This window comes from Telmatherina bonti, assembly GCF_933228915.1.
Source record: "Telmatherina bonti genome assembly, chromosome: 15".
Taxonomy (NCBI): domain Eukaryota; kingdom Metazoa; phylum Chordata; class Actinopteri; order Atheriniformes; family Telmatherinidae; genus Telmatherina; species Telmatherina bonti.
This window is the reverse complement of record NC_136613.1, coordinates 31,703,286-31,960,334: the sequence shown is the minus strand read 5'-3', so window position 1 is coordinate 31,960,334 and position 257,049 is coordinate 31,703,286. Positions and strand designations below refer to the sequence as shown.

Below are 257,049 nucleotides of genomic sequence, written 5' to 3'. Positions count from 1 at the left end.
TGAAGGTAAACCTGACCTATTAAACTAAAAATGGATTTTTGAACCAGGCTGTAAACATGTTTATTTCTGCTGTGAAGTTGGTCTTTTTAACATGGGAGTCTATGGGGATTTGCTATATTTTGCAGGCCCTTGTGGATGAAGGGGGAACGGCAGTTTTATGCACTTTCACATAAACTTCCCTGTTAACCGTCAGAGGCTCCGTCCATCTTTCACATATGGTCTAAGCTTAGCACATACCTGAATCCTGCAGAGCAGAAAAGAACAAAAAAAGTTACTTTTACAGATTTATTCACACTGATTAGAATCAATCAAGTATTTCTTTATTCTTAGGAAAAGTGAAAAACATTTCTCTATTTTGTTTTAGGTTTATTTTAAAATAATGAAACTTGTTTCATAGTTTGTGAGACAGTTTGAAGTTGCATTTAATTTTAAGATCTGGAAAAGGACAGATGATATTTTTACTCTCAGTATCACCAAGTTGCAGAAAACTGCATTAAATCAGAAATAATTAGGTGAAAGTAATCATAGTTTAAAATCAAGAAAAACTGGGCTATTGAACATTTCTCAGATTAAATCAGAGATGGACATGACTGGTGTGAAACCAGCAGAAGATCTCAGCTTCTCCCACTCATTCACAACACACATTCCCTGTAAACTCGTGCCGTTATGACGGCGCACACGGCCACTTTGCACAGCATGAGCTCAGCTTTGTGCAACACACACCCTGCTCTGTGGAGCAGTGTGGATGTCCTCCACACGATGATCCCGACCAGCCACCAAATAATTCTTTCATCCAGCACAGAGAGAAAACCAAAGAAATCATCCTAAAATTACTGTACTTAACAACAGATAAACGACTCAACAGATACAGAGCAACACAGTGCAGCTTGCTGGTCTGAAACATGCACATTATTTATGATAATTCAAAAGGTAATAATGCACATTTTACAAAATATAATAAATAAATATGGTTAAATAAAGTGGTTAAACAGAAATGTATTCGTGATAAGAGCAGCTGACTGAATGTCTGCTAGTTAAAGCTTCACACACACACACACACACACTCCATTTTGTCTCATGTTACAGTGAAACAGATGTTTCACATCTGCCCCCGTGTCGTGTTTTATGATGATCGCCTGAATTTTAGTGTTTCTTTCTGTGCAAACATCAGTATGTTTTTATGTTTTTAATGTTTTTATTTGATATTAACATCTGCTGAGGAGAAATCTGCCAACAGACACTTATTTGTATAAATTTCGATTTTCATAATGTTGAATAAAAAAAGTATAAACGTTCCGACAACTGTTTGAGGAAAATCCTGTTTGTTAATGTAAAAGCATGACAGTGCAATTATATTAAACCACAAAGCTGCTTTTTAAGACGAGGAAGTACAGCGTAACACCAGATTGCATCAAGGATGTCTCTATTATTATGCATCATTCATGATTGATCAACAGTCATATAAACCATCTTCATACAGGGAAACTTAAATAAATTAAATAAATAAATAAATAAATAAATTTTTAAAAAAAATAAAATCCAACCTGTAATAAGCTTTCCCTCCACCAGAGGGCAGCATAACATTATAGATCACTGTAGTCTTCCTCTCTGGATGCCTTGCAGTATTTAACTAGTTTAAAAGTTGCTTAAAAAGTTTAAGAGCTACAAAGAACAAATGTAACAGGACACCTGATACGCTTTCTCTGGACTGGGAGACTGATTAAGTGTCGAGATATTTACTTTAAATATGTTTATTGTGTGAGGCAGATGTGTCGCACCCGAAGGATCATTTGATGGAGTCGTTTTAGGACGATGACCATCATGACTTCTGCTCTTTTTCACATAAAAAGGCTGGGAGTTGTATTTCAAGCTAACAAGAGTCAAAGGGAACATTTGTGTTTCTGAACATTTGGTTCTTTGAGCGTACAACGTGAGCAGGACCAGCAGAGGCCCTGGGTGAACTTACAGAGGATGTAATCACTCTTTTTAAGTTCTTTTCCTAACGTTACCTGAGAGGGACGTTATCGTACAGAATGGAAGGATTGTCTGGTCATGACAGGTCTCCTGAAGGGAAGGACACTTCATGACCACAAGTCATTTATTTTACACACAAAATCCATCCTTTATGAAATGTTTCATTATTAAAAGATGTTTATTCGGTTCCTGTCTTTGATATGAAATCAAAAATATTTCCAACACCTGGAATCGGATCCAGATCTGGGTTGTTCATCTTCCTCCACCCCCAGCTTGGCAGACAGAAGTTAAACTTCGTATCACTTTGTGTTCAAACTAGTTAGCTGAAAAATCTTTCAAACAGAAAAACATTTGATGGTGAGTTAATGTTGATTTAAGCATCATGAACAAACTTTGGACTCTGTATCCTCAGAAAGACTTTTTATGAACCTCGTACCAGCTGAACTACCTTCTCTAGACTCCCTGTCCAGCACCCCATAACTGTACACATCCATCCGTCCGTTTGTCCGTCCATCCGTTCGTCCCTCCGTCCATTTATCCGTCCATTCGTTCGTCCCTCCATCCATCCATCCATATATTCGTCCGTCCGTCCCTCCGTCTGTCCCTCCGTCCATTTATCCGTCCATCCATTCGTCCCTCCATCCATCCGTCCATTTATCCGTCCGTCCATCCATCCATTCATCCATCCATTGTGGACAGGTTGCCACTCCAACACTGAGAGAGAAAAAAACGTTTAGACTCACTATTGGACAAGGAAAGCACCTGTTCCCATGGCAACACAGAGATACTCCATGTGTGCCTGTTTTGTAGAATTCTTTTTTTTCTTTTTGGTTTTAGAGCCATGGCAGCATTGTTTTTCCCACTGTTCCTGAAACATCTAAGTTCAGTGACCATTAGCAGAGGAGCAACCGCATCGGCATGGGGGCTCTGCCTAACAGGGGCGTGGTGTCTCTGTAAGGTCATACATAGTGTAGCCTTAAGTTTTGTTTTGTTTCCATGGAGGCTTGACGTGCAACCACACTTGCAGTATAGTTACGTGGAAGTACTCTGTTGTAATTGGTCAGTTTGTGTCTTTCTGGATTTCAGGAGGTTATACCTGACTTTCTGCAGTAACTGGGGCAGAGAAACTTTGACAAGATGCTGTAACGCTATGCTCGAGAGTAGGAGCACCAGCATCAACTATACCAGGGGTGCCCAAGTCCAGTCCTCGAGATCTACCTTCCTGCAACCTTTAGATGCAACCCTGTCCAGCACAGCTGAGTCAAATAGCTGAATTCCTCTTCTGCATGTCATTCAGTTCTACAGAGGCCTGCTAACAAGCCACTTATTTGATTCAGGTGTGTTGGAGAAGGGTTGCACCTAAAAACAGCAGGATGGAAGATGTCCAGGACTGGACTTGGGCACCCCTGAACTATACCATTTATACCTTTCTCAGATGTCTTGCAAGTAATAAGTCCAGCTGTAATTTGAAGGGGGTGTAGTTACCAGCTGTGTGATCATCATTCGCCACTAGATGCACTCACAGAATTTTGGCCACTGATGGCCACCATCCAGGCTGTGAATGGATGGTTTAAACACAATTTGAAGTAAATTTTGTGCTCATCTTTACCACTAGATGTCAGTGCATCTCACAGACTGCACCTTTAAGTTTAGTTGTGTAGCTGTTGTTGTTGGGTTGTGTGGAGTCAGAGCAGATAGCGGGTAACAGAGTTGGGCAGAAGTGAGAGGCGGATCTGAGAGAAAACTGCATCACACAGCAAACAACTACAAAACAAAACGAATATTTTATGGATTGTGGATCAAACCAGTTTCAGCCAGCTGATAAAAAGAAACATTCTATGTTTAATATTCTATATATTTTTCCACTAGACAAATACTGATTCCACTGAAAAGTGTGTACTGATAAACGGGGTTATAGTATAAATGTGTAGTAATAAAAGTAAAGCATCAAAAATTATGTAAATGAGCCAGTCTTAATAACACATTTTATGTACCACATAGTCCAGTTAGGGTCATGGGAAAGCTGGAGCCTATCCCAGCAATCATCTGGCGAGAGGCGGGTACACGTTGACAGGTCACCAGTCCATTGCAGGGCAACACAGAGAGACCAACAACATCCACGCTCACACTCACTCCTAGTGACGTTTTTTTTAGTAACCAGTTAACCTAACATGCATGTCTTTGGATGGTGGGAGGAACCAGGAGTACCCAGCGAGAACCCACGCATACACGGGGCGAACATGCAAACTCCACACAGAAAGGCCGCTATTCGAACCTCCCTGTCAGTCCAACCATTTGGTGCATGGCAGCTTCGTAACTTGCTTTTAGAAAATGTTAAACTGCATGGATTTTTCACATGAAGTCGGGCTTATGAAGCTACAGAGATATTTCATTTTTCATGCCCAGGATATTTAATTCTAATCATTTTGACCTAATTCTTAGCATCCAACATGGTCCGTCCACCATGTTACAAGACATTCTCATCTTTACTCATAAAGTGTTCTGAATATGTAGTCATCTGTTACATTCCTGAAGACCTAAAATGCCCTTTATTGATCAGTGAACCCTTTAATTAAAGATATTGATAAATACACACAATCTTGAAAAACAAATAGATTTAACAAATTTAATTTGTAATGAAAAGAAAGTTTTACATGAAGTTTAAAAAGCTCAAGAACGATGATCTCCTCATGTGGTTGTGTCATGAAGAAACCTCTTTGGTGCTCATGATTTCACATTGTCTGCCTGTTGCTCCCGCTCACGCTTCCCTGAGTCTTTTGGAATTTAATGGAAGCTATTAATTTAATTTGAGCGCAGATTTTTGTGCCTGATAAGCAGGTCGCAGCTTGCCCCTCCACTCTCTCAACTTTCACACTGCATCTTCAAATGTTCCTGCGTGTCAGGAGAGAGTAACTGCATTCAGAGTTCATATTGAAACATGTTATTTATGTTATGGTTTGAATCTGCATTAAAAGCTAAACATTGGTTTAAACAGCCTGAACAACACTCGGACAGTTGATGCAGCAGGAAAGTGCTTGAGGGGGGACCGTTTCCACTGCTGCACCACTAAACAAGCCGCAGAGCTGCTGTGTTAGAGAAGATGTTAAGTGCTGAAAATGGATGGAGAAAGTTAAGAAAGGGAAGCTGTAGCAGACGCTGACGTCAAATATGATAAAAAAAAAAGAAGACAGATCTGAGGTCTGGATGTACTTTGGGTTTAGAAGTTTGGTTGAAGATTGAACAACTATTTACTGAACAGTATGTCGAGATAAAGTTTTCTGCACTGCCTTAGCTACAAATCTGATTTGGAGCAGCTTAGAACCTGCTTAGAACCTGTTAGAACCTGCTTAGAACCTGTTAGAACCTGCTTAGAACCTGTTAGAACCTGTTAGAACCTGCTTAGAACCTGTTAGAACCTGTTAGAACCTGCTTAGAACCTGTTAGAACCTGCTTAGAACCTGTTAGAACCTGTTAGAACCTGTTAGAACCTGCTTAGAACCTGTTAGAACCTGTTAGGACCTGCTTAGAACCTGCTCCTCACTGAGACGACTAAACAATAACTGCTTTTACGTCTGTCACCAAAAGTCTCAAAAAATGCCGGAAAAAGTCACAAAATTTCTCATTTATTACTATTTTAAAACAGAGAAGTCTGAAAAATGACTGAATATTGAGGAAAAGTTCTTAGTCGAGCTCTGACGTGTGCGTCTGTAACCGGTCTGCTTCCGCGTTGTGCTGAATAACAGATTGTAACGACACAGCGTGATCTTTGGAGGAAACCTCCGTTTAATTTTCCTCCCAAATGCTGAAGGAAACAAAATAAAACAGATCACAAATCACGTAAACGTGCCCACTCCAATTCCTCTCCAGCAGGAAGATTGTGCAAAAGGGGCGAATATGATAACAATATACAGGCATTTCACTTCCACATATCTTTACATACCTGAAGAAAACTAAATAAAATAGATCATACATCACGTGAACGTGCTCGCTCCAATTCCTAGAAGAAAGAACAGAATTTCTGCTAAGAATGACGACCCCAAACTATCTCTTTACACCATCGCTTTGCCCCAATCATCAAGGAGGGCCTTCTATCTTAAAGTGAACTGCAGTGGTTTGTAAGATCCCTTCAGGTATATTAACATTTATTCAGATTTTGTAAAATTCTAAATCAAGGTTCAACCATTCCTGGTTACACATCAACGTAATCATTGTACCAGGAAATCCTACTGGCAGACATGCTGCGTTGTTTGTTACGCAAAATACAATAAAGTGCCTTCATCTCTTTAAACATGGTACTTTCTTTGTAATTAATTAAACGTAATTAACTCGTAATGATATTGTTATATTCAACATATGAAATCATCAGCACAATCTGAAACTTCCCTACGCAGTGAGAAAGTTGCTAATAGTAATTAGGAACACATCTCTTGTGTCAGTATTGATGAAAATATACCATAAACTGATGGTATTGCTTCAATAGAGAAGATTATTAATCCAGTTTAAAGCAGCAGTGTATGTTCTTATACCAGTGTGGACACTCACCGTGCACTATATGCGTTTTCCCTGCTTATTGATACAATACCTAATCAGTCGGGGTGGGAAAATCGAATCGAAAAATCAAAAATTGGGATTTTTTGCTTCACAATTTTAAATTTGATTTTTTTTTTCTTTGTCAAAAAATAGTTAAAAAAAAAAATAAATAAATAAATAATCCATTATAAAATTTTTGTCATTTTTATTGTTTTTATTGATCTTTGTTGTTTTTATTGATTCTTTAGCAGCATAATGATGGTCTGGTTACTGTGTTGTTGTTTTTTTCCCCATTAAATTTAGAAAAATTATGAGAAAAAAAAAACGTTTTATACATTTTTTTTAATCTACAAAAATCAGCAACTTCGAAGAATTGTGAGAATCACAATTTAAATCGAATCGGCACCCAAAAAAAAATCGGAATTGAATTGAAGCTCTACTAATCAGCCAATCACACGGCAACATGTTGACACGGTGAAGACGACCTGCTGAAGTTAAAAAAGAGCATCAGAATGAGGAAAAAAGAAGATTCAGGTGATTTTAGGTCTCAGAGTTTTAGAAACTGCTGATCTACTGGGACTTGCAACCATCTCTTGCAGAAATGAGGCAGCTCTGAGGGCAAAGCGGGGTCAAACCGGCATTGGCACGATGGAGCTAATAAAGCGATGTGATGCGCTTTTCATGGAGGAAAGTGCAAAAGTCGTTAACAGTTTGTTTCATGTCTACAGCAGGTCTGCACGTCTCATATCATTCAAGTCACACATGGGATGTTTTAGTTGCTGCCCTCAAGGTTTCCATGAAAAACAGCTTTAAACTTCAGCAGTGAAATTGCTCAAACACACAACGACCACAACTCAGATATTAACAAGTCACGTGTGAGCCAGCTGGCTCGCTCTTTGGAAAAATCCTGTTTGCCTCTTCCGACATCTCAGATGTGTACGTCCCATCATGGAGCATCTGAAGCCGCTTCTTTCTTCTGCTGTCTGAACCAATCAGACAAGAATCCCAGACCCTGTTCTGGCTGTGGAGCAACAGGGAGTTTACTTCATATTCTCCTTCCATTTTCAGGCAGGAAAACCACCTTGTTTGTTGTTAGGAGCTGGATGATGCCGTCCTCCTGCCGCCTCCGTACGTCCACGCTGCATCTCTAAACTGATGGGGGCTGTTTAGCTTCTCCTGTTTACTTGACACTGTTTGTCTTTTCACTCTTTAATCTGTAACTTTTCTTTGTTTGAAACATGATGCAGCTGTTTTAAAACTCAGCGACTGCCTTCAGAAGCTTTTTTTGTTGCCAAAAAAAACCTTTAAACTGCAGCTCAGATTTCAGCTCATGGATTCTTCTGCATGGCTGAGAAGAAGTCCTTCTATCATCAGGTGAACTCAAAAAAGACCAGACTGTTAGCATATTTGTCTCCACAAGCTTAGCTAGTCCTAATTTAGAGTTAAATGTTTGGAAGTAAAGCCCAGTCCCTACCGGCTCCATCTGGTGAAGGATGGATCAGTTTACCCCCCATAAAGAAGTGTTTTACAGTCGAGTCACATTCCAGGTTGTGGGTGATGGCATGTGCTGGCTAAAAATGTTGCACTTTTCCAACATGTGTAGCAAAACTTCATTTTAGGAGCAGATGATGCATCAGTGCACTTCCTGTATTAAACCTATGACATCACAGGTCATTTTCTTCAGAGCCACATTTTTATTTTTCCACCTTCAGATTGATCTGACACTCTAAATTACTTTAGGTCATTGTTTTGAGGCTGCTGGTTTATTTTTTAGCCTTAGCGCCACATCACGCCTCAGCTGGATGGAGGCGGTCTGACAGAGTCCTCTCCGGCTGGGAGATCAGTTCTTCCTCTGCGTGCATGCGTCAGGGTTTGTGTTTATGAAGGAGCTCATACCAACGTGCCAATAAAAAGTGTAAAATGTTGCAGAAGCCTTCATTTTTGGTTCACATGTGGTGAAAAGAAAAGAAAAGGAAAAACTTGCACTCGGCATCTGTCATCAACGTTCCCTTTAATTTGTGTTCACTCATGAAATACAAAGAGGTTTGTCGTCAGGCCGGGGCGTAGCTTCATGTCCATTTCAAATCAAATTCTAGTCATGTTGCAGGAAAGTATCTGACATCAAATGTTACTGATGACAATAAATACAACTTTTATTTAAAATGTGCACATTAACACAAAAGAGATTTAGTGTGTTTTAATGTTACTGTAGCAGCTTGTTGTTATTTGTCCAGTTTTTTAATTTCTTTATTTAATACAGGGACAGTGCAGTGTAATGAACATTTCTGTCAATATGCCAGAGTTAGCTAGAAGGCTATTTTTCATCTGCAGTTGCTAAACAGATGCTAAAAGTCACCCTAAAAGAACAAGCGTAAAAATTACATAATTACATGACAGTATTACTATAGTACATTTAGTAAAAGTAACATTTAGGCTAAAAGTACAGTAGCGACAGAACACACCAACAATCAGTGAACCATGTCTTTAACTGTGTCTTAAATTAATCAGATGTTCTTAGATTTCTGGTAGTTACAGGCAGTGGTGTAGTGGTCCCTCAAGAAGTGGGTATACTCTAAATTTTTTGCCCTTTATTTAAAAAAAACAAAAAAAACAAAGAAAAAACAGACTAAAAGTAACCCAGAAAACACTGTTTCAGAAAACAATGACGTGTAGGAATACTCTACATAAATCCATCAGTATTTCTGCTCATCGTCACATCATTTCTGCTCCTCGGTTTCAGGGAGGAAGAGTTATGGAATAACTAAACCAGTACTGGCACACTGTATATCTATATCTGTACTGGTAACCTCATCTGAGCTGCTGGGCAACGTAGCTACATGTGTAGGGATGTTTGTAACTGTAAAAGCAGCATCACAGGGGGGTTTAGAAGTTGTTATACTCAATTCTGACTGAAAAAGAAGTGGGTATACTCCGTATACCCGCGTATACTCTGGACAACACCACTGGTTACGGGGGTTAGGCTCCATTCAGTAGCAGCTCGAACAGAAAAAGCAGTCTGACCAAACACACTTTTCTTAAAGGGAACGATATAATCTCCCCTCGCTGTGATCAGCTGTTTGGATGTTAACAAACTGGTGAAGAGGAAGGGATGATAAACATGAATCATTTTATACATAGAACAGAGATTTGAGTATTTGACCATGTTTTCCCAGTTCAGTAATCTATATTTTCGTAATACAGGACAATGGTGAGCAATGTTGGGTTTTTCATCCAGAATTTTGATTGTTTATTTGTACAGTGATTGCAGAGGTTTTAAAGATGTAGCACAAGCCTGTGACCACATGGGTAAACAGCAAGTGATATGTGAGAAAATCATGGAATGCATGTACATATTTGCTGCCTGTGTGGACATCCGAGGGCGAATGTATCTAAAGTTACTGTGGTTGAATGGGATTCTGTTACAGACTCTTTTTACATGCGGTTTGGATGACAGTTTTGAATCCATTATAACACCCAGATATTTGTATTCTGACCGGATCTGCGGCCTTTCTCCTGAAACAAAGACATCTGGCTCAGCCGTGGGATTACTATTAGACTTGGTGAAGAATATTGCAACTGTTTAGATGTGTTTAACTGTAAGCAGGAGTACTTCAACCAAGCTGGGATGTTAACCATGGCACTGGTGAGCTCTTCTGCCACTTGAGAAACAGTGCTGGCATGAACAGACTACAGTGTCATCAGCATATGTCTGCACAGAGACATCAGGACAAACAGACGGGAGGTCATTAATGTACAGTGAAAATAACAAGGGTCCCAAAATGGATCTTTGAGGAAGACCAGTAGGCAGACTGAGGACTGCAGATTTAAATGACTGGACTCTGACATGTTGGGAACGGTCAGTGGGGTAAGAGTCAACCTATTGAACAGCATCTGAGGAAAAATTGAACTTGCATAATTTTGACAATAAGATTTTGTGATTGACAGAGTCAAAAGCCTTTTTGAGATCAAGGAAAACGGCACCAACAACCCCCCTCGGTCCAACAAAGCCCTGATATTTTCAGTAAAGAAACAAGTAGCGGTCTTGGTGGAGTAAGATTATGTACAACAGCTGTAATAATAAATTCTAGCAGGTAAAATCTTAAATAGACTGAACATTTGATGTTAATAATAAGCACATTAGGGTTCTGAATGTGACTGTAATGTAAAGTAGAAAAGCTGTCTGAGAGCACTGACTTCCACCAAGCCGCTTATTTCCACATGATGTTCGGATCCTCAGCTCATATGTATACGTAAATATTTTATATGTATGTTATTAGATATTTGTGTTAACTAGCAGTTGAACAGGTAAAGCTGATGAAGTGGTTGCTGATCATCTGTCAGGTTGACATTAAATTTCCTTCAGTAACCTGTTTCCTTCATCTTGATTTGAAGCGTTTGTAACCCTTCTTACTATGTAATAATGGATAACAGGCGAAAAATCTTCGAGGTAAAAATCATTTTATGCATTTAATTACTCTTAAATATTTATTTAAAGGTTTCTGTTAACCTTAGTAAAGAGATGATTCTAACCCTGGTTACACGTTTCTCTCTGAATTGCGTCTTTTGACCCTGTAGAAGTGTGAGATGTGTGTATGTCTCACACAGCCCTCCGTTTGTTTCTTTTGTTTGTTTTATTTTAGTTGTTTAAGATGTTTTTTGGCTCGCTGCTTTTGGCCAGAGGGTGTGTAGTCAAGTCAAGAGAGTCAAGCTACAAACAATTCCAGTCTAAATCACTATTTCCCAAACATGCACTTTTTTATACATGCTACAAATGGTGCTGTTCTCCTGCTGCATTCAATGACAACTGGGAACTCAGACCTTCCAATGCTCATTCATTTTCTATACCTGGACGGGTCACCAGTGCATCACAGGGCAACACAGAGAGACAAACTATTCACATCCACATTTATTCCAGAGAAGAATTTAGAGTGAATAATTAATCCAACATGCACGTCTTAGATTGTGGGAGGGATCTGGAGTACCTGGAGAGAACCAGTAGAACATACACTGGGAGAACATGCAAACTCCACGCAGAAAGGCCACTTAGCCGAGGCTTGAAGCAGCAGACTGCTTGCTGTGAGACATGCTAACCATTAGGCCACCGTGGGTTTAATTATAATTCAATCCAATTTGTTGTAACCTAATTTTAATTTAATTAAACAAAATGTTATATAATTCACATTAGTCCAGTTTAGTATTTTTATCTTCTGACCTCTTAGATCTGAAGTATAAAATATAGATTTAGCTAAAAATAACGTTATGACTCTTTGACTCATCTGTTCTTTATCACTTTGTTCAACCTTCTGTAAAGAAACGACTCAAACTGCGCGACTCCTTGTTGCTTTTCATTAAGAATCCTCAGTTTCTATGAGATGGAAAGTTTCCGTACATTTTCAACACCAAGTTTTCTCCCCAAATTCATCCTGACAGATGGTATCATTGGAAACTTTGGGAATAATAAAGTTCTGTGGTTTTGAACAACAGTCGGCAGCACATGCTTGCGCGGCTGCCAGACAGTTGGTTTGCATACGACATGCACTCTTTCTTTCACCTTCTCTCACTGTGTGCATGCATGTCCTACAGAAATATGTGTTGTTGACTCATGTAGCAGCTAACATGTTGACATTTATCATGTACATTTAAACATTTAAATCTTATCGGCACACAATGCATCTTGCTAACTTCTCTCTTTTTCTTGGCTTGCAAGTCGGTACAGGATGAGGGAGAAGTAATCCATGAATAATTGGCAAGGAAAGTAAACACATCATCAATGCCCTGTAGTTAAAATTAAGTGGGGGGAAAAAAAGAAAGACACATACACACACATACAAATCACTGCAGACAGGACCGAGCAGCACTCCCTACCTGTACAAACCACATCCCGACTTGGCTGAATAAATAGCTTTTTGAAGAGCTGTCATTACTCACCTATCAGCTATTTGTTACCTTACCTGCCTGAGGTTAGCCCTGCTTCGCTATCAGTCAGCTCTACAGTGAAGGCCAGTCATTCTGCTTCCAGATCTGTATACATTAAGTGGGGTCCGCACAGGCATGCAGGACGCATGCTGCCAAGCATCCCACAGATACTGTTGTCAAAGGAGTCAAGGGAAGCTGAGGTGAAAACTTCCACTGTTTCAACAACATTCACCGGCTTTGTAGGTTGAAACTTTACGGGTAGGCTGTGGCTAAGACGCTACAAATCACACACGTTTTACTGTATCTGTGACACAAATGGAGTTTCTGTAACTTGTGCATGACTTCTCATGCACACAGATCTTTTTTTTTTTTTTTTTAAAAAGAGAGTTACACATCGTCTTTCCTCATGACTCATCGACCTCAAAGTGATAAATTACTCCGCTACATTCCTGTTCAGACTGTAGGAGACCCCCATTCACCACACACACACACACACACACACACACACACACACACACACACACAGGGGTGGTATACACATCTGTGGAAGCAACTGGAATATAAGGGCTGTGTGTTTTTTTTTCCGTTTACCCCCTCGACTGTGGAAAGAAAAGGCTGACATCCTCATAAAAGTGTGACATCACGACAGTACATGCATTAGGTTTAAACCTAGTGATTATGTCGGAGGGGTGGACGGTAACTTTCTCAAGAATGAAGACATCTTTTCTTTGACTTCAGGGAACAATGTTGTCAGGACTGCTCCGATAGGCTGAAACTATTAAAATCAAAACAGGATGTGAGCACCAAAAAGAAAGTTGTAAAAACTGTAATGTAAAACTGTAGCCTGAGGCGCTCCATAGAATTTTCCATATTCACATTCCTGGGTACGACGGAGTTCATTTGTCCTCTTCATCAGAACATTTTAAGATGAAGTGGCGTTATTACTGGAGCTCCATGAGGCCTGGAGATTTTCTGCCTTTGCTTGCAGATTCACTCCTCAGCTTGTGGTCACATGGGTTTGGATGAAATCTGCTTCTGCACTGAAGCCAAATACTTTCAATGTTCAGAGCAAAGACATGTTCGTCCCAGATCTTGATGATGGATGAAATGCCTGATGATGTGAGGTCAGCTCTGAGTTCTACTTCTTTATGGCAACGTGTGAAGATTTGTACATTTTCTATTCCCCCTTAAAGCTGCACTGCTGAACTTCGCCAATTTTCATACTTTGACAACCTCTTTTTCCTCTCTTCCTCTGAGGCAGTGGTTCCCAAACTTTTTCTGCAGCCCCCCCCCCCCCCCCCCCCCCCCCCCCGCAGACCCCCATACCCCCACCCCTCCTCCTGTCACATGAACCAATGAAAAATACCATGAAATGCATCGTTATTTTAGTGACCATGTCAGTATTATTTTCCATTCGTTTGCTATGATGTGAAACGTTTTAAACCAGGAATCTCTGGGTTTTCAGTCAGAAAGATGCTGCTTTAGTAAAACATCTAAACTTTTCTTTGTGTTCAGGATGAAAAATTCCCAAGTGGTTTGTTTGGTTTCAAACTTCATAATATCAGATTATAATATTTTGATACAAACAGCACACTGTGGTCTCTTCATTACCCACCATTGATTATTACTATTACTTGACCGTTACCTGGTCAAACAGGGGGACACATGCTTCATTGTATTTTCTTCTCTTTTTTTCAAATATTTTAAGTCTCTCCTGTTCATTCACCATCATTTCACTTTTACAAATTTGTCTAGTGCCAAAAATCCCAAGGTTTATGAAACCTAGCTGCACCCCCTCCCCCACCACCACCACTGCTCCAAGGGCCCATTCACATTTGCCTTTTTGATTCGAATCTGAGTCCGTTTGAAAGTCCGCTTTGTTTTGAGAAATGTGAACACGCCAAACAAACTCTCATTCGGATCAAAGAAGCGGACTCGGACCGCCTACAAACCAGGTCTCGGTCTGTTTCAAGCGGACTAAACACAGGAAGTGGACTACATAAAAAAGTCACTTCCTGCATGTGGCGTAGCATTGCATTGTGGGCAAATACATAACAATGGCGTTAAGAGTCCTCTGCCTCGTCTGTTCATACTGCATCCATTGTTGCAGTTTTTGGCAGTTTACTTGCATAAGACAAAAAAAACCCCAAAAAACCAGCGATAGCTACATCTCCATGTTTAACTCATCACAGAGTTTTCTTCTTCACCCAGGTCTTCTTCTCTCTTTTTCTAAATACTAGTGCAGCGCCACCCTTGGTGGGAATGGGGATATATTATTGCAAAGGTTTGGCGCATTTGACCAAAGTGCAGCGTGAACACAATCTTGGGGATACATCCCCCTACATTTGAGCCGAGTCCCAAATTGGACCGAATTAAAGCCGAGCGATGGCGACTGTTCAACAGGACGTCTCCCGTTGTCCCAGTTTTCACAAAAGAGAAATGAATGTTTTCCTCAAGGTGGCGATTAGTCTTTCATGAAAGGAACAGTGATTAACTGCGCTACAGTTTTGGACGTTATTCTTTCCACATTTGTGAATTTATGTGCACTCATCCCTGTCGATGTAATGGTGTGGAAGTGTGCAACCTTTTCTCGACACCAATGAAGGGGTCTTCATGGAAAACAGATTAGGCAGCATTGGCAAGAACAAAGACTCACAGTTCATAAATAAATAAATACGACAAACAATAGCTTCAGACTACAACCCCAGTTTTACTGAATATGAGTAAAGGTAAATAAAAACAGAAAACAATGATTTTCAAATCCTTTTTAACTTATATTCAGTTAAATATGCTACAAACACAAGACTTTCAATGTTCAAACTGAATAACTTTTGCTTTTGTGCTAATATTAACTCATGTTGAATTAGATGCCTACATCCTGCTGTTGCAGGTTCATGTTTACCACTGAGTTACATCACCGTCTGGGAACAGAGGAAGTTGAATGTTGAAGCTTTGTAGGTGGAATTCTTTCCCATTCTGGTTTGAGGTACAACTTCAGTTGCTCAACCGTCCAGGGTCTCCATTGTGGCATTTTTATGGCTCGTATTGCACCACACATTTTTATTGGGAGTCAATGGTATGCAGGTCTGGACTTCAGGCAGACCAGTCTAGAAGCCATGCTGGTAGAACACCTGCAGAACGTGGCTTAGCATTGTCTTGCTGAAATAAGCAGGGATGTCCCTGAATAAGATGTTGGATGGATGCAGTGTAGGTATTGCTGAGTCCAGCATAGGCAGGACTTTTATCATTAATGGTGACATAACACATGTGCGAGTTTCCAATGCCATAGACACTAACACCCCCCCATCACACTTAAGCTTTGCGCTGATATCTGGATCATCCTTTTCCTCTTTGGCTTGGAGGACACCACATCTATGATTTCTAAAAACAATTTGAAGCGTGAACTCGTCAGACCAAAGCACACTTTTCCACTTTGGGTCAGTCCATCTGAGATGACCTCCGGTCAGAGAAGCTGGCAGTGTTTCTACGTGTTGATGATATATGTCTTTGCATGCTTTGCATGGCAGAGTTTTAACTTGCACATAGCGACAAACTGTTTTTCTGAAGTGTTCCACTACATAATAAAATACTTAACACCTTGCTATGTTAAAGCCCATTTCCATATTACCATATCCATAATATCAAAATCCGTGATTTTGATATTATGGATTATAGATGATTTAATCCCTATATTTCCAGAACAGTATATTGGAAAATATTGCTCTTAAACTTAGACTATGTGTTCACAAAGTGATTAACCTTCTCCCATCACTTGTGAACCACTGAGCCTTTCATGGATGCTCCTTTTATACCCAATCATGATACTCAACTGAACATTCCTCAACTTTCACAGCCTTTTGTTGGCCCTTTCCCAGCAGTTTTGGAACATCCTGTTGGCATCAAATAGAAAATTGGTGACTTTATGCAAGATTATCAAGTTGATCAGCTTGAATATAAAACATCTTATCTTGTAATGTAGTGTGTGTAGTGTATTAAATCAAAAATAGGTTAAAAAGGATTTGCAAATAATTGTATTCTCTTATTTATGTTTTTTGATGTATGTTACGTAGCTTGATTAGGAGTGCGAAACGGACAGAAACCATATATGTATTCTGACACTGAAAAGATCTGTAGAAGCGCTTTGTTACAAAATAAACTCATAGACTTTTCCTAATCTGGTACTTTCACACTTATCATTGTTTGAACTCTTCCTCATCGCTAATACCCCAATACCCCTAGGACACAGCAGTGTCAAGTTAACCTCAACACTATGAAGTAAAATATTTCTTTATTTCTACAAGTCAAGTCTGAGCTCCTGTCACACATCAGCAGATATACAGCAAACACTGCCGGTTATCTAACACACTGACAGCCATGCTCCATGTCCTGAGGACACGAGTGCTTTAAGCGTGTAAAAGCTTTTTCATCTCTTACAAACATGCAAGTTCAGTCCTGTTCCTCTTACTTTCAGCAGGATGTTTTTGGAGAACTTATGATTCTGCTTAATTTATTAAGCTTAAGAGGAAATGTAAAGATGAAAGATTGGAAAGTCTCAACCTTATCTCCATGATTTATCATTTTATTATAAATTCCAAATGCTAAAGCATATGAAACAACCTCTTTTCACAGCTGGTTGCACCTTATAGATGTAGCTAACCGGAAGCTACTGTCATGGCTGACTGACAACAGCTGCTTATTGGTAAGAGTGGTGTACTTTACAATTCTGGTTCATTCTGATGCATCAACATCAGTTTGGCCTAAAGGCAAAAAAATCAACTTTGACCTCATGTTTGCTTTACATATCATGTCACATGCTAGCAAGCAGATATAAACACACCACCCGTTATTATTGCAAGAATGGTTTAGATTTGCTTAACAATTTGGTAGTCACAGTTCTTTGCCAATTCAGTGACTCATTGGAGCCACCATATGATGGAGCACCTGGGGGCTTCCACACAAAGACCCTACATTAACCGTTTGGAGAGCATTACAGAGGCCAAAAATTAGCTTCTCTCAGCTGGTGACCTACTGGTTCAGATGCTCCTTGTGCTGATTTTAGCAAAAAAAAAAATTAAAAAATAAAAATAAAAAAAGGCTGGTGTTAGCATTGAGGAGGCTAAAGAATAAACTGGATACCTAATGGATTATTGATTATTGGATTAACTATTGATTGCCTTTGCTGGGTACAAGTTTGGATCGACTGAGCAAATTCATTGCTAACAAAGCTAACAATCAGCTAAACCACATTGCTTAGGTATGCTAAACTAGCATACCTAAGCAATGTGAATTAGCTAAAGTGTTAGCACATGTTGTTTTCAATGTAGCTGCAGTGTTAGTTGCAAGTTACTGTTGACTAAGTTATTGATGCAGACCAGGGCTCAGACCATAAATAGCCATTAGCTGGTTCAAAATAAGTCTTTGACCTCACTTTGCAAAAATAAACAGAAAGTAAACTTCATCCCTTGTGTGCGTCTTAAGTGTGCGTCTTATTTATTATAAAAGTTCATAGTAAAGCCAGAACACAGACATAACCTTTCCTTTTACCACTTCAGAGAAAGTATAAATGTTTAGCATTTAACCACATATCTATGTTTTTTTACTTTGCTCAGGCTGCTCAGAACAAGCGGTCCTAATGTTTTAAAGGCACAGCTGAGCTAAGAGGTAATCATAAATTCCCCGTCTGTTGCATATTGTCTCGCTTTCAGGCACAAGGATTGTCTGACGAGCTATGATCTAATGGGAACTCTATAAACAGAGGCAAGCTGCTGAATGCAGGGGAAAATACTGAAGTATTTTTTAGACTTCTTTTAAATTGTAGTAAATGTTAAATCACAACTTTTAATAGAGACAGAAAATAATTCATGCAAAGTCACTGCTTAATTTTGTCCATTATGAAACTAGGACAAAAGGCCTTCCAGAGAAATCCTGGTGGTGACCATGTGTAGCCAGACACACTGTATCTGAGCTCCTTTTCATACATTGTGGGGCAGGAATAATCCACCCAACCATTTCCCTGTAACATTAAATTGAATTAAGATATGTTTCTGCCCACCATATTCCCATTTTAAGTGCCTCTCAGCTCCTCTGTCTGGAGAGTAAACAAATAGCTGAGTCCAGCACAGGCAGGACTTCCATCCCCCTCAAAGATAGCTGGCCAGTGAGTCATGCTCAGTGGCCTCAGTCCTCCTCATATTTTCCACAAGGTGCAAATCATTTCCCCACAACCATGTAAAACCAAATGTACATGTGGTTATGCGTTAGACCCCACTCTCTAAATTTTAAACTGTTTCCAAATGATGCATTTCCCATCAAATAGGAATGTTCTTTCCTTAAAATCACAATTACATTCAAAAGACTTGTATTATTTCTTTATGCAAGGTAATAGAAAAGTAGTACAGTACCTAAAGTAATACTGACACTGTTATGTGTCATTACTTTCCATAGATGTGCTTCTCTACTTGCACATATTCTCCTAAATAACTGAGGAAATCCCTTTCCCAGATCGTCTGCCCAGAAGAGCTGATGATAGTTTATGGTTTTTTATTCCCAACTGTCTGGTGACATTTCCATTGCTCGTTTTGTTGGAGGGAACTGGTCCCGATATGTCCTACTTATGAACACACATTCATCATTCATTATTATAAAGTCAGTTCTGTGACTGTATAAAGAAACGGAAAAATGATGGAAAACAGTGATTAATATAAGTTTTTAACCTTTTCCTGTCAACACTGCTTCCAGAACAGCTTTACATCTTTTCCCTCTTACAGCTGAGGAAGGAAACGCTGCTGTGTGCATTCAAATGGTCAGAAAACTGACCAATCTTCTCATTGCCTTAATCTCGTTGGGAAGCATTGTAGGGTTAAGGAAAGGTGGTGTGAGGGGAGGAAAAGATGAGCCAGACCACACTCTGGTGAAAGTTTGCTGCAATGATGTGATGTAGTTTCATGTGACAGAATAACTATTGGAAAAATTTTATAAAAACTAAATATGAAACAAAAAGTGCTTTAAGGGACAGAACAATGTTACGCAGATACTGGATGTCACTACTAAATTATAGCACTTTAACATGTAAAACACTGATTTATTTTCAAGATTTGTAAAATATGAAAAAAATCGCCACAGTTTCCTCATATTTATACACAACTTGCAGTTCATGCTGCTGCTTAAATATAATAAACTGCCTATTAAATGGTTTTGTTTGCAAGCAAATAGGTAATAGATTTATTCATTTGTTGCACGTCTGTCATCCAGGCTGCTGATCAGAAACTTCCAGGTTATTTCAGGGCTTAGAAGAAAAATGGACCACTAAGTAGATCAATGAGCCATTGTTTGTCCCTCATGTGTCGCTCCATTTAAGTAAAACAGCACATCTAGCCAGCAGGGAAGCAAAGGACAGGATAGGTAGGAGTGTATGCTCCTCAGTGTTACAGGAATGTGTTGTACTCATTTGTGCATTATCCTACCTTCCCAGGTGTTCCTTATTGTGCTGATGTGTGGCTGCCTCCTCCAGCCAATCAGGTCTAGGAGTGACCTCAGGATCTGCACGTCTGGGCCTTTTGGCCACATGCCATTCACACCATGTCTGTGTTACGTCAGCTTAGTGACATGGTTGGTTATATGCTGGTTAGTGTTGTTTGGTATTACACTTAGTATTTTTTTTCTAGATTGGCCTTGTAGGGGAGAGCTGCCTTTTTTTTTTGTCAAATGGGATCCTTTTCTCTATTTTAATCTCAAAGTTCGGCAAAATTAGGGGTGTGTCCTTTTGATTGACAGGTACCAATCTCCCACTTCAATCGGAAGAACGTAGAACAACCGCACGTTTTATCCGGTTAAAAACATGACTTACCTTTAGCCCGCTACCTCCGTTAGCTGGGTAGCTCCTGTTATCTCCGGGTTAGCTCGGTTAGCTCTTAGCTGCTGAAAGCTTGGAGTTCGCTCGATGTCAATCATCCACCATGACGCTCACAGCCCCCCTCTCGGCTCCACCTCTTTGCCCATATTTGTATTTTCCGGGCGAGACGACGCACATGACGCTGCCAACATGGCGACGGTAGGAACCGCCCACCGAGCTTCAATTCAGCTCTTCAGGAACCTACGGGTGACGTCACGGAGGCTCTGTCCATCTCTTTATATACAGTCTATGGTTGGCCTTGGCTCTCCATGATGCCAATTGCCTACTCTGGACAATTTTCTGTGTTTTCATCTGAGGTTGTAAACCTCGCTTCTTCAGGTGTTACTCCTTCTTAGGGACGTAAAACTGAGTTGTCAGGGGGTTTGACTGCAGTCTAACTTTTCCATGTTTTATTCTTTAGCGCAAGAAAAAGGTGTGCCTAAGCTATAAAAGCTCCTGAATAACCAGGTAAGAAAGAGCAAGACATCTGTAACACTGCACAGTTTCTCCATCACAACATTACACTGCAGTTTGTTTAGTTGGTCAACATTTAGATTTAAAACTGTATAAAATTCAACAGTTACGTTAAATTTAATACAAAAAAAGCAAATTAGAGTTTAGTGCATAAAAGTCTATGAAACACAGTTTATGTTTCTCTGTATCCATTTTTGCTTTCTCTCCATACTGCCATCCCTATCCTTTCTTTTATTTGCATCTAGGTTGCAATTATGATGTTTATTTGAAATAAACACCCCTCTCCATCGTCCATCTTCTGTTTGCCTCTTCTTATACTCCATTCTGAGAAAAGCAGAGGTATGAGTTCACGCACAGCTTACCTCATAAAGCTGTTTACTGTAGCGTTTACTTATTTTATTACTGGACGTCTGAAGAAAACACAAAGCCTTTGTCTTATGAATAATGATGACTCTTGTTGTTTGAATGCCTGAACCTAGCGGACAAGATGAAAATCATTTGTACAAAGCTCCACATTTCTCTCTACAGATGAATAGTACCTGGATACTAACTGGACAGCATTGGCCTGCAGCATTATCAGACTCCAGGAACGTCTGTCTCACGCTGACAGATCTGTCCGTCTCCTCTTCTCCTCTTCAGATCATCTTGTCATAACTTCTATGCTATTCTAAGATGTTTCAGCATGCTCGCGGTGTTGCTACATTACATATCTGTTCTTATTAAAATACCAATATTTTGACGTTTTCTAGAGCTGGTAGTGGAGGTGTCAATATTTCAGCATCATATCTGTAGTTTACACATGACAGCTGAATGAATATTAAAGTCATGACTGAAAACTCAGTGTTTTCACAGCATTGATCATAATGTATGATTTTATTCAGATTGTTCAATCAGGGTTCTAATAAATTATCTTGATCAGCTGATTGTAGATGTGTTTACATGGAGCATGTTTGATCAAGTTTGAACCAGTTGGAACACAAATGCGTCATGAAAACACTTCAGCTTTTACAACTGGCCTTGACTGGAATGAATTTTTATATCCGACTGAGATGAGTGGTTTAAAGCTTTTACAATCCGATCAACAGGAAATATCCTTGACCATGTGGGGGTTACGTGACAGCATCAGTTTCAGAATAGACTTGAAACATGGCAGCAAAATAAACAGAACTGTGGATTAGACTGCGTTTATGGTGGAAACTTATAGGCTTAAAAAAAGTTGTTTAGGGAAAAACTGAAGTAGTACCAACACAAAGCTCATGTCAAAAACATTATGGTCATTAAAGACTCACTGTGTAACTGTCTGACTTAAAAGTTCTTCAATGACACAATGACATTATATATATATATATATATATATATATATATATATATATATATATATATATATATATATATATATATATATATATATATATATATATATAAAATAATGTCATGCGCCCTCCCGATCGATGGCTAATTCATCCATCTTGCATCCTATTTGACCTGTTTTCTCTCTCTAGCCAGCAGAAGACGATCTTACGATGACTCTTGTTTTGTCGTTTCTCTCTTTTAATCTTCTTGTATTTCTCTGTTGAATCAACAATGTAGCGGGTTTTAAACAGCCAGTTTTTTGGGCTCCTTTAGAGCAGTCTTTTTGATTCAAATCCTGACCCATTAGCTCGGAAAATCCACAGGGTTAGAGTATTGAGAAATCAAAAATAAATTCTGATTAGAACCAAAGAAGCAGGTTTGCCTACAAACACAGGTCTCGGTCCACTTCAGAGGACCAAATTCAGGAAGCGGACTACAAAACAAAGTGCATTGTGGGTCAGCACATGGCATCTAGGCTAACAGCATGTGTGGGGCAATAGGTCACTGTAGATGGGAGAAATGGCTCACAGTCAGACATTGATAAATCTGGAAAAGTTCTGATGGAAAGCTGATGAACCAAAGACCGCTAGCATCTGATCAGGATCCATAATCAGCTGTTATGTACCAGAAACCAAAGTTGTTCTGCATTAACCAATAAATGAACAAGTTTTCTTCTTCCTCGCTTGTCTCATCTTCTTCTTCAGTAGTTACTACTGCAGCACGGCTTTTCATAGAGGGTGGAACGTATTATTTAAAGGTCAGATCCATTCTAGTTGTGCAGTGTGACACAGTTAGAATATAGACTACTGCACCTCCCAACTGAACCAGGTCCCCAATAGCACTGAGTCTAGTGGACTATGCTGGTGTGAATGCACCCTTTAGGGTTTGTAGTTAAAAGCATTTGGACATAAAACCACTGACTTGTAAGAATGACTCCAGGTACTTCCCTTGTTGTTAAATTTCTCTGCTTTGTCGTCGACGCAGAGCAAACTGCAGAGGCTGTAATCGTGATGCTTCACTTGCTGCTTTAGCCTGCTTCCTTCAGGATGCATCGAGAGGTTAGCAGGAAAGCTGAGGAAGCGTTTCATTTCTCTCCGTGGCAGAGTAAAGTCGATCTGAGATCAGTGCAGGATACGCTGCTCATATGTGGACTCTGAGAGGGGTGTAGGTTGCAAAGTTCCCTGCATTCAAGCCTGACGGAAATATGCTTTGTACCTTGTAAAACAGCATCCCACAGCAGTCCAGATGAGGCTCTAGACAATGACTGAAACTTGAGAGATGATGAATTTTTTTATCTTAATCAAATTAACATTTTTTTTTTTTTAGAAAGTAGATAATCAATCAAAATCTCAATCAATTAGTAATAAAAGTCTTATTACTGAAGCAGATGGCAGCAGTTCCTCAAAGAAAAACTAAAATAAAAGTTGTAGTTGGACATTTTGCACCATGTATTTTCTTCTGTTAAGGACATAAGATTTTCTTGTTTCTATCTGTCTCTTACTGTCTCTATTTTGCTGGCGTTCGATGTCTTCAGGGTTTCCAGAGGAGGGAGGAAGGGGGTGGGGGTTGGTTTGGATGACTTTAGCAGATGAGCCAAAGACCATGAAACTGCATGTTAGGAAAGAGGGGGGAAGTCATCACTGGCTTGGCAGTCCAGAGTGTGGAGGGAGGATTGTTGAAGTACAAGCAGGAGATAGCACAGGGAGGATTTTTCCACTGTAGGAAGTCGGCTCCCAGCTTACATCGCCTCTGAGAATTCTGTCAAAAGTCTCCCCCCCCCCAACCAATCAGCTGTCAGGAGTTTCACTGACAGTCCAGCTCTTTTCTCTCTTTTGACTTTGTGTAAAACCATCGTTTGAATCGATTTGTCAAAACAAAACATGACAGAATGTAAATCAACATTAGAATCTCAATCATTATCTACGACCAAAGCTGCTGCTTGCTTTCTGCCATCTTGCTGAAACTCCCCCCACTCTTTTTTATTCTTGCATCTGTTGGAAAGAACTTCCATTTACCACTGACCCCAAACACAGCAGTTGGGCTTTTATCCAGTACTGAAGGCAGGCAGCTTTCTAGCTGAATGGAGGCTTGAATTTTCCCAGTCACGTACAGTACGCTGATGTGAAATGGTCCAACTCCAGTCTACATTTTGGACAACTTAACTCCTTCCACTCAGGAATGTTCCTTTATTTCTGCCAAAATAGTGTCTCCTTGAACCTTTAAAACATTCAGGGCGTAATCAGATGTTTGTGGTCACAGCTACTAGCTGATGCAGTCTGCGTGGACAGAGATGCAAGGCCAAGCTTTTTCTTTTATTCATCAATTCAGACATCTATTCTCTCTGTGTGCATTGTCTTGTCTGGAGTTGCAGATGGACTTAAGTCCTAGATTGAAGGAAGGTATAAGTAGGTCCTGGACAACATGCGGCCACTTCAAATGGACTGATAAACTGTTTCTTTATGTCTCCCAGAACAATAAGGTATCAACATAGGTTATGGCTGCAGCAGAACATTTTAAACCTCCTGCAGACATGCAGTCCAGACAACCTGCAAAATGCAGGATTTTGTGACGTAAACTGCAAACAAAAGTGTTTTAACTTAAATGCTCTGCTTCCTAAACCTAACCAAGTCACTTTGATTCTTATGACAAAACAAGTACTTTTGATCCCCAAACCATATCCAAATTTTTATAATTTGGATATGGTTTAGGTTTAGGAATTGGATATTGTTATAGTTCCTAAACAATAACCAATTCCTAAGCCTAACCAAGTACTTTTCATTATTCATTCATAGTTAAGTTGTTTTATTCCTTCAGTTAACAAGATAGTTTCAGTGTCTAAATTTATAGAACAAATAAGAGGCCAACTCTGTAATAAAAGCTTTACATATTTACTGGCTTGCAGTTTTCACCGCAAGTTTGTGGCTTTGTGGTGCTTTAAAAAAATAATTTAGCTGTATTTTGATATCTCTCAATCATATGAAAACGTCACAACACAGATGAAATGCAGAATAAAAAATATCAAACAAAATTGCTATTTTATTTAAAAAAAAAGAAAAAAGTCAACAAAAATCCAGAAGAGTGTGTAAACAATTAGATAACTTTAGCTGTTAAATCCAGGACATCATTTGAAATTATTCTCCTCACATTCAAAGCTCTCCATGATCGAGCTTCATTGTATATCACAGATCTCTTAACTTATCTAAGCTACGTTTACATCGACCACTTGTAGTCCAATTGAATGTCCAATAAAAAAAAAATACGTCGCATTGATGTGATTGCTCAACTGGAATGAATTTTTAACCAGATTGAGGGGGGAGGTTTAAACCTTTTTCCAGTGTGCAACAATAGACTTATTCCGAACATTTTGGGGCATTTCTGCACATGCTTAAATCACGAGTAACCACGTGGGGTTACGTTATGTATTGAGTTTTCTCCAAAGACTTGACAAATGGCCACAGCGAAACAGGACAGTGGCTGATTCAGCGTATTTGTTGGAAACTGGGCATTTTGATGGCCAAAAGGCTCAAAATGAAAAAAGCCCACTTTTCCAAAACAAGCAGGTGGATGTTAAAAGCGTTACAATCATATTAAATCTGTCAATCATGTAAATAAATCACTTCGTATAGATTGCATAGCTCAGACGGATTTTATTCATCATCCTAACAGCTTAATCCGATGAAGGGTCACGGGGAAGCTGGAGCCTATCCCAGCAGTCTTTGGGCGAAAGGCAGGGTACACCCTGGACAGCTCGCCAGTCCATCGCAGGGACACACAGAGACAAACAACCACTCACGCTCACACTCACTCCTAGGGGCAATTTGGAGTAACCAGTTACCTTCATATGCATGTCTTTGGACTGTGGGAGGAAATTAAAAACATTATGTAAGCATGGCCATTGAAAACCCAGTTACCATGCAAAGAAACCAATCCTGCTTCAGTTAACTTCTCTGCGGAGCGGGAAATTCCAGAGATAAATGCAAGGTCATCTTTCCTACAATGAAGTAACGTTGTGAGGAAAGTTGAGGCTAAAATCCTCCTTAACTATACTGATAACATCAAGGAGAAAGTGTAAACATTTCAGTTAAAACTGCTAAAGTTGCTTCTTTCAGCCACTGACTGAAGGTATTTGAGTTTTCCCACAATCCTCCTGCATTTTGACTTGGGTATGATTGGTAAAGTCTATGATTCCACCTTCATTCCTCTGGACTAAAAGATGTTTATATTTTTCTTTTGCACCTGACTGAACATCGTAGCAGCCTGCATGTTAGGTTCTATGTGCTCTCCAGCTGCTTCACCATGCTAGCTCTCTGCTCCAATAGTCTCATTTTTAATAAAACAGGAGCAAAAATAATTCTATCTCAGGAATACAAATGTTACCTGAAAATCTACGTCAGATACTGCTCTACTTCATGGCTACGGGCTGCTGTTTCATTTAAGGAATGGTGAACTTACTGATGGTGTGTAAGCTGTAGTTCCAGAGTCTGTTTATTGCAATATTTTGGCAGACATAGCCATGGAGACTTAGACGTTACTAATTATTTCCATTCTCTGGTTCAGTCCTGAACTAAACCACCAAAGAATAGCCCCTCCTCATTAGTCACTACCCCCTGATGTCTGAGAAGCAACGCAGAGTGAACATCTGTTTTATTATTTGTCTGAAGCCTAATACTTTGCCTGAAATTCAACGTTTAAAACACACCTTGAGGAGCTGCAAAAACATGCTGTTTCAGGTTCTGGCTTGGCTTTGTCTCAACTGCATGTAATTCCAGACACTGTAGTGCCTGCTGTGTTTAAATAATCAACTTTTGAAGAGGAAAAAAGGAGAAGTATGCTGTGATGTACTTTGGTTCAAGTAATGTTTTATGGCAGTCATTTCCTACCGTCTCTCTCTGCTCACACCTCATGAGAAAGGTAAAAAAAAAAAAGCATAGAGCATCCTGTTAGCTTACAGTGATGTAAATATCTGTGTCATTGGATGTAGACCACTGAGTAAATCTGGGCACTTTGCTAGGCTAGCCATAGCTCAGAGCTAACATCTCCAACAAGCCACATCCCAAATCAGGTGCTTTGCAATAGTAGCACAAAATGTGCACTTTTTTTATTTTTTTCTGGTCCATTTTCCTACGAAGATGCAGGTTTGTGTTGCTGATGAGGAAATCACTGTGAATGTCTTGAGATGTAGCTGTACATGAAAACATTGTGGCTTCGCAGTAGCTTGATATTGTTGATTTGGCCAAACTTTGGCTCAACGTCAAACCCACATTCTCATTTCCTTCTGTCCGTCCTCCGTTCACTTAATGTATATTTCAGCTCATTTTCAGAAAGCTTGCAGGAGTTCAGTCAGAATCCCGGTCATGAAATAAAAATCTGAGATAAAAGATGTTTGTCCTTCTGATACCAATAAGCTCCTTTTCAAATTTCATATCTTATATTAAGAAAAATAAAGTTGTTTTTGGACATGAGAAAAGTCTCATTATAACCAAAGTTAAAAGCACATGTCCAACTCTGCACAAGTCTGCTAATTTAGTCTGATGTGTGTCAGGTGTGTTGCAGCAGGGAAACTCCCAACAGCTGCAGGACTGCGACTCACAGAGATCAGAATCGTCCCCCCCCCCCATCCTTTAGATGAATAAATACTCATGTACACTATGCTGGAAATTTACTCCAATGGTTTATTCATGGACGTTATAGTCCGATAATTCATGCTTTGTAGTGAAATGAACCTGAACAATGATTAGTCTCCATCTTTGTTAGAAAAAAAAAAATGGGGTCAGAAACTCTGCAGCCTCACTAACCTGTAATGTTGGGTTTCCTGCTCCAGTGCTGTCAGGAAAGGTCAAAAGTATTCATGACTTATTAAGTCAGGAAGCAGAGGTTGAGGCGTATCTCTGAAACCTGAATCAAAACAATTCTTCCCTTCTTTCTGTATTACCGCCCGTGATGACAGAATAATGCTGGTAAGTGATATTCGTTAATGACTATGCCGTGAATGTAAAAGAAAACCGCAAGTTTGGAACTGAACCTTCTGATGCCTGTTGGGTAGATTAGGACATCCAACAAAAGAGCAACAATATAGAGCTTCAATGTGTGTGTCAATGCGCTAATAAAGGCTGTCTGTGTGTCTTATGTTTAAAGCTTTGTAACTGTACACACAGATGTGGCTGTGTTGGGACGAATTTCATGGGATGTAACACAACATGTAATGTTCTGAATATAAATCACCATTTCCTGTCTCGTTTGATGCCACTGTGACATCTATACTGTGCATTTCTGGAGCCGTCACTGCCAAGCATCGTCCCGATGCTGAGAAACTGCACTATGCAACTTTTTCTTCTGGGACGCCGCATGAGGATGCGGCGGAGTATTGTGTGAAGGTGGCCGGGGTATGCTAAAACATAGTATATATAAAGAATATAAAAACAGGTAAAACAGGTCTTCCGAGCCACCTTGGTCCTTTTAAAATCAGGGGAAGCAGAGTCAACCACACTAAACCTTCATAGTAAAAAATGGATCCATTCACGGCCTTCTGTTCTGTGCCACCTCGAGAGTCCTAGGACCTGCAGAGAGGAACACATACGGCAGTCCACCATCCAAAGAGGGGAACCCTCCTGCCTAGCCCTCTGCACCCTAAACATAGCCATTATACTCACACTTCGTCCTGGGCCAGGAATATCTGAAGGCCCAGGACTAGCTGCGCCATAGAGTCCAGACTGGCTGCTGCACTTCAGGTTCCTGCCTTACCACCGCCAAGCCCATCGTCACTGCACAAACCTTTCTAAACATGCACTGCGACTGATTTGGCAAAGAAACGCAGCAAGACATAATCAGAGCATGAGAGGAAAAGAAAAAGAGATTACAAGCTCAGTGAACGAGCAAGTAAGTCAATATTAATGGAAGAAACGGAGCCGGCCGCCACAATAAACATGAGGATATCAGCCGATTCCTGAGAAAGTTGTCCAAGACAGTGGTTAGAAGTTAGAATAGACTGGGCAGCCTCTCTGCATTGAATCCAATCAAAATGCATCCAGGCAGTCCAAAAACATGGCTTCTAATGTGCAGAAATGTGAGCAGGGGTCATAAATGACATGCATAAACCAGTCTGAGGTGCAGATCTATGCTGTCTTTCACCCCCTCCATCTCTTCCCTTTATAATCACATTAAACTGTTTTCACTAACTTCTTAAATATGAATTAAACTAGTCTACACAGGGTGGTTTTCACTGTCCCAACATGGACAGGAAGTTGTTCATTACCTGTTTTTTTAAGAGAAGTAAAGCCTGTATAATGATTACACTTTAAATAAAATCAGTAAATCTTCAGCAACCATGTCCAGCGGGACTACGTCGACCAAAATGCTTTGAAATAGAAGACGGGGAGTTAATTGTCTGCAGATTCTTTTGCTCTGGACAAAGATCATGTAGCGCTATCACCCTCACTGGTGGTGGACTCAAACTGAGCCGAAACATAAACCTGCCAGTTTCTTGACCTGTTTCAGCCCTCATCTATGCTCCGCAGCCGGCTGTGACCAGAAGAATGACCCCAGTAAGCGTCTGAGAAGTTTTACTGAATAAGCCTTCTTTAAAAATGGAAGTTGGGGCTCGTTTTGTAGTTCAAGATTAATAAATCAAATTATGATTTATTTTATCACAGCACTAATTCAAAGATAGCAAACTATCTTAAGTCCCTTAATGTCTATATTTACAAATGCAGTAAAAAAAAAAACTTGGATAAAATAAAATACAACTGAATACAATAATAAAAAATAATAATAATTAAAAATAAGATTGATAATAATAATTGAATAAAATGAAACTATAAAAAATTAAAACCAAGACATCAAGAGGTAAAAGTAGAGTCATCTTTTCTTGTAAACCAATCAGATACCAAGTACACCTTGTATACACAGCAGAAAGGGTGAAAACCTGATTCACACAAATGAATTTAACCATCTGCCCCGATGCACCGAGCCCGTCTGGTGACGTTGACAAAAACAGGAAAAGAATACGTGGGCGCTCCAACTTGGCGGCAACAAGGTGTCATCTCATGGTTATGCATTAGACCACTGACATGAGGAAACAAAATAATGAACTTGCTGTAACTCGTTAGTTAGCTGTATATTTACAGGCAATTCTATCATATTTAATTGTATTTTCTTGTTGCGATGAATTATAGAACGTATATGAACATATATGAATTATAGAACTGTCAATCAAGCTTACTGCCCTCGGTCAAACCGTTAACTTTACATCTGTCTGGAAAACCTAAAACATTTTGTACAGAGATGGTTCGTCACAATGGTGGTGATTTACAACAACCACCGGCTACAGCCTGGAGAATGAGGCGAAGCTGGATATTGGGTAAGGTTGGAAGTCCAATGGGCGTGGTTGGATGTCAAATAGGCGTGGGGTTAGGGTTAGAAATAGGGTTGGGGTTAATCCAATCAAAATGTTGATTGGATTAATAAATCCAATATCCAGCCCCGTCTGATTCTCCAGGCTGCAGCCAAGACCCTCTCATGATTCTTCACAGGATTTATCACAAGTCAGCTAGAGGTATTTGATTCGGGTGCGGAAGAAGCTCTGAAATAAAAATAACAGGCTTTCCAGACACTAAGAACTTTAGTTATATGCAGATGAGTTCATTTTCATTTGCACCAACGTCACCAGACTGGTTCGGGATACTTACTTTAGCATCACGTTCATTGCTAAAATCATTCGGAATGAGGCAGCAACGGTTTTTTCAGAGCAAATACTCTGAGCTCTGAGACGGAGTTAGCTGACATAGTTTGAGGTTGGGAACAGGAAACTATTGTCTTTCCTACCAGCTGTGTTCCTTCTCTTTCCATACACACAAACACACACTCACACCCTGTTTAATGGAAAGTCCATCAGCTGCTGCTGTTAGCAACTTATCAGGATGTCACACAGCTGTTTCCGATGTACAGTTTTATTTTTTATATCTGTTCATATCAGCAATTAAGATGACAACAGTTAAAGTGTTTCATAATTCAGGGCTTGACGTATTCTGGTGTCGGTACTGGATGTGCTCAGGACCGTGCACCTGGCTATAATGTCGCACTCCATTATGCTCCATTTAATAAGAATCAGATCTGCTTAGGTTTCAATTTACAGTATCAATACATATTTTCACTCTTTTTCACATTTCCTTTTTCAACTTAAACTTCTTTCGCGAATACCAATAAACCCCTTTTGAATTTTAACAGTATCAATTTTATTTTCATGGCAACTCCTCAATACATCACAAATTTGTGTTTAAAACACCACCAAGCAGAGTTTATCCTGCCGGAACTACAACTGCTCATCTAATGCAACAGGAAAACATTAACTTAGGACAGGGGTGCCCAGTTCCGGTCCTCAAGGGCCACCATCCTGCAGGTTTTCCATGTACCCTGTTCCAACACACCTAACTCTCACCTAACTAATCACTCATTGTGCAGAACTTCATTGGCTGTTGGATCCATTTGACGCCAGGTGTGTTAGAACAGGTATACATGGAAAACTTGCAGGACACCGGCCTCAAGGACCGACTTTGGGCACCCCTGACTTAAGATTTATGTATAGTTTCAGCTGAAATAGTGAAAAAATTCAAGAGGAGTTGTTAACATTAATGTTATGTCACGGTGTTACTTTCTTTTAACTGTGTAATTTTCCAATGCATAATGACCTTTCTGCCCTCAGGACTATTAGAGGTGATGGTCATACTTAGGTAAGTCCCTTTCCATTGGTAATGATGCATTTCTTTAGAAAGGTTGTCCATATTTCATATTAAGAAGTACTACTAAAGTAAGCTGCCTTGACAAACCATTGTCTTCCATGACATCATTGACAGGCGCTGCACACCGAGCAGATCTGACTACCTGAGGACATCTGGTACCTACACTGGCACCATACTGGATCTCTGGTGGTAATGTGGGTTAATGTAGACAGTTATCGCCAATGGTGTGAGAGGAAAGCAGCTTTTCTCTCAAACACAGAAACCAATCAGGGGTTGAGCTGGTCCTGGACCAGCTTAAATCAACACAGGAACACAGATTGATCTGATAGAGCAGAGACATTGATCAGTAGCTGCAAACATTCAATAAAACGTTAGTTTTACCGGTGGGATGGAGGGTAAATCTGTAAAGTTTGGTTACTGTTTGTTGTTCACCATTTTTCAACACAATGTCTGCTTGTCTGCTGGTAAGAGTGTGTTAACCTACATGTGCATATGCACATGTCTTTGTACCCCATGGTGGAGGAGAGTTGTGAACATGTGACCTGACCAGACCTGAAATCATGAGCATGAGCTTCATCCTTGAGCGTGGATGAAGAAATGTGACGTGAAGTTAGCCCCTGGTGTGTGATAAAAAGGCTGATTCCACTCATCTTTGGGATCTTTCTCAACATCATTTGCTGCACTGAACTGTCGAGCTGGAACACCAACATGAAGATGAAGAGTCAAGGATGAAAAAAAGGGAGGGAAATGAAGAAGATGGGAGGCAGAAAACAGTTCAGACTTTCAGACCAGTTTGCTGCCATACAACCACTGTACACTACTGGACTGCCAAAATAAAACCTAATTTATAATAAACTGATTAACTGATTGATATTGCAGAGGTGCATGGAGGTTGAAGGATGGGTGTAGCATCAACAGACAGACTGATGTAGGAATTAGCGGTTTAATGAAGATAAGGAGGATAGTTAAATAAGTAACACAATGAATAATAAGACCGGAAATCAAAGATGCAGAATGATAAGAATGGCAGAAGGGGAAGCAACAACTGGCAGGATCTGGCAAAAAAAACACAGAAGCCAAAGGGTATGTATCCTGAGGGAGGTAATGACAAGACAAAGTGCAGCTGGTGTAATTAGCTGACAGAAACCAGATGAACAGAAGGTAAACTACTCTAAAGCAACAGAGGAACAGGTTCCACTAAACATGACTGGACGATACCGAGCATTTTGGTATCAGTCCGATATCATATAAATCCAGGGCAAGTATCACTGATACCGATTTGATTCCAATAATTTTTGCTTGAAATTCCACAATCAGTTAATTATATTGTAAAATAATTATTGGTCGTAATTATGATCATAAACAACACAGTAGAAGGATTTATGTGAAAACATTTTTATTACCAAACTAAATGGCAGAACAGAGAAATTTTAAAGTAGGCTTTTATTTTATAAACAATGTACAATAAAATCAACAGGAAAATAAAATACCTCTGTTTTTCCTTTTCTGCCTCACAACTGTTTGAGAAAAATAAAGTCAACAGTGAAAATGAGCTAAATCAAATCTTTGGCTTTTATTCTAAGAATAAACTCTGGTCTTAACTTTGCTAGTCCATGGCTGGTTGGTAACAAAGTTAAGGCTCTAGAAAACCAAAGAACAGAGAATTGGACATATTCTTTCTACTTCTTGTTCAAATTTATTGTGATATTTGCATATTAGTGTAGTTTTCTCCAGTTACTGTGCTTAAAATGAAGACAGTTATTATAAATGATCTATAATGTGTTTAGATTGGAACTGTCTGTAAAATTGCTTGGTGTGAATTAGCAACATGCCAATAAAATGAAGTTAAAGTAAATAAGGCAGAAGTATTTCTTGTCCTGTTACACCATTAAACGATGGAATAACCTCTATGGAGACATATTGTTTGCTGCATATGTTTACAGTCTACACATGTGTGTAATAGATACTGGTAGTGTATGAATGTGATTCATTGTTGACCACTGACCTTCATGACCACCCACACTGACCGTCTGGGTTTACTTCTTGCTTTTATGTCTTTGTCTGTAAATTTAGCTGAAGACTAAAGACACCAGTCAGTACACAGGAGACAAATCTGCTCCGGTTTCTCTTCATAAGACTACAGTGATAAACTCTATTCTTGTATTTAATGAGCCAGTAAAAAGGGATGGGATTCTCAGCTGACTGTGAGTCCTGTTTGCTGTAAAACAACACTTTTATGATCTGCCTTAACAACAACCTAAAAAAACAAAAAGAAGAAGGAGAAAAAAAAAAAACTTAAAACAAGCGAAGTCATTCCTCTTTATCTCCTCCTGGCATCTTTTCTGAGTCAGAGCTGAATTTGGAGATAGAGAGAGAGAGAGAGAGTCACTGGAAAGTCTGAGATCTCGTGAACATGGGTGTAGTTCTCTCCCAGCCGCTAAAGCCTGTGAGGGGATGGTTATGGGAGAGGGCTGACAAAAGGGGGAGGAAAATTAGGCTCGCCAGCATTCTTCTCATTTAAAGCTGTAACTACACCAGTAAAAAAAAAAGAAAGGCACTCACGCAGTCTGGGCTGGGTCTGCTTGCTGCTGACAAGGAGCAGCTCCCCTGTATTCATGGTGCTGCAGTGATAACCTGAACACCCTTTTTTTTTTCTCCTTTTCATCCCTTTTCCCCTTTTCTTTGCACACGAGGACGGCTCATGTCTGTCTTATAGACATGATGAGCTCTGTGCATTTGAGGACTTTCCTTTTTCTGGTGGTCTCAGTTGCTCAGGTTTTGATAGTTTCATGTCAAGACGGGACGAGCGGTGAGTGAAGCTGTCTGTTTGCACATCTACATGCTGCTGGTTACAGAGTGTGAAGGCGCCTGACCTTCAAACATTAGCCGGGTCATTTTGTTTGAACTTTGACAGTCTCTTGTGTGATTTAACAAGCTTTAACTAAAGGAGAAACTGCTTAAATAACAAAGATAATGTTAGTTTTTCTTTGACTGATGGATTTAAAGTGAATTGTCTCTGTAGTTGACAGCTTTATTAGTTCAAACAGCACCTCTGGCTTGGTGATAAAGTCAGACTCGAAATGGTTATCAGAAAGCCTGTTCAGCTTAAAAACAGTTTAGTGGAGATGATAATAGCTCTAATGTGGATTGTCTGTGATTTGCAAAAGTCCTGCATGTAAGGAAACTTCTTCTGAACATCTGTCAGTGATTGCAAGTGATGTCACCCCGAAGAGGAGGAAAAGGATCACCTCTGCGGTTTCTGCTTTACTTCTGCACTGCTGTGGAACAGTCATTAAGAAGTCCTGCAGCCATTTGTTTCCCTGTTGGAATACAGCATCTGCTAAAAGAATCCGGCAGCTCGGTTCACGCACCGCTGAGGGAACACGGGCTGCACGTTAATGCCGGGCAGATGTGAGGAGACATGAGAGGCAGAGATGCTGTTGGATACTCTGAGTCACTGAGAGCGTGGGGCTGTCGGATGTCTAGGGCTGGAAAACACCCAGAGCTGGAACACCTGAGCGCTCTTGTTTTACTTGAACTGTGTTTCCACCTCTTTTTTTTTTTTCTTCTCGCTCTCTCTTTCCAGCAGGAGTGTGTTTGATCTCTGGTGTCGTCACGGGAACTGTGTTGTTTCAGGAGATGATGTCATGGGCACTGAAAAGTTCATATGATGGGCTCCTGATGGAGCGATGAGATAAAAATTGCAGACACAGCAAGTTTTCTCTCCCTCTGCAATATTTGATGTTTTTTTTTCATGATACTTCTGGACTGGGTTTTTAGGTTGAACGTAAAGCAGAGTGTGACGGTTGGATAGAGCACCACCTTGTGGAAGATGAACCTTCTCGGCTGTGAAAACTCTAAAGCCAGTCCTTACTTCTTTATATGCTGTCAGGAAAAAGGAAATTGTGAAACATGTGAAAATGTGACATTATGTAAGATAAAAGTAGAGTTGATACAATTCTAAGATGTTTAAGTTATATTTGGTTTGAGCAGAACTATTCTTCAACGCAGTCTGAACCCTCCTATACAAGCTTTCTTTCTTTAAATAGCATCAGGAACAGCTCTCTGGGTTTCATGAAGGGCTTTCTGAAGCTCCTCTTTGGATGTTTCTGTATTTTTTTCTGTTCTCTGTCCAGATGATTTCACACTTCTTCAATAATGTTGCAGTCTGAGCTCTGGGAGGGGATCGATCCCTCCATCAGACCAGCTTTCATGCAGCAGAAGTTGGCCTTTTCTCCATTTGCCTTCCTTACCAGTGACTTCTTGGTGCACATCATTCCATCCAGACCATTTCTGGTGGTGAAAACATCCTTTTAGATGCCATCTATAGGTTTTTCTTAGCTTCATTTGTCCTCCACATGTCCAGTATTCTCAAACAGTTGCTGAGATATCTCATGTTTTCCCCTAAGAGCTCTTAGGTTATCACTACACAGCAAAAACACTTTTCAGGTCTGTTAAACTCTGTTGTATTTTGGGATTTTTTTTTTTGCAGATACAGATTTAAAATACAGTCTTTTGCAAAGGTTTGTATATTCATTTTAAGTGTCTCAAACATGAATCATACATTTCAGTGAAAATAACTTGGTAAAAGGACTGAAAGGAGTGACAGGCAGAGAAGTCTGTAGAAGTGCAAGAAAGCAAAATATAAGTAAACGAGGGGCTGAATAAGACTTCTGAACAGTACTGTACGCTCAGGAACTAAGCCCACACGATGCTGATGCTGCAGTTAAACGAGACGGGCAAAACAACAGTTAAGCTCAATTTAACAGTTACGTAAACACAGAAGCAGTGTTTCTATTGGACAGAAAATACATTTGTCTCCTTTTCCTCCTGACTGCTTGGTTCTTATGAACTCCATATATGTTCACGTGAAGCAGCACTCCAACATTTCAGGGTTCTTTCCATGGAATAATGGTGGATGAGGTGACTGCGTTTCCACCAAATAAAAACAGCGGAAAGTTCAGGGTTTGCAGGCTGAGGGAAAATGTGGTTCACCAGCATCACCAGCACTTTGGGAATATGTACTTATGTGTCTGTACAAGAGATTTTAAAGAAAATAACTGTGAAAAATCGTTGGATTTTTCTATCAAATAGTGTACTAATGCCATCCTGAACCATGTGAAATCAGTCTCTCACACTGAAACTGCATTTGTTCTGTGGAATAATCACGTTTCTCCACTTGGTTGGAGCTTTTTTTTTTAAAGAAAAAAGCAAAACAGTGACTTTAAATTGTGTGTGACGGACTGCTGATGAAACTACTTAATTGTGAGCAGAAGTATTTTTAGTTCTTTGCGATTGTGAAATGAAAAACTTTTTGTTAAGGGTCACGTGAATGAGATCATGAGGATCAACATTTCCAGCACTTTCTTAAAAAGTATTTTTAAGCCAGATAACGTGTTTAAAGCAAATGTTGAAGGTTTAATTCAGGACTGTTCTGAAGCTCCAGATCAGAGTCATATGCCTGCACATGTGTAGAAAGTTTGCTTGCAGAAGAACATAAACTGGCAAATGAGATCCAGAAGCAGACTTTAAGCTCACAACTGGAAGTGGTGACGCCAGCAGAGATTACCAGGATAAAAAATGTAGCGCTAGCCGCCGACAAACCTGCAACCTTCAAGCCAATAAAGAGTAATTTTCCTATAATATTCAGAATAACAGTTAAAATGTGATCACAGAAAAGGAGGAAAAAAACTATAAAGTTTGTTCTTTTGACTCCCAGTAATAGAAAAACAGGCATCTGTGACCACAGTTTGAGCCAGAGACAGAAGGGTTGGGGTATGTGTGTGAGCGTTCCTCCCAGACGCTGACATAGCTGTAAAACATCTTCAAAGATGCCACTTTGCACCTTAAATCAGAGAGTCTCAGCAGCCAGTCTTGGTGAGAGCAGCAGCTTTGCAGAGTCACATTTTTTAAGTTACCAGGATTTTACATTCAGACTTAAACTGAAACTTTTTGCCCCAGAAAACAAATGAGCACAAAGCAAAAAAACAAACAAAACAACAAACAAACTTGGTTTTCTAAATAAACAAACCAACATGAGGTCACCCCGTCTCCCAAATTGGTTCCAGTTGTTGTTGCCACATCACTGACATTGCAACAAATGGGCTGTTTTCTACCAAAGCTGAAGTGTCCAAACATGTGAATTCAACCAGGTCCACAGACGGCTCTGATTAGAAACACATGCTGCATTTTTCAGCTATGACTTGATTACACGCCTCTTTTCTTCCAGAGCAAAGGGGGTTGGGCTTGCCAGATCGCACATTGTCTCAAGCAGCACGTTAGCGCAGCACGTTAGCGGAGGTATTTATCTGTAACTGGATGGGAAGTGTTTGGCTGTGAACCTGGGATGTTTGGGGGGGGGGCACAAACATACAGGTTTGGAGTGCAGTTTGTGAGGACCGCTCCATGGGAACTACTTATAAACCAAACTGTTGCAGTCAGCAAATGGAGGATCGGGGTGGAGGGATGACTTCCAGATGTTTTTCAAAAAGTCTCTGGCAGTTTTTTGGGAATATGTCTAAAACAAAAAGTTGCAGAGATAGTTGAGGAGGGGGATGTTAAACTGAAGCTGTAAAACAAAGTGAGTCATGGATGTAGCGCAGACTGATGTGAAACCTCAGACAGTTGCACAGGTCTTATCTTCTGTATCTTTACAGGTTCAAGTGTTTGTTCAAAGGCTGTGCAATTATAGCTCCTCCTGACAGGTTTCCTGGTGCTTGATTGGCACTTAGTCACACGTGTCCTGTGATCCTCTTCGTCTGTCCATGTGGGACGATGACAGGACAGAGCTTAAACACAGAACAGCCGACGTTTCCTGAGAGCTGTTACCATCTTAATTTAGTTCTAATGAAAAGAGCTTCAGCTGGTCCAACAGAAACAGCTTGGACACTAAATTTACATCTGCCATTGCTCAAATGAGTAAATAATTGAGGTTTGTGCAGTTTGTACTTTTCCCTTTTGCATCCAACATTCCCAATTTACCCTCAGCATCATTTCTCAATGCTCAGGGTGTCCCTTTACAGTCCTATCCAAAGCCCAGAAAGCCGATGCCTGTTTGGTGACACAAGCCATGTTTAGATGGAGACAAGTGTTTGGATTAAAAGCCTGACTGGAGTGAAAATGCTTCATGTAAACCAGGGGTGGCCAAAGTCTGTCCTCAAGGGCCGCTTTTCTGCAGGTTTTCCATCTATCCCTGTTCCAACACACTTGGCTTCCATTAAACAGATCCAACAGCCAGTGAAATTCAGCACAATGAGTGATTAGTTTGAGTCGTGTGTTGGAACAAGAATACGTGAAAAACCTGCAGGATTGCGACCCTCAAGGACCGGAGATGCACAGCCTGATGTAAACGTACCATTTGATAGAATAACATTTGTTTGTATTAAGACAGGTGGGTTATGCTGACTGGTGTTCCAGTCAGTGTGCAAGAAAACATTCTTAAATTGGGACATTATCCTTAGTGCTTAAAACCGGTATGAGGGCCACATGTCAGTATGAAGTCATTCTCTTACATTAATTACATTCAGCTTGATGTTGTTCCCTTTCAGCCTGTCCCAATGAAAGGGTTGCTACAGCAAATCATCGTATAGGAGAATCGGCACGTTTTACACCAGATGCTTTTCCTGACACAACCCTCTGCATTTATCTGGTCCCAGAACATTCGTGTCCCCGTCGGAGCTGCAGCAGCATAGGGGAGCAGGGCTCGAACAGCAGACCATCAGGTCACTAGACAAGTGGCTCTCCCACCTGAGTCGCTGTCGCCCCAATTACATTCAGCTTTATGTCTGTGAGGTAATTCACAGGATTCATGTCAAAACACTTCACAGATGTAATCAATTCAAATTGAATTCATGATAGCTGTGTTCATACAAGTTACTTTTAATTAAATCCACCATCCTGAGCATGCAGGAAGCAGAGGTCTACACACTGACTGTTACACTTATTGCAACAACAGTAGCCAACGTTACCAAAAAGTCTCAAAAACACTGATGACAGCATGTCCTCCACTACTTCCTGAAATGTTCACTCACTGCTGGGGATTTCAAAGCTATAGCAAACTGCATCGCATCTTTGGTTTGGTTACATCCAGTTCTACTCCCCTGGTGGAACTGTATCCTTACTTGGTTGCACCTTACCCGCAGCTGTAGTGTCAAGATGGCAGACTATCGCGCCGCTTTGCTACCAGCTGAATTGTACCTGTTGTATGCATAAACTAATCTAAAATTCTTCACCTCCAAGAATGTGTCGGATTATTAGTGGTGATCATAATACACCAAAGATAACATATATAAATGCCGACATTGATTTTGGCCAGTAAACAGCAGAAAATCATGCACAATGTCCCTCTAAAATTATTAAGGGGAGCTAAACTGAAATCTATAGGACTGCAAAAAATATACACACAGAGATGTTTGTTTACACTAGATATCAGCTTCTCCTTTTTCTGCTGTTTCTGGCAATGGTATGCAAGTCAAAATGAATCATGACGTCATGAGTGAAGTAATTTCCTCAGGCTCCACGTAAATAGTAAAGGTCTGATCTGAATTGTAACTTGATGAAGAAATTTTGAACTGCACTGGCACTTATTTTAAACATTGACCAGAAAATATAATTTCATGATGAGCTTTGTATTAAAAATGAAAAAAAAGAACTGGGCACAGTGTGTGAGGAGTTGGCAGTGAGAATGGGAAAACAAGTTGCTGCACTGAGCTGCTCTGCACAGGGTCCCTCCACACAGATGCAACCAGCGGAGAACTATTTGCCATGATCTCATAGTGTGTTTTTCAGAAGTTTTATTGAAGCCTTTCCATCTACCTTATGTGTTGGAAACAGTTACTTAAAGGGTCCAAACCAAGTTTCCTTATGTGGACAATTGAGAGCAAGAGCATGTTGCATGAAGGAGGTTAACATGAAGCAACAATTATTAGTTGTAATATGGGACACAAACAGAAAACATGGTGAGGTCAAAGAGAAGAGACGGGCATCTTCATTTGACTGGTGTGTTGTTGAGGAACTGTAGTTTTTTCATGCATGTTACATTAGTAATGTAGACCAGAGCTATACAACTCTGTTACATGAGGACCGCAGTCCTGGATGTTTTCAATGTTTCTCTGCTCCAACACAACTGACTTAAAGTAATGAGTCATTGTGCAGAACTTAAAAAGCTGTTCGATCTCATCAAGTTGAGTCAGGTGTGTTGGAGCAGGGATACACTGAAAACCTGTAGCACCTATCGAAGTTGAATAGCTCTGATCGAGACAATCAAAGTTCAGGTTGTTCATTTAAAACCTTAAATAAGGAAAGAAGAAAGCCACAGACTAATGTCAGTAGGTCAGACTCTAGTCTTCATCTTTGTCTAGATATAAATATGTAAGTGGAACCATAACGACCTCCGACTAACAAATGCCTAAAGCGATAATAAAGGAAGCACTGAAGCACTTATTCATATCTGTATAATCTGGAGTCATTTCACTCCATTAGGAACCGTCCTGATAAAAAGAAATGACGAAACCCCCACCTCTTGCTTGCTCTCAGCTCAAGCCAAAAAAAGATATCTTAGCTCCCTCTAAACCAGCTTTATCTTTCATTGTCCACAGCTTTCAGGAAGCGTGATACTAAACCACAATAGTACCTCTTTAATTGCTTGTAAAAATAAAGATTGTTAGTTTTTAAGCAAACATTATCTCTGTCAACAATTAAAAAGCAATCGTGTCCATCCTGAAACTCTGGGAAAACAAACATGACAACGATGAGGCTTATGAGCTGTTAGCTGGTGCGCGGTGCCGTTTGCTTCATGTTGATACAGCTGGTTGGGGTTTTTCCAGCAGATCGGGAGGGTTTTTACCCTCTGGAGCTTATCCTCACTAGGTTGGTAGGGTTCACTGTAATATAGTACTCCCTGTGAACATGTACTCTGCCCCTCCCCAATGGCTGTTTCAAAGGCTGCTGTAATTACCTCCAATCATCCCCTTTTCAGAGGTGTTATATCACATCTGGGAACATCAGTGTTTCTGAGGTGAACAGCTCAGGGCAGGGTAGTGATTCAGCAAAATCGCATTGTCTATATGTCAAGCAAGAGCAACTCTGAGTTATGCTTTAGAGGGAAACAAAAAACTAAAGAATGTTTTTTTTTTTATTTAAATAGTTTCAAATATCTCCTTTTTTTAAACATAAACATAAATTTCTAAAACTCTGCAGATACTTGCCAGCCACATACATAAGCACTGCACTTACTCTTGAGTTAACTGCCGCAAAATGGTGACAACCAGCCATAATTGCATGTTGTGGCCCAGTCGAAATTCTATGTTGTAGCTAGTTTGTGTATATTACAACTTCAGAGGGTGAACAAGTGGAGCCACATGGGTGTTGGTGGGTGACATGGGTTAGTAGTGTGGCCTGAGATATGTTTAGGGTCTTCACAAGTTGTTGGACAGCTGGCTGAATTAGCAGGGACATGCTTCTTGTATGAGCGACAGCATGCCCTGGAGGTACTTTTCAATGCAGGTGGTCCTCTTGGAGTTGACAAAGTGAAAACTATGTTGGTGATGACTTAAAGTAATGATACGCAATCCATTCTCGGTGTAAAGACGAGTCATGCCGGGTCTATCTTGAATGCTATGAATATTAACTTCTTCCTGGCTGTACAAGAATAATGCCTTGAGTTTGCAAGTGATCATGATGTTAAGTTTGCAAGCTCAGCACCAAGACTGCCGTCCTTTATTTTTTGACTGACTCAATGGCATATCCTCTGACATACAGAAGACGTAGATTGCCGTCATAAAGAAACTTAAGTTAATTATATCTTTAGCATAATTATCTGATTTGACGTTTTTCTCATGATCACTGAAATATAAATGCTTGTACAGCAGTGATTTACATAGATCATTCTATGTAAACAATTTATCTTTGGCTAGTTTTCTTATGCAAAATTTACGTTTGACAGCTACTTTAGTTGTAATAATTAAATCTTTATTTCCTAAAATCTAGACTCTAGGTCTCATTTACAGGACAAGTACAGCCTTGTCCCCTGGTCTGTGCTCCCATCAAAAAGTTTTAATTGTGAACATCAAACTAAAAAGCACCAGTTTTCAAGCTCACATCATCATCCTGTGATACTGAGACAACAAAGAGGAAAATGTCGATTAACATGTGAAAAAGCGCTTTGTGAGCATCAGATGAATAATTTCTGGCATGGCTACTCTTAACTTCTGTACTGCTGTCGGTTTTGAAAGAAAATTAACAAAAAATATTTCAATGGAGTCCTTATGCAGTCTCTGCCAGATCTCTGTACGCATTTTCTTGCAGCATCATCTATGATTAAAATTCTGTAAGTAACACTGAAACAAATGAGCTTGTTTAAGAATCACAAAAGATAAGGTTTGGCTGGACAGAGTTCTGTTGGCAGCATGAGAACTGACTTTTTTCTTCGTAAGGTTTCTAAGTGACGAACTTGAAACATGTCTGTTAGGGAAGTGAGTTATTCAGTAAAAAGAACGATGCATTCTTTGAACACAATGTGGAGTCTGTGCTGCCTGTTACCCACTGTCCACAATGTCCAGCCAAAGTTTCCGAACAGGGACGTCTCACATTGAGCCAGACCAACGAGATGTGGAAATGTCTGCTTGCAGCTGGTGACTCATGACCATTTAACCTGGATGATTTCAGCAAATGAGCAAAATTCCACTGCAGAGAATTAGCCAGAAACAGAAGGGGCTCAACAAACAAAGCTAACAGATGACATTGGAGGATGCTGTTTGTAATCCAGCTGTCTAATTGTACCCACCGTCACATAGAAAGCATCCATACTACTCAAATTTTCACCTGTTTACAGATAATTGTGGAAAGATTGTCCATTTCAATCAGAGCAGCAGAAAACCCCAAATGCTAGCACAGTAATTTATGGTCTGCGAGCTTTAAAATTATGTCCAAATGACCAACATCAAGCACTAACATTTTGAATTTTTGTAAACATGTTTAAATTTAATCCATACTGGTTTCCTTGCAAAAACAAAAGGCTCTGAATAACCTTGTAATTACTGTGATAGAGCACCATTTTTAAGCCATGCTACATCAGCTCCACACTATCATAACAAGCTTAGAGTTACACAACTTAAACTTTGTTGTGCATCATCTTAGTCTTTATTTACTTAGGACGTTGAGAAATATAAGTAGAGGCTTCAGGTACCTCAGAGTTCAGTCCAGTGTTCTGGGGGATAATCTTCAAACATGAGATCATCTTTTAAAACTACATATCTTGAGCTTTACGATAGCAAAAGTGTTGGTGCAGCTGCACAAAAAACAGGAGGAAAAAGAAGGATTAGGAGAAAACAGGACAGCGGAAAGGAGATGGATTTAATAAGAAAAGATAACTCAGTTGTAAGAAAATGAAAGGAGATGTACGAAGTGATAATAGAGTAATCCAGCAGATTGTTTCGGATCTGACTTTAAAGGGCAAATGTGTCCCTGCATGTGTGTTGCAGTGTGCTTGGTCAAACTATGTTGATGACATATTGAATAAAGTATGCAGCTGTTAATGATATTAGGGAGGAGTCTTGGTAAACAAACTGCAGCAGATGTAAAAAGTATCGCTGCTTGGCACCGACCATCTTTTAATGAGGTAATACAAAAGATTTTTTGCAAGCTGATCCAGTTTTCATGTTTTCCTACAATGTCACAAGGATTGGCGATGAAAATAGTTCCAAGTGTGGGAAAAGAAAGAATGTGTGTGTGCTTGTTTATACTACACAATGGGGACCACATAGACTGCACATCAGCTTATGGGGACTTCCTGTAGATGTGGGGACATCAGTTCAGGCACCATTGGCACGAAAGTATTATTTAGCATTAGTTTTTGGTTATAACTGTAATGGAAAAGGGGCTAGGAAATTTAGTGTCCCAAAGGAGAATTTCCATGGTAAATACAAACAAACATATTTCCATGGGTATGAAAAAATGGACAGATGGGAGGATAGATGGACACATTTGGACTTGATATCTTTCCAAACATGTAACTATGTTAGATGTCACATTCATCAAAAGCGGAAATTAAATTACTTTAGAATTTATTCGTAATTCCATTTTACATGCAAACATCTTCAAACTGACCTGATTATGACCAGAAGTCCTCCAGTTATACTCTTAGAGACAAACATTAATCCAACCCATGGTTACAGGGTGTCCTTGTCATATATGAGTGTTTCCATGCTGCAGAAGGCTGCATTCTCGAGGGTTCCCTTTAACAAGCCACAAAGTCCTCTTAAGGAAGCAGGAGAGAGGGAGAATGGTGTGGTAACAGAGTTGCCCATTAGTTCAACCTCCAGAAATGGTTTTGTTTTTTTCGTTTTTTTTCACTTCTCAGTTACGTTCACACTTCACTAAAGCTGTTTGTCTAGTTAAGTTTAAGACACAATGTTACCCTGTTGGAACTCATTTTAGTCAGGCATAAATATAATGCTTCAACTTCACCAACATCAACTGGATTGATGCCTGTTTTTATGTTTGGTGGAATGACTATGAGACATTGTAAATGCTTTGAACTTAGATATTGCCATTATTGAGTGTGTGAAAAAACCATTCATAGTAGGACAACAGTTTAGATTAAGTTGCAAACAAGTTGCAAACATAGTAGCTACCTAAGCCTCTCAGATAGACAGATGACAGAATGAGCTTCTGATCACGCACTTTTATCTAGTTTTATTCAGCCAAAACCTCTCAGGAATTAACAAAAGGGACTAAAGCAAAAATTTCAGGAATGTGAGTGAGAACCAATGAGTAACAGGTTTTCCTTTCACCTTCATTTCTCTCAAACACTTTGTGTGAAATAAAGGCAATAACAGTTATTTGACTGTTTTGTTACATTTATTATGTTGCTGTTTATGTTGTTTAAAAACAAAAAAGCTTTAATGCAAAATAAATGTTATTTATCAAATGTCTTTGTGCTGTGTTGCATCATGAGCATAACCATAATCAATAATTAAGGGCAAAATAATTAAATGAAAAGCAAAAAGCTTGGGTATCAATATTTGTATTAATGATACTTGCCCTGGATTTACCTGGTATTTGCAGTATTGCCCAACTATATTGTCCATATCATTAAATAACTTCAACAGCCTTCAGACGCCCTGATCCTCTGATAAAAATGGATTTAGTAAGCTTTAGTAATGGCAATTTTGAAGTTGGAAAAAAGAGAATAAAACCTCTTGTTCCAAGACATCAATTTTATATTCAAATCAATAACTGATATTTTCATTTGAATGGTATATAGGTATATTGCCTACCTCCCCTGATTTATATGCAATGAAGAACTCTGCTATCAGTGGAAGTTAACTTTATTCAGTACTTACATCAGGGATGCCCAGCCCCAGTCCTCAAGGGCCACAATCCTGTAGGTTTTCCATGTATCCCTGTTCCAACATACCTGACTCAAACTAATAAGTCATTTCATTGGCTGTTGGATCCGTTTAATGGAAGCCATATGTGTTGGAATTGGGATACATCGAAAACCCGCAAACATCGGCCCTTGAGGACTGACTTTGGGCACCCCTGAGTTACATTTTCTCTAAAATCTCTGAGTGAACCATGTGGCATCTCCTTTTGCCAGTGACCTCCCCAACACGCATAAGAACCCTGCCCTGACCTCATCTTATCTTCTTTGTCCGTGTCTGTCTCCAAGTATTTACACAAAAACAGGCTGCACTAAACTTCAAGGGGCTTCATTCAGCAATAAACAGAAAGTGATAAATTGTGGGTGTCCCTCTGTGCCACAGTCTTCAGTGATGTCACCACAGGCAAGGGGCCTCCACGTCTGCCTCCCCTCTAAGAGATGGTGGTGTTGACTTCCCAGCTGACCCACTGAAATGTTTATCTTTAGCCCTTAAAACTACTATCCTTTTTTTGGGTTAATATTAAAGACATGTAGAAACTCAATCCCAGTCAGCATCCAGACATTATATTTTCATGAGAAGCCTCAGTTGTAAGATATTGATGCCATAATGATGTAAAACTAATGTATCAATAGATGTAATAGATAAAGGCTAACCAAACAACAAAACAAAATTTATTACCAGCAGTACTTTGTAGAAACACAGATCAACAGTGACCAAGCCCTTTCTCCTCTGCACACCTCCCATTTTGGCTTTCAGGAAGAAATTATTGGCATGAAAGCTGGGGTAGGTAATCTTTCTCAGACATTTTGTTTTACTCTGGGTGAGGTGGTTCGTCATCCTGATGGTAGTCTGTACATTTTGTAATCATGAACAATTAGAAATATAGTTAGACCCCTCAGTTTATTGTAAATCTGTAAAAACACTGACCAATCAAAATGTTCGGGCCAAATTGAAATTGTTCATTTCTTCTCTTTTGGACACTTCTTCTCCCGGCTCTCCTCCTCCTGCAGCGTATACCTGATTGCCACACCCTGCATATGAATAGCATCTTAGGTTGAAAATACAAAGTAGTAGAGAAGAAACTCGGGAGGCAAACAAGAGAAAATACAGGAAGCATTTTCCTGACCCGGCTCGGTTTATTTGCCTCCTTACACTAAACAGCCGACAAAGAGAAAATCATTGGTGGAAAAATCTGCGAACTAGAAAAACACTCAAAGAGCGCAAACCTCGTCCAAGGCTTTTAAAATATTCCTGGATCCAAGTGGTGATCCAGATCACCACCATTATAAAATCACTTTTTCTTTTTCACATTTCCAATAACTCCTGAAAATTTCATGAAAATACGTCAATCACTTTTTGAGTTATTTTGAACACAAACAGATAGACGCTGGCAAAAACATAACTTCCTTGGCAGAAGTAAGAAATAAACCTTGGAACACACAAGGAGCAAAACCAGAGGGGGAGGAGTCAAGACGAGGTGCTACTTTCACATCTTGCTAGCTCCCTAACATTATCTACCTCAGCTTTAAAACAAACCAACAACATAAGTTATTTACATATTTACACCTTTTGCTCCTGCTGTTTGTTGCTGTTTACAGTGGTAAACATTTATACTGGTTTCAAGTTTGGCAGATCGTGGCTTCATCGTAAAAAAAACAAAAAAAACAAAAACAAAAAGGATCTTAGCAGAAAGTTAGTGACAGCAATTTTTTATGACGAAAATGTGTTAAGACATGTTATCATTGTAGACTTACCAGATTTTGCAGCTGGATTGTAAACCTCCTGGATGGGATATAAATGTCAGGAAAACATTAATAAATCGCCTGAAGGGTAAGCTATCCATTACAATTCACCCCACAGAGTTACACACTGCTATTCCTGAGAAATTATTAAGCTTAAAGGATTAAATAAGAAATGACATAAGAATGAGAAGCCAACAGAGCAGTGAAACAATCCAACCCTCTATCTTTTGTTTATTAGCAGGCTTTGAAGTAAAAGAGTAAAACTCGCAGTTCACCTGGATTTAAGATCAGGGTCTTATCAGGCAAATCTTGTGGTATATTCTTTGCTGACTGTTTTTTTTTTTATCAATACGGTGTCTGCAACTGACTTTATGGTCAGTCTCCAGGATTGTGACCCAATTCTAAAATTGCATTTTTGTTAGTACAATCATGTGTCGTATCTTTCCAGCTGTGGTTTGGATGGATCCTCTTGCAGTTATCTACATTTGAAAAACTTTGTGGCTTTGAAAAATGCTCTTTATCTTTCCGTAAAAGCCTTTAGACTTTTCATAGAGGTTAGTAAGCTGCCATGGGTTTGTGGTGTACTTAAACATCCTTTGCCTGTTGGGCTTTACAAGCCAGCACTGCAGCATATTGCAGCTGTTTTATATCTTAGAGCTGTTGGAAAGACAAAATGGAGACAGAGAAAAAAAGGAAATGGGGGGGCTGTGAGAGGAAAAAGATATCAGAAGAGAAAATACAACAGGAGTTTGGAGGGAAAATCCATAAAGAAACATTGTGTTTTGATAAGGATAAGCAGAAAGAACGGGAGATTGGGAGCTTGATGGAAATATGAGAAAACACAGGCTAATGCGAAGGAAAAAGCTGGATTTAAAAAGTCGCCTCCGGCAGCCATTTGAGTTAGAGGGGAAGATGCAACGTTCCTGAACTGCTGTAGTGCTGATGTCAGACACAATGTGGAGGCAATAAATCTCTGATTCTGCCTTTGGCATTGCTTCTAAACCACTAATACGGGATGTCTCATAAAACAACTTAAACACCTGAATAATGATAATTATGCAGCATATGCATCCCATCATGTTAGCTTTTACTGGTTTGCATTGCTAGAAACACTTCATAATGAACAACATTTGTTAGCAAACGTTTAACAGTTCTAACCTGAAGAGTTGTTGGCCAATCCTGATGCAACCCCCAAAACCAGTGGAACACAAACTTATTTTTTCATATATATATATATATATATATATATATATATATATATATATATATATATATATATATATATATATAGGATACTGTGGATTCAATATCAATGTATCAAGGAATCTAATGTTGGACTAGAACAGGCTGGAAATATGATCTGGGTGGAAATTAGCTGCTTGGCGGACGTCTGCCATCTCCAAGTGCTTTCTCTACTTTATTCTTGTTTTCTGTATTTGGCCACCTTTTTTTGCTTGCCTCTTCATGTTTATTTCTGATTAGGTTATTTAATTTGCATTTCCTGTTTTTGCATTAAAAACTAAGAAGTCTTTAGTGATGTCCAGGAGGAAAATAAAATGGACTCTAAACAAAAATAATGAGAATAATTTTTAAAAAGAATCCCCATTATTTTTCAAATGGATGTTTGTAATTCTTACATTCTGTGACTTGAAGGAAATAATAATCTGTTAACCAATTATTGATATACCCTGAGCTGTCATGTTCTGGTTTATGTTTATACAGAGGTCTTTAATGGCCAAAATTAAGCAGCCTCTGGGAGAGGAAGCCTGGTCATGCTGAGGTGAGGAAGCCACAGAAGTCCTCACCTCAACATAACCACTGTGGGTATGAGTACATTCTTGAAAAGAGGAGGTTTCTATTGGTAGTAATCTGTAAACTCATGGCTAGATGGCACTCAATACAACCTGCTTCTATTGATGGAGTCTATTTTGGTTGTGCATAAAATCACATAGATGCACGTTGATACATCCAGATGAAACAGCTGGGCATCAATCAGTCTTTCATGTAAACACCTCAAAGTTGCATACAAGATACAAAATACAAGAATACTTTATTCATCCCAGAGGGAAACGTGTTTGTGTTTAAGAATTCATCCAAATTTCTGGCAAATGTGCTCATATTCTTTCATGAGGAGTGGTGAATAACAAAGAAAGAGATACATTATTTACCTTTATTGTTGATTTTACTCAGGACCTATTAAACATTATGAATTTTCAGGCTAAAAGTCCTGAATTTTTAGAAGTGCATGTCTTATTAGGCGCAGACTAACTCCCTTTACTGTTCACCACACAATTAAGGGAAGGTTGCTTGCAGCCTTGTGTAAAGATTCTGATCTCATGCAAACAAATGGACCAAAACATACAAACAAACTAACTGGATCTCATAAATAAACCATTTTGTGCCCTTGGTGTAGGAAAATGTTAGTTTAAAACCATTTAGTTTTATTTATTTAATTTAGTTCATTCTGATCCTTTGTGCAGCACAACTACGTATTTTGCAAATCATAAATGTTTATGCATTGAAGTAAGACTGTAGCTCATTGGTTTACTATGTGTAATCCTACTAACAACAATTAAGATGAGAGAGTGTGAAGTTTGGTTTTGAATCACTATGAACCCCTCCATTTCTCTGTAACCACAACACTTAGAAATATACTTCAATTAGATATGTTTAAAAATGATAACATTTATTGTTAACTCTAACCTGGGATATACTTTGATTATTGTTTGACATACTAAGATGTTTTTCTTGTTTACCTTTGCCAGACTTACAAAAGGGTATGCTACATAATTGCAGCATGCAACTGTTGGTAGCAACAAGGCAACAAAATAGATAAAGATACGGAATTAAAATTCCATTGTCTGCCAACTGATTCTAAATTTTCCCCCTTTCAACCTTGTCCACTCTTAGCAGAGTGGCCTGCTTAAAGCAAAGATATCAATATTAAAAGGGATTTATTCCAAAGCAAAGTGTGACATACATAACCAGTGTTTCAGAACTTGAAACATCACCACCTGCACTATAAAAATGCTCTTATGGCACATGCAGCATAAATGACTTTTGAATAACAATGGTGTAAATATGTTGTTGTTGTTTTTTTTTTTAAATAAATAAAAATAAGGCAGCGCTCTTTTTTTTTTTTTTTTAGATGACGGAGGATGTTAAGTTTTACAGAAACCCAGCTAAGTGTTTACAGGGCCTTAGTCTTGTGAACATGACATCAAATGCCTTTGAAATTATTTAAGAAACACTAATAATCACAAAAAATATGATACGTGACATTAGCTGAATCCAAATATTGTTAAATTGTGAAAGTTTCACTCTGTGTTCATTAAATTTAAAATTGCACAATTTGTTGAAAAAAGGAAGCAAAAAAGGTAGAAAACCCCTTTCTTATGGTTTTTTGATGTCTAATGCTATAAACTGTTAGCTACGCATTTGTTTGTGCCCATTCTGAAAGTAAAGTTGGGATGTATGAGGAGTATATGTCTTAAATGCAAGTGCCAGAATGGATATTTAACCCCAATCTAACTATTCAAACATTTACAAAGTCAACTTTGACTTGACTGTGGTATTAGCTTTTTAATGTGATGCTAACATTAGCTAAACCTTAGCTAACTGTAGGAAACTAGCTTGTTGGTACAAGATTTGAATGTGGGAATACAAGAAAGCCCATCAGAAAAATATACACATAAACACGCCTGCTTTTTGCTCTTGTTAGTTGGATATGTCCGTTTTTTCACTGTGTGTTGTTTCATTTTGCTGATATACTTCTGTCTAGAAATGCAATAATTGTATAATATAATTTAGCTACCAACTATAGTTTGCTATACACAAACATAAACTTGAATTTCTGAAGTTTCCATGCAAGAATTGTAAATGTGCAGAAAACAGTGGATGTACACATCTACAATTGAAAATGTTTGCAGTACTACACTGGTAAATTAATATGCATTTTAAATGACAAATATTGCAATTTTTAGGCACTTTCTAAAACTGAAACCACAATATTAGACAGTACTTGGTGTTCAGTTTAATTTAGAGCACAAAAAGTGAGTCATGTAACTTTCATTGAGACAAAGCTGAAATATGTTGCCAGTGTATTAGCGTTGGCCTGTGCAGCTGCAATTTGTCAAGTCAGTGAATTCTGGATGTTAAGATCCACTCAGAATTTACTGCCTGCTTATGTGAGATTTATTTATTAATAAGATAATTATCTGTCAGTTTTCCCCAAAAATCTGTATATAAATACTTCTGGTATGTGTTTGAAATACTACAAGAAAGCTCAGATATGGATAATGCATAAAACAAAAATAAACTTGTATCTTGATATTGCAATTTAAATTTTTCACTTACAAGAGTGCAAAGCTGTTAAAAGCCTCGTGTTTCTCTCTGTTTCATCAGCCAGTACGGCATCGTGTTACAGTTCCTCTGTGTGCAGACACCACTGTTTATTCCCTCACATCTGGCTGTGTGCTGAGTTGATGTGAAACACCAGGGTGCTTTGACCCCTTGTATGAGTTACCCATCTGCTCGGAAAAACTGGAACAATCTACGTCACCATTTTCCTTTGCTTTAAATAGTCAAATGTTTAATTTCAATTTATGTTTGTGACAGCTCTGATAAAAGAATGTTACAATTTAGAAGCACATAGAGTTCTCTGCTCATGTTTTGCATTAAGTGGCTCCACTGGGAAACATCCCAGAGTTTTGTTTACAGTCGCATACTCAGGCCTGATCTCCTGGTCAACTCCACGGACTCCACTCTGCTTTGTTTCATTAATGTAAAAGCACATTATAAGGGTCTTTTCATACAGGAAAGCAGAGATTAGCCTGTGGTGCAGTTCATTGTTCACATTAGTTCTAAGTGTTTTGTTTTGCTTGATCGATGTGCAACTGGAACCATCCTGAGAGAATATGACTACCACATGTTTGACAGTGCACCATGTCTTTGAGTAAAATGTGATTATAAATCAAACAGTTTTACCAGGCAGGGTCAAAGAGTCATTTTCGATGTTTTTGTACACTGTGGATTTTCCTCATCTTTTAGTCCCCTATAGTTGAATTACTGATGTGGTGTTATAATGCAAGCTAACTTGGGAGCTTCCAGTCTGTTAGCACGCACATGGTTATTAGCATGAACATGTTTCTAAAGAATCGTATCGTATTGTACTTGTACAGTATTGTATACTGTGTTTGCATAAGTTTTAAATACATTGTATAGATATCATTACATTACCTAGTGTTCTGCTGCAACAGTCCCTATGAAAGAGAGCTGAGGATTTACTATACTATAGTAGTTTTTGCATATTGTGGAGTGTATATGCAGTACATATGCAGTAGCAAAGGCGGGCTGCATGGTGGCATAGTGGTTAACCCTGTCGCCTCACAGTAAGATGGTTGCTGGTTCGCTCCTTGACAGGGGGAGGCTTTAACAGTGGCCTTTATGTGTGGGGTTTGCATGTTCTCCCAGTGTATGTGTGGATTCTCTCCAGGTACTCCAGCTTCCTCCAACTGTCCAAAGACATGCCTGTGATGTTGTTTTCTCTACATTATCCATAGGAGTGAGCGTGAGTGGTTGTTTGTCTTTGTGTTGGCCCTGCGATGGACTGACAGCCTGTTCAGGGTGTACCCCGCCTTTCGCCCAATGACTGCTGGGATAGGCTCCAGCTTCCCCTTCATTGGACTATGCAGTTTAAATAAGTACAGATTGATGTTAAACATTGATTTTGTAACTTTCTGACCTCAAAACTGCGTTCCAGACTTACTTGATGGTACATTAACATCTATCATGCATTTCTGGAGCTGCCGCTGCCCAGCACCGTTCCGAGGCTGAGGCTCTCAGGACGCTGTGCGATGTTGCAGCGGAGTTTTGCTTCATGCTAGAAAACACACTGGCTGTTTGGAGCAAGTAATGTTGCTGATTCAGCAAAGAAACACAAGAAGATTAAAAGAGACACAGTGACAAAACATGAGTCATCGTGAGAATGTCTTTTGCTGGCTGGAGAGAGCTAACAGGATGCTGAATTAGCCGTCGATAGTGGGCAGGTAACGAGGAAAAAGGGAAAAATTTTGCAGCGTCTTCATCAGTCTATCTTCCTTCTCCTCAACTGCTGAAAAAAAATTAAGTAGTGTTCTTGTGTTGAGCCAGTACTTCAAAATTATAATCAAAATAAAAACGAAACTGGTACTTATGATGATTTTTTTTAATGTTATGATAAAAAAGACAAGAAGCAGGAAGTGGACTTTATTTCCGGTAGATGTCTTATACATTATGTCCGTCGCCTGTCAAATCAAAACTCTGCCCTACCCACAGATCTTTAAATTATTAACTCTGAATTAAAAAAGGGCTGCACGGTGGTGCAGTGGTTAGCACTGTGGCCTCACAGCAAGAAGGTTGCTGGTTCGATCCTTGGCTGGTTTGGTCAGTGGCCTTTCTGTGTGGCGTTTGCATGTTCTCCCCATGTATGCATGGGTTCTCTCCAGGTACTCCAGCTTCCTCCCACCATCCAAAGACATGCATGATAGGTTAATTGGTTACTCTAAATTGCCCCTAGGAATGAGTGTGAGCATGAGTGTGGTTGTTCATCTCTCTGTGTGGCCCTGCAATGGACTGGCAAGCTGTCCAGGGTGTACCCTGCCTGTCACCCAAAGCCAGCTGGGATAGGCTCCAGCTTCCCCGCAACCCTGAATTGGAATAAGCAGTTCAGAAATGAAATGAATTAAAAAACTCATGGCCATTGTTACATCATTGAAAGAATCATGAATTTTCCGCTGCAATGAGTGAAGAAGTCTAACGAGTGAGATGTAGCATGTTTCCTTGTTATTTTGTCATATAAAACCAAAGCAACAGGCTGTCCTTGGTATAAATCTGACTGTAAGAGATGTAAATCTGTCACATTTTCTGTAAATCTTTCACTTGGACAGATTTATACCTCTTACAGAAAATGCAGAAGACATTCTGTCATCAGTTTATTTTCCTTCTGAATGATCAATAACATGTAAACAAAGTTAAAATCACTCCAGAGACGTGTCTTTACCTTCTCTGGATAGCTGTTTCCTCCGATAAAGCTGTATATGATTCCATAATCAGGTTTTTATCAGAGCAGAACATCATGTCTGTCTAATTTAATTGAAAACAGAAAAATAAATCGATGAGGTCATGTTTAGACGGGAATTTGCACTAGATTGTTTGTAGGTTAAACGTGTTAAGGTTAAAAACTTAAATCCATCTAAGACTGAAAGTGAAATATGCTGTTTAGGTAGAAATTTAAAAAACAAATCAAAGTCTGGATGTGCTGCAGAACACTGGAACATGTCTGATGTAAAGCTACAGAAGCAAACATGTTCTGAGTCGAGTTTGTGTACATTGTCTTCTCTGTGTTGAAAGCTTGTCACGTGAAGCTTTTAATGGTTGACCAGAGAAGGATTGGCCCTTCCTTAAACTCTGACCCTGACCTCAGTTACTTGACAGCCTCGGGCAGCAGAGATCCGCCATTTCCTGGCTCTGATGATTTAGTGGCTTATCGTTAAAACAGCTCATTATTCACTAATTAGTCATTTTAAAACCTCCCAGCCCTCACACAGCATATTCACAGCCTAATGAATACATACATTACTGTGAATAAAACATTAAGGTTTAATAATCCCATTTTAGGGCATTTTTTGACGATGATGGATGATGTAATCTCATGTATTATCCATCTTGCTTTCACTACACCCCCCCATTTACAGCTATTTAACTTCAGCTCCAAACTAGAAAACATATTTCAGACATTTCCTCCATCACAGATTTAGACGGGACTTTTGTGCACTGAAGTGTTTAATTTTAGACGGAGTTGGATTGAATCCAAGGCAGCAAAGAGAAGATTCAGCCAGCACAAGGTATCCAGAAAAGAAGCAGGGGAGGGGGGGGAGTATGTAGAGGAACCACAAGCCTCTCTGGGCTGAAGATTGGAAGAGAAGAGCTCATAACTGTGGCTGCCGCTTTTAAAAAAAAAAAAAAGGAAGGCCCACTGGAGACGGGGGCCTGTTGATGGAAAAGCCCAGACATGTAATCAGCAAGCTACTTATTCATTTCAACTTTCCTGGCCTGAGCTTCCTCCCCCACCCCTTAGATCCACAGCTTTGTTTGTGAAAGCCAAGCCAAAGAGCGTGTTCAAACTAGAGCGTTCTATCACATTTCAAGCCCATCGCACAACATCGCACAGCGAACCATCCAGACGCGTCTCAGTGTTAAACAGTTTGAGCCTGGACTGTTTGTGGAGCAGCTGCTTTTATGTGCAGCTTCATCACTAGACCAGGTTTTGGGGGGCTGGGCTAAAGGTTCTTTACAGAGGGAAGATTTATGTTCGGCCATGACACCAGGGGTTTTAGAGCAGGAAAGAGCAGCTGCTGCACGGTGAACAGCTGTAACTCATCTGGACGAAGAATCGGCCTGGACTGCAACTAGCCACGCTGGCAGGGGCAAGAAAAACCTCTCCTGAATGAATGCTGAGATTTTAGACATTGTGTAAATCAAGAAGCCACTGTTCTCTCCTAAAGGACATGACAGGGTGGCTGTGTTTAGTGCATCTTTGAGAGCAAAACGTTTGCAATGACTCACTGATTCCATCAGATCATTTTCTAACCCCCCCCCCCCCCCCCCCCGACTTCAGGCGGCCAAAGCTTCTCCCCAAACACAGAACATTATGAGTCTTTCCATATTAGCCAAGGAAAAATCCATAAACTATCCACCTTTTTTTGTGCCTGCTCACATCTGCCAGCTTCATCACACAAGTAGTTTCCTCCGTTATTTTCTCAGCCCGGATGATGTGTGCTGGCTTCTTTGTTATCGGGATGATGTCTCACGAGCGGCTTTAAATGAAAGCTACAGAGCAGACACATGAGTCATGCTGAGGAGCTCCAGACTCCGTGTTTTAAACCAAGGAAGGGGATCATGTGCCCACTTGGCTGACTAGTGGAAAATCCAGCTCCAGAGCGAGGAGGGCGTCCTGATTAAACTGTAAGAAACTACAGGATCTGCAACAAATTAGCATAGAGATGGAGGAGAAGTGAATGTCCGTCTCTTACTCCTCCATTGTAAGGCTTGCGGTCAGGTCCTTGGAGGGAAAAAAAAAACACCCACATTTCTCTTCCAGTAAATTTCAACCTCTCTGAACATGCAGTGTTTCAACTGCATGCTAAGCCGCACAACGCTCACCAGCTCTGCGGCTTAGCCAGACATGCTTGGTGTGACATTTTTATGTCTCAGCGCTGAAAAGCAAAGTTTTAGTTGCACACCACCCACAGACATGAATGAGATCTCATCAGAAGCTCGTTTGAGGCAATGAAATCAATAAAAAGACGGATTCATAAGAAACTGGAAGCACCCAACGTCTTGCTAGGAAAGCAGCTAAGCTAGCTCCTATGAAACACACCAGATATTAATCTGGAGCAAGCGAGATGACGCAGAATCGTACTGTCATGCCTCTACTCTGTTGGTCTTTCCTTCAGACGGCTCAGTGTGGACTGTGGAAACTTTTCTGGCTGTTAAGTGTCAGGAAAATGTCATCGCTGACCGATTTGGTGTTTGTGTTGTCGTCAAATGCTGTGTGGTTGACGGAGCAAGGCCGGCTGAGAAAACACACCTCCAGGATGTATTTAGCCGTCAGGCTGCAGAGAAAGACGCAGCTGGAGAAGATGAAGCGTGAAGACAGAGACGATGGACGCTGAGGGTGCATTTACAGATGTGAGCTTTGCGTTTCAGTTCTGCGTAGCAATGCTAAGTGTTGCCTGAGCAAACAGTTTGGATTGACGAACTTTTATCTCTGTCGCCTTAAAAATCATTTACATTTTCATTCACATCAGACCCGCTTTGTATCTGACGTTATTATTGAATTTCCCTTTGGGGATTAATAAAGTATTTTTCATTTCATTCATTTCACTTTATCACTTCTAGCTATAATGCCAATATTTTCAAAGCAACAAACTAATGAAGGTGTGAGAGATTTAAATATTTTCATGTGTATCTGCCATCCATCAGATTCATCAGGAAACCATGTCATTTGTGATGGGATCAATATGCCAAATTGCAGATTTACTGAGAATAAATAATAAGGCTCTTGGAAAGAAAGGAGGATTCAGCTGCTCTTTCTGTTTCTGGTTCTGTCAGAGGTTTTTCTTCCTGTTTGATAGAAGTTTATTCCTCCCTGCTGTCACCCTGAGCAGCTCACGATGGAGGACTGGATCCAAGAGAAGGTTTGATGCAATCTGCTGGTTTCTGTAAGGCAAGGCAAGGCAAGTTTATTTGTATTGCACCTTTCATGTACAAGACAATTCAAAGTGATTTACATAAAACATTAAAATCATTACAGAAAAAAGCATAAAAGAAAATACAAATAACAAAATCATAAATTACATTAAAATAATGAAAGCAAAATTAAGTAAAAGTTACTGTGCAGATGTCATGCATAGACGCATGAGAAAAGAAATGTTTTTAACCTGGATTTAAAAGTTTCTACATTTGGTGAAAGTTTAATCTCCACTGGCAGATTATTCCACATGTTTGCAGCGTAACGGCTAAATGTTTAGTCTGGACTCTGGTCTGGACTCTGGTCTGGTCTCTGGTCTGGTCTCTGGTCTGGACTCTGGTCTGGACTCTGGTCTGGTCTCTGGTCTGGACTCTGGTCTGGACTCTGGTCTGGTCTCTGGTGTGGTCTCTGGTCTGGACTCTGGTCTGGTCTCTGGTCTGGACTCTGGTCTGGACTCTGGTCTGGACTCTGGTCTGGTCTCTGGTCTGGACTCTGGTCTGGTCTCTGGTCTGGACTCTGGTCTGGTCTCTGGTCTGGACTCTGGTCTGGTCTCTGGTGTGGTCTCTGGTCTGGACTCTGGTCTGGTCTCTGGTCTGGACTCTGGTCTGGACTCTGGTCTGGACTCTGGTCTGGTCTCTGGTCTGGACTCTGGTCTGGACTCTGGTCTGGACTCTGGTCTGGACTCTGGTCTGGACTCTGGTCTGGTCTCTGGTCTGGACTCTGGTCTGGACTCTGGTCTGGTCTCTGGTCTGGACTCTGGTCTGGTCTCTGGTCTGGACTCTGGTCTGGTCTCTGGTCTGGACTAGTTGACCAGAGTCTTTGGATCGAAGAGCTCTGCTTGGTTTATATTCTCTGAACATATCACAGATATGTATTCTGGTCCTATTTCTGTAGCTCATTGCTTTCATGAACTGGTTTATATGAACACAGGTTTTGTAAACTGGACTAATGTGGATCATATAATGGATTTGTTTAAATTGCATCACAACTGGACGTCAGTGAACTGGACTGACTCGGACTGTCTGTGAAAAGTGTCTTAAGAGGACTTTGTTGTGACTTGAAGCTGTTTAGATAATGAACTGAACCTGACTACATTCTAGCATGAAATAAGTCCAATAAGTCCTTATATCATTAACATATCCATACTTATTAGATGTTTTCAGTCTTCCACTGGGTAGAAAATATCAGATGTTAAGTCCGAGACACCGCTCTGCAACATCTAATGACATTAAATAGGATTTTACGAATGTTACTTCCAAGAGTTTTTCTAAGTTATACAGTTTTTTTACAATGAAAACTGAAAATTTCTTCGTCTCATTTTTAATAAAGCTCTTTGAGGTTTGATATGATTGAAAACTAATAAACTGAGGTGAGATTTAATCAGTTCATTTTAATAATGTTGAACATAAAATGTTTTGTTTGACTGATGAAAACAAATTATTTTTATCTGAACAACCATCTAAAACATCTCAACTCCAAAATACTGCTATATTTAATCAGACATTGGATCATTGTACTGCAGACATGAGGTCTGTGTAAATTTTATTCATCTTTGTGCACATAACATGTTTACTAATGCTCAAATCTGATTGGCTGAGAACACAGGGGCCTGAACCGTTCAGTCATGTGACTCAGCTTTCACCAGACTGTGTGAAATGACTGAGTTTAAACACCCAGTGTGGTATATATGGAGTAGAGTTTGAGACTGTTTGCATGACTATATGGTAAAAACTGCTGAAAGAATCAGATAATTATCTTCATAATGAAGAATTCCTGGATCCAGGAGGTGATATCGATCACCCCTAAAATCTTATCACTTGTTTTCTTATTCCAGTTCTGAGATTTCCTGAAAAATGCCATAAAATTTGTACATAACTTTAAAAATTATGTTGCAGACAGACATACAGACAGTCAGACATAAAGACAGTCAGACAACAGACAGGCAAGCAGACAGACAGGTAAACAGAAAGAAAGACAGACAAACAGACACCACAAAATGCTGATAATTGTCTGAACATGTAGAACTATATTCTAGTTCTCAGTCTGTAAAGTGTTGTTACTTAACATCTTCAGGTTCAGAGTTCAGAAACTTTATGGCTTATTAGAAAAGTGTGGGGAAAAGTTATTTATGACTTTATTTGGCTCTTTAACAAACTATAACAAAAAGATTAACTGGTCCTTTGTGGATATTTACTATGCGATGTGTCAGAGCTGTTGTTCTTCTGCTTCCTGGTATCTGTGGGAAGATAGGGATCATTTTGCTATCAGAGCTTCTAACTCAATGAGAAACACTTGGTGGAGGTCTGCGCTCTGAGGGCTTCTAGTTTTTTATGGAAAAGGAAGAATTAGGGAGAAATGGGGAGAACAGAACAGCAGTAATTACGTGTGAAAGGAGTCCAAGTCCAAATCACTGCTCTCCACAGTGGAGGGATATGTCAGGAGCTCCGCGGTGTTTGTTTATATGATGCATGAAGCCAAAAGAATGTAAAAATCCCCTTCTTGTTAAGGAGTGTATACTACGTGTTTGTTACCATTGTTGCCTGTTGGAAAGAGCATTTCACTCGTCCCCTCATTGTGACATGCTATCCTGAGATTTATTTGTCTTATTAAAAGTCCTGAACTTAAATAAACTGCAGTTATGGATGTAAACTTATTACATTGCGCAACATAATTCATTATCATCTTTAAATCAGTTACAGACATGTTAACACTTCCTAAGGTTTCATTTTCTAGTGGATATGCACACTGAAGTTTGTCTCTACTTCTTATCTGTGCATGGCCTCTGATGTTAACTCTGTCCTTCTTCTCCACATGGTCCTAAATCTAAACGTGAGCCATGTTTAGTCTTTCTAGTTGCAAAACAAGACTACTTTCCTTCCAACCTTGTTTGGACAGTTTGAAGCTTCACAAAATGTTGATTGAGGCGTAAAACGTTGGTCCAGTCTTTAAAGTTGCTTCTTTAGGACACAATCCCATGATTTCTGCACCGACCTCGGGATGATCTGACTCACCTGCTGTGTGAAGCTGCCACCTGCTGTTTACACCAGGAACAGGTAAAGGATTCAGAGCCTCGTCTGCAGACCTGGCAGACATGGAGTCAGGTTACAGATCATGTAGGAAACATAGTGCACCCTACAGCAGGTGCTGACCTCCATTCCCTTCCTGTATTTCCAGAGGTAAGGGCCATGACTGCATGGAGGTGGTCGAGGTGGTTGAGGTGGTCGAGGTGGCATGGTGTCGGATAAGTTCACCGTTTATCTATGAAGTAACGTGTTGCTGAGACAGAACGTGGCTTCATAGGTGGCTGCAGGTTTTCTCTTTTAAACATGAGTCAGGTTTGTGGAGGAAATGATCTCATGTCTAACCACTGGAGACTTCACGTTTTCCAGACCCCCCCCCACCCCCCCCCCCCCCCCCTCTCTTTGTGCAGCACATGGTGGAAACCTGTGCTTCACATTAGCTGCTCTCTGTTCGAGCTTTCTCTGTATGTTTGCTTCTCCTGGATGAGGCCTCTTGACTCAGTTTGTCCCGATTTGCAAAGATAAAAATCTGAGTTTTGAGTCTGCCTGAACCCCCCCCCCCCCCCCATGACATGATGGGTTTGTGGTTGCTGCTGTTTTCTTGGACTGTTTTTCTATGAGGATAAAATGGGGAAGAGAAGATGGTGGTTTTGGTGAAATGGTTTGAAAGCTCATAATTACATGCAATCTTTACCTCATCAAACAAATGTTCATGCTAACTTCAACAAAGGTCCGTCTGTGTGAGTTACCGATCGTTTTCTCTAAATGCTCCTCTTTAAGAAGAGGTCATGACTTTGTGTTCAGTGCTAAACAAACTGTCCTTCTCTGTTGCTCCAGGAGATGACTTGAGCTGCACCGCCGACGGACAGGTTTACACCAACAGGGACATCTGGAAACCAGAGCCATGCCGGATCTGCGTCTGTGACAACGGTCAGGTGCTCTGCGATGAAATCCAGTGTGAGGAGACCAACTGTGAGAAGGTGATGATCCCGGAGGGCGAGTGCTGCCCCATCTGTAAGACGGATTCCTCCACCAGCGGCGGGACGGACACCTACAGTGAGGAAACGGCAGCTTTGTGTGTCGGCAGGAAGAAATCAGTCTGAATAACAACCTCGGTCCAGAAGTGTTGTGTAAATAGAGACAACACATGCTGGACCTGGAAACTGAGACATTTTATCATTTTATGGAAAATATGAGCTTATTTTGAATCGGATGGCAGCAACACGTCTCAACAAAACTCTGGAAAAGTGATTAGCACAAAGCAAAACAACCAAAACAACCATTTTTCTTTCAACACTTTCATGATCCCACCATCGACAGCGTATCATGAAAACTATGACGAATCAGAAGGAATCTCTGTGTGCACAGGACAAGGATGGCGATAAAAAAGTTGTTGCTGGTGATCTTAGGTCTCACCTATGGTACCACTGCATTAAAAACCAGACATGATTCTCTACTGGAACTCACTGCCGCTCCCATCCAGACAATGTCTCTTCCAGGGAAGACCTTGCAGATTCCACCATGCTGAACCACATCCTGATGGTGGAACAGAAGAACTGGTCTGCTGCAGTCCAGTTTCACCAGTACAAAACATCTGGAGCATCATGGAAGCAGCTGGAATCCTGCATCAGACCAGAACGGGACGACATTCCTCTCCTGAAACTCCAGCAGCTGCTCTCCTCACTTCCCAGATGTTTCCAGATGTTAGAAGAAGAGGAGATGCTAACGATGCTAAACATCATCCTGGAACGACTTTTTACAGACGTGTTGCTGCTTCAGATTCACAATCAGCTCATATTTTACATCAAACAATAAAATGTTGTTTATCTTTACTGGGAATAAGATTTGTATACATCTTTATTTTGTATTTATTGACAATATCCCGACTGTTTTCCAGTTTGAACAAATATTACAAACATCATTAGGCGGCTTAGTTTTGACAGGCAGTGTAAACGCCGCCGCTCCGCATCACTTCGCTCTCTCATCAGATTAACTGTTGATCGACTGCTTCGGTTTGCCTCCGCTGACCTGCATAACGATGAGTAATGAAAACTTCACGCCGTCAGCACACTGACATGTCTCTCTTGTGTTTCCCTCCCTGTAGGTGGCAGAGTTTATAAGGTAAGCAGCTGTTCGGTGGTGACAGCTTCTTTACCTTTACTCCATGGTGTGCTGTGAGTTTAAAGCTTCTGGTCATTTCTCTCTTTATTCAGGGTCAGAAGGGAGAACCTGGAGATGTCCCGTTTGTGAGTTTTTCCTTTTCTTTTCCTTTTTTTTTCCTCCATATGAAACTGTTAAACCTTTAAATAAAAGCAGAAGTTGAGCATTTAACGGATGTTTTTGTTGACTTCCCTGCAGGTGACGGGGATCAGAGGCCGTCCTGGAGCCATGGTGAGTGATGCCACCTCCGTCCTCGGCTGTGTGTGGATATTCATCCACCTCAGCTGACACTAGATGGCACAAGAAGACACTTCCGTCCTGCATGACTTTACCTTACAAGGCCATCTGCACATCTGCATGAGCTGTCCTCAAGTCTTCATGTTTGTTTCTGCGGTGGGACTTTAACACCATCTTTTCTTAAAATAATTTTCATATTTTTGTACAACAGGGGCCTCCCGGCTCGCCAGGAGACCGAGGACCTCGTGGACACAAAGGAAGGCCTGTACGTCACATCCACACTCCTAAAACAGACCCAGAGTCTGCAGATTCAGTTTTATTGGTCTCTGTGTGATGCCACATTGTTGCACCCATTCCTGTTATTAAGAATCATGGAAATATGAGAGCATACGATGCAATAACGTGATTTATCGCCGTATACACCCCCACAATGCTTTACTGCCACACTTAGACTCAAGTGAGAGCTTTGTGTTTGCCTGACCTCAATCCTCCATCTGCAGACGGATATATCATGAGTTCTTACATCACACATGGCATCTGGATGCTTTTATCACGGGGGGGGCGGGGGGTGAGAGCACCTCAAGCTAGTGCTCAAACCAAATGAAAGCTGTTTGGTTCACAGACGACAGACTCACCGTCGAGCTTCAGCCTGGAGAGCGGACGTAAACGCTGCTCAGCGAGCAGAACGGTAGACGCTGGTGAATGTTGGTGGAGACAACAGCAACATTTCACTGCTGATCTATAAGCAGGGCTTTTCTACCCGTCCACATTTTACAGCTCACAGTTCATGGAGGAAGAAAATTCCACTTTATAGCTGCAGGGGGAGCCGAATGATGCGTTCCACTGCAAATCTGAGCTTTTTGTTTTCATAATAAAAAGCAAAACACAGCAAAACTGGCGAAGCAGCATAAAACAGCATAACGCTAAGCAGATGACTGAAATCTGTCTCTTTCAGGGACTGCGGGGCCCTCCGGGTTATGATGGAGAGCCTGGTGTACCAGGCCAGCCCGGTGAACCAGGACCTCCTGGCCATCCGTCACACCCAGGGGTGAGTCAGCAGCCGACGTTTCCCCTGACAGACTCGTCTCAAGTCCAGCTAAGCTGACATGTTTCACCTGCAGGGGCTGGGATCCCAGATGGCCCAAGGGTTGGATGGAAAACAAGGACCCCAGGCCATGCTGAGTGGCTCCAGTGTAAGACGTCTCACACATACTCAACTGATGTTTTTTTTTTTTTTCTGCAGCTGATTTTCTTAATCAACATTTCTCCAGTTATCATTATTTTTTACCCACAATGTGTTTTGATGAGCAAAGACATCCACAAAGATCAGTCGGCGGTTTCTGCAGAAGCAGCTGCTTCCAATGCAGGAACCAGCCCCCAAATGTGCGCAACATCTTCTATGTAGAAGTATGAATTATGAGAGTGAGAGAGTTAACAGGCTGCTGACTTCAGATTTAATCAGTTTTAAATAAACAAATGAGGCACTGGCAGAGATAACCAACATGCAGCTGGTCCTTTGACTCCTGCATGTTGGAGGCGCTGACGCTCCAGATGTGAGGAAGAGGAGGTCAGTCAGGACGTCCTGACTTAACGTCGTTCTCCCTCCACTAGTTCCTCGTTTTGCACAGCCAGTTGTTCCAACTTTACATCCTCTAAAACAACGTCTTCCTCCTCCTCCTCACGCTCACGGTGCAGCCCACCATCTTCGCCGTTTTAAAGACGCCCACACCGAACTCTACAGCCACGACCACCTGGCCCTTGTCAACGTCGCTCAGCTCGTCATTCTCCTCCATTTCCCTGCAAACCTGAGAACTCCTGTCCACCTTAGAACCACAGACTGTATGGTTAGAACAGCAGAGATGGACGTGATGAGTGACTCACTCATCACGTGACACACGGTACCCAGAAAACACTGGTCTACAGTTATTCAGCCACGTAAAAAACATTAAACTTATGAAATAATATTTATATATGGACACATTTATTCCTTCTTCATCTGAGTTTAATGGGAGTAGCATTCTTGCCTCTTTTTTTTTTTATTGAAACAAAAAAAGAGACCGACAGATCAGACATTTTGATATAATAAAAAACTGAGCTTAATAGCCATCCAAAAAAAAAAAAAAAAAACAGCTTAGGTTTGAAAATAATGCATAAATTGAATCAATAAACATTATAAGGACAAAGACTTAAAACATGTTTACAGCCTGGTTCAAAAATCCATTTTAGGTTTAATAGGTCAGGTTTACCTTCATGACAACTGTGGGGGAAGTGAATTTTTTTTCTAACTCATCCATTTAAAAGTATTTTAATCTTGAAGTTCTGCATATTTAGCGGCGTGTCCTTTTGATTGACAGGTACCCGATCTCCCGCTTCAAGTCAGAAGAACGTAGCCGGTTAACAACGTGACTTAGCTTTAGCCTGCTTACTAGCCTTATTAGCTCGTGTTATCTGCAGGTTAGCTTGGTTAGCTCTTAGCTACAGAAAGCTCGGCGTTCGCTTGATGTCAATCATCCATCATCACAGCCGCCCTCTCAGCTCCACCTCTTTACCATATTTGTATTTTCCGGGCGAGACGGCACGCATGTCCCTGCAAAGATTGCGATGGTAGGAACCGCCCACCGAGCTTCAATTCAGCTCTTCAGAAACCTACGGGCAAGACTGGATTATCCAATGGGCATTATGGGCAGAGGCCCAGGGGCCCACTTCCACTTGGGGCCCATGTGGAGCCTACGTAGGGCAAACACCAGCAGTTTGGACATGAAACAAAATGTACATAAAAGCTAGATAGTTGCACCACAGTGTCTAGTGTATTGCTATTGGTACCATTGGCTGAGAGATGTCAGAAATGTCGTTTCACAATGTATCATTTACAATTTTCACAATGTTGAGTGGGGAAGGGGGCCCCTGGAACATTCTGGGCCCAGGGGCTTGTGCACTTTTAATCCGGCCCTGCCTACGAGTGACATCACTGAGGCTACGTCCATCTCTTTATATACAGTCTATGGTTGCAACTGAACAGAGTCATTCTGCAAGTTATTTAACATCCATGCTAATATCAAAGTCTCCCTTCAAGGCAATGACAAACATAACCAACATGCTGCTGGTCCTCCCACCCACGAAGACATGAGCAGTCCTTTGAGTCCTCTTAGCTGCATGTTGGAGGCGCTGCTGCTCCTCCAACATGCAGGAGGAAGAGGAAGAGGAGGTCAGTCAGGACGTCCTGAACTCAGTGTCCTGGCCCAGAGGTCTTGAGGAGCATCACTCTCCCTCCACAGGCTCTTCTTTCACATTAGGCTCTGCTGTTTGGACTTCTTCAGAAGCAGCAGCACCTCCTTCCCCACTGGGAGCTTCCTCTCCCTCTTTCTCCAACTGGTCCATGAGTACTTGCGGGTCTATGAGTCTGGGGCGCCCCGCGCGGAGCCTCTGCCCCTCCTCGTGCCACTCCCGGTATGTCTTCACCACCGCAGCCCGCGTGCAGCCCACCATCTGCGCCGTTTCGGAGACGCTTTTACCGACCTCTATGGCAATGACGACCTGGCCCTTGTCGAAGTCGCTCAGTTCTTCATACTCCTCCATCTCCCCAGCATTAAACATCCACATCAACACAACATGGACAATAAAAAGCCTTGTTTTGATAATTCAGCCCAGTCTGCTGACATGTCTGAACGTGGCCAGACTTCCTTCCTGGTCACGTGACGCACATTTGAGAGGCGGGGAACTCTTATAGTATTCCAGCGCAAAGATCTCCTCACAAACTTTGACAGAAATCTTCTCATCACTAGAGCCATAGTCGTTTAGTCCCTCTTCTTCCGCAGAGTTTAAAAACAACAAGATTTCCACTTAGGAGGCGAATCTGTCCTCTGATATGAGCCTGTCGGAATCATTTCTGCGCATGCGCTGCAGGCTGGATGGAGAAGACTGCCTCTGCTGCTCCTTTTCCCTTCACCAGTTTAAACAAATACACCTAAACCAACTGCAGAATTAAACAATAAGCATCTAATTATGTGTTAACCAGCTGTGCACTATTTACTGCCTACATGTAATACACAATGTTAAGGTTTTCTGCAATCTCTTCAGAAACTAAATGGGAATATGTATATATATATATTTATAAACAAAATAAATGTATAAAACTTTTTATTTTTGCATGTAATTTTTCTTGTTTTCAATTAGGAAAAAACAACACAGTAGCCAGACCATCATTCTGCTGCTATAATGCCCAAGAAGACAAGTAAAAAGATCAATAAAAACAATAAAAATGACAAAGATTTTATCATGAATTATTTTATTTGTTTAAAAAAAATGGATTTTTTTTAACAAAAGAATCGATTTTAAAATTTTGAAGCCAAAAAATCCAGATTTTTGATTTTTCGATTAGATTTTCCCACCCCTAATATATATATATATATATATATATGTATATATATATATGTATATGTATATGTATATATAATGTATGTATATTGTATATTATACATCGTTTACTAAGTATTTTACCTGATCTGATGTGGTGCGTTGTAGGGAGAGGCTGGAGCAAGAGGACCTCCAGGACCAAATGGAGCACCTGTAAGTTCAAAACTCACAGCATCTTCTAATATTATTGTGCTCCCATGTTTGTCATTGTTGTTTTGTTTGTTTGTTTTTAAATGTTATAACTGTCCTTTAAAGGGTCAAGCAGGACCACAAGGATCTGCTGGAGATGTTGGTGATCCCGGACAGATGGTATAACATCACTCTTGTAATTTTCTGAATTTGGTCAAATTATCCATGAACACTGTGGTTCTGCATGTGATTACCATCATTTTTAATTATGTGTGTCAGCAGAATACTTTATCAGTTTACAAATATACTTCCAGAATGTACACAGGAGTATTTTCTTACTATAGTGACTGTGTTTGTCAGGGTCCACCAGGGCAAAGAGGACCAGAGGGCCCCGCAGGAAAACTGGGTGAAGATGTGAGTCAGCAGTGTTTTGTCTTTATGCTCAGCTTTAGAGCAAGAAAAATAATGTACCGTAAGCAAAACAGTAGTAATATCTATCTTGACTTAGCAAGATGTGAGTCAGCAATTTCTTTATCTTCAGGGATAGTTTCAGAGTGGGAAACATTTGCATAATTAATTTGAATTTAGAAGTCATAACATCAATTCGTTCAGTAGGAAAAATGAATCAGAGCAGCTCCGGAAGTTGTATTTCTGACTTGGAAAGTCAGAACAACCATACTATACCAGATCTCAAAATCCAACATGGCTGCCATGGTCAACATAATAGAGATAAATAAATTAAAAAGGTGATATCTACAGTCATAAACAATTTATTGAAACCTTTATCATTTTATCTCATTAAACCCGTCTGTCACATAGTTCTGTACAATTTCTATCAGTATTTTGCAATGTTATTATTAGAAGTTAATGGTGTAATAGCTAACTTGACTGGAAAATAAACAGTGACTAACAACTGGAATACAGTCCACCGAGCTGTGACATTATTTTCCAGTTATGAGTTTGGACTTTGGAGCATCGGTTTCATTAAATTTAACATTTGTGCCACATGATTCTCATAATCACCCAAAACTGTAATGAGTTGGAAAGCTAAATAAGCGACAGCATTGAGTAGCTTCATAAATTTCCTACAGTTCAATAACTCTGGTTGCTTTCAGAGCGTTCCCTGGAGTAGAATCAGGATTTGACAACACAACTATTTTATGTTTTAACTACCGTAAATAATCTGTAAATTCTTGCTCCTTCCACAGGGCGAATCAGGCAAAGCAGGAAATACTGGAGAAGTTGGATTCCCTGGATCACCAGTAAGCTTCTCCAGCTCCATACCGCACAGAGACAGAATCTCTTTTTCTTTATTGTGGAAATCCATGAGTTATAACTAATAACACTTTTTCCACGCACCATATTTCAGGGGTCTAGAGGATTTCCTGGTACGCCTGGGCCTCCTGGTCTGAAGGGTCACAGAGTGAGTGTAAAACATTGCAGGAAAAGGTCTAAAGCTGGCATCAAGCCTTAAGAAATTAAGCTTATTCTCTCTGATCATGGTTCCTCCCGTTCATGCTAACTGTGTCTAAACAGTGAACCACACAGCTGATTTTGTTTTCTCCTCTAATATGAACAGGGTCATGCTGGACCACTGGGCCAAAAAGGTGAAACTGGAGCAGTTGGATCCAAGGTACAGAATAAATGTGGAATTACGATACCCTTATCAGTCTCAGTGGGTCGAGTGGTTTGTTTGATTGGTTGATTATGGGGACCTGGTGAAATATTATGTGGTGAATAGATGAATGTGTTTTTCAGGGTGCTACAGGGCCCTCTGGACCAATGGGAGCACCCGGTCCTATGGTAAGTCAACTGTTTTTGCTGAGATTATTGACAGACTCTATGATCTTGTTTTGCTCTTTGCTTTTTTCTTGAATGGTTTAATGTGAATATCAATCTGAAAGGATCTAAATTTGTCTGTGGTCAACAGGGTCCTGCTGGGATGCCTGGAGAGAGGGGGCGTCCTGGACCCGGTGGTATTGCAGTAAGAAAACCGTCTTTGTCTGAAAGTTGACCAGAATGTAGAAATAATGGTTAAACTTTACATATACAACTATTTCATTGGCAGAAGTTCATTCATTTGTAGAAGTAAATACACACATGAAAATGTCTGCTATCTAGTGACAAGGTTTATCCCATAGGGTAAGCGGGGTCCACCTGGTAACATCGGGAAACCTGGTCCTATGGTAAGCCACTATTGTATTTTGAAATATAAACACTAATGTAAAGATGGATCTGAGTGGAACAGATTTAGTTTACCAACCATGAATTGTTTAAACTCTTGTAGTGTTTGAGTTGAAATCCTCAGCGTTTAGTGTTTGAAGTTCACAGCAAACCTTGACTTTTTTCTCCTTTTCATTCTTTATTCTTCATTCTAAAACTCTGCAATGCAGACGCCTTTCTCAGTTTTCCTCTCAAAAACAGAAATTCTGTTTCTTTACCGTCTCATCTCTGTTTAGATTCAGCCAGATCAGCTGGAATAACTTGGCAAACAGCCACATGAGCTTGTTTTCATGTGGCAACTAGTTTGTTTTTCTCATTATCCTGAGAGTTTTTACCAGTTTGTAAGAACATGCCATATCTTCAGAAAACAGTGTCCATATGAAAGTTCAGGGCTCTTCTTCTTTTGCTGTTGATGTCCACTTATTTATTCTACTAGATTATGTTGTGCGGTTTAGTTTATTCACTTCAAATCAGTCAGTAGAGACACATCTTTTTCATGACAGCCTCCGATTTGCTTGACCAGCAAATAAAAACCTGATTACAAACAGAGCTGCCAAGGCTGCCATAATCTGCTGCTTCTGTTCCACCACTATTTTATCCCATTTGCTTCATGAATGCATGTTTCTGGGGTTATAATTTTAAATTCATTTTGTCTTAAATGTGTCTTTTGGTTAACAGGGGCCCTTGGGTCTCAGTGGCCCACCTGGATATCCAGGAACTCCAGGCATGAAGGTAAGAGGAACAACACATCTCACAGAGAGAGAAATTCTTTTTATACCTGGATACCTCAGTGATGAACAGTTTGGATGTTTACAATGCTGTCAAAATCAAACGTATCACATGTAATTGGCATTTAATGTACTTGGTGATTAACTTCCACAGGGACAACCTGGCCCCACAGGCGTCCGAGGCCCGGAAGGCCCACAGGGGCAGAGAGGAGAGACAGGTCATCAGGGTAGACCTGGACCAGTTGGCATCAGGGTTAATATCTTATTATATATTTCATTATATGTGACACAAAACACATTTACAAGAGAGTGATTTCATTGGCATAGATAACATAAGACTATTTGTTTTTAAAGGGATCCATGGGTACAGATGGAGGTCCAGGTACCAAAGGACCTGTGGTGTGTACACTGTTATTCAATTTACGCAAAATCTCTTTTAATTAAACGAATAAACAGAATTTTCAGTGAAAAGAACTCACTCTTTACAGGGTAATATTGGTCCACAAGGTCCAGGTGGGAATCTTGGACCCCATGGTCCACCAGGTCCTCAGGGTAGCACTGGTCAGCCTGGTATCAAAGGACAGCTGGTATGACTTCTTTTAGTTTGAACTGAATTCGTCCTCTAAGTTAGATGACTCTAAACACTGCTGTTTACTTTTATAATCATGTTTCTGTGTCAAAGGGAGATGTTGGTGTCCCTGGTTTCAAAGGCGAGGCTGGACCCAAAGGAGAGCCTGTAAGATTCAAATAAAAACATGAATGAATGAGTAAAAGTAATACTTATGTTTTACATATGGGAAATCGTCATGCATGCACAAAAACAACCGACACATGTGAATTCTGGCTTGTGTGTCTATATATTAGGGTCCTCCAGGCTCTCAGGGAGTGATTGGACCTCAGGGTGAAGAAGGAAAGCGAGGGACACGTGGAGACCCTGGCTCTGTTGGCCCTCCTGGACCTGTTGGTGAAAGAGTGAGTCGGCACTCTTCCTCCCTCTGTGAAATGCATTCATAACAGTCATATAATGAGGTTTAGCTCAATAATCAATTACATTGAAAAGAGAGAGAATTTTTTTTTTCCCTAAATCATGGTAAATAATGTCACCTCTATAATACAGTAAGTTTTACCCGCATCCACCAGATGTGACCAAAATCTGTATTTGCCATAACTTATAACAGACCAGTTACTGATCTCTGGTCTTGTCTGGCCTGCAGCACACATGATGGTGTCATAACTGAACCATACTGAGCCAAAATGAGTCCGCTATCTGGGTCTTTGTGGTTCCTGCTGACAACAGTAGCTATAGGAGAGCCGGAGAGTGACACTAAAAGACTAGCTGTTGCTCCTTATTCCTGCAGTTAGAAACATGGATGTGCTTATAATCTGCTTTATCTGTTTTTCAGGGTTCTCCTGGGAACAGAGGGTTTCCCGGTGCTGATGGCTTGCCAGGACCAAAGGTGGAGTTATTGTGTTTTCTGGTTCTGCAAATCAGTCTTTTTAAAATATAGATCAGTGATGATGAAATTGTTAAATGAATATTTTGTCTTGTCATATTATTAAAATTTTAAGTTTTAAGGACAGGCTTTCATAGTATCTTTTTTAAAAAAAAGGGTGCTCAAGGAGATCGTGGCATTTCTGGTCCATCAGGGCCAAAAGGTTCACTAGGAGACCCAGGGCGTCCAGGAGAGCCTGGTCTTCCTGGTGCAAGGGTAACAAAAGAGCTTGACTTTTTACCTTTGAGCTACATTTTAACATATTGAAAACTTGAGAGTAGTTTTCTAAGCAAATACTGATGACTTATTTTTGTAGGGTCTTACTGGTACCCCTGGAGTCCAAGGAGCAGAGGGCAAGCCTGGACCACTGGTAGGTTACAGTGCTTAATCATGCTATAAACATAGGATTTAGTGACATCTAGTGACACAAATAGCAAACTGCAACCAACCAGATGACTGGCATCGATCATCAACACATTACAGAATAAAGTTAAGTCTGGTTTCTTATGTAGGGTGCTCCAGGTGAAGATGGTCGTCCTGGCCCAGCAGGATCTATTGGAAACAGAGGCCCTGCAGGAACCATGGGGGTACCTGGTCCAAAAGGCTTTAACGTAAGTCTGGACTCTTAGTCCAACCAGTGTGTCAGATCAATGCATTAATGCATGGTTCCGTTTTCTCCGTTCCATTCATGTTGTTAATAATGTCTTACTCTCAAAGGGGGATCCAGGAAAGACAGGTGAACAAGGATCTCCAGGAGTGCCCGGTCAAAGGGTAAGTCCTGTAAATAAATATGAAGGAGGACATGAAAACCTTATCTGTTTAAGTCATCTTCTTGTATCACAAACATCTTTAGTTAATTATGGATATGTAACAGGTGGTTTTGCCACTTTTTCAACAGGGTCCTCCAGGAAAAGACGGAGAGGTGGGCCCCGCAGGCCCCCCTGGTCCACCTGTAAGTATACGTTTTCTTCTGCAACACAAAAACTACTGGTAGCCTTTCCTGGCTGGTGCAAAATGACACAAATGATTGTCCCTTTTCAAAGGGGGTTGCAGGAGAGAGAGGAGAACAGGGACCACCGGGCGTAAATGGCTTCCAGGTGAGGCACTGGTTTTGGCTGATTCATTACATGTCATGGAGTTGTGACATGTGAAGTGATGTAATCTAACACTCACACTTTCTCCTCTGTAGGGCTTGCCTGGAAATCAAGGCCCTCCTGGAGAATCTGGTAAACCAGGAGACCAAGTGAGTCCAATAGTGATGGAATACTGTTTGGAATGTTTTTACATTGTTTGGGCTTAACATGTAAAATCAAATCGGGTCTCTTTTAGGGGATTCCTGGAGAACTGGGTCCTGTAGGTCAAATCGGACCAAGGGTAGGTGTACCACAGCTTATTCATTTCGTTAAGCCTGCCACAGACAGTGATGCTAATCACTTTATGGTATCCATTCTTTAGGGGGAGCGTGGAATTCCTGGGGAGAGAGGAGAACTGGGTCCAACGGGTCTGCAGGGGCCTAAAGGTATCCCTGGTGCACCTGGTTCAGATGGACCAAAGGTACTATTACCTATGCTGAAATGGGAATACAAAGAAAATTTGGAGTGATTCAGGCTGGTTAACATTAACCCTGAAGTTTGTCTCTGCAGGGCAGCCCAGGTCCAACTGGTGCTCTGGGTGATGTGGGTCCTCCTGGTCTCCAGGGAATGCCAGGAGAAAGAGGCATCTCTGGCCCTCCTGGGCCTAAGGGTGACAGAGTAAGTTTGCCATATTCTTTGAAAACATCCTAAACTGGTATTTGTTAATCATTGGAAGTTAATGAGTTGTAAACCAAGACTCAGATTTCTGCGTCTGGAGTCTTTCTCTACATGTCCTTGTTGTCTCTGTTCAGGGAGCTATTGGTGAGAAAGGATCGGAGGGGACACCTGGGAATGACGGTGCAAGAGTAAGCTGAACATCTTTCCTTCCTTGCCAACATTTTTCCTCTTGGCTCAGTCTCAAACAAAGAAGCTTTATTTCAATGATGATGGACTTAGGCAAGCACTAGGCTTGTCCCAGCTTGTCTCTGCTAACAGAATTCTCTGTGTTCGTATCAGCTATAAACAATAAGCAGAGTCCCAAATTCCCTTCTTTTCTACTGTCTGCAGGGAGCCCCTGGTCCTGTTGGCCCTCTAGGACCTGCTGGGCCTAGTGGTGAGAAGGTAAATCCTTTCTTAAAAATCTTGTAGAAGACTTCTCTTTACAAACATGACATATATAGATTAAGACAGCAGGGAGTTCAGGGATGAACTCTTCTGAGGACTGTCAGTAAACATAGAACATCTTTACAGGGAGAACCTGGATCCAAAGGACCAGCTGGACCTCCAGGATCAAGAGGAGTGCCTGTGCGTAGACTTGACCAGTGTTTCTAAATCGTTTTGACTTTGCTGATTTACTTTTTATCAAGTCTGAGTTCTTACGATTCCAGGGAGCAAGAGGTGATCCTGGCCCAATAGGTGCTGTTGGATTCCCTGGACCCCCTGTGAGTTGACTGGATACATACTGTACATTTTTAGTTTATAGTAACACACAGGTGGGGAACTTTTTCATGTTAAAAATGCTTTACAGGGTCCTGATGGTCAACCTGGAGTCAAGGGAGAGCCTGGAGAGCAAGGCCAAAAAGGAGACGCTGGGTCTCCAGGACCTCAGGGCTTAGCTGGTGCTCATGGACCTCCTGTAAGTCACAAGAATAAAGACATTACATGATTTCAGAGGTGCTAAAGTTTCTTGCTGATGTTGGGAAATTATTGAAAGTGTTGGTTTATCTTGTTTTTAGGGTCCAGTTGGTGTTGCTGGACCAAAAGGTGGAAGAGGAACTCAAGGTGCACCGGTGAGAAGTTTGGCTTACTTTTGGTCAAATTCACGGAGAGTTTGCTGTGCGATGTGATTGATGATAATGTTTGTGTTGTTTATTCAGGGTCCTACTGGTTTCCCTGGATCTGCAGGAAGAGTTGGACCTCCAGGCCCACCTGTAAGTATGGCCCTGAGCTTGTGTGAGCACACAGGCTAAAAGTAAGATGTCTTCTTCAGTTCATGCTAGGATGATGTTCAGGGATCATCTATAAATAACTATGTATTTTATTGTGTCATCTATGAATTCAAACTAAGTCAAAATACAATTCAAATAATACAAATCTGTTTTATGAGTCACATTAGTCTGATTTTCAAAAACCTTTTATATAAACTAGTTCTCTTAGCTAAGGAAACCAGTGAGTTGGGACAAATCTTTTCGTTTCAATCCACCATCCTGAGCCGCTTGAGGACCTGGAGAAGAAAAGCTACCTTTTAACAGGAAGCAAAACTTGAATCAGAACCAAAACTAAGAAGGACAGCCATTAACTTTGAGCAGTAGGGGTTGAAAGGGAAGGAAGGAGGAGTCAGTAAGCACCATAACACTTAGCCAGGGATACCTGCTTCGAACCACAAAAGGAAACAATTTAATGACAACAAAAGTGTCAAATGTACATGTAAGGAAATAAAAGTGGATGGAAGGGTTCATTGCACCATGGGAGGTCCCAAGCTGCCTCAGCATGTCGCAGCATTATTTCCACCGAGGGGTTCGGCTTGGTACTGGAAGGTTTGGATTTTTTTGCATTTTCACAGGTAAAAACTGTGAACTTTCCATTAGGGTCCCATTCTTACTGATCTGTCTCAATAGAGTGACGCTTGACACAGTGATAGTGAAGCGGCAAGAGGACAGAACGCACACTGGTGGTTATCCGGGCTTGTGTGTGTTCTAGCGCTTCCAACATTCATCAGGAAGCGCTATAGTTGGCTGTGGAATCATAGCAGGGGTAAGGGTCTACTGAACCAAACTACACCAAACTGGCCCGTATCGAGCTGCATGCTTTGGTGAAAACACGCCTTAAAGGTCACAGGGTCAGTCCTACCTGTACGCTTTATTAAAAAGGAAAATTTTAAGTCTAATTTTAAAGGTAGGGAGGGTGTTTGCTGCCTGAAGCCAAACTGGGAGCCTCTAGGAACCCCAAATAACCTGCAGTTCAGAGGGTGCAATTTTTTGTGGCAGAACAGTAAAGAGGAAAAGCGTCAGTCCGGGCTTTGCTCAGTATTATTTTTTATTAACTGGCTTGTGTGGATGCTGATTGGATCACAATGAACTGCTTTGAATTGATTTGTCCGTAAGTGCCCTGAAATAATATTGTTGTGAATTTATTGTTTACTAATAAGGCTGAGTTGTAGTGAATATTGAAATAACAAAAGCATGGACTCGGTTTTTTGCCTCGTTCTGGGACAAGATCTTCCTTAATTTGGGAAAAATAACAACAATAAAACACTTTACGTCTGCAATGTCTCCCATCAGGGTCCAGTTGGACAACCTGGACCTCTGGGCCCACCAGGAAAAGAAGGTCCCCCTGGACTTCGTGGAGATTATGGACCCCCTGGGCGACAAGGGGAACGTGGACCTGCAGGACCACCAGGGAGCCCAGGAGACAAAGGGGACTCAGGAGAGGATGGTCCTACGGTAAACTGATGTCGCATCATGAAGTCTGGATGGATTTTCTTCTTTGTGGTTTTTGAAGGAACCAAATGTAAAAGTTCTGTACGTTTACTGGTTTCAGGGTCCTGATGGACCTCCAGGCCCAGCTGGAACTACAGGACAGAGAGGCATTGTGGGCCTTCCCGGTCAGAGAGGAGAGCGTGGGATGCCTGGTCTTCCAGGACCAGCGGTTGGTATCACTGAAGTCCATTTTCAGGTTCTCTGCTGTAGTTGATACCTTGGTGTGTTTTTAAGCCTCCGGTTTTCATCTTGCAGGGTCCACCAGGAAAACAGGGATCTCCAGGATCACCTGGAGATAAAGGCCCCTCAGGTCCTGTTGGTGTTCCCGGTGCTAAAGGACCGCGTGGTGATCCTGGTCCTGATGTAAGTACTTGTTTTAAACTGGTTGCCAGGTTGCAACTCTGAAGCTGTTTAATGGTGAATTTGTCTGGTCCTCAGGGTCCTGCAGGCTCTGACGGACCACCTGGAAAGGATGGTGTTCTTGGACAAAGGGTGAGATGAAAGAATCAGAACTTCTTTGGTCCTTTTTTCATGTCACAAATGACTGACAGGAACTAAATTTCAGGGAGACCGAGGAGATTCTGGTCCAGAAGGTTTGATTGGTCCTCAAGGACTTCCTGGACCTCCTGGTCCTGTTGGTGCAACGGGTGATTCAGGAAAAAGAGGAGAGGCGGTGGGTGGTTTTTTTACTTCCTCTGAGGGCATTTTGTCAGAAACTTTCTGTTCTGATCCAAACCTATTTTAGGGATTAGGATGATTCTCTAATTTTCCTCTTTGACCCTGAAGTCCTCATCATTTTTCTGATCTGCAGGGTTCAAGAGGACCTCAAGGTCCACCTGGATCAGCTGGAAAGAGAGGATTAGTGGTGAGTCTTCATTACACTGACGTCATGAATTCTTTTGCTTAAGTTGTGTTAAACACAAGAAAATAAGTCTAACTAGTTTTAAGATAATGAATCATTTTAACTTCAGGGACCCCAAGGACCAAGAGGAGATAAGGGTGACCTGGGTGACCATGGTGAGAGAGGTCAAAAGGGGCACCGAGGCTTCACTGGTCTGCAGGGTCTTCCTGGACCTCCAGTAAGTTAACTGTTGCTGTGTCTGGTTCGTATCAGAGACTTTCTCCTCCTACCAGCTGCGGTGCAAAACATCTATGTAACGTCTAAAAAAAAACTGAAAAATTATGACAAAAGGTTCCTGCTGCATTCAGGGAATGTTAACTGGCCTTATGAGCCTCTGAGACAACATTTGGAATGATCATAAATTATGTTTCCCATTAATGGAGGCACATATGGTGGATAATTGTTTATGGTAGGATGGAAAGAATGATAAAAGCCATTTTTAATGTAATCTATAAAACAGAAAAATATATTGATACATTAATAATGAAAATAATAAAAATGAAAATAAATTGAAAATGAAAGGAAATTAAAAGTACTCAATGGTCAAATGGTGGCCTTTCTATGTGGAGTGTGAATGTGTATGCGTGGGTTCTCAGGTACTCCGGCTTCCTCCCACCGTCCAAAGACATGCATGTTAGGTTAATTGGTTACTCTAAATTGTCCCTAGGAGTGAGGGTGTGTGTGTGTTGTGTGTGGTTGCTTGTGTCTCTATGTTGGCCCAGTGATGGACTGGTGACCTGTCCACTGTGTACCTGCCTCTCGCCTAAAGATCACTGGGATAGACTCCAGCTTCCTGTGATCTTTAAGCAGACTAACCGGTATGGAAAATGAATGAATGAAATGAAAAGCTCAAATCTGTATCAGGATTGTTTTAAGATCTTATTTGAAATGTACACATTTGTTAAATTAAATAAAAATACATTAATTAATAATACATAAGCAAATTAATTATGATAAAATTGATTAAATGAAAATAGATTAAATGAAGCATAAAGGAGATATGCAACATTGCAACTTGCCCTGTCCTACATAACATGCATGTCTTTGGAAAGTGGGGGAAAACAGTCCACCTGAAACTGAGGAAAACATTCCCAAAGCTCCACTCGGATTGCAACTTGGGGATAAATTTGTGTTGTTATTTTTTTTTCTTACTTAATCTGTAAAAATTGAGACTGATAGTAAAACCAAACCAACTGAGGAATCAAACCGTTTCACATGGTTTCCTGCTTCAGTGTTATACGTTGGCTCCTTGGCAAAATGTGAGCCAGAGAGACAAATTAACATTTTTTCCTTACTTTCAGGGTACAACTGGTGAGCAGGGAGCGCCAGGAATTGTTGGACCAAGCGGCCCGAGGGTAAATTATACGTTCACGTCAGAATCTGCAGCTGGATTCATGCAGAACAATAAATTAACAAACAAAAGTTTTATTTACAAACATTTTTAAAATTCATTTCCAAATGTAGACGTTATAGAATAACGACTTTCTGCTGGAATGTGATTCAGGGGCCTCCGGGACCTGTTGGACCTTCTGGAAAGGAAGGATACATCGGTCAACCGGGACCAATGGGACCTCCGGGAACCCGTGGACTCAGTGGAGAAATTGGACCAGAGGTACAGTCTCATTATCCAGATCAGAGAGCGTGCAGGACTGCTGCAAACAGCTGGATAAGCAGGTCGTTAAAGAGATGAACATCTTTTAAACAGATGTTTGTAAGCAGGAAACAAAAAAACTCTTCTTCTCAGCTGTGCAGAGTTCAGACTTTTAATCAAACTTTGAACATTCTACCAAATGCACAGGGCCCCCCTGGAGAACCTGGACCCCCAGGCCCACCTGGCCCTCCAGGACCTCCCATGGCAGCGATGGATGATTTGTTTGGAGGCCCGCAGGATTACGATTCGGGACCCCCTCCTCCTCCTGAATTCAGTGAAGACGAGGCCTTGCCCAACAGCAACTCCTCCACCATAGTGCCCATCGACCCCGGCGTGCAGGCCACCCTGAAGGCCCTCAGCAGCCAGATCGACAGCATGAAGAGCCCAGACGGGAGCAGGAAACACCCTGCCAGGACCTGTGATGACCTGAAGCGATGCTACCCCATGAAGAAGAGCGGTGAGTGTCTCAAGGACGTGGGACAAATGGGTTTCAGAATAACATGGATGTTGTTCTCCATCCTAATGGTTTCCATGTGCAGGTGAGTACTGGGTGGATCCAAACCAAGGCAGTGCAGAGGACGCCATCAAGGTTCACTGCAACATGGACACTGGAGAGACCTGCATCGCTGCCAGCCCGTCCAGCATACCTCGTAAAGTGTGGTGGAGCTCCTCCAGAAACAAACCCGTGTGGTTTGGAGCCGACATCAACGGCGGAACACACGTGAGCGGCTTCTTTTGGATTATCAACGACAAGAAGCTGCTGAGAGTTGCTGAAAGCATGAACATGCCGTTCTTCTCTTTCTAGTTCACATACGGCAACAGAGACCAGCCAGCGAACTCTGTCACGGTGCAGATGACGTTCATCCGCCTGCTCTCCAAAGAGGCTGCGCAGACCATCACCTACCACTGCAAGAACTCTGTCGGCTACAAGGACGGCAAGACCGGCGATCTGAAGAAAGCTGTGATCCTGAAAGGCACCAATGACCTGGAGCTGAAAGCGGAAGGAAACAGCCGCTTCAGATACGCGGTGGTGGAGGACTCCTGCTCAGTAAGTTCCTCTGATTTCCCCAAACTCCGCTCCACTGCAGACCGCTGCCTGATTTATTCCTACATTTCCCCCCAAAACAAGAAGCGCCTTAAACAACATGAGATGCAGGAAAATGCATTGAGTTTATTATAAAAATATTATTTAAGCCAAGCTTAAGACATTTTTTCCTAAAAGAAGATGATATTTCTGCTGCCTTATGGCTGTCAGACCACACTGACAGAACCCTCAGGCTAACAGAGCCAACTAGGCTGAGGTCCTCTGAAGCACATTAAACCACTAAGATTCCTGTAAACTTCCAGTTGTTTATGGAGCAGACAGGTCTGCAGTTTTTATGCCAGTATCCTGAGATTCCTTGTTGATTTTTCCATTTTCACATCAGAGAGCTTGTTTCATGTGATAAAATGTGATAAAAAACTGGCCCTTTGTTTAACAAGATGACCCCCTACTGTACTGTTATCTCAAGGCAACGAGCTTTTATTTGCATGAGATTATTAGATGATCACGATGCGTTTGTTAATGAGCGATTAGCACCTGCTCAGCATCTATTTTAGCAAGTTAATCAAGCATTTGCTGGTTTGCTTGATACCTGGCAAAAACATACATTTATCATACTTTTTTAAAACTAAATAAGTTTGTGTCTTGTTGAAGATGTTTCAAACTTTTTCAAACTTTCATATGAAAATGATTTAATGAAGAAGTAATTTAGTAAGTTTTATTTCTATAACACATTTAAACACAGTACATACTGACCGAAGTGCTTTACAGAGTTAAGAGTACCATAAAAGGGAAAAAGAAGTTATTTTCTTCTTGTGGAAACACTGAGCCCCAAAACTCTGGAGTCAGCAGATAATTCAGGCCTTCATGCAGACTAAAAAATCTGATTTGCTTGATCAGACTGTTATGTAATTATGATAAATCGGATTAAGTTTTCTCTCCAAAACTCCTGTAAAAACCACATAAGACTCAGTCTCACTGTGAGGGCAGCATTAGAGAAAAACATGATGACTTCCAGCAGCAGGAAGAAATCAAAGTAGAAACCAAGTCAATCATTCACACGTCTGTTTTAGCTCTTTAGCTCCCACATTAGCAGCTAACGCTAAGACCATGGGCGCCGCCATGTCCAACAAAGACCAGAAGTTTTGAAAATCTCCAGAAAGTGTTGTGAAAAGCTTTTTTTCTTGGCTTATTTATCTGACCCCCCCCCCCCATTCCACATTAATTGTTCTGTGAGATTGTTAGCTTAATGCTAATATCCGTAGAGTCTAACAGTGACCCTCAGAGTGGGCTCTACAACATCTCTAATGGGCATACTTTTCTTTTGTCAATATTTCTCAGCATTTAAAGTTCTGCTAAATCATTTCAAGCCGAGCTAGCTAACCTTGTAGTTTTCTATGTGCCGAGTCAAATTCTGCGTCATTATGGAAAAGCATTGTGACCAAAGCTTGTCACAGAGCAGGTTCTTGTGGCTCCAGCTCATAGTTTTAATGGCTTTTACCCCTTGTGTGAATTTCAGTTTACTTCCTTTCAGGTCGTTAGTAAAAAAAAAAAAAAAAAAAAAAAAAACGCTATAAAACCTTTACATATTAATATCTTTTCCACGTTTTTCTAGAATTTTTCAGTGCAATCACATTACTGTAACCCTTTCAATGCCAATTCAATCTGATGCATTGTTGGTGTTTGTGCAGAGCCAGGTCTAAAATGTACAAGTTTTTAGAGGATCAAAATGTCTCAGAGGAAACCGAAACAATTAAGCCTTTAGAGTATTTACGGCTGATCTTAAAGAAAACTAATGTAGGGTATGGAAAAAACTAATTTCATATGTATTTATTGATTCAAAACTTGGTCATCCTGTGATAAAATGTCATTTAAATGGATGAAATAATTGAATAAATACATATTTATACTCATTTTTTTAAGTTGACTGAGACAACTGAGCAAAAAAGTGAAGAAAATATTCATCTGTAATGTCTTAAAAGCAGTTTTTAGGAAAATAATTTTCTCTAAATTTATTCTGGATGTCCCGTTCATGTTGACAAAACTATTCTCCCACATGGGTGACACAGCAAAAAAATGTCTGAAACTTCAGGGAAAAATGACCTGAGTGCAGAGGTGGCAATTCCTGGTCCAGAAAGTAAAAGTCCTGCCATGTTTTTGGATCTGCCTGTACATTTAGAACAGGTGTTTTCACTAACAGGCTCGTTTACCTGGGAAATAAACTCTGCTCATTAAATTCAGCTGGTTTGGTGACTGGTCGGAACAGCTGCCAGACTGGACTTTTACTTTCTGGACCAGGAATTACCACCTTTGCCTGAAAGGACAAAAAGTCCTGAAAAAACAGAGTTTAACGCTGTTATAAATTCTGTTTTATCTCTCATGACTGACCTGTTTTCTCTCTTTCACAGCAAGCAAATGGCAACTGGGGAAAGACAGTGTTTGAGTACAGGACACAGAAAACTGCAAGACTTCCCATTGTGGATATGGCCCCTGTGGACATTGGTGGCCCAGATCAGGAGTTCGGCATTGAAATAGGGCCGGTGTGCTTCTTATAAAGTGGTCAGCGGGGACGGAGTGAGGGAGATTCCTGAGACTGTTGAACTGACAGCTGACACGATCAGCCACGTTGTACATACCAGTACTGAGGACTATTCTGGCCCAGTGGCAAGATATTTATTATGCCTTTCAACTCAGTTTGAAACATCGAAGATCTGTAAGTTACTATGAATGTTTGAAATTTCCAGACAAACAGCTGGCAAACATCTGAATCATTCCTTTGTCGTCTTGTGTATGTTTGACTTTCAGCTTCAGACGTTGTGAAGATCCAAAGATCTTTAAATTAATTTCACAAATCGCTGCCAAAGAATCTAAAAGATTGACTTAAAACTGCTGTTTATAAGCCCAGAACAGTTCCCGTGAAGCTGCGTCCAACGTCCCGTCATACTATTCTCTCTTTTGTTTTTTTTTTTTAACACATTTTCACATTGGTAGTATTTTTAAATAGAACGAATTGTGGTGCTATTGATAAGAAACATCTGCTTAGCGGTGTATTGATCTGATGTCTGTTCCCAGTCATTCTGACCGCGAGGTCGATTAGATCTGTTCATAACTCAGTGTTGCTACCTCGTCACCGAACTGAGAAAAAGATGACACTACATGTAAATCTTTGTCATTCCAAGGTGCTGTTTTGTAAGTTGTGTGATCCTTGTGCACTTCTTCCGGTCCCGTGGTACAGGACAGGGTTCGGGGATGCAAATAAAGACCTTTTTGTCAACGATGGAGGGAGGAGTGAGATGGTGTGGTGATTGGTGACATTTTTTGCTTTCATCGTCAGTATGGTCAGCTAGCACAAAATATCCTTTTTTTAATGCATGTCAGTTCCCCCTATGCAGTATCCTGGACTTATATGCTCTTGAAACCCTTCGTATAATCAGTTTTTATAGAACAAGATGGCTTTGAGTGGCTGTTTGCTTTGTATTTCTTGCTATGCAACAAATTAAACTAAATGCTTGATTATCCCCCAAAACTCTTGTCAAATTACTTCAGCTGTAGTTTTGGTTAGTAGCTCCTTCTGCACACAAACTCCTTTTTCATAGTTAAGAAACTGCAATTTATTAAATTTGTAGTGTTTTTCCATGCAACTTTGTGGTTTAAATTTGATATTTATTATAGATTTATGAGGAAAACAAGCAATATTTTATTCCCAGTGAGACATAAACATCATGTCGGACGGTGAAACTGAGACATTTTATTATTTCATGGAAAATCTGAGCTGATTGTGAATCTGATGCAGCAACACGTCTGTAAAAAGTAATTCCAGGATGATGTTAGCGTTGTTAGCATCTCCTCTTCTTCTAACATCTGTCTGGAAATATCTGGGAAGTGAGGAGACCAGTTTTAGAAGAGGAATGTTGTCCCATTCTGGGACAGCTCCTCTATAGGACTTCTGCTGATGTTTGGTACTGGTGGAACTGGACTGCAGCAGACCAGTTCTCCTGTTCCACCATCAGGATGTGGTTCAGCTGGACCAGTTCTCCTGTTCCACCATCAGGATGTGGTTCAGCATGGTGAAATCTGCAAGGTCTTCCCTGAAACAGACGTTGTCTGGATGGGAGCAGATGTTTCAGCATTGATGGAGCTTCCCAGATGTGGAAGCTGCCCACGCCATCGGCACTAATGCAACCCCATCCCATCAGAGATGCAGGCTGATAACAAGCTGGATGCTCCCTCTCCTCTTTAGTCTGCAGGACACGCCGTCCATGCTGTCCACAAACAATTCCACATGCACAACCATCAGACCACAGAACAGTTTTACACTTTGCTTCAGAACATTTTAAATGAGCTTTTTGTCCAGAGAAGATCGTGGTGTTAGTGGATCCTCTTCACATATGGCTTCTTCTTTCCATGATGGAGCTTTAACCTGCATTTGTAGAATTCAGGATGAACGTTGCTCATCAGTTCGGGAAGTATTCCTGAGTCCAAGCAGTGATTTCCTAAAGAAAATGTTTTTTTAATACAGCGCTGTCTGAGTCCCTATGATAACCTGCATCCAGTTTTGACATCAAACCTTGTCTCATGTGCACGTCTCATTCTGATTATCTGATTGTTGAATGAAATTACAAATTGAATGAGTAACTGTTTTTTATTAAATGGTAAAATGTCTCAGTTTCAGCATCTGATATGTTGTTTTGTTCTGCTGGGAATAAAATATGGGTCTCTAAGATTTGCAAGACATTCTTTTTATTCACATTTATACAGTCTCAGCTTCTTTGGATTTAGGGTTATAGAGAGAAAAGGAGGGACTTTGCAGGCAGAAAGCAGAGGCATGTTTATCAATTCACGTCATACATGCAATAAGTGTGGTTTTTGTTTGAGGTGAATATAAATTTCTGCAGATTATCCAGACTCATTTCAGCTTCCTGTGTTCATGTTTAATGTCATATGACATAAACACAGTGTAGGGAGCATGCAGGCAACCTGTAAACAAAGGAAGTAACTGGGTCACCAACCAATTTAATTTAGAAGCCTTAGTTGGTCACAATGAGCAACTTCAGATGCTCCAGATCAACTGAGTGGAGCAGTGCGCCCCCTGGTGGAATTTAAATTTAAAGACAATTACATAGACAATGAAATTAGTTGGTTAAAGGTTAAGTACAAATATATTCCTAAATAACTGGGCAATAATATTACATGTTAAGTAAAAGGAAGTATAGACACTTTTTTTGCATCAAGTGATAAAAGTACAATATGCTTCTGCAATTAGCATGACATTTTGCAGCAACTGCCAATCAGGGTCTTCCCAGATCACTGCAATGTAGGTTTGCCAACTTTCTCTTAGACAAATAAGCAACTTTTTTGCATTTTGAAAAATAATGATAGAAAACAAAATAATCAACACAATGTTAAAAGGGTCTTAGATTTTTTTGTCTAGATGTGCTGTTTGCATTGACACATTGATACGGTATACTGGGGAGACTGTTTCAAATATTCAAACTTATGTCTACATTTCAACAACAGTTGGTAGCAAATTGTATCTTCATACACATGAAACTTCACATATATGAATAAACCTAAAAAAAATGATTACATTTATGGCAATTAACAGGCAGAGTGCAAATGACTCCATATGTTTACTTTTTCCAGAGATACTTTTTGTTGCTCTTTACTGACTCAAGCACTCATTTGTCATTTTGCACAGCCAGAGAAAAGTCCTTGTATGACATGTCAGAGTTCACAGTTATTTGGAGTTCATTTTTGATCAGTTCAGTGCTCCGTCTGTTTCTGAAATCTAACCATTTATTGTCCAATAGAAAGAAAATCCTCTCAACAAAAGCATTTGAGCCTGGCACACTGAGGACAAATGAGACGATCTTAAACATGTTGATCTGGTTGGCTTTGCCTTTGTTTTGAAAAACTGCCATCCACTTCTCGCTGGTGGTTTTTACTGTATCCTGGCTTGCCTTCTGAATTTTCTCCCGGCAAGCTAAAAACTCCTCATAGAGTTGATCCATGTTGATGGTCTCTCTCATTTTCAGGCCAGTCACCACCTGCTCTAGACTCACAATCAATCCAACTGTCAACATAAGCAATGACAGTATCATAGAACTTCATCAAGTCCTGTTGTTGCTTTAATTTCATCCATCCATCCATTTTCTGCCGCTTATCTGGGGTCGGGTCGCGGGGGCAGCAGCCCAACCAACTCTGCAGAGGGGATTCCAAGGCGTTGATCCCAAGGCGTTGATCCCAAGGCGTTGATCCCAAGGCGTTGATCCCAAGGCGTTGATCCCAAGGCGTTCCCAGGCCAGCTGAGAGATATAACACCTCCAGCATGTCTTGGGTCTTCCACGGGATCTACTCCTGGAGGGACATGCCCCGGAACACCTCACCAGGGAGGCGTTCAGTAGGCTTCCTGACCAGATGCCCGAATCACCTCAACTGGTTCCTCTCAATGCGGTGGAGCAGGGACTCTACTCTGAGCCCCTCCCAGATGACCGAGCTCCTCACCCTATCTCTAAGGAAGAGCCCGGCCACCCTGCAGAGGAAACTCATTTCAGCCGCCTGTATACGAGATCTCGTTCTTTCGGTCACGACCCACAGCTCATGACCATAGGTGAGGGTAGGAACGTAGATCGACTGCCCACATTGTGAAGAAGCACAGGTTGCATGTGTTCTCTTCATCCTCAAAACACTTAAAACATAGGACAGTTCTCCCCAAGTGACTTGAAGTATGAGATGAGAGCATGCCAGCTTTGCAGGAAGTGGCCAACAGCTCGGTGAAGAGAAAGCCATCTCGTGCAATAATGACGCAGAATTTTGTGTCGCTCAACGTCCACAAAGTAAAAGAATCTTCGCAGTTCCTCTCTTCGTGAAGCAGATGCTGAAAAGTGGCTGTGTATCTTAAGGACAGCTGTCTCAATGTCCACAGACAGCTGGTCACATGCATGCTTGCAGGTGTATTGTGCAATGTGAGCAAGGCAGTTTGCTTTCAGGATGCGATTGTTAGCACTGCTCAACAGTTGGTCAACAGAATGATGTTTACCAATATTAACACTGGTGTTATCAGCTGCATTGGCTGAGATGTGACTGATATTTAGATCACACTTTTCCAGAGAGTTCATAAGACGTTGACCCTACTGTGATGAGACTCAACATTTACTGTCAGCTGGGTTCCTGATGATTAAAGCCCAAAGGATAAAATACTGAGAACTAAATTAAAGTTGAAAGACTACGATTTAAGCTGTGAAAATACTGCAAGTGTCATTTTATTTCATTCATCGGTCGGTCATTACAACAAACTAAGTTAACTCCCTCTTTCTGAAGGGCAAGTGGTATTTTCCTATTGCAAACTGCTGCAGAAACTTGCACATGTAATGCACGTTGTTCCTTTTGCTTTATGCTTGGTATGAACACACTACTAGACCAAACTGAAGGATATGATGCACGGAAACATGGAATAAATTCAGATAACGTTTCAGAAGCACATGCTTCAGGCAATTTTTGACTGTTTCTCATTTGACAGAGGAAAAATTCCTTATTAGTCCTTATCAGTTTTCTATCGTACTCAGGGCTATGGGGGGCTTCAGGTGAGAGGTAGAGAACACCAAAATGTTTCCTGTTGATACGGCACCATTAGTTTATGCTATTTTTCCATTGATACTGATATTGACATCGACACTTTTGCTGCTTAAAACAAAATTACAATTGTACAGTGTGCTTTAACGTCTGTATTGCCAGGCCCATACGGAATATAAATAAAACTCAGGAACTTCAAATGCTTTTAATACCATAACAAGTTAAATGAGTAAATTAAACAAAAATATGTAAACATAATTTTTTTTTTAAATTGACAAAATAATTAAGCTGCAGATTAATATAAGAATATTTAAATTTAATACATGAAAAACTGATAAAATATTATTAAAAGTAATATGAACATAATGAAGCAATATGGAAAAACCTGCATTAATAAAGTAAAATATCCAAACAAAATGTACACAAGCAACATCCCATATTTTAACTGGCATATATTGATTCACAAGTTAAGAGTTAATTGTTAAAGCCATCCCTACGTTGCAGTCGCATTTGGTCCCCTTGCAAATGAGATGCTACATCTCCAGGGGTTTTCCAGAATTAAATTTCCGTTCCCTACATCGCAGTCACCTTACTATAAAACTGGCCAATCAGACTTCCAAACAATGTATAATGTAACACCAACTGGTGTTATTAAAGGGGAGAAATAATCAAACCAAACATAAACTCCTTTACTTTTTGTGCTTAAGTTTCAAATTGTTGTGTTATCTTCAAAAAGCTTGAGATAGTGACATTTTTGTGTTCTGTCTCTCTATTTTACTCACATAAGCCACAAATATAAAGCACTTTTATATTTTATGGAGCACTTTTATAGTTTATTGTTTAAACATGAAGTTAATATTGTTGACTTCTGTGTAACCCATAGATAGTTTATAAAAGACTGATGGAGCCTGATGTCACCTGTAGGTTTCTGAAGAGCTGAATTGAAACTCATCGTGCGGGGCCTACCATCACCATCGTGGCAGCATCCCACATGTCGTCTCTCCCGGAAAATACAAAAATGGGCAAAGAGGTGGAGCTGAGAGAGGGGGGGTGGAAGATTCACATCTCTCAAACTCTGATCTGCCTATAGCTAAGAGCTAACCAAGCTAATGCGGAGCTAACCAGCTAACAAGGGAGATGGGCTACATTTAAGTCATGCTTTTAACTGGCTAAAAACCGCGGTTGTTTTACACTTGTACGAGCGGGATGTTGAGTACTTGTCGATCAAAAAGACATGCCCCTAGCTATGCTGAATTTTGAGATGAAATTACTTCTAAACAGATGAAAACTGTTTATTTCTGCTGGGAAGTTGGTCTTTTTAATATGAGAGTCGATGGGGATTTGCTTTGTTTGCAGTCTCTAGTAGATGAGGGGGGAAATGCAATTTTGGCACTTCCGCATTGGCTTCACTTTTAACCACCTGAGGTTGCCACTTGGTGTAGCCTGCTGTATCCATGGCAACACATCTTCTGTTTCCTGATATAGTTCCATCTCCCATATTTCACCATCCCCCTGAATGTGGCGTGTAAACCAAGTCACCGCGCGGCTAATTCTGCCATTAGAATCAGTTTTCTGTTTTCTGCTGTGATCAAACAGAACAGAAATCAATATAAATAACGTCACACATGAAGAGTAAATGTTTCTTTTTTTCTCCAGGAAGAGTTTCTTTAATAACTGTAACAGTGAAGTCAATGCAAACAAAAGATGACCAGTTATGGAAAAGTTGCACATGGATGGAGAATGAAATGAAAAAGAAGGTAAATACAGAAATAACAACGCAAACATGTCAGATGGGATAAAAAAAAACAAAACAACAACATTAAAAATAGAAAATATTAGAAAAAAATCAGTCAAATGTCTGGAAAAAGTCAGGATTAATGAAGCAAATAAAGTTGAATTAATGTGGAGTAAAAACAAAGGTCAGTGAAGTTAGAGGAAAGTTAATGATACAGGTTCCGTTTATTTTCTTGCCGCCTTGTTTCTGGCGTACAAACAGGAATGTGTCAACAATACAGAATTCAACAGGTGCACGTACACGTATGAAAAGTCTGCCACAGAGTGTACCATCGGACATACTCCACTATTTACATCTTGCCCGTGCAAGCAAAGGTACTCAAAACTACCCCCTCTGTAAGTATTCTCTTCTCTTTTTACAAAAATATCTCTTTTCTATCATGGATCTGAGTTTACTTTGAAATATTGAAAACCAATCTAAATGCAAATGCATATAAACCCCAAGATGAAAAGTGTGACATCTTGACTCGACCGTGGAGTGGATTTTGGCACTTCTTCATACAAACGAGTTAAAAGTCTGCCTCAAAGCGGGATCCTCTTGGCATCAGCAGCGGCTGTCCAGCGGGTCCAGGGAGAACACGGTGCCCTCCAAGGTTAGTCCCATTTTGAACCCCTCCTGGAAGGACAAGCAGGATGACAGCTGGGTTCAGTGACGCTACAGGCCTGAGACTCTAAAGCTTCAGCTTTACTGATAAGCAGGATTGCTGAGTGATGTCTACATTAGAGGAAGTTGGTGATCGGTGCACCTTTGAGGTGAAGAGGCAGAGAACAACATGCTGGGTCGTCATGCAGGATCACAAACACCTCCACATGCATCGGGATGTGAAAGGAGCTGATGAAACCTCATGTTTTAACAACATTTATCATCATATAATGGCTCAAGTTACAAAAAAAAAAGATTCATTTAATGTGTGAAATGACATGTTTTAAACATAAAATGTGTGTGTGTGTGTGCTCACACACAAAGTAGTGAAAGAGGAGCGTGGAGCAGGATTTATAGCATGCAGGACAAAAACACAACACACAGGAGAGAGAGAGAAAAAAAGAGTACAAACCATCTCTGACGCTACAAGAGGAAAAGGACAAGACATTCAGCTGTTAATCAGAGGAAGAGGAGAACATGCAGAGCAACGTCGCCTCCTGCTGGCGGCTTCCTGCACTACAGCAACATTCCCACCAGAGAACGACATGATGGACAGAATCAGCACCATCCGATGTCCGCTCAGCTGCCTCTGAGATTTAGACAAACCTCCAGGCTGGTCAGCAGTGACTGGACTGTACTGGTGTATAATGGGACGTTTATAGCTCTGCAGATTTTAGGGGACACTGATGTGACGAAAGAAATTTGCTCTGAAGCCTGAGAACATTTTTACGTGAGACGGAGCATTAAAATGAAGCTTGAAAAGACTATTTTTAATCATTTCAGTTTGTGTATAATATGTCAGCGCCGTCTTTTACTGAACAAATCGGGTCTAAATAAAGAAGTAAAGCTTTCCTGTCATCTGCAGAGCTCAGTCTGCCTAAACATAAGCAGGTTTATGGGGTTGGTATCCTGTTAATTGAGAAACTGGGCTTGTGAAAAACGAGTCAGGACGATGTGGAAAATCTGCATCAAATGCAGATATTTTTATATGTAATGGAAAATATTAGCTCATGTTGAATCTGATGGAGGCAGTGTGGCTCTAAAAGATGTGGGACAGCTCCATGTTCACCACCGAGTAGACATCACCCGCCTTTACGTTCACTAACCCTGTTGTACGTCTACAAACACACACACTTCAATACACCTGCTTATTAAAGTGACACTGTGAAACATTTTCTGTTATTTACTGGCCAAAACCAATGTCTGCATTTGTATCTGTGTATCTTGAATCTACAGCTGCTGGCGAGCTTAACGTGGAATAATCAGAATTAGAATCAGAATAACTTTTATTTATCCCAGAGGAACAACTAGGATGGCTAAGATGGCGTCATGATAAGTAACAGATACAGATAAGAAAAGCAAAAAAACCCAAAGACAATGTAATATTCCACATAAATGGAATGTTATTCAGAAAGTTAACGTTCTTTGTAGACGTTTAAAGTTCAGGAGAACAGCCTTGTGGACAAAGGTTGCTCCCTTCTCTGGCTCCCCAGTAGTCTGGCCCAGTCCAGCACACTGGACAACCTGGTCAGCTGTCAGCAAAATGCAGCAGGAGCAGCGCAGGAACCGTCTTCATCATCGCCCAGAAAGAGAGAAAAGGACTTCAAAGGCAGCGTGACTGGAGCGTCCCGGCGTAGGACCAACATGGCGCTGGCCTTCTTCAGGCGGGAGGAGCGCTAGAATTCACCAGCCTCGCTGCTACAGACGTGTTCTTGTCACAGTAAATGCAGCTTATAAAGCCTTCCCACTGGTTTTCAGTCTGGCTTTACTGGGACCATGAAAGCTACTGAAACCATGTAAACACACAGTTCCACCACTGTATGCGTAGCATCTGTCTTACATGTGAACTTACTGGACAGCAGAGGTTGGAATTATGTTTTCATCAAGCCGTGAATTCCTTCTGAACTAAACCAGTGCTTCCAGTCAGCAGAGGGAATCAACCTGCTGAACCAGTGAGCAGAACAAACACACAGCATGGAGACAACTTGTTGAAGTGTAGTTGAGGCTTTTTGGCACATGCTGGCCACCGTTGCTGCAGCAGGTGTTGGAAAGGACGAGGAACTAGAACCTGTTATTATGTGCTACAGGATTTCAGCGTTAGGAGGGAGTAATTCTTACACAATGTCCCTTTAACACAAATATCTAAGCAGCCAATCACATGGAAGCTCAAAGTGGGGAGTGAGCACACACACGACCTTCCCTAAAAGTGCTGACATGGAGCTGATGTCCTAAATGCTTGAAATATCTTCCAGTTTTGATGAATGTTGCCAGTTTTTATGATCATGGTTGTGTTTGAACTGCTGACAGGTTGATGCTGCTTCTCTTTAGTCTTCCAGGAAAATGTCGCTTTTCGTTTTGTCTCACTGCAGAACCCCCAGATAAGACTGGATCCTGGTCACATGCTGCTTCTCTTCATGATGGAGCTTTTAACCACTGATGGATTTCAGGGTGAATTGTGCTCACAGACAGTGATTCCTGGAAGTCTTCTTGAGTCCATGCAGTGGTTTCCAGTAGAGAACCATGTCTGGTTTTAATGCAGTTCTACTTGAGGACTCCAGGATCAACAGCATCCAGTTTTGGCCTTCAGCTGTGTCCCTCATGCATGGAGTTGTGTGCAGATTCTCAGGATCTTTGCTTTTGTTTGGTAAACTCTACAAGTTGAGAAACATTTTCTGAAATTGCTCTGTGGACAGTTTTACTGCTTTAGCTCCGGGAGACTCTGCCTCTCTGAGGTGCTCGTTTTACTCCGGAGCCGCTGCAAACTAAGTTATATAACTGCAACGTGTTCCTCCTGCTGCAGCTTTCCTTGTTCCAGCCTTCTGCCACCGCTCACACTTCTCTGACACCTGCCATCAAACTCAAGATGAGCTGAAAAGCTTGGATGTGATTTTTATGTTTTACTGCAAATACATTTATGAGATGTGCCAATGGTCACACTGGTTTTATTTACATTTTACACAACATTTTGGAGTTTTTGTCTTTTAAAAACATTTGTGGTGAGAGCAAAGAGCATGACTACGAAGTTATCTTCAACGATTTAGAAAATATCTGGTCAGGTTTGTGTTGATGAGCAGCAGCAGGCCTCAGACAGAAGCTCACCTGCATCTCATCCAGCTTCGACTGAATGTCTGGAGGGAAGTCAGCTGCTCCGCAGGTGAACGGATCAAACGGCTCTGCGCCAAACAAATCTTTCCCTGCAGACACAGACAGAGGATAAACATCCCTCATTTGATGTCCTTCTTCAAATATTAAACAGGAAACAATCTGATTAAATCCTGCGAACGTCTTTCCCGCAGCGGAAAACCTTCACTCACGAATGTCCGGCGGGAGCGTGGTTGGTGGAGGAGGTGGGCAGCCGTTGCTGGCCGGCGTCGGAACCAGCGGCGTCACAGGGGAGAAGGGAACCATGTCGAAAATGTCTGTCGACTGCGGCTTGGTGGAGATGCTCCCAGCCTGCACACCGACACACACCTTTAAGCCTCGGGCAGAGATCTGTGTTCTTACATCAACTACACACTGTTTCTGCAGCAGAAGGCAGAGGAGGAGGACAGAAAAGCAAGAACACAGAAGTTCCAGAAACAGCATCAAAGCACGAGAAGAAGAAAAGCGTAGGGTGTTTACGCGAGGCCGCGGGATGCTGCACCCCTCGGTAGCTTTAGGAGGAGGGAGAGCGGGTTTGGCAGGAGGAGGAGTTAATAGCCCTGCAGACAAGTTGGACTCCGGCGAGCTCATAGGGGTGAGCGTGACGGAGGAGATTTCCAGACAGGAGAGCGACGTGATGCTGTGACACCAGAAGAGAGAGGAGGGCCTCTGCAGCATGTACGCCTCATTAGCTGCATCTATGTGCAGCTGCTGAGAAAAGATGGCAGAAAGATGGCAGAAAGTGACCGAAGGGGGGACAATATTATCCAGCCCCGCAGAGCAGCACAGGTGCAGGTAATTGCATCACATCAGTATCAACCACTGGCATGCACCCTAATTACATGGAGGATGCACCGCATCCTTCATCAGACCAATCAGGTGGGTAAATCGCTTCGCTTGAGTCATGGCTGGAAAACCACGAGCTTCGGGCCAACCTCTACATTTCCAGCCGCTTCTTGCCGACTCAAGACATCAAAACGGATGTTTTACAGTTTAGATTTAGTTTGTGGTGCAGAAGTGGTAAAACATGAGCAGTTAAAAGCTGCCAGAGGTCGGCTCTGGTTAGTAGACACTTTGCAGACACGCTCTCGGAGCGTCGTGCTCTTACTGGTGGCACATGTGCAATCATTAGCTGCTCTTCCAGGTCTTGCAGCTGCTTCTTCAGCTCAGAGTTTTCTGTCTCCAGTTCCTGAATCTGCAGAAAACAAACAGAAAACAGAAGCAAATTCAGGCTGTAAACATAACCTGGAGCTCGACCTTGCAGAGTTATACGTTAAAACTTGCAGAAATTTGCATGTAGCCTAGCTAACGATGTGAGTAAACGTTAGTCAGGAGCTTTGCAGCAACATTCTGTGTTACAGATTTCTAATTGAGGCAAAGGATTTATCTCAGCTATACTTTTGATTAGATAGGAGCTAAATGTGGGCCAGAGAGGAGAAGCCAGCTGGCTGATGAACCAAAAGTTAAATCCAGTGACACAAAAGGCAGCGAAGAACAACAAATAAACAAAACTAAATGGATATGTATGATAAACACCTCTTAAACTCACGATTCACCTACAGTTAATTTTAGAAAGCAGTAAGTCATAACTCAACCATCGTTCCAGAGAGCCTTCTTTTATAGCCAATAGTGGCACCCTTGCCTGACCCCAGTTAAACTGCTGCTATATAACCTCATCCATACCATTACTAAACTCCTTGTGTTGATGTGTGGACTCTGATGGTGAGTGTGCGGCGTGGTTAACGTCCACCACGTGGAGTCTAGACGACATATTTCCTCTGCCAAGAAATGTCGGTTTCAAACACTAATTCCTGGTGTTTTATCCAAAACACTCAAATTCATACAAATGACTTAATAAGTGACAATTTCTCCAAACCCAGTGGGGCGTTGAACCCTGCATTAACATCGCAGCAGTCTGTCATTAATATTCTGTTTTCTGCACAGCTTCGCCGTCTACGTTTGAGATGATCAGCAGTAAAGAGCTGAACGTGAGCGAAACGTGAGCATGAGCCAGCTGGACGCCAGACGTACCCGTTTCTGCAAGCCTCCGATCTGCTTCCTGGTCTCCACGTCTTTGCCTCCAGACTCCAAGAACTTCTTGTAGGCCAAGTCGAAGGCCTGGCCGATGGTTAGAGTGATCTCCTCTGCCTGAAGTATCAAAGCAACAGAGACTGTTTATCTAGTGGTTTACACCTTAAAGTTGACAACAACACACACCAGTTTCACCGTGTGTGTACTTATATGTCTGCTTTCAGGCAAACTTACACATTTTTCACTGTCGAACACGTAGCAGAGGTGTTTGTTGGACTCCGAGTCTTTGCAGATAAAAGTAAATATCCTCTTATCGGTTTTGTCATCCGCACAGAAAGATATCCTGTGCAGCTGACAGTTATGCTGCACGTCCTGGAAAACAAAGACTTTATTTATTACCGAGGCGCTGAATGTAGACCATCTGTGATTCTACAAGCTGTTTATTCCGACAACAACCTCACGTGGCACGTGGGGAATTAATGCGCCTTTCAGACAACATGACTCACTTTCGTTTTGGGATCCAGTATCTTCACTCCGTAGATGGAGATCTGCAGCTCCACTTTGGGGACCTTCTGGCCCTCTGACTTCTTAATGTGCCTCTGAAACTGTCAGGTGGGGAGAGCAGAGATGTGTTCAGGCAACAATATGAATAACACAGACAGGAAAGTATAAAAAAAAAAAGTTATGTTTTTGTCTTTAAAATGGGATTTTTAACCTTCATGGTGAAACAGGAGAAGTTGAAAACATTTTATTAGTTTATAAATAAGCTGACGGATTCATTTCCAGTCATTCATATGTTCACTTTGTTTTCATCTCCCACCAAACCAGAGACAAACATGTCTCTGTAGGCGGGAAATGTCTGATTACATTAATTAGCTGGCAGCTGCCTGCTGATTGGTGCTCTGCAGTTATTTCATGTTAAATAGATATATTTGTTTTGTTTTTTTTCATTTCGAACTTTAAAATGAGCTAGAAGATGAAAACTGGATAAACTCAGCATTTAATCCTGTTTACAATTGTTGATGATACTCAGTCATTAAATGTAGTTTAACTAGATTTATTTATTTATTTATTTATTTACAAAAACAACATCAATTCAGCAAAACCTGAAGCTACAGCTTGAAGTAAAAACATTTCAGTAGTTGAACCTCAATGGAGGCTTTTAGGTTGAATTTGTTTAGGGTTTACAGTTGTGCTCATATTTATTCATCCCCTTTCATTAAAGAAGGAAAAAAAACAGCTGCCTGTAAAATAGGCTGAAATTGAAATTGAAATTGAAGTAATAATAAATAAAAAATTTATGAAAATCATCACTTTTTCTTAAAAAAAATTTTGGTTCAATAGAAATATTTTTTTTAAAAAAGTAAACAAATAAGATAATGTATTACATATTCCATCAGTCATAAACTAATATTTAGTTGAAAAATCCTTTAATGTTTCCGCTCCAGTCAGGTGTTTTCTGTTCCTCTCAGTCAGACTTCTGCACCTGTTGACAGGTATTTTGTCCCACTGTTCAACAGAAAAGTCTCTAATTTGTCCAGGACCAATTTGTTTGTTTTTTTTTCTTTCTTCAACTCAATTAAATGAAAAAACTGTGTCTAATATTACTAAATTATATTTTTGCACATTTTTAGTTATTGTTCCTTTTTAAAGTCTCCAGTTATTTGAGTGACTGTTGTAAATTCAGCCTTTTCTTTAATGAAAGGGGATGAAGACATATGAGCACAACTGTATGTTACATTTTCCATAGGAAGTAAGAACTTTGTTCTCGCTCTCGAGGCTGCAGGAGCGAGAACAAACAAGCTTCATCTGCAAAGGAGATGTCTGTTTTTATTTCACGTTACTGGCTTCATGTCTTTAAAGGCAGAGTATGTAAGATTTCAAGGCGATTCTTTGAAACACCAGGTCGTGAGCAAAACCACAAAACTGCTACCTCCACAAACCACCACAGGTTGGCAGTAATGAGCAAAACTCACCCCTCACCCCTCCTCCTTGCCAGCTCCAATGAGGGCAGGAATCGCTTGTGAGCTGTAGCTCAGAGCCGCTTTGCAATAAATGGGCTTATACTCCCCCTACTGGTGGAAAAAAGTACTTTTTTTTTTACTGGTCAGAAAACATTCAAGAAGGGTCTTTGTTATTAATTAAACTTGTAATTTAATAACGCATCAAATATGGACAGACTGGAACCTACATGTTTAAAAAGCTATCTAATTATGATTGTAGTTATTTCTTTAGCTTATTTATTTTAAAAATATTGAAAATCTTACATACTCTACCTTTAAATGCCATGTGTTATAAATATATTTGTACTTTCTCACCGCCTCGATCAGCTGTTTGATTAAAACTATCCACCCAACCTGAACGGGATGCGGAAGCTGCAACTTCCTGCTGCTCTGTGTTAACCACTTCCAGCTCGAATGTCCAACCAATCACACTTTAATGAGTCGGTGTTGATGCAAATTTAAAAACAGTCCTTAAGTTGATATCCAGCTGCTGGTGTGTGACGCGGTGAACATCATGTGACGTTCCAAGCAGGAAGACAAAGTTGGGAGCTGTGATTGGTCGGCCTCAAGGCGCTGCAGAACAGCTGCAGCTCCAGAACTGTACATAATGAACGCTGTAGTACCACAGCGGTTGGTAAACGATAGAGGCAAATGATGTGAAACACAGCGTCAGAACTTAAGACACTGCTGTCACATGAACCATGACGTGGAGGATGTGGTGAGCTGGACTGAGGAAAAGAACAATGTAGAGAAGAGAAAAGAACTTATTTGGGTTTTAGGAGGACGTGTCACATTCATCTCCCTGCTTGTCAGCTGTGGAAATGGTTCCCAGTCTGAAATATCTGGGTGTCCACGTCTCCAGCAACCTGAACTGGGATCTGAACACCACCAGCAGGATAAAGACTTTTATAGGTATGTGGTGGAGAACACGTTCTCATTCTTCATCAGCAGCTGGTGTGTTAAAATACACAGCTGACAGGGGGGCGTAGCAGAGGGGACAATACGCAGCTGACAGGGGGGCGTAGCAGAGGGGAACATACGCAGCTGACAGGGGGGCGTAGCAGAGGGGAACATACGCAGCTGACAGGGGGGGCGTAGCAGAGGGAACATACGCAGCTGACGGGGGCGTAGCAGAGGGAACATACGCAGCTGACGGGGGCGTAGCAGAGGGGAACATACGCAGCTGACAGGGGGCGTAGCAGAGGGGAACATACGCAGCTGACAGGGGGCGTAGCAGAGGGGACCATACGCAGCTGACGGGGGCGTAGCAGAGGGGACCATACGCAGCTGACAGGGGGGCGTAGCAGAGGGGAACATACGCAGCTGACAGGGGGCGTAGCAGAGGGGAACATACGCAGCTGACAGGGGGCGTAGCAGAGGGGACCATACGCAGCTGACGGGGGCGTAGCAGAGGGGACCATACGCAGCTGACAGGGGGGCGTAGCAGAGGGGAACATACGCAGCTGACAGGGGGGGCGTAGCAGAGGGAACATACGCAGCTGACAGGGGGGCGTAGCAGAGGGGAACATACGCAGCTGACAGGGGGGCGTAGCAGAGGGGAACATACGCAGCTGACAGGGGGTGTAGCAGAGGGGAACATACGCAGCTGACAGGGGGGCGTAGCAGAGGGGACCATACGTCGCTGACAGGGGGGCGTCGCAGAGTGGAACATACGCAGCTGACAGGGGGGCGTAGCAGAGGGGAACATACGCAGCTGACAGGGGGCGTAGCAGAGGGGAACATACGCAGCTGACAGGGGGGCGTAGCAGAGGGGACCATACGCAGCTGACAGGGGGGCGTAGCAGAGGGGAACATACGCAGCTGACAGGGGGCGTAGCAGAGGGGAACATACGCAGCTGACAGGGGGGCGTAGCAGAGGGGACCATACGCAGCTGACAGGGGGGCGTAGCAGAGGGGAACATACGCAGCTGACAGGGGGCGTAGCAGAGGGGACCATACGCAGCTGACAGGGGGGCGTAGCAGAGGGGAACATACGCAGCTGACAGGGGGGGTGTAGCGGAGGCTGGTGGTGCAAGAGTGTTATGAAGGACCCATCCAACTCCATTTGACCTGCTGCCCTCAAAAGCAGGAGGCTGCGGAGGACTAACACCATGGCAACCAGACTCAAACCAGTCTAACCAGAGATGGTTTGACTGGTTAATTCCACACAAAGTCCACTTTGATCAATGCTGCTGTGTCTTTGGGCTTTTTATAGCAAGTTAAGCATTTTAGTATGATGTGATTCTTTGTTTTGTTTATTTGTCATGATTTGCTCCTGGCAGTGGTGTTCTTCTCCTGGGGTTTAGCTTGGGCTGAGCGGGCTTCCCGGAGGCTCAGGGTGGAGTCTGGAGTGCTGATGGAACACACCTGCAGCTCAACTGGCACTGGTTGCAGTCCAGTCTCTGCCAGACTATCCCACATTATCTGTGGTAAATCTGGCTCCTTTGGGAATTCTGTGCTCTCCAAGTGATTGAGCTCACGATTGTCTACTGCATTTATTCCTTTTTGCAACACCTTGTCTCACCTGGATCCGCTGGACCAGTTACATAACAATCTCCAGCTAATCGACCTGCCATCTTGCTCACCACTCCTGGAATCTTAAACCACCCTCTCCAGCGTATCAACCACCTCTGGACACAGTAAGCCATATTTCCCAAAACCATTTCCTCAGTCAAGGACTGTTTGGACTTCGCTAATTTTCTCCTTCTCCTACAGAGATACTTCCTGGACAGAACAAGCAATTTGTACACCAAACTCAAGCATTCATTCATGCATTCATCCTAACAGCTTAGTCCAATGAAGGGTCGCGGGGAAGCTGGAGCCTATCCCAGCAGTGTTTGGGCGAAAGGCAGGGTACACCCTGGACAGCTCGCCAGTACATCGCAGGGCCCAAACCAAGCGGCAACCTCCGGCGGTTAAAAGTGAAGCCTATGCGGAAGTGCATAAAACTGCAGTTCCCCCTTCATCCACTACGAGCTGTCTCCAAAACAGAGCAAATCCCCATAGACTCTCATGTGAAAAAGACCAACTTCACGGCAGAAATAAACATGTTTACAGCCCATTTCAAAAATCCATTTTCGGTTTATAGGTTAGGTTTACCTTCATAACAACTGTGGGGGAAGGGAATGTTTTTCTAGCTCGCCCTCAAAGTTCGGCAAATTTAGGGGTGTGTCCTTTTGATTGACAGGTACCAATCTCCGGCTTCAAGTGAGTAGAACGTAGAACAACTGCGGTTTTTAGCTGGTTAACAATGTGACTTAGCTTTAGCCCGCTTACCTCCGTTAGCTGGTTATCTCCCGTTATCTCGTGGTTAGCTCGGTTAGCTCTTAGCTACAGAAAGCTCGGAGTTCGCTCGATGTCAATCATCCACCATGACACTCACAGCCCCCCTCTCAGCTCCACCTCTTTGTCCATATGTGTATTTTCCGGGCGAGACGACGCACATGACGCTGCCAACATGGCGACGGTAGGAACCACCCACCGAGATTCAATTCAGCTCTTCAGAAACCTATGGGTGACGTCACGGAGGCTCCGTCTATCTCTTTATATACAGTCTATGGCCCAAACTCAAACAATAAATTCTAATTCATTCTTACACTCTGTCTATAGTTTGGGTCCCACCTAGTGTGGCACTGAAGACCATTCCCTGAAGACCATTTGTATCATGGACATCCATGGTTCTGAGGACACATTTCGTTTGCATGTTACAAATGAATGACAAATAAGAAGTGAAGAATTTTTTTGTTGATCATAAATTTTTCCTATTAAAATGTCAGAACAAACAAAGCAGGTGAAACAAACAAGAAACCAGAAAGCACAACAGAAAATCAGAGGAAAGGTAAAAATGGCTCCATCTGCATAAAAACCCTGACTACATGTTTCAGATGCGTCTGAATTTCATTCTGTAGCTTGTCGACGGCCTCAACGAACTTCCTATAACAAAAACTAATGAAAAGAACAAAATGGTACGCTCCCCACGGAGCCTCTATCTCATCAGCATCACCGTTTCACAATCCTGAATCCACAGAAGAACCGTGGCAGCTTCTCCAGGATGCTTGCAGGAGAAACCGCGAAGCAAAATAAACTCTGCTGCAACCATAACAAAACCTGCAACAGGCAGCGCTGTGGTGATTTCACAGCCTCCAACATGGCAGCACACTGACAGAATCAATCAGACTTCTGTCTCAACTTCTGCTTTTCTGATGACATTTACCTCCTTCAGACACAGACTGACCCGAACCGGACGTCAACAGGGAGATTGATTTTGGCCATGTGGGAGCAGAGGCTCTTTTCTTTTTCATTAAACCGTGGACAGATGCGTGCACGTCTTTACACATTCAGCTGAATGTTTTCCCTGCCTGTGATCTTTGGAAGCATAGCGAGGCTGCTCCGTATCTGGGAGAGTAACAATGGAGCCTCAGTCAGAAACAGGCCTCTAAGATCAAATGGATTGGAACAATAGAGGTATGGGTTTGGGAAAACAAGCTTCCCCCACAAGTGGCCCCACAGATTCAGTTCTTGGCAGGAGGAGACAGCAGGAAGGCCAGCAGGCGGAGGACAGCCGTGTTAGCTGAGAGCGCTGCGGCGAGTTCCCAGGACTGACGGGCAGGAATAAAGCCGGGTTGAGTGTCATTGACTGGACCGCTTCAGAGGAACTTTGTCCTAAACCTCCTTCACTGTCATAATAATAATAATTCTATCATTAAAGTTGCCCTCCTGGTATTTTTTCTTTTTGTGTAAGATCTATTTTCCTTTTGAATCTGCAGTCTGGAAAGATTTGGGTGAAATTTTATCTTGAAAAAACACGATAAAACTTGAAATTTTATCTACGCAACACTCCGTCACATCATCCCACAACATTGTTCCATGTTTGATTCGATCCCATTTTTGTCTGTTAATTTTATCCCCTTATTTATTTCTCTCTCTCCTTTACATCACAGCGTTTTTACTTACAGCCATGTTGCATTCAGATCTTTCCTGTCTGATTTTTACGGTACACTTATATCTCCTGGCCTGTAAATGCTGTTGGTTTCTTCTTTTTGTTTTATTTTAGCACTAATAAAGTCACATCTGATTCTGAAATTGTTTGTTAGAAAAAAAGTTGTAAAAAATTGAAAGTAAAAACTCTTTCAGGGGAGTTTCCACTGTGTGTGTGTGTGTGTGTGTGTGTGTGTGTGTGTGTGCTTTCCCTCGGCACATCCAGCCACTTGAATATTTCCTCACACTGCTCCGTCTCTACGCTGGACGGCTTCGGCTGGAGTTCGTCAAACACTACGTCATGCTACGGAGGTCCGAGCTTTGACCTTCCAACATGTCCAGACTTTCTTCCACTGAAGGCTGACAGTGTCTTACTGGAAGAGAAGCTCCATCCCAGTCCAACATCTCCAGAAGACTGAAACAATCTATGCATCTCCATTCATCACTTCTCTCCTGGCCTGTTTCCCGCTCCCTACAAATGGAAAACATCCCCTCGGAATGATGCCCCCCCCACCGTGTTTCACCTTGGCGACGCTGTTTTTATGGTTGTAAGAGGTTGAATTTAGTCTTATATGACCAGAATACGTTCTTCTAAATATCTCCAGAGTCCATTGTAGGCATTTTTGTGAAATTTTCTGTAGCTGTTTGATACCCTGGATACTGAAGCCCAGTCCGGTGGGGTGAAAAGACACATCCCAGCAGTCTTCTCCGTGGAGCTTTCAGCTCCTTCAGGGACACATTTGGTCTCTTTGTTGTCTCTCTGATTGATGTCCTGCTCGCCTGGTCTGTCCGTTTTGGTGGACGCTCCTATCTTGGCAGGTTGGTTAGGGTGCCATTGTCTTCGCATTGTGTGAAGATGGATTTAACGGAGCTCGTTGGAAATGTCAAAGTCTTATTGTCCAAACCTGATTTATGCTTCTTCATAACTGCGCAGCGTCTCGTGCTCGGTGGCGTCTCCAATTCTAGGTCATTTCTGATCACGTCTACTGAGATCATGTGACTCTTTAACTGCAAACATGCAGATTATTTAACTAATGATGTGACTTCTGAAGGTTGATAGTGGCACCGTTTGACTTTAGTTGCTTTTCAGGGTAAACTGCTTGGAGGGAGGGGAGGGGGGGGGGATTAAATCTATCAGCTGAGGATTGGATTGTGAGAGTTTTTTATTTGCTGGATAAATTTTGCCTCTAACTGAGGTTTACATCTGCCTGGAGAGCAAACTGCTTATGCAGCACTTCCAGTCATCCACGCTCAGGAGCTGAAAAACTCCAAGGGCACCTTGCAGGACTGGACGAGGGAGGGGAGTAGCTGTCACTCAGTCCCACCTCCCCCAGCACCGAGCCCTCAGGTCCGGTCTGCCCACTCGACAGTGTCGTGCTGTCCCGGAGCCCACAGCTTATTCAGAGCATCGAGTTTACCTTCAGCTTCCTCACGGCGTCCTTCACCACTTCTGTGCCCTTTGGTGCTTCCACCTCTGTGTTTCCAAGGAACTGGAGAGAAAATAGAAGTTATTAAACAGCAGCGAGATTAAAACACACACACAAACACACATAAATATATACATAAAAGATGATGACGGATTCGTTCAGATTTAGTGTTCTGAGCTCTGCAAACATTCTACATTTCTCCAACAGATGGTGCCATTGTTGCCTGAAAGTGGTGACATCCATCCAGCTGCGGGGGTCGTTGCTGCTCCAGTCACCCCCCCCCCCCCAGCTTAATGTGTGCAGCCTGTTCCAATATGAGACTTCATAAAGAGGAGTGTCAAGCCCTTAAAGGTTGAGAAAAACACAATAACAGCATCTCCCCTTGGAGCTCAAACAGCTCAGACGGGCTCGGACTGTCTCCATGAGGCGGGGAAAGGTGTGTGAAGCCTGACTGTGTTAATGCTCGTCTGACTCTGCAGACTTCTGTCTCTGTAATAACGTGCAGCGATGCCATAGCAGCTTTTTCCTGCCGTGCACATCTGTTAGCTCTGGAAAAGAGGCCCTTTTGTTTTACTGCCATTCAGACCTGGACTAACATTTCGAAGTTTCAATGGTTCCAGTAAACTGTTGCTGTTGCTATGATGGTTCCTTCTACGGAGCTACGACAGGGACTTCATTCTTATGACTTGTATCTCTACAAGTAACAATCAAATCTACAATTACAATATTTTTATTATAGACATGGAAATACTTTTCTCACCTTTTCTCCCTCTCTTCGTCTCTATATTAGCTGGTATTTATTCCTTTTTGCACGTTCTGCTCTCTTGTCTATGCAACGTATTAAATCATTTTGAGCCTTATGATGATCTGACGATGTACTCTAACTTCTCTGTTTTACATGTAGTGCTATTCTTGTTTTCTATCTCTTGTTTTGTATTCTGTTTTTCTGAGTGAATAAAAAACATTTAATCTTTTTTATCTTTTATTCAAAAGTTTCAGAAATATAACTTATAAAGAAAATCTGCAAGTAATCTTCAATAAAATATAGAAAATACAGGTAATGTTTACATGCCTACTCAACAACCAATCAGACGTCTGTAAAACTTGTTACATAATCTGTAAGAAGGAAGAACTTTATTCATGTTCTCAAGGCTGCAACAATAATGATAAAAAAAAAACAAACCTGTTTATTAGTCTGATCTTACTCGACGATGCCGAGATAACTGACCTGACCAGCTCCTTCTATACCTAACAAGAAACTTGCTCCACATCCAGGCAGGGCTGTGTTGTATCTGTGTCTCTATATATATAAATATTCGTATTAATTATGTTGTATTAATGTCGAACTTTCTTACCACCTTGATTATTTGTTAATTAAAACTAATCTTGCATCAGAGGAAACATTTTGCTGCACGCCCACCTCAAACATCTGACCAATCACATCGTACTTCTTGAGAAAGAAGATCTGCTTGGCTGATGCATTGAAAACAAGCCGCAGCATGTTCCTCACCATGTCCACGCCATGTAAACACCTAATTCTGAATGAAAAAGCCGATTCGGAATTAAACTGAATTCGGAGTAAGTGCGTGGTTTATTTGCATTTTAAATCCGAACCGAATAATTTCTCTGTTATGTCAACGCTAATTCCAATCGTTCCATGCAAGCTCGTAGCTATATCCCATCCCGATGACGCACATATTCTGCCGAGCATTCTGCCTTTTATCTTCAGTGGTCGATCTTCCTTCTCCTTCTGCTTCTGGAGAAAGTGACGAGTTGCTTGTGTCGAGTTGTTGCTTCAAAATTATAATCAAAATAAGCACAAAACTGGTTCTTATCATGTAGTTTTCTGTTACGACCCAAAGACGAAAAGCAGGAAGCAAACTTTGTTCACTTCTGATAGATGGAAGTCATGTCTGCCTTCTGTCCAATCTGAACTCTTCCCAACCGGCCGATCTAAAGCAGAATGTTTCATGTAAACCCTAAATCAGAATTACTATTTCCACGTAAACCCTTAGGAAAATAATGCTATTCAGATTTATTTATTTCCAAACGATTAATTTCAAATAAAAGACATGAAGTAACGTACCCTGTGTGAAAGGGTTAATTCCAAAACAATCTCAAGACCCATGTGACCGCCATGGTTCCCTCCAGGCAGATGGAGATAGAAACGTATCTATCTGCAAAATCTACAGTTCTGCAAAGGGTTCCGACACGTTTTATTTATCCATGAATGAACTTGCTTTCAAACAGCTATGACGGTTGTCCAGGCCTTGATCAGCTCTCTCCAGACTGGGAAGATTGAGCAGATGTAAAGTTTGACTGTGGACACAGAGGATCTCAGACCTCCTCTCTCCATGACTGGTAAGGCATTAGAGAAATCTGATTGGCTGTTGAGTAGGTGTGTGAAATGTTGAATTAATTCTGCAGGTCTGTCATGTTGCAAGTACAAAACATTTGTCCATTAATTCATGAGCGTAAGTCCCTACCCTGGCTCCGTACGCTTCATGCAGGAGACGAACTTGTGTCGTCATTTCTGAAAGCATGCAGACAGAAAGAAGCAGCGGCGAGCTGCTGCTGCTGCTAAACAGTCCGAAAACAGATCGAAGCTCTCTGCACAAGTGTCAGAATCCTGCAGCATTGTGACAAATGAACTCGCCACACACTCGCAGTCATGTCGGATGTATATGTGTGTGTATGTGGGGGGGGGGGGGGGGGGGGGGGTGTTGCTGGCAGATGACCAGAACGGAATGGAGCGGCACATGTTCCTGAGGCAGCGGCTGGGGAGGTTTCACGAGGTAAATCAAGCTTGGAGGTTCATCCATCAAGCGGCAGAGGCTGTTGAAAACAAGCCGCCCCTGCCTCTCATTCCCCAATCTGAGCATTTGCACAGAGTGCGAGGTTTCAACCTCGTGGCGGGCCTGAAAAGTTCATTGCGATGACACATTGAGAGCTGAGATCTACTTGGCTACGTGTGGAGCGCCCCTTCCTCCCGCCTGACAGGCTCAGTTAAAGGGCAGGCTGTGATGGCTCCAACCCCTGACAGTGATTTCTTTCTTCCTGCAGCCCTCAGGTCTGAAGCTGCACCCAAACCTCCCAACCTAATAAGTACTATTTGGATGTGTGCATCAATCAAAAGGGTAAGGATATCAGAGAACAAAGAGGTGGGGGGAGAACACTGAAACAGAAGCTGATTTCAGACTTGGCAGTCACCTTATAAAGAGGCAAATGTTCTGACAAAGCTGCTGCCAGACTCAAATCTCCGCCGGCTTGCTGTGGAACATAAACCCTGGTGTCCATTTGCCATTTTTTGTATTTCTAACTTCATTTTTTCCACTTTAAAATCCCATATCTGAGCAAATAAAGGGTCAGGTTGGTCCTGTCCTGCTGTGGTGGGTCCAGATAAAGAGGTGCTGGTGTGTCAGTCAAAACTGTAAACACTGCAGGGTGTCCAGACTCCGAGACGCTGGAGACATGAGATGCACATTCAGAAATGCACCCTGAGGTGAGACGAGCTTTCACAGTTCAACTTGTCAACGGCTTCAATGTGTTCCGTGCAGCTGTGATGAAACCTTTAAACTCTTCTGTCTTCTGGTCTCTGGATGTTTCTCTGTGAGATTCAGTTTTCTTTACCTGCATAAAGCACCTGAGAACTGATGATGATGATGATCATCAGTGTGTGCATCTGGTAAAGCAGAGGTTCTGGTGGAGCATTCAGGTTTGTGTTGAGTTTTCAGCGAGTTTTTTGCTTTTTATTTGCCCTTTAATCTAGGAAAGATTGTAGTCAAACAATCAGGAGTCCATCTCCTAACAGAGGAAGAGTTTATCCCCAAGCGTAAGACATTCGAGACAGCTGCCAATCCTCCCATGAGGGGGTGTAGCAGCAAGTTCAGCCCAACATCAGACTGGAACGATCAAATAACGCTGCGTCCGTACGAAGCACCAGACTTCTGGAACAATCCTGCACAATGTGATGCTTGCTATGTTGTATTACTATGTTGTGTTCCATGCCGTGTTTGGTTAAAATCACTACATCCACATCAAGCAGTTTGTAAAGCACGGTGGCGGAGGGTTCATGATGTGGGCTTGTTCTGCAGCACACCTTGCAGGCATTGAGATGATAATGAAGTTCTCTGGATACCAAAGGATGGATCCAAATGTCAGGTTATCTGTCTGAAGAATAAAGACGAGCTGAGCGTGTATCATGAAACAGGACACACACACACACACACACACACACACACACACACACACACACACACACACACACACACAGCAGCAGCAGCAGATCTACAACAGAATGTCTGGAAAAGAGCAGAATGAAGATGTTGACATGATCCACATCAACCTGATTGAGAAGCCGCTGTGTGACGTTCACATCAGACTTCTGAATCAGTTCCCAGTTCATTTGGAAGAAAAGTTGGGTTTGTTGGGGACGTGTGAATGTGCAACTGAACTGGTCTGACTGGAAACGTAAATCTAAATGAACCACGTGCCAACAGCAAGCTGAAGACTCAGCTCTTCAAGGAGCATTTAGTTTAACTTTGTCAGAGGAGTTGGAGAACTTTGCTCTCTGCAGCAAATATTATGGGATTCATTCTTTGCATTTTGCATAGAATAGAAGTTCTGCAGGGAAACTAAAACTGCATTGACTAACAGACGATCAGTATTTCCTTGATGACTACGCGTGTCTTGCCTTCTTTAATAACTCCTGATGGATCACCCCCCCCAAGAGGCCCCAAAGTGTCACGCTAAAGCAAAACGGAGAGGGTAAACCACTCAGGAAATCTGAATCCAAACAGGATTTAAGCATGGAGGAAGAAAAGAAAATGAAAATGTAAAAAGTAAATTAGAAGCAGCATATGAGTGTGAATTTACAAATCACCGTGTTAAATAATGAATTCATCCAGTTTGATTTCTTCTTCATTCTACTGAAGCCGCTTAATCCGAGTAAGGTACACGGGGGAGCCGGAGTCTATCCCAGCAGCCTTCGGGTCATCAAACCAGTGGCCTTCTTGCTGTGAGGTCGCAGTGCTAACCACCACGCCACTACGCAGCCCTTCAAACTTAATTTCTTTTTGTATGAATTAATTAAGGAATTTGAAATCACATTTATCAATCTATAGTTTTATTTTACAATTAATTACTCATCATGACAATGCTGGCTGGACCCTCCTGGTCTTCCAAACGGTGGTTCTGGTTGTCCAACAGACTAAAAAGGACCTGATCGAGCTTTGCAGAAATGATCGCCCTCAAACCTCTGTGAGACTGACGAGGTCGTACAGTCACACAGGAGCTGCTCCAGTGGTCTGCAAGCTGCTGAGTCATGGGCTGGATGTGGTTCCCCACACACTGCTTCAGCATTTTGCTTTAGATTTGATCTAAAAAGTGATGATGCAGTAACATGTAGCGTGTCGCTGATTCTCAGAGCCTGTATTTCCCTCGTGCTGGCGAGGGCCAGAGGAGTTTTTCTGATGAAGTCGTGTCTCATTACACACTAAGAGGTTTTGTCATTTCTTTTTCACTCACTGTTAATATGCAGATTTGTTTTTATTTAAAGCTAAAACATTCAGAAATCCCATTTTATTAGACGGACAGTCCAAACCAGCTGGCTGGTATCGGTGAAGATCCGAGCTGTGACCTGGACCGAGCCGTGCAGGGGTCATGTCAGCGCAGGAGGTTTTGTGTACTGTGTGTTTTCACTGAGTTGTCCTCAGAATGAGGTTGCTCTTTTAAGGAAAATGTGGTTCAGGAACTCCAACAGGAAGTGGGTTGTTTATTTATAGAATCTCTGCAGCATCTGAAGCTGAGCTTAAAATCTGCAACAAACGGATTTGATCTTTTCTGTCATATTTGAGGTGTGCAGATCTGTAAAGCTTTTCAGGTTTGATTTTCAGAGATTTCATCACTTTGAACCGTCAGTCTCACCAGTCCGTTGTTGTCAGGATGTCATCCTGGTCCCAGACCAGATTACAGTAAACAGGAGGAAGGTTTACACCACATCCTGCTTTAATGTCTGCAAAAAGAGATTATTTCCCTTCCTTTTACATGATGTGAACACTTTACAGCTCAGCATACAGAATGTGCTACACTTGCTTTTCATCTAACCCTTGGCGGTCTGTTTTAACTTTTTGTACCACATAAACATGTTTTGGTTTATTATATGATCCACGATAAACCAGACTGAACTGGACTGAATCTGTAAAAGCACCTTCAGTTGACTTTGTTGTGAATTAGCAGCTCATTTCCACCCACATAGTGATTTCCAGCCTCTTCCAGACCCACATTCTTTTTTTATGGACGCTATCATTCCTAGATACACTGATAATGGATCCACCGTGTCTTGACTGTATTACGGTGTTTGTTACATGTTTTTATATCTTAATTTGTTCTCTTATAGTGATGAAAGTTCCTACAACCCTCTGTTTTTACTGTTCTGGATGGCAGCACCCAGAATCCTCCTGGATCCAGACGGTGATCTGGACCACTCCCAGGATTTAAGGGCACATTCACATCAGCTTTTTTTTTATTCGAATCCGAGTCCGTTTGCTCGGAAAGTCCACTTTGTTTGGGGAAATGTGAACGCGCCAAACGGATTTTGATTCAGTGTAAAGAAGCGGACTCAGTTCTCCAAAAAACGTAGATCTCGGTCTGTTTCAAGTGAACCAACTACAGGAAGCCAATGACAAAAAAAAGTCACTTTCTGCATTTAACGTAGCATTGCATTATGGGTAAATACATAGTGATGGCGTTAAGAATCCTCTGCCTTGTCTGGTGTTCATACTGCGTCCATTGTTGCAGTGTATCTCTGCAGGATACTTGCATAAGACACAATAAAAACCTAAAACAGCCATAGTTTGGTCTCCATTTCGTCTCCAGTTTCGTTTCCGCAGGTGGAGGAAACAGTTTTCTTCTTCATGCCCGTCTTGTACTCTTTGCTAAATACTAGCGCAGCGCCATCTATGGTGGGAATGGGGAACAAATGGTTTGGCTCGTTTGACCAAAGTGCAGCATGAAGATCTCGGTTGGCATGGATACACGCCTCTACAACTGAGTCCCCAATCGGACCAACTCTAGCGGACTATTGTGATGTGAATGCACCCTAAGACCAAGATCCATTCTCAGAAAAAACATTACAAAAATCCCTCAAATTGCCCCCTAAACCCCAGAAAACATGACCCCCGTGTTCTCATTAGCAGCTGCATTTTGTGATTTCTTGTTCAGCACAACTTAAAAAAAAAAAAAAAAAAGGTGGAGGAAATGTAACCCAGGCAGTTCTGAGGCTCCATCATGCCCGGATGATTGAAGTTTCACAAGATTTGACGTCTACAATGAATCCATGCATGAAAAAAAGGAGAGAGAAAGATCTCTCTCTCTCTCAGCTGTAACCAGATAAGAGCTTCAGCTGTGAACTGAGTTTATGTTTCAGCAGTCCGGGGTCCTTTCAACCCAGGAAACGTACATCCTCATTACTTTGGCTGTCCAACTGCCTCCGACTCCTTCAGCTGTGAGATTTTACTCAGATCTCAGCAAATTTAAGCAGTCAGGGAGCTCATCAGTGGCAGCTGATGATCTGCTTTGATTTTAAAAAGGTGTCTCCTGCCAGTTCAGCCTCCTTTTGTGCCTCTTACACAAAAGCCAGCTGGGGAGGGGGGTGTGGTAGTTCCACCTCCGCTCCAGCATTACATTACCGAAGCACAGGATGCAGGAAGACAGTCTTTGCCCCACAAGAGAGAAAAACTTGAAGTGGAAAAGCAGCGTTATGGGGACGTGCTGGCAGGGAGAGAGGCGAGCTCGGGATGCGCGAAGACACCATGTGGTGTTGCGTTAAAGACCAGGACTCCAGTCAATATGGCGGACTTCTTCATGCTCCCATCAGAAACATTCTCATTAAAACTCAATAAATAAAGGAGTAAACTTTGAGGGGAAGGTTTTTCATTGCGACACCAGGGAAACAGCTGCTGCACATGATTAATACAGCAGGGGAATATTTCTGACAGCTCGGTGTTTACCACCATAGAAATATCCACATTATTATTAAAATGAACATTTAAATGGGGGGTTGGATGAGCGTTGACCTGATAAAACCCGAAACAAGCTGTCCTCAGTATGACCCCAGCTGACTGGATCAGGAGAAACGGTATGTTCCGGTCCCGTCACACAGCTGTAACAAGTGTCTGCTGGGACCCTACCTTGGCATTGTAGGGTATGTAGTGCTTGGCCAGGGCCTCCGGGGTGTGCATCCAGGATTTATCTGAAACGATACAAACAGCTGAGTCAGCGCAGCTTTGTCATCAGGCCAGAGGCAGAATCACCAACATGTGTGTTAAAACACGGCAAGAAGCGCGTCAACGGCGACGGCAACGAACGAGCCGAGCTGCTGGACTGGGTTCAAAACGTGGCAGCAAAGACCCAGCAAACATCCTCCCTCATCCCTCCATCCTCATCCATCCATCCATTCATCATCATCCCTCCATCCTCATCCATCCATCCATTCATCATCATCCCTCCATCCTCATCCATCCATCCATTCATCATCATCCCTCCATCCTCATCCATCCATCCATTCATCATCCCTCCATCCTCATCCATCATCCATCTATCCTCATCCATCATCCCTCCATCCTCATCCATCCATGTATCCATCCTCCCTCATCCCTCCATCCTCATCCATCCATCCATCTATCCTCATCCCTCTATCCTCATCCATCCATCCATGTATCCATCCTCCCTCATCCCTCCATCCTCATCCATCCATCCATCTATCCTCATCCCTCCATCCTCATCCATCCATCCATCTATCCTCATCCCTCCATCCTCATCCATCCATCCATCCATCCTCCCTCATCCCTTCAACCTCATCCATCCATTCATTCATCATCATCCCTGCATCATCATCCCTCCATCCATTTATCCTCATCCATCCATCCATCCTCATCCCTCCACCCATCTATCCTCATCCCTCCACCCTCATCCATCCATCAATCATCATCCCAAGATCCATCTATCCTCATCCATCTATCCATCCTCCCTCATCCCTCCATCCATCCATCCATCCATCCATCCATCCTCCCTCATCCCTTCAACCTCATCCATCCATCCATTCATCATCATCCCTGCATCATCATCCCTCCATCCATCTATCCTCATCCCTCCATCCATCCATCCATCCTTCCTCATCCCTCCATCCCCATCTATTCTCATCCATCCATCCTCCCTCATCCCTCCATTCTCATCCCTCCATCATCATCCCTCCATCCATCCATCCATCCTCCCTCATCCCTCCATCCCATTCATCCTCATCCATCCATCCTCCCTCATTCCTCCATCCTCATCCATCCATCCATCTATCCTCATCCATCCATCCATTCATCATCATCCCTCCATCCTCATCCATCTATCCTCATCCCTCCATCCTCATCCATCCATCAATCATCATCCCTAGATCCATCTATCCTCATCCATCCATCCATCTATCCATCCTCCCTCTTCCCTCCATCCTCATCCATCCATCCATCTTCATCCCTCCATCCATCCATCCATCCTTCCTCCCTCATCCCTCCATCCATCCATCCATCCTCCCTCATCCCTTCAACCTCATCCACCCATCCATTCATCATCATCCCTCCATCATCATCCCTCCATCCATCTATCCTCATCCATCCATCCATCCTCCCTCATCCCTTCAACCTCATCCCTCCATCCCATCCATCCTCATCCATCCATCCTCCCTCATCCCTCCATCCATACTCATCCATCCCTCCATCCTCATCCCTCCATCCATACTCATCCATCCATCCTTCCTCATCCATCTGTCCATCCCAATCCATCCATTCACCCATCCTCATCCATCCATCCATCAATCCATCCTTGTCCTTCCACCCATCCTCATTGATCCTCCTTCATCCAAGGGAAAGATGGATCCCCATCCATCCATCCACCCACCATCCTCATCCATCCATCTTTATTCATCCATCCTCATCTATTCATCCTCCTTTATCATCAATCCTTGTCCATCCATCCCTTATCCATCCATCCTCCCTTCTCCATCATCCCTTATCCATCCATCCTCCCTTCTCCATCATCCCTTATCCATCCATCCTTCCTCATCCATCCATCCTCCTACATCAGTCCTCCCTCATCCATCCACCCATCCTCATCTATCCATCCTCCCTCATCCATCCATCCATCCATCCTCATCTATCCATCCTCCCTCATCCATCCATCTATCCTCCTTCATCCATCCATCCATCTATCCTGATCCATCCATCCTCCCTCCCTCATCCATCCACCCTTATCCCTAATCCATCCTCATCCATCCATCCATCAATCCATCATCCCTCATCCATCCATCCACCCATCCTCATGCCTCCATCCTCCCTCACCTATCCATCAATCCTCCTTCATCCATCCATCTATCCTGATCCATCCATCCATCCATCCTCATCCCTCCATCCTCCCTCATCCATCCATCAATCCTCCTTCACCAATCCATCCATCTATCCTGATCCATCCATCCATCCTCCCTCATTCATCCATCCCTCCATCATCTAACTATTCTCCTTCATCCATCGTTCCTCATCCATTCATGCTGTCATCCATCTTTGCCTCCTCTATCCATCTTTTCTTATGCATTTATCCTCCCTCATCAATCCTTCCTCATCCACCCATCCTTCTTTTATTCATCCCTCCCTTCTTCATTCATCCTTCCCTTTTTGATCCTCCCTCATTTGTCTGTCCTCCCACTGTCATCCTCATCCATCCATCCATCCTCACTTCATCCATTCATCCAGCCATCCATACTTCATCCTTTCCTAAGCTTTTCATCTATAATTGCATATCTTATTAACTTATTCACTTATTCTTTTCTCTCTCATCCACCCATTCCTTCCTCATCAATCATTCCTCCATCCCTTCCATCATCATCATCATCATAATCTATAAATCTATCCTTCTCTCTCTTATCTTTTCATCCATCATTTCATTTCCTCTCTCATTCATCCATCTCTCCCTTCTATCACCCACCTTTTCCTAATCCATTCATCAATCTATTCATCCATCCATCTATTTCTTCTCATCTGTTCATTCATTCATCCTTCCCTTCCTACACTGTTCATCTACTCATCCTTTACTCTGCTCTCATTTTCTCAACCATCTTCTCCTTTTTTCTCGTTCATTAATTTTTATCATCCATCCATCGTTACTTTACAATCCATCCATCAATTCATACTTCCCTTCTTTGCCTGTCATGCATCCATTCATCTGTTCATCCATCCATCCTTCCCTTCAATTATTCATCCATTCGTCCATCCTCCTCTTCATCTTTTAGCCCGTCTCAGCTCTTTCTTTCCCTTCTTCATGTCATTAATCTGTTTCTCTTTGTCAGGTGCCATCTGGAGCTCCTAAGTCAGTTTGGGTCTCAGACATCCTGCTTTGTATTTTTATTAAACCAGTAAAGCCACACAGAGGTGGAGGGTTTTCATGTCTAACCGACACTGAAACACATCAACACGTCCTGAAGGAGCGTTTCAGAAACATCTGTCACATTTTAATTAACATCAACCTGCAGCAGGAAGACGTTTCATCTTTCTTTCATCTCTGCTGTGAAAAGCTGCCTGAGCAGTAGCGTGGTCGGCTAACAGGAAGTTACGATGGATGTTTGACATAAAGTCAAAGCTCTCCTATTAGAATTTGACAAATTATTTCTATTTCATTCACTAAACAGCTTCTGGGTCTGAACAGAAGACGGTTCTTTATCGTTACAGGTCACCGACATCCAAAACACACCATTAAGCTGCTTCCAGTGTTTTTGTTTCATTCCTCATTTCCTGCTCATCATCGACTTATCACCGCGCTAATGAATCTTGTGACAAAAGATGCATGACTGCGACCTCGGGGACCTCAGCTTGTTTAAGATGCTTGTGTTCATCCAGATGCTGCAACGTCTCACCGCAGAGTCGACTTGACGGCGCCCTCTGCATGAGAATGTTAATGACTTTGTTTACAGTATTATTGTCGGCCGTGAAGCCGGACTAATTTAAAGTCTGTTCTGATTAGTGTTCATCTGGAGCCGCATTTGCTTAATTTTAATTGGTTTTATGGGCAATTTTCAGCAGAAGATGTGATGATGTTGATGCTAAAAGGTTCAGCTTCAGGTAAATCTGTTCAAATGCTTCGTCAACATGTTTGGGGAGTCTGCCTGATGCCTTAATTGTGTTTTATTTAAGCAGTTGCATTTAACTGGAACTCATTTCATTAAATCCAGCTTGGTGGAGCGTTCAGCTTGCAGTGGTTTTATGGAAAGCTCTGCAGCTCCTTCAGGGTTGCATCTGGCTTTTTTGTCACTCCTCACTTTAACCCTCTTCACCTATCAGATTAGATTTTATTGGCAGGTTGGTTGTGGTTGCACATTCTTTATGTGTTTAATAATAAGTATATTGGTTCTGAACTCATGTAACGAGATTCAAAGAAAGTTGTGACGTTGTGTAAAATGTGAATAAAACAGGATGCAGGCAGCAACACGTCTGTAAAAAGTTGTTCCAGGATGATGTTAGCATCGTTAGCATCTCCTCTTCTTCTAACATCTGCAAACATCTGGGAAGTGAGGAGAAGAATGTCATCCTGTTCTGGTCTGATGCAGGATTCCAGCTGCTTCCATGGTGCTCCAGATGTTTGGCACTGGTGAAACTGGACTGCAGCAGGCCAGTTCTCCTGTTCCACCATGCTGCTGTGATGATGCAGGATGTGGTCCAGCATGGTGGAACCTGCAAGGTCTTCCCTGAAAGAGACGTTGTCTGGATGGGAGCAGATGTTTCAGCATTGATGGAGCTTCCTAGATGTGGAAGCTGCCCACGCCATCGGCACTAATGCAACCCCATCCCATCAGAGATGCAGGCTGATAACAAGCTGGATGCTCCCTCTCCTCTTTAGTCTGCAGGACACGCCGTCCATGCTGTCCACAAACAATCCCACATCTTCATCCAGGTTTCCACTCAGAACATATTAGATGAGTTTAAGTCCAGAAAAAAATGACAATGTTTACGGATCCTTTTCACATTCTGCCTCTTCTTGGCATGACGGAGCTTCAACCTGCACTTGTGGAGTTCAGGATGAACTCTGTTCATGCAGTGAGTTCCAGTAAAGAATCATGTCTGTGTTGATGCAGTGTTGCCTGAGAAGCCCAAAATCACCAGCACCATGTTTTCACCTTTATTCTTGTCCCAGCACACAGAGATGATATTATATCCAGTAGATGGTGGGATCTTCACAGCCTTACATTGAGAAACATTTTTTTGAAATTGTGTCCATCTTTACATCTAAGAGACTCTGCCTCTCTGAGGTGCTCCTTTTATACCTAGTAATGTTACCAGTTAACTTGCTACTAGTTTTTTTTTTAATTTTTTTATTTCTACCAGTTTTTCCAGTCTTTTACTGACCCTGTTCCAACTTTTTCCAGATGTGTTGCTGCCATCAGATTCAAAGTGAGCTCATATTTTCCCTGAAACTGTAAAATAAAACTAAAATCATATAATATATTAATATAAAGTAATGATGTAATATAATATAAAATATGAATTTATGAGATGTGTAGCTGCAAGTCTTGTGATTTCTAACAGTACAAGATAAAAATATTGTGCTTCAAAGCAAAGATGGTGAGCACAGACACACTCTAACAGTATTATAAGTACATTACATAATATTTTTAAGGCTTCTCTATTTAAATTCAGAAGCTTAAGGAAGTGTTGTCAAAGATGCTGAATATTCCTGCGGTTGTCTACACGGACGTGAAGGTCTCTGCAAGTTTCTGTGGACTTTTTAAACACTTCCCTGACAGCTTGGAGCGCTTCTTTGACTTAAAGTGTCCTTCTCCTTGGTTTACTTAACAGCTGTGCAATGAGATTAAACCTGATTGCACCTTGCAAAAGGTCTCCTCCAAAGGTAAATCCACTTCTCATGGGAACCTGGAATGAAAGCTGATGGTGGGGGCTGGGGGTGGGGGCTCACACATCACCTCCTCCTCTTTTACAACTTGGGAGGCCAGGAAACTAAATTGCAAGACAGAGTAAAGACAGAGTAAAGGCAGGAAGAGAAGCGTTGAGAGCTGACAGCAGCATGGCAGCCTGGCTGACACCCTTTAAAGTCCGCGCACGCTGCGTTCTGCTTAAAGCGGCAGAACAGGAACATGGCCTCTCTTCTCTGTTTGCAGCAGAAAATGGTAAAATCATGGACAGAAAACCAAAGACTTCCAACATATTGATTATTTTTCAGTCTACAAATAAGGAATGTTATAAACACACTAAAATTATGCGTGTTGGCTTTGGTATGAAGAAAGCAAAATGTCTTTCATTTAGGTTTATGTATGAGAACATAAAAATCTGGTTCTTATTGGATCTTAAATGAAGGCAAAAACATCCTACGGTAACAAATAAGACAGGAAATATTACACTGTGTTGAAGAAACTGAACCAACACACAGATGTGTGAGAAAGCTTGTTCAGTCTCACTGCTTCCAGCTTCGCGCCAATCAATGACACTTGAGTAATTGATCTTCGTCAGCTTAAGGACCTCCATAAAAGCAGACTCTGAATGTACTCCAGAGGAGCAGAAAAAAAACAGAAAGGCAATGAGGAGACAAAGGTAATGATCTTAGAGTAGAGATTGTTGCTGCCCATCAGTCTGGGAGGGTTTTACGTCCATTTCCCAACAATCCCGAGTCCTTCTGTCACTGAATGAGATTATAATCACAACCAAAATGGTCAAGAAGCTGCAAATCTTCCCTGAAATGGGCATCCCAGGACGTTCACACCAACGTCAGACTGTTTAATGCTCAAAAAAAACAAAATTAAAAGAACAAAAGTTACCTTTCAGACTGCCTAGGCCTCAGATTGCATGTTAATGTTAAACTGGACTTCTGGAATATCAGACAGATGTGACCAAAGTGGAGACGTTTGGTCCTAAAGTACATCCAGTAAAAACTAACATGCAGCTGATGAGCAGGAACAGCTTCACGCTGACTGCTGAGCCTGGTGGTGGAGAGCTGATGAGATGCTTCTGCACTCTAAAAAATATTTTGGGTTTAAATGATCTCAATGTTTTTATACATGACACAGCTTTTTGTGGTTAGTGATAACAACTTGTTGTTTTAATTACCTAATCAAGATCATTCTGACTCAGTTATAACAAGTTTCCATTTGTAACAAGTAACTATATGAAGCTTTCCCAAGTTAAATCTTATTTATAACAGTTTGTACCACATAGGACCAAACAGACTCATGGGAAATGCATATTCAGCAGGAATTTGACCATTTACAAACTTTAGTTGTGTGCTTCACTGCTGGTTCTGTTTACATTTGGACAATGTTGCTGTAAAGTTAACATTGTGTAACATTTTCTGTTGTTTACTTGCCAAAATACATTTTTGCATTTGTATCTGTGTTATAATAATAACAATAATAACAACAACAACAATAACAATAATAATAATGATATTAAAAATAATAATAATAATAATAATAATAATAATCTTGCAGGCAAATAATTTTTGATTTATTCATGTATACGATGGGTATGCCAGTAGTCTGCCCTCTTGAAACCACGGCCGCCGGTAAGGGACAAACAGCGCTGATGCAGAATGAAAGTGTGTTTTCCCTGCGAGCCAGCACAAAGTGATTGAGACACTGGAGAGGAAGATCAGAAAGCTGCTAAATCGGTTCTGCTGTCATTTACAAAAATGCAGGAGCCGTTTTCATGGTTTCACCATTGCCAAGAAAGAGAAAAAGGCCCTTAAAGGCAACATGACTGGAGCACCCAAATGGAGGATCAACATCGAGCTAACCTTCCCCCGGTGGATGCAGCTTAAGAAGCAGAAAGGTTTTAAAAGGGACGCTGAAGTTACAGTTTTTTGCACTAAAAGCAGGTCCACCGTTCAGTCTAAATCAGCCTAAAGCTTATTTTCATCAGGTTTTGTTCACCAGGGCTGCTTGTTGCCATAGGCATCATAAGAGTAGATCCTGCTAACATATATCAGCCTCTTTGGTACAGAAGTGGAGTTTTTATGGTTTCAGAAGCTTTCAAAATTGTGGTGAATGCAAACTTTTTCTCACAGTAAATGCAGCTTATAACACACACCCCCATGAGTGTGTGTGAGCCATTCCCACAGCAGAATTGATGCTGATGACTGATATCTGATGTAGACTGCATTAATGTAGTCCCATTAAAAAAGTATAGCATGGAAGTAATATTTCATTTGGACATTTAATGAAAATGAGTCAGTGATTCAGATCTTTATTTAAAAAAAACCAAAACTAAATACTACTACAAACTATCAATTTAACTCTTTTTAGCCTCAAAACATGGGGATAAAACCCCTGATTTTTGATAAACAGCCTTCTGTTCTCCAAGTTGAGGTCAGTTTTCAGACAGCTGGCTTGTAGATGGGTCAGTTCATTAAATCACTACTAAAAAATAAATGACGCCTGTATGAGACTGTAATATTTATCCAAGTATCTTTCTTTTTGCAAGGCGCCAGTACATAAACCCTTATTTTCACAAGTTGTCGATTCTCATGTCCTATATACGTCTTTTTAATTCATCACCTGTTTGCACTGTTTTACCAACAGCATGAACTTTTTCATAACTTTGCTCCCATCCAGCATTTCTTTGTGTAGCAGTCAGATTTCCTTTGCTCTAGGTCATGTTTTCTCTCCAAACCCACCACAAAATGCCCCAAACCCTCACTTTAGAGTCTCAAACATGTTTGCACCTGCTGCTGACTTACACAGTCACTCTTAGTAAATCACGTGCAAATTGTAGTTTAGCCTAACGTGCAAATTTCTGGATTACACATGCAAATTACTGCTCACATATTGGGATATTAGTAGATGTAGTCCTGTATGTACTACTAATAGACATACATCATTAAAAGGTAGAGCTGGTTCAACTATTCTCTACTTAGTGTCCAGCCACAGGACCTGGACACATCACAGTCATCGAGCACGAAGACTTCTGTAAACCCAAAGTGTTTCAGGATCAAATGTGACGCCATCTGTCTGACAGCTAAGCCTTGACTAAAGCTAAATTATGAGATTGGACAATGTCCCCGAACAAAGAGCAGCAAGACTGAAAAAGAAAAGAATCAAAGTGATCCAAAGCCAAAACCCTGATATGATGAATGAGTAACCAAAATGATTCAACTCTGTGAGGCATTAAAACAATTACTACAAGTTATTGCTCATTTAGGTGGATTTACAAGTTGCCAAATCATGGGATGAACTTCGTTTTTCACGCACTGCTTCTGCATAATAATTTCCACTTGATCCAATAGTTACAACTTTTGTTGCACAAGGGTTACTTTTCTAAAACTGGACCCTGTAGAAAATCCTGCTTGATGTATTGACTATCTGTGGTGTGGTGTCTAACATCCAGTCCCTGGATGCCTGCTCCAACTACCAGAGCAGACAGATATAAATGGTTAATGATTTGGCTTGAGTAAAGAAAAGAAGTCCAGAGTAGCTCCTGGTGACAATGGAAGTACATTCCTTACCGATGCAGACTGCACATGAGACAAATGCTGGAACAAAAAAAGGCAAAGTTCACAAGGTTTTTCAGATGACTCACAGAGAGAATTTCAGTACTGGAAGAACAAGAAATCATCCTGCGCAAAACACTCGGCTTGCACGACTGAAGTCCCGCACTTGTCTTCTTATGAATCACTAAAGCTAAACTCACTAAAAGTTATTTTTACCAACAAAACAACTCGGAGGAGTCCCAGAAAAACTGTTTTTTACTCTCTGAGTAACTCTCACTTCCTTGCAGCCTGAGTATTGCACAGTTAGCGCACAACTTTTTCCACAGAGCCTCCAGGAAAGTGTGCACCCAAGAGCCTAATTCACTGCAGCGCTCAATCAATGACACAGGAAGAATTTGCTGGCTTGGCACAATTCTCCATCATGTACGGGACAACTTCAAATGGACTCCAAGCAGAACGGACCGAAGCCGCAATTCAACCCAAGGAGTCGTAGGAGAGTGTTAGTTTGAGATAAAGAATGGCAGCGTTTAAATGGCGCCGCTGTCTGGGAACAAAAAAATACTTTCAGCCATAAATGATGTAAGGCTGAGTAGAGTGGAAAGAAAAGACTCTACAAAATGTTGCAATCACATAGAAATAGTGACAGACCTTCTACTGAGAGACTTTCCTTTTCATTTCTGCTACATTTGGGAGAAAAAGTCCTTAGTTCCCAGCTGTTCAATGCAAAAAAATAAACTGCGTAAAACACAGGAGAAATGGCTCCACAGTGGTTTGTTATTACAGAGCTGGAGTCGGTCAGACTGCTTCTGCTTTCCTAACATCATACAATGCTGTTCCTCCGCGCTGGAGAAAAGCCGCCGAAATGCTTCATTCACTCTGAGGTGAGAGAAATTAAACAAGTGCTGCTTCTGAGGAGAAATTCGAGGTTTATTCATGGCTAATATGGATTAGACCACCCACTCCTCCCCCCTTCACCCCACCAACAAAGCCAGGAAAGGCTTATGAATTACACACACACACGGCTTTCTGAACAAGATGTTCAACATCACATGTGCTGCAATGTAAAGACAGACTCTCCTCTCTAATCGTGTCTTTTCAGTAGAATCTGGGGTCCTTTAGGCGACGTCTCCTGAAGTGCCTGTACTAAAACCTTCCTGATGAGGAAGCAGAACAGCTGATTCGACCAGATATGGCCTCTGCCGATACTGTATGATGATCCGATGGAGGTTTAGAGCTACAGCTATTTTATTCTTTTACGAAATATACTGTTTTCATCCTGATTTATCACAGCAGCACACAGGGCTTGACATAAAAGCACACACCTGATCCTATTTGGTGCCATGTTTGCTAAAACACACACCCAACATGCATTCACACCCCACTCCCCACCTTTCTCTTCTCTTCAGCTGAACTATTACAGAAACAAACATCTGGCCTGATGCTGCTGTGAAGAAATTTATGTCTTGGGAATCCGTTCATACCAGGAGCCAGCCCAATCAAGACAAGGTGTTGCAGGACAGGCAGTGGTCCTGCAACACCGCCATAAGGCTGCGCTGCAGGACCCCCGCCACGCAGACGAGGGTGATCCCCATGGTAACGACTGTACAGATAGATTCCAGTAAGGATTTCCATGAGGAAAACATGCTTTAACAGTAACACACAAACATGTTACACATCATAACAGATGTCCCATCAGCATGACTCCAGACGTACTGACACAGACGTGAACTCATTTTCATCACGGAGAGGCCATTTTTCAGCAGAGGCCTAAAAACTCATCACAGGGATTGACGTCTTGGTCACCTTTAGTTGTCAGGAAGTCTCCAACAAGGCTTCAAAACATACATCGTTTAATCCCTTTTTTTTAATAAAAGGCATCTTGTTCATGAATACTACAGATGTTTAACTACTCCGTGTTATCTTTGGGCCAAAGTGAATATTTTCACCAAATCAGAGAGAAATTTCTGTCAAGTTTCACACAGAAATATCATTTAAAGTTTCGACTGTAATATCTCTCATTGGACTCCAGCTCTATTCAGCGTTTTTACATTTAAATGAGCCAATTAAAATTATACAAAGACATTTTTCCATGTTGTCTTATGAAATGCTGCAGTTTTCCTCAACTCAAACCTGATAAAAAAAAAAAAAAAAGAAGAATAATAATAAGCCGTTGCAGATAAAGTACTGAATATTAGCTGCAAGAAATGGCACCAAACTTTGTATGAGTTAAAACTAATTAAATGCCTTTTTAATTTACTTGTTTATCAGTTTTTCTCTGGCTAGCTGCAGTACCAATAATACTTATTGGCATGGCCAGCAAAATCAGAAACGTTTCAGCTCTCATCAGCTGTCAAGTCATGAAAACCTGGATGAACGCGGCTCACAGCTAACATTCTGAAATATTAAAGTCCAACACTTTGGTGCAAGTCACGTATAAGAGCAGGGTAATAAACACAGGAGATAAAAATGATCAAGAGCCCTGCTGGCATTACCTGCTGGATGTCATCTACCCCACAAAACACTGACAGACACTGAGATAAAGGGACAGCTAAATCAGCTGTTGGACCCGGCGTCCGCTCTCCGAGCCAAAAGCAGCGAAGGCAGCCAGGAGCAGAAAATCTGAGCAGCAGGTGGACATTTACACACACACACCTGTTTGTGTGTTGACTCATTATTTCAGCTAAATCTGTTCATAGGAAACAGAAGAAACAAACAAGCTGCACCCGTCTGCATCTCTCTGGAAAAAAATATACCGAACGTAGAAGCGATAATTGTCTCTAATGTGAAAGAACCTGCAAACCAGCCTTTGTTTAGGTCCGGTGGGAGGGCGTCAGCTGCAGAGGAGGCATTGCATATCTACGTTTTGCAGCCATTCCGTGTCTATACCTGCATCCCGAATCAATGGGAGGCTGAGAAGAAAAGATGTTTTCACGGAAATCAAAAGGTTTCAAATCTTCTTATCTTCCTCATCAAAGTTGTTCGTAAGATTTTTGAGGATAAACACGAAGAGGCGTTAAATCTGCTTATTAAAATTCAGACTGCTTTGTAACAGAAACATCAAGGTCCACTGAGAGCAAATGTAAACAGCAAATGAGTGTAGAGCACGCACAAACAAGAGTCTCCTGATATGTTTGAAGATTAAAATTCAAGCTTTGAATTAAAAACCTCCTGCCTTTCTCCGTGTGTGGGTTTGTGTGTGTTTGATATGACCTTTAGCTACAGATTGACAGCAGTGAGTGTTGCAGAGAAGGGGTAGAAAGTCGCTGAAGGTTCAGGCATCTGTTGATTTAGCAGTCTGGAAGACGGACGGTGAAAAGGTTTCCGCACACCGATGGTGAGTGCATACATGTTTATAAAGAAACGGTGGCGGAGTGTGTCGGCTTGTCTGTGGGCTTCTTGTTTCCCATCTGGATAACTGGCTCCCCTTTTAACAGCAGCCCTCATTACCTTCCTGCTGCCAAGGCAAATTCTCCCACTGCGCCTTCTCACAGCTATAATTCTGTGTTTTCAACATGTCTGCAAATCTGTGCAACACGCATGCATCTGCAGAGATGCAGAGGAGTAAAATAAACCCAGCTTTTCCTTTTTAAATGGAAAATAATGGTGAAATGAGTAAAAAAAAGGTTAACATAATCTCCTCCAAAAAAAAAAAATGAATGAAAGCCAAATTTCATGAAGGCCTGAAGCCCCACCTGGGTGCTGGCCCTTTTCCTCTGTGCTGTCCAAGGCTTGCAGGTCTGCTGATTCACACCAGTGGGAGTGGGACAGATGGTGGTAAACACATCAAGCTGCAGGCTCTGCGCTTAGGCAGGGTCACCTCGAGACTCTGCAGTGTTGCACAAACCACTTAAGAGTCCAAACTTCAGGCAAAAAGGCAGAGCAGGTTGTGTTTGTTGCCATGGTGGTCTGTAAAGGATTACGTGTGTGTTCTGGATGTTCAGTTCCTGACTGGCTTGAAGAGACGGTCGTTAAAATGGAAGGTAAAAATGTTCTCCTGAAAATCTTCCGAAATATCAAGAACACATGTTTTTTTTTCCTTTCAGACAGAGCTGTAAGGTGTGAAGGTTTTACGGTGGTCCAAAGTTACCAGACGATGCAATATCAGCTTTTTCACCACCAATAAACTCAACAAAAACATACGCTGTATAATCCTGTAGACACTCACTTCTGCTTATAACCTAATTTATATTTCCATTTTAAGACATAAACACACTTAGTTGATTAGTCATTTGCATTTACAAATATTGTTTTCAGCAAAACGAAATATTTGTAAGACACGGCTTTCGTGAACGAACAGCTTAGAAACTCATCAGCAAAGTACATAAAAGGAAATTATTTTTTTCTGGTCGCTTCAATTCCGGAATAACAAACAGGAAAAGTTACTGGAAGAAAGGAAATTTCTGTATAGAGTTGAAGCCAATAAGCTTGCAGAGGCAGAAATGTTGTGAAGAGGTGAAATGTACATCAGTTAGCGCTGCAACAGCAATGAGACTGCAGGGGAAGGAGGATGAGTCCTCGTCAGCCATAGTTAAACATTCAGACTGTTACCATCAGAATATGAGACCATCAGGGGGAAGAAAGATACTGATCAACTTTGTTTTCTTCAAATCAAAAGCAACAAACAAGCCGGTCATCTTCCAGAAAACGCTGAAGGCGTGAAAGTAGCATGAAAGAAAGAGCCTGTTTGTCAAAACCTTATATTTTAATGTTTTGACAAAAATACATTTAAAGTTTTATCAATATTTGAGGTTTTCCATCAGAACGTCCAGATTGGTGGGATGATGTCACACATTACATTCATAGAAACTTCTCTCAGGCCCACAGGTTACGTTATGCATTTAGAAATAATACACCGAAACGTAGACATTTTAATCTTCTTTCACCCCATGTGACCATCAGAGTGGTAAACTTTCTGGTTTTCTATGAAATGCCCTCTGAGCACAGAGTGCTCCCACCTCAGCTCCCATTGATTCCAGTATGTTTGAGCCCACAGTTTTACACTTTAACCCAGCAGGTTCGGGGTCTTTTCCAGGTACAGTAAAAACTACGAAGCCGACTGTGGGATGATAAAAATGTCATCCGTGTGTTGAGTAAACATTTCTGCCATTGATGGATCAAGAATTGTTTTAATAAGACTTACAGTTCTCACTCAGTGTAGGGGAATTTTCTGAGTTTTTAATTCATCCAGGATGCCCCCCCCCCCAGGACCTGCTCCGCCACCATGGTAACCGGTTACACATCGGCTCCTACTTTCTTACCTTAGATTTCATCTTGGCTGCCGTCAGTAGATGTCTAATGGCAACCATGACAGTTCTCTCAATTATTTTAACTGTGTTATACTGGAAAGTTTCCATTAAGGCTGCACTGGGCCTGTATCATTTAGTTCCTGTTTTGCTTTTATCCGTTAGTCTTCCTATTGAGCAACTGGTTTGTTCGTCTTCCATCATAGCCCATCCACCATGCAAGGCGGCACCATTACGTTGTGACGTACACGAGTCAGGAAAGAATTACGATCTATGTTACGATTACTGCAACAGAAATTATAATCGTTGTAGAAAAATAGAAAGCTTTATGTAAATCTCTGTTGCATGTTTTGTCATTTCTACTTTGTTCAATAAGGCTTCAGCTGCTCAACGCGAGAATGCAGGCGCTGAAGAATGTGTGGACATCATTTGCCTGAAAGGAAAAAGGCGTTTTGATGTCTGTAAGTTATTTATGAATCTGTTTGGTTGGATTCTTCTGGGTAAAGAAAAGCACATTTCTTACTAAAATGATTTATTGTCGCTTCATAACCACGTCTGCTTTCACAAGTACTGTCCTTCACAGTCAGAGCAGCAAATATTGTTTTCTGTGGACGGAAATTTTTGGAACGTCTCAAACCATCAGTCACCATCATCTTCGATTCTTTTGTTTTACTTCTTTTACTTCCTCCTCTTAGCACAAGCACTTATTCCGAACGGCTCTTCATCACCGTATTCACCATCAGATATTTTCTTTTGTCAGATATTTTCTTTCGACGGTAAATTTTTAGCCAAATACTGAGCACATTGAAAATTATACACATTTTCATAGAAAAAGGAAAATCCATCTCCACTGTAGGGCCGGGCAATTAATCAGATTTTAATCTCAGTTAAGATCTGGATTTTCAACAATCATAAAAATAAAAGGGTGCGATTATTTTTCTCTTTGCAGTTCTGCAGTTACTGTAAGGAAGGAGCGGCGGGAGCCTCTCCCGTCCTAAAGCACTCCCAGGCGGCCAGTCTCAGTCGGCTCTGGCTGCAGGTCCATGTAGAATAACTGCAGTAGGTTGTGGAAGTTCACCTAAACATAGTTTATACCATTGTCAGTGACAACTGGCTGCATTATTTTCCTATACATAGTTTGGCGAGTTAAACACTGTAATATCCCTCCGTTACGGGGCGTTACCATAGCAACGCGTTAACCAGCTGGTTCAGATCAGCCGTCTTTTAACAGGTGAATGAGAGAAACGCGCTGCAGCCTGACAGCGGTTGTTTGGTATAAAACGTACATCCAGGCCAACGTTAAATAGTTCCTATACAAGCGGTAAAAGTGGATAAAACAACTAAGAACCGTCCATTAGACGGTTATAATGCACGACACGGAGTCTAGAACACCACGACGCGCAGCATTGTTTATAAATACTGGATAATTGTGTTAAATAATCAAGATCTCAATTTCAGTCAAAATAATCGTGATTATATTTTTTTGTCATAATCAAGCAGCCCTACTCCACTGGTGAACAAAAAAAATAAAAAGTCCATTAGAACGAGCATTATTTATTGATTATCATGTGTTTTCTACCATCTGCTAATTAAAACTACTTTAAACCTTCAGGAATGAGAAAAAAAAAACAAAGTAAACACCAAAAACGCTCTTTGTATCATTCAGAACCCACTGACATTCGTGTGTCAGGACACACAGTGGAAGTTTGGAAATAATCATCCCAGCTAACAGGCCCAGATGATGTGAACAACACCAGTCTTGTCTCAGACCTTTGAGGGAAGCTGCCTGTCCTGCGGTGGTGCTAAAACAGGCATACCTCATTTCCAGAAGCTAATCCTGTAAGTTGGTTGCATCTGCTCACCTTTTTTCCTGTTGAAGGCGCGGTTCATAGTGGAAAATGTGCGTCGGCGAGGTCCCTCCTGACTGTCTGCCAATCTTCCACCTGAAAACGCAGCGGGGGGAAGGGAGTTAAAAACAGTTCCAAGCTCCAATCCTCACGAAAAGGCAGCAGAACGTCTAAAAACAGTCTACTTAAAAGAAAAAAAAAAAGAAAAAAAACCATTCCCACCCTCTGAGAAAGAGGCAAGATTTACAGCAGCTGTCAGAAAGTGTTCAAATTAAAGTTCCAGTACCTTCTGCATTGTATTTATTTACCACAGTCACATCGCACTGAGTGCCGAGTGGTTTTAACCTTGTGAGGCTGATAAAGCAGGACTCAGCGTCCTGATTTCTATCACAGGAGCTCTAACAATGTTGCGAAGGAAAAAGTAAAAACATCATTTATCATGTTCCTCAGTGGCATTGATGCTTTAATCGCTTCAACAGAACAAAGTGTTCCTTCTGTCAAGTCATTTCAGCTGCACGCGGGAAAACAAGCATGACAAATATTCCCGACGTTCGCTCATCACAAGAGACGTCAGTGTTAAATTTAAGTGTGTTGCTACGAATAATTTCTACATTTCTATGTGACAGACACAACTTCTCCTCTCACACTGACCCCGTCTGGAGTAAAAAAAAAAGCGGGAATATTTGTTGTGTCTTCTTGTTTTCTGAATCTTCTCAGGCGGGGGTGAAAGCCGGATGCGACCTGACACACATCTGGGTTGCAGAGCGCTGACACTGTGCCACCTTCCAGAAAATGGAACAATTTCTTTTGCAAATGAAAAACGTCCAACACGGCAGCGACTCCGAACACGACACCGCTCTGACTGCCATTGCATCAATTCCCCACCGCGTTCAGCAATCTGCACGACTGCAAGGACAAACTGTGCAGGACGGGGCAGCTGTCAGGGAGCTCCTCAATCAGTATTCTTTCTGCAGTTGGGAAAATATGCAAGTTAGCCCCCTACCCCACCTCTGAAGAGTTATTCCAATCCCTGCCTTTGCAAACACATTAACTTGTGGTGGGCAATTTAGAAAATGAATGAAATTTTCCCCTGTCGGACGTTTTCCATTTATCAGGGGAAATGTGAGTGATTATCCGTTCTTAGTGGATGGAACGATAAATCATTCTCATGTCACAGCGACAAAGTGCCAACATGTTGTACCTCATGATAAACTACCCCCCCGATAAGGTCTCCTTACATGAAGAAACTTAAAGGTTCATTTAAATGACTGTTTACTTTTTCTCTAACAACATAAAACTTCATTTTGAGGAGAGTTGTGAATAGAAAATAAATGTCATTAATTTATTTGTTCCAACATTTATTTGAATGACACATGTCCTGACTTAAGAATTACTGTTTAGGGTGCCAAGATTGGGTATAAAAACAGAATCTACTGAGTGTTGCAAGCATGTCTGGAACAAAGTTGACTTACTTCTGATGCACCTCTGAGCCGACAACAGATGTCATATCAGAGCGCGGCATGAATTAGTGCATGATTACACATGCTGGGTTGCAATCATTTAACATCCACTTTAAACAACAGTTTTATTGTTAATATTGTGATAAGACTAAGGACGTCTGGGGAAACCAAAATGTGTCAAGGCAAAGGCAGGAAACCTCTGTTGGCTATGTTTCGCTACAAGCTTTAATGAGTAGAAGTTATTTTGCCACAGTGTCAAATATAGACACAATGACGCACTGACTTTTTACAATTTTCATTTTTGACATGACCTGACAAGGACGAACCAAAGAAAATGGTGTGAGAGGGCAGGAGAGGAGAAGTCAGTGAAGACAGAAAGCAGCAACAACAACTTCACAACTGAAACAGAGAAACCAGGAAACAAGATGCTAAAACTGTAAAGAAATGTCACAGAAAACATCAAACGGCACTGTGAGAAAACAAAGCAGACAACCATCAGGAGCACTTTTAAAATCAATGAAAAAATTCTTCTCAGTTGATGTATCTACATGCATGTTGATTTGATAACACCCCTCAAAGAATCAGAAGATTGAGGACCCAAAGAGCAGCGACACAACAAACAGGAGACAATGACAACGTTAAAAACACTTTAGCTCGGCAGAGTCCACCGTTACATGCAGGAATGTATCACAAAAGTTAAATTTACAAATTAGCTTTTCCTGAAAGACCCTCAAAAACCACGCTGTCCTGTTAGCACGTTCTTCAAAAAGAGGCCTTTCATTGAGACCAGACTGACATCTAAAGCCGTGAAGAGTTTTTATAGTCTTGGTTCTGGGATTTCTGGACCCTAAATCAAGTCTCATTGTAAAATTATTTAGTTGAAATATTTAATGATCCGGTCATTTCTTGTTACGAAGCAACTTCTCTATGTTTTGTTCATATTTTCATCCTACTGGTTTAACACATTCTGTTTCAACATAATCAATCTTTTCATTTCATTTCCAAGATTAAGTCATTACAAAGCAGCTAATTAATTAGATACATTTTTTTAATTGAGTCCCACCCCTGGTTTTTATTGTATTACAAGTACAGTTCTATAACTATCATAATGTGAGAATTTTGGAGATACATCCAGATCATATCTTGTTGCAGAGGGTCCTTGTGCTTTCAGCAAGATAACGCCAAATCACAATTTACAACAATAGTGTGTGTGAGCATCACTGCCATCCAGGTCGATGTCTGACTGAAAATGTGTTTTGCGTAGTGAAGACAAGAATCCGACAACATCTTGCACTGTTTAGCTGCAGAAACCTTTTCTGTAACTAATTAAAAGTACGACTAAAACTGAGACAATCCCTGGCTTGTTTCAGGCTGTTGCATCAAACTGGGTATTTGTTCAAACTTTCTTAATGAACCCAAAGTTGCTCTGTGAGGAAACTGAAGCTATTTTTGTTTTTTTTTCTGTTTTTAAGAACATAAAGCAACCTCATCTGTAGAGAAACGAAAAGCAGCTGCAGCCTGAAGAAAGCTGGACGGAAAGAAGAGAGAAAACAGCAACTGGCAAACAAAGCATAAATTGTGAACGAGCCGCATCTATGACAGAGTTTTATGTGCGGATGTATAATTGAGGGACATCTGAATACAATGCATGTGGGTTCCTTACTGTAACAAGATGTTTGACTTTACCAGAGGCCCTGGTAAGGGCTGCTAAAAGCTGAGCTGAGACCAGCTCTGGGTGGAGACTGGGAAATTCCTTCATCTCTCAAGGCAGAATATCTTTGTCTGTTCAGATAAACAACTTGTGTTTCGTATTTAAAGATCAAACAGGTCGCTGCTGAAAGCAGGGTCGGGGCAGACTGGTAAGGATGGAGGAGGTGTTTAAATTTCCCTTCAAACAGAGTTCTGCAGACCTCTGCATCAAACCGCTCTGCAGTAACAAAGAGCTTGGCAGGGGCGACCTCGGTGCTTCGCCTCTGTGTTTCAGACAACCAGCTCGCCTCGCTTTCATCTTTACTGCTCGTGTTCTGCAGCAAAATAAGACCATGATAAGTAAATACAGCCTCTCTTCCATGGTTTCTGATATTTCCATTCTATAATACTGTTTTTAATCAGTGCAGGAGAGAACAGAGGGGAAGTGAGGAGCTAAGAGAAAGGAATTTGGCCTCTTTTCATCAACAACATCCGCACCTTTTGGAAAAGTGAATATAACAATGTTGTGCAAAAATAATGTTATGCAATTTTTCTGTCTCGCAATGGTAAAAACTCCTGTGTCCACACTTCCTTCCAGATCACTCCCAAAATGTTACATAAGCCAAGCAAGACCAAGACCCACTCCCAGAAAAACGAAAAAAAAAATCTGCTTGGTTGTTTTTGTATAAAGTTGCTAACAAACAGACAAACAGGTAGATAAACGAAGACACAAACAAAACCTCCTTGGAGGAGCCAGTTCACCCAGCAGAGGTGATGTTGTCATATCTGTCTGATCATAGATCCATAAGGGTTAAATAACAGGGAGTAAAGGTTGAAGTCTGCCAAATGGAAAAGACTGATTTCATAACAAGAGGGATGAGGAGCTGAAACCATCCAGGCGAAAAGCAACGACAACAGCAATAAAACCACTATTGTCAAGCAGAGATCAGCTTGTTCCAAATCCACATAGGACAACTTTTACATGGAATTGTCTCATTATTAGCATCCAGGCACACATCTGCTTTTCATACCATAAGCAACAAAGATGTCTGAAAGACGTACAAGTCATTTACAACCAGGAAGATGAATCCCAAAAAGCTAAGAGGTAAAAATGTTGATAATCTCAACACTGTGTTCCCTAGGACAACCAATGAGAAAAAACTGAACAAGAGGGCAACAACAGAAGGAGTGACTGGTCTGAAAGAAAACCAAACAACATCCAGAAGGTAGACAGCATGTGGAAGCAAGGCTCTTCAGATACAAGAGTCAATTCAGCAATGTGACAGGGACAAAAGCCGCCAACTTCCCAAAAAAAGCTTTAAAAAATTCTTTACAAAGTTCGGAAAACTATTCCTTTAGGAAGGGACCGAAAGTGTGTCTCTGAGGATTCAAGATGGATGTAGAATGAACATGACCAAATCAAATGTTCATTTTCCAGCTTGTGAAATTTGTACAAACTCTGTTTTTACTTTTCTGGTTTATTCTTTTATTTATATTTGCAGCTATTTCCTGTTTTCTTGTCAACATACACTCATCAGCCTGTCGTTTCAGCTTCTGCAAGGTCACAAGCTTTATTTCCAACTGGTCCATTTTTCACCCAGGTCTTACTGAACAACTCCATCTCCAGCACTCCCCCTAAAGATTTGCCATGGGATTCAGGTCTGGATTCTGTGGTGGCCAGTCCTTGTGTAAAAATGATGTCCCCTGTTCCTCCGAACCACTCTTTCACAATCTGAGCCTCATGAATCCTGGTGCTGTCCTCTTGGAAAATGGCCATACTATCATGGAAGATGGAATCACCTACTCATTCAGCATATTCCGATATCAGCTGATCTCATTCTTTGGGCACATAATGCAGCTGAACCTAGACCTGAATGTAGACCTGACCCACTTCAGTAACCACAGATCCTAGACATGATGGCTGCATCTCTTCTTACCTTGATGCTCTCATCAGTCTGAACAGGGTCAGTGTGAACTCATAGACCACATGACCTTCTTCCAGGGTCATGTGGTCCTTGGAACCTTTTCCGGACCTTGCCCCAGAGTCCAGTCTTTCTGCTCTCAAGCAAACTGATTTTTTTTTTCCTGATTTTCCTGACTGATCCATGGTTTTCTTAAAGCTACACAGCATTTCAACTCCAATCCTAAGCTTCTATGACTTCTATGCGGTTTATTATCTGATTTTTCCTTCCCTTTAAACAATCACCATCTTTCAGGATTTGTTTTTCTGACCACATTTCCTTCTGGAAGACAAAGGTTCCCCACAAAGCTTCAAGTTTTTAACAATGTGTTGGGCAGTACTTAACCCAGTTTTAGTAGTTTCTGCATCCCATTAGATCAGAGATCTTAAACTCTCGTCTTTGAGGGCTACAATCGCCAGGTTTTTGTTGTTTCCCTGGTCCAACACACTTGAATCAAACTGAATCAAATCAAATGGATCAAACGGCTTCTTGTAAACATCTTCACATTCATTTAAGTCAGGTGTGTTGGACCAGGGAAACAACAAAAGCCTGCTGGATTGCAGCTCTTGAGGACTGCAGTTTGAGACCACTGCCTTACATGTTTTCTCTGTTTGATGCCAATGATTTGACTCTTGAAGATGGTTGTTTAAAAAAAATTAAAAGCTACTCATTGCATCAGTTGAGGTTAAAAAAAACAAAACAAACATTATCAAGGCTGGATTATCCAATGGACATTATGGGCACAGGCCCAGGGGCCCACACCCCCCTGGGGCCCATGTGGGGGCCCAAGTAGCGCATACACCAGCAGTTTGGACATGACCCAAAATGTAAATAAAAGCCACATAGTTACACCACAGTGTCTAGTGTATTGTTATTGGTACCACTAGCTTAGGGATGTTAGAAATGTCGTTTCACAGTGTATCATTCACAATTTTTACAATTTTGTTGCGATGGGGAAGGAGGCCCCTGGAACACTCTGGACCCAGGGACCTGTGCACTTTTAATCCGGCCCTGAACATTATAATCTATGCAGTAATTATCCAATAAATGGCTCTCATCTGCTTGGTTAAATCCAGGTGGGAACATTATCTGGATGGGCAGCGTTTTAAAGAATCAGGGCTTCAAGTCTTATTACTTTGTCCTGTATTTTAATTCTATCAGTAATATATGTTGCCACCAACAAAGACCTGGAACATGATCTAGTTTTTGATGATATTCTATGTTTTTGATAATTTGATGCCTCATCATTTGAAAAAACCCCAAGCAGTTGGCATTCTCAAGTAATCCCTAAAAAGTTACATACTTTAAGCCTTTAAAACAAAGATTGAGGATAAACTATCAGGAAAACATCATCAGCAGACAAAACCAGATTGCCTCTGTGTTTGTTTGCGACATACTTGCATGTGATGCAACGCTTTGCTTGGCAGATGACTGTTCTGTCTCTTTGTGACTGACAGCTGCCCTGTTGGGCTCGCTTTAATAGCTTCCTGTCTGGTGATTCAACAGAATCCCTGTGGGAGAACTGCTGACCCCAAAGACATGCACACACACACATGCACACACACACACACACAGATTTAACACTGGACTGCAAATGTCCTCAAGTCTCCCTGCAATGTTTACCAGCTGCAGCAATGGGTTAGATGTGCTGAAATCTTCAGCACAACACCGTGTAGCAGAGCAGCAACACTGCACCCATTTACCCATTAAAGATTCTGACATTGTAAGGTCTAATTAGACACAAAACGGCAACGTTGTGCAGGACTGAACGCTAATTTAAACCACAGAAAGCTTCTAAAGTGTAGTAGTGGTAAACATTTAAGGCAGTGAGTGGAAAAAATGAGCCACCAGTTCAGTTCATTGCATTAAAAGAGAGAGAGAGAGAGAGAGAGAGAAAGCATGTTCAGCTCGATGATTCACCTCCACTGACTCAAACATCTGGAATTTAGGTTGAGAAAGAGTATTTCTGGAAGCAAGCACAAGCCCTCAAAACGACCTAAAAATGAATCCAAGTGCTCAAAGATAACAAACATTCCTGTTTAAAAAGACTAGAAATGATGGAAACAAAGCAAAGTTATTGTGGCGTTTCTAAATTCCTCGCAGCAACTTGCTAATCTGACCCATACGCATGGAAAAGCCAGCGGGATTTTAACACTGGACAGAAGCAAAGCATACATTGTGGTATCAACATAATGCTTCAAAGAGGAAAATCAACAAAGATCCTTTGTTTTCTTCACTTTGCTCTCTACACCCCCCATCTCTGGACGCTTGCCGGCTAAGCGCAACACATGAAACGCTCCAATCTGTTTATGAATTTCGTCCCAGAATTCCTGAGTTGAATCAACCGCGGTGTTTTGCTGTCTAATCTAAAATCCAGGCTTGCTCTATCACAGTCCGCCACCCGCATCAAATGCAGCACGCTGACAATGTTTATCAAAGAAAAGCACATCTTACCCTTCACAAGGAGAAGAGGGAAAAACATTTAGGAGAGAAAGATGCAAACAGCAACAGAATGGAGATAAAAGCCACTTACTTGCCTTGAAACTGCTGTGGAGTAGTAAAGAGGAAGTTCCAGCGGGTCTTAATAGTTTTCAGCTGTGGACCAGATGGTGCTAAACTAAGGACAGCAGTAAGGAGAGATGATGGGGCTCACTAAACTCAACCAGAGGCATTTGCCTCGACAGGAGATACTTGACATCCAAACCCAACTTCCTCCGCCCAGTTTGTCCACAAGGAGCTTTCCATGTGTGAAAAAAGGAGACCCCTTTCGACCAGGACGATCGCACTGAGATGTACGGAGGCATACCAGACTCGACCTACAAAAGCCGCCATGCTAGAGGTTGCAGTTTGACCCTTTCACAGCACAGTGCGATTCATCATCGCACTATGTGCGCTGGCAGCAGCCTGAACTCTCCATCTTGGCATCAATCACAACAGCAGCCAAAACATTATGACGCAGAAGTCACAATACTTCTTTATCTTGGAGCACTCCCCCGATGTTAATCAGTAAGTTCTGCTGGAATCCAGAAATATCTCAGGGATGCAGTCATGTCAACAGCTCAGTACTCCCCTTTCATTGTAAGGCTTTATATGTCATCACATCATCAGCATAATAGTGAAATAAATTAGCTAAGTACAGCCTCACATAAACATGTGATGTTTCACAAAACTACATAAAAAAAAGCAGATTAAATTAAATAAATGAGCACAGACCACGATTTAGTGGCTTGCAGAAGCTGGTTAGGCAGCCATAACTTCAAGTACTTGTTTTGTGTGTTGACCTCTCACATTGTTGTTGAGGAATTCTAACTTTTTTTCATTGATGTTTGTCGACTTTTGTTTATCAACATCTTTGTTTTGGTCCCACCACATCGAACTTGTTTTCATATCGAACTTAGCGGACCAAACAACGTCCACAACGTCATGCAGAAACAACAACTTCACACCAGGGGAGATATTGTCTGAACCAACCGCTAACCAGGAAGAAAAAGACGAGGAAGAAGAAGAAAAATGTGGGTCATCCATTGGCCAGGACTAAAAAAACATCTCATTCATCTAAACCAGAGGTTTTGGGCTTAAGTTCCTGTAAGAAAAGCTGATTTCAGGTGTTTAAAGTCTTCTTTCTTTCTCTGTACCTGTTCATATTTCCTTTAGTCATCAGCAGGACCAGGGAGGACCTGCCCCTGCAGCCACAACAGAAAACCTTTCTAATGTTTTAAAGAAACTTTTGACATTTTCCCGTCCAGCGCCCGCTATCGACGGCTAATTCAGCATCCATCTTGCATCCTACCTGACCAGTTAGCTCTCCAGCAAGCAAAAAGACGATCTTACAATGACTCGTGTTTTGTCTCTTTTCTCTTTGAATCTTCTTCTGTGTCGTTGCTAAAACAGCGACGTTGCGTGTCCAAAACAGCCAGTTCTTTATTATACTGCAACCTGAAACGTCACGTCCCAATGTAAGAGTTGGATCGTGTCGGTTTCTCAGCCTGCTGGATAGCAGCGGCTGTAGAAATGCACGATAGATGTCACTCTGTCATCCAACAAGGCCAGGATGTGAAGTTTTAAGGTCAAAAAGTTACATAATGTGTCTTTAAGGCAGCGTGGTCCATTGACAACAGTTTAACTGAAAATGAGAGGAGATGCTGGGGAAAATGCTGTTTCATATCCTCACTCAGATGGAGAACTGAAGTATTCAAATATTTTTGGTAAATAGTTATATCATAATTATAGAGTCAATTTTAAAGACCTTGAAGACTTTTTGTTGTAGTATTTTCTCATGAATGTGCGTCTTCAACCAGTCTGACACTCTGACTTAATCTAGAACCCCACTGGCCACAAACCTGCAGGTTTTCACTGTTTCCATGTTCCAACACATCTAACTCCATTAAATGAGTCATAGAGCAGAAATTCTATAGGCTGTTGGATCCATTAAATTCAGTGGGAGCTCAGAGAAGAGACAGGAAGCAAGAGGACAACTGGGATATTGTTGGTAACATGACCATGAGCTTCTGTATGATGTTACCTGATTTAAAGACCAGGAGCCTCATTTATGAAGCTGTCCCACGTACAAAACCTGGCGTACGCCAATTATAGTCAACTTTTGGGATTTATAAAAACACGACTTGGTGTTAAAACGTCCCTACCTCCACGCCAACTCCTGGCGTACGCACAAAGTCTAGAGAAACGGCGACACCAAAGGCAGAAAATAAAACCAAAGAAACGTTGTGAAGTTTGAGACATTTGTTCAAAATCAAATATAAACTTCACACAGAATTTTGTACATTAACAGCATTTGCAAAAACTGAGGAAATACATGTTTGATATTCTTACTCCACCACGTAAAACGTCAACCATTAATATGTGTTCTGAAACGAAGCAGTTCTACATGTTATAAAAGCCATTTCACACAGTAAGTCGTACAGAAGCTGCCATACTAATAAAGGTCTAAATGAATACTTGCAATTAAAATAACATGGTCTCTCACCAAAATTGTCCATCATTAGGCTGTTCAGGGTGTTTCTCCACCTGCAGATGTACTGAACATGAAGTAGTTGGACATAAAATGCTCCCCACTGTATAAAGGCACACAGTGGCTTATCTGTCCCTGCTGGTGAACATGGTGCATGGAGACTGGAGTCGAGCCGGCACCTTCCAAAGGGAAGAAGTGACTAACGGACAGGACTGATCACTGCTTTTCCCAACCCAGAGCACAGAGTAACAGAACTGTGTGCACAGCCAGACACGCCGTGGTGTAGCGGCCATTGGGCAGATGAAGTGCAGGTGGAGGCGCCTCGATGTCCAGCCGGAAACCTGTTGTACAGCTGCAGATGTGTGCAGATAGTGGAGGTGCTACATAACATGGAAACGTGTCACGTTCACCTGCGACAAGCACTGTTGTAAAAAAATAAAACTTTTTTTCAAGCCGTTAAAGCTGTGCTTGACCTCTTTATACCATGATGCCAACTGTTGCGTTCACTCAGGAGACTCCATGTTCAGGAAACGATGGAGAAGGCAGGAAGTGAAACTACAGCTTTGCATTTTTTAATGTGAACACGTGAAATCTTCATTAATTAGGAAGTCTGGAAATGTACGGCTTTCAGAGTATCTAACCTACAAACAGCCAACATGTAATTCCCAAAGACTGCTGAGAGCAGAACAGGCAACATCTCGCATGTTTTTAGGTATCAGTATCAGACTGAGCGCGGTCAGGGCCTCGGGTGGCGGCGTGTTTTTTCTGGCCGGCAGAACTTTGCTTTCTGCATGAGAAAGCATTTAAAACAGGGAGGGTCTCGGTATTTGGGTGGTTCTGTTCACACTTTATTTTTCTAGGGCTTTTCATTCCTCTGGCCTGTATCATTTCATGTCTGCATCTTGTATGAACAGCTGTGGGGGGGTTGGAAGGGGTATGGCGGGGGGGGGTTGGTGGGGGAAGTGGCTTACTAAGACTTTTTCTAAAGAAGTGAAGCCCTTTAGGCTAAAACTGGGAAAACAACACAACATCTTTCCAGTTTGGTGAAGAAACTTTTCTTGTCTTAAGTTTAAAACATGGAAGAAGAAAAACATCCTTTTGCACATTTTAGTAACCAATAAAGAAACAAATCAGCAGCTTTCAGTTGTCCTGGTCCTGCTGCTAGTCTTCATAGTTTATCAGGATTAACACACACTCCCAATAACTACTTCAGTCTTTTTTACTGAGATGTGGCTGTTTGTGGGAGTGGGTGGAAAAGCAGGAATGTGAATCTCAATGAGAAGCTTCTCAGTAGATTTTCATTGAAACTTGCAGCCTCTGCATGATTTGTGTTCCATTTAAGCAGCAAAGTATCACAAAGTAGAGATGTGATAGAAGAGTCATATAAGAGTTCATCCCAAATCAAAATCACTCTGATGACTGAAAGGCACGAAAACGTGGAACTGAAGGGATTTCCAGCAGCCTGCCTCGTCTCTAAGCAGACAGAACAGCAGCTAAGACTCCTGATGTTTTCATTCATACAGGAACGTTTTCATGATGAAATCACACATGTGGGACTCAGCTTCATGTCACGTCACATGTTGTGTGTTTTCATAACAAGCCCTGAGCTCGATGTCTGGACGAGTTAATCAGCAACTGGCAGCATCAACAAGGAGCCGATGCGTCAGCTGGTGAGTTCAACACGCCGCCACTGCTGCTCAGCAGGTGGGAACTCATCATCACTCATCATCATCAGAAACTTAATTGTTTATTTACAATGTTTTGCAAGAAATTTTACACTGTTGTGTTGGTGTCGTCACTTTAAATAAAAACAGATGGAAAAACTGCTTCAGTAGACCACAAACAAACATAGTTACAATAAACTCACAATATATTTATTGTACACATTGTAAAAATTGTTTATCTTGTCTGATCTTATCTTATCTTATCTTCCAAAGAATGTAACGTCATCATTAAACCTTTTAGAGAAGAAAAATATAAATGCGTATGTAACGCTGAAATGGTGGAAATGACTGAATGGACTCTGTGTGGGAAACATTTGTGGACGCATCATGGAGCTCTAGTCCACGATGCGTCCACAAATGCAGGTGAAAAAGAAAAGAAAGAAAGAAAGAAAGAAGATCAATGGACTGTACGGAGAGGAAAACTGCCCCGTTGTCCTGTTTTATTGCTTTAACCCTGTTATGTTCGGATGCACGGCAGGTACGTGGCCAGCTTTAAAGGCAGAGTATGTAAGATTTCAAGGCGATTCTTTCCACCACCTGGTGGTAAACACCAGGTCGTGAGCAAAACCACAAAACTGCTACCTCCACAAACGATTACAGGTTGGCAGTAATGAGCAAAACTCGCCCCTCACCCCTCCTCCTTGCCAGCTCCAATGAGGGCAAGAATCGCTTGTGAGCTGTAGCTCAGAGCCGCTCTGCAATAAATGGGCTTATACTCCCCCTACTGGTGGAAAAAAAGTACTTTTTTTTTTTTTTTTACTGGTCAGAAAACATTCAAGAAAGGTCTTTGTCATTAATTAAACTTCATCAAATAGGGACAGACTGGAACCTACATGTTTAAAAGACTATCTAATTATGATTGTAGTAATTTTTTTAGTTAATTGTCTAGTTTGAAAATATTGAAAATCTTACATACTCTACCTTTAAGCGTGATGTTAACAGATGTCGTTAAAACAGCAGCGCAGGACGTCTCGGCTGAACGGATTCATGAAAAAGCCTGACGATGAAACAAGGACTTCCTGCATCGTCATGACTAAGCTGTAAAAATATCCTGAAGAAGGTTTATACCATATCCTGATCTCACATCTACAAGTAGAAACAAAAGAAATAAAATGATATTTTAATCATTTTGTTGTTTTTTGCTGTGGATAAGCCATCTAAGGTATCGTTTTACGGGGATTTCTGGTTCCTGCATAAAACCAAAATGATATCATGGCAAAATTGTGAAAATAATTGAAACATTAAATTATTTGCAACTAAATCGACTGAATGTCAGTTTGTTCTGTCAAACAGAAGGAAAAACATGTCTGAAATATAACACTGATGTTTTATTTTCTTTACTTTTTCCTTACATGTTAATAAAGACAATCCTTATCTAAAATACAGACGATTATGTATAATTTCAGTCCCATCATACAAGCCGGTCTAACACAACGGGCTCAGCGCTCTCTGCCTCGAATCCCACAGTACATCAATATTCCCTTTTTAATAATAAAACCACATCAAAGTGAAATCAGTTTGCCTCCAGGCTGGAAACTCAATAGGTCATGAAGTGGCCTTTTTTGCTGATTCCACACTGGAAAGCTAATTAAAGCCGACAAGTGGTGCAGTATCATGAGGTGAGAGCGGGATGGTGTGTCCTAACGCCTCCTGCTCAGAAGGTCACGCAGCTGCCGTGCTGGAGGATCGATTAGAATAAATTAACACGTTTTCAACTGTTTTCTTAATCAATCTTCAGTCACTGCTGCATAATTCTGGAGGAAGACGAGATCTGTTCCCCGCTCACGTCGCAGTCGGAGCTCAATCTGAACCCTGTCTGACAGCAATCCGTCCTGAAAAGACCACTTTAAAACCGGACCGCGCCGCTTCCTGTCGTCAGTAACTCAACTCGTAGACAAAACCCAGTTTGTGTGTCAAAGAGTTTTGTCTGCGCTACCTTTGTGACGGTTTCGGACTGGAGATGTTCAGCAGTGTGTTAGCTGCTACAGTTAGCTGGACGCCAACATGGCGTCACCATCCTCGTGTGTGTTCATACAAGAAAGGTGAAATTCACAAGAGTCACTCAAGTAATTGGTATCTGAAAAGTAATAATACATTAAAAATTTCTTAACTTATAATGTTATGAAGAGAGGCACGGCTCAGGTGGTAGAGCTGCTTGGTTTGCACCCTGACAGTCGGCGGTTTGAGTCCTGCTCCCTTAAGTTTGTTCTAACCTCCACGAGAAGCAAGAACTGAGATCTTGTTCTCGAGGCTGCGAGAACAAGAAAAAACCTCTCGTTCGTCAGGTCCATCCATCCTCCAGGAGGAGCAGTGGGGAGGGATCACTGCGGGGGGGGGGGGTTGTTACCTCTGCCACGGAGGTTAAGTTTTTCCCGCCGTCTTTGTGTTCAAGATAACTCAAAAGGTTACGGACGGATTTTTATAAAACTTTCAAGAGTTGTTGTAAATGTGAAAATGAAGAACTGATTAAATTCTGGTGGTGATCCGGATCACCGTTTGGCTCCAGGAATAATTTAAAAGGATTCTTTAACATCGTGCTCGGCGAAGGTTTCCGCTCTCCGAGTGCTTTTCAGCACGTGTCGTGCATGCGGCAGGGCGGGTTGTGCACGCTGCTGGGTCAGAGTGTTTTAATGCTACATGTAAAAATATTGGTTCTTTCTCACCACCTCCATCAGCTGTTTTAACAAAACAAACCGTTTTACCTGCAACAGCAAACACACGGAAGCAGTAACTCCGCTTCATGCTTTCTCCGTGTTAACCACGCCCACCTCAAATGTCCGACCAATCGCACAATACTCCTCGCAGCCCCGCAAGAAAAAAGTTCTGTCAGCCCGATGTGTCAAGAACTGTCTTCAAACGTGTCCATGAGAACAAAATGACGTCATTTTCTTCTCTGGACCTCGAGAACAAGAATTAAAGTTCTCGCGTCTCGTGGAGGATGGAACAAGCTTCACGCTGCTGCAGCCCTGAGGGATACATGGTTGTTCCCTGAGAACCGGTCCCAAGCCCGGATAAATGCAGAAAGTTCTGAGGATCTGGTGTGAAACATGCACCAGCTCTACAGGCTGCTGCATCCATTTCATTGGAGTAAGGTGTGCTTGAAAAGGCATAAAACCTGCAGGGCCTCCAGGACAGGGATGGGACACTCCAGTCCTGGAGGGCCACGGTCCTGAATGTGTCAGGAACTTTCCTGCTGCACCAGTCTGTTAACTAGGTCTGATGTGTGTCAGGTGTGTTACAGCAGGGAAACTCCTACCAAGTGCAGGACTCGAGGACCGGCGTTCCCCACACCCGCTCTAGGACCCACATGGACACCCCCGCTGAAGGCTGTAATTTGACCAATAAACAATTTCACATTTCCACTGATAAAGGAATTATATCCCGTCATTTAGCATGAACTTCAACAACTTCCTGCTTGTGAGATTCAGGCATGTTGCAACAACCTGGTTCTGTCTTCAGACCGTGGTCGGGCCCCTCTAACCCTCCGGGGCAGAAAGTAATATTACTCTTTTTTTTTTCCTTTATATTTCACCTTTACTACAGTTTACTTTGGCTGGTTTGGTATTTGTTTCTGCACAGCCTCACTTGTGTTATTTTCTGTGTGAACACAGTGAGCCTAAAATCTCACAAAATTTTTTTATATTGAGATTAGTGTGAAAACCAAAAACATGTTTTATGAAACCATGTTATCAAACCATTGCGATGCAAATATAAATAGCTGATGTGATGAATACATGAATGATGAAACAATTATAATAATATGCCGGACAATAATTATACGGAAATAATATAATATGATGAAAGATGAATAGCTGATTTTAAAAACTAACATACTTTTTTTAAAACTTGATTACTAGGGGAGGAAAATTGTATCAAAAAATTGAAAGTTGGTATTTTTTGCTTCACAATTTTAATTTTTTGTTAAAAAATTCACTTTTTTTCTTTTCAAATAAATAAAAAATAATTAATTGTAAAATTTTTGTCATTTTAATTGTTTTTATTGATCTTTTTACTTGTCTTCTAGGGCATTATAGCAGCAGAATGATGGTCTGGCTAATGGGGTGTTTTTTCCTCATTGAAATCAAGAAAAAAATCTACAAAAATCAGCAATATGAAATAATCATGAGAATCGCAATTTAAATCAAATTGGCACCCAAAAAAATCTAAATCGAATCAAATCGGGACAAATGCATGTCGTCACAGCCTTACTGCTTACTACGTTTTTTCCTAAGAATTGGCCATTCCCAGTGTATTGTCCTGCATCAAACATGATGGATATATATACTCGGTAAAAGTATGCTGAGCATTTTTTCCTTTTGCTGGTTTTCCTTGATTTGCCAATACAATTTAAAAACTGATAATTACTTGAAGGTACTATTGTCAGACAACTGTTGCATGTTGCCGCTACGTCATCCTAAATCAGATCTGTAAATTGAATGTGTGTCTGTTAACATCTCAGGATTAATGCGAGCGATTTTGTTTGATTAGCCTGCTAATTCTGACATATTTCACACTTTAATTGGGTTTGTCTTGCTTTCACACGGCGGTGTACTCATGTGGACCAACCGCCTGGATGTCATGTAGCTACGATAACTGCTCACTAGGGGGCGAGATTCTCCAAAATGAGCTCTGACCATTCGGTTGGATCACTGCTAAGGCTTTTACCAGAATCTGTCCAGTATGGTCAGTAGAAGAGGCAGCAGGATATCCAGCACGATGCGTTCTACGTCACTTCGTTTGTTTCAACGACCTACCTGGACCATTCATCTTGTTTACCATTAACATCTGCTGTGTTGGCTTCACAGTCGGCTTTGGGATGTTTTACATTTAATGTCATGTTTTACAGGCGATGTTAAAACTCGGAGGCAGAGCGATGTTACAGTAAGGTTCCCGGATCACCGGAGTTTATTGATGATGTGAAAGAAGGCAGAAACAGTCGGGTGAAGTCCCATAAGAGGGAGCATACTGACACAGATGGCCAGTGACCCAAAGCAGACTGTGAAACCAACACAGCAGATGGTAAAGGTAAACAAGATTAATGTTTTTCAGCGACTGAGATCAACTTGTGAAGCTGAAAAACTGATTACGCAAACAGTAAACTGAAGAAATAAACAACTACAGTAAAGCAGCTGGACTCGATGCGATTGTTAAGATCAGCAGTGATACCAACGCCTGACAGCATCACAGAGAAGTTTTCAGCACATGGTGCCATTTCAAAACCGCAAAATGTGAAAAAAAATGACTTCTTTAAAAAGAATGTTTTAACTTACAGCAACCTAGTCAACATAAAAGTATGTTTTCTAGGAGAAAACAAAAAACATGAGGACACCTTCTTATTGTTCAAATATATTTACAAAAGAAATAAAGTAAAAAAAATAAATAAATAAAAACAAACACAAGATGCAAAAAAATGAAACCTGGAATAAATTGAAATGAAATTAATATGTAATAAATGATTAACAATACATGTTAATAACAATACTGAACATTCTTGTCATCACTGGGAACCACTGGGTTAACAGCTCAAGTTTTTAACTAACCTCCGTTACTCCATGTTTAAATAAATCATAGTAAATCTGCTTACTCTACTGGGGTCCACAGAGGCCGTTTCCTGACTCCGACATATTTGTTTGGCATGTTGGTTCCAATCACGCACAAGCAGCAGACTGTTTATAGGTCGTTTTAAGTGAGAAAAAAATCCCAAAGTTTCCTCTTTAAATCCATCTTGGATGAACAGTTTTAACATGTAAACAGGTACAATTACAAAAACTGGACCAGTGTTGAAACATGTCCATGTGTGACGTGAGGTCAACTGGAGCAGAGGGTTGTGTTGAGATTTGGATTCTTAAAGAAACCAGGCGGGGAACTTGAAGAAAAATCACAAAGTATAATCCCATTACGGCATCACTGCGATAAAGCTTCTTTCAGTGGTGTGTTTCCCATTTCCAAAGAATTCCAAGCCCACCAATAAGAACACAGACTGTAATGCCAAACCTTAATGTTTCTTGGAAAGCGCTGTGGGCGGCAAGAACGCCGACATTTCAGTCATTTTTCCTCTGACACACTACATCAAAACTACAATTTATGCACGTCTTGCTTTTGAAGCATTTGGTATTTCCCTTATTATATTTGTGAGAAAAACTCATTTACTGCTCAAAACTATAAACATTTTAATCCACAGAGTAAGGTTTTTATCTTTGTTGTACATGTGCTGCGTAAATCTCAATGTTAGAGGCGTTGGTGGACACATTTCTTCACTTTCTTCAGCTCCTGCAACAGTCGTTTGTCTACCGTCTTGTCAGCCGTCAGCGCAGGATGGTTTCATTTCCAAACCAGTGCATTAGTGTTCTGGCTTTAGGACTCATCATTAGTGTCAGCTCTCTAGTTTGAGCTCTGATGGAGCTTCCCGAATGGAGCGAGCGTGTGGATTCCTGAGAAAAGGGAGCAGCTGAGCACAGCATGGCAGCTTCTCCTAAGACTTTGGATAAAGACTGTACAGATTCTTCCACGGCTCGTGTCCAGAAAAATGATGAATTGATGCTTACTCTGCCTTGCAGAGTAACTATGCTCACTGTCTTTTTAAATCCAGTGTTGACAAGAAAAATGTTATTTTATCACTTTCTTCTGTTTTCATTTTTCTTTTTTTTTGTTTGTTTTCTACCTTAAGACCTGTGGAAACCTTTTCAACAGGGTAGAATTTCTCCTCTGTAAAACAGGTGAGTGTTAAACTTTCACTTTCCAAAATGTTTCAGACATTTTTCATCTTTCATTCAAAGCTTGTAAATCTTAAAGCAGCATCTGACCCGTCCCGTTATTGAGCTGATCTTTCACATAATCGACACTCTCTACTCTAAGATGAATTTTCCCCAATCCCAACATGACATCTGGCCAAATCCACACATTTGGGCCTGATCCAGGCTACTGCTTCCTGGCTCAGTTACAACACTGTCATGACCCGGCCTGTATTTAAGATAAGGCAAGTGCGTTGTGGGCAGCATTTTGTGGCGATGTGGCTGAGTTTCCACATCTTCACTTGCATCATATCGATGCCACAAGTCAAGGTCAAATATGAGCCAAAGCAAAAGTGCAGATGTGGGCCAAACATAGTTTTACTATCTGGGAAGTCATTCATGCAAGGCCATATTTTTCTGTTGGAAACTGATTGAAATGGTCCGCCTGCACTGCAGAGTTTGGCATGCTCTGTTTGTTCATCATAGGGTTGTGCAAGTCATGTTTATTCTCATGTACACTCCAAATGAATAACAAGTCTGAGTGGAAAGAGGATGCCTGGGTAAGGCAACAGGCCAAAGAGGTCTGGCTGGGATGTAAGAGGGGCTATTAGACACATAACCCGTCGTTTAAATGACAAAAAATGGTGATACAGAAGAAAAAAATCCTTTTCTCCATCTTACCTGCCTGCAAATATACACGTTAAAACTTCTAGTAGTAAAACTGTGAGGTTGATGGTCTTAGATGACTTTTAACAGCTTAAACTGATGATAGCAGCTCACGGTAGCTGGTTGTCACTGCAATGCACCATGTTGTGAGAGGGAGAGATGGGAAGCTTTGTCACCATAAATAGAGTTAATACGTCTCATCACAGTCTGAGCTGACAAAACCACAGAAGACAGAAGAGTTCCTTTGCTATTTTTTCTTTAAAAGATAAAAATCTTAGTTTAGTACGTCTAATCAGAGCAGTACTTTCTTAATTACCATTTGTTTAAGGCAAATCTGCACAGAAAAAAGACAGAGGACTTGATATATTTGACATAAAAGTGACACAACCACATTTGTTGAACAACACCACCAATGCTCAAAGTGCAAAGCCAGCTGCATGAAGGCCCTCTGAAGAGAGTTAAAGTGCCAGTTTGTGTGAGTGAACACAGTTTCCAGAGCTTTAAATAAAATATCTGTCATGCTTTGGTCAAAATATTACAAACAGTACAACCTGATATGTTCATAGCAGCCTGTTTTGCAGAATTAAACCCCTAAACTCCATTCCACCCATTTCTTACAAGGTCTGTGGCTTTTTTAGGATCATTTTTATAATTGAGTAGTTTTAAATAGGGTTTTGGATGCAACATGGCACTGAAACAACACCACTGAGGCTCTAATGGCAGCAGATGATGTCTGCAGTCAGCCTTGGTGCTTCTACATCTCAGTGCTGCTTTTGACACCAGTAATCACGACAAAGGTGCTAGCTGAGCTTTCAGGAAATGTTTCAAAGGTTTTTCATGCTTTTTTACTCATAGAATATGTTGTATTTCAGCAACTTTATGTCCTTTTTCTCCTATAAAGAGTGGCATCCCCCGGAGATCAAACCCGAGACCATTTTCTTTGCACCGCTTGATTCTGATAACACAGCTGTATTGACATTGGGAAGTAAAATACATTATATGACTGATGGAAGCTAAACAACGGATTTCTGAAAAGTTCCTTTTTAAACTCCACAAAGACCAAACTGGATGTTTTAATTGGATCCCAGCAGATGGTGGTGTGAGTTCTACCATTAAGCTCCTGCTCGGAGCTTTAGCATCTGGTTTGACAACAAGCCAAAACTTTGACCATCATACGATCAAACTTGCTGAGTCATGTTTTTATTGTCCAAGAAACATTTCAATAATAGTTTTTAACTTTCAAAGTAACTGCAGTAGACGGAGGCCAGTGAGAGGAGATTAAGTCAAGCGACCACCAATAACAGCCAAGTCAAGACGACAGTCTACAGCTTCAACCTGGGAGTAAGTCGTATCAGTTTATCACATTTATTTTGGGATGCAGTCGCACATCCCTCTAGAGTACAATTGGTCAGCTACGACTGATATTGAAAATATATCTGCTCACCTATAAAAGCCTTCCTTGGCGTGGAAAGCCTAGAGCAGGGGTCACCAACTCCGGTCCTGAAGGGCTACCACCCTGTAGGTTTTAGTGTTTTCCAGGTACAACACACCTGACCCAAACCAATGGCTCATTAACAGGCAGGTGCAGAAGATGACAACAAGTTCTTGGAGAACCTTTTTACTTGGATCAAATGTGTTGTACAAGGGAAACACTAAAACCTGCAGGATGGTAGCCCTCGAGGACTGGAGTTGGTGACCCCTGGCCTAGAGGGTGAAGACGAGTCTTGTACACAGTGTCTTGCTTTGTATCCATAAAAAGATGTTTATATATTTCTTTTCAGATCTAAAAATCCTTTTCTGTGTATTCACAAACTGGAATTTCTCTGGCAGGTTATTTCTACAGGATAACAAAACTTGATTTACAATTACACATTATACATCTGCAAAATGTAAATAGCTTTAATTGAGCCCATTGGTAACTGGACTTGTACTTATTTAGCTCTTTTCCAGACATGTTGACCACGTAAAGCGCTTTACACTACATGGTACATTCACACACAACCACACACATGAGCAGTGTGGGACTGAGCTGTTTCTATCCACAGCTTCTTTATTGTTTTTACCCATTGCAAAACACTTTGTTTACCAATCACAAATGTTACAAAGATTATTATTAATATATGGTTTTCCATCCATCCGGCTTCACATTGTGGTTTCTTCACATATTTCTGTGGGATTAGGTTGGAAAACATAAAGATTAGTCTTTTCTGCTTCATATAAAGACCATATGAGGGATTATCCTGACACGATCAAGACTCACAGTCATCAAAGCTGAAGAAAAAGCGGAAGAAAAAGTTTTTTATGATGTTGAGTTCATGCCCTGTACCACGGTGTCAGATTATATGTGACCAAAACAAAACCAGCTGCTGCGCAAAAGCGAGATAGGCGCGATTCAGCGCTCCGATCTGCAACAGTCAATCTGACCTTTCATTCTTTACAGAATATGACATCTTGTGAATCCAGTGCTTATTTCTCACAACACAGTTTACACTCAATAAGCCTTCGAGCCTATCATAAGTGTGTGAGAGAGCATACAGTTCATAGCTAAGAGTTCACACTGCAGCAAATGCAGCTCACACCACCACACACCCACTTTAAAGCTGTGATCAATCACAAATCCTCAATGTCTCCAACTTTCAGCTGAAAAAAAAGCAAAAATAAAGAACAGAAAGTAGAATTCTGGTTTAGTAATCTGAATACATGAATGCATGGAGACCATTATAAAGTAATCACTTCTACAGCTAGAGCTTGAAGATAAAGGCTGCTGATATCGTCTCTGTCTGCCGTCTCCTGCGTGACACTAAACTAGCATTTTATTTATTCTTTAGACAGCGATCATAGCTACATATTGCCAGTTTTAAAGACTGAAGCGTGAGCATGAGTCTGAGTCATAACACCACCAGGGGAACATTAAAACGCTGCGGTTGCTCCTCTACAAGCGTCCTCTCAGTTAGCATCCTGCTGTCTTCTCACTTTGCTGCGCTCCTTTTGAATGATGATGCTGTTCTTTTAAAATAAAGTGTGCTTCAAAATCTCCACTTAATGAGGAAAATAAAATGTGGAATCAGCAGATAAAAGTCATGCAGTTTATTTGGCAAATGCATGGAAAAGTAAGAGTGTTTCATAAAGCCAAAAAGTTCACAAAAATAACTAGTTTTACCATTTATTATTATATTCAGTTTGGAGCTCAGTGGTAATGTAACCTAAATTGGTCTAAATCTAACATTGCATTCCTTTTGTATTCCACTGCATTGCATTCAAAGCCATTTCTATACCTGTCATAATCAGAAAATAAATTGTTAAATATGCATGATTTATTTCATTTTTGACTATCTTTTTTTCTTTTTATACTATTGTATATCCAATTTTTATCTTTGTTTTAGCCACATTATTTTTATTTATATATATATTTATATTTTTCATTCCCATATTTACATTTATTTCCACAGTAATGTTTATTTTTACACTTCCTTTTTATGTTTTTGTTTTATTTCCACATTATATTTTTCCATGTTCATTTTGTTTAATTCCACATCTATTAAACCTGAGGTAGGTACAGTTGGGGAGCCAGCAAGATGTGAAAGTGGCGCCGTGTCTTGGCTCCTCCCCTCTGGTCTTGCTCCTTGCGTGATCCAAGGCTTTCTTTTTACCTCCACCAAGGAGGTTATGTTTTTACCGGTGTTTATCTGTTTGTGTTCAAGATAACTCATAAGGTTATGGATGGATTTTATTGAAATTTTCAGGAGTTGTTGGAAATGTGCAAAGGAAAAACTGATTTAAATTTGGTGGTGATCCGGATCACTGTTTGGATCCAGGAATTTTTTAAAGGCCTTGATGGAGGTCTACAATGGAGTGCCTTTCTAGTTCGCAGCTTTTTCCACCAACGATTTTCTCTTTCTCAGCTGTTTAGCGGGAGGAGGCAAATAAACGGAGCGCGGTCGGGGAATCCTTCCTGCATTTTCTCAGCAGTGAAGAAGCTTGCAAAATATAAGAAATGAACAACTGCAATTCAGTCCAAACGTTTGGATTGGTCAGAGTTTTTACAGATTTACAGTAAACTGAGGGGTCTAACTATATTTCTTATTATTCATGATTATAAAATGTATAGACTACTATCAGGACGAGGAACCACTTCACGCAGAGTAAAAAATATGTCTCTCAGCAAGATTACCGACCCCAGCTTTAATTTTATTTTCACCTTTACTTATTAATGTATTTATTTTGACCTTTCCACCTTTCCATCTTCCAAAGAACACTCATATTCTTCCCCTTACTTTTTCTCATCATATTGCACATCCCCTAAAGTGTGATTGTTCAGCTATGAGAATCAGTGTCAACCAATCAGCTCTTAGGTCCTGTTGTGTCACAGAGTATACTTGAGTGCTGAAACAAGCTAACTTTGCTACGTGAGATATGAGATCCAATACACACACAGCTGACAATGACTGTTGTCAAGAAGGTCAGGCTACTAGACCAAGAGGGTTAGCCTAGCAACGCACGTCGACAACCTTGTTCATGTTTCTTCTGCCTGGCGGTGGAGGAAAATTATTTCACAATTCTGGAAAGTCCAGCCATGCATTGCATGGATTAGATGCATGTCCATGCACACCTCCAGTGCAGATGTTGGTGTCTGCCCTTCTCCAGCGTGGCAGCCATGCTTCTGCTCTTGTGGCTGCTGACATCTGTCCCTTCTTGTGAAAGGGACATGCCTGTCTCACCTCGACTGCAACGTCACATTGGTAATCACCAATCACCACGTTGAGATACCACCTGCTACATCTGCTCTTTGACTCCATATGCCATACCTGAATTTCGGCTCCTGAGACCGTAGCAAATGCACCAGGGTATCTTGAACTGTTATGCAAAGGGAGATGCTTTTAATTATTTATTTCCTCATATATGTAAAATTATTTGATTCCTCATATATGTATATTTATTATTACCTCATACGGTAGGCTTGGACCTCCATATTTTTTTTCCCAACGTTGCATAAAAATACAACTGAATATCTTCCTGGGTCTTGGTATGAATTTGAAATTCAAGTATCATGCCAACCCGAGCTAGGAGTGTGTCATAACATTAACCTGAACATCTGTTCCAGTGGTGAGCAACTCCAGTCATCGGGGGCCGCGGTCCTGCAGGTGCATTTCCCTGCTGCAACACACCTGACTAAAAGCAATGGCTGATTAACAGACTAGTGGAGAATTTTTGGGCAAGCTCTGCACCAGTCTGCTAATTAAGTCTGATGTGTATCAATTGTGTTGGAGCAGGGAAACCAGAGTTGCCCATCCCTAATCTGTACAATAAAAAAAAAAAGGATGTTGGATTGTTGCAGCTGCAAATCACCAGACACAAAAACCTAAATAAGTATTTTTTTGCCTTTTAAACAGATGATTTAGGAGAAATATTTTCCTTCAAAAAAAAAAAAATTCTCTGTATCGAGAGGCATTTATGCTGTCCTATTCTTTACAACAAAAGTTTTTCCTTTATATTAAAGGGTCTCTATTATGCTATTTTACGCTTTCTGAGTTTTTTTTTTTTTAGGTGTTGTAGTGTTAAATACTCACCAGACAAGTGAGCAGCACGTTTTTTTGTTTGTTTTGTTTAATTACATGAACATCCGACGTCTAAGTTTTCCAGCACTTCTCTGCATTCAGTTTCCATTGCTCTTAAAACTATTGGTTTTAAAGAGTTTTTTCTCGTTCAATATTTTAGTCAAGTCCTGGGGGCGAATTCAATGATTATCAAGTAGCCAATTAAAAGGACGATTAAAAGTGAAGCCTATGCGGAAGTGCCAAAAAGTGCAGTTCCCCCTCATCCACCATGGGCTCCAAAACAGAGCAAATCCCCATAGACCAGGCTGTCTATAAAAGTATTTAAGTTTAATAACTCGAAATGTAGTATGGGGCGTGTCCTTTTGATTGACAGGTACCCAATTTCCCGCTTCAAGAGAGAGGAATGTAAAACAAACGCGGTTATGAGCCGGTTCACAGTCTGACTCAACTCTAGCCTGCTTACACCCATTAGCTGGTTAGCTATATAGCTAGTTAGTCAATCAACCACCCCCCTACACTCACAGCTGCCCTCTTAGTTCCACCTCTTAGCCTATTTATGTATTTTCCAAGAGAGACGGCACGCGTGACGCTGCCAGGATGGTGATGGTAGGAATTGTAGGAATGCAGCTCTTCAGAGACCTGCGGGTGATGTTGTGGAGTCTCTGCCCATCTTTTACTTCCAGTCATGGTGATTGATCATCTTCTCTAGGTTGTGCATGTTCAGGAGAAGAAAGTCACACCAACCTTCACTGCTCAGTGTATGACAGAAGAGGCTAAAACTTTAGTTTTAGTGTTAACATGTCACACAACAAGTCTTCTTTGGCTGTGAGGGAAACAAAAACTAGACAGCAAAGGATGCAGTTTTTTTGGAAGCCAGCCACAGCATTGAAACAACATTATTATTTGTGACCGGCCCTTCACAGAAGACTGGGGATAAACAAGGACCAGCATGACAGGGATTTGGTACCAAGCTTTTGCTAAAAGGAGGGTCTGTTCCTATAATCAAGGCTGTGTTTCCTATCCAGAGTCACAAGCTGGAAGTAAAACCAAATTACCCAAAAAATGCAGTTGGTTTTACTTTGATCAGGCTAAAAACATCCAAGTGATAAATAAGTTAAGTAAAACAATAGATGTAGATGTAGATGGTATTGTGGTTCATTTGGTACATGTACACATATTAACAGGTACATTTACAATCAAGCGTGGTTATTTCTGACTATCGCTGGGAAGCGAGTATTTACTAGATACATCCTGCTGCATATGTTGCTGCAGGTTGCTGAGTTGTTCACTCTCATTTTCAGGGTCCGATTCAGCCTCGAACATGTACAACTGTATGTTTGATGTTGACATTATTTCCAGAGTAACTACTTTGGTTTATTTACTATTTCTGCCAGTATTTATACCAAGAAAACAGCTGATGTGAAACCTCCTGGCAAATATTTCTAGCAGTTGGCCAATCAGACGCCGCCCACAGGCGGGGCTCAGGGCGGAGCTTTCTCTTTGTGCTCGTTTCTGGCAGAAGCCGATCTGAGAGGATCGATAGAAAACAAATGAAGGGATTTGTGAAAAATGCTTGGTTATTTCCTACCCCTTCTTTATTTAGATATTAAAATAAATAGCCTGAAATGTGCATAATAGAGCCACTTTAACTGTAATGAAGCAGACTTGACAGGGATCAGTGACAACAAAAGCTCCCAGACAAGATTGCATTGAGGAGAAAGGATTGATTTCATCAGCAAGAGATTTAATTTGTTTAATTTGTTTTATAGCTGGATTTGCCTTTTACAGCTTCTGGTTTCTTCACAGGTAATTATCGCTACATTTTTATACTGTAGGATGTTTCCAGTTAATTATTAGTGAGCTGTTTCATGTTAACAGGTCAACTGTGTACCACATTTTAATCTCATTCCCTCCTATCTGTCTGCTGAAGACGAATCCCAGAAGAAATTTTTAGACAGAACCAGACATTAACACTACTCTTTGGTCTCCTAAAAGGGAAAAAACATCCAATATATATCAAGTTTCTTATCATGGTGAGAGTATTTCATTTCTGACACATTTACATACCAGTGTTATCAAGTGTTTTCTTCTTTATCCTACAATAAACAAGCTTTTTTAATCTTCAAATTTGTCAGCTTCACAATCTGAATTATGCAGAACAGTGCCCCATGTCCACCTACTGAACTAAACATCTGGCTGATTGTAAAATATATATGAATAAGACTGACATCAAGCGTGCGAGTGGCTGACCTGAGAGCTAGCAAGATGTGCTTGTCGCTAGAGTGCACAGGACTGCCATAACCAGCATGGACATGAGAGGACGCTCTAACGGTCATTCCTTAAAAAGATAAGACATCTTCCTGGCATCTGTTGAGAGGGAAACGACCCTGCAGGTCACATTGTATTTCATCTGGCTCAAGGACGTCTGCGGTGTCGTATAAACGCTCGCAGTACAGACGGTTGTGATAAAGAGGATTTTATAGGTCAGTAATGTGGATTACCTGAAATCCAGCGCTGCGTCTGGTGGGTGTCAGGCTACATTATTTAAAAACAGGGAGAGTGAAATAGAAGAGGGAGGTGATGTCACATTTAAAGGTTTTCTTTTAACCTTCAGAGTTTCTATTAATCCTTTGTTGACTAACACCTTATAACATCTACTTTAAAGGACATAAAAAGCATCCAGTACAATTTTAAATGACTCCACAGAAGTCACAAGAATCAATCACTTATCATGAATCTATCACCTCCAATCAGCATTGATGGAAACACAACCACAAGCACATACTCATTCCCACCCATGGTGCTGCACTCCAGGCTGCAGGAGTAACAACACATTCAATATTTCATTACAGAAACACATTAACAGATGAAGCTCTCCACATGGATGTAAAGACTTTGCTTAGCAGCAGACAAATTAAAGAAAAGAAGTTAATCGGATTAGCCATGTTGTGATTTTTAGAAAAACAGTAGCGAGCTGTGATTCTGTAGAAGAGTCGACTCCTGCTGGACAAGTCGAACCTCTACAAGGGGTGAAAACACCATGTGACCAGTTACATACGTGCATCTAAATGTAAGGATAACCTGGAGAATGGGGTGGGGCTGGATATCGGCGAACCAACCACGCCCAATATCCAGCCTCGCCTCATTCTCCATGCTGCAGCCAAGACCCTCTCAAATGTAGTGGTGTGTGTAGGGAATAGTGAAGGAACCAGTGAATATAAAAAAGGGTGCCTTTATTTCCATCAGAATGGACTGATCATTAGACTGACCTGGGTTTCTACACAAAGTGCTTGACTTCAAACAGCTCAGAAAAACACAGATCTCTCTACAATGTCAAAAATAATGTCAGATATTGTTTGCAAAGCTTGGCAATGGTGTTTAACGTCCACAACAGTTTGGCCCTTAGGGATGGGGAACAGCCAAATGTTGTGCAGAGGCAGACTTTAGCTGATGCTACTGCTGAACTTGTCACACTGCCCGATGCCGGCTGCTGGGTACCTTCACCTGACGACCCAGACATAAACACAGAAGGAGTTTGCTGCTCGGCTTTAAGGCAGCAATGTGCTTTGCCGATTGCTCAAAACCTTAATCGTTCCCAGTTTTATGTTCTTCTTGCACAAGGAGCATGGAGTTTCAGGTTAACCAGACAGAAAATGAGTCCGGCCATGTAATGTTAAATTAGAATTGTTCAATTTAACTCACCAAATTTGAGTCAGTTCGGTTGCTTTCTTTTGCATGTAGATAAAAGGCTTTGTATGTGTTGGGTTAAATGTTTCCTAAAAATGTCTCACTGTGAAGTCAGTGAATATTGCTTCCTTATTGGAATATAATTGAAATTGGAATAATATATGTTATTGGAACTTATTGGAACTGGATAGAATTTGTTCGCTACCATCTATGTCCTTTATTAAGCTTCCTCTTCTGTCTGTACTTCCTGCAGGTAAGAGCACAGTTCAAGTATCCCGTACAGCTAAAACATATATTATTTTAATTCAAAAAGCTAATTAGACTACAAAAAAACAAAATCTACACAGTGAAACTAAATGAAGCTGACCGCCTGGGAGCGGAAAGAGCCAACGCTTGCAGGGGGAGTGAGCCAAAAGAGCCAGATCTTTGGAAAGACTTGGACCTCTATCGCTACATGACAGCCTGGAATATGCTTTGTGATGGCATTTCTTCATGGCGCATTGGTTACATGCGTGTCTGAAGAAAAAAATCTTCCACATTTTAGTTTAATGTTTACTGCTGTACTGTGTGACCCAAAAGCTGACTTTGACTAGCTCGTCTTGTGCAGGGGTGCTCAGCTCCGGTCTTTGAGGGCCAGAATCCTGCAGATTTTTCCATGTATCCCTGTTCCAACACACCTGAACACCTGCAGAACCTCATTGGCTGTTGGATCCAATTAATGAAAGCCAGATGTGTTGGAACAGATTTGCATGGTAAACCTGCCGGACAGCAGCTATTGAAGACTAACTTTGGGAACCCCTAGTCTTTTGGCTCACACTAAAGGACCCACCCAGTAGTGGGCAGTGTGCAATCGGGCCACCACAACTGACCAATCAGAGCAAATTGGCTTCTAAAGTCTAGAGATACAAGTAGCACTATGCTGTTTTCTGGGTACTTTAAGGTATTTATGCAGGATATTTTCATACTGCTGCATTTTCAGTTACATTCACATGTAAAATAAAAACTCTGGGAGAAAATTAGATGAAACAGAAGCAACAGTCCTCATCTGGGTGACAAATCTTGAAGATGTTTGTACATGTGAACCTCAGCAGTGCAGTCAGCAGAATGTGCTGCTCTTTACTGTAACTACAGAGCCGAGGTATGTCTGCACAGAGACAGAAAGACCAAGCAGACTCAGAAAATAGTCACTGTTCTGGGGGAAAAAAGAGTTGCAAACATTCTTATATTGGCAGCAGAGCATGTGTGCGTGTGTACGAGCTTTACAAAGAGACAGTGCGGCAGCATGATGAATGGATTTTCTGGAGTGATATTTCCACAGAGTGGGTTGTGTCTCTGATAGAAAAAAACCAGAAATGTCACAGCTAAGTTCATATATTTTCAATGCTGATGTATGAACACTTACAGTATGGCATCAAAATGTCACCACACTCATCTCCAGGTTTATTACAAAGCAAAGTAACCCTAGTGAGAATCTGCACAGCTGCCTAACGTGTCAGGATGGGATGTGTGATTGCTGCCACATGCCCTCTCCTGTCTTTTAATCCCTCACTCCCACTGACATCCACCATTCAGAACAATAAGTACATACACAGGCAGGATTTGAAGCAGACTGTATAATGATATAATGATAATGACATTTAATTATATCTCCCGAGCTCTGAAGATGGCGGATAAGGAGCCTTACCGTTATTGTGGGCTGCTGATGTTCAGGTTTTGTGGTTGTGCTTCACTCATCTAAACGTTGACGGGTGCTCATTAGTGCTGCATCGTCTGTGGCCAGAAAGACACAAGAACAAAGTGCGTGAGAGATGATCCGTCTCTGGTCTGAGTACACTGCTGTATTAATTACAGTAAGCCACTGGAAAAGAAAGAAATGCGTGCAGAAATCCATCATCTTAACAGTCATGGAATTGAACTTGTTTCTGTTGCCATTACAGATGTAGCCTGCGTGTTTACAAGGTCCAATAGTTGCCACTCTTACTACTACTTACCGACAGGTGGGGGAAGATGAGGTCATGCTTACAAAGCTACGGTGGCTCAGAAGTTGTACAGCAATACATGGCCATATCATTCAACAATTAGCCACAAAACAGCACAGTTAACAACGCTACACAAACAGCTACCACGACGCGCCGGGTGTTCCACTGCAAGGTCATGTATCTACACCTCTTCTTGACATCCTCATCATCCCATCTTTGTTCATCCTTTGGAGGGGATCCTTGAGTTTGATCACCAAACCATATCTTTTTTAAGTAGCTGTTAAATACATTTCTTCTGAAATCTTGATCAATACTTTATTTATTTTTTTTTTTTAATCAATTTTTAGTCCAATCTTCCTATTCAATGCACTAAGCCCCTACAGACGGACGTTTCTCCATCACAGCTGGACAGAAGTTCATTAGTCCAAGATACTAAGATCAGATGGCTCAAAAGTCGACGCTACACACCGGTGGAATGGCGATTGCTCAAAGCATTACATTAAGCTTATTACTGCTTTTATAACATGAAAGACAAGGACGAGCAATAAAAACCTGGTGAAAAACAATGACGACAGCTGAATGTGACCAACAAGGGCAGAAACACAACTAAAATCAGCAAAGAGCTGTTTGTTCCAAATATTACTGTCTCATAGCGTTGTTTACACATACACAACACAGACCCACTTTTCAGCTGTGTTGTACAAGCACTCTGTGGGAAAGGCACAAATTATGTTTCATTTGTTTAGTCTTTGGATCTTTACTTGATAGGCATCAAACATGTTTGCACCAATATGTTAATTCCCAAAGAGATATTAATCAAAACCAGGCATATTTCTCAGCATGGTGTTAAAAATGTTTAAAAACTAGACAATTAAGAGGAAAAAATTAACACCAGGGCCAAAACAAGAACTATCTACACCAGGAGTACAGTTTCCTACCGGGATTTCCTAAAGAAATAGGAATGGATTCTGCAAAGACCAGACACAGGACCTGAGAGATACATCTGGACCTTCAGCCTATCCATCTGTTGGCTGGAGCCTCATCAGAAATGGTCTCCATGGGAACCAGAAACAGGGAGAAAAGGAGGATAAATAACTGGCCTAATGGAAGGATGGATCCTCTTCAGAACCCCGATCTCAACATTATTGAAACAAAGTGGGATCATGTGGACAGAGAACTGAACAAAATACAACCAACATCCAAAGAAGAGCTCTGGACAGCCCTTCAAGAAGTCCAGAGACCTGTTCCCGAAGATTGCATCCGACTGCATTCAGATTTACAAGCTAGTTAGCACTGCACTTTAAAAACTGTAATTCTATTTATGTTCACAGCAAATTACTTCACCTTTGTTCCTGACATAATGTAAAAATGAAAAAAGCTTCAATACACTCACACGGTGCTGGTAGGTGTGTTGTGATGACCAAATATCGGGCTTGATTCTCTCCATAGAAAAATGTTGCCATTCAAGTCAGTGAACACAAGGAGAAACCATGAGTTTCTCCTTGTGTTCAATTTCCCAGAAGATTTTTATTCATATAAATATTATATTGTTTTATATATTTATTAATATATAATGGTTCAGAGAAAAGAAACATATTGATCAATCACTCAAAAGACTGAAATCAATGGCATGCCTCTGTGGCAGATCTAAACCCAGCAACTAGAAGACAACTGAATGCACCAGAATGCTCGTCTCTGTGCTTCAGCTTTTTGTTTTTTAATTGGGTTTCATATCTGAGCGTGTCCAACTTCAGATTGGTACTTTAAAAAAGGACATACTCAAGATTAAAGCAGCCTGTCTGAGCGCTTGATAAATGAGGGACAAACTTTTCTGTTACGTGTTACCTTGTGCTGTTGCATATAATTGCTACAGCACCTGAGGAGTTTAGGGATGGGTGGGGAGTTAGGGGCATAGAGCCACAGACATCGTTACAGGTATTTTGAGTATTTATTTGTACATCTGCAGATGTAACTTACCATTCTAACAGCAGCATTTCTAGAAACACAAATCCCAAATGATACTTCAGTCATTGTGAAGTTTTCACTCTGTGAAACACCCTCAGCAGGAATCTGGTATCCACCCAGAAGCAGGACTTTCCATGCTTCGATGAGAAAATTTTTTCACTTTTAAATTCTAAACGGTAACACAGAACTAAACTGTTATTACTTAGTGTTACATATTTTTTTTTTCCATTGCCATTTCTGGGCCAACAAAGGTGACATGATCAAATTTATCCCATCTGTAGCTGCAAGAATAATAGATTTTCTTTTCACCGTTACCGGGGCTCGCCTTTTGGCCTCCAGTGGTGAATATTATACTGAATAATAGAGGAGAAAAAAAAGTAAGCAACTCTCATTTTCATCTACCCTGAAGCAATGGTGGAAAACAGGAATCACGTGTTTAGGTTTTGTTTTGTTGTGTGAAATAGACTGAAATTACATTTTCAGGTATTCAACAAGTCCATTACTTATATTAAATGTGGCAAAATTACTGGAGACAAAAAGAGAAGGAAATATAGTAAAATGAAAAGAAGCAAAACAGTCACAGAGAAGCACTAAGCTGATATGGGTTCATGCTGTTTTTTCACATTACAGGAAGTCAATCACCCAGAATGGTTGAAGTCCGAAGACCAGGCGGAGGGAGCGTACTAGATTAATCCTCCATGATAAATGTTGACAGCCAGGCAGAAAGCTGACAACTTAAAGAAACAAACCTTGATCTAGAATTCCATGTCAAGTTTATTTTCTTTGGTCGCATTTCAAATGATTCACCAGTCCAAAACATGATCACAGAGCAAAACACTTCCACATAAATGATTCAATTCTGACCAAGTCAACCAAAACTTAAACTTATGGAGACTTCAGAAAAGTGGGATTTAGCGTTGTGATGTAAAATCTCACACTTAAAAAATAGACTGTGCAACACAAATACTAAAGTCCCAACACTACACAATTAGCTACAACACTTTGAATTAGCCACATCACTCCAAAATTAGCTACAACACTCCACAATTAGCTAGTACACTCCACAATTAGCTATTACACTCCACAATTAGCTATTACACTCCACAATTAGCTACAATACTTTACAGATAGCCACATAAACCCTTACAGATAGCAACATAACTCCACAAGTAGCTACAACACCCCACAATTAGCCACATCACTCGAAAATTAGCTACAACACCACACAATTGGCCACATTACTCCAGTATTAGCTACAACACTTTACAGATAGCCACATAACCCACAATTAGCTACAACACCCCACAATTAGCCACATCACTCACCAATTAGCTACAACACCTCACAATTGGCCACATTACTCCAGTATTAGCTACAACACTTTACAGATAGCCACATAACCCGCAATTAGCTACAACACTCCACAATTAGACACAACCTTTTACAGATAGCCACATAAACCCACAATTAGCTACAATACTCCACAATTAGCTGCAACACTCCACAATTAGACACAACACTCCACAATTAGCTACATTGCTCCACAATTAGCTGCAACACTCAACAATTAGCTACAACACTCCACACTTAGACACAACACTCCACAATAAGCCATATCAGTCCACTATTAGCCAGATCACTGCACAATTAGCTACAACACTTTTCAAATAGCTACATCACTCCACAATTAAACATAACACTCCATAATTAGACACATCACTCCGCAATTAGCTACAACACCTCACAATTGGCCACATTACTCCAGTATTAGCTACAACACTTTACAGATAGCCACATAACCCACAATTAGCTACAACACTCCACAATTAGACACAACCTTTTACAGATAGCCACATAAACCCACAATTAGCTACAATACTCCACAATTAGCTGCAACACTCCACAATTAGACACAACACTCCACAATTAGCTACATTGCTCCACAATTAGCTGCAACACTCAACAATTAGCTACAACACTCCACACTTAGACACAACACTCCACAATAAGCCATATCAGTCCACTATTAGCCAGATCACTGCACAATTAGCTACAACACTTTTCAAATAGCTACATCACTCCACAATTAAACATAACACTCCATAATTAGACACATCACTCCGCAATTAGCTACAACAGTTTACATATAGCTACATAACTCTGTACCCAACTACAACATTATATCTAGCCACACTACAAAAGCTGCAAGAGAAGCTACGCCAGCCACCATTTTTTCTTTCTTCACACTTTACACAACACAGGAATGAAAAGCAAGATGTTTTTGGAAAAGGCTGGATAAGTGAGTAAAACACTAATAGTAAATGATGCTTATGAAATCCTTTATAATGAATGTTGTTATGTGTGATGTGTAAAGCTTGTCATATACTCAACAAGAAGCGAAAACTTTGTTCTTGTTCTCGAAGTAAGACCAAGGAAAAAAGTTTCTTTTGGTCTGGCAAAGTTATGCTCCATTAAAAGAACACAACAATTATTGTGTTTGGTTTTTTCTGAAGAGAACAACTGAACAACCTTTTTCACATGGCACCACAGGGCTGTGTACACAGTATATATTTACATACTTTCTCACCACCTTGATTAGCTGCTAATCAAAACTGTCATTCAGCCTTGCTTCGGCAGTGGTGACAACTTTCCACTTCACGCTTTTCCTCGTTTCCTCGCAAGCTTCAATGAAAAGTTACTGACTGGTATAGATAGTAATTTTTGGTGCAGCTCACTTCGTGTCACAACGTTCGCGATTACCCACTTCATGCGGTGTCAATTCCAATTTACTTTTCTTGCAGCTTTTGTGCTGTGAATTGTGAAGTGTTTACTATTCCTAAAGGGGAATGTCTCTGAACATTAAGTCCTAACAAAATCTAAGCAATTCTTTAACAAACAAAAATACAATATTTACCTAGAATAGCCCAACAGTTCATTTCAATAGAGTCCTACTGCACAGTGTGCTCATTATCTCTGTTCGTGGAAAAGTGAAACACTGGCTCCATGTCTGCATCCATGGCAACCACATCGTTCTCCTTGAGTTTACATTACATAACTTTTACATTCATGAACTGCTTTTCAGTCATGTTTTAAATTCTTTTCAGGATACTCTTTAGCTTATTATCAAGCCACAACCCAATTTCTTGGGAGCTTCATTTTCTTCATGTCTTTAACCCGACTGCTCCTGTTTTGTTTACAATCTAAGAATCTGCAAATCATTCCGTTCTGGTTACACAGAACGGTACCAGAGAGCCGACTGTTACAAGCCAGCAAGAGGATTATTATAGTTCTGATACTAATGGAGTAAAGCCAATAGAGTTCAAGGGTCCAAGAAATATGCTCACTGATTTAATGAGATGAATACCTGTTACCAGCCCTCCACACTGTTCCAGAGACAGGTCGGAGAGATAAGCCGTCAGAAACAAGAATCAATAAGCAAACAGCTCTGGAGGATGAGCGACTTCATGTTTGGAGGTCATGGTGGGAAGGGCTTAACATGATACTCCCACATAATAAACCTGAACTTTTCTAAAGATCTGAAACCTTGTTCTTCCCTCTGAGCTGGTGTGAGTATGTCTCCTGATTACAAAACACCGTCATGTGGGCAGCAGCACCGATCCAGAACCAAACATGCTGGACGAGGAAGATAAGAAGCAGGGGATGTAGAAAATGCACCAGGCTGGCTCTGGCTCATCTCCCTTCCTGTGGGGAAGAAGTGTGCCTGCGCCGGGCAGATGTCAGGCGCTTGTACTGAAGGTACACGTTGTCATGTGCATCTTAAAACCTCTGCAGCTCCCTGACCTACAGAGAGAGGCTGCTCGCAGTGGAAATGCAGAAACTTTCAGGAAACATTTCAGAGAACAGGTTGTTAAAGAAACAAGTAACCTTAGCAGCTCATCCTTCATGATACATTAGAGCTTTAACTGACACCGTCATTAGATACAGGACATCTTTCTGCAGAAATTTTAGCTCAGTAATAAAAACTTGAAGACACTGTCCAATAGTTTTTGAGTAAAGTTGCTGAAAAACAAACAGACACACTGACTTCTGTAACTCCACCACCTCCTTGGCGGGGCTGAGCAGAGCAGAAAGACATCTTCAGCCTTTTGGTGTAGCTTAAACCCTGAATCACATTAACAGCTATACGGACGAGCTTTTATTTTGTATAAAAAAGTTTACTTCTATTGTTTTGCAACTTTTAAAACTTGTCAGATGCTTTTAAACATGTGTGAGGTGTGTAGTTTCTTTCTGTCATTGTATTTTAGCTTTTCAATTTATTAGACTATATTTCAGTACATTTTAGTCTGACAGCATATTCTGGTTCTCTATTTTTGTCTTAATTTCTTTTAGGTGCACTTTAGACTTTTACTTTTTAGTCTAATTTAGGTTTTCTTGTCTTGTCATTGTCACAACCTGCTCTGCTGCTCAGCCACACCTCTTATCAGCTCAGCTGCCTTCCCATGCTGCTGTCACCTGAGCATCTCCAATTAAGCCAGTATATACGCAGCTTCCCATCAAGGAAGGGCATCTGGCGTAAAACTGTGTGAATTCTGTACTGGTTTGGTAGCTGGAAGTCGATGATTCACTGTGACGACCCCTTCAGGAGTGAAAAGCCAAAAAGAAAATGATGACATGCAGCTTCACATCCTTGCTTCCTTGCCTTCATGCCTGATTCTCCAGCACTTAGTCCTGGACTGCTCTCCTTCTTATAGACCTGACCTGCCTCTGAACAGCACTTTCGTGTCGCCACCGATCTAAATCTGAACTTAGCGCTCATCTTAACCACTGCCTGGATGGAGAATTGCCATCAGCAGTAAGTTTGTGGTTCTGTGTCTCTTGTCTGCCCTGTTGGTCCTGTGGCTCGTGTGACACACAGGAAACCTGGGTTCCAATCTGACTATAGTTATTCTGCAACTTGTTACTTAACATTTGTTTACCTGCCAGGATCATTTGTTTGGGTCCACTCCACGCTCATTAGATTCATGTCTTCAGATGTGCAGAATCTCAGTATGTGTGCGCTCTCTCTGTTTTGTGTGTTATTTAAACAAAGTGGATTGGACTCGATGACAACACAAACACAACATGAACTTATTCAGACTGACAACTAAACCATAAAGACTATGTCTCATGTGATATGGAAAACTTCTGTAGAACAGCTGGAACACTAATTACAAGATAAATATTAGTCCATAAATGATCCACAACATCTAACTGATGTATTTTGATGCTTCTCGGCGTGCCTACAGCCACACATCGCTACATTTTCACTAATAATAATACACACTCATTTCAGCCGGAATTATTGAGCGCTGACAAGATTAAAAGAGCTGCAGCTTCTCACAATCACTGTCAGGTTTAATGACACACAACATCACAGCAACTGGCCGTTGAGCAAAGCGCTGGAAGTTCAGAAAAAAGGGAATTAAAGCATCATAAATGTTGAGCTAAACATTTCATCATGTAAAAAATGAATGCATGAAAAAAGCAAAAACCCCACAAAGGCCTTGTCTCCTGTGTGCACCAAGCCCAACTTCAGAACAGCTAAAAGCAAACTATGACAAGTATGAATCTTGAAAATATGAAAGAAACCAGCTGCAGCCGTGAAATAGTGACCTGACCAGTTGCAGTTAGACCACATGAAATGGGATGAAAGCAAGAAAAAGCCCCCTCCCTGAGCCGTCACCTTATCGTGGTGGAGGGGTTTGTGTGTCCCAAAGATCCTAGCAGCTATGTTGTCTGGGGCTTCATGCCCCTAGTAGGGTCACCCATGGCAAACAGGTGTCTAGGGGAGGGACCAGACCAAGTACGGCTCACAAGACCCCTATGATGTACACAAACTCGGGCCGAAATGTTCCCTTGCCCGGATGTGGGTTGCCGGGACCCCCCTCCAGAGCCAGGCCCGGAGGTGCGTGGGCGGGCGTCTGGTGGCCGGGCCTTTGCCCATGGGGCCCGGTCGGGCTCAGCCCGAAAGGGTTACATGGGCCCCACCTCCCGTGGGCTCACCATGTGCGGGAGGAGCCGTAGGGGTCGGGTGCAGTGTGAGCTGGGCGGCAGCAAGAGGCGGGGACCCTGGCGGTCCGATCCCCGGCTGCAGAAGCTGGCTCTAGGGACGTGGAACGTCACCTCTCTGGTGGGGAAGGAGCCTGAGCTTGTGCGCGAGGTTGAGCGGTTCCGGCTAGATGTAGTTGGACTCACCTCGACGCATGGCTTGGGCTCTGGAACCAGTACCCTCGAAAGGGGCTGGACTTTCTTCCACTCTGGAGTTGCTCATGGTGAGAGGTGCCGAGCAGGTGTGGGCATTCTCATCAGCCCCCAGCTTGATGCCTGCACGTTGGGGTTTACCCCGGTGGATGAAAGGGTAGTTTCCCTCCGCCTCCGGGCGGGGGGACGGGTCCTGACTGTTGTCTGTGCTTATGCGCCGAACAGCAGTTCAGAGTACCCACCCTTTCTGGAGTCCTTGGAGGGAGTGCTGGAGGGTGCTCCTTCTGGGGACTGCATTGTTCTGCTGGGGGACTTCAATGCTCACGTGGGCAATGACAGTTAGACCTGGAGGGGAGTGATTGGGAGGCATGGTCTCCCCCCTCTGAACCTAAATGGTGTTTTGTTATTGGACTTCTGTGCTCGTCATGGATTGTCCATAACGAACACCATGTTCCAGCATAAGAGTGTCCATATGTACACCTGGCATCAGGATTCCCTGGGCCGCAGTTCCATGATCGATTTTGTAGTCGTATCGTCGGACCTGCGGCCACATGCCTTGGACACTCGGGTGAAGAGGGGGGCGGAGCTGTCAGCTGATCACCACCTGGTGGTGAGTTGGCTCAGATGGTGGGGGAGGAAGCCGGTCAGATCTGGCAGGCCCAAACGTGTTGTGAGGGTCTGCTGGGAACGTCTGGTTGAGTCCCCTGTCAGAGCGAGCTTCAACTCCCACCTTCAGCAGAGCTTCGAACATGTCCCGAGTGAGGCAGGGGATATTGAGTCCGAATGGGCTGTGTTCTGTGCCTCTATTGCTGAGGCGGCCAGCCGGAGCTGTGGCTGTAAGGTCGTTGGTGCCTGTCCTGGCGGTAATCCCAGGACTCGTTGGTGGACACCAGCAGTGAGGGATGCCGTCAAGCTGAAGGAGTCCTATCGGGCCTTCTTGGCCTGTGGGACTCTGGAGGCAGCTGATGGGTACCAACAGGCTAAGCGGCATGCGGCTTCGGCTATTGCCGAGGCAAAAACTCGGGCATGGGAGGAGTTTGGCGAGGCCATGGAGAAAGACTTCCAGACAGCTTCGAGGAGATTCTGGTCCACCATCCGGCAGCTCAGGAGGGGGAAGCAGTGCTCCATCAATACTGTGCACAGTGGAGGTGGGGAGCTGCTGACCTCAACTCGGGACATTGTGGGTCGGTGGAAGGAATACTTTGAAGACCTCCTCAATCCTACCAACACGTCTTCCGATGAGGAAGCAGAGCTGGTGGACTCAGGGGTGGACTCTCCTATTTCTGGGGCTGAAGTCGCTGAGGTGGTCAAAAAGCTCCTTGGCGGCAAGGCCCCGGGGGTGGATGAGATCCGCCCAGAGTTCCTTAAGGCTCTGGATGCTTTGGGGCTGTCCTGGCTGACACGTCTCTGCAGCATCGTGTGGACATCGGGGGCAGTACCGTTGGATTGGCAGACTGGGGTGGTGGTCCTCCTTTTTAAAAGGGGGACGGGAGGGTGTGTTCCAATTACAGGGGAATCACACTCCTCAGCCTCCCTGGTAAGGTCTATTCAGGGGTCATAGAGAGGAGGGTCCGCGGATAGTCAAATCCCGGATTGAGGAGGAGCAGTGTGGTTTTCGTCCTGGTCACGGAACAGTGGACCAGCTCTATACCCTCTTTGGGGTCCTGGAGGGGTCCTGGAAGTTTGCCCAACCAGTCTACATGTGCTTTGTGGACCTGGAGAAGATTTTCGACCGTGTCCCCCGGGGGGTGGGGAAGACCCCCCTGTGGGGGGTACCCCCGGGAGTATGGGGTACCGGACCCCCTTGTACGAGCTGTCCGGTCCCTGTACGACAGGTGTCAGAGCTTGGTCCGCATTGCCAGTAGTTAGTCGGATTCGTTTCCGGTGAGGGTTGGACTCCGCCAAGGCTGCCCTTTATCACTGATTCTGTTCATAACTTATATGGACAGAATTTCTAGGCGCAGCCGAGGTGTTGAGGGGATCAGACTTGGTGGCCTCAGGATTGGGTCCCTGCTTTTTGCAGATGACGTGGTCCTGTTGGCTTCATCTGGTCGTGATCTCCAGCTCTTGCTTAAGCGATTCGCAGCCGAGTGTGAAGCGGCTGGGATGAGAATCAGCACCTCCAAATCTGAGACCATGGTCCTCAGCCGGAATAGGGTGGATTGCCCTCTCCGAGTCGGGAGTGAGGTCCTGCCTCAAGTGGAGGAGTTTAAAAATCTCGGGGTCTTGTTCACGAGTGAGGGAAGGATGGAGCGCGAGATCGACAGACGGATCGGTGCGGCGTCTGCAGTAATGCGGACTCTGCGCCGGTCTGTCGTGGTGAAGAAGGAGCTGAGCCAGAAGGCGAAGATCTCCATTTACCAGTTGATCTACGTTCCTACCCTCACCTATGGTCATGAGCTGTGGGTCGTGACCGAAAGAACGAGATCTCGTATATAGGCGGCTGAAATGAGTTTCCTCCGCAGGGTGGCTGGGCTCACCCTTAGAGATAGGGTGAGGAGCTCGGTCATCCGGGAGGGGCTCAGAGTAGAGCCGCTGCTCCTCCGCATCGAGAGGAACCAGTTCAGGTGGCTCGGGCATCTGGTCAGGATGCCTCCTGGACGCCTCCCTGGTGAGGTGTTCCAGGCACGTCCCTCTGGGAGGAGACCCCGGGGAAGACCCAGGACACGCTGGAGGGATTATATCTCTCGGCTGGCCTGGGAACGCCTCGGGATCCCCCCGCAGAGTTGGCAAATGTGGCTGGGGAGAGGGAAGTCTGGGCTTCCCTGCTTAGGCTGCTGCCCCCGGATAAGCGGCAGAAGATGAAGACGAAGATGAAGATGAAGCAAGAAAAAGCTTTTCAAAATCATCAAACATTAAAAAGCTTTTAGTTTACAAAGCTGCCTCAGTTTAAAGAAACTATTTTTGACCACTGAATTGTCTCACTGACCCACTTCAGTCATGTACGAGTTAAACGGAAGCGTACAAATCGTCATGCTGCTCAACAAGCGTTCACTTGAAGCGACACAAGAAAGCTGGAAAATGTTCAACTTTTGTTGCTGTCGTATGGCGCCATAGTCAGCAATAGCTTCTTTCGCTGATCAGGTAGAACCTGAATTTATCTGGAGCAACATGGATATCCACCACACTGGTTCCCTGTTTGTAAATCAGGAAGAACCCAGGGTTGTCTTTTCATTTTGTACAGCAGAGTCAACAGCAAGATTTCTGTCCATTCAAGCAAAATCTCTTGATTTTGTGGTTTACAATATAAGAATGCGCAGCACAACAGAGTGCTAAACGACTCTGTGCTATACAAGAGCACGACGGCTGCTGTTTGTGTGCTGGGTTTAATCTGAGTGGTGAAAATTACCTGTTGCTGTTGTTTCACGCCTGCTTTGTGACGAGCCCATTAAAATGAAGAAATTTCCTTTATTTAGTACAAAAAGACTGAAGCTCTTTCTGTCGTGTCATGTGAAGCCAAGTAAGCCCTCTGCAGCTGTTCTGAATGAACGCAGTCAAATGTTTCCATCTCAGTCACAAACATGAGGAACACTAATAGATGCAATAATGGCTCTACCCAGAAGAGAACCCGGTCCATAAACATTTTTGGTTACAGCATGTACTCACCAATGTGGTGGACTTTCTCCAAAAAACAAGAAATATTCCAGCATTTGGATTCTGCCACATGTTCACTTCAAGTTTGTGTACTAATATCCATTCAAGTATCTGCTTGTAACACACAAGATGCATCAACTAGAACTCTGTAGGTGTCACAATCATTCAGCCACATGGATTTACAGAAGTGTTTACATGGGTTCTGTATTCCTTATGGGTCTGAGATGCAGTTTTACTCCAAATGCAATCCCAAAACAGGAAAAAATCTTCAGATATGAGATTTTGGAGAAAGTATTAAATGTATATGAACTCTTCACACCTTGGTAAGGGGTTGGAAGGCTTGTATTCTTCACTGCATGGAAACCTAAAGGAGGAGAAAATTGAGCCGAGCATCAGATGAAGAAAATGGAAAAAGATGCAAACAGTGTTTTGATTAAATATCAAATACTGTATCTCAAAAGAGTATAAACCCTGACAGCAAGACACACACACACACACACTTGGCAGAGTTCTTGTTGGCTCTTGATTGGTATGCTTTAGCAGGAATAGAGCCCAGCGGCTTCTTCAAAGCTCGACCTGACCTGGTGAAAACATTAACTGATATTCCATGTCAAACTCAGCCAAACCAGGATGACCTGTTGATCCATGGATTTCCACAGCAGCAGAGGAAATTAACCGGCTTCTCTTCCAGTGTGTATCCAGCGGGACTGTGGCCAGACAAGCAAACGCAACACGGGGATTTGCACTATTGACAAAACAATTGCGGCTCAGCTACCTGCTCTGGAAGCACTCTGCATCTCTGGCTCTGAACAGAAAACATTCGTCCATCTGAATGTGGAATCAGAGTCCACAGTTTCACTGAGTGGATTCACACACAGACCCCATTTTTCTCACGCTTTGTCATTGGGGATTCTCACTCAAGCAGCCTCATTTCCAACTCAAATAACAGACGAAGCTTATAATCAGAACAAATCTGCTTTGAAGGAAGATGATGTATTTGTGTAAATGTTTAACTAGCAGGTGAGTGAAAACAGACACTGGTTACTAGTTTCTGTGTACCACTAACCTCGTGGTTGTGGCGCAGACTTTGGTAAAGACCCTTTTTATCCTTAGAGGAAAAAAGAAACATGACATTTCTGCAGAGCACCTTCTTGACTGTGAATAGTTTTTTTAAGGTAAGGTAGTGGTTCCTCTCAAGGGGCTCCCCCAAAGAGCACAGGGGTCCACGAAGCTTTGACTGTTGGGAACCATTGTGATTTGAGGGAGGGCCATGTCCACATAGACAGGTTGTGGTGTCTTCACTTAGATTTTTTATCATTTGTGGGTTTCATTCACATGGAACCAGAGATTTCTGTTTAATTCAGATTTTTATAGAGCTACTTCACAACAAAGTCCTCTCCGGGCACTTTACAGACACATCAGCTCAAGCCAATTCTTAATAAACAGCCGAGTTTAAGAAAACCAAGATTCCATCAAATCAAATCAAATCAAAGATACTTTGTTTATAGGGGAAATTCAAGATCAAATCTTGACTTTGATCCAATCCCACAACTTAAGCTGCACAAGGCGACTGTGTTTAGTGTTTTCTCAGCCTGAACACACAAAACTTTGCACCATTTTATTAATGAGATATCTTAGAAATGACAAACTGATTAGTCCTTATTTTGAAAGAAAAATGAATAACAAAATAAATAAAAGTATATGTTGGCAAGTAGCGTTACTTTGGTTTTATCTAGGGAAAAAAAAACAGCCAGAATGCATCTTTTATGGTGAGAAGCAGCTAATGAAAGCATGAAACCAAGCATGGTTTTAACATAGTAAGGGGGGCTCCACGGCTTATTAGTAGTTGCATGAAGGGTTCCTCAAAGAAAATAGGTTGGGAACCACAGATTTAAGGCAACCTGGTTCCGGAACTGGGGTCCCCCAAAAAGCAGCAGAGGTCCCTAAGACTTTTACCACTCATAGCCATTCTGTTCTATTCAATTTATAAATTTCTTTTTCATAAGTGACATACATATGATAAGTGATTAATAATTTTATTTTGTCTTTGTGTACAGCTATATGTTTATTTAACTTTGGCTTCAACAGGACTTAGCCAGAATACACTACTGCTGGTGAGAATTTCACTAAGGCTACGTTCACCCTGCAGGTGTTAATGTTCAAATCTAATTGTTTTTACTGAATTCCCATATTATTGTGTGCTCATTCACATTATTTTTTTCAATTTAACCTTTGTCTGTGGACGGTAATGTGGCCATAAGGTGACAGGCATGCACAAAGGAAAACACGATGCCACACACTGCTTAGGATGTAAGAATGCTTTGTGTGTTTTTAATAATTTGGAAGTACTTTCACACTTAGACCTGACAAAACTTTGACCAACTGATGAATGAAATTATTAGACGAAGGAAAAGGAGAGCTCAAATGTAACAATGGCCTTTAGCACAGGATTGACTATACAGAGGCATGTATACAGAGAATGCAGCAGTTTGTCTGTGCAGAATCCTGCATTTGCTCGACTACCCAAACCCATTAGGATGATTACCAGCTAACACATTATGTACAGATATCTCTCAGTGAAATCTGGACCCAACCTGTTGATACCCCGCAATACAACCCTTCCCTCACCATTATTTAAATAGATGCTGTTGTGTTGTCATTATTTTCACTTACAAATAAAAAGAAAAAGACAATGGCGACGCACATATTTGAAGGTTTGTGACGTTTTTCTCCCTTCTGTGACATCGAAATTGAATGACATGCAGCATGATTGTTGAGACGGAGTTCGCTTTGACACAAATCAGATGTCTCTGGATCCATTTGGGTAAAAAAGAATTGAATTGGGTAGCGGCATAAGGACATCCTTATTAAAGCATATGACCAAACATTGTTTCAGCATGGGGTAGGGCAGGGGGTTTAATATTTGCTTAAAGGGTGTCCATAAGCAAAACAGGTTTGGTCAAAGGATTGATTAACAGATGGATTTCTCAAGACATGAATCAGAACATTAGAGACATAATGTTCAAGTTATTGTGTCAATTTGATGCTTTTGAATATTAATAATGAAAAAAAATGTATGTATGTCATGGCTGACACACAGTGTTGCACAACAAAAATCAAAACAAATAACAAAAAAAAAAAAAAAAAAAAAAATCATTTAATGTGTATTCATTATAGGGATGGGCATTTCAAGCCAAAATCCATTTAACTCAGCTGTCTAAGAAGCTCCGGCAGCAATGGGGTGAAAGGTAAGGGTTCTAATGGTTTCTGGTCGAAAATATTTGGCCTAACTCCACCATCTCAGATGTCTGAACAGCTGATGTGTGTGTGTGTGTGTGTGTGTGTGTGTGTGACTTCTCTCTCTTGCAAGATCAAAAATTTTAACTCAGTTCACATTTGTCATTATGTCCTAAGTTCTCACTGGACACTGATGAAAGGGAAAATTCCACAACACCAGCTTGAGCTGACAGAGGTTGCTCTGGACATCACCGGGGAGGTTCTACACAAGCTTTTCATTTTTTATACAGATCAGTCTGGATACACTTTCCCACTGAAACCAGTAGGTATGTTAAAACCTTTGACTGCATCTGTACTCCACAATTATGAAACATCACCGCACCAGAACCAGAAGTTTTCTGGACAAGCAGCTGGTAAAATGGCGCCCCCTTATGGCTGTAGGTACTGTCATGTGACATGTGGACTGGAGTCACAAGTCCATCCCACTAACTCATAAGTGCCAGAAGTTTTCCCTCCCATGTTAGTACCTACCCATGTTATACACCACTGGAGAGCTAAGACTCTTGAGATGTGAATCATGTGCACTTTTCCAGGTTATAATCATAGCTGTAGATTCAGTAAATATATTTCTGATCAATCGCCAGTGGAATTTATCTTTAAAGCCATAGTGTCTTCCAGTAGCAGACACCTGGAGTCCATCAACATCAGGTGCTTCCAGTGCATCGTCAACGTCAACTGGCAGGATTGTGTTCCCCATGGCGACATTCTCCAATACATTGACACCATTAGCATCGCGGCAACCTTCGCACAGAGACAACTCCAGCGGTACAGTCATGTCATCTGGATGCCTGGCTGCTGACTGCCCTGCAAGGTGCTGTTTGGACAGCTTCTGTCAGTTAACGAAAAACCAAGTGTGGCCCAAACCTGTGGTGCAAAAACCAACTGAAGGATATTTTAAAGAAGTGCAATATCAATCCAAATGACCTGGAGTCAGCTGCAGCCAATTGATCACTGTGGCACTCTCGATTTGGAGTTATACACTAAATGAAAGTGGAAAAGCACACTATAGGCTGATCCAACTTTGATGTAATGTCCTTTAAACAAGTCAAAATGAGGCTCAGTAGTGGGTGTTTCCTCTGCATGCCTGTATGATCTCCCTACAAGACCTGGGCATGCTCTTGATGAGGCGGCGGATGTTCTCCTGAGGGATCTCCTCCCAGACCTGGACTAAAGCATCCGCCAACTCCTGGACAGTCTGTGGTGCAACTTGGCGTTGGTGGATGGAGCGAGACACGATGTCCCAGATGTGTTCAATTGGATTCAGGTCTGGGGAACGGGCGGGCCAGTCCACAACATCAATGCCTTAGTGTTGCAGGAACTGCTGACACGCTCCAGCCACATGAGGTCTAGCATTGTCTTGCATTAGGAGGAACCCAGGGTCAACCGCACCAGCATATGGTCCCACAAGGTGTCTGAGAATCTCATCTCGGTACCTAATGGCAGTCAGGCTACCTCTGGCGAGCACATGGAGGGCTGTGCGGTCCTCCAAAGAAATGCCCCCCCCCACACCATTACTGACCCACCACCAAACCGGTCATGCTGGAGGATGTTGCAGGCAGCAGAACGTTCTCCACGGCATCTCCAGACTCTGTCACATGTGCACAGTGTAAACCTGCTTTCATCTGTGAAGACCAACGGGTGCCAGTGGAGAATTTGCCAATCTTGGTGTTCTCTGGCAAATGCCAAACCTCCTGCACGGTATTGGACTGTAAGCACAACCCCCACCTGTGGACATCGGGCCCTCATACCACCCTCATGGAGTCTTTTTCTGACTGTTTGAGCAGACACATGCACATTTGTGGCCTGCTGGAGCTCATTTTGCAGGGCTCTGGCAGTGCTCCTCCTGTTCCTCCTTGCACAAAGAAGGAGGTAGCGGTCGTGCTGCTGGGTTGTTACCCTACCATGGCCTCCTCCACGTCTCCTGATGTACTGGCCTGTCTCCTGGTAGCGCCTCCATGGTCTGGACACTACGCTGACAGACACAGCAAACCCTCTTTCCACAGCTTGCATTGATGTGCCATCTTGGATGAGCTGCACTACCTGAGCCACTTGTGTGGGTTGTAGACTCTGTCTCATGCTACCACTAGAGTGAAAGCACCGCCAGCATTCAAAAGGGACCAAAACATCAGCCAGAAAGCATTGGAACTGAGAAGTGGTCTGTGGTTACCACCTGCAGAACCACTCCTTTATTGGATGTGTCTTGCCAATTGTCTATAATTTCCACCTATTGTCTATTCCATTTGCACAACAGCACGTGAAAATTGATTGTCAATCAGTGTTGCTTCATAAGTGGACAGTTCGAATTCACAGAAGTGTGGTTGACTTGGAGTTACGTTGTGTTGTTTAAGTATTCCCTTTATTTTTTGAGCAGTGTATAAGTCAAACTTGCATGAAAGAAAGGTTGAAATAAAAAAAGTTTCTACAACACGAAGCGTTAGTGTTACTTATAAGTTTGACACTAATGCCCTACTGGAGCTGCACTCTGACTTTATTAACAAAAAAAAAAAAAAAGAAGAAGCTGGGAGATTTTGGACGCTCATTGCATGAGTAGGTAGTATGCAGGGGTGAAATTTGTGGAAGAAAACCCACTTGAATAATCTCCACCGCTTGCTTTGGGTAAGTAATACCAATAGAAAATGGTTGTTATCCATCACTGTTTCAACTATTGTTATGAATAATCACTGACTGTAGATTCAACAATTAATAAGAAAAAACACATTAACATTAATATTATTGTCAGGAATTGATTATCATTCATTAATTATCATTAATTATCAATAATCATTCATATTATTGTAAGGGAAAAAAAAGGCCAAACAAATCACTGCATGGTCTATTTGAAAATTGAATATTAAAGGGGTAGTGCACCCAAAAAGTGTTTTTGAGTTGTAAACAAAACAGTGAAGTGGTTTTCATTACTTCAATGTGATGAAAAGCACCTATATTGTTGTTAAAATCTGTAATTTTTCAGTTTCTTTAAAAATCTGTATTTTGTTAGATTTGCTAGTTAGATTTTTACAGAGCTTTTGAGAAAATACTGCTGCAATGTGATGCAATGAGGTGATTATGTATATGTGTACATGTATATGCGTATATGTATATGTGTATGTATATGTGTATATGTATGTGTATAGATTTCTAAATTTGACTTCCTTACTCAACCATCAACCACATCTAAATGAAACGTAGTTTGGGGTCTCACCATAAACCTCCCCAACTAACAGAAAAGAAGCATCCACCTACTCCTTTTTATAACTGCCCACGTAGGTAGAGAAGATTACAAGCTCAGACGGCTCTGATGAGCTCAACTAAGACTTTCATTCTAGCTGAGACTGAGTTTTGAGCTGAGAAAATGCTTCCAAGTTCCCACATCATTTAGCAAGAAATAGACCCAGAAATTGTTCACTTGGACTGCTGTTAGTTAGAAAAAAAGGAAAAGAAAAATGCAGCCTAAGTCTTTTCCCGCTTGAGTCTCCAGGAGTCAGGTTGCAGATCCAACACCGCAGGGGTTCTTTAACCAACCCCGTTTGCTGCGGTGCAACCAGGACACAGAAAATCCTTTTGTCAGATCAAAAGCATCTCATTGAACTCTGCAAGTTGACAACTGAACATGTGTTTTCCATTTGTTTTTCCATTCTTCTGTGTTTCTGTAGAATTGATTTTAATGGACAAAGTGAGATAATCAAAGACTTAACGGGAGAGTTGGAGGTGTTCAGATTAACGTGTACGAGACATATGAGGCTTTGTGACTTCTAGACAGTAGCTAGAACAGTTCTACACGAGCGGATCCCAGGTTGAAATTTGTTTAAAAGATTTTGTTGATCAAAACTCTAATTCCAAAAAAAGACTGGATGCTGTGTATAATGTACCTAAATACAGAATTCATTTATTTGCAGATTTTATGAACCCTTTTTAATTTCCAGAGAAACATGTCAGATGTTGAAACTGAGACGTTTTACTATTTCATGGACAATATAGGCTCATTTTGAATCTGATGACAACAGCACAGCTGTAAAAAGTTGGAACAATTAGCTTTCAATAACAAGTGAAGGAGTATTTGACAGCTGATTAAATGGCAACAGGTCAGTAACATGACCAGCACGTTTCAGACAGGCAGAGCTTTTCAGATGCAAAGCTGGACAGAGGTCCACTGTCTGAGACAAACCAGGTCTCAAAATTGTTTTAGAAAAAGGTTCAGCAAATTTTTAAAGGCTTAAATATTCCACCATCTACAGTGAATAAAACTCAGAGAATCAGAGGGAATCCCTGTGTGCTGGGACAAGACTATGTATTAAAACCAGTCATGATTCTCAACTGGAAATCTCTGCATGAACTCAGGAAGACTTCCAGAAATCAATGTCTGGGAACACAGTTCACCCTGATGAGCACACATGCAGCTTACGGCTCATTTTTCTTTCTGTTTGCCGTTAAAGCTGCTGGGTGGAAGACACCTTTTGTTTTGGAGGCTGGAAAAGGTTTTAGGTTTAAACTGATATTTTCACACCATAACTGTCTGATAATATGGTTTAATTTTGGTTTGGTGGTGGTGGAGAGGGGGCAAAGTTAGGTGGAAGTGATTAATGATTTTTTTTTACTGAATTTGAGTTGCATCACTCATCTGCTTTTCTATTCTGTCTTCGTGTTCTGACCACTGCCTGGAATGAACTCCCAGTTTTCTCTAAACATCTTGGCATTTTAGTTTTGTTGCCTCCAATAGGCAATTTAGAAGGTAGAAAGCACATTGGCCGATGTATGATGATGATGATGATGATGAGGATGATCGAGCATTAGTGGCGTTGTGGTAAAATACATCTGTTTAATCCTGAAGAAATTAAACGAGACTGATAAATATTTGACCCTGCTGTGACTGCCTCGTCTCTGCTTTAGTTAAAATTTTCTGTAATTAAGAAACTCAATGATATAAACAAATGTCCTTTGTTGTTAAAAATTCCACATTTACAGCACTAGATTGTTGTCTGGCTCTGCATTCATTTCTTGATCAAATCGACTGAAACTGATGCTGTGAAATAATAAGCCCCTGCAGGTGACTGAGAAATGGCAAATGGATTCATATTTCCTCAAAGCCCTGATTGTACCCAATTATCTTATCTGAACAGTGATTTCCAGAGTTTCTCAGAGCATCACTCCGGTTTCTCGCTTATAGAATCAGCTCCCAGCTTGGTTTCAGGATGTTGAGGCGTCATATTAAAGTAGCACTAGATAAATTCAGGCTTTAAAACCATTTTTTTTTTTATCATTTGTTTGATGACACAGTGATATTATCATGTACTATTCTGGTTGTGTTGTCCTGCAGCATCCTGAGGCTGGGACACACTTTTTTCCCTTCCAGAAGATTAATTTACAGCCAACATTTTGTGCCTTAGGAGACTCTGTCACATGCTAGCAGCTAGATGTAAACACACCAACTGTTTTAAATGCACATTGTGGCTGATTCAGCAAACAAACACAAGTGGACATTATCAGCAGAAGCAAAGTAAAAAAAAAAAAAAAAGAGGAAAAGTGACAAAGCAAAAGACAAAACATGAGTCAACATCAGACTGACTTCTACTGGCTGCAGAGAGCCCGGAGAAGAGACAGGATGCAAGAGAGATGCTGACTCGGTTGCTGTTAGCGGGTGTCTCAGAGAGAAATCTGTCAAAGTTCAGTAGTGGAGTTTTAGTAAATGACCTGAATGGACCTGAACTGAATTTCCAGTTAGCAACCACAATGCCTTAACTTGAGCTTCATCCTGGGGTGTCCAGCTCCGGTCCTCCACAATCCTGCAGGTTTTCCTTGTATTCCTGCTCAAACACACCTGACTGAAGCTAATCATGGATCCATTTAAGTCTTGTTGGAACAGGAATATATCTTAAACCTGCAGGACAGCGGCCCTCAAGGGCCGATTCTGGACACCCCTGGCTTAAACAATTCTGTTTACTCAAAAGCGACAAATGGAAGAAGTCCTAATGCAAGTTTAATTTGTTGCAACTATTAGAAATTTAGCTACACTTTCACCAGATGATGACACGTAACGGCTCAGGGATAGTCACAGGGAGTTGAAGCTGCATTACTGACACACACACTCCTCTCTCAGAGGATTTTCATTCACACTTCCTGGTTCAGCTCTGTTTTATGCTCTGAGTGTTTTTAAAACTATTCAGGGAAAAGTGACCTTTACAGTCTGCTAACCTCTGTAAGCTCCAGAGCAGCCAGGATGTGTCGACGCCTGACTTCAGCTTTCATTTGGAGTTTGATGAGCACACGTTTGACGATGGGTTGTAAAGCCGCTGTGACAGGAAGTCATCGGTTCCCATTATGTTTAGTCACTTTTCCAGTGAATGCAGGGTACTGGAAAGTGTGTCATTCTCTTTACATGACACTACCAATGGAAATTCAACAGTTTGTTTGGTACTATTCACCAAAAGAAAGAAACTAAAAGGAAGTCAGAATTAAAGCACTTCTGAAAATAAGTTTTTATCTAATTTTTGTCTGCATCAAATTAAAACACTAAATGCAAACAGTAAACATTCATCATGCGCTGAATTATTCTTAAATGTAACACTGTTTCCCTGGCACATTTACGTCTTCAGTAATCCTGCTCCATTTGCAGACGTCGAAGGTCATTTAATCTCATCAGGAGACATCAGCTATAAAATGCTTCGTCTGAAATGTGCAATTTTCTGTCTTTAAATGTTCCCTTGGTCGTGCACTTATCATAGTAGTTTCTGCCCATTTCTGTCCTGCCCTATAAGTTAGACTCAGAACAAAACCATCTACCCAGGGCCAATCCATCTCTGTCAGTGTACGGAGCAGCTGTGACAGGAAATGGCCTTGAGGGTAACTAAGCAAGCGAAACACATCTTCAGACTTCTTCCAACTCATCTTGATTTAGTGTTTCAGCTCAAGAGGTCAGAATTTCTCAGTCCTTCCCCAGAGCTCAAACTCCCCGTGGAACTGAATAATGTCCTGAAGTGCACCTGAACCAAAGTGCACATGAATTTTCCAGTTCTGAACGAGATCATACCGACTTTCAACCTCTTTCATCTATACTCTATTTCAAGCAGGTTTTCAGCGTATAGTGGCTGGACCAGCAGTAACTGGGGCAAATTCATGTGATTCATAAAGATGCACACCATTTATCTGGCTCCACATAAGCAGATACCTGTGTATGTCAAGAAGATGCCTGACAAACAGAACCTTTTATGTTTTGTTGTGATCATTACTGCTTCACATCCCGCAACAACATACCTAATACTCCATAATTCAGCTAGATATTGTCTAAAACTGTACTAAGCATGTGCACAATAAATCATTATCATTTGTGTAGAACATTATCAGCATCAAAAATCCTCTAAAAGGTTGTTTCATTTTACAGAATTACCTACACAGCAGAGACCAGAAACATGTTTTATTTAACTATGGAATAAAAATGTAGTCACCTTGTGGTTCAGACCCCACAGGCCACAAATACACATGTTGTCTACATAAAGCTGATACTGGAAGTAATTTGTTGCAACACCTCCACAACAGACATGCAGTACCATGTTTGACAGTAATCCTTCACATCCTCAGGTAAAACTGTAAAAGATGGAGTCAGATGTCGCTTGTAGACACATTTGTTGGAGGCACTGACTACGACCAGAAGGAAGAGGTGGATTGAGATGACCAACAGCGTCATAATCCATACATACGTTATATTCTCATGACAAAGGCTATTCATCCAGTAACATACAGAAAAACTATCACATGTCGTGAAACTGATATACAGACATGCGAAGCATTGTTGGCAAGCCCAAGATGCAACCCAACACGCCTAAATCAAATGAATAGCTTGTTACCAGTCTCTGCAGAGCTGGATGACATACAGATGAGGGAATTCAGCGAATTCCTACGGGCGTGTTAGAAACGGGCTGCGTAGATCCTGAGGACAGGACCTGAGCACCCCTGTCTTACAACCTCTACTTTCAACATGCATGTCTACGATTCCCTTTCTAAATGCCTGAGATGAGCCTCACTGTTGCTTTCAGTGGTCCACGTTCAGCGTGGTATACACCATGTCAACAAACAGCACAGTGACTACTAGTTAGCCTTTACACCTGCAGACTGACTGGTTACAAGTTTGAAGACAGCTCTGTTGGTATTTAGAGGAAGTATCTTAGTTTAACACAAGGATCTCCAGATCCGGTCCTCCAGGGCCGCTGTCCTGCAGGTATTAGATGTTTCCCTGCAGCGATACATGTCATTCAGATGAATGGGTTGTACAGACACGTGGAGATGAACATCATTTAAATCAGGTGTTAAAGTAGGGAAACATTTAACACCTGCAGAACACCGGCCCTCTGGAGATTCCTGGAGTGCTATCATTTTTTCCAAGGCCTGCTTTATTATTTTGATTTTTAATACAACTCAAAAGCAGTGTTTAATTTTAGCACATCTTATCTATTAATAATTTGGTCAGTTTCAAGCTATTTTAGTGATTTTTGTCCGTTTTTTTCCATTATCAGAGAGGTGGCATCTTTTTTGTCCATGCATATCTGTATATAAACCTGCATAGACGAAAAGGTTAATATCTCACCTCAGAATTATTCACAATTTCAGGTTGCTTGTTCAAATCGGCCGAGGTGAGTAAAGGCCTTAAACCTGGTGATCAGGATAAGACGGGAATTAGAAGTGCCAGATCGCACCTCTCCAAGCCTGGATTCCAGATGTCTCGATGAATTGCAGCAATCCGTTGGGCTCCTTTCGCTTTATGTGTCGTAACTTCTGTCTGAATCTGTTGGTTCAGCCAGTTGTGCAACAGCGCTTCCCCATTTCATAATATATTTTTAAGCCAGTCAAATGTTATGTGGTCTCTCAGACGAAAATATTTTCCTTTCTCGGCCAAAAGCCAGACATGACTTGAGTATAGTCACATCTGTGTGGGGACAACAAGTACTTTCCTGCTATATTTCCCCACTTGATGATGATATTGTATTTCTATTTGACAGCTGTTTGTTTAACATGTAACTGTGTATAATCTCTTGTCTATTTGAGATCATTTGGTCACCTACTATATAAAATGTGCTATGTAAAGAAAGGCATCACGGTTCAATAAAGCAGTTTTTGTTATGAGGTTATGTTTTCCAGTGTCAGTAGTTCTGGTTTCCTCTTTTATTTTGTGGTTTTTCCTGTTTTGCCTTGTTCCATGCTCAATAGTTCACCTGGGTTAATTTAGTTCATCAGAGTCCCCTTTGTCTTGTTTTAGTTCTGTGTATTTATAGCCTTTGGTTTCAGTACTCATGGTTACATGTGTCTCGGTCAGTTCAGTTCAGTTCAGTTCAGTTTAGTTTAGTTTAGTTTAGTTTAGTTTAGTTTAGTTCAATTCAGTTTAGTTTAGTTCGTCAGTCTCCTGAGTTCAGTTTTTTTTAGTTCTGTTATTTTTAGAAATAACTCTGCTGTCTTTGCATCCCTGGCTCCCGTTCTCTGCATTTGGGTCCACACCTCCACCATCTCTGCCGTGACAGTTTTGAAGAATGAATAAATGGATCCTTAGACACATGATTTGTTTCAATTACTTTAGCTCCATTACGAACACAGTATAAAGATACAGATACAGCGTGACTCGCTTAAAATTACATTTTTTTCTCTAGTGAAAGGATTCTCTATGAATTACTGGACCAAAACTTGGCAAATTCTCAGCAGGATGTGCAATTTGTTCTGAAAATAGTAATGAAGTTTGACAAGTAGGGACAGTCAACATTCAACCAAGAGCTTTGGAAAGTCTTTAAACTATGCCGAAAGACTTAAAAATGTTTTAAAAAAATTATTGAAGAGTTCAGACTGCGTTGAAGAATGTTGGTTAAAACAATTATGAGGAAAATGTTGTTTTTAACTTATATAAAGCACTTTCATTCATTATGTACAAACGTGTGTGTTAGCAGAGATGTAGCATGATTAGCACTGCCACATGTTGGAAAATGATAATTACAGAACGTGACAGCACAGAAGTTCCTCCATATTTTTTTAAATCCTGCTTCAGTGGAGATGGTTTTAAACCTTTGAAATATCTGCTGCACATGTCTCGCCTGGACAGTCCCTCCTCCACAGTGAAACACACCTCCACTTCTTGCTACTGTTAAAAAGACCCAAACTCAACCAACAGCGATGGTGACCTTTCCCTGCTTTGCTGCTACGTTGCCTGTTCTGTAGCAGATAAGATGCAGGAAAAGTCAGCTGTTCTTCTCATCTCTGGACCAGATCGCTCGAATGTCTGACCCTCTAGGAGGCATTGCAGAATATATAAAACACTGACAAACACCTTTTTCCTCACAGCAATTCAGCCCTTGTGTTATCAATTTTAATTAGTTGTAATATTAATTTTTAATAATCATGCCATTACTTATTTTATTGGCATTTTATCATTGATTTGTTTTCTATTCCACCAAGTCAAATCCAGGGTCATGGGGCATTTTATCATCATAATATTCATTCATCGTTATTATGTGTCTGGATTAATGGACGTATACATGTGATGTGTGATGGACGTGTTTTTAAAGCGCCTCACAAAGATCAGCTTTTTAACTGAATTGTATACTTCTGTACAGTGTAACAAAAGTAATTTAATTTAGTGAACTAATAGATTCTTCAAAGGAACTACAACAAACACAAAAATAATTTTTTATTAAGAATTAGGTGTTCACATGTTTTATTTTTCATCTGTTTAAAGCAGTTTTAGCTTTAATTCAGAATTAAAGTGGAATCAAACTGTAATGTAAAGGTGGAAACTGTATGAAATGAAAACTATGTGGACTTTGGACAATGTACTGATGTATTAGTTATCAGTGGCCATGAGTTATTTTCTTTCTGCTGATGTCAGAAAGATTTTTTACATCCTAAGACTGGGGAGCTTCTCCATGCAGTCCTTCATTATCCAAACAGACTTGAACATGGCGATCAGAAACTGGGACAAAGCTGCCCATTTATTTCTACACTGAACACATGGTAAAAGCACAGGAAGGCGACCACCAGTCGGGGGCTGCATCATCCAACACAGTTTCGGGGTACAAAACACTGATGCACAGAACTAGGTTGCAACGTGACTCCAAAATATTCTGATCTATACACATGTTAAATTTCACAAGTGTTTCCTTTACCATGACTCCAAAAGTATTCAAATAGACCTCGTGGCTGTTGAGATTTAGGCTACTCAAGTCAAGCTAAGACAACTGTGGATCTGCAGCTTGCCATTGAAATGGAGGAACGTCCATTCTCTTTGCCCAGCTAGGGGCAGGAAAAAATAGCCAGAAATGGAGATGGAGATAGTTCATGAGGGAGTAGGAATTCAGATTGTTATGTTAGAAACAGGGCAGCTACTTTATCCTCCTGTTTGAGTCGTATCATTTACTGTTACTGCTGTATAAAGCGGCTCATTTGTTAGTTAGTTTACAGTGGAAAAGCTCCGTTGTGACAGATTTCAGTAGCTGTCATACCAGCACGCCACCGTGCACTTATTTTACCTTAGACTTTTTTTCTTTTTTACTTTATTTTTATTTTACTTTAGCGTATTTAGACATCAGCCCACACCATCCCTGGTGGTGTGGGCTGATGTTCTCCTTCTAGTCAAATGATGACATTAGTTATTAACAGTAGCCTGGTACCAAATACATGGAGGACATGTTTTTAACTTATTGGAATCAAGAAAGAAACAGAATTATGTATCGTGTTGTACCTCATCACCTAACGGGAAACTCCACATTTGTCCACATTTGTGACACTTCTCAGCTTCAGTAATAACATGGTTAAACAATGAGGGACCAGAGAGCCCTACTTGGTTGTTTGCTTTCAGTTAGCACACCACTCAATGGGAGTAATTCTCACACACTGGGGCTTTAAATATAATCCTGAAAAAAAAGGAAATTATAAAGATAGAAGCTTCTACTGTGACCTTTCTTCAATGCTGCCATGGCAACGGTAAAGGATTCAAAGCATCTGGGTCAAACGGAGTTAACAAAAGTCCAGTTTGGTCTACATGCAGCTTTTACAGTTGTTCTCCAACAACCTCAGTGACATTACAACCAAGAATTCAGAAATGAGAAAACTTCTAACACGAGCCTGCAGATTATATTCAATACTCAGTTTTAAGCTGCATTTCAGGTCAGTGCACTCCAATGGGCAGTAAACTGGTTCCCATCAAATTCAATGAAGTCCTGCTGAGTGTTCCAGTTGACAAACAATACACAAGATAACATGAATCATCCAACCACGGCTGAAAGTGAAGGATCCAAAGAATGTGTCTTTATCTTGTCTGGATGCTGAGAGTCAGATGTCATTATTTAATTTTACTGCCTAAAATGTTCAGAAATGTGGAACTCGCCTCTAATTCAACATTAATGCTGACAGAAAAAAATCCTTCTAAAACCACTGTTAGAGGGCTCATATTTTCCATAAAACACTGGCATGAAAGTGGTTTCTATGAATATTTAACTGCTTGAAAAGTTTCCAGATGAAAGAATTTAACAGTTTAACAAAAATGGATTTTTTAAAAGTCCAAATCAAGACTTCAGAGAAGCTCTTATAGAACCCAGAGCACTCGCTTCCAACTAATTTTTAGTTGAAAAGGAAATTTTAGCTTCAGTATAGGAGGAATAAGACTTGTGTGAATTGGGGCCAATTCTAGTAACTGTGAATGGATTTTTTTTCCTGCCAGTCAGAGTTTAAACGGTTATCCCGAGCAACAAATCTGAGCACACCAAAGCCATCTGTGCAAACAAACACAACATGGGGCAAAATCAAAGCAGTTATTTTGAGAGAGCTCAACAAAAAGGAGAAAGAACTTGTACCTTATTGTTGGCTTCGTAAGGTCCACACTGGGATCAATACTGGATATTTTCACAGGACCATTCAGTTTCCTGTACTTTAAGTATATCTGCGGAGAATAATGGCTGTCACATTTCACCTCAGGAAGAAACAGTTTCAGTTTATTCTTATTGGTGCTCATAAATTCCTTGTTTGTTTTACATTTCCCAGTGTGAGCATTATTCTTTATGCCAAGTCCAGTCGCAACTTTATCTGTCTGGGGTCAGTTATAATGAGCGAAGGGGCATTAGCAGCAGCAGAGCCGAGGAGCAGCTCCTTTATTCATGAGCCATACGGGGGAAGCCTGGGCTGAGCCTGCGGACTGAGCGGCAGATTGGATGGGAACACTGGCGATGTGATTAGCATCCATCACTGTCTGCTCCTCTCAGACAGCGAGAGGGCTGTGACTGATGAAGGGGACACAATCAGGGGTGAAGCAGCACAGCGTGGCAGAAGACAGAAGCCTGGGAGGGGGAACATGACCCTGGTCTGCGGAAACAAACGACACAGTTGGGACTTTTAAAGGTCAGGGTACGTATAAAAAGAAACACACTTTGTGAAGATGTCAGCATGAGTCTAAACGGTTGTTAAAGTGGGAAAGTTGGAGACAATATGTTCGTGAAACCTTTAAAGGGAAACAAAGAGAGGAAGATTGATACACAGTTATTTGAAGCAATTGTCTCTGATGACTCATCACTCTGGAGGGAAATATCACAAAGCTTTATTAGGACCCCTACAGAAGTTTCCTGATTCATAGATCCAACAAGGTGTTGGAAACGTTCCTCAGAGGTTTTCCTCCATGTTGACATCAAGCATCACACAGTCGCTGCACATCATGATGAGAATCTCCCGTTCCACCACATCCCAAAGCTGCTCTGCTGGACTGAGATCTGGTGACTGTGGAGGCCGTTGGAGGACAGTGAACTCATCGTCATGGTGGAGATGATGTGAGCTTTGTGACATGGTGCATCATCCTGCTGGAAGTTTCCATCAGAAGATGCTACACTGTGCTCAGAAAGGGATGGACATGGTCAGCAGCAGGACTCAGGTAGGTTCAGTGTGACGTTCAGAGAGTGGTGCAGGAGCCAAATGCAGGTCAGAGGAGGCAGCAGAGATGCTGGTAGTTCAAGAAATAACAACAACAAACAAACAATGAGGACAACTATGAGAATGACTACATCAACTAACTGGCAAAGAAGACCTGAAACCAAGTGGAAGGTTTACCACAGGGGTGGGCAGCTCCGCTCCTGGAAGGCAAGGGACAAGTCCTGCAAGTGTTCGGAGTTTTCCTGCTGCAACACACCTGATTCTCATCAATGGGTAATTGGCAGACTTGCACAGAGTTTGATGTCAAGTTCTGCACCAGTCTGCTATTTAGTCTGATAGGTATGAACATGTGTTGCAACAGGGAAACTCCAAACACTTGCAGGACTGCAGCCCACCAGGAACAGGGTTGCTCATTTCTGGTAAGCAGAGAACACAACAAGACACAGGTGGAATGAATGAGCTCAATGAAACCAGGTAAACTAACCACCAGGAAACAGGAAGGTAAACAGAATACACAAGGGATCAAAGAACAAAATAAAACAGGAAACCAGGACGAAACATGAGAAGAGAACACAACAGAACCATGATGGTGGCGTAGTGGTTAGCACTGTGGCCTCACTCCAAGACTCACTGGTTTGGGCCTCAGCCAAGCGGCAACCTCCGGTTTCTACTGGTTAAAAGTGAAGCCTATGCGGAAGTGCATAAAACTGCAGTTCCCCCTTCATCCACTTGGGGCTTCAAAACAGGCAAATCTCTATAGGCTCCCATGTTAAAAAGACCAACTTCACAGCAGAAATAAACACGTTGACAGCCTGGTTCAAAAATCCATTTTTGGTTTAATAGGTCAGGTTTACCTTCATGACAACTGTGGGGGGAGTGAATTTTTTTCTAACTCGCCAGTTTTAAAGTAATTTAATCTCAAAGTTTGGCATATTTAGGGGCGTGTCCTTTTGATTGACAGGTACCAATCTCTGGCTTCAAGTCAGAAGAACGTCGAACAACCGCGGTTTTAAAACGGTTAGCAACGTGACTTAGCTTTAGCCCGCTTACCTCCGTTAGCTGGTTAGCTCCTGTTATCTCCCAGTTAGCACGGTTAGCTCTTAGCTACAAAAAGCTCAGTCGTTTGCTCGATGTCAATCATCCACCATCACAGCCCCCCTCTCAGCTCCACCTCTTTGCCCATATTTGTATTTTCCAGGCGAGACGACGCGCATGACGCTGCCAAGATGGCGATGGTAGGAACCGCCCACCGAGCTTCAATTCAGCTCTTCAGAAACCTATGGGTGACGTCACGGAGGCTCCGTCCATCTTTTTATATACAATCTATGACCTCAGCTCAGGGTTTGAACAGTGGCCTTTCTTTGTGGAACTGGTGTGTATGCATGGGACAAAGTTGGCCAAGAAAATTCCCCAAACACACCATTAATCAAAAGCAGCCTAAGGTGTTGAAAGCAGGAGGGATTCATGGATTCACAATGTTTGTCCAGTTCTGGTGAATTTGTGTGAATTGTAGCCTCAGTTTCCTGTTATTAGCTGACAAGAGTGACACCTGGTGTGGTCTTCTGCTGCTGGAGACCGTCTGCTTCCAGGCTGGACGTGTTGTGTGTTCAGAGATGATCTGTTTATCTTGGTTGGAACCAGTACTCACTGGACTTCCGGTTGTCTTTCCATCATCTCCAACCAGTCTGTCTATTCTCCTCTGACATCAACCAGACATTCTGGTCCAGACAACTGCTGCTTACTGGATATTTTCTCTTCTTCAGACCTTCTCTGTAAACCCTGGAGATGGTTATGTGTGAAAGTCCCAGTAAGCACTCAGACCAACAACCATAACACATACAAAGCCATTTAAATCTCCTTTCTTCCTTATTCTGATCCTCAGTTTGAACTTCAGCAAGTTGTCTGTCAATACTAACATCTAAGAGTATGTTTGCTTTGTTACGGATATGCAATCAGTGATTTCTAAAAGTCTTTAAAATCTGACTCCCTAAAATCACAGTTCAGGAAAATATTCACATCTGCTGCTGTGGACATGTGAGTCTAAAATATTATTGACGAGGGAAAAATAGTTCAGAATATGCAAAGTCTGCACCATGGCATGTTGCAGGGCAACGGCTGATCCGTCACGGGGGCTGAATAGATGACATTCAGCAGGTAAGCTGACAGAAGAGCACTCCTGGACTCCTGCTGTCAGTTTAACAAGCTCTCCAGCTGGTCTCCCACAGTGTCACTAGACATCATATAAAACCCACTCAATCTGAAATTAAAGACATTTCATTTAATGTTTTTTCTATTTGGAAATGTGCATTTAAAACAATTTAATTATTCAGAGTCCACACTGTGATCATACAGGCAGTGTGGAGCTACATGAAGAGACGGAAGGAGCTGAAATGATGCTGAAGGTCAGTGGGAGCAGAGAGTGTATTGTGCATGTATACTGGGAGGGCAGTGGTCCTTTTAAATGACCAGATTAAAACCTAATCATATCCCAACATTAACGCACAACTCTACAGACCTGCTGGGATTGAGTACATGATCATGTGATGGTTACATATAAACACTATAATCTCTGTTCATTCATCTGGGGTGAGAATCAGCTTTTCAACAGTCACTAAGTGTTCAGCCCACTTAACACTATCATCACTATTATCTGGTAGCAAAGCTGCCATTTACTGCTGATTTGTGGATGGACCTTCTGTTGGATGCTATACTCTAAAATGGTTGTTAATGTCAGAAATGGTAGCTTTAGCTGTCTGTCTTTGGCTCTGCATGTTTCTTATTTGTCCTTCTTTAGCATAAAATCTCACCGTCTATGTCTGCTATCAGAGCGTAGTGACAGAGAGGCATTCAGGTGTTTTTTGTTTTCCTTATCTTTATAAAAAGAATAAAATAAAACATCCATCCCTAGTCTACATGTAAGCACAGATACTCTGTTTATGTTCCTGTAATGACAATAAAAACTTCCCATCCTCTGATACATGATGAAACTGAACATGTACAGATGACCCCAAACATCTAAAAGTCAGGTGGAACGATCTGAATGTCGTAACAAATGTGACAGAACAGCAGATGACTTGACAGTAAAACGCTCAAACTAATAAATGGCTGTGTTTCCATGACGGTTTTACACAAAACTAAAGTGACATTTTTCTAAAATTTCGACAAAGTACATTAGTGATTCATAGATGTTTTTCCATTGAATGATGTTTGGAGCATACGCTGCAGTTCTGTCAAATCTCGTCCTGTGAGACTCCACATTGATGGAGATGCAAACATGTTTTTGTTTGGAGCAACTATTTCGGTTGCTACTACTGCTGTTGCTGCTGTCCCCATCAGAAGACGAAAGCAGCGGCTGATGATGATGATGATGATGATGCTGTCTGTGTGTATGGGAGCAGACAGGAAGAAGAGCTTTCTGGGAAATAACCATCACCAAGAAATTCACATACGAATTATGGATGCAGAATTATTAGCATGACGGGATATGCTTAATGAAGTCTCCTCCTCCAGACATACCACACCATCTTTATTGACACAAACTGGTCACATGACCCCCAAAGTCACGTCTGGCGACGTGTATATGAGAAAAAAATGTTTCCATCACAATTTTGCGATATAGTCAATATCGACACGTCTGAAAGACTTCCTTATGAGAGCACGAATATTTTTCATTGATATTTGAGAAGTTAATCTAAATTTAGTTGTTACCATGGTGATATTGAGGTTTTGTGCAATTCTAGGGGTAATGGAATCGCAGCTATTGACAAGTCATGTGGAGTCTATTAAAGTCCTGAACATACAGTGTTATTTTTATATTAAATGAACGTGTTTCTGGGGTAGGAACTTGGACACATAGATTGTCAATTTAGAACCTTGTTGAACAGAAATAATAGATGTTTATTTCATGCTGCTCTACAAGCACTACAATTTCCAGGGTCAAATTCTCAATAAACATGCAGAGAGCAAAATTAACCCACCGTTGGCTGATAGACAATCTATTTCTCACACCACTGCACAGAGGCCAACTTCACTTTGATGTGACAGAGTACATTGTATGGTAACATTGGAGCTGACACGGTGTGTGATAAACACACTCCTTCCTCCAATGAAAAAACCTTCATTTCTACTCTGGTGAGCGCTGATTAAGATGCCACCAAGGTGCAGACTCTAACAACGGGGACGAACTGTAATTATATCTTGTTGTTTAAAGCAAAAGAAGCGCAGCATATCATTTAGGAACAATTAAATTCTTTCTGAAGGATGATCCTGGCGGTGGTGGAGGACCACAGAGACTCCATCTGTCTCTGAGGAGCCCCTCTCCAGCTTAGTATCTGGGCTCTGGCTCAAAGAACTCAATCTGGACTGCTGTTAATGCTGCAATTACACGCTGGCCTCATGTTGGACCTGCTGGAGAATTTTCTGAGCAACAGCAAACCGAGCAGGTGAACAAAAGACATACGAGAACAATTTATGAGGATTGCTGTTGCTGGGATTTTTTTTCCCCCCTAATTACAATAAGTGAGCACTAAACATATATAACCATGTTAGGAGGATTATTTTAAATATAACATCACCACGTCAACTGAAACAACGATGCCAGCAGCTCTTCTTCCCATCACTTCTGCTCTGAAGACCCCTGTCAGGTTTGCTGCAGTGTTGCCAGATCTCGCGAGGAAAACAAGCCCAAATGAAGCGACTTATAAGACAGTGTCACTCATAAGCCTGATAGATGGTTTTTTTGTCTCAGCATGCTGCATGTTGAGCATATTTCACACCTTACACACTCAGCTAAATGCTTTCAAGTTACCTGATGTTGGAACGAGCCCTTTATGTGCATGAATGAAGCCTATGGATGGATGGATTTACAGTATAGACAGATATCCTTATGTATTCCTGGGTATTGTCACTCTGTCTAGTGAAGTTGTGTGTGTATGTGTGGGAAGGTCCGTTCAGTCAGGGGCAGTATGAAAGGAAAAGTATGTGAACACTAGTTCCTGAGAAAAATCACTGTTGCATTTATGGTTTTTTTGCAGCCAAGGGTTGTTGCCTTATTGTGGACAGTTGGGAGAAAATAAGGACTGCTTTGTAAAGGCAGCAGGCCAAGCTCAAACAGGCAACTATATTGAAGAAAAGAAGCCCAAAGATCTGCATCAGTTTCTGATATTTCCAGAAAAACCAGCCCAAAGTCGCTAATAACAAGCAGACTTGGCAACCCTGGTCTGTGGCTTCTTTTAAACACCTGCAGACTGATGATTTCTGGGATGCAGAAAAGATGGAGAGAGTCACAGAAGGAAACTGAGTTAATTGTAGAATGTGGAATATTGTGCCATTTGATGGACTGACGACATGTCTGGGGTGTACCTGCTTCTTGCCAACTGATTGCTCAGATAGGCTACTGTGAGAGCAGCTTACGGTGCCTGAGCCAAATGATCAAGGAAAACAAGATGAGAGTCCAACGGACTTAAGCTCCATCGGACCCCATGTGTTGAAGCTGCATCTGTTCCCTGTCCTGCAGCAGTTCATCGGAAAGAAAATCCATCTCTGTCCACAGATCTACTAATACAAACAACCAGACATTTCCATTTGAATATTTTCCTCTTACTGTTGAAATCTCACATCCCTCCAGTCAACACAAGTCACATTTTAAAGAACAATCCAGGAGGATAAAAGAAGAAAAACAAAATGGATTTCATTAAGTCCTTAATTTCTTGGCATTACATTTGATGAAAACATTTGTTTTAGACCCCACATTTATTATCTTATTGAAAGTGAAATTAGCTTTTCTCTTCAGAAATAAATCCTGCTCCTCTTGCAGTCATGGGAAACAGCTTGTTGCTGCCATCCTGATAACAGTGATCTCTTTACATGAATGTCTCTGTTCAGTCTCTACACCTGCTGGCTGTTGTCTGTCATGCAGCACTAGGATTTATTAGAGGTTTTAGACCCCTCACACACCAGTGCATCCTGTAGTTCTTGGCCAGTTGGTCATCATGTCCACGTCTAGACTTTTGCACTGGTATAACTTCATTTAGAAATCCATCATCGGCCTCCTGCCCACATATTTATCCTCCTAGATGTTGCACCCTCAGTGCAGCCACAGCTAACGTTCCCAGGAGTTCATTATTCCTACTGTCTCCTCTGTTCGTACAGAGCTTTCCAAAAACAAAGTTTCCTTTGCTGCTGACTTAACCTGGAACAGCAGAGGCTTTATTTGCTTGGGGAATTTCATGAAAAGTCACTTGAGAGGGCATCTTTATCAGCAGTCTGCTGCTGTTCTTAGTATTTTAATTGTTTTGATCTTTTTGGAATGAAAGATTAGTCAATATGAAAACAAAGAAATCCATATAAATGAAATTGGTTTTGTGAGGTGTAATTTATTCATTTTGCTTAATGATGCTATAATTCATCAAGTAAAAGTAGTAAAATATTCATACTGAGTAGTGAAATTGGCACTAACAGGGTAATCAGAGCCATGTTGTATAAGGAGCCGTAATTAGATTTCAGCTACGGATCGAATGCTGGACTCTGGAAATATGGCAGATCGTGTAAAGAAAATAAATTAGTCTAAGAAGTTGTTAATCAAAACACCCATATAAGTATTCATTCAGGCATCATTCCTTCATCGTTTCAAGACATAAAAAATTGGTTTTCTGCTTTGAGTCTTAAAGAAACTCCAGAAAAGCACAACTTTAAAGCACAATTGTTTGTGTCACAGTTTCTGCCAGTAAACAGCAATAATGTCGCAAAGAGTCTTAACTGAGACAGCCAGCATGTCCGAGACATAAAGAAGGTTTATGTGAGAGTCAACACCAGAAACAAAACAAAGTGAAAGCCTCGCTGTGTTTGCACAGAGAGGCGGCGATGTAATGAGGCCAAATAAATCTAATTAGTTTTAATGCGAATGATCTTTATGAGGGGGAAGCTTCCAGACTGATGATAAAATAAATAAATAAATAAATTGGAACTGAGAGTATTTACTCGAGACTGCAGACTTGGCAATGTCTACGACACATAAACAGGCATTGGGGCCTGTGACTGTGAGATATGCAGTCTACTTGGAGAATGAAGAGAGAAATCAGCCTCCTGACTAAGGTACTAAACAACACCAATAAAACACGCAACTCCCGCCAATTCATTTGCGAGCGGAAGATAATGCGGTCATGTTGTCTCAAGCGGATAAAGAAAATGCCAGCTGCAAAGAGCTCGGCCTGCCTTGAGAAATTAATGGTACTCATCAAGAAATAAAAGAGCCATAAAAACACTGTCCATTTCCAACACCAGCAAAATGGCTCCTTCATTTAAATGAGGATGCCTTGAACAAGTTGAGGATCTCATGGGGTTTTTGTTGTTTTCTTGTTTTCTTTTGTTTTTTCTATTTCATTTCATCGAAGGTGCTGGATCAGGAAGATGTGTGTCATAAAGCCCCGGCCAAATTGAACCACCGATCCAAACCATGTCCCTGCTGGATTTGCTGATAGTCATCAGCTTTTAATGCTGTTTGTCTGGTCCAAAGATTTTACACAAGATCTGTTGATGGTTTGATAAAATATAGATACTTTCATCCTCTGTATGCATCTTGCTGTGCTTTTCACTGATGTTACAAAGCAGATGTGAGGCAGAGGAGCCCTATTGTGTCGAACGTCAATGTGGTAGGAAAAATAAGACTGTGAATGCAAGTTCTCATGAATAAATATGCATAAAATGAATTATATGCCTGTCGACTGTAACTCTTTATCTTTCCAGCTGTGCTTTTCTGCATTTTTTTGTGTTATTACTAGGTAAAGGAGAAATCAGGGACAAAGAGGGAAAAAGTTCAGTGCAGTCATTCATTGCCACCCAGTTTCAACATTAAATCACAGCGTATTCACCCTATTCATAAAGTGCAAGGCCAAACTGGCCTGGTGTTTTGTTTTCTTGTGAACTCTAAATTTATATCAGAAGATTTTACTCTGCCCTTTGCCATCACAACTTAAAAAGAAGTAACCCATAAAGGTAAAAGTTCCTAACAATAATTCTTAAAAAATTAATACAACACATAAATACACAGAAAGAAAGTGTTTCTGCTGTGGTAAAATTGTGGAAGAAGTGAAATTAAATGGTTAAACTGAAGGGGTGTGGGGAATATGGCTGTTAATATCTGGAAGGGCAGGGGTTGTCATTGGGGGGGGGTGGGGTGCGGACCTCCCCTAACACAGCGGTAGGGCAGGTCACTGGATCCACTACCAGATGAAAACATGTTTATGTCAGGAAGAATTTTGGCCACTGAATGCCACTGTTGACTTAAAACCTGCTATGCCCATCTTTACCACTAGATGTCAGTACTAATTACAGACTGGACCTTTAACTTTTCAGTGAAGGTCTCGATTCATCAAGCATGTGGTTGCACTTCAGGTGACATCACAGCCTCATCATCAACCCCTTAATGTCTGAATTTATTCATAATTTAAAAAAAAAATAAAATAAAACAAAACAAATCTGGAAAAAATTAAACAAAATATGTTAAATTTATTATTAGATCACTGAGTTAAAATATAACAAGATCATTCTTGATTATTAATCTAGAATGTCATACATAAATAATAATGAATAAAATCAAATAAACACAAAAAACATTTAGCTTACTCATTTAGCATCAAACCACTTCTGGCCTTTGTTTTATTTCTTTTTGTCAAATTTTGTCAAAGTGGTTTGATGCTAAATGAGACACTAATTTTAGAAAAAGTGGTATAATGTACTTTTTTAAAGATTTCCTTTCCTTTTTTCCATGATTGTCCGACTCAGTTCTTCTTCATCTAGAAACCACACAGCATATTCGGAAGGCAATGTTATTATCTTTTTTTGGGTTTTTTTTTTTTAGTCAGCAGGTCACATGACAATTTTACAACTGGAAACACAGAGAAAAACATTGTATAGAAGTTTTTATTCCTGAAAATGACATCATAACACTTGCTGAATGAATTATAAACCTACATAATAACATCAATCTAATTAATAACAGCAATGTTTACCTAAATGTATTGTGAACTGTTATAGGATGACAGCCACAAAAAGAAAGGTAGAAGAAGAACAAAATCAGTGAAGCAGCTGTGTCCTGGGTGAAGGTGAGAGCAGAAAATCTGTAGGGAAAACACAACTTCAAAGCAATTCTTTCATTAGAAAGCTGAACAAAGTCAGCAGTCTTGACGCCTCATTACCAAATGCTGAAGACAGAAGTCTGTCTTCGGCCGTGTTCCCATACAGGACTCAAAGTTCCAACGGCTGGCACTAAAACAGGACAGTGAGTCCAATTTCACTCTGTTGTATTTCACTGTCTAGCTATAAGTTTTATTTGAGTAAGCATTCCAGTAATTTATTGTAGATCAATGCCAATATTAGCATCAGAAATACTCCAAACATAGGAAAAACGTTCCTTTGTTTAAGAGAAGCCAACTGATATACTGTGCTTAGGATCAGTCCTCTTGGACCTTGTCCACATCTACTGGCATCTCTTTCCTCTCTGTTGCACATTGACAAACGCTTGTGCCCTAACAGTTGGCAACACAATGTAGAAAAATGCCCCAGACACACAACTGGTACATACTGGTAGGGGCAGTACCGGTATGACCAGTACTGCCCCTACTGGTGACCTCCAGTATCACAACACATCTGGCATACATCAGACTTAATAAGTTGATTTTCCATTGATTTGAGTCAAATGTGTTGCAGTAGGGAAACTCCAAACACTTGCAGGACTGCGGCTCTCGAGGACCGGAGCTGCCCACCCCGGGGACAGACATTCAGTTGCAGACTGTGACCCTCACAGTCGATGTAACGCAAAAAAATCTAGCTTAAAATCTAGGTATATGACCTTAGCATTAACACTAAAGTTCATGTCTGCGGGTACTGCAGCCTGCCCTGTGTGATCCCTGGCCAGAACGTTATTTACATATTGATTACAAGTTAAGAACAATCAAACATCTTGTCACCTTTATGTCACTTTGCACGCCTTCCAGTCGGCTTTCAGATGCTTTGTTTTCCATTTTAATTGGTTTCCATGACCAGCTTTTATCTCAGCTGGTAAGAGTACGACTGCACTCATCCTGCACTGCAGAGTGGGGAAGTTACTCTTCAACTAAGCTGCCACAAGGTCTTGATCACACACAGAGTTCTAGGAAAACAAATTTAGTCTTGGCCGTATAATAAGCATCCCAGCGTGGACGTGGAATTGTTGAGTATAGTGGTAGAGGTTAACAACTTTGTCTTTACCAGTAATGTCTATGAGATCAGCACAAACGCATGAAAAACCAGCAAACAGATTCAACATTCGGTCCACACACATGCTGTGTCTATTTATAGCTCCCATCATGATCAAATTTTGATAGCTGAGTGCTAATTGTGAGAAGCCATGTTTCTCATCCCATTAGCTGATCTGGTACAAAGACAGGCACTCATTCATGAGGAAATTGAATTGCAGAGACTTTCATTAATCAAAATGGACAACCTTACTCTCGAATCAACTACGGCAAGCGGTCCTCATTGACATTCAGCTGTGACTGAGCCCACAGTGACACAAAAACATGCCCCAGTCGTGGGCTAACACAAATACACAGTTACAGGAGGGAAAAGTGGAACTCACAGAAGTGAACCGCCTATTAAAAGCTAAACATTGTGACGGTTCAGAGTCAGACGGAGACAGAAAAAGAGCACATAGAGACAAAGACGAAGACCAGACTAAATCCAATCAGTGGTTGTTATTTGCCTCAGATCAGAGGAAGTCGACGTTCGCAGTGTGAGAGCAATAACGTAATGAGGCTGATGCCAGCTTTCTTCTCATCAGCTCATCCGCTCGATTGTCCCCAATCACCAGCTTCCCCTCATCTCTGTTGTGCCTTACAAGCTCAGCCTTACAACCTGACCTCTCCTCAAAGACATTTCATCCAAATGTCAACAGACAACAGGTGTTTGTGAATACAAAGACCCATTCTGGCTTTTCTTAGAAATCTTTTCATGTGTCAGCATTAAAAGGGGTCACAGTGAGAGATTAGACACTGATTCTGGCTTTGGAGATAAATCTCAATAACTGATACTTCTTTGATTTAACTTACAAGCTTAAAACCAAATTTAACTTAAATAGATGTTATTTATTTCCATTCAGAATGCATCATTTGCGTCGCTGTGAAATGCTGGAAAATTAAATCAAGTCAAAACAGTTTTCTGTAAAAGATATAATTTGTTTGTTTCATGACCTGACAGAGTTTGCTCAGTTGTCATGGAGATCTCATCATCTCCAACTTCAATCTGGCGGAAGATTCAGACATTTTCATCAAGTGGACAGAAATTCATTCTTTATCTTTTCCCATCTGGATGCTTCTCTACTAGGTGGCTGAGAAAACTTCAGACCATCATATTGTAGAGAAATATTTCCCAAACTGGTGGTCTCAATTCGAAAGAGGGTCACAAGATTGTAAAAAATATAGACTGCATTGATCAAACTAGAAAAGCACTTGAATATTTGAATAGCCCAGAAGTAGCTCATATCCACCCATATTGTAAAGAATCCTTCTAAAAATAACCTTTATACAAAGATGGACAAGAAATTATCAAGATCGTTGCATATAATGAACTATCCTTTTCCAAAATATCACGAACAAACGTAAATTTCTGGAAAAGCACAAGTATAATTTCAACAATATGTAGCCTAAATTATGCTTTATTTAATTGTATTCATACCATGCTCAGTGAGAATACTAATGCCATCTAGTGTGCATTATTTTCATATACACACACACATAATTCGGCAAGTTAAATCACGGTTACATCACTCCATTACGGGCGCCACTATAGCAACACTTTAATCAGCTACTTCATATCAGCTGGCTTTTGACAGGTGAAAAAGAGAAATTTATGATTACCTGACAACGATTGTTTAATATAAAAAGTACATCAGGGCCAACATGTATACTGTGCAGGACCATGGTGTAAATGGATAAAATAACTAAGAAACGTGCATTACATGGTTTTAATGCACACTTTATAGTGTTCCAGATTCTGTGTCATGCATTGTGTACTGCACAGTCCAAGTTGTTTAATATTACATATTTGTATAATATTTTTATTCATTTGATTTCTTCATCATATATAATGTATATATTTGAAATTAAACAATTTTAGATTTTGATAAAATATACATGTACAGTATAAACTAAGCAATTTAATGATCCTTAAATATTCATAACTTTACATTTATATTTTCTAGATGGTTTGCATTTTTCAACGATTCATTTTTAATTTTTTACTTTATAGGCATATCTATCTATACATATATATATATATATATATATATATATATATATATATATATATATATATATATATATATATAGATAGATAGATAGATAGATAGATAGATAGATAGATATAGATATATTCAATCATTTTAGATATTCAGTCACTCTTGCAATACAATTTCCACATCACAATGGATGAATTAGATCACCAAACATTGAATTCCAAGTTTCTGAAAATAAAAAGTTCTGTATTTTATATAATGGTCAGTCACATCTATTTAGTCAGAAAGATAAAAACTTTTTCCTTTCTCATGAACCCCCTGGAGTGTCTCCAAGTACCCCGAGGGGTATGTGTACCGGTGTCAGAGAAACACTGCTTTAGAGTCTCCAACATGTTCAACTTATGTACACAAAGTCTGAAAAAAGTTTTATTTAATTTTCCTTCAAATTCTTGAATGATTCTTTTGCCTCCAAAGAAAAATAAAATAAACCCAGTAGGAAGGGATTTCTTGAGTCACTGGGCAGTTTATGAAAGCTCTACTGAATCATGAGGAATTACATTAAATCCTAACAGTTTGGCAACAAGCAGAGCTTATACATGTCTCTGTCAGACTGTGGCAGCTCCTGGGCTGGCTCAGTCACTGCCAAACTCTCAAACCAGTTTGCTTTTTGACAGCCCAACAACTGGCCGTGGGCCAATGGAAATGTTTCCAGAACAGTACAAACTGCAGCCAGAGCGTGAAGCAGGATTATTATCATCAACAAAACCAGTAAAACATCATGAATGCCATTTATACAGAAATAAATAAAAAAGTCAATCAATAAATAAATAAAGAGACAATAAGTTCATTTACCATTTAGTTTATCAGTCATAGAAAACACATTCAGTTTTTCAGCTCTGTATTTTCCAAGAATAAGTGATGATATAATGGTCTGTTACTAGTGGTTTCCAAGAATCTGTGGTGAGAAACAACTTCTATACAACTGTTCATCTCACCTACAACATCACAGTTTCTGGAGTCTTATGCTGGTGGGTTTTCTTAGCAGGATAGTAAACTCAGTCCCAAATAATTCAATCGAACTGTGATAAAATTAAGCAAAACTAAAGTGGATCTATATAAGAGCCAACTGTTTGTTGATTTCTGTATGGATGCTTTGCTCTAAAATGATGGCATACTGGTTGTATACATGTGTTCTGCTAGCTTAATCTGTTGAGGGTATAACTGGATTTTCACTTTCTTCTATTCACACAGAACTTATCACAAGTTTTTGTCTTTGTCTCCTTGTTTCTCATATTTCTACACCATTAACCCTTTCCTGCATAGAGCCCTATAGTGGACACCTATTTACAAGCTTTTTTCTTGCATAATCATTAATGCGGATGGTATTTTTTGTAAATAAACCACTTATGTCATGGTTTGGAGTTTTTGTGTCTTAGTTTTGGTCTTATTTTGTAGTTTTTTTCTGTTAATTTCTCTTGTGTCTTGTTTCCTGGTTAGCCTTGTCCTTTGTTCATTAGTTCACCTGTTCTCTTTAGTTCATTCACATCACCTGTGTCTCATTTTGTTCAGAGTATTTATACCCTTAGTTTATGTTCTCCTGTGTGGGTTCATTGTGTTAAGTTTCCCCTGTGGTTCTTGCTTGACTCTGCACCCTGCCCTCTACTCTGCATTTGGGTCCACACCTCAGCAACCCTCATCATGACAACTTCAGTGGATGCTAGTGTGTCATCAAATATGTTTTCACTCACTGAAGAATAAATACATATATGATATAATTGAACATAACGTAATTATGCAGGTTTGTCTTTTCACTAAATGAAAAGAAAATGAAACATCTATATTTTATAGATGATTTACATAATATTATGATTATATATTATTTTACAAAACATTTTATAGAACACATGAAAATAAATCATGGTAAATTCTAAATATCACTAAGAAAAAAAATGTATCATTGCATATGACTGTAGAGGTTAAATACTGTATTTTAAAAAAAATGTTGCATTGTTTTTTATTAATTCATGCATGAAAGGGTTACAGAAGCATTACAGAACTTAGATAAACTTTCTCAATGACAAAACCCTAACCATGGCTAACTCCACCATGGCTAGCTTGCATCCAAGCTGTACTTTCAGTTCTAGACATTAAAAGTCAGTTATCTATTGACTATTATCTCCGTCTGTTTCTCACATTTCCTCTCCTTCCTTAAATGATGTCACTTTTGATAAATCGGCCACTGTGTGTGTTCAAACACACGTGTGTGTTGATGTCAGCTAGGTAGGATAAAGTGAAATTCACTGACAGAGACGGCTGCAGAAATGTATTTAAAATGTCACTGTCAAAGTGGGTCAGAGGTTTAGTCTTCTCACAGCGCCTAGCAATCGCGATGTCTGCATCTGCCACCCCCCGTTTTCAAGAAAGGTTTGGTATATTAATACACTGTAAAAAAAATACTCGGATTTTTTTTTTTGGTTCACAGCTTTTTCCTGTATTTTCAAAATAAAGAAATTTTACTAAAAATAGATTATACAATTATATGTGTAACATGAAAACCTGTAACATAATAAAATTCCAAAAATGGAATATAATTTATTTTCACATTAAATACTGTTAAAATACTTTTTTTTAAAAATGTATTGAAATTTCCCTTAAATGTCTTTTTTAACTGGTTAAACTAAATTTAAGTACAACACTGTCAATACTGTTGTTATATAGTGAGTTTGCATTCTTACAATGAAAAAAAATGCTATGGTAAAGAGGTGGATTTGAAGCCAACGGATTTGAGACTATGTTCAAGCAAAGTTACAACTTCAATATTTTATGTGTTTATGTGTTTATACATTGAAAATCCAAAATAAAATTAAATACCTCACGTGAAAAAAAAAAAAAAAAAGGTATAAACTGTATTTTTCTATTATTAAAATTTTTACTAAAACTTTTTCCTGTTTTGTCAGAGTATTTTGTTTAATGGTTGCAGTTTTACAGTCTTTACACTGGTGTGAACAAAAACTGTTGATTGATATAAATAGCTATACTTAACATAAACAATCCTCATCAATCCCTTTATATGAAGGTGAAATTTAACTTTTTACATACTTCTGCAGAAAATCAATTTCAAGCCTTCTTTCACATGCAAGACGGGTGTGAAATGAAGGCATATTAGGGCACATTCACATCAGCATTTTTTTATTTAAATCCTAGTTTATTTGTTTGCAAAGTCTGCGTCATTTAGAGAAGTGTAAATGCACCAAACAAATTTTGATTCGGATCAAAGAAGCAGACGACAAAATCCCTAAAAAGTCCCTTTCTGCATTTGACTTAGTATTGCATTGTGAGTAAAGATGGTAAGGGTCCTCTCCATCGTCTTTAGTTCAAACTGCACCGGTTGTTGCAGTGCATTTCTGCAGTTTACTTGCATAAGACAAAATAAAAAACCCAAAACAGCCATAGTTTTGTCTCCATGTTTAGCTTACAAGTGGAGGAAACAGAGTTTTCTTCTGCAAGCAGGTCTTTTTCTCTCTTTTGCTGAATACTAGTGCAGCGCCACCGTTGGTGAGAATGGGGAAATATTATTCTAATGGTTTGGCTGGTTTGACCGAAGTGCAACATGAACCCGATCTCGGTCTGCAGGAATACATCCCTCTAAACTGAGCCGAGTCCTCAATCGGAGTCTCGTGGACTAACATGATGTGAATGCACCCTTAGTCCCAGATAAAGTTATATAAGAGAAAGGCCTGGTGTATGTCACTTCTGTCTAATCAGCATTTTTTATTGCAAACTAGGTTTAAAAAGGCATTACAAAGCAACTGTGCTTGTATCAGCAGTTGTGAATGGCTTTGTGACATTTGACAATGTTTCAAATGTCTGAAGACGGAGTGCCAAGTTGCTCAGATGGTTGAGTGGACACCCTGTGTGGATGTGATGTACTTCAGCAGCCAGCTCAGGTCTGACTTCCAAGTCTCAACACAATTCAGTTTTCTGAATGTCACCTCTTTTCTCTGCCAGTTTTCCTGTCAGTCTGCAACGAATGATTAAAGCAAACAAGAGAAAAGAAACTTTAAATCCTTCTAAATGTCCAAAGAATTTGATTGTGCTAATAAATCAAATCAGAACTGAGTAATGTATTTTTAAACTGATATAATACTTAAAAATATTCCTACTTAAACGGAATAACTTTTCTACCACATTTATGCATCATCATTTAAAAGTAAGCAGGTCCGTACTCATTCATCCTCAGATGAACAACAGCACACGTTGTACTGTGTTCTTATTCAACAAAAACTAAAGCAAAATGCTAAAAGATGTGTGAAAAATCAGACATTTTGTCTGTTCAGGTCTAAAAAAAAAAAGCCAAAGAGGAAAGACATCAATAACGTTCTAAGAGACATAAAAGTTGCTGCTCATTAGCTAAAGTAGTAATGGTTATGAACAAAGGGAAAAGATCCAAAAGAGACATCAATCTTTAAAGATTGATGTCACACACACACCCACACACCCCAGTTAGACAATGTTCATACAATACTTACAGAAGAATTTCTAAAAACTCTGACTCCGGGCCTCAGTTTGCTTGTAAGGTGTTATAATTAGCGAATATGCAGTTGGGTAATAATGGTTAATCGGAAAGGTTTTGGCTTAGTTCTCATTAAATAAAACTAAAACGGTATAAGAGACTAAGTAGCGACGACATTTAAACCAGTGACAGTTTCTTAATGACTTATGGGAAGCCAGCTCAATTCATAAAGACCTTACCTCACAACCGACATAGCTCAAAGGATTTATTGTTAATGTCCCAGTAGGAGACACTTTATGACACATCAGATAGTCCTCGTCTGACCTGACTGGTCAGACACGACAGGACTGGTGGACTATCATAAAGTTGTCCATCTCAGGGTGAATTAAAGATTTATAAAGGACCAGATAAGGATTTATGTTAACAACAGAACTGACAGAAAATCTACTTTTCTTTTACCCTCCACATAACTAAACAAAAAGTGCTTTCCATTGGATGACTTTGGATATTTCTCCACATTTCCTGCATACCTTTCATATTACTAACCATCAGATTGAAACTTCACAAACCCAAAGTAGGAAAAAAGAAACCAATTTAGTCATCCTTTTTGTTTACACAGAAACCAGTAAAAACACATCACAACATTGGGAGGAGTAATGCTCGGCAAATTGGCTAACTGGACAGAAGGAGGCACTAAACACTGATCTGCTGAGACACCTTAGGACACAAATGGGAAGTATTTTACAGAAAAGCTATTTCCATCTGGTCTGTAATGTGGCATCCCAGAAGCAAGGCCAATGAGATGGTTCATTTATCATGCTGAAAGTTTTCATTAGAACCAGCACCTTATTTCCATTCACTAATTACGCCGACTGATTTACCCTTGGCTCCTTTGACTTTTCAGGGGAGAATATACAACGCTTGTAAATAGTCTGTCTTAACAAAAAATAAATAAAAAGAGAGAGAAAATATTTATGAAACAGGCTTCTGTAATTTAGGTTTTATCATTCTTAATGAGGCACTGCCAGATTTTCACACACGTCTTATCAGTGTGTGTGTGAGTTGCGTGTTAATATCATGGTATGCTGATCTAGTTATCTTGTTTTGAGGTCTTAATTTGAGTTTGACGAATGCTTCATAAGAACCACAACAACGGTGAAAGCTGTGGTGCCAGCATTTTGTTTTTGAAGCTGTGATCTGGAGATCAGGTGATAACGTCATTCTTGTCTTTATCTTCAGGAACTGGCAAAATGATATCCACAGATAACTGTCACATGCTGTTTTCTCCGGATCAAAAGATGGTCAAGGTGAGCTTAAAAAGGAGCAGGTAACTAATTTACTTGTAATTATTGCAATTGTTAAGACCTTCATGTGTGATTCTGTTTACTTTCTGGTCATGGCTTCTCTGAATTCCGACAAAGACTTTGTTTTACCATATTTTCATAAATAATTACATCATTATCACAAGGAAATTGTTGGTTTTTTCGGTATCATCATATTTTCTGTTATCTGAAGAAAACATTCTCATTACTCTGAGAAAAAGAAGGAATTTATCTCAAAATAAAAAATCATGAAAAATGTTTTTTCCAAACACTGTTGCTCTCAACTTCTGAAGAATCACACACTCTTGTTAGAGAAAAATCTCACTTTGAAGCAGGAGATAAGAAACGTATAAAAGCGTTATTCTACTCAGCCATTCTGACCATCTGTCCTCCACAGAGGCTCACTGTATCATACTTACAAGACTGACGACAATATCAAATAAACATTCAAATGGCATTAAAAAAAGTTTTCCTTCTGACACAAGCAAAGCTAGAAGATGTAGCAGAACATGGTGAGAAGAAGCCGGGAGATGTATCTGTTGTCTGGAAATGTTTCGTTTTAAAAAGCCAAACATGGACCAAACAACTAATGCAAATGTTTCTGAGATAAAGTTAACACAAGCTGTGTTGCCATTACATTTTATTACAAAATAAAAGCAATATTTCTAAGTTTTGACAAACAACATTAGCAATTTGCAGATATTACTAATGAAGTGTGTTTAGCGCATGAGCCTGAGTTCTCGTCCGACTGACGAATTGCTGCTTAGGCGAGGTAGCCACGTAGCGTTAAACGGTTTTCTATTTGCTGTGGAGAATTTGCTACGGCTTTTCAAAGCTTTTCTCCCTTGTTTTCTTTTTCTAAACCTCCGAAATTGGCTGTTGTTTGTTCCACACCACGCCATTTTTACTGGAAATGAACAGGTCACGACACCCTATGTCATGTTCAGGGACACGTAAATGCAAAGGAGTGTTACACTTTTGCAATGTATTTCTACATTGAAAAATCTTAAAAACCACCTTATGAGAGCATAAAAAATGTTTCAAGTTTTTTTTTAAATGTAGGTTTTTCTATTAGCATTTTTTTTTTTATTGTGACATTTAGTTTTTGCACAGTGTGATTGAAACTTACTTAGCTTCAGACATTCTTGTATGTTTACAGCTAAGAGCAGCACCCTCCACCTCCTCCAGTAAAACTGAAGATACAGCAGTAATTCTTCTCTTTATCAGTGGAAATTTTGGTTAATGCTCTTTCATGCAAGGAAAATAAAATATATGATAAGATACGTCCTTTTTATCATCCAACCTGGCGTTAACAGAAAAACCACATGTGCTCCACATGTTAACCACATGTGAAAACAAGTGATTTTGGAACCGTTTCATGTGATCCACATGTAAAGTACATGTGGATCATATGTTCATGCACATGTGAACCACATAAGGTGAACTTTACAGCATTTCATGCAATTCCACATGTCAACTACATGTGAAGCACATGATTCTTCATTTGAGCTTCACATGTGAATCAGACCTTTTACAAATGCAGTTCACAGTGTTTTTGTCATTGCTCATGTTTCAGGTGTTTCCCGGTGTGATTTATAATGTTTTTATGTGAAACATGTGAAAAACACGTGAAAAACACCACGGTAAGCCACAGTTCTGGATCTGTACGAGTGTGTAACTCTAGTGTTTTTCTGACCCTCTTCATTTCCCTCCACAGCCCCCGTAAAGTGTTGAAGAACAATGCCAACACCTACCACCCATACTGCAGAAAACTAGTCACCTTAATTGTTGAAGCTGAATGCTCACACCCACAGAGAAGATGAAGAGTCGTGAGCCACGACCAGAATGCTGCAGCACTTCTCTGATTAGCTCTGTTGGCTCTTTTATAATAATTTATGCTGCAGAAAGTAGAACAAAAATATTATTTTCAAACATCAAAGCACCGAATGTGAAATTCATTGTCATAATGACAGAGACTTGAGCTATATGCATTTTTCCTTCTCTTTGTAGGTCTTAATATACTCCCAGTGATCCATCATTTCAACAAGGAACAACAATTATACCAGGAATGGGGCCTCTATTAAACCAAACAATGCCTCTCATCAAGAAAAGGCAAAGTGAGACAAAGAGCGTCTGAAAAACAGGCAGAGGCACAAACACAAGGCTCCCTCTGCTGTCAAATCCCATGATTAATTAACATGTATCATAACAGCTCAGAGGATTAATTCAATCCCAGCGATGGGTCCAAAAGCTTTGACATTTGTGAGAGTCAGCCGCCAAGTGATATAAAAATATCAATTATCTTTACTATAGCAAGTAATGGGAAATTCAATATAAGTGCTTAGTTTGGATTCCAGCTGCAGAGGTCAGGCTGGATGAGGAGAACTGCAGGTTTCTGACTGTGAAAAGGGCAGAAGTCCTTCCAGCTTTCCAGCAGCGTGACAGCAAACAGCTCTAGGTGAAAAGATGAACTTGTTGTAATGGAGTTTGTGGTGACAGTGAGGGATTGGGAGCATGGGCGGATAGTAATGACGTTATCAGTCTCTGTGTGATTGTGAACTGATAAATGAAGTGTCTGCTGAGCATTCAGAGGCCGGGAGAAGAGCGGGAAGCCTGCGTGTTGTCAACATTGCAGGAACAATAAGCAGATTTCTTTAACTAGCCTCCCTAATGTGCGGCGCTGCAGTCATTTCTCAGATGAGACAGATAATCTGTGTGAACATTATGCTCCAATCAGTGCTGCAACATATTCTGCAACAACAAAACAAGGAAACTCATGTTTCCTTCGCAGTAGATTGTAATAAACCTAAATGTCATTAACTATGCATATCCTAATGTTCTCATAATTATCCTGGTTTTTCTAACATAGCTGGGACCTGAATAGCAACATATAGAGGAATTATTGTTCCGAGAACGAATCTGAGCATGAAGGTTTTGCTCGCTGAGAGCCCCACAAGCCATCTTATACACTGTGCAACGCTCCTTTCTTTGTGTTTGTTACCAGAAATCAGACTTTAGTGCAGTCTTTTGCTTTTGAGCAATAGCTTTTCAGGCATCCAGAATAGGCTTGCAATGGTTGTTTTTGGCAGCCTTTTGAAATAATTTTAAATCCAGTCTTTATTTTGGTCCATTTTCTCTGGAATGTGTTTTCTGACTTTAACCTTAGACACTTTGTTACAAGCAGCCAGTTGCAAAGACACAGAACTTATTTCCTTTTCTTTAGTTAAAGGTCAGAAATATTCTGACTAAAACCCAGTTTTGCAGTCATAACATAATATTTTTTCACCCTCACCTAGCTATATGTCAAATATCATGGTGCATAACCACGCGGTGTGCAGCATGCCCTCAAAAGTTTGGGAAACCGTGACAAGTAGATGGTTTATCAGGTAGCCCTGATAAAATATGTAGAAAAAGTTTAAGGTGCCTGAGGGCACGTTCACGCTGCTGGTGGTCCGCTTTTGATGGGCCGCGGTCTGCTTCCAGAAATAGTACAATTCATTTGGTGCAGTATGAACCCCAACCGCAGTCTGATGCAAACTCTGGTCAACTTGAAGGGGTCTCGGTTCACTTGCAAACAAACTCTTTAGCAACAAAACAAAAAGAGATGTCTGCCAAGTCCAATAAAGCATCAAAAAGAAGGAAGTGATGTAGGTTATTGTTTGGGTGGGAGGAAAAACAAAACCAACAGCATGTGTTCATTTGCTGCAGTGTCCATTAACTGGACAAAAATGTAGGAACCACAAGACCAGAGTCCTGCATAGGTCTAATTTTAGGACCTGAAGCCACCTGAATCCATTACAATGACCAAACCCCCCCCCCACCCGTTGATATAACCTGTGAACCGACTTGCATCTTAACAAACCAAGTAACTGTAAATACACCCCCGTCCCTCCTTCATTACATTACTTTTATTTATTTGTTCTTATATTTCATGTCATTAATGCTTTGTCATTGTTGTCTTGTATAATTTAAAAAAAAGAGAAGACATCAAGACAGTACATATATGTGATGGTTTATTGTAAGCGCAACCTTATCTTGAGATTTTTTAGCCTAATATCAGTTCAGTTCAGGCTGCTTTGTGGCGTAGTGGTTAGTGTAACATTTGTAATTTACAGTAATGGACTAGGAAATTGAAATCCAATTGAGCAGTATAAGAAGTTGGTTCTTTAAGGAGCCCAAGATGTAAATAAACAAAACAAAAACCAGTTTTCACAGTGTATTGCCCAAAACAAACAATTAAACAGGCAATTACAAAAATCTTTCCGCAATCAATATGTCCTTGTTTAACTTTACCAATATTTACCAAGAATGATATCCTACTACAGAGGTAGATCTGGTTTTAGCTGGCCATTTTCAGTTGAATAGGAAGGTGCAGAAGACTCAATTACTAACAGTCCCGACAAAAACACACACAAAACAAATTACCTAAAGAGGTCCAAAAGAAAAGAAAAAAAACAACAAATGAACAACTGTATAAAAGAAACAAATCCTCACATGTACAAGATGTGCACAAAAATATAAATACGTATTATCGATTACTTTCAATATCTTATGTGTAGCTATGAAATGCTAACCATTGATTGGTTCATTTATTTTATATTAGTTCAGAAAACAAACCAAAAACATAGACCTCAAGTGCACTTTTTATATGTTTCATAATTCCATATCTCAAGCTTCAGGCATATTCTTCAAAGTAAATTATCAAAACAGCCAAGCAGATCTTTAAAGTTGTGCAACAATAAAAAGCCTAAGTTACACATACTTTTTTTTTATTTCAAATAAATAAAAGCACAGGTCCACTTTAGCACAGCACTTTTTCAACACACACATTTTGTGCAATTGTGCAATAATATTTCCAATGAAAAGGCTTTGACTTAAAACTTTAGCACAAGTAAATAAGAATGTATGATTACCATAAGGCAGTGGATCAGTAAATGGACATGGAAGTCACGCCACAAACAAAAGGGTAATAATGTACACTCGGTTTTTGTGTAAACCACTATCCACCTAATCAACTGAGTTCAACAACTCACAACTGAAAATAAGTCCAGGGTGAGCAGGAAACTGGTGATTGGTGAACGTAGTCAGCGTTTGGCGACATGTCAGATTACATGAGAAAGTCACCATGTTACGAGGCATGCTTACCCAAGCATGCCACAGCCACGGTGGTGTGTGGAAAAGTGACTCATCACTAGTGTGACACCGGAAGTTAAATCACAAAGCTGCTGCAGCACAGGAAGCTGACCCGCCAAAATAAAGCAGCCCCTACATGATCAATGGGTTACATTAGGTCCAAAGACATGCATGTTAGGTTAATTGCTTACTTTAAGTTGTCCCTCAGCGTGAGTGTGTGTATGTGTGTATGTTTGTTTGTCTCTGTGTTGGCCCTGTGATAGACTGGTCACCTGTCCAGGTGTACCCTCCTTCTCACCCAAAGATTGCTGGAAGAGACTCCAGCTTCCCACATCTCTGAACTGGACTAAATGGTTGAGAAAATGGATGGACGATTGAATCAATTCAATTCAGCTTTATTTGAATTGCGCCATTTAACAACGTCATCTCAGGGTCCTCTATAGGCAAATCAGTGCCATCCAATTCATAATGAATGCCAAATTAAGGAAAACCAACAGATTTTGACTTGGATCCAATCCCCATTCTGAGCTGCACGAGGCAACAGTGGAAAGGAAAAACCTCCTTTTTAACGAGAAGGAAAAACCTCTGGTAGAATCCGGCTTGGGAAGGCCAGCCATCTGCTTCATCTGTCACTAAACCGCACGACCACATTCCTACAGTCGGTTATTTTACTATCTGGGGGTTTTATTCATTTGACTGGGTAAATGCTGCATAAAGCAGATATCCTCCACCATCCCTGGGATCAGCTGTGAACCCAATATCTCACTGCCTGCACTGGTTGCATAATGGCAAGTATTGTCCTCACAATAAGTGCAAGGCTTCACAACAAAGGCAATGCTGGTGCTTGTCCACTTGTCATGTCCACAGCAATAATAAAGAGAAGAAGGAAGACAGAACAACCCCGCAACCAGTCTGCACTGAAAAAATTTCTACCTGCATGACCTTTAACCCATGTCATTTATATGTAGAAAACTGTTTTGTGGGCGTATCGCCTGGCAGCGATCTCAACTATGAGACATTGTCCAGGCGGTTTGGGACGCTTGGCTCTTAAGTGCAGTTTGATCACAAACCAAACCAAAGGAAGGTGCAAAATCTCTCAGAAATTCCCCTCCAGTCAGACTGCCCTGCTGTCAATACTTCCCAAAAGTTGTTTCAGCTTGTCCCTCTGACAGGGAGCGAATCCTCGCACAGGAGAATCGGCACAAGTTTTACGCTGAACACTCTTCCTGACCTTCAGCATTTATCTGGGCTTTAGAGAAGAACCATGTCCCTCTCAGGGCTGCAGCAGCGTAGGGGAGCAGGACTCAAACAGCAGACCAGCAGGTCACAAGACAAGCAGTTCTACCATCAGAGCCACTGCCCAAAATACCTCCTAAAAGTGATAGAAAAAGGCTTCAAATCCAGCTAAGTCTTTACACAGGACTGAGAGATGCACCTGCACTGTAAGATGAGGTATACCAAATAACACCAGAACTGGACGGAAAAAATGAGTCTGATGGAGGGTTAAATCCTCCCCGGTACCCAGATCTCAACATTACTGAAGCAGTGTAGCATCATCTGGACAGAGAAGGAAGCAAAATTCGGAAACATCAATAAAAAAAAAAACTTTGGAAAGTCCTTTAAGAAGTCTACAGGACAGTGTCACCCTGCAACACCATGTGAGTAGTTTCTGATAGTTTCTGAGACCTACTGCATCCTCCCGTTATGTTCAACCTGATACTTGTCTTCTGCCCCCTGGCGGATACAGTTTCACTACAATAATTCTGACATAACCCAGTCATAAACAGCACGTATTTTTCTTTCAATTTTATTGAACAACCAAATGAAGACTTCAGATTTGTATTACAAAAGATTCTTGGCATGATAACTTGGGTTAGACGATAAAAAGGTTAAAGAAACTCCATGACAGCTTGTCCAGGACGGTTCAGGCTGTGTGAATTACTATGGGTAGAAGAAAAACATCAAATGTTAAATCCATCAAGCAGCAGAAGTGGAGGATTCATTTCAGGATGTATTTTCTGTACGTTACCTGATGACATGCTAACTAGGGCTGTGACAAAATGCTTTAGTCCCGATTCGATTCCAATTTTTTGGGTGCCAATTTGATTTAAATTGCGATTCCCACAATTCTTCGATATTGCTGATTTTTGCAAATTAAAAACTAAAATGGACAAAACTGTTTTTTTTTGCTTGTCATTTTACTTGATTTAAATTCGGAAAAAAACAGCACAGTAGCCAGACCATCCTTCTGCTATAATGGCCAAAAAGACAAGTAAAAAGATCAATAAAAAAAAAATAAAAATGACTACAAAATTTTTAATTATTATTAATTATTTAATTATTTTTATATTTGAAAAAAAAATATAACAAATAAAAAAAAAAGGATTTTAAAATTGTAAGAAAAAAATCCCAATATTCAAATTTTTTATTTGATTTTCCCACCCCTAATGTTAACATCACGCAAAGTCAGCAACTTGCATTCACAAGATGGCCGAGTGAAAAAACTGTCTAGTCTAAATTAAACACTAACCTCTAAGGCAGCATTTTGATTTAGTTCTGGGGAATTTTGGAAGCATGACAAATAAAAGAAATCATGTTTTATGCTTCCAGCAGGAGAAGCTGCAGTTTCTGCCAAACAAAGGTCAAACAAGTTATTTTAAGTTTCATCCCTGCTTGAAGTGCGCAAAATGTGACGTTACCATCTCCAATTAAAATCAACAGCTTTCGTGAGTTATGGCTTTTATGTTTATTATATCAATAAAACAGGTGTATAATAAAATAATGATAGATTATAAAAATACTTGACTTGACAGTACCAAATGATCACACAACAGATGTATCAGCACCCATCTCTCCCCTCTGCATCATTACAAAATTATGCAGTTTTTAAAACCGTCATTTTTTTGTAAAAAAGCTGTTTTTCCATTAATGTTCACACGTGTTTCACTAAATCTCTGAACATATTTCCTGTTTAGCAACATTGAAGGAAGTCAGGACTTGCAGGAGACTGTTTGCATGGAGAAGCAGAATATTACTGTTTCATCATTTAAACGACTTTAACAAAGAAGATGCATATTGTTTGCTGGTGGATCCCCGTCTACAGGTCTTCTGGTCTGTTCTCTTCTACATGATGCTTCATTTGTTTTTATTAAAGAGCAGATGTGGACTGCAGGCAGGTCAGTCAAGCACACACACTCTGTGTCTATGTGTTACAAGTTGTACATCATACAAGATGAGGTCTTGTAGTGCTAAAACAGTTTTTCCTTATGGCAAAGGCGTTTCCATGGTGATAGCTTTTGTTTGGCAAAAGGTCCAACACCTGCTGCACCTTCGGCTTGGACGCTCCTAACCTAGATTATATTTGCCACTCAGAACCACTTCTTTTTTTTTTTTCATTTTCTTTGTTTTTTTTTGCTTGTTTTTGCAAAAACAGACAAAAATGTGAGGTCACGATGAGATAAGCTCATGTCCAGAGGATCAGAAGATGCTACACTGTGCTCATAAAGGGATGGACGTGGTCAGCAGCAGGACTCAGGTGGGCTGTGGGGGTTAAACCATGTCATGTGTGGGTGTGCACGGTGTATAAAATTATATGAAGAACTAAATTTGTAAAGTAATATGGAGGAGACTCCAAAAAGAAAAGCTACTGATGTTTCAGTCGCTAATGGGTGGATTCTAATAAATAAAACTAAAATAAAGTATTGGTACTAAAGGAACCAAAGTGGGAGAAGAAGCTATCCTACACATCATTTCACCACCAGCAGCTTGAAGCATTGATCCAAGGCAAAACTCTGATCCTACCATGTGAATGTGGAGCTGAACTGGAGACTCATCAGACCAGCAACGTTTCTCCATCTTCTATTGTCCACTTCTGGTGAGTCTGTGTGAATTGTAGCCTCAGTTTCCTGTTCTTACTGACAGGAGGGAACCCGCTGTGGTCTTCTGCTGCTGGAGACCATCTGCTTCCAGGTTGGACATGTTCTGTGTTCAGACATGATGTTCTGCAATTCGTGATTGGAACCAGTGATTACTGGACTTCCTGTTGTTTTTCCATTATCTCCAACCAGTCTGTCCATTGACAGACTGATGTCAACAATTTTGGTCCAGACAACTGCTGCTGGCTGGATAGTTTCTCTTTTTCAGACCGTTCTCTTCCTCAACAACTAATGAAGTGGACGGTGAAAATGATCATGACTAATATTGTGGTGTAAGTTTGAAAAATATAATAAATATAGAGGGGAACATAAAAGAAAATATGCTGCAAAGATAATCACTAATCGCTGAACCACAGGAGGATGTCTCTCAATGGCAAATTAGTTTTATCAGATATTTTCATTTGAATTTTTCTGCATCTTAAATGTGAACAATTCCGCCAAAATGCAATTAAATGTGCATTTATGGTATTTATAAATCAGCAAGCACAAAATGGAAAAATATTTTAAGAAATATATTTTTAAAAACCATGTCAGTCTAAATCTTCATGCTGAGTAAACGCTCCAACTTCCCTTAACAGAGTAAATCTCGGAGCAGACGGCCAGACTACTGAAGCTGAATCAGACTTGGTCATTAAACCTACATGACTTTTATTTAAACTCAGCTTTAAATCAGATCACCATGACCACACTCAGTCTCTAGTCCCGGCAGATTGTTGTCCTCATCAGCAGTTTGCAGAAGCCTGAGGTGGAATTAATGCAAAATCTTTACAGGACACGTTATGAAGATAATCAGTTAGCAATAACAGATTAAACACACACACACACACACACACACACAGAACAAATGTTGGCACCAGCTTCAACCACTCCTACCAAAAACTATTTCACAACAACAGAAAACGGGGACCCTTCAGCCATGAAATGAAAAGTGTGTCACAGAAACCAGTAACACACACCACACACACACACACACACACACACACACACGCACGCACGCACGCACACACACACACACACACACACACTTGTCAGTGTCCATGTTAGCAGGAATGGGAACATAATCCCTCCTTCAGATGTTGCATCCCTAACTTTACCTATGACATGTATGACATGTATATTTACAGTTAATAACATGTCATCTGCAGTTTGCACCTGCAGGAAATGTGACAGAACAAAGATGACGCCGTCTCCATGTTCACGCGCTCTGTGACAAAACAAGGCGACATTATAAACATATCTGCAGCTCGGAGATAAACTCTGAATCACTAAATAGTTTTCCCTTTTCTCAGTTTTAGATCAAATATTTCATCTGAAGAAGACGATAATACTTCTGGATTTACTTTCAGAAGAACAAACCGTCTGAATGTGCAGATATAGGACTGTACATTATAACCCTGACAGCGCCACACAGAGCCAGAGCTCAGCTGACGCGCGCGTGCACGGACATACAAGAGAATGCGCGAGCACTTGTTCGACCGTAAAGAGAAGAACTCGCTGTGGAAGTCCACCTTGCGTGGACTTGCGCAACAAAGTTTCTCGTTATGTTCTGGGGTGACCTGAATTCAGACCCAAAAGAAAAAATGTCCTAATTTCCTGAAGAAACGCGACATAAAGCGTGTTTCAAACAGCCAGAAGCAACGGTGTCAACTTGTTACAGATGGCAGGCGAGCTGGCCGCAGCGCGGCACGATGGTTGCCCGCAACAGGGGAAGTCAGGCAGCCAACTTCAAACAAGCAGTGTGGGAATCTCAGCAAGGCTAAAAGAAAGCAGGAGAGCACCTGCACTTACACTCAGCAGCGGCGGAGAGGTCCAGAAGTGTCCCGGAGAAAAGACGCCCACACGGTCCTCAGCGCTCCACAGTCCGAGCTCCACATCCAGCGGTCTCATTCCCTCTCCTCCTCTCCCTCAGCTCGCCTCCACAGCTGCTGGATAAGTTTGCTGACGTCAACAAGCTCTCGGTCTCAGAAAAAAAAAAAAAAAAAAAAAAGCTCTGTGGTCTCAACCCGAATAATACGTGGAAAGGGGGGAAGGGAGGGGAAGAAGCCCGGAAAGAAGCGTGGAGGCGGGCGGCGTATTAAAGGCTGCTAACGCAGGACAATGGCCCTATTAGAGAGGGAAAAGTACGTGTCGTGTCTTCAAAAAGCTTGAACTTCCGTGGATATTTTAAGATATAGGCTAGCTATTTTAAGGATGAATACCATGAGCTAAATATATGATAAGCAGCAGCTGTATGGCATTTAGTCACTCTCTCAATAATAATAATAAAAAAAGAACTATAGACAAAGTTGGCAAAAGTCAACTTAAGAGACGTTTCAAATTAAAAAAAACAACCAAAAACAAAAACACGTCAAATAAATAAGTAAATAATCATTAAACAGGATGTTTAGCCACGTCGGCTCAAAGTGGGCTATTTGAGTCGGCCATATCTCCAACTTAGTGAATTTATTGTTTGATCTAAAAGGGGACAAAAAATTACACAAATATAAATTTAAACATGGTCACATTCATAATTATTATTATTATAATTATATATCAGATAAACTTAATAATTATCAATAATTAAAGAAAAAGACATTAAATGGTTGTGAGATTTCAAGCAAAATGAACTGATCAGCAACACTTGGCTTGGATTTACTGGTACCAGATAGCTAACCGAAAGTGTCAGTAGCCTACCGCCCACTCCTATTGCATATGAGCCACTGGGGCACACTAACATGTTAGTTACCGCCAAAGGACCGCCTTTAACCTAACAACATGGTTTCAAACAGTCTGTCTTTAGAGTCGGAATTTAAACGTAATTTCAAGCCGATAGCATTTGTTGCTAAAAGGAGAGGAAATACAAAAGCAGACAAATACATGGACACCTCCACACTTGTTTATTGGTTAGCAAACACAGGATAAAACGTTATCTTGTAAGCTAGCTCACAAGCTAAACCTTTCTACAGACAGGTGCAAACACTATGGGATACCAGGGGGTAAAACCACGAATAGTAATTATGGGACTGGCTTTTATCCTGGATGGGAATGTTTGGTTTTATTCAGCCAGAACTCAAGCTTTGCTCAATCAGGCTTTCTTTGCTATTTGATGCTAAAAGCATGGAGAAATGTTGTTACAAACCCCAGCTCTGCTAGGGGAAATGGGGCTGAAACATTAAAGGGGTGCTATTATGGTATTTCAAGTTTTCTGAGCTTTCTACAGTGTTACAGTGTTGAATCCTCATCAGACATGTGAACAGCGCTGTTTTTTTTTATCACTTAAACGCATGTTTGAGTTTGAGTTCCAGCACTCTCTCTGTTCGGTTTCCATGGCGACGAAAAACGCGTCGTTTTAGAGAGTTTTTCTCTACTTGGAAATCCTTGTGACGTCCCGGGGAATAAGGTTCGGTGATTGGTTACCTTCTACTGGTTAACAAGGGCATGTACAAATACATCAGGTGGGTGGAAAACGTGGGATAAAGTTATTTCCAACGATGGCTGGTGAGTTTACCAAAGAGAGACATCCTGCTGCATTCGTTGCTGTGGGTTGCTGTTTTCCACTTCGTTTTCAGGCTCTGATTCAGGTTCCAACATGTAGGGCTGTATGATGTGTGTTGACATTGTATTTTTTTTTTTTTTTTTTTTTTATTGAGTTCATATTAGCCTAATCCTTCTGTTTATGAGATGTTACAATGACGGCGAAAGCAGTTGTGGTGCGCGCTCCCGATGTAGTGCAGTGGCGGGAGGCGGGGCTTAATGCGGAAGAGTCTCAATCCACTCGTTTTGCCCGCAGGCTGATCTGACAGCCTACGGAGAGGGTCGGTCTGAAGTAAATAAAGCGATTTGTGACAATAACTCTATCAAACCCAGCCCTTCTGGGCTCAGAAATAGAAATAAATTAGCCTGAAATGCACATAATAGTTCCACTTTAAAGACTTACAAGGAATTGGTATAAACAACAAACAAATAATAATCATAATAATATTCAACCAACACAATGTCCACAAAATAACCCCACTTGGTTCACACCACAAAACACCACAAATCCTTTCAATAACCAAAGAAAAATCAACCAAAGGCCAACTACAAGTACCAACAAAGGCAGCCACAACAAGACTAACCAGTCATCAGAATCCTAAAGTAGCAAGCTGTTCTACACCAGAACCACAGCTGCGCTGAATGTTCATTAGAAGCTGGCTTAAATTGTGAAGCTCCAGCTGACCAGCCAAGGAGTGGGCCAATCACAGGTGGGCAATGGCAAAGTCAGATGTGTCCTGTGGAGGCAGCCTCTTGTGGAGGTGTGATGGCACAGCCTGTAGAAGTCTGGAGGAGTCAGTCCGTGATTCTTTAAAAAACATAAGAGGCTGTGGGCTTGGGCCGTAATAAATGCAAACGAATACATGAAAACTTGGTGACCTTGAGGTTTGTTTTCTGATTAGCTAATATAGATTATTATTTAGCCATCTTACCTCAAAAGTTCATTCATTAGATGGATAATGAGCTTTAAAGACAGGTTTCTGGTTTAACACTGGGCAGTGCTACTGAAAGTTGGTCAGCAGCTGCAGGACAGCTTTTGGCATAGATACTTGGTTTTAAAGAGACATTCTTTCCTTTAGAGTAAGCCATATCACAAAGATTATTTTAGGACTGCATAGCATTAGATACTCAAAGGAAAGGTAAAAAACATAAATGAATTCATAAAAGAGTGCCTCCAAGTTTATGTTCTGACTAGTAACCATTATTAAGTCACATTGTCTTGTGAGCTAATTAGATGGTTAACTCAAAAGCTACACTTTCCAATAGGCAAATCTTTTGCTTATAAACACTAACAATATGAACCAGCATGTCCAAAGACATTCATGTTAGGTTAATTGGTTACTCTAAATTGCCCCTTGGAGTGAGTGTGAGCATGAATGTTTGTCTCTGTGTGGCCCTGCGATGGACTGGGTGTACCCTGCCTTTGCCCAAAAGACAGCTGGGATAGGCTCCAGCTCCCCCGCGACCCTGAATTGGATTAAGCGGTTTGGAAAATGAATGAATGAATGATTGAATATGAACTATAAACATTTGTTTTCATTCATTCATTCATTTTCCGAACCGCTTATTCCATTCAGGGTCACAGGGAAGCTGGAGCCTATCCCAGCCGGCTTTGGGCGACAGGCAGGGTACACCCTGGACAGCTCGCCAGTCCATCGCAGAAACATTTGTTTTTGTTGACAAATATTAAATAATTCAAGCTTGAAATACTGATTGGTAGAGTTTTCAGATAAACACGTGGGTAATGTTAGGTAGCTAATAGTACACAATCTTGCAGTTATTATACAGTGGTTGTGTTTAGGTTCTCTTATTTGACAATATGAGCAGTTTTGTTTTTAATGTAATCATTTACACTTCAGGTTACAAATGGCCAATTTTAACCAAAATGACATTTGCTGTCCAAGCCTGTTCCAAACACTCATTGTCAGGAATGGTGCAGAAGATATGACAGCTACTGCAATATTCGATTGAACATTTTTTTAATACTACCATACAGAGTAAAGCAGATGTTTAGTAGTCTCTGATGGCAGGTTAATTTATATGAGCAATGCAGATCAACAATGTAATCAGTTCCCAGACTAAATTTATAAGTAAACAATTGAATGGCCTGAAATGCATCAATAAATATGTCAATGAGTGGTTTTACTAAATAAAGTCTGTTTGCAGGTAAAGCTATACAAGTTCAGCTCTACGTACTTTTAAGAGATGAGTTTATAGGGTCGACTTTGCATTTTCAAACACAGCGTGAGCACTGCAGAGACTTTGCTGTCATTGGGACTCATGGGACCTCAGTCTGTTCTTTTACTGGACTCGATCCACAATCTTCTGCTCTTGGCAGCCTGCTATGGTTCCCGAATGTTGAACAATGTCCATCCATCTTTTAGGCGACTAGTAAAGTTAACTCTCCTGCCATCTCTGTTTTCGAGTTTGCCTCTGCCAAACAAACTGGGACAGAGCTCTACTTTCTGTTCCCTGTTTGGGGACACACCTCTGTTATCATAATACACAGAAACTCATCCATACAGACTGAAGCTGATGTCATATTGTATTTTTACATGATTAAAGCCTGTCTTTGGTAGACCTTGAATATCACAGTGTTTCTTGTAGGATCAACCCCTAAAATCTTGTCTTAATAAATTTCTCAGAGATGTCAAACTCATCTGAACACATTAAAAAAATAACATATTTGAGTGAGTTTTAGTATTAAATAAATTTAATTAAATGAAAATGATTGCAATTACATAATGGCTATTAAAACATTTACCACTGAATATGTCAAGATGAAATGAATATCTAAGATCTTGATGATCTTTTTCCAACTAAAACTGGAACAACTGAACCAAAATTGTTTCATTGGAAATATACTTGTGTTTTTCTGATTGGTTTTTCCCAGTTACTGATTTGAAATTCCAAATTTCCATTAATGAGTGATTTATTAGCCATTCATTGTCTGCTGGCTGAGAAGCCTGAGCTATTCTTTCTGTTTTCCTTCTTTCTAATCCAAAACCAGGCACACTTAAGCAAACAGATCCTTGATATTATCCGAATAAGCTAGACTGAGAATATTTGGACAAAGGTAAGGCTGCATATTGGTTTTGAAAAGTCAATGACTTCCACTTTATCTGACTGTGGGACCACTGAACTATCACGAATTTCTGTCCATGAGTCAGTGAGTAATTATTTGAGGTCATGATCGGGCCTTGGAATAGAGTCTCTTCAGACTGGTTCTTAGAATCCCAGATACAAGACAGAATTTTAAATGAATATTTTGGTACTTTTTAGGTGATGCAGTTCTTACTTCGTGAGCTACTTGTTACATGAAACAGAAATGCTGAAACTTAAAGTCTAGTCTCATCTGGAGATGGTATTGAATTTGTAAAGCTCAAAAGAACAAACTAAAGCACTTCTGTCTGTTTCTAGGCAGTGTTTGAGGCAGGGAGAACTTAGTGTGCACAGTATCTGGAGACGCAGCTGGAAGTGGCTATATTGGCAGAACAATACATTAGCATTAGAAAATTGATTTCTTAATTAAAAAGCAGAATTACAAAACAAACACTGTGGAATACCTTGGGAAATTTCAGATGAAATTTGAAGAATAATTCAACAAACGCCATGTCTGGGTGTCATAACATTTGATGATACGGCATAACAGCTATGGTATTTCATACAAGGAGAAAAGCACTTTCCAACTAGTTATTAAAGATTTCTTTTATTAAAGGACAAGAATGCAGATCTGCCATCAAGACTTCAACATAAAAAATGTTTTCTTTGTTTTGTAAATTAAATCTCATTTCATACCTGCAACTATTTGCATGTGCAAATTGACATATTTGCAGGACAGTTACTGTATCTTTAATTCAGTTTTGACTATGGTATGGATTCAAATAACAGGGAAACACGGGAGAAGCTTGACTAAATGTAGACTTATCTTTAATGTTTTGCAAAAATGAAACCTATCATTTACATAAGAAGTATATATTATTATAAGAGGTGTTTAAGACTTTGAAAGGTAATTACAGCCTTAGATTAACATATTATGTAATTATTTATTAAACTATAATATATAAATACAAGAAGATTGACAGTTTATTGCCATATTTTATCATTAAACTTAACAGCTGTTATTAAAAAAAATTGACAGCTTATTAAACTAAAAAGAAGATTTTTAACCTAAAACATGATTAAATTTCCAACATATGTTGTTATAGATCCATTCTTTCAAATAAAATTAATGGACATACTAATTCAATCCAATTCACTGAGATCAAATTAATTTAAGTCCACATCAGTCCAGTGGACCTATAGAATGGTCACCGCGGCACCTGAGTCCACTGGATCCACTCACAGGCGAAAACATGTTTAGCTAGAAGAATTTTGGCCACTGGCAGCCACTGTCCATTCACAAGTTTGCTGTCCTCATGTTTACCAGTAGGTGTCAGTAATTCTTACTGACCAAACTGAATATTTGTAGTCTGACAAACTGATTGGTTTTATTGTACAGCTGAGTGTCTGTCAATCTGTACAGCAATGACAATTTATACCATACTGTCCATCGATCCATCAATCCATCCATCGATCTGTAAGACCTTCTTCTCTTCAGTAGGATTAAATTAAATTAAATTAAATTAAATTAAATTAAATTAAATTAAATTAAATTAAATTAAATTAAATTAAATTAAATTCAATTCAATTCAATTCAATTCAATTCAATTCAGCTTTATTTGTATAGTTCCACTTCACAACAATTTTGTCACAGGGAACTTTACATACACATCATTTCAAGCCAATTCCTACATAGCCTTTAATAGAAACCAACTGATCAAACCATGACTTCGATCCAATCCCCCATCCTGAGCTGCATGAGGCGACAGTGGGAAAGAAAAAAACTCCCCTTTAACAGGAAGAAAACCTCCGGCAGGGAGGGCAGCCATCTGCCTCGACTGGTTGGGGTGGAGAGGACAGGAAAGACAGAACAACATGTACAACTGCACTTATTCAGGAAGACCTGTGGAAAAAAGGAGAAATAAGTTAGAGATGGCAAAATTGTCATACATTTATAAATTAATACATTAGAGAAATAGAACGAGGTACTTCTCAGTGCATCAGGTAACATCCCCATTGCTACATAAGTAAAGGTTGGCTAGACTACCCATAACTATAAGAGCAAAGAGCATAACCTGGACAGTTGGGTCCCGTACATGCAGGCTCCAACTCAGGAGATGCTCATATCCTAACTATAAGAATCATGGAAAAGGAAGGTTTTGAGCTCGATCTTAAAGGTGTGGAGGGAGTCTGCCTCCCGAACCCACGGTGGGAGCTGGTTCCATAAGAGAGGAGCCTGATAGCTAAAGGCCCTTCCTCCCATAGTACTCTTTGAGACTCTGGGAACCACCAGTAAACCTGCAGTCTGAGAGCAAAGTGCTCTATTTGGAATATATGGAACTATAAGATCTTTTATGTACAATGGAGCTTGGTCATGGAGAGCTTTATATGTGAGGAGAAGAATTTTAAACTATCCTGGATTTAACAGGGAGCCAGTGTAGAGAGGCTGAAACAATCCCTCCAACATCTTTTGTGTTTCGTCCATTGTCTCCATGTCCTTGTGTCACTGGAACTAGCAACTGCAGGCCTGCCTTCATTTTCCATCCAGTTCATACTCCAGCTTCCTTCTCATAGGTGGTGAACCAATGTGTAGATGGTATTCTGTCCCTTTTTGGGCCAAACTTGACTGAGCCCCAGGAACAGAGAATCAGCTACGAGTGAGGAGACTGGTTTTGTGCCATCAATGTCTTTTAATCATCCTTACTTTAACCACTTCCCTTAGACCAAATGACTTTAGGAGATCATGAGGCTAATGCTCCCAACAACATTGCTATCGGGTTATAAGATATTCTCCCCCATTCACCATAGCAAGGAGGCTATTTTAAGGTGGATCAGATATTTTCTACCTGATAAACAATTTAAAACTGAATCACTTTTTTATGTAAAACATAAAAGATGATGATATCTCTTACCTGAAAAGCTCTGACAAATATAAAGACAACTACACAACATCCAAATAGGTCAGTCATTGGTCCATATTATGGAGAGATGAGTCTGCACAGCTACATGTATGCTCCTATTTAAGTATGGTTTAAAAATGGTTTCTTTCATGCCTATTCACGTCTATAAATACAGATTAAAAGCTGTATAACTGGAAGAGAGTCAGTTCCATCTGACTTTTCCTCCCCTAGAGTAAAAAAAGTATCACTATTAGAGGAGAATTGCTCCAGGTAGCCAGAGTATTTATAGTCTGTCACTCCCTGACCAACTCAAAACTATTTTGATGACCTTGCAGATACTGCATCTGCCTCCAGGTTTCAGCTTCGTTCAGAAACTGTGCTCCACAATGATGGTTAGAATGGTTCAAAACAGTAAATGACTTTTAGAATATAAACTTGGATAACTTTTAGTTAGCATTCCTGTCTTGTATAGTTTCCATCACAAATATAGTAGTTTCACCGCAGCTGAAGTCTGGATATGATTCTCACTGTTGAAACAAATGTGTGACATTGAAGCCTGGGTAAGTCTGAGCAAGAGTGGTATTTCAGATGTTTTTTTTTTTCTATAATCAACTAACTTTACTGAATCAACAGAATGGATAATAAACCCAACAAAAACATGTTGTGCAAACTCAGAACCAGACATTATCAAGAGGAGAAACAAAATAAGGCCTGCAGTGATGCTTAGCTTTTCAGAACCAAACATGCTATTGGTTCAGCGAGCTGGGAGACTGCTTCATTTCACTGAAAGAAATGACAAATTCATAGACTGCATGAAAAATGTGATGTCAAGCACTGATTGGAAGCAGCGTTTTACTTTTGGCTGTTTTTATTTGGACTTGTGATAGAATATACAAAAAGCAGAATGTTTAATAAGTTCATGGTTGTTTATGAGCATTAATTCAATATGTAAAATTATTGTCTTGCTTTATGATCAAACACTAGAAAAATATTCACCACCCTGTTCTTCACTACCCTGTTTGTGGTAGGATCTCTTGCTTTCCAATCTGGAGGGGACACTTCAGCCTTTTGTGGCTCCGGACTACTGGAGCGGTTCACAGCTAAGTGTGAACCAGTCGGGATGACATGTAGCACCTCCAAATGGTTTTCAGCCTGTTGTTCACAAGCAGTACCACAGCTCCACTTTTACTCTCACTACTTGGTCTACAGTCTACTTCTGCCCATATGGTCTAAAATCTGCTGTGATGAAGACCAGAATATGTTCCTGATGTCATGTTCAATAAAACATTCATTCATTCATTCATTCATTTTCCGAACCGCTTATTCCAATTCAGGGTCGCGGGGAAGCTGGAGCCTATCCCAGCCGGCTTTGGGCGACAGGCAGGGTACACCCTGGACAGCTCGCCAGTCCATCGCAGGGCCACACACAGAGAGACGAACAACCACACTCATGCTCACTCCTAGGGGCAATTTAGAGTGACCAATTAACCTAACATGCATGTCTTTGGATGGTCCCAAGCAATAATCTCTCACGCTGGACCACATTGGAACTGTTTAAAGAAATCATTGTTTTCAATTCAGCAGAAAATAACAAGAAGATACAAGAAAGACATAATATGACTGTACCAAGAGACTGTTTAACTGCTGCTGGTCTTATTTCAAACATAACCTGCCTTTGTGGCACAAGTCACTAAGGCAAAAAAAGTCATGACAAGCTGAACATTAACCTGGAGTTAAGCCACTTTTCCACTGTAGTTGAGGCCGCTCTCTTATCTATTTCTAGACAGTTGTCAGTCCATAAGCTCCCAGGGGTATCAGTTAAACCAACAGCTCTCCATAAACACTGATATTCCAGACTTTTTATCTTCCCAATTAGGGAATTATTGTCGGAGCAGCAGCAGGACATTGAGCAGAGTCAGCAAAATTAACTAATGGCAACATAATTACTAAAGGGGCAATGTATGAACTCCTGACAAGCTCTTTGAATGAGTCTGTTGGGGTCTTTTGACGGCAGAGTTTATGTAGTGTTAGCAGACATCAGTGATGTTCAACTTTAAAGTCTTTTTTAATTGACTTTTGATGTCAATGCATTCTATGTCAATATTAGATGTCCTGTAACCAAAAGGACTTCCTCTGACAGGGTTACAGAAACATCCAAAATACCAGAGGATCTGCAACTTAACAAAGGAAAACCTGGAGAATTTTTACTGAAGAACAATACTGAATGTGAAGCAAGTGTGGTGGGAGCAGCCAGTAAATGCAACTCGGTACAAAAGGGGGTAACCTCTACAACAAGGGGTGCCCAAGTTTGGTCCTTGAGATTCGCCATCCTAAAACTTTTAGATGCATCTTTTCGTCAACACACCTGACTGAAATGACTGAATTCGCTTTACTGCATCCCATCCAGCTCTGCAGAGGCCTGGTAATGAAGCCATTCATTTTATTTATGTGTGTTGAGTTGCATCTAAGGATTGCATCTAAAAGTTGCAGAGTGGTAGAACTGAAGGACTGAACCTCCCTGCTCAACAAAATGAATGAGAAGCAAGACGAGCTGTAATATTACTGAATGAGAATATGATCTTCTGATACAAGGAACAGAGGTTAACTCTGAAGAACAGAACTAAATACAAATAACTATAAAGCCCTCAAAGAACACAGAGCTTCACCAAGCAGCTCATTTCCACCCATACTGTGATTTCTAGCCTATATTCTCATCCTTCATTCATTTTAAATACAATGTCAAATTTCCAAATTCATAAGATCCCTTACATCTTCCTGGATGGTAGTATCCAGAATTTTTCCATGATCCAAATCAATTTTTTCATCCCGTGAAGCCTGTTTGGAACTTCTGCTGGATTTTCTGTACATTTATTGTGAAGGTTCATGCATATATGCTAAAATATGGCCCTGTCTGGGAATGATAAAGGATCCCTCAAAATGTCTTGGATGCAGATGGATCTGGATTGCTCCAAAAGTTACCCATTGTCACAACAACAAAAAAAAAAAAAGGAAATCTGTCAGTTTTTGTGTGACTGCTGACATACACACACACACACACACACACACACACAGATGACATAACCTCCGCCACCTCCTCTGCAACAGTATTAAAACATAAAAACCCCAACCTGAACTTCAGGAAGACTGGCTGAAAACTGAAGGACAGACTGAGAAAATAACACAAGAGAAGACCAGAAAAAATAAAATCTCTAAAGAAGAAAAGAAGAAGCTCTAAACCAAAACTTAAACAGCATATCTGAAATAGTACAGAAGAAAAGACAAGACAAGACAAGAAAAGGAAAGGAAAGAAATGAAAAAAAAAATGAAAAGGGAAAAGGAAAGAAAAGAAAAGAGTACAAAAGAAAAGAAAAGAAAGACAAGAAAAAGGAACAGAAAATACCAAGTAAAACCTGAAACTCAGATACATTCTGAAACAAGAGACAACACGAAAAACACCAAAAGTCACTAGACCATCATAAGGTTAAGTGGAAAACAGAAAAAGGCAAAAACTTACTGGAAACAGGCTAAAAAATAAAACATGATGGAGCAAATCTTCATGAAAGAAACTAAATGAATTTATTTATGTAACTGGGAAAAAAACAGCAACAGACCTTGAAGTCTGTTTCTGTCATTATACACAGTATTTACATACTCATTCATTCATTCATTTTCCTAACCGCTTAATCCAGTTCAGGGTTGCGGGGAAGCTGGAGTCTATCCCAGCAGTCTTAGGGCAAAAGGCCAGGTACACCCTGGACAGCTCGCCATTCCATCGCACACTATTTACATCCTGTACACACAAAAAATGGTCATTGTAGAATATCTTTCTGAGTAGGTTTTAGTACATGCTGACACAGTGTATGCAATTTATCTATTTCATTTCATTTTTATTTCTTATTTTTATTATATTTCTTTAAATTTCTTTTTCAAGTTTGTTTTTTATGCTTCCTGCACCCCGCCGTAACTCTTTTAATGTTCTTTTGTAAAGAAATTTGAATTGTCTTGAACATTAAATGCCATAATTCTGCCACCATAAAAACAAACTTACCTTGCCTAGAATAAAAAAAAAGCCATTAGTTCTGATTCCACGAGTTTTACTTCAATGAAAAATATATCACCGAAAACCTTGAGTGGTGTTGGTGCAATTTTCACTCAAGAAGTGAACATAAGTGTCTTGAAGTGTTTTGACAATAATTACAGAGCAAGAAAATGATATAATTGAGTTGGATCAGTTATATTGATCAAACATAAGACAGCCTTTCAGATTTTTTACATGAAAGCAGCTCCAAGGTTTACAGAGAAGTTCTGAAGATGAGAAATATCCAGCGAGCAGCAGTTTTCTGGACCAGAATGTCTTGTTGATGTCAGAGGAGAATGGACAGACTGGTTGGAGATGATGGAAAGACAACAGGAAGTCCAGTAAGTACTGGTTCCATCCGAGATGGAACCAGTGTTTACAGCAGCAGAACATCATGTCTGAACACACAACACATCCAACGTTGAAGCAGATGGTCTCCAGCAGCAGAAGACCACAGCGGGTTCCCTCCTGTCAGTAAGAACAGGATACTCTCACTCACTCACTCATTTTCTGAACCGCTTAATCCAATTCAGGGTCGCGGAGAAGCTGGAGCCTATCCCACCCCGGACAGCTCGCCAGTCCATTGCAGAGCCACACAGAGAGACGAACAACCACTCACGCTCACTCTCATTCCTAGGGGCAATTTTAGAGTAACCAATTAACCTAACATGCATGTCTTTGGATGGTGGGAGGAAGCCGGAGAACCCGGAGAGAACCCACGCATGCACGGGGAGAACATGCAGACTCCACACAGAAAGGCCACTGATCAAACCCCTCCCAAGCCAAGGATTGAACCAGTGACCCTCTTGCTGTGAGGCCACAGTGCTAACCACTGCGCCACCGTGCAGCCCCAGAACAGGAAACTGAGGCTACAATTCACACAGACTCACCAGAACTGGACAATAGAAGATGGAGAAACGTTGCTGGTCTGATGAGTCTCCAGTTCAACTTCACATTCACATGGTAGGATCAGAATCTGCTGGAAACATCATGACAACATGGATCCATCCTGCTGTCAGGATCAACAGTCCCAAAGTCTTGTCCAACTTAGCTTCCATTAGTACCAACATGACATGGTTTAACCTCCACAGCCTACCTGAGTGTTGCTGCTGACCATGTCCATCCCTTTCTGAGCACAGTGTAGCATCTTCTGATGGAAACTTCCAGCAGGATGATGCACCATGTCACAAAGCTCACATCATCTCCACCATGACGATGAGTTCACTGTCCTCCAACGGCCTCCACAGTCACCAGATCTCAGTCCAGCAGAGCAGCTTTGGGATGTGGTGGAACGGGAGATTCTCATCATGATGTGCAGCAACTGTGTGATGCTTGATGTCAACCTGGAGCAAGATCTCTGAGGAATGTTTCCAACACCTTGTTGGATCTGTGACACAAAGAATGCAAGCTGTCATGAAAGGAAAAGCGGACCAACCTGGTACTAGCAAGATGAAGCTGATAAAATACTTTTCATCTTATGTTGTTATTGAGCCAATAACAACATTTTTTCTTGGTCTGAAATTTGCAAATTGCGCCAAACCTTATAAAGCATTAAACAAATCATTTTCAGTTCTAACTGATTTCCATACATTTGCTCTCAGTGCTGCAGGTTTTCTGATGTACAACAACCTCACTGCTGATTTGCACGGCAGTGCTGGAAACAGCATCATCCTCTTTTCTTCCAATTTGTGCAGATACCGCCCCTGTTTCACAGAGCACAGACAGAAAATATGTTTTTTCATATAAGCTCTTTGCATTTCAAATGTTATCCTATTGTTAGAGCATCACAAAGGAATCTTTAAGGGGGGGTTCCTCATTAAAATACCAGTCTATCCATTTCCATGAGAGCAGCGAAGTGGCCCATTAAGAGCAAAGTTAGAGATCCGTGTATCCATCATCACTGCGGCTCATCAGCACAGCCATCACCAGAGATCGCCACAGAAATGATAAAGGTAACAAAAAGAATGCAAGCGCAGGACTTCCACGCCATATTTTTCAATATTACCAAAATAAAATATGTTTTGGTGATTCAATTGTGAAAATGATGCCTGTAAAGGGCCAGTATCAGCTTAATCAGTCTACTGTGGTGATTCTGAGTCTGCAGAGTATTAAACTCTTTGTTTTCTAGGACTTTTCACTGCATTTAAGGCTTTAAATCCCCCAAATAGTTGGAATGTTGTATGAAACATTAAATAAAACAAAACATAATTATTTGCAAAGCCAATCAAGCCATCTTTTATTCCCAGTAGAACATAAACATCATGTCAGATGGAGAAACTGAGACATTATTTCATGGAAAATCTGAGCTGATTGTGAATCTGATGCAGCAACACGTCTGTAAAAAGTAATTCCAGGATGATGTTCAGCATCGTTAGCATCTCCTCTTCTAACATCTGCAAACATCTGGGAAGTGAGGAGAGCAGCTGCTGGAGTTTCAGGAGAGGAATGTCATCCCGTTCTGGTCTGATGCAGGATTCCAGCTGCTTCCATGGTGCTCCAGATGTTTTGTACTGGTGAAACTGGACTGCAGCAGACCAGTTCTCCTGTTCCACCATGCTGCTGTGATGATGCAGGATGTGGTCCAGCATGGTGGAACCTGCAAGGTCTTCCCTGAAACAGACGTTGTCTGGATGGGAGCAGATGTTTCAGCATTGATGGAGCTTCCTAGATGTGGAAGCTGCCCACGCCATCGGCACTAATGCAACCCCATCCCATCAGAGATGCAGGCTGATAACAAGCTGGATGCTCCCTCTCCTCTTTAGTCTGCAGGACACGCCGTCCATGCTGTCCACAAACAATTCCACATCTTCATCCAGGTTTCCACTCAGAACATTTAAATGGGTTTAGGTCCAGAAGAGATGATGATGTTTGTGGACCCAGTCCACATATGGCTTTTTCTTTATATGATGGAGCTTTAAGCTGCATTTGTGGATTTCAGGATGAACTGTGTTTACAGGCAGGGATGTCTGGAGGTCTTCCTGAGTCCAAGCAGGGATTTTCAGGCTAGAATCCCGTCTGTTCTGATGGAGTTCTTCATAAACTTCAACCTTGTCCCATGAACACAGAGATTTCCTCTGATTCTCTGAATATCTTGATGATAATACACGCTGTAGATGGCAGGATCTTTTACAGTCTTCACAATTTTACATTCAGCGACATTTTCTCTGAGATTTCTCTACAATGTTTAGACAACAGTAAGACTCTGCCTTTCTGAAATGCTTCTTTCTTGTTACTGAACTGTTGCCATGTTTCAAATGTCATTAGCTGTCGAATGCATTTCCAGTTGCTTTTGATTTGTGTCAATAAATTTCCCAGACTTTCTTTTGTCCCCGTTCCAACATTTTACAAATGTGTTGCTGCCATCAGATACAAAATGAGCTCATATTTTCCATGAAATGATACAATAATGCCTCAGTCACAGCATAGTGCACCAAAAAATGAAACAGTGATTGCTAAATGTGTCAGTGCGCGTGTCATTTTTTCATTACTGCTCTTCTATTTTCCTCCACTAGCTAGTCATGAATATAAGCAGAAACTTTCTCAATTAATCAGTCAATTTTATGGTTTCCACTTTATTCATCACAGAGCTTATTTTAGCTTATTTTACTCCTCACATTGTTCTTGAGGGGAAAAATTAAAGAATAATGCTTAAAAGCTTGAGTCACAGCTACATGAAGCTGTGAAGATTCAAAGCTGCTCCTGCTGAGATCAAGAGCAGAACCTGAAGCAAAAGACACGGAGCTCCTCTAATCCTCTGCTCTAATCCACCTCTGCTGTCAACAAACTCTCGTGCTTTTAGCAGAGGTGCATTCGCTGCCAGAACACCTGATTCAGCAGGCACTGCAGCCAAATGGTGGAAATCTATAGCATACAATTGGAGGACCATCTTATTATCATAATGTGATGATAAAGAGGAGAAGTGGTGCCAGGGATGTGCAGAAAGGCAATGTGTTCTGTGATGTTCATGAGCCGTTTTGGTCAGCATGGCGTCGCTTACTCTCATAAAAGTTCTATTACAGGACAGTTTCTGTGGGGCTTTATTTAATTAAAATGCATTATATGATTTCATTAGGGAGCAAAACCAATTAAATGTTCTATGAGGTTGTTAAATTTATTATTATTGTTTTACAGTTTTATTCTTTGTTGTTTTATTGTTAACTTTTACAGCCTGCTGTTGTTTCCGTTTGCATACAGCGTACACGAAGGACGGGAACTTTGTCAGGTTCACTTTAGCTTATTTACTCATGCAGGCTGTTATTTCCAGGATAATTGTATTGACTGGTGGGGAATGGTTTTGCGTCGCACTGGGAATTCTGCAGGCGTCTGATAACAAGAGCACAAATTGGCAACGTCTTTTAAGATAGTAAATTAAAATTAAAAGCACGAGTCCTCCACATCACTCTGGGCGAGCGAAGGCTTGTCATGTGATTTACTGCTTTTGTGGAACGAGGACGGATTCGTGTAAACTGTTACCTGAGGAGCAAAGTGTATCCATGCTTAAAATAGGCTGGAAGTGTAAGTGAACATGTGTTTTATTTAGAATGACAGGAACCGCTGCAGGTAAGGATGAGGAAGTGTGTCTGTGAGTCAGACATCTTCTGAAACACAAGTTAACAAGATGAGGAACAGTCAGATTACTGGAGATGGATACAGTCTGAGAATTTAACATTGAAGTATCTGAGTTGTTTGTATTTCTCTATTTATGAACTGTGAAATAAGGCTTCTGAGCTCCAGTTTGCTCTCCTTTGTAACCTGCCAAGGAGCATGATAATGAGGGTAATAACATGTCAAACACACGGACTCTTGGACTCAGTAATAGGAGAGGCTTGATTTACTCGTACCTGCCCTCTGGGTCTGGACTGCCTCAGGCCACAATCACATCCTGTTGCAAACAGATTCAAGCGTCTCTTCTCAGATTCCTTTTGGCAGCATTTTTTATTTATATCATGCGGAAACATTGAGCCGTCACCATAATAAAAAAAGTTTGAGACCTGATCACATTTTTACTTGACAGTTTATTGCCAAAACTTGAAACATATTACATCCTAATGTGATGTGTTTTGGAGTAAAAACGTAGAATATACTTTTTCACATTTTTACAATTACAATGCATCTGTTCATCCATCCATCCATCCATCCATCCATTATCTTCAGCTGAGTCACCACCACAATGACAATTTGCTGCAAGTCAGATGATATTACTACAAAGTTGATCATCCAGCTGTATCCTACAGTGTCCTGGTGCAAAGTTAACATGTGGACACTCTTTTGCTTGAACATGGTGTTTGTTATGGACAATCCCTGATGGCCACAAAAGCCAAGAACAAAAAACCATTTGGCTTCAGACGGGAGAGAGAGTGGGGGAGCAATCCTCCCTGTCATTGCCCACATGAGCACTGAAGCCCCCAGCAGTACAAGGATGTCCCCAGAGGGAGCGCCCTCTAACACTCTAACAGCCCAATGTACAGGCACCAAGTCAGGGGACAATCAGTATGCCCACACTTGCTCAGTGCCTCTCACCAAGTGCAACTACAGAGTGGAAGAGGATCCAACCCTTCTCGAGGACACTGGATCCAGAGCTCAGGCAGTGTGTTGAGGTGTCTCCAACAACATCTACTTGGACCCGCTAAAGCACACACACACAAGCTCAGGCTCCTTCCCCACTTCCCACATTCCCAAAGCTAGCTTCTGTAGCTGCGGATACAACTGTCAAGGTCGCATCCCCTGTTTTACAGTTATTGTAGGAAAATGTAAACGGTAAAAAGATAAGGGGCCTGGACTGCAGTGAAAAATGATTGACAGAGTTTATTAAGCAGAGAATGAAAAATGAACAAGTATTACAATTGCATTGGGAGACACCGTTCAGAAGTCTGGAGGGTTCTGATCTGAAAAACCTGTTTTCAACCTTCATAGTTGTTCCCATTCAAGGTTGACCATTCACTCTCTGGGCTCTCTCCACAGACAGAGACCCTCTTCTTGTAAATAAACAACCTCTATCTCAGTAGTTCTTCATGGCTGAAATCTTTTCATCCCAAGTTACCATACTTGCTTTTCATCAGTATATAATAGACAGTAACCAAGGTCCACCCAACCTCAGCAGAAATGCACTCAGACAGAACATTTTATCCAACTTAGTTACCATAAAGAGTGCATTCATGTATAAGAATAACATATATGTGAATACATATAACATGAAATATCACATTCAGTAAGACACTATATGAAATTTCTACTGCACAGTTTTTACCAACTCATTGTTAGTAATTGCAGTCACAATAACATATTTACTGTCAGTATTAAGTTGTGTTTTCATCTGCTACAGATGTTGCTTTGACAGCTTACAGAGTTGAATTAAGTTGCACAACATTAAACAGGATCAGTTTGGATGAAGTCTAAATGTCTAACTCTAAAATACACTTATAGAGCAGGGGTGTCCAAAGTGGGGCCCCGTGGGCCTAAATCGGCTCGCCAGCAATTTGGGTCTGGTCCGCTAGTTGTTGTTTATATTAATACCCCACAGAGCTCTGTGTCATGAACCTCAATAAGTCCAGACTCAGGGGGACCCAATGACATCCTCACCTTGTCAGTGAGCCAGGTGCAACCAAACATGGAGAGGCTGGTAATGTCCAAAGATCAACTTCATGTGTCCCACTAAGTATCAGCAACTTGCCTTGTTCAACATGCACTGTTATTTGTTGTTGACATGTTGCACGTGGTTGCAGTTTAGTGGCTGTAATTATTGTTTCTTGCTCCTCTAACGATGACTTTATTGTTCTATTGCCATATTGATTTTTTAACGTAACATTTTATTTGCCCTGATAGGAAAAAAATACACTTTATTAGCTACTGAATGATAATTACAATACCTTTATACATTTACTTGTGTTTCATGCTTTAAGCTGCAGTGTTTGGATAATTTTCAGTTTGGTCCTTGGAGGCAAAAAGTTTGGGCACCCCTGTTATATCTGTACATGTTAGTTACTAAGGGTTCTTCCATGGTTCTTATTTGACTCGATGGAGAAGTTCGTTGAGCGATAAGATCACAATAAAAACATTTGTGTTATTCTGTGTGACATATGATCCATGGTGCTGAATCTATTTCTCATCATTGTTTAGGTTCTGATCGTAACAGATCTAGGCCTCCTTAATGACATAGTTTGATTATTGGGTGAAATTACTAATAATCAAGCTGACTTTGTTATTCATCAATAAAATGTTCAATTTTCTGTTGCATATGTTGGTCACAGCTGACTTGGTTTTAGGCTAAAAGCTCCAAAATGGTTTTCTATGATTTTTGTTTTTTAATCATAGACATCAATATTTTATTCATATTTTAGCTAATCAACTTTGATTTGAATTTTGATCAGATATCTAATTAATAATTCATTATTTAGCCTCTTATAATTTCAAACTTCCTCTGATAAACAGGGCCTGGCTACATGGATCAGTTGCACATCTGGTTACAGTGTTCTGGTTCTGGGACCAGATGTTGGGGTTCAGTAAAAAGAACCACTATTTACTAGTGTGACGAGGTTCTGTGCGGTACAAGAATGATGGCCACGTCGGTACTCTGTTGAAGTGGTTTTTATTCCCAGGTGCAGCAACACATCCAGAGCTCCCGTTCAAATATGTACAATATGTACAATATTTACAATATTTACACTATTTATACGGGTTTTCCACACAAAGTTCTCCAAAGCCAGCTTGCCAATGATCATCCAACATACTCTCCACCCTCTTCTGCTCTGAAGGAGTCCTTTATGAACTTAAAGCTCCTCTCCTAACAGGAAGCTTCTCAATTAACATGGTTTTTCTTCTATTCCATTTGGTTCTGTACACATTTCTGTACAATATTTAAACAGATACATTCCACACAGGATATGCATTTAAACATTGTTGACATCACAATGATTAACCCTTTATAAGAAGATTAAGCACCACAATACGCAGTGATGCAGCGTTTCGGGGCGTCACATGACAGTGACATCACTGACGCATTGCGGCATCCATCCGTGTCTTAAGCTCAGCCAGATGTTTCTTCAGGTTTTCCCAGCAAGCGGTGAACAGGGCAACACGTGGTAAGTTAACAACTCCTCAGTGTGTGTGTGTGTGTGAGACTGGATGTAGAGACGTCGGTTGGCAGCCAATGTGACGATGCAGCTTTGTCACAACTAGTTCCAGTTGAGATTGAGGTTTTTAATCAATTCTTTTTTGGTCTAACTGGTTTCACCCCTTAACCACTGCGGCTCTGCCCAGGGCCATTTTAAAGTATTAATATAAAATATTGTACAATCTGTTAAACATATCATATTTAACCCTTTATGGGGCAAGTGACTATTTTTGATCACTTTGCTTTCTTTCATATTCAGCATTAAACTATATTTTTGTTAATTTAACAACAGAATGGGGGTCTTGGTACATGGCAGAAGGACAATTTTAGGTTAAAATTTCTAATTTTAAGGTATTTCATTGAGTGCCTTATAAAGGGTTCAATTATACTGCCATATAACTCATGAGCCTGTCAGTAGTATTGTAATATGGTGTTAGTTCTTTTTTTTAATAATAATAATAATAATATCATAACCTGTATCTGTTTATTATCCACAAGGACTGTGAGAGACCTATCCTCTGGGACTTTAAAACACACACACGCGCACACACACACACACACACACACACACACACACACACACACACACACACACACACACACACACACACACACACTTTTTTGCACAAGACTTAATCATCTTCGAAACGGTCCAGGGGTGGGCCTTACTGATTAAGGGGCTAAAATTAGGCCTGGGAACTGGCACCAAGCAAAGCCCGATGTGAAAGCTCTAACTGACATATTGGTTCACTTCATCAGGTCATATTAAATCACAAACTGCTGCCAGGTTTATTTATTTATCCATTTATGTTTATGTTTAGTTATTCATTTGTTTTGGTATTATGGTTAGAAACACTGACATAACATCAGCGCTGCCATGCAGAGTTTTGGAAGTGCAGCAGTAATCCAGCATGAATCCAGTATGAACCAGTTAATGCCTCACATTAGAGAGAATAATATAAACTGCAAGCATAAAAACTAAAAGAAAAAAAAAAACAACCTGCATTTCTAGTGTAAGAAAAGTCTGATTAATGCTGTGTGGGATGTGTGAGTGTACTATGATGAAGCATTTGAATCGGTGCAAACATGGGCATGGTCGATAATGAGACTTCAGTAAAACCCCACCAGAAGATGCTTTTATTCAGAATGAGGTCAGTAGTCTGAATGTTGTTGTATGTGTAAATGGAAATAATGTATAAATGCTCCGAGAACCGAGACCCTTGTGTTGGCTTTGGTTGATGCTGAAGAATACAGAACATAAATCAAACTTAGGAGTGAAAAATTACCAAAAAAAAACAAAGAATGGCAAAGATAAAGTTGGACAAAATGGAAGTTTATGAAAATGAAATGAGACAATGACCCTCCAAACCTGTAAGATGGCAGGCTTTCTATTGGACGCTCCAGCTGAGGTTGACCCAAGATGGGAAATAAGTAAAAGCAACAGACTGTTCAGACTCTGCCAAACCTTTTCAGCTACACAGGAATGCCTTTAAAACAGCCTCATGTAAAAGTCTGGAACTGTCATTTGGTAAGTGGATGTAACCAAGACTAATAAACGATACAGTAACACTAAAGGAGAAGATTATTGCTTTTCACTTGAGGCTGCCAAAGCACAAGGTGAATCATCTGCAGTCATTTCAGCGAAAACCTAAACATGAGATTTGTTTCATGCAAAGTGACAAGCCTGAAGGATTTTTCAGCCTCAACCTTGGCAAATAAAAATGATTCATTTCCCAGAAAAATGCTAAATTAACATGAAAGTATCAAAACACATTTACTCAACAACCACTTTATCTGGTTCTCCTGTTCAACTGGTTTTTAATACAAATATACAAGCAGCCAATCACATGGCAGCAACCCCGTGCATTCATGCATGGAGACATGATGGAGACAACTTGCTGAAGCTCAAACTGAGCATCAGAGGGAGGAAAAAAGAAGATTTACGTGACTTTAAAGGAGGCATGTTGTTGGTCTGAATATTTACTGGGATCCAGGGTTTCCAGAAAATGTCTGGAGAAGAGAAAATATCCAGTAAGCAGCAGTTGTCTGGACCAGAATGTCTGGTTGATGTCAGAGGAGAATGGGCAGACTGGTTGGAGATGATGGAAAGACAACAGGAAGCCCAGTAAGCACTGGTTCCAACCAAGATATGCAGAACATCATCTATGAACACACACCACGTCCAGCCTGGAAGCAGATGGTCTCCAGCAGCAGAAGACCACACCGGGTTCCCTCCTGTCAGCTTCAGTTCGCTAGTAATGGTGTGGTGGATTTTATCTTGGTCCAGTTTGCGCTTCTTGGTACCATTATGACCTGGTTTAACCAGCACAGCCTACCTACCTGTCCATCCCTTTATGAGCACAGTGTAGCATCTTCTGATGGAAACTTCCAGCAGGATGATGCACCATGTCACAAAAGCTCACATCATCTCCACCATGAAGATGAGTTCACTGTCCTCCAACGGCCTCCACAGTCACCAGATCTCAGTCCAGCAGAGCAGCTTTGGGAGATTCTCATCATGATGTGCAGAAACTGTGTGATGCTTCATGTCAACATGGAGCAAAATCTCTGAGGAACGTTTCCAACACCTTGTTGGATCTATGAATCAGGAAACTTCTGCCTTGTTGCATCCATGACACCAAGAATTAGAGCAGGTCTGAAGTAAAAAGCGGACCAACCCAGAACTAGCAGATGGAGCTGATAAATGAGCAGTTTGGTCAAATATTGGGAGGCAGCGAGAACTGCAGTGTTCCTGCACATACTGGACACACTTTACAAATGTATTGTTGCTTAATTCGATGCCACTTCTCACTTTTTTTTCTGCTTGCTCCAACGGTTCCTCCTGAAAAGACAGATTCAGTTGAACTGTTACAGAAAAACAGAAGTAAAACCAGCTGACGATACCAGCGATGGTGATGACCATGGTGATGATGATTCAGGCTTACAGGAAGCCCTGCATCAACAGCAGAACAAGTTCCCGATGTGAAGACTGATTCTGTCTGGAGAGTAAGACGTCTGCAGGCTGAACAGAGTTTTATGATTTTGTTTATCCTGATGGTAGTATACGGCAGACTGGTCTCTTCCTTCCGCCACATCTCCTAAACACTATTATGATGCTGTCATTGTGTTGTAACTCTCCATTCTTCAAAGATTCATGAGGGGCCATTTTCTCTGCTTGGTGAAGCTATTAAGATCTTGCCACCAGGCTTGGCATGTATCCCTGCACTTGTCTTATTCTCTGTAAAGAGTATAATATCATCAACTGTGGTTTAAAAAGTTTAATCAGCAAATATAAAAGTCAAGGTGAAGCCTAACCTGCAGCTGCAGAGGACATGACAGCATGATGTAAATTTTAATCATTGTGAGGTTACGGTTTTGCTGGTGATATCTACTTACATTTGAAAACCCATTTTAAAAGCGCAGCTCATTTCAGATCTTGACCGTTTGCTGGGAGGAGAGAGAGGAAGGTTCAGCCGAAGTGAGCCGTGTATCAAAATGCATGTAATGGTTTGGATTTTGTTTTTAGCCACCAACATCACACAAAGCAGGTGAAACCTACCTAAGCACAGTTCCCAAATAGCCTCTTGATATTCAATCAATACTCTTATTTCCAACAGCCGCAGGAGCAGATGCAGATGAAGTTTTAAATGACCTGCATTTACAACGTAAAGTTGGCTTGAAAGATGATACAGCCAAGAACAGCTGGTATTTGTGCTGCATTTTAAAGATTTAGATCCAAACTGGGAATAAAAATAGTTTAAAAAGTTCTAAAAGGTATCCTTTAAAGTAAAAAAAGAAGATTCCACCATCTACAGTAAATCATATGTAATGCTTCCTATATTTAGAAGGAATCCCTGTGTGCTGGGGACAAGGCCACAGGTCAGAACTGAACGCTGGTGATCTTTGGATCCTCGGGGAGCACTTCATCAAATCCGAACATGATTCACTACATGGACATGGGAAGGCTTCCAGAAATCTCGCTCTGTGAACACAGTTCATCCAGAAGTGCACAAATGCAGCTTAAAGCTCCTTCATGCAGAGAAGAAGCCGTATGTGAGGGTAGTTTCATGTGATGGCAACCAAGCTCAAAATTAGCTCATATTTTCAATGAAATTATAATGTCTCAGTTTCACCATCTGACATGATGTTTATGTTCTATTGGGAATACAATATGGATTTTAAGAGATTTGTGAATTATTGTACTCTGTTTTTGTTACGTTTTAGACAAAATCCCAACTTTTTGGGGATTTAAAGCTTTAAACACAGTGAGAAGAGTTTATTTCTCTGCAGAATCACTCCAGTAGGCTGATACTGGCCCTTTCCAGGCCTCATTTTCACAATTTAATCACAAAAACATATTTTCTTTTTCTTAATATTGAAAAATACGGCGTGGAAGTCCTGCGCTCCCATTCCTTTTGTTACATTTATCATTTCTGTGGCGATCTCTGGTGATGGCTGTGCTGATGAGCTGCGGTGATGATGGATACGTGGATCTCTAACTTTGCTCTTAATGTGCCACTTTGCTCCTCTCATGGAAATGGATAGACTGGTATTTTAATGAGAAAATGTTGTAAGAAGACTGGAGAAGGTGTTAGTCCCTAGTATTTGTGTGAAAGTAGCTGTGGAGCTGTATGTACACCATACCACGTCAGAGACAGTCAGCTGGGAGTTAAATCAGCAGGCTTGACTTTATAGAACAGCTTATACTTTTCATGGAATGATAAAATGTTTCATTTTCATAATCTAATATGTTGTTTTAGTTATTCTGGGAATGAAATATAGATTAATGAGACTTGGAAATAATTGCATTTAGTTTTTGTCTACATTTCACGTGGAGTTCCAGCCTTTTGGAATTGAGGTTGTGCAATTAGTTATTTACTAGAAGACATTTAAAGGTGCACGAACCACAAGGCACACACCTGGTAAATGATTCATATTGTCATTAAGGTTTTTATTACAGTCAAACTAGTCATTTGTTAACTTGTATTCTGGTACATAATACAGTTTCTTTCTGAAACTCATCCTTCCCTTTTGACTCCGTCCCTGTCAGAATGGGTCGCCACAGTGGATCACCGGATCGCGGTACAGAAGCAGTATTTTCACGCATGTGCTGACATATGTTTTACACTGGATGCTTCACACCATTTTTGACACATTGCCTGGATTTATCCAAACCAGCCCTCAGAGAAAATGCACACTACTTACTCACTCACACACACACACACACTCACACACACAACATTTTTCATTTACATACATACACATTGATATACAAACACATGTATTAATTATGGATCTCATCTCTACAGTCTATCTTATGTTTTTCTTTATTTTACTTGATACTTGATATGTTTATTTACTGTTTTCTCTGTTATTAATTTCTTGTATATGTTTTTTGTATTTTTTTGTTTCTCTTGCGGCTTAGCCATAGACTGTATGTGGAAAGATGGACAGAGCCTCCGTGACGTCACCCGTAGGTTTCTGAAGAGCTGAATTGAAGCTCGGAGGGCGGTTCCTACCATCGCCCTCTTGGCAGGGGCATGCGTGTCGTCTCTCCCAGAAAATACAAATGTGGGCAAAGAGGTGGAGCTGAGAGGGGGCTGTGAGCGTCATTGTGGATAAGTGACATCGAGCGAACTCTGAGCTGCCCATAGCTAAGAACTAACCGAGCTAACCCGGAGATAACAGGAGCTAACCAGCTAACAGAGGTAAGCAGGCTAAAGCTAAGTCACGTTGTTAACCGGCTAAAAACCCTGGTTGTTTTATGTTCTTCTTACTTGAAGGGGTGGAGAGGGGGAGCTATCTGTTAATCAAAAGGACACGCCCCTAAATATGCAGAATTTTGAGATTAAATTACTTTTAAATGGGCGAGTTAGAAAAAAAATTCACTCCCCCCACAGTTGTCATGAAGGTAAACCTGACCTATAAACCGAAAATGGATTTCTGTACCAGGCTATAAACATGTTTATTTCTGCTGTGAAGATGGTCTTTTTAACATGGGTGTCTATGGGGATTTGCTCTGTTTTGCAGCCCCTAGTGGATGAAGGGGGAACTGCAGTTTTATGCACTTCTGCATAGGCTTCACTTTGAACCGCCGGAGGTTGCTGCTTTTATACTTTTATGATCTTATGTCCAAGTCATGTTTACAGCTGAATTTGGGTGTTATAAATTTTTGTGTGGGCACTTTTGTTTTGTTTTGTTTTTATTAATTGGGTTCAAAGAAGCCCAAATAGCAAGGTGAAATAAAAAATGCATGTAAAAACTGCTTGCGCCTGAAGAGGTTGATGTTAAGGTGAGATATCCTACAACCCTATGTAGAGTTTTAGTCTCCTCTGCACAATCTGTTTTCTTTTTTTTTTCTTCTTCTTCTATCAGTTGTTTTCATATTGTGCAAAAAACAAAACAAACAAAACAAAACAAAACACAAACACTGACCTGTGCACCTCTCAAGACTGAATTTCAGGAGACTCAAACCACCAACCGTCAACCATCTCTACCTCCTGAACCACTTCCACCCTTATGGTCTCTTTCCAGAACTGTACAGCAAATAACAGTTTTGTATGAAAGCAAATCCCAGCCTGTGCCTTGTAATACTCACACTCAACTGGCTTGTTTACCCTGATGCTGTGTCCACATGTAGCACTGAAACCAAATCCAACCTCTGCTTTGAGGGTTTATAGTAGGGAGACCATCAATAATCTTTCAGCCTAATGCATGTTGATCTTCTCACAAAATTCATTGGAGGGGCTCTGAAACTATTAGAGTTTAGCATTTATATATAGTAGAAGCTGACTATTTCATGTGTGGTGCTGCAGAGAGATCAGCATGAAGGGCATCATCGTTCGCTGCCCGTTGGCAGCCTCTGAGCGACCATGGTGCTGCTCAGTCTCTTTGTGTCCACTTAATGTTGTCTGTAGCTCCCTCTGTAAAGTGCATTGCTATTATAACACCACAGTGCCCATGACTCTCAGTAAACTGAATTATCTGAACCGCAATGCATAAAATGTGTGTCTGCATGGCTTGCTTCAACTAACGAGGTCATATGTGGAGCCAAGTTGTGACTTTGAAGTAGATTCATACACATATATGGTACAGTCACATGTCCATCTGTCAAAGCATTAACTTATAACTCAGCTGTCGCTGCTTGTTTCCCACCTGATAAATCCAGTCCTGGCTGTGAAATAAAGCTGCTGCATCCATGCTGACATGTACATTTTAGTATTGTTGTTGTTCCTGATTCATTATCCAGCTCTGTGCACCAAGTAAACGTAGAGAACACAAGATCAAAGGCCACAATGAAATGGCTTCTCATCTTAGTAATGGTGAGTAGCTTCAACAGTGCATGTTGGATATCTGCAAATGTGTGCACGCATACTGCAAGCGCATGCTTTTATTTTTGCTCTGGAAATATTTAAATAAAACATAAGCATATGGACATCAATACAGGCAGTCAATGCATCAATAATTTAAGATGCAAAATGTAGTACTCAGGTTTATGGTATATAGAGCAGCAGATGTTTACTTGGATTATCGTCTGGGTGCAGGACATGGAGTCTTTATGCATCTTGGATTTACACTCATCAGAAAACTGTTAACTCGTTAGGTGCCGAAGTTTGTGAAACTTTTTGGGGCATACTGTAAAATGAGAAAAACATTTTGAACATGAACTAGAGTTTATGATGGCAGCAAAATTACACTTCTAATTATTTATATGTATAATATTGTACAGGTGGTGTTGGTCATGTATTCGGATTTCTGTCGACCCCATTGGGTCAGCTGCAGGGTCATCAGCTGGAAATGGAGATACTATTAAAATGGATTAGATATTAAATTATTTCACTCTGTTTGTGTATATTCACATAGCTTTTCCTTCTATTTGTGTTGCTCACTGCAACAAATCTATACAGTTATGTGGACTGGTTGGTGGTTTGTGCGTAAATGCACAATGGTAAGATTATATTTAGACTCTCTCTCTCTCTCTCTCTCTCTCTCTCTCTCTCTCTCTCTCTCTCTCTCTCTCTCTCTCTCTCTCTCTCTCTCTCTCTCTCTCTCTCTCTCTCTCTCTCTCTCTCTCTCTCTCTCTCTCTCTCTCTCTCTCTCTCTCTGGTCATCGCCCACGAGAGAGAGAAACATGTTCACCACACAAGATGGCACCACGAGGCACAGAATGCGCTGAATTGGAAATCCCATTAAAATTGGGTCAGCTGATAAGGGAGATGATTACATAGTGCCTCCAGTGATTCCCAATTTCACACCTCAGTTTCTATAGTGTGAGGGTGGAGGCTGTGAGGAGAACGGCATATGCACAAACCCTAAAAAAGGGGGGAAGCAAACAAAAACAAACCAGCCCCATTTAAACTGCGAATATATCCCACCTTTTGGGAAGGATCGAACGATCCAACCCCCCCACTGGTCTGTCAGGTCTGATTTGCAAACTGAGGAAAGGATGTAGATGGCTTGTTTCCGCATCAGCTTTGTTTCTAAATGATTTTCACAATCGCTGTGTCACAGCTGTGAGACCCTGCTGAAGCTCTGATGTATTTGTATACATCAGCTGCACCCAGCAATGGTTAAGTCATATCCATCAGGAGGATATGTAGTTTCTGTTTCTTGCAGCATTGTCATCAGTCAAATCTATATGCAATAACTAAAATACAATTTTTTTTGTTTATATCTTTGTATTGCTGATGTTTTTGTTGAGATTTTGTTGTCCAGCTTGTCTTTGTCTTTGTAGGTGCTCCTGATGGTTGTCATCTTAGTTCTTCTCGGTTGTTTTCTGTTTCCTGACGTGCAACAGCTGGCCGTTTTGGTTGAACAGTTGATGTTGCTTTCTACATATCTTCAACTCCTTTTTCTTCTCTCCACTCACCTTTTTTCTGGTTACTCTCTCCTTTCTTTCTTCCCACCTGCCAGATCCAGCATTCATATGTAAATTCAGCAAAGGACAAATCTAAAAATGAAGATTAATACAAGAGTATCAAGAGGAGCCTTGTATCCATGAACTTTAACTTAGCAGAGAAACTTCGTTGGGAGCAACATGGAGCAACTAAGCAACGTGGACCATCGTTCAGCCTGCAGCGATGATGGATTCCATAATGTGTTAACTAATGGACTTAATATTAACAGTCACTACACAACCGTTTTGGTCTCCAGAGGGGGTATTTGTCCATGTCTTGTTTCACCTTGTTCATCTGTCTTTGACTCATTTCCCTGTGAAAATAAACTGGTTTTCCAAACTATTTGCACCTACTGGAAAGAAAATAGACCCTCTCAAGACATTTTGTTCAGTCCTACCATGAAAATTACAGGTGTGATAGAGCCATCATTTATATATCTTTGCCGTTTTTACTATGATAAATCCAACTATGTGGTGTGAAGAAGATCTGTTGTATGTTCAGTCTCAGCTGGTGAGTGTCCATGTGGAGGTAGGAGGCATTTGCACCAGCATTGTTTTTATTCCAATCAGTCTGCACGGACATTCCACTTTGTTTGGGGTGTTAATGCATAAAGGAAACATGATCTCAATCAAAGAAGTGGGCTTGGTCCAACCGTTAAGGTGATCCTTAGTCTCCTTCAAGTGGACGTGATGTTAGAACTAGACTACGGAGTGCATGGTGGTTTCAGCAGACAGTATTGTGGGTAAACTCAACTAAAACATACGTGTGTGGATGATAGGCAGGAGAACTAGCTCACAAACAGCTCAAATACAGTTAACCCAAGACCACTTGGGTATGATGTACCCCCATGTTACGGCTCTTATGTGGTAGAAACAAAGGTTCTCCTGCGTTAAATTAAAGAGTTTTCTTCTTTGTTGTGTGCCCCGTTGTCTCCTTCAGTAATTCCTGATGCAGCACCGCTCTTACCGAGGAGGGAAACATCGATTAGAAGGTCCAATTCATTTGAGTAGTGTTGCATGCATGGAGACTTGGTCCAGAAGAATGTTGCAAGTGTGCATGTTTATGACATGAAGTTTATGTCAGTCTTGTGGAGATAAATGTTAATTATTGAAAGTACTCAACATATAACAGCAGCTGGAGGTGAGGAAATGAATGAGCAGTTCGAAGACACACTCTGCAAGTTAAGATTTAATCTCTTCCACTGTCAGCAACGTTCACACTCCAGCCCTGTCAAAAAGGACAGATGGATAGAAGATGGTGTGAGTCACTGCAGACGTGACAACATGGGGAATCCTTCATCATTTTTCTGTAAGATACAGCCTGGTCTCAGATCATCATTTGGACAGGTGTCTGTTCAGTGTACCATCGGGCGAAGCTGTAACCTTAAGCACGACCGGTTTACGTTTAATCGTCAGCTTAATCGGACATGAATTCACTCCTTCATCCAAGACTACAGAAGTGATGTTTTTCCTCTTTGGAACTGAACTTTAGTTCATACTGATCCACTGGACTGGTCTGATGACAACTATGAGGTCAGTAATTTATGTAGAACAAGCGTTATTGAGGTAACATGAACATTCATTCATTTATTCTCAGAATTCAGAAAACTGCTGTGATTGGCCTGTTGAACTAAGAGGGTGGTGCCTCATGCTACATATGGGAGGTAGTGCCTAGCAAACTAGTTGGTCTGCACTGGGGGAACTTGGCAGTTGTGGAGAGTTTGGGTCACAATAAATAGATGAGTGATTTGTCAGGACCAGCGTTGGATGAATGTTTACAAAGGATGCAACTGCAAATAAGTTTATTCTCAAATATGTGCAAAGTTCATTCAAATAACGCAATTTCTGTGTTCAGATGTTCAGAGACAGGAACATCCAGAAATTATCAGCAAGAACATTCATTCATTATCCTAACCGCTAGTGTAGTCTAATGAAGGATCGCATTCATTAGCCTATCCAGGTCTATCCTGGATAGGCTCCAGGATAGACCTGGAGCCTATCCAAGCAATCTTTGGGCAAAAGGCAGGGTACACCCTGGACAGCTCGCCAGTCCATCGCAGACTGGCGATATACTTACATCCTGTACACACAAAAAAAGTCATTGTAGAATATCTTTCTGAGTAGGTTTTAGTACATGCTGACGCAGTGTATGCAATTAATCTATTTCATTTTTATTTCTTACTTTTATTATATTTCTATTTCAAGTTTGTTTTTAATGCTTCCTGCACCCTGCCGTAACTCTTTTAATGTTCTTATGTAAAGAAATTTGAATTGTCTTGACCATTAAATGCCATAATTCTACCACCATAAAAATCACAGGGCCACACAGAGACAAACAACCACTCACGCTCACTCCTACGGGCAATTTTAGAGTAACCAATTAACCTAACATGCATGTCTTTGGATGATGGGAGGAAGTCAAACTACCCAGAAAGAACCCACACACACATGGGGAGAACATGCAAACTCCACACAGAAAGGAAACTGTTCAAGCTCCACCCCAGCTGAGGACTGAACCAGCGACCTTCCTGCTGTGAGGCCACAGTGCTAACCACTATACCACCATGCAGCAGTCAGAAAGAACATCTCCTCAGTATTGTTAGATAATTCCCTTCATTAAAACATTTTCATTTAAAGACAAATTACTAAATATGTTTGATGGAACAGTGGCTTACTGGAGTCGTTCCTGTCCTGCAGTGTCCCGAGGAAGAGAAACTTTTTAAGGCACGTGACAATGCAGCTCAGTTACGCTGGACACCATCACACTCCCAAAGAGATTTTAACATGCCACCTGTTCTAAGACGACGTTATTGGAGGATCAGAGGAAAAGGCAGAAAGAGACAGAATAAGAAGCTGCTTAGACATGTTGTAATAGTTAATTGCAAACACTTTTTTCACATTTACATGTCCCCAGATGTGACTTAAAAGGTCATATGATCTCTTCATTTCAAGCAAAGATGGCGTGGTATGTATGTTTGGATGGAGGAGGACATGGAAATCTTTTTACAAATTATTAAAGAGAAAAATATAACTGTCCTCCTTGATAAGAAACAGAGGCTAAATGGGAGTTATACAAGGAATTAGAAAGTGTCATGAGGGAGAAAGACTTTGAAAAGTCATGGAAGTCCTCATCAGCAAGTAAAAACCCTGAAAGAACGATACCAGGCTACCTGGCAAAAGCTGCTGTTCAGTACAACAATCCCATTGCAACACCTGCAAACTGCAGTTGTTCTGAAATTGTGGAAATATTTCCTTCATTTTGTGCGAAGCTGCAATGAAAATGCAGCTAGTGAAAAGACAAGCATCCAAATGGGACTGTCTTTTACTGACTAAAGCTTGTAGGTTGGATGCAAGAATGATGCTGGATTAGCTGACAGGGGAGTCTCACTGGGAAAATTACAAAAGTTATTTGGTGGCTTTAAGGAATATAGTAAAAACAAAAACAAAGAACTGAAGCTGGATTTTCTCTAATCAAGGTAACTTCAGGGTTATCTGTACTACGATGCTGGTTCACTTCATACCGGGGTTACTCACGCTGAGCGGCTAACCCACACCGGAGCAGGTTATTTTCTAGATACAAAATCAACAGGTATAAAAGCGCCACCATTTGACCAATCAGCTCTCTTGGAAAATGACCGCCCATTCTGTCAACATTGGTACGCAGATCTTCAGAGGAGTGCATAGGAAGGAAAGCGATTTTAGGGACAGATGCATCCTTTTGATGACTGTCACTGACTGCTTTGAAGCATGTCTTTCTTCTTCTTGACTCATTATCAAGTCTGTTTCACTCCATAAGAGTTATATCTGAAATAAGGAGCTTAATAAGGCTCACACATGGCAGAACCATGAATTTATGGAACAACAATTAATTGTGCCGTAATGAAAAGGACATAATATCCTAAACAACAAATGGAATAGGAAATATAAAACAAGGAAGTGATGAAACTCTTTGTCTAAAAAGTCTGGCCATTATAAAGTGACACTGAGTGATCAGGGGGCTGTCTTAATATTGTCCCATAAATTAAATTAGCATAATAACCCAAATTTTCATATCACCAGTTGGAAAATTTCTGCCAGCATTCCTTCCTGTTGTTGTGGCAACACCAGGTTGGTCTGGTGATGAGTTTGTATGTTGTATAGAGTAGGCAGCTCTGCAGGGTCTCTCCATGTTAACAATTGGTGAGATGGTGCAAACTGCACCTCTTTTATATGAGCCCCTCTGATCATGATGGGAAAACCTGGGTGGAATTACAGAATTGATAACCAACTTCACCTTACTACTGTAACGGCTCAGGAGATGGGACCCAGAAGAACCAGAAGACCTCAGGACTAGGTTAAAGATTTTATTGCTAATTACTGGGGTCGAGGAAGCAGAAAGCCAATTCTAGAAGGGCCTGAAGTACCCTTAGAGGATCCAAACTGGGTCCGGCTAGTAATGACAGGATGGTTAGTGGAATTACACACAGGGAGAAGCTAACTCCAGGGAGATATGATGTCCAAGAAGGGAAAAAGGAGTTCCTCTTACCAGAGATAATTGAGGGTTTGTCCAGTATTCAAAATCCAAATCCAAAAGCCAGTCCAAGGTCCAAACACCAAGGTGACTCACGAGGGGAAGAGATAAGGAAAAAAAATGAGCAGGCAGGTACTCAGGAGAAGGAGAAACAGGGCAGGAATACAGGTTGATCTAGAGAGTTGATGAAGGCTGGAAACAAACAGCGTACATCTGACGATCTGGCAACCAACAATCCTGGGGCTTGCTGCTTAAATAGAGGGAGGCACAGGTGGAATCCATCAGCTAATCAGCACAGGAGGATGCCTTCAGGGACAGCTGGGAAAAATCATAACAACTACGTACAGGATTGCAAATGTCTGGGTAAGCCAAGCCAGGGAACAGAGCAATGTCACAGGTATATTAATCTTGCTTCGTGGTACAGGCCTCTGATAGGGTTCAAGCTTCGTTTGGATGTTCCATAGCTTTGACAAGATGCATGTGAAAGGACCGAAACAGAAATAATGCAAAAGATGATAAGCGACAAATCAAGAAACATTTCTATTCTCTAACAACAAAAATCCAAGCAGCAGAATAAAATCCAGGCCAATGAAGTGCAGTGATTGGAAACGAGTGTGTCTGATTGCTCAGCGGACGGAAACTCCTGTCGTCAGGCTGCAGATTGCACATTGTATTGGCTTTTGACAGTCACAGTTGTGCACAAGAAATGAATGACTGATTTGATTGAAGCAGAGAGAAGAGATGAAAACAAACATCATGCTCCGACATAAGTCAAGACAAAGCTCACAACAGTTTCTTACTTTGCATTTCCTTTAAAAATAAACACTGAATGAATAAAAAAGTAAACAAGAGACGTCAGCAGAAAACAGAGAGCCGAGGGTCTATCTGAAATAAGGATGTGTTCCCTCTGACAGTTATGAAACTTCTGCCCTCCAACTGCAGCAGAAATGATAAATTACACTGTAAAAGAAATTAATTTGTTCAGAGCCAAACCAGGGGGTGTTAGCCATGGGGGAGGGTTAGCTGTATCAATAAGAAGCTGGGGAGAGAGGGTGAAATATTGCTCATCCTGGGAAGCCGGATTGTTTTGCAGCACATGATTTGGAATTTGTACTTTGAGACCCTCGCTCCCCTCGATGCTCCCCTTGATGCACAGCTGGCAGTGCCACTCCACTCGCTGCTGCAGGCAGCATGAACTCATTACTTAGCTTAGCCATTGATTTTCCTCTCTACCTAGAAAGACGCACCAGAGCAGATATGAATCGCTTTCAAGATGGATTGCCAGCATTCTGAGGAAACTTGAAGGACATTTTTATCATGACAATATTGTGCACAGAGGTAAATTCACTTGAGTCTTTCTTGTCTTGGAACACTGCTGGCCTCGCTGTGCTGCTCTGTTCTTCTTTGCTTAATTCAAAAGAGTTGAAAACCATTATTGAGTAGTTTTGCCTCATTGTGTTTCTAATATGAGTTTTTTTTTTTTTTTTAAATAATGCGGATCTTTGTGCGAATGAACAAGAACTGTGTTGCTTGAAGAACAAAAATAGATAAAATAAGTCACAATAAAGAACTGTGCAAGATCATTAGCCATCCTATTTGTTCTGTCTATTTGTTCCTTCCACGCAACCAAACTTTCTGCTGATCTTTGAAGGTTTTCAAAGACTTTTGAAATTTTTCTTTGGACAATGACAACTTTTTCATTTTCAGTCCAGTACCTCTACAAAGCCACAGGAATCTTTTCCCCTGCAATCTTTTGTGATATGCCACGGAATTGCGACCTATGAAAACACAACCAGTGCTGTGTTGACATATCACAGACAAAAATAAATAAATTTTAATATCTTTAGGTATTTTGATTTTTTTTTTAACCAGCAGCCTTTTACAAGGACACATTTGTTCCCTTCATAAAGATTTGAACAGAAATGGAAAAATCTGACAGGAAAATAGGATGGATGCACCATCTCTCATCAAGGTGTGTGGTGTGTCCTTAAGAGGAAATTGGAAAAGTGGAGGAAGAAAAAAACGTCAGTTTATTGAAAATAAACAAACCTACATGCAGCAGCAGATCTGAAAATATGCTTTTTTTAAAAAACAAAAAAAAGTCTGTAAAGACCTGAGACATGACCTGAAAATGCATCTGCACCTCTGTGTGAGCCATCTGATCAACTGAAAGCTAGTCAGTCTCCATGGAAGGGTGACAGTCAAAGCCATTCGTAAGGAATGCAAACAAGGAGAAGAGGCTGGGGTTGGCCAAATACCATAAAAACCAGACTGAACATCAGAGGTCTGATGGGAGATGACTAAACAAGACCGGAGAGGATCATTAAGCACATTGAGAAATTCAAGCATTCTTCTGGCTGAGTTATCCCCATAACTAGCAGGGGCTGGTAAATAGCTTATATCAGAAAAGCCTTGATACTTCACTAATACCATAGCACTACATTTAAAATGTACTTTGCGTCGCCAACCTGCCTTAGAGTCTATACTGTTGGACTAAATGTGTGATTGTAATAACTGCCGCACATATTTTGTATTTCTTGGAAATGTTACAGTTTAGGAAGCCAGAACCCACAACTCAGCCAACAAGGAAGTTTGACAGATTTATTGAAATAATGATTGTGTTGAAGGTGGTCTCGCTTATTCTGATCGTCAGGAAGTCTGGAACACAAAAGACAGAGGTGAACCAACAACAGGGATGAGAGAAAACTGGAGAAGCCAAGAAATGAATATTTATCAGGAGATGGGAAATTGACAGCCTCAGAGTAGTCCTCCAGAGCACCAGAATCCCGAAACCAGAATCTCAAGGTCCATAATCAGTCCAGGGTCCACACCAAAAGACACGAGCAAGCAGAAGAAATCTGAGGAGCAAGCAAGAGGCACGGTCAGAATCGGGCTGGGAGGGTTCAGCAGCAGGTGATCAGGTCATACCAATAAGGGCGTGGCGAAGACAGTGGTCAGGGACAGGCAGGGTCAAACCAGGTTTTCTTTCAGAGTCAGGAAACATAAATAAGGCTTGAAAGCAGTAGAAAAGACAGATAATTCCACACTGAGCAGATCCAGGGCAGATGTTTAAATAGAGAGCAGCACAGGTGAAGACAATCCACAACCAGGAAGGGGAAGAATGCAGCTTCTTAGGGGCAAAGCAGAAATCACAACTGGAAGTGTTTCTTTCTGCAGCTCTCAGATCAAAATGAACATATCTACCAGCCTCCTCTGTGTCAGGACCATGTTCATATTAATGTTTAAAGTTGATAAGCATAGTAACTATCAGCTCCAGATTCCTATTATGCCCCCTGGTGGAATTCTAGAGCAACAGGCAAACTACATAAACAAATATGTAAATATTTCTGGTTACAACACAGCCGGTTGCTTACTGAAATGCAAGGTTATACTGAAAGTATATTTTCAGCCTTAAGCATGGTGGTGGAGGGCTAATGATCCGGGCCTATTCTGCAGACACAGGACTAAGGACACATTCACATAAGCCTTTCTGATCCAAATCTTAGTCTGTTTGCTAGGAAAGTCAGCTTTGGGGAAATATGAATGTGCCAAACAAATTCGGATTTGGATCAAAGAGTCTGTTGTAGTGTAGGACAAACAAGGACCCAAGTGCAGATTGGATGTGGATACTAGGACAGGTTTATTGTTCTCCTGGGCAGAATGGTAGGTGGCCAGGCAGGCAGGTTGGCGGGCAGGCAGGCAGGTTGGCGGGCAGGCAGGCAGGTTGGCGGGCAGGCAGGCAAGAATCATGCACTGGTGACAGGACAGACAGTTGTGAAACAAGCAGTTTAAATTCTTAAGCTGAAATGCTGCAATGGCCGAGAGCTGTTACCACAGATGACACAACAATCAGGCGATGACTGGTGAACTGAGCTGGCCTTTTATCTTGCTGCTGCTGCTGATTACCCGATGAGAACCTGGTGTGGACTTGATTGCCAGGGAAACAGGCACACCCACTGCAGCACAGGTCAGAGCAGGAACCACAACAGTACCCCCCCCCCTCCACGGGAGCCACCGGGCGACCGAAACTTCTCCGGATGAGCACGACGAAAATCCCGGACCAGGGAGGCATCCAGAATAAATGAGCGCGGAACCCAGGCACGCTCCTCAGGACCATACCCCTCCCAGTCCACCAGAAACTGGAAGCCACGACCCCGACGCCGCACATCCAGGAGACGCCGGACAGAATAGGCAGGGCGACCCGCCACAAGCCGGGCGGGAGGAGGGGGTCTGGAAGGAGGGACGAGAGGACTAGAGGAAACAGGCTTGAGTTGGGAGACATGGAAAGAAGGGTGGACTCTCATGGAACTGGGGAGTTTCAGTTTGACCACGGTGGGATTAATGATCCGCTCAACCTCAAAAGGACCCAAAAAGCGGGGGGCCAACTTCTTGGCATCAGTACGCAATGGAATGTTCTTTGCTGATAACCAAACCTTTTGGCCAGGTGCGTAATGGGGTCCAGGAGTCCGATGACGATCCGCCATGCGGCGGGTACGTACAGAGGCATGAAGGAGCGCAGTTCGAGCCTTCCTCCAAATCCGTCGGCAGCGGCGGATGTGTAGCTGGACCGACGGCACAGAAACCTCCACCTCCTGTGCTGGAAACAGGGGCGGCTGATATCCCAGGGAGCATTCGAAAGGTGATAAGCCTGAAGCAGAAGAGGTAAGGGAGTTGTGAGCATACTCTACCCAGTCCAGATGGTCACACCAGGAGGAGGGGTTGGACTCAGCCACACATCTCAGGGCAGTTTCCAGATTCTGATTAGACCTCTCAGCCTGGCCATTGGTCTGGGGATGGAAACCAGACGACAGGCTCACAGTGGCCCCGAGTGAGTGACAAAACGACTTCCATACCTGGGATGTAAATTGGGGTCCTCTGTCTGATACTATGTCTGTGGGCAGACCATGGAGCCGAAAGACATGATGAACAAGTAAGTTGGCTGTCTCCTTGGCAGTAGGAAGTTTGGGAAGGGCAATAAAGTGAACAGCTTTGGAAAAGCGATCAACAACTGTGAGGATGGTGGTGTTACCTCTTGAGGCTGGAAGACCAGTGACGAAGTCCAGAGCAATGTGCGACCAGGGTCTGCTTGGAACAGGTAATGGACGAAGAAATCCCGCAGGTGGCTGATGCGATGACTTACTGCGTGCACACGTCGTACAGGCTGCAACAAACTCCCGGACATCTTTATCCATTGTGGGCCACCAGAATCTGCGTCTCAGAAAAGAAAGTGTTCGCACAGAACCAGGGTGGCATGCTAGGCGGGAGGAATGTCCCCACTGGAGGACTTGGGAACGTACAGAATTGGGGACATAAAGGCGGTTACGGGGACCTGTGCCAGGGTCAGGCTGTTGCTGTTGGGCCTCTCTAACCCTGTCCTCCACCTCCCAGGAAACAGCAGCTACAACACAGGTTGCAGGTAAGATGGTATCAGGTGAAACTGCAGTCTTGGGTGGAAATTGGCGAGAGAGAGAGTCCGGTTTCTGGTTTTTGGACCCAGGTCTGTATGACAGCGTGAAGTGGAATCGATTGAAGAAAAGAGACCAACGGGCCTGTCGGGGATTCATTTGTCTAGCAGACTGTAGGTATTCCAGGTTCTTATGGTCAGTCCAGATGAGGAATGGCACTTTGGATCCCTCCAACCAATGGCGCCACTGCTCCAGGGCGAGTTTGATGGCTAAGAGTTCCCTATCACCGACATGGTAGTTCTGCTCAGCTGGTGTTAGACGTCGAGAGAAAAAGGCACAAGGATGTAACTTCTGAGACTCTGGGGATCGTTGGGACAAGACAGCTCCAACGCCGACATCAGAAGCATCAACCTCCACCACAAATTGATGGTTGAGATCAGGGTGGAGGAGGACAGGAGCAGTGGTGAATAGATCCTTTAACTTGACAAAAGCCTGAGCCGCCGGCTCAGACCAGACAAATGGGACTGTAGGCGATGTAAGTCTTGTCAGGGGAGCTGCGATGCGGCTATAATTGCGAATGAATCTGCGATAAAAATTAGCAAAACCCAAGAAACGTTGCAGCTGCTTGACAGAAGTTGGGACTGGCCATTCGGTAACAGCTTTGACCTTCTCAGGATCTGCTCGGACCTGCCCACTCTCAAAAATGTATCCGAGAAAAGAAACAGTGTTCTCATGAAAATCACACTTCTCGGCCTTAACGAATAGGCGATTCTCCAGAAGTCTCTGCAGGACTTGTCGGACATGTTGTATATGTTCGGTGAGGTTGTGGGAAAAGACGAGGATATCGTCTAAATAGACGAAAACAAAACGGTTCAGGAAGTCTCTCAGCACATCATTAACTAAGGCTTGGAAAACAGCAGGGGCATTACAAAGTCCAAAAGGCATGACTTGATACTCAAAATGGCC

The 257,049-nt window shown here is 41.1% G+C and overlaps 2 protein-coding genes across 4 annotated transcripts; one reads left to right on the top strand and one right to left on the bottom strand.

Annotated features, from left to right (window-relative positions):
* The first annotated feature begins 34,405 nt into the window (after nucleotides 1-34,405).
* On the top strand, nucleotides 34,406-84,117 carry LOC306766286 (uncharacterized protein). Its single transcript, XM_079253948.1, has 54 exons — nucleotides 34,406-34,681; nucleotides 62,147-62,365; nucleotides 63,414-63,430; nucleotides 63,523-63,555; nucleotides 63,668-63,700; nucleotides 63,918-63,971; nucleotides 64,662-64,754; nucleotides 64,828-64,899; nucleotides 68,228-68,272; nucleotides 68,375-68,428; nucleotides 68,609-68,662; nucleotides 69,457-69,510; nucleotides 69,618-69,671; nucleotides 69,828-69,881; nucleotides 70,007-70,051; nucleotides 70,179-70,232; nucleotides 70,390-70,434; nucleotides 71,150-71,203; nucleotides 71,354-71,452; nucleotides 71,554-71,598; nucleotides 71,688-71,786; nucleotides 71,882-71,935; nucleotides 72,064-72,171; nucleotides 72,603-72,656; nucleotides 72,810-72,908; nucleotides 73,009-73,062; nucleotides 73,205-73,303; nucleotides 73,410-73,463; nucleotides 73,591-73,644; nucleotides 73,736-73,789; nucleotides 73,882-73,935; nucleotides 74,022-74,066; nucleotides 74,148-74,246; nucleotides 74,336-74,443; nucleotides 74,578-74,631; nucleotides 74,834-74,887; nucleotides 75,017-75,070; nucleotides 75,154-75,207; nucleotides 75,294-75,401; nucleotides 75,502-75,555; nucleotides 75,643-75,696; nucleotides 77,047-77,208; nucleotides 77,306-77,413; nucleotides 77,500-77,607; nucleotides 77,683-77,736; nucleotides 77,810-77,917; nucleotides 78,056-78,109; nucleotides 78,216-78,323; nucleotides 79,447-79,500; nucleotides 79,650-79,757; nucleotides 79,944-80,253; nucleotides 80,336-80,517; nucleotides 80,602-80,844; nucleotides 83,247-84,117. The coding sequence occupies exons 1-54, from the start codon at nucleotides 34,591-34,593 to the stop codon at nucleotides 83,391-83,393; spliced, it is 4,482 nt and encodes a 1,493-aa protein (XP_079110074.1). The 5' UTR covers nucleotides 34,406-34,590; the 3' UTR covers nucleotides 83,394-84,117.
* A 5,956-nt stretch (nucleotides 84,118-90,073) lies between these two features.
* LOC306766290 (PTB domain-containing engulfment adapter protein 1) lies at nucleotides 90,074-217,479 on the bottom strand. 3 transcript variants are annotated; one of them, XM_079253955.1, is made up of 12 exons: nucleotides 217,358-217,479; nucleotides 159,166-159,251; nucleotides 129,055-129,135; nucleotides 112,616-112,677; nucleotides 104,418-104,489; nucleotides 96,526-96,624; nucleotides 96,254-96,391; nucleotides 96,020-96,136; nucleotides 95,097-95,183; nucleotides 94,162-94,300; nucleotides 93,947-94,041; nucleotides 90,074-90,820 (listed from the first exon to the last, which is right to left on the bottom strand). In XM_079253955.1, exons 3-12 carry the CDS (start codon nucleotides 129,080-129,082, stop codon nucleotides 90,749-90,751), a joined length of 909 nt encoding a protein of 302 aa, XP_079110081.1. In that variant the 5' UTR covers nucleotides 129,083-129,135; nucleotides 159,166-159,251; nucleotides 217,358-217,479; the 3' UTR covers nucleotides 90,074-90,748. The 3 variants fall into 3 exon arrangements, with proteins under 3 accessions (XP_079110081.1, XP_079110083.1, XP_079110082.1); XM_079253957.1 differs by lacking the exons at nucleotides 159,166-159,251; nucleotides 217,358-217,479 and adding an exon at nucleotides 136,683-136,938; XM_079253956.1 differs by lacking the exons at nucleotides 159,166-159,251; nucleotides 217,358-217,479 and adding an exon at nucleotides 136,687-136,938.
* Between the last annotated feature and the right edge of the window lie 39,570 nt (nucleotides 217,480-257,049).

Coding starts and splice junctions, on each gene's coding strand:
- LOC306766290 (XM_079253955.1), bottom strand. CDS start 129,082: ATGAACCGCGCCTTCAACAGGAAAAAAG. Junction 95,184..96,019: donor TCGGAGGCTTGCAGAAACGG/GTACGTCTGGCG, acceptor TGTTTTCTGCAG/ATTCAGGAACTGGAGACAGA. Junction 90,821..93,946: donor CGAAGCTGGATGAGATGCAG/GTGAGCTTCTGT, acceptor TTGTCCTTCCAG/GAGGGGTTCAAAATGGGACT.
- LOC306766286 (XM_079253948.1), top strand. CDS start 34,591: ATGATGAGCTCTGTGCATTTGAGGACTTTCCTTTTTCTGGTGGTCTCA. Junction 71,453..71,553: donor CTGGACCAGTTGGCATCAGG/GTTAATATCTTA, acceptor TTGTTTTTAAAG/GGATCCATGGGTACAGATGG. Junction 74,247..74,335: donor CTGGTTCAGATGGACCAAAG/GTACTATTACCT, acceptor TTGTCTCTGCAG/GGCAGCCCAGGTCCAACTGG.